This window comes from Ictidomys tridecemlineatus, chromosome 6 (assembly GCF_052094955.1).
Source record: "Ictidomys tridecemlineatus isolate mIctTri1 chromosome 6, mIctTri1.hap1, whole genome shotgun sequence".
NCBI classification, from domain to species: Eukaryota; Metazoa; Chordata; class Mammalia; order Rodentia; family Sciuridae; genus Ictidomys; species Ictidomys tridecemlineatus.
This window is the reverse complement of record NC_135482.1, coordinates 19,348,533-19,606,633: the sequence shown is the minus strand read 5'-3', so window position 1 is coordinate 19,606,633 and position 258,101 is coordinate 19,348,533. Positions and strand designations below refer to the sequence as shown.

Sequence of the window (258,101 nt, the reverse complement as noted above, 5' to 3'; positions counted from 1 at the left end):
GAAAAGAGGCTCTCATTGAAAATTCCTCCACATCCACAGTGGGAAAAATATAAATGGACATGGATGAGAGAGCCACTTTAATTAGCATGTATCATCAGCAATTCACTGTGCGTGGTTGGCTAGATTTCATTAGTTGCTCTCCCTGCCAGTGGTGGAGAACGCGTTTATTTTCTTTTGAAACTTCTTGTGACACCTTTGCTGCCCATTGTCCTTGGAATAGACTTCATAAATGTGAACTTGTTGATAATCAGTTGATAGGAAGGGAGCATAATAGGCACTTTGCTTCCACCAACCCGGTGATCTGCATATAATTACTGTATATTCATTTTAGAAATAAAGAAGTAGTGGCTCAATGAGTTAATTGAAATTCTTAAGAAGCCACACATAGTAATTGGCTAATTCAGAACTGAACCCTAGAACTGACTCACTCCAGAATCATTCACCCCCCACTCTTCCCAATACACCTTCCTGCCCCAATGGAAAAGTAAAATAGGCAGATAATAATTACTGCAAACATTTGAAAAGCAGCTACTACATACAAGACACTGTTCTATGTGCTTTCCATATTTTTATCTCAACCTTCATAAAAATCCCAAGAGATGGGTACCATTTTATCCCTTAAATGAAACAGATGAACCCAAGATCATGCAGTTGGAAAGTAACACAGCCAAGACTCAAATCCAGGTCTGCCTGCTATAGGCCAAGATCTTAAGAAACTAACAGGCAAACTCAAAAGATATTAAAAGATAAATAACGAAAATTATTCAAAATTTTTTTATGGAATTTAGTGTTCTGAGATTTCATTTGAATGATCAGAAATATTAGTTAAATCATGACAACTCATTGGAGGCTTTCTGAAGGATGTAAATTTTTGAGCTAGTGTGTGGTTTTACTTTGGTTTCTTGTTTTAGAATCTGTTTTGATGATAAGGTGATATATGATCCCTGGCATAATGGGACTAGCAAAACAGGTAAATAAACAAGCCATAAGGATCCATCAGATTCATTTTGAACATGGCATAGGGAAATCCTTCTTCGCCTTTCCTAATGTTGCCACCTAAGCAGAACATAACTTTCCTGGAATATACTGTTAGTATTCAATTGAGCAGAGCAAAGGGGGGAAAAAATCACCAGCATTTTTCACAAGCAACATTTAATCATGGATGAATTAGTGATTGGAGGCTCCTGAGTCATCATTATCAAAATCATGCAACCTCTGAGGAGAGAATCTTAGTAATGATTTACTCAAAGGATTCTAGGCACTCTCTGACGTATGATGCTCAAAGGCAATTTTTCAACTCTACACTTTTTTGTTGTAGTTGTTTTTAGTTACCTTTTAGCTTCTTTATGAAAAGAGCAAAGGTTTTGGCTGCATGGGAATTAACAAGCAAATTGAAAGTGAAAGCCTTCTTCCAAAAATTCGAAGAGGATCAACAAATATCCAGATTTTTTAAATGTCCATATTTCCTCAAGATGTTTTGAATCTGTGAATGGCAGAAAGAGTCAGAAAATCTTGGGAACTAATTTGACAATCTAGATATCATTCTGCACAAAAGATAAATTAGGTTTTATATCCAATCTCCACTGGTATTGCCAGTCCCAATATTCTGTGCCTATAAAGAAATATGTAATATGTGTGTAATATGTAGATTCTTCACTTTGTCTCATTGAATTCTGACAATAGGGCTTAAGGTAGATATAATTTTTGCAGAAACTTAATTCCTTATTTTAGTTGTATTTTTATCACTTATTTTAAATTCTGATATACACAAAAATAATTCTCAGTATGTTTTCACAAATTGAGAATTGTTGCTCATATATATATATATATATATATATATATATATATATATTGCAAGTAACTCAAGGTGGGATTGATTAATAAAAGAAAAGACTATTTTTTTTCTTCTCACTAGAAATGAGAAGTAAGGCAAAGACAAAGCAAGCATGGAAGTATTTGCAAAATAAATAAATAAATAAATAAGACATTTAGAAACATAAAAGTCATTTAAGGAACATGAATCCAAATCAGTTTCAGAACTATATACCAAGATCTGTTTGCAGTAAGGAAAAGGAAAAGATGATGTCTTGTAATGTGAAGTTATTAAGTAAGCTAAGATAGAATAGCCCTGCAATTTCAATGGAGTTAGAAAATACCTACTTTCCACCTCTAAGGCCCTGAAGTCACTGGGGCTCATAGGCTGTGATGGAAGTGAAAAATTCCTGGTTATTGAACATGAATATACTAGACACCTGGATAGGAGACCAGGTCGTTGCCTCCTGTGTTGATCGCATGCATTTCTGTTCTTCCCCTCATGGTCACGTGGCTCAAAATCTATCCCTTATCATCTTCTTAAGGAAACCCAAACACCAAACATATCACAATGTTTGCAGTTTTTCTGAATATTTAAGGGTCATAGTGTTGAGGACCATGAGATGCCAATCACCTCTCCTCTTCAACTTCTAACCAACTGAGAACAAATGTAAGAAACCAAATGAGTATCTCATTCATGTACTATCTTTACTATCAAGGATAAGTGTTTAATATCCCACAAAGTGCATCAATCACTACTAAAATTAGACCAAGAAGAAGATTAGGACCAACCTCCCTATAAATATATACTGTTAAGTCAGCAGGCTTCCCTTCCCCCTCCCCTTTCATGGTGGCTATGGGCGAGGACTTTCCACCTGGCTGAGGAGACTGGAAATGGCCAATCAGAAGCTGACCAGGCAAGGGACCCCAACTGCCGCAGTCTGGCTGGGCACAATTCGCTAGCCACTTGTCAAGCAGAAGCGAACTTTATTTTTAGAACACATGCTGCCTCACCACATGAGCTCTTCAGGAATTCCCTCAGAGCCCAACTGTCAAGACCGGCTTCCTGCAAGCCTCTCAATCCCCCACTCCTCCTGCTTTTGAGGCCGATTGGCTGGGTCATGTGGGCAGAGTCAAAAGAGTCCCCCAATGAGCAGTTCCGTGGTCTGAAAGGATCAGGAAACAGCCCAATGAGCATCACCGCAGAGGAGCCAATCAGCTGGAAGTTTGCTGGGGCCCCTTCAGCTGTGGCTCTCAACACCCAACTACCACTGGTTCCCACCAGCTGAAGCAGACACCCCATCAACTCACATCAGCCCTGACCAACCGGCCCCTCACCCTTTCATGGACCAGTGAACCTCGGTTGGAGCGCCCTCCAATAAACCTTCTTTGGGTAACCCATTCTTGTTCCATGGTTTCTGATCTTGCACACCCTTTCTGCCTTACAAATACCTTAGGACCTACCTTTGGAGAAAGTTATATCTGCAAATCTGACTGTACATACCTAGTCAGACTAAAGGCTGTCTTATAAATGGGGTCTGACATGACCAAAGAAACTCCACAACATATACAACCACAAGAATGGGATCTTAATTAGAATAAGTTATACTCAATGTATGTTGTAACATATCAAAATACACTCCACTGTCATGTATATCTAAAAATAACAAATAAAAAAATAAAAAATAAATGGTGTCTGAGCCATTTTGAAAAGCAGACTGAAAAGGTCTTGACCCAAGAATGTGGTAGGAAGCAGAAAAAAGCCCATTGCCTTTTTTAGGGATTCAGGAGACAGGTGAGGCAAGAGGGGAAAAAAAGCTAGAGTTGAGCCTGAATCTTGTTTTGAAAGCAAGGAATTCCCACCCACTGGTAAAGTGGTCCCAGTGGAAATGATTAGGGAAAGACACCAGAAGTGTTCACTATTCTTTTGGAACGTTTCCTCTCCTCTAGGGAAAGTTAGAGAGGGGGAATAGTTTTCCCCCAGGATCTCACACCACACAACATTCCATCACCATCCTGCTGATTTTGTCATTACCTCCCTCCTCTCTCAGGACCAACCTGCTAATGTGTGCTACTGAAAGCCTGTGTGCCCCAGGGTGACCCCACAAACAGCACACTGAAAAATGTAGTCTTACCTCCAAACTACTTTCTCACTAGGAGAAGCTCCCTAAAAATTCAATACATTTACACCATCTCTTTGAGAGGAGGAAAACACCTAGTATTCTGACAAACCTTTATACACTCAGAAGGTCTGATAAGATGACCCAAAAGTTCATTATCTAGTTTTATCATCTTAACTCAAGATGCCAAAGACGGATCAATGATTAATCCCAATCTACCCTCTTCTTAACCATTCTATACTTCTGTCCTTCTGCTAAGGAAGGGTCTGCTAACTTTCTGTAAAAGTTTAGACAGTAAATATTTTCAACTTTGTGGGCTATAGAGCCCCTACCACACTGTTCAACTTTACTTCTATAGCACAAAAGTGACCCTACACAATATTTAAACAATTGAGTGTGGCTCTGAACAAGTAAAAACTTTATGCATACTGAAGTTTGAATATTGTCATTTTCATGTGTGACAAAATAACCTTTTGACTTTTCAACCACTTAAAAATGCAAAAACCATTTGTACTTCTCTAGCCATAGGGTTGCTTGTGGGATTGACCCAAAAGCTATAATTTACCAGTGACTTATTCTAAAGCCTCTTTGGGGAATACTGCTTCTTTGATACGCTTGATTTAGACATAGGGTGTACATACAGACAGAACCAAAATGTTACCTCTAAACCATCTCTCCCACCACAGTGTGGGTCAACAGGAACTCTCCCCATCATCAAAACCTCTCTAATTCCCTGGTATCTCAAATAAACTTTCTTGGAATCTCTATCATTGTCACTATACTGTGTTATTTGTGTTTTATTGCACAAGTGTACCTTTCTTCGCCACAGTTACAGCAAACATCTTGAAGAAGGGGCTTCACTGAGCTGAAACTCAACCTATAAAAGAGGTGATGCTGTATTTTTGACCTAAGATAGGAGGCTCCATAGGACCAAGTCTCTTTTCTCTTGAGAGTGGGCACCATCTGGTTGGTGCTGATGTCTCTGAGGGAAAGCAATGTCTGGATCTGCATACAAGAAAAACTGCAAACTGGATTCTCAACTGACTCTCAGGAATAACTACCGCCAGATTGAAGTGCATCTGAAGGAAGTGTACTCTCCCTCTAGCACCCTCTACTGGTGGATCCTACCAGAGAACCAGGTGGCAAAGTGGTAATGATGACTTACAGAACATCACAAAAGTTAAATACAGACACATGACAAAATAACAATGTTTTGGTCTTCAGCCACATACACAACAGTGGTCTCAGCTGTAAGCAGAAATTATATTTCTGATATAGTTGTCATAGTTTGTGTAGTCATACTCTATATTGTTCACACAACAAAATTGCCTAACTACACACTTCACAGAATATGTCGCTATAATAATAATAATAATAATGGCAATAGCTTCTCCCTGGTAATGAAGTTCGTTTTAACTCTTCACACCTTCATCCCTAATTTCACAATGATTCACAATTTCTGAGTATTCCTGATTTCCTATCCCCATTCTTAAGACTCTTGATCTTAAGCCTCTACTCCTAAAATCCATGGAACTTTTAGATTCTGCTTCCTGCTCTGGTCTAGTAGATAAAATCCAATCATGGGGCTGGGCTAGGGCTGGGGCTCAACAGTAGCACAGTTACCTAGCATGCGTGAGGCACTGGGTTTGATCCTCAGTGCTGTGTATAAATAAACAAAGGTTTATCAACTAAAAAAAATTTAAAAATCCAATTATTTTCAAGAAATTTGAAGAGTGACACACTAAATTTCACCAAATGCCTGATTCGTCTTTTATGAATCTCTTCAGCGCTGTCTTCATCACACTCTGTTACTCCAAAGCCTCCTTAGTCCAGAACTTGACTCTCCCTACAAACAGGGACCCTTAAGATTTGTGGTCCAGTTGTAGCCCAACACGTTCCAACTCTTTTTCCATGGGGAATATCCTCCCTGAATTTTGATAGATAAAATTTTCACTATTTAATTATATCCACAACAATAAATTAATAGGCATATCCTTGAAACTTCAGAAAAAGAGTTGTTAATAGTATTATATGGATGTAGAATGGATAGTAAATGAAATTAACTACACAATGTTCATGTAAGAACTTTTGACAAAAATTAGATTAGGGTAAGGGATAATCAATCAAAGGATTCAAACTCCAGTACCACAATAAAAACAGGGGTGAAAAGGGAAGAAAAAAAAAACTTCTAGAAATAGTACAAGTGGAAACCATTCCAAAATTTCATTTGTGTTAGTTACTGATTGCTGGTAGATGAAATATGCAGAACATAGATATATTGTTAAAATTGAGTGTTGTTTATATGTATTTTACACTTTCCCACAAAATCAAAAGAATTATAATTTCATCAGATGCTTTTTTAAAGTCAGATCACAATTTTCTCTTTTTTTTTTATATGAGGATAATACCTCTGGAAATTGAAATCAGAAGGCAAATGACAAGAGAGGCCAGGACAAAAGCAATAGATTTAACATTCGTTAATTTCTAATAGTCCTTAACTAAATTTTAACTTTACTACACTATTTCTCGAAACTCTTCTTTGTATGTGTACTTGTGTGTAAAAAGGAGGAAATGGATGGATGTTGTGAGATGTTGATCTGTTTTCACTAGTTGATCTCTTAGAAATATCAAATCACAGTTACTTCCAATTGTCATTTACTGCTTACACTGAAAGAATCAGTGATATGGAAAATCATGGGAATAGAATTTAAAAATTAAGTTAATGAATTATAGAATGCTCAGAGTGTGTTAAGAAATTAAGTAATACACATTGATTCCTATTAAATACTAAATATTATTTTCATAAAATGCTAAAAATTTATTAGGTTTTTAAAATTAAACATTAAACCTTTCACCAGTTAAGTTTGAATAAATAATTCTAACTAATGAAGAAGGTTTGTATTAGGACTATGCTCTGGGATTTTTTTTTAATTTTTATAGTTGTAGATGCCTTTATTTTATTTGTTATGTGGTGCTGAAGCTTGAACCGATGCCTCCACGTGCTAAGGAAGCACTCTGCCACTGAGCCGCAACCCCAGCCCTGGGAATTTTTTAAATTAAAAAAAATTATTACATAAAATGGTTGAGTTGGTATTTCTATAATCACCTCAAATCTTTTCATTGTCTTATAAACCATTTACAAAAAATAATGCCTTCCATTTGGAGTAAAATTGGATGCAGAACAAAATATAAAGAAAAACATTGCAAATATATTCAAAGGCATTTTTGTAGTCCAGGAACAACAGTAGGAAATCTGCCATCAAATGAAGTCCAATGGCAAGGACCAAGTTGTGGCATTAAATTCCCAAAGACAAGGTAGGTGTGGTTACTAGAACAGGCAGCAGAACTGAAGTAGAAATCAGAATGGTTTGACCATTCTGATTTGATCTTGGCACTGGCTAGTTAAGCATGATATCTTTAGAAACTGAATAGAACAGGGCAGACTTCTATAGTCTTATTTGATTTGCATTAGCAGAAAAGCTCTAAATCTTGGGGAATGGCAGTTTGACAGGAATAATCACTACAGAGAGTTCATGCTCTTCCACCAATTCCCAGACACAAACCCCTAAACCCTCTGAAAAAGGTTGAGGCTGTGTCACCATGAGAAAGGACACTGACACACCTGGTTTCTCACACCAGTGAAACAATAAAGAAAAATGTTTCTGTGCTGGCTGGGGTGGTTGATTATGACTGCTAAGGGAGAAACTGCATAGTTATAACAAAATAGGGGTAAGAAGGAGTATGTCAGTACTGCCGGAGAGTCCCTGGAGCTCTCTTCAGTGCTCCCATGTCCTGTGATAAAAGCCAATGGAATATTACAAAGAGCCAAATGCAGGCAGCACTGCTAATAGCTCAGACACTTCAGAAATAAATGTTTGGATCACCTCATCAGGCCTTAGAAAAAAGGGAATATGGATTGCCTAGTGGGAAAAGTAAATTTAAAATTCCAGCTATGATCACATGACCCAGTTGTAGAAACAAGGACTATAGTGTTTTTTTCTATATTTTATTCTACATCCAATTTTACTCCAAATGGAAGGCATTATTTTTTTGTATATGGTTTATAAGTCAATGAAAAGATTTGAGGTGATTATAGAAATACCAACTCAACCATTTTATGTAGTGATCTTTTTTATTTAAAAAGTTCCCAGGGCTGGGGTGGTGGCTCAGTGGTAGAGTGCTTCCCTACCCTTCCCCGGGTTCAAGCCTCAGCACCACATAACAAATAAAATAAAGGCATTCTGTCCATCTACAACTATACAAAAAAATTTTTTTAAATCTCAGAGCATAGTTCCAATACAAACCTTCTTCATTAGTGTTAGAATTATTTATTCAAGCTTAACTGGCAACTTAACTTTTTGATATGAATATATTTGTGTGTGTATATTTATACACTCATATATTTGTAAATATGTGTGTATATTTATATATATGTATATATATTTTTTTCAACCAGAAATGGATAAAGAGATTTTTTTGTTTTTCTCTTCTTGGAGAAAGTGACATCTTTTCAGTTAATACCAAGTAATCATTGATCATCTTAAGTGGAAGCATTATTTTATGACTGTCTTACTTGAAATTAAATATGACTAGAAGAGGTATTTGGGGATGCCAATTTGACAAAGGATAGACTTTGGTGACTGTTTATAGTGTTAAGTTAGCCAAGTTAGAAGATGTTGTTTCCCAAAATTTCCTTCTTTATATGATTCTATGTAAATATCAATAAACATTTGCATAAGATTTAGAAAGCTGACAGTGAAGCTACAACCATTGTCATCAGAAAGCAGTTGGAGGATATTGTGTTGTTGCTGATCATGCACATGGTTACTGATCTGGTGGCTCACTTTATTGGTATAGGGCAGCATCCAGGCCTGCATATGCTCCTTCTCTGGTATTATCTTCTCTTTGAGTTTCTTCCAAAAACACGTGCAGTTCCATGACTTAGACAACTAGTCCTTTCTTCAGTTCACCCATACTATCAGAGTTAGAACAGGGAGAAAGACGGCAACTTCCAGCTTGTCTTTATCATTTTCAGTTTGCCTTGTTCTCTTCCACTTTTTGGCCCATTTTCTTCTTGACTGACAGCCCTGTCAACCTATAGCAACCATCAGACAAAGAAGCAGCAGCCTTGTAAAAGCTTTATTACCAGCTTCCTCAATCATGGTGTGTAGGGCACGTCACATCAGAGAAATAGAGACCTACGATGGAGAAAAGGAAACCTAACTTGCAGACTGATGCTCACTTCCTGGTCTTGGGGCTCGCACATGGCTAAGATGGTGATCAGCCAGAAGGCATTACCGTGGGTTGTGATGAAAAATCGGACCACCTCTAGGATAGGCTCAGAACCCTTCCACCCTTGTGGACAGCTCGTGTCACCCATTACGGCCTGTAGAATGGGTGTGCACATGAACTCTCCCCACCCTGCTGACCTTTATCCTGGTTGGCTCCTGTACATTATATTAGCTGTGTGTGCTTCCTCAATAAAGGAGCTCCAGCCTTGTCTGGTCTCCCTGAGGCGTCTGATTGTCCTCCGGCAAGGGAGGGTGGTCAGTTGGCCCTCTCCTTTCTTGGCTAGTCCTGGCCGGGGCGTGTTCTCCCTATCTGTCCTGCAGGTCGGGAGGGAACAAGGACTAAAAACCCCAACAATGGTGGGTATCTTTTTTCTATTCATTGATGGAATTAGGTTAGCTAAAATATCATTTTTGATATTTGCATTCTGTATTTATAAATTAGACTAACTTGTAATTTTCCTTTCCTGTATGTCTTTATTTCACTATAAAATGATTTGGGCATGTTCCTTCTTTTTCAATTCACTGGTAGAATTTGTATAAGATTGGAAGTCCATGGATCATTAGAGGGTTAAAGAATTTTTTAAGTGGTAAGAGTCTATGTTTCATTAAATTATCATGAAGTTATTTTCCTCTGAGCATAATGGTGCTTACCTGTAGTCCCAGCTACTGGAGAGACAGAGGCAGGAAGATCACTTATGCCCAGGAGTTTGAGACCAGTCTAGGCAAAATATAAGACTCCATGTCAAAAGCCAAAAAAAAAAAAAAAAAACCAAACTATTTTTTTCTGTTTCTTATTAAGTAGATTTTATTTTTTATAACAGGTTTAGATTTACGGAGAAGAGAATGTCATCTACATATAATTCCCCCTATTATAAACATTAGTATGGCACATTTGTTACAAATGATGAACAAATTCATTAATATAACACAATACAAGTATGTTAATAGATTATTTAGATGACCTTCTTTTTTTTTTTTTTTTATACTGGGGATTGAACTCAGGGGCACTCAACCACTGAGCCACATCCCCAGCGCTTTTTTTGTATTTTATTTAGGGCCAGGGTCTCACTGAGTTGCTTAGTGCCTTGCCTTCACTGAGGCTGGCTTTGAACACACGATCCTCCTGCCTCAGCTTCCTGAGCCACTGGGATTACAGGTACCTTGCCTGGCTTATGTCCTTACTTTTTACCTAATGTGCCTTTTCTGTCCCAGGATACCACATTAATAGTTGTCATGTCTCCTTGACACTTTTGAGGAGTGCTAGCCAGGTGTTTTGTAGCTTTCCCATCTTTTGGGATTTGTCTGATTTTTCCCTTCTCTTGATTAGATTGGCATTATGAGGTTTAGAGGAAAAGACCACAGAGGTGAAGTGCCATTTTAAATTGTTTTAATTTATTCTAATTAGTTATACATGACATGAAGTGCCATTTTTATCACATTGTATTGAGGATACAGAAATGAACACAATTTATCACTACTGATATTAACCCTGATGTTTGTTTTTAATCCTTCATTCTATTATCTAAAACAGTATGAAATTACTTCTGGCTGAGATAGTGTCTGTCAGAGGTCTTACTCCATTTGGGATGCTATAACAAAATACCATAAACTGAGTAGCTTATACACAACATTAATTAATTCTCACACGGCTGGAGGCTAGGTAGTCCAAGATCAATGCATCAGTAGATTCAGTATCTGATGAGAACCTGCTTTCTGAATAATAGCTGGAGACTTCTAGCTGTGTCCTCACATGGAGAAAGGGCCTAGCAAACTCTCAGGGGTTTCCTTTATTTAGGCATTAATCATAACCATGACAGCTTTGCCCTCATGACTAATTACATCCCAAAGGGCCTCCACCTAATACCACCACCTTTGGTATAGGATGTCATATGGATTTGGGGGACATAAACATTCAGAAGACAGCATCAAATATCCTCTCTGTAAACTTACCCTTCTCCCTTCTTTCCACACTATAAACAGTCATACTGTCACAGCATAAACAAAATGCATCCTACTTTTAAGAAATGAAGATTTGGGGCTGGGATAATGGCTCAGCGGTAGAGCACTTGCCTAGCACTTGCGAGGCCCTGGGTTCAATCCTCAGCACCATGTAAAAATAAATAAAATAAAGGTATTGTGTCCAACCACAACTAAAAAATATTTAAAAAAAGAAGTGAAGATTAATGCTTCCCTCCCTTGAGGATGGAGAATATACACAAATTATTTGGAATTCTGCACAGATTTATATCTTCTTCCGTTTTTATTCAATAATTTATGCAAGTATGAACTCATGGATATTTACTTTATACTTTGGGTCATAATCCAACAGTATTTTATTTATTGTATTCCTCAAATTTTGGCCATTGTGAGTTTTTCATTTGGCTCCCATGTCCCTTCTACCTACCCCCATTAATATAAGGTTTTGTTTGGAAATTTTCCTTTTAGTGCTTGCTTACTTCCTGTTCTAAAAGGTACACCAGGCTTATCTTGTATATTTTCTGCACTAGCCCTTAGAATAGCTACTTCTTCAAGGATCCTGGGTTCCTTTTATTGGAAAATGATAGTAGAAAGCAAAATCTGAGTACTAGGTATATTCATTTCTCTCAGATGTCATTTCTGTTAGACTCTCTGAGCTGACAGAGCAAGGAAATATATTTGTGTGTACTAACTACGTACATACATATAAATATCTCTAAATATTTTCATATGTAACCATTTTCACCTATAATAAGCTAAACATAAATTTATGCTATTGTCTCTAATCCATTATTAAGGAGACCATTTTTGCCACATTCCCTCACTTATTTATAAATTACGACTCCAACTATGAGAAATCTGGCTTCCATAACTAGCCATCTATTTACTTAATTGTTCAGTTCCAATATACATATATATTAGTATCAGAACCATTAACCTGAACCCCTGTGAGAAACCATGTTATCAACTAGGATACATGAATGAATAGCTCCACTCCCAACCCACTTTAGATTATTGATGCCACAAATTTCATCTTTATATATTGTGTACCTGTTAACATAGATTTATCATTTTATGCCTTTTCAAGCCATATAAAATAATAAAGAGTGAAAGTACAAAACCTAAATTACAATACTGTTTGCTGTCTTTTGTTTCATTTGTATTTGTCCATGTATTTACCTTTACTAGGTAAAGGTAACTGTATTTTCCTAAGGCTTCAAGGTACTAACTGACATCTTTTCATTTCAACTTGATGATTCCCTTTAACATTCTTTGAAAGGATGGTCTAGTGGTAATGAAGTCTTTCAGCTTTTGTTTACCTGCGAATGTATCCATTTCTCCCTCATTTTTGAAGAATGGTTTTGCCACATATAGAATTCGTGGCTGACAGTTTTTTATTATAACACTTTAAATATATCATCCCACTGCCTTTTGGCTTACAAGATTTCTGATGAGATAACCAGTGATTATCTTATTGAAAATCCCTTGTATTCGACACATCACATTTTTTTGCAACTTGTCTTTGACTATTCTCTTTGTCTCGTTGTCTTTCAACGTTTTGATTATAATCTGTCTCAGACTTATCCTACTTGGAGTTTGTTCAGCTCTTAAATTTGTGTATTCATGTCTTCCCTCAAATTTGAGAAATCTGGGGCCATTATAACTTCAAATCTTCTTTTTCCTTTCTTCTTCTGAGACTGTTGTAACATTTGCCTGTGGTGAGGGGGTGTGTCTCTGCTTAATAATGGGCCATAGGTAAGACCCTTAAGCTCTGCTCACATTTCTTCATCATTGTTTCTTTTTGCTCATCAGATTGATAATTTCACACAAACTATCTTCAAGGTCTCCGATTCCGTCTTCTTCCTGAGTCTGTTACTAAATGCTTTGAGTATTTTTCAATTCAGCTATTGGGCTTTTCAGTACCAGATTTCCTGTTTCTTTCATAATAAATTCTCTTTGTTGATACTCTTCATTTTCTTTGGATATTCTGATTTTCTTTAGTTCTTGGTGAATATTTTTCTTCAGGTTTTTTCGTAGATGGATCCAATAACTTTATTTTTTTCATTTGTTTTTTATGTGGTGCTGAGGACAAACTCAGTGCCTCACACATATTAGGCAAGCACTCCATCACTGAGCCACAACCATAGCCCTTTCTTTAGCTCTTTGAGTATATTTAAGACAGCATTTTAGGGGCTGGGGTTATAGCTCAGTGGTGGAGTGCCTGTCCCTTAGGTGTGAGGCCCTGGGTTCCATCCTCAGCACCACATAAAAATAAATGAACAAAATAAAGATATTGTGTCCAAATATAACTAAAAAAACTTTTTTAAAAAAAGACAGCATTTTAAAGTCTTTATCTAGTAAGTTTTATGCCTATGTTTCTTTGAGCCCTTGTTCTTTGTTTTTTGAGATTTGTCTCACTGAATGTATTGTTTTCCTGTTTCCTTGTAAGTCTTGTGATATTTTGTAAAAAAATTAAACATTAGAAAAAACAGCCATCTCTTCCAATCTTTGAAAACTGGTTCAGAATAGGGGAAGACCTTCACTAATCAGCCCATCAGAAAAATTTCATGTTTCCTCAGGTCTTTTGTGAGTATGCTTTGTGTGTGTGTGTGTGTGTGTGTGTGTGTGTGTGTGTGTGTGCGCGCGCGCGCGCGCACATGTGCACATATTCATGTGCTGTGTCTTTCATTCCCCAATACACATAATGATTTTAAATGTCTGAATTTCCCTAAGAGAACCTTTGCTTTTTCTTGAGGCCTTAGCTGCCCTATTATATTCCTCCATCAGTAGTAAACCCTTGCTCTAACTGCCTGTGGATCTGTAGTCCCTTGCACTTTTCATGAACCATTTTCATTGCTTCTTGTGCTAGGGTACTCCTAGACTGACATCCAAGCAGTACCACTCTTGGTCAGCTGAGTTCTAAATTAGGCAACATACAGACCAAGCAGGCAGCCCTTAGACAAGTTAGAACACCAAAAATACATTCCACTCTGTTATCTCCACTTTGCAGAAGGGAACTGAACTCCAGGGAGGTTTTCCTCAAACTGTACTGGGCCATGCCATTGCCAAGGAGGAAGTAGGACAAAGGTGAAGGAAAGTCCATGAAATTTCCTACAATTTGAATACAACTTTTTTCTTTTTTTCCTGGTACTAGGGATTGAAACCAGGGGTGTTTTACAGCTGAGCTACATCCCCAGCCCTTCTTATTTTATTTTTAAAATTTTGAGACAGGGTCTCACTAAGTTGCCCAAGCTACCCTTGAACTAGCCTCCTCATGCCTCAGCCTCCTGAGTTACTGGGTTTAAAGGAATACACTACCACATCCAGCTAATTTTTTTTTCTTGACTAGGCATTTACTTTGTTACTGTAAATCTTGACTGATTGCCACTGCACCCATAAAGTTGCATTGGCAGCTTCTAGTTGTTTAATGTTTCCATGGGGGAACATACCCCTGGAGCTTCCTGGTCCACCATCTTGTTGAGGTGACCACCATTCTCTCTTTTTTATTCTCCTGGGTTTCCAGTTACATACTAATCCACATTCAGCTTCAGCCACTTTTCAAATCTACCATTCATTACTCCTACCAGTTTATAGCCCAGTGGCCTCCTCTCCAGGTAAGATGACCTTGGTTCTTTTTCTCTGTCTTCATCTGTCTCTCTCAATTTAGGAGGGGCAGTTTACCCTACAACTTCAATGTTCTGGTAAGTCCAAAAAAAATTATTGATTATCAATTTATTCAACTTTTTCCTTGTTGTAGGATGGGAATGATGATTTCTAAACTCTTTATATGTCATAACTTCAACTTAAGTTGTATTTTTCTAGTTATATGCCCCCCTTTTTAATATATTATGCTTACATTTTTAATACCTTTATTTTATTTATTTATTTTTATGTGGTGCTGAGGATTGAACCCAGGGCCTCACATGTGCTAGGCAAGTGCTCTACCACTGAGCCCCAACCCCATTATATGCCCCTTTTATGTAGTTTTTTATTGGCATACATCTAACTCCCAGATCTTCATTTCAAAACAACATTCCTCTAAATGGGAAGCAGGATAAAAACAAATTGCCTTGTTGACTTTTTATGAAATATAAAAAGTTGTTTTATTTTAATTTTTCTGTTCACACTTAACTATAGATATAGCACATTGGGGTTCAGTTAAAATATAAGCACGTTTAATGCAATCTCACCTCTTAAGAAAGTATATGGCTTTATCTATTCTATTGAACAGGCAGTGAAATGTCCAGGTATCCAGGCTTTACAGAGGGAAAGTTGCTTTGGCACTCCTGTTCCCCTAGAGTTCTACATTTCATGCTATTATAAGATTTCATGTATTTCTTAATCTTGTGCCTGTTCTTCATTACATTTAAAAAAGACATGTAATTTATTCTTTCAACTGGAAAAGCATGGTAGATTGCCATGTGACTGCAAGGTCTTCCCATCTTTATATGCACCTACCTTTGTTTACTACTTCTCCCCTGTGTCAGTTCTGTGTTACTGTGACCAAAATACCTTGCATAAACAACGTAAAGGAGGAAATTATTTATTTTGGCTTATGGTTTCAGAGGTTTCCAGTCTCTGATTAGCTGGCTCCATCACTTTGGGCTTAACGCGAGGCCAAGCATCATGATGGAAGGGCATGGCATGGTAAAGCTGCTCATCTCATGGCATCCAGGAAGAAGAAATGCAAAAAGAAAGGGACAGGAACAAGGTATAGTCCCCAAAGGCATATCCCCATTGACCTACTTTCCCCAACCATACCTCACCTGCCTATAGTTTCTACCACCTCCCTAGTTCATTCAAATTATTAACCCATCAAATGGATTAACCCACTGATGAGGTTAGGGGCCTTATGATCCAAACACTTCCTAAAAGCCTCACCTCTAAACTCTGCTGCATTGGGACCAAATCTTAAAGCATGAGACTTCAGGGAACATTCCAGATCCAATCCCCACTTCTCTACACTTCGAATCTTAGGCATGGTCACATGATTTCCTTTAGCAAATGGGATATTAGCAAAAGGGAGAGAGATTTTAAGAAGACTGGCATATTGGAGCTTGCCTCTCTTGTTACTGATATGTGAGTTATTTAATATCTAGTATTTAGTTCCATTTAATATGGCTTACGTTTTCTCCATGACATATAGGAAAAATTGTCTGTTGAAAGCAAATAAGGTGGGCTGGGGATGTGGCTCAAGCGGTAGCGTGCTCGCCTGGCATGTGCGCGACCCTGGGTTTGATCCTCAGCACCACGTACAAATAAAGATGTTGTGTCCACCAAAAACTAAAAAATAAATATTAAAAAAATTCTCTCTCTCTCTTAAAAAGAAAAAGAAAGTGAATAAGGTGAAGCCTATATAGGGAGTTGGGGGAGAGTAATGAAGCTTTTGATATTCATGGTAGAAGCAAATCATAAGAAAGAAGGTAAATAGTCGAAGGATGTTAAGATTCCAGGAAGTTTTGAAGAATATGAACTTGTAGTATCATTTTTTTCCGAGACCCAAATATAGAAGCAGAAAGGCAGATTGTGAAATTGTTTCTGGGTTTCAAGAACAACATAATGATGGTGAACGTTTTGGCAACAGAAACTCTTTAGGTGATCATTCAATGGGAAATAACAGCCAAAATGTATTTGTAAGCTTTGTATGTGGCATATACTTAACATGAATTATTTAATTTAGTTCTCATGAGTTCTTGAGTTATGTGCATCTAAAACTGATATCTAAGATTGAAAGCGCCCTGCTATTGCCACCACACAGAGATTCTACCAGGAGTGAACTTTAGGAATATTGCATTAGGTATTTTATCCTTGGGCAACCAGTAGGCTACACATTTGACTAATTGCATCCCCTGCAGAATAACTTTCATTTAATTGCACTGTAATGCCATGTCCTTTGCTGTTATCAACAGGCAATAACATCTGTTATCATATAGAGTGTGGGAATGTTCATGGAAACTTTGTCCACTCTTCTTTATAGTGAATTCTATATGAAGCCCCACATTTTCAAAGAAATTAAACTGTACCAGGAAAGTTTTGTTATCTCTAAAGCATTCATTTTTCTTTCTTTTTTTGGAGGTGGGGTGTATACTAGGGATCGAACCCAGCAGCCTCCACACTAAGCCACATCCCCAGCCCTATTTTGTATTTTAATTAGAGGCAGGGTCTCACTGAGTTGCTTAGCACCTCGCTTTTGCTGAGGCTGGCTTTGAACTCATGATCCTCCTGCCTCAGCCTCCTCAACCACTGGGATTACAGGTGTGTGCCACCACATCGGCTTTTTTTTCTTTTTTGGCAATAATAATAATTAACTAATTATTAATTCCTATTTTCACACTAGCTCCCAGGAAACAGACAAATTTAAGGTTAGACATATTTGTGACTTTTTTCCTCATCCTAGTCTTTACTCCTTACATACTTTTGTCTGAGTTTTATTGCTGTTTAGCAATATTTTACTTGGCATATTTTTATTATCAGAGATATGTTATTATTACATTTGTTATCTGCCAAGTACTCCTCTAAATAATGGAATGAAAAATAAAAACAAATATTGTCCCTACCCTCACAGAGTTCTAATCAGAAATTATTAAAATGCCATAAGTTCAGAAAAAGTAGCCCATTCTCTATCTTTTCCCTAATTTTTCTGAAAGCAGAAATGAGGAATATCTTAGTGCTTAGTTTCTCTTTCAACAAATACGTCAAGACACAAGCTTACTTTTGTCTGCATGATATAAAGAAAGCACAATTTCTCAATTTTGTCATCATGCAATAGTTATTGAGTCCCTGCTATGTACCAGGAAGTTTGCCAGGTGCTGGAGATTCAGCAGTGAACAAGGCAAATGAGATCACAACCTTCATAGAACACACATTTTGTCAGGAAGAGACATGGAACAAGTACTAACCAATATGACGAGTGTTATACAGAAGGTGCCACCAGATCTATGGGCACAAATAGCACAGACCTACAAGCAAGGCTGAGAGCTAAGTGGAAGTCTTGTCCCCAGGTGAGAGATTTGAACTGGGACCTGAGAGATGAGTGGGTAAAAGGAGGCAGGAGAGACAGAAAGAATGCCACACACACACACACAGTCCTTTGGAAAATCTGTACCTCCCTCACACTGCAGAGAGTAGTTGGGAATTCTACTCTCATGTAACCTCCTTTTTTAAAAAGGTATTTTTAGTTGTAAATGGATACCTTTATTTATTTATTTATGTGGTGCTGGGGATTGAACCCAGTGCCTTACACGTGCTAGGCAAGCACTCTAACCACTAAGTCAAAATCCCAGCCCTACCCTCCTTTCTTTATCTATGCTCTTACCTTGTTTTATCTATGTTCTACCTTATTTTTGCTTATTCACATCTCCCAATCATGTTTGTTTTACTCATTGAATTTAAGTTTATTGTTGTTACTGAAAGTTAATTTCAAAATCATATAAAGTATTATAAAAATGCTTTTTCTAAATATAAAGTTGATTTTTCATTTGCATGTGATTCTGATTCCCTTCTAAATAAATGATAATATTTGCCTGCTTCAAAGAAGCTTCCCTCATTCTTCATTTGAAGAAAACCAAAGTAAACCATAACTTACACTTTAGAAAACATATATATAGGATCAGTGAATGTGAATGGAAATAGTTTCAACAATTTGTCTGAAAAGAAAGTAAGCTAAATATAAAAAAAGAATAGATAATTCTAACTATAATTGTCCTGCATACATATGCTTTTTAGTTCTCTTGCACTAACAAAGAAACATGTGCAACTAATTCTCTATTTATTTGCCACAATCCAAAGTCCTCCCACCTACCATATTCATGGATTGGCTTCTTCCTGTTTCCCAGCTGAGGTCCAAGCCTGCCAATATGGGGACCAAGCTGGACTCACTTTGCAGCCAAGAACGGAAGGGGAGTCATTGTGAGATTTTTGTGGACTCGGTAGCTCACATCTGACTAAATATATGTGTCTTCTACATTGGTACCTAAATTTTCTCCAAAGCACTCTTTCCATTATGCTGCAAATTACAGTTTTATAATAGAAAAAGCACTAGCATTGTGGTCAGAAGACCTGGGTTTGAATCAGAATATCTGGGTTTCAAGTCTGGTGGAGCTTCTTCTGTTTGAAAACTTGTAGAGCCTGTAGTGCCTACAGGAGAACTATAATAATACACCTTGACAGGCATAATAATTTGCTAGGTTTGCCATAACTAAGAACCACAGAGTGGTATGTGTTATGGCAAAGTACTAAGTACCACTCTGTGGATAACCAGTTTTCCCCATGGAGACAGAAATGTCTCCATGGGGAAAACTGGTTCTAATAGAAATGTATTTCCCCCACAGTTCTGGAGGCTAGATGTACAAGATCAAGGCTTGGCGGGGTTGGATTGTCTTTTCCCTATGTCCTCTGTTTTCCCTCCATGTGTGGTTTTGTGCTGATTTTCTTACAAGGATACCAGTCATATTGGATTAGAGCCCATACTAATGATTTATTTTAACTAGGTTACCTCCTGTCTCCATGGGGAAAACTGGTTATCCATATATAGAAGAATGAAAATAGACCATATCTCTCACCCTGCACAAAAATCAACTCAAAATGAATCAAAGAGCTTGGAATTGGACAAGAAATTATGTAATTTCTAGGAGAAAACATAGGGTCAACACTCCAGCAAATGGGCACAGGCAAAGTCTTTCTCAATAGGACCCTAAAACTCAGGAAGTAATGCCAAGAGTTAATAAATGTCACACCATCAAATTAAAATGTTTCTGCATAGCAAAGGAACAATTAAGAACTCATAGAATGGGAGAAAATCTTTGATAGCTACTCTTCTGACAGAGGATTAATATCTAGAATATATTTAAAAACTCAAAAAACTTAACACCAAAAGAAAAACAATTGACCCAATTAATAAATGGGCAAATGAACTAAACTTTCTCAAAAGAAGCAATACGAATGGCCAAAAAATACATGAAAAATGTTCAACATTGTTAGCAATTAGGGAAATGCAAATCAAAACTACACTGAGATTTCACCTCACACAGTCAGAATGGCAATTATCAAGAATACAAACAATAAAAAAAAGAATACAAACAATAATGCTGGAGAGGATGTGGAGGGATTGCAAATTAGTACAACCATTATGGAGATTTCTCAAAAGACTAGGCATGGAACCACCACATGACCCACTCGCTATACTCCTCCTCAGCATTTATGCTAAAGAATTAAAGTGATCTCACTATAGTGATACATGCATACCCATGTTTATCAGCACAATTCACAACCACCAAACTCTGGAAACAGCCTAGGTGTCCATCAATGGATGAATGGATAAAGAAAATGTGGTATATATACACAAGTTGAGTTTTATTCATCCATGAAGAAAAGCAAAATGATGTCACTTGCAACAAAATGAAGGGCACTCTTATGGTAAGTGAAATAAGCCAAATTCAGAAAGTGAAGTGCCATATGCTTTCTCTTATATTTGGAAGCTACAGAGGAAAAAGGAAAAGAAAGGTAGGGTAAGGATTTCATGAAAATCAAAAGGAGATTAGTAAAGGAAAGGGACCAGAGACGGGAAGAAGATAGGAAGGAACGGAGAAAAGCTAGGGAGTGATATTGGCCAAATTATATTGTTATACTACATGCATGTACAAATATGTAACAACAAATCCCATCGATAGGGACAACTATAATGCAACAATAAAAAATGTGGAAAGAAAAAATAAATAAAGATATAAATACAATGCAAAGACTATTTCCAAATAAGTCACATTCTGAGGTAATATGGGTTGGGATTTGAACATATGAATTTGGAAGTACACAATTCAGCACAGAATAAGAGTGACTGTTTTGAGGATTAGATTAAATGAAACTAAAAAGAATGGAGGCACCTAGCTTTAGTAGATGTTTATTAAATATGAGTTAAATCTAAACAAGTTGTTTTTACTTCCTGGTACAGTAGTACATTCCTGTAATCATCCCACAATATGGAAGGCTGAGACAGGAGGTTTCAAAGTTTGAGGCCAGCCTCACTAATTTAGCAAGACCCTAAAACTACAAATAAAAAAGGCTGGTGGTATAGCTTAATAGTAGAGCACCCTTGGGTTCAATCCCTAGTACTGCAAAATAAACAAACAAGTCATTTCTTATTCACTTACTTTTAGTTATTTTTGCAGTAATGTGGACTAAATCCACTGGGAGCAAGGGGATCTACCACTAACTTGCATACCCAGCCCTTTAAATTTTGAAACTGGGTCTGGCTAAGTTGCTGAGCCTGGGCTTGAACTTGTGATCCTCTTGCCTTGACCTCCCAAATCACTGGGATGTGCCACCATGCAAGGCTACAAGCAACAATTTTTAAAGTACTTATGATTGTTAATATTATTCATATCTTTATTTCAGAAAGATGAGTAATTTAGCACTAAAGGTAAACTTTAAGAAATCCATTTCCTATAGGGATACACAGCTCCAATCTTAAAATGCTTGAGCTAATTTCTTACTGCTTTTGAGATTCAGCAATAATCAAGGAGAAGTAACTTCCCTTCAATATCCACATGATTGTATTGTTCACTAGGCTTATGAAAATTTCCTCATCTGGAGAATTCTGAGTATTTTTAAAATTTCAGTAATTGGAGCTGACTTTGCTCAAAGTTTTATTCTGGATCAAACTTTTAAGTTCATTGCTTCACTCAGGAATTTAAACTGTGGAAATGTGCATCTATGTGTTTCCCATGCATAAAGTAAAATTGTAAAATCAGCAAAAATACTGTGGTTGTATTAAAAAAAATTAATAAATACATGATTAATGCAATTCAAACATAAAAATGGGTGAATTTTTCAGAATTTTTGCAGGGAGCAAATCTAGCATGAAAATAAAAAAGGAAAAGACCTCCTGAATATTCTTAATCATGGAATTACTTTTCTTAAAAACTATCAGCCCAGTGTTATGATAATATTCAGTAGCTATTAAGTATCTATTTAATGACCAGCATGACATTTACAAATGAGAAACATAGGTATCATTTGACCTTTTTAAGTTTGATCTAAGATTTTGAATGAAGGAGTTGAAGAATTAAGTTATATATATATTGCTTGCTTGTTTTGGGGTTAGATTAGGTTGTTTTAGATTAAAAAAATTACACACAGAGTAGATTGTTGCAGCCTATCTCAATAAAAAGAGACTGTAAACATCTGGAGTCTAGAAAAGGGAGGCAGGTTATGTCACAGTATTTATAATTAGGGAGGCAGCATAGAAAAAATTCCGGGGTCTTGGCAATGAGGAAAGATGAAGAAAGAAACTACTGAAACATTCAAACTGCTAAAGTAGGTAGGGACTAAATGAACTGCTTTTCTTCAAAGACTATGAAATAGACAAGAACATTAAAAACAACTTCCATAACATTCAAGACTCATTCTAAGGGGAGGTATTGGGGAATGAAAATGACCAAACTGCCAAGTGCAGTGGTGCACGCCTGTAATCCCAGTGGCTCAGGAGGCTGAGGCAGTTAGATCACAAATTCAAAGCCAGGCTCAGCAATTTGGCGAGGCCCTAAGCAACACAGTGAGACTCTGTCTCTAAATAAAATATGAAAAAGGGCTGGGATGTGGCTTAGTGGTTAAGTGCCCCTGGGATCAATACCCAGTACCAAAAAAAAAAGAAAGAAAGAAAGAAAAAGAAAATGACGAAATTAAGTTATGTGTCTATACAAATAAGTCAGAATGAATCCCACCATAATATATAATTGCAATGCACCAATTAAAAGATTTTTAAAAGACTCATTTTTTAAAATGAGGACAGAGAAAACTTTTAAAGAAATCCTTCTCTCATGTTCCCTTCACCTTTATCATCAGCACCCACCTTCCTCCAAAAGACAGGCTCACAGGAGGTACTTGGGAACTTGCCTGAAGGTCTCTGACTTTTGGCTTCCAAAATCCTGTAGACTTCTAATAGTCTATAGAGCAGTACAATAACTATGGTTGACAACAATTAATTGAATATTTCAAAATGATGAGTAGAGCTGGGTGCCATGGTGCTTGCCTATATTCCCAGTCACTCTGGAGACTGAGGCAGGAGGATCACAAGTTCAAATCCAGCCTCAGCAAGACCCTACACAATTTAACAAGATCTTATCTCAAAATAAAAAAATTAAAAGGGCTGGGGATGTGGCTCAGTGGTTAAGTGCCCCTGGGTTTAATCTCTGGTACCAAACCCCAAAACAAACAAAAAACTAGTAAACAGAAATTTTTAATGCTCCAAACACATACACACACAAATGATAAATGTCTGAGATTATGGATATGCAGTTATCTTGATCTGATCACAATACACACATACTCAACTGTCACACTATCCCATGAATATGTATGATTACTATGTGTTAATTTAACAAGTGCCATATTTTAAAAGGTACTTCTATCAAAGATATGTGTCAGAAAGGGATATCCTATGCTCTGAAACCCAAACCAAGCTAACAATAAATAGCAACAAAGTCCTCAAATAGGTTTGTGAACCCCCAGGAGAAGAGCAGACCTACGGCTTTGTCTAGGAAGAGAGCATGACCCTAGAAAAGAAATGATTGTTACCATTTGTTCAAGATAAAGTAAATTGGGTCTTAGACTCCTCACAAAAATTATCTCTGCACATATCATAGCAAAGTAGATGCCACAGAACACTCTTGCACCTGAGTATGGCAGAAGTGAGAATGGGAATTCAAATAGCAACCTCTCCTTAATCAACCAAAGACCAGAAGGGGTGATGGTATATTAGGGGTCAGAGGGCTCCCCTGTGTAAGTTTCCCAGAATTTCACCACAAACTGAGCAAGGTGCACGTCTGTTAAATGAGATAGATTGAGATAGATTTCTACAAGTGAGATAGATTGAGATAGATTTCTACCTCCCAGGCAGAATGAAATCCCAAATTAAGATGAATGCCAGAAACATATAAGAAATTTGTATTTTTCACCCCTATACTTGTCCTGAGATATACATTTGCACCTTAATGTCATAGAAATTGTATTTATCAGATAAAGTTTCTACAATGCTGCTATTCTATCAAGTAAGGCCATAAGTACCATGTTAGAATAAATGTTAGTGATTTAACAGTCACTTGCTTAACTGCATACTCTTTGGGACCAGAAATTTTGAACCATTAACTATCATAGCTTTCAAAGAAGAGAGGGTTTATAAGGAAGAAAGTTTATTGATCCAAAACAAAATCAGGGATATATATTCCAATTGTTGTTGTTTGGGTGTTTGTTTTGTTTTGTTGTAAGATGAGTTCTTGTTACATTGCCCAGTTTGGCCTTGAAGTCCTCAGCTTCCCAAGTAGCTGAGACTATAAGTTCACACTACCAAACCCAGGTTAGGGCATATATATTCCTTAGGAATAATTTTTTTAGAGAATTTTAATATTTATTTTATTTTATTAGTTTTTGGTGGACACAACATCTTTGTTTGTATGTGGTGCTGAGGATCAAACCTGGGCCGCACACATGCCAGGCGAGCACACTACCACTTGAGCCACATCCCCAGCCCAGGAATAAATTTATAGTTTGCTTTAGTACATCAAGTGCTATTCAGTATTAGCTCAGGCTACAATAACAAAATACCATAGACTGATATCTGAAATAGTAGAAATTTATTTTTTCACCATTCTAGAGGCTGGAAGTCCATCATCCAGGTGCTAACAAATGTGGTTTCTAGTGAGGTCTCTCTCTTTGTCTATCTTCCTGGCTTGCAGAAGGCTATCTTATTATGTCCTCACACAGCCTTTCCTCTGAGTGTTTGTAGGAAGAGAGTCTGGTATCTCTTGTAAGGATACTAATCCTATTGGATCAGAACTATTACCTCATTTAGCTTTTATGCTCTGTCTCTAAATGCAATTATGTGGGGGCTAGGTCTTTAACATACAAATTTTGGGGAGGACTCAATTCTATTTGTAGCACTAATATTATAGGATAAAGACCTAGAAGAGGTACCATTTTATAGAACCAAAGAGATTTATTTCATTTTCCCTAATTCTGTTAGCTTACTTTACATTTGAATCTAAGAGGCAAATGACTTCATTCAAAATAATATTCATAGAATAAACGGCATTTGGGGGGTAAGTTTTAAACTATAATCTATGTTATATTTGGTTAAAAAGAGAAGCATTTTTATATTCATCCCTGGAAATTATTTTAAATTATAAGTGACTTGCATTTCTTCTCAAATGACTGCTATTGGAATAATCTATTATTCCAGAAAACAATTTGTGAAATGCATTATTGATTGTTGGCAAAATGCTCATTTCTTTGTTAACAAAAATGACCATTTATTCTCTTGGATTGCTTCTAAAAATTTAATCCAGAATCAGAAATAAAAAATTTACTCTTCTAAAAGTAGATGGTGATGATGATAGTGGTGGCAAAAATGATGAAAAGTTATAAATATCTTGGTGTAAATTTATTTAACTATACATTATTATCCCCTGTGTAAACCTTTCATTCTGGCAAATAATATACTATATTATTCACAGTGAATTGACCAGCACTTGCATTACAGATATGCTTATAATTTTAATGTACAGACATTGTAATCTCAAGTAAGCTATCCAAATATATTTTGGATTACTTTTACATTCCTGAATTTATAACAGACATAAGAGAGTAAGGGATAATTAAATATCAAATACTGGAGTTTGCTAGAAACCTTACTATTAAATTAATAATCTCACAATCCATAGCTTATTACTCAAATCATGATAGTCTATAAATTATTTATGACTGTATTTTTAAATATTATTGCTGTATTGAGCAAAGACAATTATGCTTCCTAGAAAATAGACTGCTAGACATTTAAACAGAAGTTTATCAGGAACAACTTCTTTCTTTAAAAGATACCACCTTGAAGTATAACATATATACCTCTAAAGCCACTACTGAAAAATAATTTACTTATCAAAGTTCACCCATTTTAAATATAAAGTTGTATAATGTATAGAATTGTGCAGTCCCTACCAAAATCAAATGTTAGTACACTTTAATCAGCCTCTCCAAACCCCTATGTCCCTCCTTAGTCCAGCTATCTCTTCTCCTTCTCCCCACAGCTACAAGGCAGACACTGACCTAATATATGACATTCCTTTGCCTTTTCCAGAATTTCATATTCATATTTCATGTGTTTTTGTATCTGATTTCTCTCATTTACAAACTTACCACGATGTCTTTGAGATTCCTCTATGTTCTGAATGTCAGTATACTATTCGCTGAGTTATATTCTGTTGAATTCACATGACACATTTTGATCATAGGCACCAGTTGACAGCTATTTGTTTCCATTGTGTGGTTATTATGAACAATGTTGCTATGAACATATATTTTCATGTTCTTAGGTGAACATCTAGGAGGAGAATTGCTAGGTCATGTGGTAAGTATAGTTTCATTTTTAAGACACTATCATACTGTTTTTCAGTGGCTATATTACTTAGTATTTCTACCAGCAACACAGGGGAGTCCCAACTGTACATCTTTATATGACATTTCAGTCTTTTTAAGATACTAAAATTTGTAAACAGTAGAATCTTCTTGTCATTTTAGCTTGCATTTATCTAATATTCAATGAAATTGAGCATCTTTTTGTTAGTCATCTGTTTAAATCTTTTACTTGTGTATGGGGGTGTGTGTTTGTTTTTTAGTTACTGTACATCTAATTATTAAGTTGCAAAATTCTTAATAAGGGGTGGGGTTGTAGCTCAGTGGTAGAGCACTTACCTTGCACGTATGAGGTACTGGCTTTGATCCTCAGCACCACATAAAAATAAATAAATAAATAGATATATTGTGTCCATCTACAATTTTTAAAATATCTTTTAAAAATTCTTAAATAGATCTGGATACAAATGTTTTGTCAAATGAACATTTTGCAAATATTTTCTCTAAAGCTTTAGTATGCCTTTCATTTACTTAAAGGTTTCAACAAACAAAAAATTTTAATTTTTTGAAATGTTTAACAATATTTTCATTTACGATTTGTGCCTTTTATGTCTTATCCCTAGGTTATGAATATTGTTCTTCTATCAAAATGCATTCTATTGTAAAATAAATAAATTATTTAATTGAAAAATAAATAAAATTTTAAAAGATTATTCTTCTGTGCTATGTCCTAGAATACATGTGTTTTGTCCTTAAATGTAGATATATAATCCATTTTAAAATTTTTAGTTATAGTTGGATTCCTTTATTTTATTTGTTTATTTTTTATATGGTGCTGAGGATCAAACCCAGTGCTTCATATATGCTAGGCAAGTGTTCTACTACTCAGTCACAACCATAGCCCCATATATGATCCATTTTCAGTTAATTTTGGCGAGTGACAAGAAGAAAAAATAAAAATTCAGTTTTTTTCCATGTGCATCAAACCTAGTGCCTCATACATGTGCTGGGCAAGTGGTCTACCACTGAGCTACAACCTGAGCTCTTAAAAACTATTTTTTGAAAATACCATTCTTTTCCCATTGATTTTCTTTAGCACCTTTACTGAAAATCAATTGACCACATAATGTGAATTATTTCTGGATTCTCAATTCTATTCCATTGATTTATATATCTATCTTTATGAATTCATTTATTCTTAATTCTCCAGAGCAGGATGATATTTAGAGAAAATTAAGCATGTTCAATACCATCCATTGACGCACACAATTTATCAAAATTTAAATATTAAAATAGGCAAACAAGAAAAATTGATCTTTCTTTTAAAACATATTCTTACCACACATTTTAAAACAACAAAAATCAGCAATCTGTATACGGGGTAAAATTGGGAGTTCATAACCCACTTGAATCAAACTGTGAAATATGATATATTAAAAACTATGTAATGTTTTGAACGACCAACAATAAAAAAATAAATAAATAAAAGAAGTCTAATCAGAAAAATAAAATAAAATAAAATAAAAAAATAAAACAACAAAAATCAATAAATCATTTTGGATTTTTTACTGGAGCCAGAAAAAATAGAATGGAAAGTTCTGTTGTTTGAGGAAATAAACTGCTGTTGATAACAGCATTTGCATTGCTATATTCACCAAGAAAAATAACTTTAAAACTTAAAAGAATTAACATCAGCATTAATATAAGATAATTGAAGCTTACCAAGAATGCATCTAGTTCCTCTAAACTGGTTCACATCTTCAGCTGGCAATGAATCACATCCATGGGCATAAAACACAATACTAGGTGATGTAACCATGGAACCACTGTCAATAATTTTGAGAAATGGAGAAGAACACAGGACTTGCTAGAAGACTAAAGATGCACAGATGTTTTCATTTTCAAAACATAAAAGCATAGATTCCAGAAACTAAATGCGAATAACTATGATATTGAAAGCTGGCAAAATTATAATGCAGATGAAGCATATAGTTTATCAACATCTTTTTGAGTCATCAGTAGAAGAAGTGAAATTTTTTTCCACTACACTAAATTACTCAAATTACATATCTGAAAATAACTAACATATATCCTGAATTACTTTAAGTATCCAGTAAATATATCTTTATAAAAACAAACCAACCTCAAACCTGTCTCTCGAAAAAAATCACATAACAAAAAGAAACAAGGGGATATGAAGTCAGAAACAGAGAAAACTAGATAAAATAATATTATTTAATTTTAATATTAAAATAATATTATTAATTTAAAAGTTATTTTTCTTGGTGAATATAGGCAATGCAGTAGTTATCAACAGTAGTTTATTTTCTCAAAATAAAATTATTTAATATTATTCATAATTCTACAACTTAAGGAAATAGAAAATCTTGATAAATGGACTCATTTCAAATTATCAAAATCAATGTCCCCTCCTCTCTGTGTGGTATGGCTAATGACCCAAAGTAGAAAGAAGGAAATACCCAAATAGAAGCTAAATATATGAGTGTAGAATCCAGGGAAGAAGTCAAGATTGGAAATATAAATTTGGGAACAGTCAATGCACTCGTGGTATTTATATTCAGGAGACCAGAGGAGATCACCTAGGAAGTGAATATGGGCAAGAAAAGTCCAAGGACTGAGTTGTGAAATATTCAGAAATATATTGAAGATTCAGTAAAAGAGATTGAAGGGGGCAGCCAGTGAGAAGAGGGAGAAAGACATGGGAGAGACTGGGGCTTGAAAGCCAAATGAAGGAAGAGTTTCAAAAGGAAAGAATGAATCAGGCCTGATGGTACATACCTGTAATCCCAAGAGCTGGGGAGACTGAGGCAGCAGGATTGCAAGTTTGAGCAAGGCCAGCTTTAGCAACTTAGTGAGGCCCTAAGCAACTTAGCAAGACCCTGCCTCAAAATAAAAAAGTGCTGGGGATGTAGCTCAGTGGTTAAGCACCCCTGGATTCAATCCCTGGTTATCTGTCCATGTCCCCCTCCCACAAAAGGAGAGAATGATCAACTAGATGGAATGGTGCTGAGAAATCAGGTAAAATGAGGACCAAAAACTGAAGCAAAGTTGGAACTGGACAAGAGCAGTTTCAATTAGGGACAAAAGCCAAATGAGCTGGTTCAAGGTAGAAGTGATGTTGGGCATGGTGGTGCATGTCTGTAATCCCAGTGGCTCAGGAGGCTAAGTTCAAAACCAGCCTCAGAAACTTAGCAAGGTCCTAAGCAACTTAGTAAGATGCTGTTTCAAAACACAAAAAGGACTAGGGATGTGACTCAGTAGTTAAGCACCCCTGGGTTCAATCCCCAGAACCAAAAATAAAAATAAAAACAGATAAAAATGGGATGGGACAAAAGAGTTTTTTCTTCATTTGTTTTATGAGAGATTTTATAGAGGAGAAAACATACTATAGGAAGAGAAAAACTGATGACCTAGGAGGGAGAGGGAATACTTTCAGGAGAAAAATCCATGAATGATTTATAGACATGCAGAAGTGGAGGACTTGGCCTAATATGCAGCCCACATAGTGCACAGACATTTTTAGACGAAGACATTTAAGAGGTGTTGCAAGTTGTTTTCCAGGAAGAAGAAATTGAGACATAATGAGGAACCTAAAATGTTTACAAGAGAATGAATGACTCCTGTAAAAAGAAGAAATGTGTGTCAGGCACAGACAACAATGTAGACTTCGGTGATGCTGTCCTAACTGGCTCTGTCAGCAGAGCTCCAAAGGCAAGACTGCCTATTAGAGGAGTCCCACCATGGTGGAAATGGACAAGCTCTTGCACACTTCTCTGTCGTTGGCTGGGGGATACTCGAGAAACCTATGGCCTGGGTTTGAACTCTGAAGGCATTAATGGCTGGGAGCTGTCAGCCCTGCTTCCTTGCAAATGGACAGCTAGGCTTTTCTTAAGAGAGATACAAGTGGGGATATATTCATGTCTGACACAAGGTAGGAAGATGCCAAAATCATCTTTTGATTACTCCATCTTCACAGTGAAACTATAAGCAAAGTCATGAACTGGAATGATACATGGGAGGAGTGCTAGAGGGGTCTTTAGGAAGGGGAAAAAGCATTAAATAGTTGACTAGAAGTCACATCCCTAGTCCTTTTTGTGTTTTTGTGTTAAAAAGTGGGTATAGAGGGATTACTAGGCAGCCCTGATGACTTATTTAGTAGTCATTGTTCATGGTCATAAATTTAAAGAAAGATTAGCAGAAGAAGCAGGAGAAAAGGCAAAGATTAGTGAAATAATTAAAACTTTTAGTATTACAGAGACTTGAATCTGTTAAGGAGCAAATGCCAAGAAGAAAACATAGGCCAACAACTAAACATTACTATTTTTAAAATGTCAAATATTTTTTAAAAATATTGTTAGCAATCAGTCAATGAAAACCAGTTATATGTACAGGAGCAAACATCATGCCATGTTCATATTTCCCTGAAGAAGCAATAGAACAACATATAAAATTAGAAGTTGAGTATTAAGAGATCTTTAACCACAAGAAATAGAAAATCCAGTACATCTGGTATAAACAGTAAAGCAGATTTATTATCTCATATTAGGATTTCTAACTTATTCCCAAAAATGTCTAATTTAGTGGATCAAGGACCATTCTTTCCATTTTTTTTGCTTTACCAAGTCCAGGGAATCAGTGCTCTCGAGTTATTCATCCTCTCATTCATGAGATGGTCCTCTAGTTCCAGGCATTACACGTAGAAATAACAATAATCAAGCAGAACAAGATAAACAATTGCAAGAGCTAGAGTTGTGTTCCACACTCATTCCTAAGCTAAACACATTTAAGGAGAATGCAATTGGCTCATTAAAGAGCACGGCTAGGTAAGGAAGAGTGGATTGCACAAATAAAACCAGTCTTTTGCTAATATGAATAAGGAGAAATGGCTGTTGAGTGGGAAATCAACAATACCTCCTTTATGAGAGAAAAAAATATTATAACCTGAAAAATCTAAAAAAAAAATCAATATACACTATTTTTTTTAATTGAGGGCACACTCTCCATAAAAATACCTCTTTGCCCTTCCTGAAATTTTTGGTTGATAATATTAAAGATAACTAAGACAAATCAAAATAACCCAAAAAGGGCAAGTCAAGTGGCAGTGATCAATGAATCCAATAAAACTGTTACATCTAATTAATTATTTTTTAATAAATATATATTCAAATTACATTAAAAACAAATGATGGGGCTGGGATTGTGGCTCAGTGGTAGAGTGCTTGCCTAGCACATGGAAGGCGCTGGGTTTGATCCTCAGCACCACATAAAAATAAATAAATAAAATAAAGGTATTGCGTCCAACTACAACTAAAAAAAAATTAAAAACAAAAACAAATGACATTTAAGCTGGGACTTGAAAACCAAGAATAATTTAGAGTCGAAAGAAGAGCATTCCAGACAGAAGGAATGACATGTGGGCATTTCCTTAAGGCTGGAGTGCAGACATGCAAGCACAAAGTATTTTAGGCAGAGTCAGATCCTATGAGCCTTGGTGTTCCATGTTAGAGACGACGTTTTAAGTGTATTAAAGATTCCTAATATGTTTTAGCAGAGGGGTGACATCTATATTTTATATTTTTATAATTTTGTTTATGGGTGCTGAGGATTGAGCCCAGTACCTCATGTGTGCTAGGCAGACCTATCTCTGAGCCACAAACCAGCCCTGTATTTTATTTTAGGAAGATCATACTGGTTCCTCTTTTAAAAGTCAGATGAGGGAGAGGAGGTAGAGTTAGAAGGTTACTGAAGAAATTGTTTCTTGGACTGGGAAAAAAATGTGAAAATCGAGAGAAGTTGATAAATTGGAAATATGTAGAGAGACTCAATAGGACAAGTTTAGGACTGCATGTGTATGAGGATGAGTTAAGGGACACTGTAGAATCAGGGATCCAGACTTTTGTCTGTGCGGTGGTCATAGTGTTATTTATTAAAATAGTAAGGACCAAAAAATTAATAGGAAGTGGAGAGGGAAGATGGAGAAAAGAGAACCAAGAGCTCTATTTTCAACATTTCAAGAATTAGATGCTCTAGAAAGTCAACTCAAAATGTATCAAAGACCTAGGAATTAGACTAGGAACAATGCTATTCCTAGAAGAAAATGTAGGGTAAATACTCCAACATATAGGTTCAAGCAACAACTTCCTTAGTAGAACTCCTAAAGCTCAGAAAATAATCCCAAAGTGTTAATAAATGGGATAGCATCAAATTAAAAATCTTCTGCACAGGAAAGAAACAATTAAGAATGTAGAGAGAACTTGTAGAAAGGGAGAAAATCTTTATAGTTACTCTTCTGACAGAGAATTAGTATTCAGAATACATTAAAACTCAAAAAACTTAATACCAAACCCAAATAACCCAATTAATAAATGGACAGATGAATTAAATAGACACTTCTCAAAATAAAAAATACAAATGACTAATAAATAAATTTTTAAAAATGGTCAACATTGTTAGCAATTAGGAAAACACAAACCAAAACTACACTGAGGCTTCATCTCACTTTTCAGTCCGAATGGCAGCCATAAAGAATATAAACAATAATAAACGCTGGAGAGGATATAAAGAAAAAGGAACACTTTTACACTGTTGGTGGGATTGTAAATTAGTACAACCACTATGGAAATCAGTATGGAATCTCCTCAAAAAGTCTAGGCATGGACCCATATATACCAGTCCTCAGTATTTATCCTAAAGCATTAAAGTCATATACTACAGTGAGACATACGTACCCCAAATTAACAACAACCAAACTGGAACCAGCTCAGATGTCTGTCAATGGATGAATGGATTAAAAAATGTGGAATATATATACAATTGAGTTTTATTCAACCATAAAGAAGAATGAAATTTTCATTTGCAGGAAAATAGATATAACTTAGAGCCAAATTCAGAAAGTCAAGGAGCATGTTTTCTCTCATATTTGAAAGCTAGAGAGGAAAAAAGTTGTGAGGGGGGCAGTCTCATGGAAATCAAAGGGAGATCAGTAGAGGAAAGGGACAAGGGGAGGGAAAGGGAATAATATTGGCCAAATTATATTGTTATATTGTGTACATATATGAATATGCAATAATGAATTCCACCATTATGTACAACTATAATGCACCAATAAAAAACATGGAACGGTGGGGGGAATGAGATGTGCTAGACTTGATGTCACACACTTATAGTCCCGGCTGCTCAGCAGGCTAAGGCAGGAGGATTGCTTGAGCCTAAGGAGTTTGACCTGCCAACAACCTTGATTTTTAGACTTCTAGCCTCTAGAACTGTGAGACAAGAAATTTCTGTTGTTTTAAGCCACCCAGTTGTGGTACTTAGTTATACCGACCCTGTGAAACTAATTTACTAGTTTAAATTATACATGGCCAAATTATAAAATGATAAAAATTATTAAATTATTGCATACTCTGAATACTCTTGCCTCTTTATTGTATTTGCAATAACAATAAAATCTCATTATATTCAATTTTCAGCCCTTTCCATAACTATACCTGCCCAATGAAACCTGACTGGAGAATAACACATAACCCTGTTGATTGGTCTCACTTAAAGCACATGATTATTAACTGCCATTGGACCCTAATTGCTGCTTGGCAACCTTAGTGTATTTTCTATTCCTAGTGTATTTTCTATTCCATTTATTCTTCCTTTCTTCCATAAAAACTATTTCATATCTTCTCTGAAACCCTCTACTTCTTCCCTAACCCTCACTCTTAACTACCTATTTCAGTGAGAAAATATAATACTTCATTTAAAAATTCCACAAAGGCTGGGGCTGTAGCTAGTGGCACAGCGCTTGCCTAGCCTGTGTGAGGCACTGGGTTAGATCCTTAGCACCACATAATAAAATAAAGGTATGCTATCCATGTATAACTAAAAATATTTTTTTAAATCTCCATAAGCTCCTATGACCATATCAGCCCACCCACCTGCATTTGTCTATTGTCTTCTATGTGCTTCTGCTAAAATCAACCCTTCCTGTTGTGCATTATATATCATTCCCCTCTCCTACTCAAGGACATTGCTCAAAAAATGTCCTTTCTTTCCTCAATTACAAAAATTTTCCTCTCTACTAGGTCATTCCCACTATTTTTCCCTTATTTAAAAAAAAAAAGAAAGAATCCAACAATCTATACCAATTCTCTTCCAGTCACAGCCTCTGTTTTCCTTTACAAAACAGATTTATTCCAGTTGCATGACAGTTGCAGTTTATACTTAATTAATAACTCTTGGCTTAATTATTAATGGTGCCCTTTTCAAATGTGTTTCAGTTTAGACTGTGACCTATGTGCTTAGCTTCTCTTTCAATGTAAAACCACTTGAAGAGCTCATTCTGTCCAATTTCTCACCTTTTATTCTCTCCAGCCCCACTGCAAATAGGTCTCTACTCCATTGAAACTGTTATTTTCAGGTCATTGGCCATATCCATGTTGTTAAATCTAATTGTCAACTATCATTCCTCATCTTTTTTACCATTTAGCAGCATTTAAAAGAACTAATCACTAGCTTTTTATTCATTTTTCACTTGGCTTTCAGTGCTACCACACACACCTGATCTCCATCCCCATCACTTGGGAGGAAATATTTGTGTTCCAGTTGGTGGGAAGGAAAAAAGAAATAAGTAAGGACAGGCCCCTCCCTTTAAGGAAATTTGAGTAGTACATAAGTTTGATCAGTGACTACCTTAGCTGCCTAAGAGGCTTAGAAATATCCATCTATAATATCTATATTTATTTATTCTAGGCAACCACCTGAAAACTGGGAATTCTATTATTATGAAAGAAGAGTAGAAAATACTGGGAAATAAGTACAATGATTTTCACATTTTCTACAGGAACACTGTACTTATTATGTACTAATAATATAACAAATTTACTTTAAAACCAAAATTAAATAATGGTGAAAGGAGATGATAAAACTAAAGACTAACAAATATTTTGGTCTCAGATTATTTGACAGGTTTCCCTTTTGCTTTTTCTTCAGTGAAGTTTAGAAGTGTTAAATGTGTGTGCAGTCAAATGAATTAGGCTATATTTTTTGTAAATGTGATAGTCAGTAGCTATAGCAATGTCAGTATCTATAGCAATTATACAACTTTGAGATAAATGCTTACATCCTAAAAGTAAAAACAAAAAATGACAAAATTTTTGTCACTTAATCTTTATCCTCAACAGTAATTATGAAAAACAAAAGAACAAGATGTAGACTTACCTATAAATTTTACAAAAATGTGTTTGTTTTGTTTTTAATGATGATATTCACTACTAGGTGAGAGTACTTCTGAGACTATAAACTTTGTCAAACTTTTGGAAAACAAACTCTAAGGAAATTAATATGTTTTGATGCAGTTATTATATTTTTGAGAATCAATACTAAGAAATTAATCCAATGTATACACAATTCTCTTGGTACAAAGATATGCATTACAGAATTCTGTATAATAGTGAAACACTGGGAAAATCCCACATGATGAATAATAGAGTAATTGATAAATCTTACTATAGCTACTCCATGAGTTATTACACGATTAATGTTTATAAAGAACTCATAATCACAGAGGGAAATGTTCATGATGTATTATAAGAGGAAAAGCATTCTGTGGTTGTATAAATGTGACTTGTCTACTTAGCTAATAATGAGAAATAACAAATAAAAATACTTAATATGCTAAAAAAAATATTAGAACTAAGTATAAAATTTAAGCAGTTGTGTTACAAAAATAGAACAAAGAATAGAACCAAAAGATGTTGGGCAGAATAATGAACCCCAAATGTTTACTTTCCTTCCCAAAATGTGTATATTCTGTCACATAGCAAAAAGGATTTTGCAGAAGTAGTGGAGGCTAGAGATCTTATGATAGGGACATTATCTTGATTATCCAACTGGCCCCAATCTAATCAAGGAGTCCTTAAAAGTACAGGACTTTCTCCATGTGGAGTAGAAGACATGAGGTTACAAGGATTTTAAGTATAGGAACTAGTACTGTTGTTGCTTTGAGGAAGGAAGTGGGGAGCTAAGGAACATAGGCGGTCTCTACAGGCTTCTGCAGTCAGCAAACAGGACAAACAACCTAAAGCTTGGAAGCAGATCCACCCGCAGAGCCTCCAGAAAGAAAGTCAGTCCTACTGACACCTTGATTTCAACCTTTGACTAGTAATGGATCCAGCAGAGCCACGCTGTCTAACATACTATACCATAAAATAAATTTGTGGTAATTTATTATGGCAGCCATAGAAAACTAATAAAAAGGATGAAATGTAGGTTAGTTTAACAAATGTTTGCAGTGTACCCTAAGAGGAAAGGAATATACAGCTTTCACATATTTTTAATCAGACAAAATAACGTTGTCAAGGACATCAAACCACAATGTAATATAGTGGTATGTTAATCAAGGGGGGAAAAAGTTTGCCCATCTGAGGTCTTCTTGGGAATCTGGGTGGAATTAAGAGATGTAAAAAGGAATGGGTAGTATTGTGGTTTGGATCTAGAATGTCCCGCAAAGGCACATGTGTTGAAGGCTTCACCCCCAATTTTCATAAGTGGGGCTTCTGGGAAGTGATTAGATCATGAAGGCTCTGATTTCAAACATACATTAATTTATTAGATTAATTTCATGGCATTATTGTAAAATGGTGGAAACCACAGGTGAGTCTTAGAGGAAGGTCTTTGAGGGTGGGGAGGATACACTAAAATAGTCTTATCTTGCTGCTTCCTGCTGCTAGATGAGCAGCCATTCTGTCATGATGTTCTGCCTCACATGAGCTCAGGCCTAAAGCAGTGGAGCCAGCCAACCATGGACTGAAACCTCTGAAACTGAGCCAAAATAAATCTCTACTCCTTTTTCTCAGGCATTTTTTCACGACAAAAAGCTAACCAGATGATCACAATATAAATGTTGAACCAACCTGTGGCTTAGGTATTTGGAAATATAGCTTCATCTGGTGTCTGATTGTCAATATGATTAATAAAATCATTTAATTACAGATCTACATCATGTTGCTTCTTTGACAGGTCACTGTCTTTATATAGGATGGGCTTCGATGAGATGGAAACTCATTTTCCTGGTGCAGGGTGTAAGTTACCCTGGGACCAGAATAAAGGCAATGTAGGTTACATCAAAGGCTGGTAAGATAATGGCCTACTACCAATTTTTTATTAATAATTTTATGGAACATGGCTATGTCCATTCATTTACGTACCATCTGTAGCTAATTTTACTTGATAATGGCAGAGTTGTTAATCAAGACCATAAAATATTTAATCTGACCCTTTGCAGAAAAAAAATTTGCTGATTCCTGCCCTAATACTAAACCTAAACAAAGTGAAGTAAATGAGGCTTATAAGGTGAAAAAAAAATCAGTTATAAATATACAGGAGAGACGTGACTCAGCAGGAATGTGCTTGAATGAAAAAGTCCTGATGAAGCCAGGTGTGGTGGCACATGCCCGTAATCCCACCAATTTGGAAGGCTGAAGTGAAGCAGTATTAAGTTCAAAGTTAGCTTCAGACGTTTAGCAAGGCCCTAAGCAATTTAGTGAGACACTGTCTCAGAAAATAAGTACTGGGTATGTGGCTCAATGGTTAAGCACTCCTGGGTTCAATCCCTGGTACCAAGATAAAAGAAAAAAAAACCAGTTCTGATGGATAAATATAAATCAGTACAAATTACATACAAAAAGATAAACAGCTTAAAAAACAAGTAAACATAATCCTAACCCTGAAAATAATAATATCTAGACCAGTAATTGCAGTCCACATGGAATTGACCATGCTCCAGTATATCCTTCTCTCTTCTGCTTAGCACCTGCTAACTTGTGGTTGTCACTTACTTTAAACTTTAGATTAAATGTCATCTCCTTTAACTCCCCAAGACTAGGTTACATGTACTTAGTACAACATTTTACATAACACATTGAAATTGTCTCCTTGTCTCTCTCTCCAACTAGAGTAAATCTACGTAGGCAGGGAGGTAGCTGATATTCCATTGGGCCTACTACCTGCTACATTATTTTTTTAGAAAAACACGAGTCAGCTGATGAGTGAATGCCACATTCCCATCAAATTCCTCATCAATCAGACTTTCCTGATGTAAGTATTCAGTTTGGGTAATTAGCAGACTGTTGATTCCCTACTCAGATTCATTCCCTTCCCTGCCCTTCTGGTAGGTCAAGTCCCAGTTTTAACTAGGTTCTGTCCCATGTGGCCATGTGTTCAGGGTAGAATCAGTACTCTAGCCCTGGGGATGGTTCATCCTAACCAATGATGGTATAAGCAGGAATGTGATACATTTAAATACAGTAAGATATAACTAGGAAGCATGCTGAGGAATTTCTGGGAGTTTGAATTAAAAGAAATACACAAAGGAAAATACTTTTTATTTTCTTACCTTTGGATGTGGCTATATTTCAGGAAGTTTTGCTTGCAACCATGAGACCAAGTATGAGGATTAAATCCTCTGTGTTGAGGATGGTAGAGAAGACTGGAAGACTCTGTCCTTGATAACATCAGTAAGCCTGTGGAACCATCTGTTTCCAAATACATGGTTTGTTACAACAAACTACTTATATTTAAACCAATTTTAGGGTAATACTTTTAGTTGAGCTTTTCTTTACCTGTAGACATGCTAATTTATGTAACGACCACATATATTTTAAGTGGGTCAGTGGCAAATTGGGTAAATCTAAATGACAAAGATGAAGGCTCTGGAAACCCTGCCTTTAGAGAAATAAAATATTAAGGATGTTTAGGCCTTAGAGGGAAAAAAAGGACTTGACAGGAGATACAAAACAGAAAACTAGGGTTGAAAGGAAAGTGACCACAACACTCGGAGCAACCAAGAGATCTTTCTTTATTGTGGTGGTGTCTGATTGACAGGGAAGGGGGGGGGGGAGAGAGAGAGAGAGAGAGAGAGAGAGAGAGAGAGAGAGAGAGAGAGAGAGAGAGAAGAGAAGAGAGAAGAGAGCAAAGAGTGGGGGAGTGGGGACAAATTAAATCCCAGATAGATACTAATGTAATAATATGAAGCCTGGCAGGAGAGTTTTTATAGCCAAAATCTAATGGGGTCTCTGGGTCTTCAAGCTGCCTTGTTGGCGTACAATGATTGGATCACACAGTAGTTGCTAAGGGTGTCATCTTCTGCCTTCAGGCAGACCCGACAGGAGCCAAGTGTCCCTTGCACTAGACAGGTCAGGGCTAGGTGTTAGCCTTGAGGCAAACAAGCAAAAAGGAACCAGATGGGTGAGGTGGAGTGTTTAGCCCACCCTGCAACTAACATTTATTCAGCCTGCCTTGCAGCTAATATTTATTCAGCCAGTCCTGCAGCTAACAAGGGTTAGCATTTTTATTCATTAAGAATTTCATTTTTAAGAGGCTGGGATTGTGGCTCAGGGGTAGAGCACACCCTAGCATGGGCGGGACCCGGGTTTGATCCTCAGCACCACATAAAAATAAAGGCATTGTGTTGTGTCCATCTACACCTAAAAAATAAATATTAAAAGAAAAAAAATTCATTTTTAATTTGGGAACTCCCTGTTGGAAGCATTCTGAACTTGCTTTACTGAAAGGCTTGACCTAGAGAAGAGGTCTTAAGTTACTTTCAATTTTTAAAATACAATGATTTTATTGTTTAGGACTTTATAATATGTACTGAAGTAATAATTGTACAGCAGGAAGAAAAAGTAAAAATAAAATCACCATTGTATATTTTCATATTTTTCATGCTTCCAACTCTAAAATTTGTCACACTAAAATGGGTTTTGGATGACAGTAAATAACAAACATCTATCCATAACAACACTAAAGGTTAATGGTCTCAATTCCCCAGTTAAAAGACATAAATTTGCAAAATAGATTAAAAAAAACAATATCCAACTGTTTGCAAGATTCATTTCAGAGGCAAAGATGCTCATAGGCTTAAAGTAAAAGGATGAAAAAAATATTCCATGCAAATGGAGTCCAAAAACAAACAGGAATGGATATTCTCATATCTCACAGAGCAGACTTCAAGCAAAAATAAACCAGAAGTGATGTAGAAGAGCATTGCATTATGGCAAATGGAACAAGGCAAGAAGATAGAATGACAGTAAATATCTACACCTCAAACATCAGTGCTCCTAATTACATTAAAAAAAAAATTCTTGACATTAAATCCCAGATAGACACTAATGCAATAACATGAAGTGATTTCAATGCACCCCTATCACTAATAGAAAGAAAAACCAAAACTATAATCAATAGATATTTCTGACCAAAATACTACTTTAAATCTAAATAACCTAACAATGGAAGGAGACCCTCATTGTTATACAAAATACATATATGATGGTGTGAAGGGGGAAGAAAAAAAAAGAGAGAGAAATGTGTCACAGTAGATTGAGTAGAGAGAGGTGATGGGAGGGGAGGGAAGGGGAGCGGGGATAGGAAGGACAGCAGAATACAATAGACACTAGTATTGCTGTATGTATATACGTGGCTATATAACCAATGTGATCCTGCAATCTGTACACGTGGAAAAATCAGAATTCATACCCCATTTGAATCAAATGTATGATAAGTCAAAATCATTGTATTGTCATGAGCAACTAATAATAAATAAATAAATAAATAGTTTTTAAAAAGCCGTTAAAAATAAATAAATAAATGACCTAACAGACTCCTACAGAATATTTCACCCCAAAACAGCTAAATTCACTTTCTTCTCAGTAGTTCATACAACTTTTCCCAAAATATTTTAGGTTACAATGTAAGTCTTAGCAAATACTAAAAAACTGATACAATCCCATGCACCCTATCAGATCACAATGGAATGACACAAGAAATGAACAGCAAGAAAAATAACAGAAACCACATAAATACATGGTGATTGAATAGTACTTTTCTAAATGAGGAGTAGATCATAGAAGAAATAAGAAAACAAGAAATTCTTAGAAACAAATGTAAATAGGAATATAACCTATCAAAATATCTGGGACAGTATAAAGTCAGTTCTAAGAGAAAGTTTATGGCATTGAATGATACATTTTTTAAAAAAAGATAGGGGCTGGGGCTCTAGCTCAGTGATGGAGCTCTTGCCTTGCACATGTGGGGAGCTGGGTTCGATCACCAGCACCACATAAAAATAGAGATATTGAATCCATCTACAACTAAAAAAATGTGTGTGTTTGTATGTGTATGTATGTGTGTGTGTGTGTTTGTGTGTGTGTGTGTGTGTGTGAGAGAGAGAGAGAGACAGAGAGAGAGAGAGAGAGAGAGAGAGAGAGAGAGAGAGAGAGAGAGAGAAATATTGAGAGATCCCAAATAAATAATCTAATGAAACACTTCAAGGTCTTAGAAAAAGAACAAACTAAAGCCAAAATCAATAGAAACCAGGAAATAATTAAGATCAGAGCCAAAATTAGTGAAATTGAGAATTAATAAAACCACACAGGATCAAAGCAACAAAGAATTGGTTCTTTGAAAAGACCAACAAGATTAATAAACCCTTAGCCAAACTACCAAAACAGAAAAAAATAAAAATAATACTACATACATGAAATCCAGAAGATCATTAAAAACTATTTTGAAAATTTATACTCTAATCAACTAGAAAAACTAGAAGACACTAACAAATTTCTAGACACATATATATGACTTGTCCAAATTGAACCAGGAAGATGCAAAAAAAAAAAAAAAACACTTACACAGACCATATCAAGTAGTAAAATTGAAATAGCCATTAAATGCCTTCCAACAAAGTTCAGAACCAGATGGATTCTCAGCTAAGTTCTATCAGACCTTTAAGAAAAGAAAAACTAATACCAGTATTCAAATTATTACATGAAATTGAAAGGGAGGGAACACTCCTAAATATATTCTATGAAGCTAGTATAACCCTGATACCAAAACCAGACAAAGACACGTCACAGCAAGAAAACTAAAAACCAATATCCCTAATTGTGGGGAGCCATCCATGAACAACACATGAGGATCTTCTCTCAGCATGTAGCCAGGGAGATTTTAGATTTAACCTAGGGAACTATCCATGGTTCTCCCACGAAACAGATTGCCCAAGGTACCTGACCTTTATCTATGCTCTGCTAGGAAGATCTCTCATAATCCCTCTGGAGATAGGCATAACCCATTTCGAACTGAACAGCCCACCTATAACCTTTTTTGGAGAAGAACTTTCTATGGAAGGCCTTTGAAGTCCCCAGATATAAATAAAGCAGGCAAAGGCTCCATTTTGCATTAGTATCAATCCATATGATGGACTAGCCTGTCCCACCCCTGCTTTTTGAAAATATTTTCTGTGTCCTGTGGGGTTGTTTTTTGCCATTCTATTTTTCCTAGCTTTTATTTCTCAAGTCGGCCCAACCACTGAGGGAATCCTCACTTCCTTCGCCTAATGAACATACACATAAAAATCCTGGATAAAATATTAGCAAAACACATTCAAAAGCACATCAAGAAGACAGTATACTATGATCAAGTGGATTTTGTCCCAGGGATACAAGGTTGGTTCAGTATACATAAATCAATAAATATAACTCACCACATAAATAGAATTAAGGACAAGAATCATATGATCATTTCAATAGATGGAGAAAGGCCTTTGATAAAATCCAGCACCCATTCTTGTTAAAAATGCTGGAGAAACTAGTAATAGAAGGAACTTCTCTAAATCTTATAACAATTACATATGACAAACCCACAGCCAACTAAGGAGATAAAAGACCTTTACAGTAAAAATTATAGAACAATGAAAAAACACTGAAGACCTTAGAAGTCTTCCCATGTTCTTGGACAGGCAGAATTAGCATTGTCAAAATGACCATATTACCAAAAGTTATATACAGATTCAATGCAATCCCCATCGAAATACCAATGACATTCTTTACAAAATTAGAAAAACCAGTCCTAAAATTCCTTTGGAAGACCCAGAATAGCCAAAGTAATCTTGTGATGCTGGAGGCATCACAATACCTGATATCAAATTATAGTACAGAGCTATAGTAACAAAAACAGTATGGTACTGGCATTAAAAAACAGACATGAAGACTAGGGAATAAAATAAAAGACAGAGACAAATTCACACAGATATAGTCATCTGATATGTGACTAAAATGCCAAAAACACACATTGGAGACAAGATAACTTTTTTAACAAATGGTGCTGGGAAAACAAGACATCCATATGGAGAAGAATTTAGCTAGATTCCTACCTCTTACTCTGTACAAAAGTCAAATCAAAGTATGTCAAAGACTACAGAATTAGACCAGAAACTTTGCAAGTGTTCAGAGAAAACATAGGGCTGACATTCCAACATAGTGGTATAGGCACCGACTTCCTTAACAAGACCCCTAAGATCAAGTAATAAAACCAAGGAGGCTGGGGTTGTGACTCAGCGGTGGAGTGCTCACCTAGCACGCATGGGGTGCTGGGTTCGATCCTCAGCACCAAATAAAAATAAATAAAATAAAGGTATTGTGTCCAACTACAACTAAAAAAATTTTTTTAAAAAAATAAAATAAAACTAAGAATCAACAAATGGGACAGCAGCAAATTAAAAAGCTTCTGTACAGAAGAGGAAACAATTAAAAGCATGAAGAGAAAGCCTATAGAATGGGAGAAAAATATTTCCCAGTTACTTATCTGACAGAGGATTAATATATAGAATATATAGACTCAAAAAGCTTAACACCAAAAAAATAAATAACCCAATCAATAAATGGACAAAAGAACTAAACAGACACTTCTCAGAATAAGAAATACAAATGGCCAACAAACATATGAAAAAAAATGTTCAATTACCAATCAGAGAAATGCATACCAAAACTACATTGAGATATCATCTCATTCCAGTTAGAATGGAAATTACCAAGAATGCAAATAATAATAAATGAGGACGTGGGGGAAAAAGTACAGACATATAATGTTGGTAAGACTGCAAATCAGTACAATCACTCTGGAAAGCAGTACAGAGATTCCTCAAAAAACTATGAATAGAATGGCCATATGATCCAGCTATCCCATTTCCTCAGGATTTATCCAAAAAAGTAAAAACAGCATACTATAATGATATAGCCACATCAATGTTTATAACAGTATAATTCAGTTCTCTTTGGAATACTTTTGCCTTCATAATTCCAATGCTTTATATTGAAATCTCTTATTTAACTGCAAGAAACAGAGTGAATAAAGCAAGAAATATGCTTAAAATTCTTATTTTAATTATGTCAATAAGAATTATAAAGCATATATTTGAATTCAAACACCACATTAAATTGCCCCAATATTACAGTCATATAAAATGACTCCAATAGCAGCAAGTGATCCTGCTCACTTTTTATGTGCAAATTGGAATCATAACAGATTCCAATATATTAACACTGTGGGAAGACCATTTATTAAAAAATTACATCTGACCTTTTTCATAATAAACTTAAGAACTTCTATATGTGCTTTTATTATCCTTTAGGTTTTAATCTAAATGATATCTGCCAAATGAACTATCGCAAATTTTTCTCATGTGCTTAATTATTAAAATTTTGTTCAACATATTTCCTTATATTTGTTCACTATGGTTACTTTTTTTCTCCCTTAGTACTGGGGACTAAACCCAGGGGCACTTTGTTACTGAGCTACATCCCCAGACAGGATCTCACTAAATTGACCAGGATGGCCTTGAATTTGTGATCTTCTTGCCTCAGTCTTCTGAGTTGCTGGGATTGCAAGCCTACTCCACTGTGCCCAGCCCATGATTACTTTTAAATGTTCCTTCTCTGACTATACTATGTATCTATTATAGTTGGAGTGATTTTAAATATTGTAAAGTATGAACTTTCCATCATACTCCAATGAATTTATTTCATCCATATCTTTCAAGGATACTTCTGATCTTTCTCTTTGTGTTCATTTTTTAAAAATCTTATTTATTTATTTTTAATTTTTATGATGCTGGGAATTGAACCCAGGGCCTTGTACATGCAAGCGACATCCCTTGTACTGAGCTATATCCCTAGCCCATAAAATCTTATTTATTCTTGATGATGTGTGATTCAGCATTTAAGTTTTTTTGTCATAACAATAAAAATGCTTTGCTGAATTATGTCAGATTTAATCACCACTTTATTCTCCTAGCTTCTGTAATGCTTAAGTTTTCTAAACATAGTCAGTGAATATAAGAAATACAAGAAATCTCACTTGCCAGAGTTTAGTGTAAATTGTAAATAACAAATTGACTTTTGATTGATGACACAAAGAACATTGAAAATAAAAACTAACTTATACAGTATTGCCTCTTTGTTTATATAGTTTCAGAATTTTTAAAACACAGATTATTATTCCTGGTGATTATTCTTCCTAAAACCAAAAATTTATTGCATGTTTTATATTATATACTAAGCAGAAAAAAAGACATTAATTTGATTTCATATTTCTCAATTTCTCTAAAAAGATTTAAATTCTCAAAATCTGCTAAGGCTACACAATAGTGTCTACAACATATATGTTCAGTTTCAGTATTTCAACATTAACATGAATTTCCCTTCACTTTAAGATGATTTGTAAGAAACCATCATGCTTACATTTTCATGTTCATTTTTGTGCCTTTCAAAAAAGACCATCCCAAGAACCAAAACAAAAATGGATCAAGTATTATAATTTTATGAAATAGTCTTTTTAAAACATTACTGCTTTGGGCTGGGGCCGTAGCTCAGTGGTAGAGTGCTTGACTAGCACGTGCGAGGCACTGGGTTTGATCCTAAGCACCACATAAAAATAAAATAAAATAAAGGTATGGTGTCCAAACTACAACTAAAAAACAAAATAAAAAATAAATACATGTTAAATAAAAAACATCACTGCTTTAATGTTTCTATATTCTAAATAAGCCTAACTTTTGGTAATTAATGTATCTGAAAAGGAAAATTAGAACATAGTTCAAAATTTATTTTCCATATTACTCAATGTGCAAACTAAAATCAAATTCTTTACATTTGAAGGAATTAGGTATAATTGAAATTAAGTCTCAGTATCAATTTGTTTCCCAAAGAGAAGCTATTTCAAACACTACTCTTTTGGCTTTGTTTCCATTCCATTTAGCAAATGGGACTGGCAGATCTCAAGAGCCACAACACCATATGTTACAATAAAAGCCAGATGACATTCTGGCACGGTAGCAGTACCACAAAGTGATGAGCTTATTTTCTATTTATGACAAATCAACTAGAGGTTCAGATATTCCCTACCCTGAACACAGTATGGCAAATAGTCCCATTCTATTTCCCTTTTTTTTCTCTCTTAGACACAAAGTATTTTTTCCCTTTTAATAACTAGAGCAACTACTTTTCTGCCTATGTTCTATCTTTCTTCAAACAAAATGATAGGAAATATTCAATACCTGGAAAATATCCTTTTTATCTCATGCACTCATTTTCTTCTTCTTCTTCTTCTTTGTTGTTGTTGTGTTACAAGAGATTGAACCGAGGGAGTACTTAAATACTAAGCCACATCCTTACCCTACATCCTTTGAGACAAGGTCTCACTAAGTTGCTGAGGCTGGCTTTGAACTTATTATGATCCTCCTGTCTCAGCTTCCAAGCCTCTGAGATTACATGCTCTGAGATTACATGCGTGCACCACTGCACCCAACCATTTCATTCTTTCAGTAAGTTCACTGAACAGCTACTATGTGCCAGGAACAAAGTTTAACAATGACAAAAACAAAATTCTTGCTCTCATGGAGTTTACAAACTAGGTCTGACACTAATCAAACAAATACATACAAAATTACAAAGGCATTAAATGCTAGAGGTGCATAGTCATGTGAGAATATCTAACAGTTGGGTCTTACTCCATGTTAGAAACCAGACAAATAGAATTAACTAGGCAATGAGGAGGATATGTACTTTAAGCCAAAGGAACAGCATTAACAAAAATCCCATGATCAATTCAATTCCCAGTACTGAAAAAAAAAAGTTTGTAATGAATGAAGTGCTCACTCCAAGACAATGGAGGTAGAACAAAGTAAAACATGGTACAAAATGAGGCTAAATGATAATAACAATAGTGTTTTTAGGTGATGTGTCCACAGTTCTATCTTTTCAAACATTAACTTATTTAATACTCAGAACCACAGTACAAAGAGTGGTCTTAATATATGTGACCCAATAGCTCATATAAAATATTTTTTCATTATAAAAGCAATGAAAAGTCATTAAAATGTTTTAAGCTAGGGATTGCGGGGTGTGTGTGGGTTAATTGCTTTCATTAAAATTGTACTTTGAACAGAACAGGAATTCTGCTTGTAGTACAGAGTGAATCCTAGGAGGGTTAGTGTATCTGCATAAAAACAGACACATAGATCAATGAAATAAAATAGCCCAGAAATAAATCCATGCATTTATAATCAACCTATCTTCTCCAAAGATGCCAAGAACATACAATGGGGAAAAAATAGTCTCTTCAATAAATGGTACGGGGAAAACTGGACATCCACATGCAGAAAAATGAAATTGGGTCCTCATCTCATACTATACAAAAATCAACTCAAAATGGATGAGTCAGGCACAGTGGCACACAGTGGTTACTAACAGTGATTAATCAACTCATTCATCTTTTCTGAGCATTAGGGTATCTCCCCCCAGACATACAACAACTGAATAATACCTACCTCTCAGGGTTTATTGTGGGAATTATAATCTGTATGAACTTGTCTCATGAATTTTAAACCTCAATAGTATTTTTCATAAATTAAAAAAAAATCCAACAAAGCATATAGAAAGAAGGCTCAGAGTATTATTGTCTCTGTTGTTTATATGATTATCTTGGAAGGCTACATATACATTTAAAAGGAAGAAGAAAAACATTCAGCTTATGTAACATTAAGCAATTGTAATATACCATAGAAAAACTTAAAATTTGTAAGAATAGGTCCATCCTGAGAAACACTGTCATCAAAGAAGAAGTTAATGTCCCATTGATCCTTCTTTTCCACAACAGAGACTGCTTTTGCTGAATACGTACAGATAAATCAAAAGTTCATAAGCTATGTTTAAGCTTATAAGGGCATACACTATGCATTTTAAATCTTTAGATCTTTGCATTTAATCTAAGGCTATGATACAGTTTTAGATTAACATAGTTTAACATAATTTTTTAAGATATTTTGAGGTATTAACAATTTAATTTGTTCTTGGCTAGATATTTAGCCCCTACAAACAATGCCTATATTTTGAAGTACTGTCAATGAAAATGAATAATATAGGGAAAAAAACCCTCTAGTTTACTGTTTTTAATAAAACCTATCACTTCATTCAATACTAACGTAGATGAAATATGTATTTTCTCTCAAGCACTCAGATAGAAGTATGGCTATATATACCAAAAAAGCAAAGCACCATAAAATGTTGCAACATGGTTTTAGAATTTTCAAGTTAAAGAGTAGTCCAGTTGTTTTGTGTTCTTTTATATATTTAAGAACGTGAATTTTAAAATAGACACCATTTACTTTAATTCTATCAGAAATATATTTTAAATCTTCAAAAGCCTGCTTCTTAAATACTCATGTATTTTTATTTCATAATGCATGATTGAGATTCTCTCTTGTGTTTTCAACCTTAATCCTTAGAAAATAGAATTCAAAACTTACTAATGACTCTTATTATAGACTATATATGTATATATATATATATATATATATATATATCACATAAGCTTTAATCAAAACTAGCTTTATAAATTCAATATGTGTAAACACCCATCTGATACTACAACAATGGTATGAAATTATTTGTTCATGAAAAGCAAATTCTCTGAAAATATTCTCCTCAAAGAGGAAAGATAAAGGTAAAGAAATAATATAAATAGTATTAATTAAAAATTTTACAGTTACAAATGTTGCTAAACTTAGAATAGTTAAATTACTACTAAGGATAAATGTTTCAAGGAATGTACAAGTAATGCTTTTAAATCACATGGCCATATATTCTAATATTTGTGCTTTTTATTTTTACATTTGTACCACCTTTTTTTGAAAATTATAGCTTCTACTTACACAATTTACCCATCATTTGTCACATCTTCAAGTTACTCTGTAAGTTCAAGAGGGTGAAGATTTTTCAGAGTTCTTAAACTCATTATATAATTTATTAATTTGATTAGATATTTTACAGTAATTAAATAATTATAGACTTCAGTACATAATTTTAATAACATTTAAAATGTAAGCTCCTTTTATTTTACATTAGCCCTAAAAGCATCTGTTCTTTGTAAATAATAGTAAATTATTAACAAATAGTGAGAAATAAATTCAATCTGAGTGAACATGACAGGTTTTCATTTTCCTCTTTTAAAAAGTTTATAATGAGATATAACAATTAGGAAATGACATCTTCTTTTCATTAGGCATGTAATTATTTTACAGTATGTACTGACTTTCCTAGATCATACCAGTTTAAATGAGGTTTAAACATCAAAACATAGAACAATCAAAAGATTGTAATGCTCGTACCTAATATTTTCTAAACTGGCTTTGGAACAGTCACTACTTCACATTCCATTTCATTTTATTTTCATGAAAAGGAAAGTCTTCCACTAATTGGTAACATAACATCGACATTATTTATATAACCGTCCTACTCCAGAGCTGTCATTTAACTTTTGACAGCCACTTCTGTTATTCAGCTGTCATCTTCTTTATATGATGAAGAAGTGCATCTTTTTCCAAGTGAGCCTCTGCAAGAGCCATTTTAGCTTTAGCCAGTTCCTGTTTAAGAGATTCATTTTCTTCCATGAGCTGAAATGATAAATTTGAAAAGAGAATTCAATCATTTCCAGAAAATTTAAATACACTATTTTATAGAGTATCCAAAGGTCTGACACTTGGGATAGTAAAAATATCCAATATCTAGTGTGGGTCCACTTAAAATTCATTGGAGAAGCTAGTCAGAAACACGTATGCCATTAAAAATGTCCTTACGGGTCTTGCACTGTGGCTCAGTGGTAGAGCACTTGCCTAGCATGTGTGCAGCACTGGGTTCGATCCTTAGTACCACATAAAAATAAATAGTTATTTAAAAAACATTTTTAAAAATTTCCTTAAGTTTTGACCCCATAGTTCAAAACAATTAACTTCTCATTTCCAAATTTAATAGTGATTTTGTTTCACTGTAATATCATTGGACCTCTCTATGGCTTTGGATACTGCGAACTTTCCCCTTTCCTAAACATCTCTCCTTTTATGGTTTTTATGTCACAGCTCTTTTCATGCTTCTCTCTCAACCTATGCCAACTTCTTCCTTTTTTTTTCTTGAGAATGTTTAATTTCCATATTCTATTTATTTCATAGCTGGTCTCTTCTTTTGTCATCTGAGTCACTCTCTTGGATGGTCTCACTTCCACAGTTCAACTACCAGATACCCTTATCTAGCATAAATCGGTTTCCTGAGCTCCAAACTCACAATTCACAATCTGAATGTACCACTAGACATTTTCCTCTAGATAGCCAATAAGTCTTCTGTCCCCTTTGTTGACTTAGGTCACGTATTCTGTTGTCATAAGAGCCATTCCTAACCCTGATAGGAGGAAACAATAAAACTAGGGGCTTTTTGCATTTACACAGATATACGAAAACATACATATTCAATTTCAAAGAGTTCTCAGACCTCTTTTAGTCTTAGCTTAAAAAGTTCTGCCTTGTAGATAGATCAAATGAGGATGTGTCCCTATATTTCCCCCAATCTGTGGCACCTGATGGTATGCTGTAACCACTGTTAACAAACTTTTGCCTTTACCATCAGATTTTGAGTTCTTCAACAGACAGGAACTGCTCAATTTTACATTCCTTGCTCAGAGTTATTATCCAATAAATCCTTGATGAAAAGATGAATAAACTCATTATGTATAAATTAAAACCCTACTGAGCATTTTGTTTACTTACCATGGAAAAAAAATCAGAAGCAACTCGAATGTTAGCAAATGTTAAAAGGAAAGTTCAGAAATGATAATATATCCAATCCATATTACTCAGTCATTAAAATAAAAATGAAGCAGATGTAATGTAAAATGTCTGTTAAATAATACTCAATGTTTCACTTAAATAAGTAAACAAATAATGTGTTACCTATTAGTATATTAATAATTATTTTAATTGCTGAAATTGAATCTGAAATAGGGTTTCTATTACCTGTTCTCTAGTAAAGTCAAAGGAGCATTCAGGAAATTTAACTGGCCAAGGAGCCTCTGGGCTTGTCTGAGTAGCTTGGGTGACACTGTGTTGTTCCTTCAGATCATACTTTCCACTGGTCGGCAACACTGAATCATTTTCGACATTTTCTTTCAAATCATTTCCAGTGTTAAGCATATGAGAACCTAGTCAAACAAAATGCTCAGATAAAATTTCCAAATACTTGATCAATATTTATAATTTCTACTATGAGAAACTAATTTTAATATGAGTCTATATCCCTATCATGTGAGGACAGTATTATGAGACAGAAAATGGGGGGAAATAAAAAAACCCACAGTAAAACCAAAAGCTTTGAAAAAGATTTTTTTTTAAAAGGATAACTTTTTAGTAAGAATGACTAAAAAAAAAAAAAATGTATCAGAATCAAAAGTAAAAAAAGTTGGGGCTGGGGTTGTGGCTGCTCAGTGGTAGAGCGCTTGCCTAGCATGTGTGAGGCACAGGGTTCAATTCTCAGCACCACACATAAATAAATGAATAAAATAAAGGTCCATCAACATCTAAAAAAATATTTTTTTAAAAAAAGTAAGAAAATAAAAGGGATATTCCTACCAACCTTACAGAAATAAAAATGACAATAAAGGAATAACTATATGCCAATAAATTAGATAACTGAGATGAAATCAATTCCTAGGAAGACAGAAACTACTCAAATGGACTCTAGAAGGCAATGTGAATAGACATATAGCTGGCAAAGATATTCAACAACTAGTTAAAAACTACCCCAAAAGAAAAACTGAGACCCAAATGGCTTTACTGATGAATTAATCCTTCCTTCCTTTCTTTCTTCCTTCCTTCCTTCCTCCCTCCCTCCCTTCCTTCCTTCCTTCATTCATTTTTTGCAGGGGTTGGGTAGGATACGAGGGACTGAACTCAGGGAGTGTTTTACTGCTGAGCTACACCCCAAAATTTTTTATTTTGAGACAGGGTCTCACTAAATTGCTTAGGACCTTGCTAAGTTGCTGAGGCTGGGTTTGAACTTGCAATCCTCCTGCCTCAGCCTTCCAAATGGCTGGGATTACAGGGGTAATCCAGTAAGGTAATCCTAACCTTAACTGGTGAATTCTTTTAAACATTTAAAGACTGGTTGTGGTCACTCACACATGTAATCTCAGTAACTAGGGAGGCTGAGGCCAGAGGATCACAAATTCAAGACCAGCCTGGAAAACCCAGTGAGATACCATCTCAAAATAAAATTTAAAAAGGGATGAAGATGTAGCTCAGCTGTAGAGTGCTTACCTAGCATAAACAAGGAACTGGTTTCAATTTCTAGTACTGAAAACAAACAAAAACAAATAGCACCAAACCTTCATAATTCTTCCAAAACAGAAAGAGAACACTTCAAATTCCTTCTATGAAGCCAGTCTTACCCTGATACCAAAGCCAAAGAATTTCTTTAAAAAAAAAAACTAACATGAATGTGCTTATGAACATGTCCATTAAAATCCTTAACATTAGGGCTGGGGATGTGGCTCAAACGGTAGCACGCTCGCCTGACGTGCGTGCGTGCAGCCCAGGTTTGATCCTCAGCACCACATACATACAAAGATGTTGTGTCCGCCGAAAACTAACTAACTAAATAAATATTTTTAAAAAATTCTCTCTCTCCCTCCCTCTCTCTTTAAAAAAAAAAAAAAAAATCCTTAACATTAGCGAGCTGAATCTAGCAACATATAAAAATAATTATATACCATGGCCAAAAGGGATTGATTGATCCTAGAAGTAAAAGTTTCGCCTAACAAGAAAAAATTAGTGTAATGCTTTATATATGCAATTTATTATATAAAAAACAAAAGCCACATGAACATAATAGATATAGAAGAAGCATCTGACAAAAATCCAACACTTTTCATTGATAAAAATAAAAAAGTGGGCACAGACAACTTGTTTGATTTGAAAAAAAAAGGGCATCTACAAATACTCCACAATTAATATCATATTTAATGGTGAAAAAACTGGATACTTTCTTTGCCAAAAACACAAACAAGACAAGGATGGATGTGTGCATTCATCACTTTAACACTGTCCTAAAGGCAACTGGGCAAGAAAGGGAAATAAAAGGCATCGAGGTTGGAAAGGAAGAAGTAAAACTATCTTTATTCACAGATGATGTGATTTATGGTTTTCTATATTTAAAAAAAAGCTATGCAATCAACTAAAAAACTATTAGAACTAACAGGTTCAGCAAGATAGCAAAATACAAAAATCAATATACAAAATAAATTCTATTTCTATACACTTTATAACGAAGAACCTTAGAGTAAAACTATAAAATAATTCCATTTAAAATTTGTTCAAAAAGAATAAGCATGAGGCCTAGCACTGCCAAAAAGGGGGGGGGAGGAATACTTAGGCATAAATTTAACAAAAGTACAAAATTTATACTCTGAAAATACAAAACATGGTTGAACTATTGAAAAAGATTAAAGTGACTTAAATAGATGGAAAATTCTCCATGTGCATGGATTAAAAGACTTACTATTATTAAGATGGCAAAGCTCTCCAAAATGATCTACAGATTTAACATCACTAACAGAATCTGAGCCGGCTTTTTATAAAAATTATCAAGCTGATTCTAAAATTCATATGGAATTGCAAAGGACCCAGAAGAGTCAAAGTTTGAAAAAGTACAATAATGTTGAATGACTCACATGTTTCAAAGTTTACTCCAAAGCAAGCTGGTACTCAATGAAGACAATATGGTACTGTCAAAAGGAGATGGATTTGTATGAATGTGTGTGTGTGCGTGTGTGCACGGGCAAAAGTAACAGACTTGAGGTACATTTAAGAACCAGATCTTTAAAACTCTTAAAAGCAAAAAGGGTAACTCTTCATAATCTCAGATATGGCAATCTAGTCTAACAAAAGACAAGTCAATCAAATAAAGTAACAAAAGAAAAAACACATAAAGTGAACTTCATTAAATTGAAAACCTTTGTGCCTCAAAGAACTCCATATAAAAAGTAGAGCTGGGCCAGCTGCAGTGTCACATGCCCGTAATCCCAGCTACCTGGGAAGCTAAAATAGGATAATCACAAATCAAGGCCAGTTTGGGCAACTTAACTGGACACTTTCATAATAAAAACAAAAAGGACTAGAGATTCAATCCCTAGTGTCATTAAAAAAAAAAAAAAAAGGTATCACTAGGTAGAGAGCCTGAGTAGCATGCATAAGGCCCCGGGTTCAATCTCTAGTACCACAAAAAACAAGTGGACAGTCTTCAGAAAAGGAGGAAGTATTTGCAAATCATATATTTGTTAAGGAATTTATTATCTACAAAAATAATTCTTTTAACTCAATAAAAACATAAACAGCCCAATTATTTAAAAAGGCCAAAGGATGTGAATGGTCAGTTCTTCAAAGAAAATACATCAATAGCCAACAAACACTTGCAAGATACTTAACATTACTGGCTATTAGGGAAAGTAAATGAAAGCCATAATGTCATTTCATATCCACTAGGATGGCTATAATCAAAAAGATAACTAGTAGTAGGCAAAAACCTGAAAGAATGAACATGAATTATTTATTTTCCTCCTTGTTTATTAAGGTATTATTTACATAAAATAAAACCACCAATTTTTTTAAAAAAGAAAGATAACTAGCAAATGTTACAAAGAATTGAAAAGTTGGAAACCTCATTCTCTGCTTTTCGTGTCCACTTTCCTTTTCCTCTGTAACAGTTTAGTCATGATGGCAAAAAAAAAAAAAAAAAAGCCACCGTAGTCACTGGTGACCCTTCCTTTCTTGATTCTCTCATAAATATGCAAAATGGACTCAGAATGCTTGAGTCACAGTCAACTGATGGATCACTAATCATGAGCTGAAATCTTTTCAATGGCAAAACTGGGTCCTATTCCCACTCTTATGACAGGGTCATACAACAGTCAGGTCTTTCAAAAATCACATGGAATGACCCAGTACAGGAGAAAAAAAATTACATGGAATGAAAGAAGGGCAAAACTATGAATAGACAGCAATATAATTCTCCCATAATAAAAAACGTTTCCAGAAAAGAATACTAAGTCAAAGTATACAAACACTTTTAAAGCTTTTGTTCATACTGTCAAATAACCCTCCATGAGAGTTATATCAATTCCACTCCCATTCTGTGTATAAAAATGGAATAGTTCTATCTAAATGGATAAATGCTAATAAGCTGAGTTTTGGATGGCTTGATTCATTATAGTGGTAAAAACTCAGAAACTACCCATTATAAGATTGTCTTCTACCACTTACGATTTATGGTAATGTAATAACAAGAAACAAAAACTATTATACTGCTTCAGAATAACATAATACCATTTCGGCTCGGTAATGTATTTAAGAGCAACCCAAGTACTGTCATGGGAAAGCCAAATTCTTCTCTGCTGTTTCTACCTTAAGACTTTTTTTTTTTTTGAGAGAGAGAGAGAGAGAGAAAGAGAGAGAGAGAGAGAGAGAGAGAGAGAGAGAGAGAGAGAGAGAGAGAGAGAAAGAGCTTTTTAATATTTATTTTTTAGTTTTCGGCGGACACAACATCTTTGTTTGTATGTGGTGCTGAGGATCGAACCCAGGCCGCATGCATGCCAGGCAAGCACGATACCACTTGAGCCATATCCCCAGCCCAACCTTAAAGACTTTTAACGCTCCTAAAATACTAATTGATCAATATTTTTAAATGCACTTTTTCTAACTTTTAAGAGCAAAACTCTTCTTTTAAATGAAATCTGACATGTAATGCCAACATAAACAAAAGATTAAAGCTGGTTACACTGGCCATGGTGAAGATAATGGAGGATGAAGGGCTTATTCTCGGCTTACTGTTTCCCTAACCTAACCATGGGCTCCTATGAATAAAAAAAGCCACTGGCTACACAACTCAGAAACTCATTTACTTCCACCACTGAAAGGCAGTCAGAAAGGGGAAGCAGAATGGAGAAAGAAGAACAAAGTGGAAGGGAAAAGAAGGAATGGAGTAGACTAAGTAGATGAGGAAGATGGAGAGTGGAGGACAATGTGAGGAGGGAGAATGGAAAGACAGAAAGGGAAAGTGTGTGTAAAGGAAGATAAAAGACATAAGAAGGAAGACATAGTCAAACAATAAAAAAGGAGAAGGGAGGAAGTAAGAAGGGCATGGCATGGGAAAGAAGAGGCAGGAGGTAGAAAATAAAGATGAAAAAGAACAGAATCAGTATAAGGACAGGAGTGATTGGAGTCTATTACTAGAAAGATGAATTTCCTTTTCTTTAAAATAATCTTTCAAATTTTAGGGGCAATTATCAGTTCTAGCATTACACATTTTGATAAACAAATAAATGCCCCTCACTGAATGAAATGTGCAGAATTCTCACAGCAACAAACTTTTTCCCCTAGAATAGACTCAATCTGCCTAAACTTCAATTTCTTCATTGTCAAAAAGTGGTAAGAATATTTGCATTAACTATCTCAAAGAGTTACGGTAAGAAATCAATAAGCTGAAAAACCTTATAAACCAAAAATCAATATTCAAATATTATTTCTTCTTATAAGAATGGTAGATGCTTGGCAAATACTTCACAATAAACTTTAAAGAGTTCTCTGTTCATTCAAACAGAAGATTTCTATTTATTTTTCCTTCCTAGTCACATACTGAGTTAATAGGCTTTACTTTTCTTTAGGTGTAGTGATGAAAAGAATATATGTAATAAATATATTTCAGTATAAACATACATTGCCCCTCTCCTTCACTACCTCTCTGGTTGAGAATCAATGCCATATTGGGCCATAGTTCTGGAAGGTTGAGAATACACCAGATCCTAGGTAACATACATATAGCTTATATGTGTGTTACTGTTAAATATTTATCATAGCTGACATATTAGCAAGTCATATTTCGGATACATTAACATATAAGCTATATGTATATTACATTAGGCTGTGTGTTCTATTGTATACTTCATGGATGGAAAATGTTTAGAGCCACTGCACTACTGTTAAAGGTAATTAACGATACATGGCTCTGCGTAAACACACAAACATTTTGGTTTTTTTTCCTCTTAAGTTACACACTTACACTGGAGCAAGAAGGAAAGTGGAATGTTGCTTTGTAGTTTTGTGAAAAGTTATTTGAAGTTTCTCCTTAAAGTCTTTACTGAAAAATTGGTAAGTGTTTTTAAGACTTTCCAAGAAGTGTGAAGTACTGTGATAAGTAACAAAAAGTAGGCATAAAACCACCTATTCTTTAATAATGGACTTTATTTAATCACATTCAGAACAGCTGCAAATATAGCTTAGAATATGTTAAATGAAAGGGAAAGAAGTAAAGAAGAGAAATATTAGGTAAGCTGCTATTATTACCACCAACAAACAGCTACAAAAATAATGAGACTATTTTGAATGTGCATGTTTCCTAAAAAAATTGTTTGAGACAGGGGGAAAAACACCACAGATTGAAATTTCTTAATGAACTGTTTGAGAAGGCTATTTAAATCATTCCTAAAATGCCCTTCTAAATTCTAAAAGCAAATAAAAGTTACTGTTAAATATTTATCATAGCTGACATATTACTGAGTCATATTTCTGATACATTAACATATAAGCTATATGTATGTAACACTAGGCTGTGTGTTCTATTGTATACTTCATGCACCAAAGACTCTAACTAATTTCTGCATCATGAGAAAAATGACATAACATCACAGTCTGCTTCATGGCATTACTTTTAGGAATAGAATAATACGTGAGACCTCCCATATAAAACAAATCTTGCTTCTTTATGTTAAAAATCTGTTGTTCCTGCTGGGCACAGTGGTGCACACCTGTAATCCCAGCGCAGTTTTGGAGACTGAGGCAGGAGGATCTCAAGTTCAAAGCCAACTTTAACAACAGCGAGGTGCTAAGCAACTCAGTAGACCCTGGGCTGGGGATGTGGCTCAGTGGTGTGAGTGCTCCTGACTTCAATCCCTGGTACCCGCCTACCCACCTCAAAAGCCCTCGTAACCATTAGTAGTCTCTTTTTATTCCTTTCTAACCCCAGGCCTCTCAGACTACTAATTTGCTTTCTTTCTGTGGATTTGCCTGTTCTGCACATTTCATGTAAATGGAGTCATACAATCAATGGTCTTTTTCTGACTGGCTTCTTTCACTTGGCATAAAGTTTCAAAGTTATCTGTGTTGTAGAGAGCATAACTAAATCATTCTTATTGTTGCTGAATAATAAATAATCCATTGTGTGGATATAACATATTCTTTTTATCCACTCACTGCACTATGGCATTTCAGTCATTTCTACTCTTGGGTAATTGTTAATATTGTTGCTGTAAATATCATGGACAAGTTTTGTATGGACATGTCTTGATTTTTCTGGCACAGATATCTATGAGTAAAATTGCTAAGTCACAGGGAACTTTATAATTTTAAGAGAAGCTGCCAAACTGGTTTCAAAGAATCTGTACTATTTGTTAGTCCCAACAATATATCAGGGTTACAACTTCTCTACATCCTTGCCAAAACTTATTATTATTATTCCCCTCCCCCAACTTTTTTTTTTTTTTGTACTAGGGATTTAACCCAGAAGTGCTTTACCACTGAGCTGCAATGGTACAGCAACAGCCCTTTTTTAACAAATTTAGAGGCAGAGTCTCACTAAGTTGCTGAAGCTGGCCTCAAACTTGCAAACCTCCTCTCTCAGCCTCCTGAACCACTAGGATTACACTGAACCCAGCTTCTTTCTGATTACAGTTATCCTAGTGGTTATGAAGTGGTAGCTCACTATGGCACTGATTTAATTCCCCTAATGGCTAATAAAGTCAAGTATCTTTTCATGTGCTTACTGCCATTTATACATTTTCTTTAGAGATATGTCTTCAATTCCTTTTTCAAAACTGAGTTATTTTACCTTTTTACTGTTAAGATAAAATATGTCATTTACTGATAAGAGTTTGTTATGTACTCTGAATACTCATCTCTTATTAGATAAATAAGTTGCAAATGTTTTCTAACCTATGGGTTGTCTTTTCACTTTCTTGATGGTTATCACTTAAGGCATTAAAAGTTTTAATTTTTTTAATATTTATTTTTTAGTTGTAGGTGGCCACACAATACCTTTATTTCATTTTTTTTTTAATGCAGTGCTAAAGATTGAACCCAGTGCCTCTCGAGTGCTAGGCGAGCACTCTACCACTGAGCCACAACCCCAGCCCTAAAGTTTTAAATTTTGATGGAGTCCAACTTATCCTCTTTTTTCTTGTCATTTGTGCTTTTGGTACAGTATCAGAGAAAGCTTTGCCTAACCCCAAGATCAAGAAGACATCTTCAGCTGGAGCTGTGGCTCAGTTGTAGAGTGCTTGCCTAATACATGTGAGGCACCCAGTTCAATCCTCAACACCACACAAAAAATAAATAAGTTAAATAAAAATTTAAAAAAAGAAGATATACTTTTATGCTTTCTTTTAAGAATTTTATATTTTTGCTCTTCCATTTAAGTTTCTGATCCACTTAGAGTAAATTTTTGTGTATGATAAAAGGAAGAGGTTCATTCTCCTCTAGCAGTTTCACTATCATTTGAGGAAAAGGCCTCATTTACCCCATTGAATTATCTTGGCAGCCTTGTCAAAAAAAATCAGTCATAAGTGGGAGACTTTATTTCTGAATTCCCAATTCTATTCCATTCCAATAATTTTTTTTAATTTTATTATTTTTATTTGATGAACCTTTATTTATATGTGGTCCTGAGAATCTAACCCAGTGCCTTACACATGCTAGACAAGCACTCTACCACTGAGCCACAACCTCAGCCCCCATTCCAATAATTTTTTAAAAATATTTTAGTTGTCAATGGACCTTTATTATTTATTTATTTATTTATTTATTTATTTATATGTGGTGCTAAGACTTGAACCTAGTGCCTCACACATGCTAGGCAACAGCTCTACCACTGACCCATAATCCCAGCCTCCATTCCAAAAATTTTTAATAATCTCCTTTTCTATCCTTATTTACAGTTATGAATGCTGATTGTACTCTTTTCTTCAAATGTTTGAGAATTATTGGATGTATGTCTATCCCATTTTCTTGACTATAGATGCTGATTCTATTTGCTGTAGATGAACTCCAGTGGTTGTGGGTAAGAGAGGAGGGATTGTGCCACTGAATTAAATAGCCAAGTTAATCAACTCGAGTCATTTCTTTCCTGGAGCCTAACAGCTGCAGAATTTACCCTTAGTCAATATGCACACCCTATTGGAGTCTGCTACTAAGTAGAAATACAGGTAAAGATTTCAAAAAGCAATGTCTAGATGCTACTGTTCAGTATCCCATTCTAATGTCAGTATGCTGGTGGGAAGATTTCTCCTGTTTCTGAAGAGGAACTTCCCTAGCAGAGTTCTCTTGGACTCTCACCTCTTCCCAGGGAAGAAGGCATGACTTACCTGATTGAGGAGTTTAGAAAAAAAGAACTACATATGTGCGGTTCAGTCTCTTCTTACTTTGGCATATGACTTGCCTATAAAAAAATGCATTTTGTTCTGCATTCTCTATGAAACAGTTTTGGAAGCTAAAACATTTGGAAAATAGCTGTGCATCAAGCCTTTCTTCTCAAAGACCTAAGTTACCTTCCCCATCTGAGATTTTATCAGTAATGAAGCTGCCATCTTGTTCTTTGCTGGCCTGACTCCAATATGAGAGTCTCCAGTTAAGCCCAAATTCCAGAGGGGAGAGTCAAGTTAAATGTACCTTTCAAAATGTTCTGACCTCAGTAATAGTCCTATCTTTCATGAGTTTATGGCCACATACTAATCAAGTTTTGCCTCTGTGGTTTGCTCTCTGTTGAATTTTTTAACAAATATATGACCCACTGGTGATACTTATTCTTCTTTTGCAATATTGAAAATGACTTTATTATTCTTTTCCCATTTTCTTTTCATGAGGTTTTTGATAGGAGATGAAATAGATACATATATCAGTCACTCATGTTACATCTTCAACAAGCAACTAAAATAGTGATAACTAGAACTAAAACATCTGTAACTACTGACTCACACTCTTTCTAGTACTCCACACTACCTTATAAGATCTTCACATTAGATATATTAAAATCTTGTTAGAGCGGTGATACAAGCATTAACAGAGAAATAAATATCCAGCGATGTACTATAAAGTAACTAATGCACAGAAATTACTATAAGCATTATAAGATTTCTCGTCAGATTATAAAGAAAGCATCATTGAAAATGAAAGCTTGAAATAACATTGGAATGATGGATTAATTTACATAGGGGATGAGTAATTCTAATGAAGAAGAACATGGAGATGTAAAATTGTAAGGCAAGTCCCATTACAAGCACAGCACCAGGTTAGGGGAGTATACAGAAAAGAACAGGGGAAAACAGAGATAAGAAAGAGTTTAAAAACAAAACAGAACAAGGAATATCAAGAGTCATATAAGATCATGAAAGCCTCTCACACTTTCATTCAAAACACATTTGTAGAAAAGGTATTAAACCAACTATGAAGGAGTTATATACACTATTTTATTATAATGTACTGAAAGTGTCCCTCAATCATCTACTACTACATATATACATATATTCAAAATAAATAATGAGCGAAAAGAAACAATCAGCATATAAATAATTTAACTCCAAAATCTGAGGTGATCATTTGAATTATTTTTCTTTTTGAGTGTGTTTGTGTGTGTGGTACTGGCAAATAAACCCAGGGCATTCTAGCACTAAGCTACATCCCCAGCCCCTTTTTATTTTTTATATTGAGACAAGGTGGTGCTATGTTGCTGAGGCTGGCTTCAAACTTGCAATCCTGCTTCGGCCTCCCAACTTGCTGGGATTATAGGCATGTGCCATTATACACAGCTAAAATTATTTTAAATTATTTTTTCATATATACCTCTTATATGAAAAGAGCCATCATCATTTCTCTCCACCACAAGATGATCAATATGCACAGTTACTGGAGTTGGTTCAAGAGAGACTGTGCAGCTCCGAGGACTATCATCCTACAGGAAAGAGACATAATACTGGCATGTTCTAGTTAAAGTAAATAATGAAATTAAAATAATAATTTAATATAAACATTACTTTAGTCTACTAAATTTTAATGAGTTAGAAATATATCTATACATGCTTTGATAAAAATAAGAAAACTACCAGCTCTACTATGCCATTCTCTAATTTCTAAGAATCTCAATATCATTCACCATAAAGACCAAAAGATTCATTTTCTTAAATAGAGTATGTATTATATATATAAGGCAAAATCTTAGACATGAGTCAAAGTCCAGGTAGGCAATGTGAACATGTGTAACTTGAAAATATAAAATTATCTTTTAACATACTTTTAAATTTATTTTTGTGTTAGAAACTTCTATCTTCATTGGCATGACAGTTGCAACAGTTTCGTCTTCCAAAAAATGTTGAATATTCATAAGAGAAGATGTAAAAAACTCAGTACTAAAGTTTTCTATATGGCATTGCAGAAATCCATTTTTTTCTGCAAGCTGAGAATGTATTACAGCACCAGGCCCACTTTCAAACCTCAGAGAAATCTCAGGAGAGGATTTGGAATGAACTGTAGCTTTCTGAACAGAACCTAAGGAAAATGAACATAAAAAAAATCATCACTTTGTGGTGCTATTCAAAAATACCACTATTATTTGTCATTAAGAGGTTATAATCCCTTTGTATATTAAAGCAATCCTAGATGAAATAGTTTAACATTGTACTCCTAATTTAAGTAATACACCATGCATACCATAATTCCAATTTTTCTAGGCAACCTTTCTACTACAAAAATATTGACTTTTCTGGGACTGGGGTTGTGGCTCAGCAGTAGAGCGCTCACCTAGCATGTGCAAGGCCCTGGGTTTGATTCTCAGCACCACATAAAAATAAATTAAATAAAAGTACTGTGTACAACTGAAAAATAAATTTTTAAAATGTTGACTTTTCTGAATTTCTGTTTTTTTGGAAATAAGAAAAAACATATCATAATATAACTGATATGACATATACCTCAGATACTTAGAGTGTATTTGTATATCTACCTATGCACTTGTAACAACATAATGACAACTGTGATGAAGAAATAATCATGACATTTAAAGTGACTCAAACCATCTCTCAAGAAGTAGCAAAAGCCTGAGGTTTTATACCTTTTCATTAAACTGGGTCCTTCAATAATAGAAAAGTAAATAGAGAAAACCTCATAAAACTAAAACTGAAATTAAAGAATACACACACATACATACAGAGAAATATAAATACATAATTTCACATACTTTACAGAGATATAAATACTCAAGTTCAAAAGTATTTTAAATTTTAATAAAGCTCTTACAGAATATCTAATTTAAAAAAAAAAAACTATTAATGGAATCCCTGAAGTAATTTACTTGCAAACTGAAAATCATAGTAACATTTTTCTTATTTTATTCTATGCTACTCAGTTCTAAAATAAATAGAAGGCAATATAAATATGGCATATCAGATAAAGGAGACAAGAAAGTGGTAGAAAAGGTGAAGATAGGTGATAAGGTTAACAACTCAAAATATATTATTTATATTTGTGTGCTAAATGTGTGTGAAAAATGAACTTATTAGAAACAAAGAGAAAAATATGACCAATTTCATAATTTAAAAAACTCATGAGCTAAAAACAAACCAGCTGTTCTGGAAAGGCAAAGTCATTTTTGTTTTTGAGGTATGAAATTTAATTATCCCACGGGTCATCTTAAGAAGACTCAACTAATTAAATCTATGATGGAAAGACTTTATTTTCCCTCAGCATGAATATGAACAGTCTTATAGAGGACAAATGTATACATTTTTGTAAGGGAGTGGTGGCATGAACTTAAAGATATGTATATTTATGTACTAGAAAAAAGAAAAGGAAAAAACAAAGGGTTTTATGGCAGTGATTTATGGATAATTGGCACATGTTGCAGCATTCTCTGGATGTGAGGTGGATAGCACACTTGTCTGATATTATACAAAACTGTATTTTTTCAATGTATTATATCAGATGCAGAATTCTGCACATATGGCAAATATAACAGTAAATTTTTTCATAAGTGCAATTTTCCTTCTTTTCAACTATATGAAATGAAGAACTGTTGATGAGCCATATATAATATATAAAAAAAGTTTAAATCATTAGATATTTGGTATGAAAAATAACTTTAAAAAAAAAATCTTACCAACTGGACGATTACAAAGGTAATGCCGAAGACTGACATTGCCTAACTGATCTGTTGTCACTTGATTCACTTGAAGACAAATTTCTGTATCTTCTCCTCGGATGTCAATTTCTCCATTAATTCCAGTAATTTTAAACACCACAACTGACATCTATCAATGATTGCATAAATAACATTAGCATATAAACTAATTCAAAATAAAACTTAAGAAATAAAGAAAATAAGCATTAACCTCTAAAGATACAATTATGACTTATCAAACCAAAAATATATTTATGACCTACCACAGTTGTTACATTATACTAGTTTAGCATCCCTAATTAAAAAGATCAGAAATCCAAAACATTTTGGATGACATAAGTAGAAAATTCCACACGATGAAACTTTTGTTTCATGCACAATATTATAAAAAATACTGTAAAAAATTAACTTCAGCCTATGTGTATAAGACATATATGAAACAAACGAATTTCGTGTTTATACTCAGGTCTCATCACCAAGATATCTCATTTTATATATATATATGCAAATATTCCAAAATCCTCTTAAATAAGAATACTTAACAGGTACTGAGAAACTTCAGCTTCTTTTCAGTCAAAAGAAAACACTTCAATGGAAAAGATTAATTATGCTACATTTCTATGTAAAATAATTTTCACTAAAAAAAGCAGGGTGGAATATATGTTTTAAGTCTTTCATAAAATCTTTCAATGGGTCAGAAGGGTTTAAAACAAACAAGTAACATTTCATTTTTGGAAAGCCCCTTATTTTAAAGACTACTTTCCTTTCATCAAACTTTCTGAAGTATATTTTAAAAGAGGAAATATACAGGTCAAAAAATAAAAGACAGAAATACTTTGCCTTCCTCAATAAGAAACAAATTTAGAAAAGTAAAACACAGGAAAAAAAGTTAATTAAGCCAGAAAGAAACATTTTTAAAGGTAGAAGGAACAAAGTAAATCTACCACCAAAGAATTCTTTTATATATTAATGTCTTAAAGTGTGCACATCTCAAATATAAAATAAAATTGGGAGCATTTCTTTTCATAGAATCCCTCTGAAATTATTACCAGGTCATCATGATTTTCTTGAGCAACATCTGAATTTGTACTAATGGCATCTGGAGAAATTTCACCATAATTCTGCACAGTTGCACTGGTATTCAGACTCTCTGCTGGGCTCTGGTAATTTGTAGTTGAGTTCCTTTTAATTTCTGAAAAGTTAAAAATAATAATAAGTTAAAATCAATTTTACATATGAATCAACAATGTTGCTTTTATCTAACCAACTCCTTCTCAAGCATAGCCTTGTTTGAAAAATAAGCAAAGAAAATTAGATTATAATTACCTAGCAAATAATAATAATTTCCATAATAAAATGTTAAAGATATTAAAGTCTTAAATTTAGTATGAAAAAAAAAAAAGAGTCTTTCACTACTGAACACAAGCGTGTGTTTTTCCCACTTTAGGTACAGTGCCGGTTCCTGGTCAGCTTCATCTGTGTCCCTCTATTTATCCACAGTAAATAGTTCCAGAAATATCATAATTATTGATGTGATGATTTTCCACCCTTATCTAGCTGCCTAAATTTCCCAGTGAGCTTTTTTGGGTTTTGCTATCTGCATTTTAAAAACCTTTTTTTAATACTGATCAAAGAACCTGGAGTGCTCTATCAATGAGCTCTATCCCTAGTTCTTTTTATTTTGAGACAGGATCTTGCTAAATTGCCCAGATTGGCCTTGATCTTGTGATCCTGCTTCTGCCTGAGTTGCTTGGATTACAAGCATAAGTCACCATACCAGCTTTATCTATAGTAAAATTCTAAAAAAATTATATGTACATCACAGAGTAATAGTTGAAAAGACCATAAAATAAATTATTACAAAAAATAGATTAGAAAACCCAGAGACAAATAAAACAAAAGCCTCAATTTATTATTATATTCACCATTACTATATAACTGGCTTTTAACCTAGGTTATCTATTAGATGAATGAACCACATAAAATGAATGTAAATACAATTGAGATATGAGGAGCCAACATAAACATTTCAAAGGGCCTTCCTCACAGTCAGAGGTTTAAGAAGCTTCTTTATATATATGTATATATCTTTATTTTATTTTACTTTATTTTTTAATGTGGTACTGAGAATCAAAGCCTCACATGCTAGGTAAGTGCTCTACCACTGAGCCACAACCCCGGCCTGGTAAGAAGCATCTTTGATTATGTAGTTTTGCTGAAGTATATAGGAAAAAAAAGAGTTTTCCAAGCATAGGTACAAGATCCCAAGGTGGGGGTCTTATAAGAAACTCAGTCAAAGGCTGCAGTATTCTGCAGTATTCTACAATATAGCTGAAGTGTAGTAAGCACATGTAAAAACACAAGAACCAGGGATCAAATCACACGGAACATTTAAGATTGAGGATTTTAAGGTTAACAGCCTTAGAGAAATGTAAAATGATCAAGATTAAACTGGAAAATAACACAATGTGCATTCTGCCCATGGAATGAAGAATGTGCTACAAATGGTCATGAGCAGATGTAAGAAGACAAATTAGGAGTTAAGACTGTGGTAGGCTGGAGTCCAGCTATGTGTTTATAAGTATTTATATACATACTCATAAACATGTATACACATAAATATATAGGCATGTTTGTTAACCTGTGTGTATATGTGTATGACACCCACATATGTATATAAAAACTCAAAGGTAAAGGTCTGGAACTATATATATCAAAAGTTAATAGTAGTTACATCTGGAGTGAAGGAATGATATCAAGGATGTATTCAGGGTGATGTTAAACTGGAATCTTCAATTTTTACTGTAGATATTTCCATATTATCTGATTTTTTCCTCATCTATAAAAGATTATTCATACATTTCCTATAAAATTTTTTTAAAAACCCACAGGAGTCTCCTCTTAGTGAATATCAATTCCTCTTAACATAAACAGAATAATTAAGACTTCAAGAGAACTAAGAATGTATATTATTTAAATGTTACACACAAAAATCAATATTTTTCAAGATCCCAAAAATATTATACTGCTGGAATCTGAGATAGGAACTAAAAAAGTAAGAAAAATGTATGAATAATGACATTAATGATAGCATCTTCTTTTTAGAGAGAGAGAAATTTTTTTTTAATATTTATTTTTCAGTTTTTGGTGGACACAACATCTTTATTTATTTTATTTTTTTTTATTTTTATGTAGTGCTGAAGATCAAACCCAGTACCCCCCTGCGCATGCCAGGCGAGCGTGTTACCGCTTGAGCCACATCCCCAGTCCATGATAGCATCTTCTTAACTGTGAAAAATTATAAACAATCTAAATATCCAACATTAGGGAAATGCCTAAAAGTTAATAGTACGTTTCTATTACAATTTTATATATGTTAAAAAAATATTTTCAAAGTAGTTTACGTAATATTAGGAAATACAAGTAATAAAAATAGGTTATATAATCATATGTAATAAGTTGACAAAAACATATATATATATACACACACATATATTTATATAGGTACACGCGTTAATTCACAGAATAGACTATTTCCAGAATATGAGTCTTTTGGGTAATTTTACAAATACAGTTGTATTTTCCAAGTTTAACACTGAATGGTAGTCATTTTTTTAATTATTAGAAAAAAAACACTATGCACTATGTTTTTGAGAATAAGTGGGGATATTTGCCATAGGAACATTTGTTTCTTAAGAATATTTGTATTAAATTACTGAAATCCTGTTAAGGAAGGATTTTACACTATCAAGGGAAGAGGGCAACTACAGATGTCTGTAAATCTATGACAGTTTTGTATGACCCACATGAGTATCTCATCAACCTTTGTGCAGAACAGGAGGTTGCTATGAATTACCTATAGTAGGGTTAGATTAGGGATTTTTGTTTACACATGGTGATCATTTCCCAAGTCTGGATATGATTAAAAGTTTGGGCTCTTGAGTCAGATTAGATGATGAATCTGCCTCTATTACTTCCTGGCTATCTAATTTTGAACTAGATACCTAATTACTGTAAACTTCAATACATTAATCCCTTATATGGTTGTTTTGAGGATTAAATAGAACACTGTATTTTAAAGTAGTTGACAGAGTAATTAGGATGTTTAATAAGTGTTTGATATTGCTACTAAATGATATCTATCATATAAGGCAGGCTAACTATGATCTCTCATGAAGTGATAGTGAACAGGGATCTAGCTGACAGCTTTTTAATTCTGAGTTTTATGTAAAGGATACATATGGTTAAGAAGACTTATTCTAGGGCTGGGGTTGTGGCTCAGTGGTAAAGCGCTTGCCTAGAATGTGTGAGGCACTGGGTTCAATTCTCAGCATCACATATATATAAATAAAGGTCCATCGATAACTAATAAAAATATTTTTTAAAAAATACTTATTCTGGTCAGATAGAACTCAAGCTTAAAAAGAGTCTGTGTTCAAATACTAACTCTACCCCTTATTATGTGACCTTGGATAAGATGTTTAGCCTCCTAAGAATTTGTTTTCTTCACCTTTAAAATGGACATAATAATAGGCCCTGTCTCAAATTTATTTGAAGATTAAATACAGTATGTACAATGCTTAAAATGGCAAATGGTATAGTAAGCACCTACTCAATATTAGCTTAGAACAAGCAAAAAGTGACAATCCCAGCTCTACCTATGTGACTATAGGCAAATGACTTTACATCTGGGATCCTCAGTTTCCATAACTGTAAAATGAGGGTGAAAATAAATGGTTATACCTCACACAGGCTGGAGAAAATTTAGTATAAAGGCTCCAGTATCAGAATACTTGGATTTAAACAACTTACTTGGCTGTGTTACCTTGGGTTTGTCTCTTAACCTGTCTGAAGATAACAGCACATTATTGATCTGAGAGATAAATGTATTACCATAAATAGAAAGCATACAGAATAGTGTCAAAACAGACAAAATGTGTTAAATAAATGTTAGCTACTATTATTATAAGGATACAGTTCAAATTAAATGAAATAAACTATTTAAATGCCTGCTGTGATCTGAATATGTCTTTTCCAAAACTCATGTATTGTCAAGGGCCTAGGGATCCTGAGGGCCCCTCCCTCGGGGGATGGGATTAAGGGCTTTTTAAAAGAGGTTCACTTAGGGTCTTGTGCCTTTTGCCTTCTATCACATGAGATCTTGACATTCCTCCTCCTAAGGATATAACCCTCACCAGATAACCAAATCCTCCAGGGCCTTGGTCTTAAACTTTCCAGTCTGCAGAACTACAAAAAAATAAATCTCTGTTCTTTTACAAATTACCCAGCCTGTGGTAGTTTGTGATAGCAGCACAAAACTGAGATAGTATCTAGTAATACTTATTATGCTATTACCTATATATTACTGTATTATTAATTATCTAAGCTGTTTTCAGCTGCACCAAGGGGCTTATTTCCCTTCAAATAGAAAATAATTTCAATTGGCCTCTGTTTTCCCATGTTTCTGTGTCTGTGGCAACAATTCTCTGACTATGGTCCACAATTTTACTTTTATTCACAAAGACACCAATGCCTGACGGGACTACATTTCTTACTTCCTAAGTCACTTATAGTGGCCTTTACTGGGTGCTGCATACCTCTGAATGAAATGGGGAATCATATATTTCTGTCAAGCATATTAGGCCCACTTAACCAAATTTCAAGATATAGGAGTCTGTGAAATAAAGGTTGGTAGCCTTCATATTGGCTACTTTATGATCTAAATGATTGCATGCAAATGATTGCTAGGTGTCAGCTATAGAGAGAAAGAAATATCTGGTTAAAAGAAAAATGGAAAGGCTGGGGTTGTAGCTCAATGGTATAGTGCTTGTTTTAGAATGTTTGAGGTACTGGGTTCAATCCTTAGCACCACATAACAATAAATTAATAAAACAAAGGTATTGCGTCCATTTAGAACTAAAAAAAAAAAAAGAAGAAGAAATGGAATAACCAATAGAAATACATAACCAATAGAAAAACATAACATAGATATAACCAATAGAAATATGTCTGTATAAATAAAATGACTCTTTTGGGGAGGATATAATTAATAGTTATTGCATGTAAATGAAAATATTTGACTATAATTTTGATTCTAAGATTTGTTTATACATAAGAACTGTTAAAATGTGTTGTTTTACCTTTTTCCAAAAATAAATGACTGTCACTTCCATCACTTTCTAACAACTGTTCTTCCAAAATCATGCTATCAAGTGAAATGGTGTCCAGTGAGATTTGTGAGGAACTTCTTTTCATGTTCTTATAAGAAACACAGAGTGGAGCCAGGTTGGATGGCAAACGTTCCTTAGGCTTTCCACTGTTATTAATAGAAAATTAGTATACATGATAGTTACATTACTTTATAAATATATGAAAACCACTTGTAAGTCACAAATAAAACCAATGCACTTCATGTATATAATAGAGAAAAATAAAAGTATCACACTTAGAGTGAAGAATTCTACCTTAAAAATACTTCTAACAAAATTAAAATATATGCATAGTATCCACAAGTTTTTAAATTATATTTAAATGTGTAATAAGCTCAAAGGGTTCTCATCTTTAGAAAAATCTATTTTCTGATAACTAACAATATTACATTTTGTCAAGAGATTTTCTGCCCCAAAACAAAATATACACACATACACATACACTCAGCAAAACAAAAATCTCCCAAAATTCCAACATTGTTACCTTAAAGATGACTGTGATTTAAGGGTCTTAACTGTGGGTGCCTCTTCTTTTTCCAGGTTCTCAGAGAATGAAACTGCTTCTGAAAGCAAGTCTTCAGCTTTAAAGACTGACTCTATGGTATCATATCCTTTAGTAGTTAAGCTATTTGAAAGAACAGTTTGATTACCATCGTTATCAAATGACAGCATATTTGAGTCTTCTCTGGAGTTTAAGACACTACTTGAACTTACACAAGATAAATCTTTTCTTTCAATTATTTCTGATTCAATTTCTCCTGAACTCTTATGAACAAGTCCACTGCTTTCATCTTCACTTATTTTGCCTAAATGTTTATCTGATAAATAGTCCAGAAAAGAAGTACCTTTTTGTAGATTTGTATCACTAGCTGATTTAAAAAGCAAAGGATCCTTTAAAGGAACATGGCTAAGGTCGACACTCATAGATCTGTTATCTGACATATGATTAACAGTTACTCTTCTATTTTGATTTATACCACTACTAACTTGTTTTCTTTTTGAAGACAAAAATTCTCCATTTTCTGCAGGCAAATAATCTGGAACAATTGGGCTCACACTTTCAGAAATAGGAGACTTCATAGTATTTGCATGATCCACTGGATGTAGTAAAAGAGCCAATTCTGCACTTCTAAGTAAAATTCCAATGCAAATGGATGTCTGACTAGCAGGACTGCCAGTCACAGCTTCTACATCTTTCCTTAAATTATCTGAAAGCAGAATAAGTGAATCATGTAGGAAAAGCAGGAGTAGATACTGGTAGTGATTGATCTGCATGCTGACATGTTTGTGAATGTGAACCAGGACATGAATATCTGCATCCAATGATGAAGAAGAACATCTTAAAAATGTATCTGATGAAGGAGGTTTCTGACTACCATTTGTCAAGGGCTCAGACTCTGTACTATAATACTCCTTCAAGAGCTTTTTCCGCTTCAGTCGGCCAGCCAGATCACTAGATTCACTTTGTGATGTATTTAGAGATACTTGATTACAAGCTTGCAGCTCTTTTTGTGACTCTGCATATTTTGTTGGTTGACAAATCCAGATGGATAAAGGGAAAGAGTCTACAAAACTTATTGGTCGTCCTTTTCCACTTTTCATTCCTTCATAATCTACCCAAAATTGAGAAAAGTAAACAGCCCAAACATCCATGGCAGCGGAAGTTTTAAGAGTGTATTTATTCAATTTGGGGATAATATTTCCTTTATAGACTTCATGCATCTTAGTATCCTGTTCATGAGCGTGTCTCTGAAAAATTGGATGTAGAAGACTAAAACTGTCACAAGATTTGGGGAAGCTAGTATATGTTTTACTAAAAAAATCACAATCTTTGAAGTCTTGAAACAAAGCTTCTAGATCAGAATGTCGACAGTTTGGACAGTGCCTTGTATTTGTGGCGATCATTTCAGAACTCTGAATAGAAACTGCATGTGGTTGATCTTGATGACATTCAGATTTCATTTCAGAAGGAATGACAAACTAGAAGGGAAAAAAAGTAATCTAGTTCAATTTACAAACCCATATATTTTGAAAATAAAATAATCAAGAACACAACTTAGACTACAAATTCTTTTTCTGGACATTTTCCCACCCCAAAAAAAGGTCTTTCCTATCTAGATGTTAAACACTAATTCGCTACCTTTCAGGTATCTTTATAAAAGGTATTTATGTGATTGGCCACTGAGAAGAGACCAACATTCTTTAAAAAGAAAAAAACTGTTGTGGGGTTGTGGCTCAGAGGTAGAGCACTTGGCTAGCGCGTTGTGAGGCACTGGCTTTGATCCTCAGTACCACATACAAATAATTAATAAATAAATAGAGAGATAGATAAATAAATAGAACAAAGATGTTGTGTCGAACTATAACCAAAACATAAATTAAAAAAATAAAAGAAAACGTGAGTTAATAATGTATATAGAACATATATTTCACACAAAATAAACCACAAAAATGAAAAAAATACAATGGAATTAAATCATTATTACAAAATGTTTACATATCCTGAGTATACAGAAAAAGTACCAAATGTGAAAAGGGTATATTTTTCTACTAAGATACTTCAAATACAGATGTTTTGGAAGAGGGCTGAAGAATGAATGAAATGACTATATAGATATCTTTAGAATCAATTTTTTGAAAGAAAACTATTAAGAAAATAAACTTAAGAGGACAGGTTAAACTATTTATTAAAATAATTCTCAAGGGTTAACTAAATCCAGTCTTCAAAATATACCTATCAGAGAGGTAAAAGTGACTTGTTTCAGTACTACTCATACTCATAAAATGTAAAGACATTATATAATTCCGACTAAAAAGTAAAAAATAAAAACCGGGCACAGTGGCACATTCCTGTAATCCTAGCGGTTGAGGAGGCTGAGGCAGGAGGATCACGAGTTCAAAGTCAGCCTCAGCAAAAGTTGCAAAGCAACTCAGTGAGACCCTGTCTCTAAATAAAATACAAAATAGGGCTGGGGATGTGACTCAGTGGCTGAGTGCCCAAGTTCAATCCCCAGTACCCCCCCCAAAAATTAATAATAATTTAAAGGTCATAAAACATACCCTTATTGGTTAAATTACATAAGATCTTTGAGACAATCTTTTCCACAGTGCAATTTTTAAGTATTATATAATTTTAAAGAGCAGAGATTAAAGGTATATAAATTTAGTTTATTAGCAACAGACCTAGAAACTGATAATTTCATCATGTATAAGTCCATTTATTAAACTATACTAGCTGGGATATTTTTTTCTCTCTTTCCTTTAAAACATAAATATTTATACAATTCAGATTTCCAGCTACTTGGCTATTTAAAAATGTTATTTCTTGGCTATCTTGGGAAATTAATAACAAAATAAGTGTGAAAAATAAAAACTCATAATTTAAAAGCTTCATTATATAATTTATATTTCTTAGAAAAAAATTTTATCAGCTCTGAGGTGATAAAAAGTGACTAATTTAAATCTTACTTCTATAACTCACTTTCAAATGGATGGAAATTAGAGAAAGATTTTTAAAATTCCTGAAAAATACACTAACTTGGGGGAAAAAAAAGCAGTCCCTTAAAACTTCTATGACTAAGAATCAAAATTAAATCTGAAATTTCATAATGTTTACATCTGTACATACATCTTATACCCTGGCAATTATAAAGCTGCCAAATTTTCTTTCATAAAAATGGTTTTGTTCTTACAGTCACTTATTTATATAATACCTTTAGCATTAAGCCATCAACTCGAATATCAACATGTTCATCAGATTTTGAATTGTCATTCAACTTGTAAACTGCCATGAATTGATTAAGACTCTGTTTTAAATCCAACAAAAACTGATTTAACCATAGAATGCTTCTTTCATCCACAGTAAACTGTAATGCATTCAGCTGGCTATAAAGGTTGGGAGATGGAACTGCAAAAAAGAAATAAATAATAATATCTTAGATCATATTAATAAGCAGACAGGTTTAAACGTTCCTTAATAAAAGAAAAGAAATTTTAACACACTTTATTTGCTCTTAAAATAAGGCAAGGCATAAAGGAGCATGCCTGTAATACTAGCAGCTGGGGAGGCTAAGGCAGGAAGATCACAAGTCCAAAGCCAGCCTCAGCAACATAGTGAGGCCCTAAGAAACATAGGAAGATTCTGTCTCAAAATAAAAAATAAAAATGATGGGAATGTAGCTCAATGGTTACGCAACCCTGGGTTCAATCCCTGATACCAAAAAAGAAAAAGAAATTGAGATGTTATATATAAAATTAGGGGAATATGTAAAGGAAATCAAACACAGACAAAAACATGTCTATATGCTTTACTAACTGAAAAAAATACATAACTTAATCTAAAACATTTAAATACCAATACTAACTGACTGAACCACTAGAGCATCCTAAAATTAAAAGTACAAATAGGAAATGCTATTTAGATTTCTTTCTCTAAAGTTATATTTACAAAGAAGCAAACTTCTAAAAATATTACCATTTTGATGTAGAATCACATTAAAGCTGTGGTCTTCAATGACATTTCTAGGAGGACTTTACTGTCTGACTCTTAATCCGAACCCTTTCAATCTAATGAAAAATTTCCCATGAAAGTGGCAAACTAGGCAGAACTCCTTGAGAATTGGAAACATGCATGGTTTTATTGCCCATTTTAATCAAGTTTTAGAATAAATTCTTGAGGTTAAGTAAAACTCAGGTTATCTTTTGAGTATTTAAATAAATACAGTCTTTTTCATAGATCTCCCAAAATAAACTAACATGTACAATTAAAAGATATATCACTTTCTAAAATCTACATCTATTTCTATCATCAAAGCTATTCATTTAGTGTTTCAAAACAGCATGGTGAAGATTGATTGATTGATTGATTAGATATTGATGGACCTTTTTTATTTTATTCACTTATTTATATGTGGTACTGAGAATCAAACCAGTGCTTCACACATGCTAGGCAAGCGCTCCACCACTGAGCCACAACCCCAGCTAGTGAAGATCTTTTATTCTAAAAATTCTAATATATTTGCTTCTACCAAAGCTGAAAGTATGCATATCTAAAACTTTCAGATCAAATTTATTTAAGGAAAATAAATCCACAGTGTGGGAAACCTGAAGACAAAGAATATTGTAACAATGTCTTACATATGACTATTTTGCTTACATTATTCATTCTCTTTCCTTTAGCAAAGATTCAATGAATGTCAACTACTTTCTGTGCATTACCCTAAATAGGATACAAAAATAATATAGCATGATTTGTTTCCTTCAAAAAACCACTCATGGGCTGGAGTTGTAGCTCAGTGGTATAGTGCTTGCCTCGCACCCATGAGGCCCTGGGTTTAATCCTTAGTACCACATAAAAATAAATAAATAAATAAAAATAAAGATATTGTGTCATCTACAACTAATAAAAAATAATTTTAAAAAAGCACTCATACATACATGAGACAGATATGAGACCCAAAAAAGATATAATTCAAGTCTTTCAAAGATGTACAATGTGATATGGAAATGCTTGTCTTTGGGAGCAGAGAAAGGAAGTAGGGTACTGAAGAGATTGTATCACGTTCTGGAAGGGAAGAAAGGATAGGAAATATCAATGTTCAGATTGTGTGATTGATGATAGTAGCCAAAGAGAATACTAGAGAACTCATACCCAAGGCTATAACAAAGAAACAATGCACAAGGCTGAGGAAGGAACCCACTACACTGAACAGCAGGAAGGGGGGGGGGGTCTTTATAAAACAGATCCCTTTGTAGATGAAAAGAAATCTTTTTGGATTGGGGGAATCTTCTGCAGTGCTAGAGATCAAATGCAGGGTCTTACACATGCTAGGCAAGGGTTTTACCACTGAGTACATCCCTAGCCGTAGAGATGCGTAAAATGAGTTTGTAGAAACCTTGAATATGCCCATGTTATTAAGGGAAAAGGGCAGGGTATAAATTAAATATGTAAAAGAAACACATACATTAAAAAGAGAATGAACACTGTACTTAATAGGTTGAATTATAGTTCCCCCTCCCAAATTCCTATGTTGAAGTTCCTGACCCCCAGTACCTGAGAATTAGGGCAAAATGAGTTCATATGGGTAGACCCTAGTCCAACATGACTGATGTCCTTGTAAGAGAAGATATCAGGACAGACACACATTGTGGGAAGTCCATGTGAAGACAGATATCTACAAGCCAAGAAGAGAAGCCTCAGAAAAAAATTACCCTTGATCTCTCTGACTTCTATCATCTAGAACTGTGAGAAATTGTTGTTTAAGCCACATACTCTATGGTATTTATTACACAAAGATATGAATATATTTAGGTTTTAGCAGAAGTCTCTAATTATAGGCTTATTGACATCTTTTTATTTTTGACATTTTCCTTTTTAAATGTAATGAGTCTATTCTACTTTCACAATGGTAAAAAATAATATTCTTTTTAAAAAGTTAGATTGCTTAATACTGTTTAAAATAGAGATCAAGTAACTTGAGAATTGCAAACTGACTCCCACATACAGGTGTTCAATATTTATTTTCGTCTATGTTTGAAAATTTCCACATTAAATTTAAAAAGTTAAACATAACCTAGAAATTTTACTACCAAGTATGTAGGGGCTAGGATTTAAAATGCTAGAAAAGAATTTTGTAATTGTTTAGTTTTAGAAAACAATGTACAAATTAGAGAATGGAATTATAATTCCTTTGGTACAACCTAACAAAGTAAGTATTTTACTTTTTTTTTTTTCCCTTGGGTAGTGTTACAGGGATTGAAGCCAGGGGTACTTTATCATTGAGGTATATCCCTAGTTCTTTTCAAATTTTTTTTGAGACAGGGCCTTGAACTTGTGATTCTCTTGCCGATGCCTCCTAAGCTGCTAGGATTATAGGCATGTGCCACTGTACCTGGCTTGGAGTTACACCTTGAAAGAAAAGTCAAAAACTGTTTTTCTCTGATAACACAACTTATTTAATCTTTTTTCAACATATTTTCTCTATTACTTTCTTAGTTGAAAATAATGGAAAAAGTACAACATAAACAAAGGTAAACTTTCAGTTTGAAGGACTCAAGAGGATGAGACAACAGCATAGAATTTTAATATTCAAAGAACACAAAAGTGTAATCATTTTAACTTTAGGAAGTCAAGCTAACTTACAACCAAAATTCAATAATTCAAGGTTTCTAATAAAATGTAAGTACCAAAAGTTACCCCAAAGTATGCATCTGGACATTTTAAAACAGCCAAAAAACTGTCTACAGGACAACTTCAATTTTTGATTTTTCAATAAAATGGAGTTTTATATAGCTGACATACAAATAAGAGTTTTCCAAAAGAAAAAAAATGACCTTATTCTACAAAATAACCTAACATTCATTCACTCTTCAATTAACCAATAGCCCTTAAGCTGAGTCAAACTTCAGGGATAAAAATTAGTTATGAATACCACAAGATTTTTGCAATCAAGGATGCCACAAAAGTAATGAGGGTAAAGTATACACAAACAAATAATAATAACATGAATGTTATGTTATATATTCCAAACAAAGATTAAAAGAGTAAAAAGCAGTTAACTGTTTTCACATTTATAGAAAAAAAAAATTAGCCAAAAAAACTTACCATATAATGTTCAAATAATTACAAAATAAGAAATACTTACTTGGAAAATCCTTTCCATCTGGATAGTAATATTCTGTGAATTCTATATACACAGCTGACATTTCTTGTGGAAGATACAGAGATTTTTTATTGCAGGAAATCATACTTTTGGGGGAAGAACGACATTGTTCTGCTGTAGAGACCTGGAAAAAATAATTGTTGTTAAAATCACATTAAATAAAGTCATTTCCAAAGAATTTGAACTTGAACATCACTTTCATAGACTTTAAAAGCTAACACCAGTAATTTTTCAATAGGTAAATGCCAATGCAAAATGTATTATTTATTTAACTTCACATCAAATTATTTTTAAGTAATGCCAATTATTAAGAAAACTCTATAATCAATTACAAAATTGATAAGGATGCCCCTGAGTTCAATCCCCAGAACAAGGGGTGGGAGGGAATTCCTTGTAAAATTATTACTTTGAGCCTTAAGATAGGAGCTAGGAAAATAATAATGATGATATACAATTAGATAATATACGTAAATGGCAGAGTCAGGATGGAGATCCAAGACCTCAAGGTCAGAATGCTTCTGCACTATGTTCGTTCGTTCTTTCTTTTGGTACTGGTGATTGAACTCAGGGGCACTCAACCACTGAGCCACATCCCCAGTCCTGTTTTGTATTTTATTTAGAGACAGGGTCTCATTGAGTTGCTTAGCTGAGGCTGGCTTTGAATCCTCCTGCCTCAGCCTCCTAAGCCATGGGATTACAGATGTATCCTACCATGCCCAGACCAGTATGTTCTTTATAATAGTTTTTCACTATAAATTCTCCATTATTATGAAAAATAATAGAGCCATATAAAGAGTTTCAGTTTATGGTCATGAAAATATTCTGGAGTTGTACAACAATGTGAATTTATTTAATGATGATTCATTTTAAATTTAAAAATAGATATAATGGTAAATTTTGTTACTTTTTAAACAAAAGAATTAATTTAAAATAATACAACTATAAACAGTTCTGTCAAATAGTTTGATCTCTTAAATTATGTTCTTAAAGGACTATTATAGTTTGGGCTTCCAAGGCTTATGCATTAAAGACTTGGTCATCAGCTGGTGGTTTTCTCTATCTCTATCTGTATCTCTCAATGTGCTGGTTACATTTTTTTCATTCTCCCCAAAGAGCTAATTTTCAATTACATCAAAAAAATGCAGATGGGTGTGGTGGCATATGTCTTTAATATTAGCCTCAGGAAACTAAGGTAGGAAGGTTGCAAATTCAAGGCCTGCCATAAAATTAAAAAGTAAAATTATGGGCTGGGTGTAGCTCAGTGTTAGAGTAACCCCTGGGTTCAATCCTCAGAACCAGCAGGGGAAAATGTATATGTTAATTTCCCCAAAGTTCAATCAATAGAGTTTTACTGATATATTTATTTATTTATGTGGGCTTAGTTGGCACAGAAAGTGGTGCACCTTGTCATTCAACAAATGTGTATATTCCTTATATGAAGTGGAATACTTTTTCCATGGATAATGTTTCCGCTTGCAATAATCTTTTGTTTACATACTTCATGAATAATTCTATAATTCAAGACTTTCTCTACATAAATAGAAACAAATCCTTCTCGATTATGTGTCAACTTTTTTTTGGGGGGTTGGGTCAGGTGGTACCAGGGATTGAACACAGGGGTGATCTAACACTGAACTCATCCCCAGCCCTTTTTATTTTATTTTCAGACAGCATCTGGCTAAATTGCTCAGGCTGGCCTTGAACTGACAATCCTCTTATCTCAGCCTCTCAGGTCACTGAGATTATAGGTATGTGCTTGCTACTAGACCCAGCTCAACTTACTTTAATAAAGAATAGCTTATTCTTCTTTCCTCTAATGTTTAAAAGTTATTTACTTTCTACTACTAACTTGATTTGTTTTGGCTATGTTTGTGTTGGGGTTTCCTTCTCTTTTAATCATTTGAGATTATGGGTAGTTCCTCTCCCTCACTTTCCAATGGATTCACTTAAATCTTAAAATTTAAGTCTACTTTTAATAAACAGAATTATATAATAAGAATATTTTTAAAAAGCATAAATTGCAAAATGAGAAAATAACTGTTAATGAGGATTTCTCAAATGGCATTACTGACATACTGGAGCCAGATCAATTTTAGCACCACTGGTCTTCGACCACTAGATGTCAGCAGCATTCCTTTACAATTGTGACAATCAAAAGCACCTTCAAAAACTGCCGAAGTGACCTAGGGGACAAAAACTGGCTCAGATTGAGAACCAATGAGTTTACAAATGAAAACTTTTCAGACAAAGCAATAGGCTCATCAATATAAACCAGAATACAAATGATTGCACAAATATAAAATCTGTCAGGCTGTTTCTAAAAAATAGGAAACATATTCTACTTTGTTGTTTTCAAGGATTGTGATATTAGACCATATTGTGATTATAACCTGAATAAAACTTGTCAATATAAATGTGACAGGGTTATTAGCTATAAAATTCTTTTTAGGGTTGGGGTTGTAGCTCAGTGGTTGAGCACTTGTCTCGCATGCATGAGGCACCACATAAAAAAATAAATAAATATTTTTTTAAAAAAACTAAATAAAATAAAGGTATTTGTCCATCTACAACTAAAAATATTTTTTAGGGGCCAGGATTATGGCTCAGTAGTAAACTGCTAGCCTAGCACATGTGAGGCTCTGGGTTTGATTCTCAGCACCACATAAAAATGAAATAAAGGTTATTGTGTACACCTATAACTAAAACAAATATTTTCATACTATGGCCAATACTTAATAGTCCAATAAAGTGAAAAGGGCATTTTAATTTCTATCACAAAGACCACTGTGTATTAAGAAATTTGACCTCTAACTGGGGATGGTGGTACACACCTGTAATCCCAGCAATTTAGGAGGCTGAGGCAGGAGGACTGCAAATTCAAAGACAGCCTCAGCAACTTAGTGAGGCTCTAAGCAACTTAGTGAGACCCTGTCCCATAATAAAACATAAAAGGAACTCAGAAGTTGAACACCCCTGGGTTCAATCCCTAGTACCAAAAACAAAAAAGCAAAAAATAAAACAAGGAAATTAGACCTCCAAAGAGAGTCTGGCCTTTGTCCTTGCTCCTAAAATATAACAAGAAATATAATTTCCTATTCCCGGTGGGCAACTAACAGTTCATGCAAAGAAGATGACCACACTTGATAGCAATTACTTGTGTTTAGAGGAGAGGCGGCTATGGGTGATCTGCTATTAGTCCATTTTATGAGTGGGTTTGACTACATGGGCAATACTTCATGTATTTTATTACACAACTGTACTGGGAAGCTAATACATTCTTAGAACAAGCACGTTTCAAATTTAGAAGTCTTCCAGGCTGCCCTAAGCATCTTTTCCTATGGTTAGTTTTAATTTATATTCTTTCTATATGATAAGCATAATAGATCACAGTGAGGTTTTTTGAGTCTTTTTAATCAATTGTTGAACCTGAGAGTAGTTTCAGGAAATGCCCAAACTTGGTATCAAAGTCTTGAGCAGCACTGGCAGTTTCAAGTACTTAACTTCACAGTTTGGCTAATTATAGATAACTATTTAAATTAAAATTAATAAATTGATATTTTCTATACCATCTAATTTGGCCATTTCACAAAACTGGTCAAGATTTTTTTAAATATTTTTTTTTTTTAGTTGTTGATAGACCTTTATTTTATTTATATGTGGTGCTGAGAATCGAACCCAGTGCCTTACACTTGCCAGGCAAGTACACTCCCACTGAGCCATAGCCCCAGCCCCCAAGATGTTTTTAAATAAAATATTGGCATTAGTTATTAGAGTTCATTATGTGAATATTGTAAGTGTCTATGAAAAAACCTAAGTTAAAAAGTAAAACATACCTGGTATATATTGAAATCTGCAAGTCTTACCACAACAGAACTTGACATAAGTTTAGCTTTTGAGTGTTGAGATAATACCGATGATGTTCTAGAAGTCCCTTTCAGTGTGGACTCCTTCTCTATGAGAATCAAAAACTCCTTTTAAATTATTTAATAAATTATTTTTAATAGTATTCTTCTATTAGTAAGACTAGAAGCGTAAGTGAACAGTAATTTCTCAAACAAGAAAATATTTGTGGAAATACTTTACAAATCATGAAGTAACAAAGATATGTAAGTTTCTATGTTAACTATTCATTTTCAAACAGGAATCATATTTATATTACATTTAAGTCACTCTTCTACAATATTAAAAATGAAAGATCTACCAGTCATTTAAGTGTTTAAAAAATTCTATCTGGGTATTACTTTTATTTTTATATTATCCGTTTCTTATTCTTACAAGTGCTTTGGTTCACAAGCCTATGTTGGTTTCAATGAAGGATGAACAATTTTTAAATATTAATTAGAAATAATACTTATTTACAGAAAATATTATGTACACACTAATTTCCCCAAACACACACATACACACACAAACACACACACACAATTAGGGAGATGCTATAATGTTGTTATAGGTAAAATACCTGTTTGTGTGTGCTGGGGAGAGGCATGTGTTGGGGATTTAGGAGGTGAACCTACATTATGATCTTTCACAGCCTGTATAAGCATTTCAACGTTGCACTCAAATTCATGTAACAACTCATTGGCCCATCCATTTTTTGTTTTGGTTGCATCACTAAAATACATCCAATGATTACAACTATCTCCTGTAAAATGAAAAACAAATATTTCACAATGCATAATTTTCATTTATTCTACAACAGCCTCTTCCCAATGAAATTTAGTCATTTTCTCAAGGGAATCTTTATTCTCCATCCAAATTTACAGACTTTACCTGCTACTTCTCTAAAAAGAAAGATATTTAGAATAGAGGGAAAGAGTGTTAAAAGTAAATGATCTGGAGGGATTTCTATCTAGAACCCATTCTTAGTAGAAGAGCACTCAAAAAAGTTTCAATTCAAAGTCACGGGATTGGTCAATTTTCAGTAGATGCTCAATATTCTGGCAAATCTCCACTGAGCAGAATCCCAGAAAAATGCTATGAAAAATAATTTCAGCCAGGCACAGTGGCACATGCCTATAACCCCAGCAGCTCAGGAGGCTGAGGCAGGAGTATAACAATTCAAAGCCAGCCTCAGCAACTTAGAGAGGTCCTAAACAACTTAGTAAGACCCTGCCTCAAAATTTAAAAAAAGAAAAAATTTAAAAAGGGCTGATGATGTGGCTCAGTGGTTAAGTGCCCCTAGGTTCAATCCCTGGTACTAAAAAATAAATTAAATATAATTTTAAATATTTATTAAGTGACTAACAATAATCAGTAAAATCAATAAGCTAATGATTGTTTAGAAATTAACAGAATTTCATGTTAAAAAATGAATAGAATTTCTCACCATGGACATCAGTCATAACGATATATGTTTTTTGGAAGGAAATTACAAACCCAGGACTATTGGGTTGTGATACAGAAAGTAAGAAAATAATATGCACTTATAAAGAGTAAGAAAATCTACTCTGGCTAAAAGTTTTATCTTCCAAAATGTGAACAATTTCTACAGTTAAAAGACTTTAGGTGATGATAATAAGTAACTTACTTACTAGAATAGAATATAAGACAAAGCCCTTCAAAAGAATATCAAAACAAATAACAGAACCTTTAAATTCTGTCAGGAACTGATACAGAAATAATAAACATTGGTAGGTAGAAACATAAATATTAAATTTTACTGTATTTTTTAAATTCTGGAAAATTCATTATAAATTTTTTATTTATGTAAATTATAAAACCAAAAAAGCTACATTCTACCAAAAGACAGAAATAGGTGCTAAGTTATATTACTTAATCTGGCTATAAATTATAAATAACCATATTGGTTTTAGTTTTATATTATTTGAGAGAAAAGAACCTATCAACATTTGATTAAGAAGCCTATTAAATCTCATTTATTGATGAAATTTAGAAAATATAGAAAAGTAAAATCAAGTACCTAGAGTCCTACATATAACATAAATATAGTTTTTAAAAATTCAAGGGGTAGGCATGTAGCTCAGTTGTAAAGTGCTTGCCTTAGCATGCATGAGGTCTTGGACTATATCCCTAGCAAGGGGGAAAAAATTCAAAATATTGATTAGTTACTTGCTTTTGTTACAACTAATAAAGTAACACAAATACATATCTGCTGTATTCTGACAAACTGTCAATTTCTAACAATTATACTTTACAATAATCTATAGGAACTTCAATAGAAAATATATGAATATATTCTATGACAACTATTTTTTTTGGTAAAATACTGCTAGGAGAAAAATAGTAAAGGTCTCTTGATCTCTTTTCTCCTTAAGAAATTAAGACCCCCCCCCAAAAAAAAATTTTTTAATTAATTAGCCATGTATATTTAAAGCAAGATTTACATATTTTAAAGAAATTATTATACACACCTGCTTTATGATATGGATAATAATCTATGGTTAGCTGGGTAAAAGAGAGTTGCATAGCACCTCCAGTAATACGTCTGTTAGACTCTGTGAGAATAAAAAGACAAAATTGAGAGAAAGAAATATTAATCAAATAAAGGAAAAAATTAACCATATAAAATCTATACCATAATTAGATTTCATGAAGTAAAATCCATTTCTCTTTTACCATGGCTAACACATTACAAATTTTAGAAAATGCAATCCAATCTACTAAGTGTTCACTGAATCCCTACTATTTGCTAAGCGCTGGCCTAAAAAGGATAAAAGAATAGTAACTAAACCTCCTAAGTGCTTATAGGTACTAGGAGCAGAACTCCCTAACCATATGCAAAGCACTGTTTTCAATAAGTATACCTAAAGAGGTATACTTATTCATTTCATTTTCATAACAACCCCATGAGAGAGATACCATTATTATGCCCATTTTCTAGATAAAGAAACTAAAGAACAAGGGGGATTATGAAGCCAGAATTAAAGACAGGCAGATAGGCAAGGGTGGGTCAAATCCAGAAAATGGAGGCCACTGTGAGTCCAGTTTGGGCCCAGTAAATTGGAAACCATCCCTTGTGGGATTTAAATGTTAATTCCTTCAGAGCCCTTCCTCCACCCTTATCAAGATAACCTGACCCTGTTCCAACCTATTGCTAAGGTAACTTGTCTCAGGAATTGTCCCTCCCAACAGGGAGTTAGAGTTATAAAAGTTATTAATTAATATGTCCTTCATTGCCTTCCCCCATCCATCTGTACCTTTTGGCCATCCCACAAGAGCATCTCCTGGGTCTATTCACATACACAGAAAGGAGGGAGATAATGGGGAAGAGGGCAGGAAAACAAAACAAATCTAGGATGTATAAAAGAGGCAGAATACTCTCAGTTCTTGGGACACCAGGATACCAGCTATGAGCCTCTTCTCCCTCCCAGGAGAAGTCTATATTACCTTTTTAAAATAAACCCTGCCAGGGGCGGTGGCACATGCCTATAATCCCAGCAACTCGCCTGTATTCCCAGTAGCTCAGGAGGCTGAGGCAGGAGGATGAAGAGTTCAGAGCTAGCCTCAGTAAACGCGCTGAGAAACTCAGTGAGACCCTGTCTGTGGCTCAGTGGTCAAGTGCCCCTGAATTCAATACCCAATACTCAAAAATAAAATAAAATAAACCCTGCTTTATATGCTTGCCTCAGTGTGCTTCTCTAATGTTATACTTCAACATGTGAGGAAGCAGGACTTTTAATCGGCTACATCAATAATAGGCCAAGATTACAAAACTAGTTAAGCAAAGAGCTGGGATTTGAACTCAGGAAATATTTTTTTTTTAATTTTTTTTTTTTAAAGAGAGAGTGATAGAGGGAGAGAGAGAGAGAGAGAGAGAATTTTTAATATTTATTTTTTAGTTATCGGCGGACACAACATCTTTGTTGGTATGTGGTGCTGAGGATCGAACTCGGGCCGCACGCATGCCAGGCGAGCGCACTACCACTTGAGCCACATCCCCAGCCCAAACTCAGGAAATATTAATCATTTCATCACACCATTTTACCTATTACCAAAGAGGAAACTGAGTCAATCAGATTAGGTAAATTATCTAAAGTAACATAGCTAGAGTATGATCAAAAGTAGATCATAAATTGGTATAATTCCAAAATAAAAATTAAATTTGGATCCAGACATGGTGGTGCACATCTGTAATCCTAGCTACTTGAGGGCTGAGGCAGAAGGATCTCAAATTCCAGACCAGCCTGGGCAATTTGGGGAGATACTATCTCAAAATAAAAATAAGAAAAGGAGATACTATCTCAAAATAAAAATAAGAAAGCTGGAGCTACAGCTTGATGGTAGAAATCTTGCCTCAAACATTTGAGGCCCTGGGTTCAATACCCAGCACCAAAGGAAAAAAAGTCAAATTTTAAAACAGCATGGGTAAATCAACTAGTAGTAAAGAAAATACAAGCTAAAATATAGCTATTGTATATACTCTTTATGATCTGTTAACTCCAATCTATCTCAATTAGTAGAATTTTTAATGTAGATTCACAATCCCTCACCTAAAATCTATGGAACTAGAAGTTTCAGAATTCAGAAATTTTTAGATTTTATGAAATTAATATAGAATAAACAATGTGTATCATATAATACTCCCAGTAGTTTCTGAGGCAGTACTAAGCAATAACAAATAGTAATTCTACAGCATAACTTAATATTTCCACTACATGGGTAAAATTAAGATAAAAAAATAACATGTTGGTTAGGTCAGGTTTTGTCACATTTCAGAACCTTTTGAATAGCTAATAGCAGAAGTGACTACAGACTTGTACAGTTCAAGAGATATGTGGCAGTGGGGTTTTCCCCCTAAATAAAATCATTCAGCTATGAGGGAATAATAAAGAGTAAGGAATGTAAAAGTGTTTAGAAAATATTTTCTGAAAAAGAAAGAAAACCTTTTAAAAAAATTCTAGTTATGCATAAACACAATATCTTTATTTTGTTTACTTATTTTTACATGGTGCTGAGGATTGGACCCAGTGCAAGCATTCGGCCACTGAGCCACAGCTCCAGCCCAAGAAAGAAAATATTTTCTAAGAAAAAAATGCTTAGTACTTTACTTTGACTACCTCATTTTGTTACTTTGGTTTGCTTTAATTCTTCTAGATTTTCCTTTCAAATCACTAAAGCAGAAGATGACTACCTATAAGCCAAATGCTACAAAAGTAGAAAAGGAAAAGACAAGTCCCTCTGAAAATCTTACTTTAGCTTTGTCCCTCCATCCTTTTATCTGATAGCCAATTCCTGGCTGCCTTGTCCGATGAACAAAGAGTACTACTGTTAAGTATCCAAGGTTTTCACTTTCTTAGCTTTAAAACATCCAAAGCAATAGTTTTCTTGGATATAGATTCTGATTCAGATCTGAGGCACATGAGTCAAATATCTGTATTTTTAAAAGATCTTCAGCTTGATTCTAATGTCCACCAAAGTCTGAGAAACACTGTGCTTGAAGTAAGCCCACCTGCTGAACTCCCTGAACACTAGTGGACATCTGATAGTGAAACAGGAAGGTCCAGCATTTCACCATGAGTATAATTTGTTAAACAATCAGTTTTGTAGACAATTTTATAAAAGTCAAAACCATCTGAAATAAGTAGATTTTATTACCTTTTTCTTTCGAATGAATATCATCACATATGTGTAGATCTAGGTGAGAAATCACTAAATGATGGGAAGTTTCTTTAACATCAAAATCATTGAACAGTTTAACAATTGCATCATTTAGATCAGGCGCATTTGATGTCTGTGGTGTCTTTACTTGCTGGGTAGATGGGGTTATTGTAGAGCTCTTAAAAAAAAGATTCAAAACTACATCATCACCAAATAACATATGTGAACTTGCACAAATAATCAAACCTAAGTATTTTCAGTAATGAAGACATGAAAAATAACAATATATTTTCTTTTGAATCCTTAATTCAGTTTCCCTAAAATATTTTCTGAATTATATAAAACTAAAAATTTAAACACTGGAGAACTATACGCAATTTGAGTATGAACCCAATATTTAAGTAAATATTTGAATTATTATAGCTAGATATTTATGGCCCTCATTTTAGAAAATAGTAACTATTAAAAGAAGTGAATTTGGGCAGGGGATGTGGCTCAAGTGGTAGCGCGCTCGCCTGGCATGCGTGCGGCCCGGGTTTGATCCTCAGTACCACATACAAACAAAGATGTTGTGTCCGCCGAAAACTAAAAAATAAATACTAAAATTCATTCTCTCTCTCTCTCTCTCTCTCAAAAAAAAAAAAAAAAATTCCTTTGGCTCCTAGATGCCTCTAGGAAAATATTCAAATTCCTCAACATACATATTTAATAGAAAAATTTTCTATGCTACAGGCCAATGGTCCATTCATCAAATTTTTAAAATCAGGTTCACCTGGAGAATTCCTAAGTGAACCACTAGATATATATTATATATTTGGTATGGTGATATAAAGTTCAGCATCAATTCTATATCTACGTATATGTTCTTATATCTATAAACTCACATAAGTAGGTAAACTAGAATGAAAGGAATTTGGGGTGCTGGGTCTATAGCTCATTGGTAGAGTGCCCGTCTCGCATGTGTGAGGCACTGGGCTCGATACTCAGCACCACATAAAAATAAATAAAGATACTATGTCCAAGTACAACTAAAATATATTTGAAAAGAAAAAAGAAAAAAAAAGAAATAAATTTTGTTTTAGCATTGTGACTAGAGTATTTAAACAATTTTGAGGGGCTGGGGATGTGGCTCAAGCGGTAGCGCGCTCGCCTGGCATGCATGCGGCCTGGGTTCGATCCTCAGCACCACATACAAACAAAGATGTTGTGTCCATCGAAAACTAAAAAAAATAAATATTAAAATTCTCTCTCTCTCTCTCTCTCTCTTAAAAAATAAATAAATAAACAATTTTGAGTTAGGTACCAAATGTGAGCTATCCCATAAAGTTATTTCTATAGTCTAATAGCTGAAAATTATTAGATCCTCCTACCAATTGCTCAAAACAAACAAAAAACACAAATCACTTTATTTGTTACACTGTCATTAGAATCATAAGCAGCATTTCAAAATGCCTATCTTTCTTGTTCCCAGAGGATTTTTTTTTCACCCTTCCTTCCTAGAATAATCCATCTTAGATGGAGGCTGAGTAGAAAGAATGCCTTTCCTTTATAAAGTAGGATGACAGCAATTATGGAAAGGGAGAATCAGTTTGACACGTAAAAATACGTATATTCGCAGCCAGGTCAAATATTTTTAAAAGTACATACTTACGTGGAAAGTATGAAACTCAATTTCCTTAAAACATAAAACTTGGAAAGTTGTTAATATATCCTCAGAGGCATGTATACCTCACTCCAAAAATACTGCTCTGGCAATAACAAACTCCTCATCTGATCAGAAAATCCCATGTTCTTTAATAATACCATACTTTTATAGATTCTACAGTCTCTTCTGAAATACCTTTCTTTACTGTTGCAATCTCATTAATCTCTTTGTAAAACTTTTCCAAAAATCAAACAGTTAATTAAAACTTTCTATATTCTTCTATGCCTTCCCTCCTTATTTCTGCACCTGGACATTTATGTTAAATTACAATATTTGTTTATATGTCATTCCCTCATTATATTTTGAGGTCTTTGAGAGCAGAGGCAGACACTATTTACTTTCACATTGCAATGTTTACCTCTCTGTACCTTATGACATACCAGGCAGGCAGCAAACAACACCAATTTGATAGTCAACGAAAGCCTAAATTATATGCTATTCTCTTATACCAAGCCAGATCAACAAAAGGTCACATAACTAAGATCTATCACTCTGTTTCCCAAAAGTAGTGTCATAGATGTATGATTTTATAATATTCTACATATTTTTACTAAGAGTAGATATAAAAATTCATTTGGGCTTTTAATAAAATTATCAAAGACACTACCCAATGGAGTTTTCCATGTCCCTTCCTTCTACAAAGATCTTCATGTATTAGCACAAATTTAATACGAGGAAAGTCTAGAAAACATTTTTCTCTTTACACAAACCAATAATACTTATAATTTTTAAGAAAATGATATTTAAATAAATCGTTGGGGATTTTGTTTTGGCATGGCAGTACTGGGAACTGGACTCAGGGACACTCTAACACTGAATTACATCTCCAGTCCTTTTTATTTTTTTATTTTGAAACAAGTGCTCTCTAAGTTATTGAGGCAGGCCTCAAACTTGCAATCCTCCTGCCTCAGCCTCCTAAGTAGCTGGGATTATAGGAGTGTGCTTATTTCCTAGTTTTTTGCTCCCAGCTGTTAGAAACCTCTAACAGAAGTTTGTTTTCAACTTCAGCAATTCCCCATAGTTAGTTCTCTGTGGAATCAATTCTCCCATACCCTCTCTTGTTTATAATTATCTAAGTTTTATTCCATCATCTTCTGTTACTTTAGAAGTTTTAAAACTGTATTTTAATTTCCTGAAAAGTGATATACACCAAATACTTTTATGTCATCAATAACTCCAGTGCTCAATACAGAGCTCCAAACAAATAAGCATAATATACAGAATAGTAATATTTACTGTTATCATATAGATATGTATATAAAATTATTGTAAGATATCTGAATAAAGAAGATTCTTGGTCTCAATCTTACAATCCATTTCCTATAAAGAAAATAGCAACTAATCATTCTGATATTTTAAACTATTTATATGTAAAGTAAGTCTTTTCTTGTTAATTTATAGCATACCTGGGTAGGTTCAGGAGCCATACTCTTCCTTTGTTCTGTTGATTTTTCTATTGCTTCACTTAGAGATTTTGCATATTGTACCATAGCCTTCAACTGGGAATCCGTCAAAACCCATAATAAATCATCCAGTATTAGAACTAACTTTGTTGCTATGACATTACAGTCCTTTAACTGTCAGAAAAAAAGATTTATAAAATTAAGCCAAGAATAAAACGTACAATACACTTACAGTTTTTTTAAAAAGCTAAGTTTTTTAATTGAATTAAATATAGATATGAATACTTCTTTCATTTAACAAATATTTACTGAGTTCCTATAATATAGAAGGAATATCTCCTAGGGCCAGAGCTAACAGTGGTAACAAAAGACTGACAAATTCCTGTACCTTAACAATACAAGTTCTATAGAACTTACATAAACACATTTATAATTAATAAATCACCCAATTACCTGTATTAAATCAACTAATTCTGGTAGAGAAAGGAGCATTAAGATAAATTTAAAACTAAAGTACTAGTTTATCCACATTTCACATTTCTGAATATATATGTTAAACACTATACATTGAGAAATGTTGTCAATTTAATATAATTATTTGTATCTCCTCACCCAAAACCTATATTGTTGAATCTGTAATTACTGAGCCATGATTAAAAAACGTCATCACTTCCCCATTAAATTTCACCAAAAACCATAGAGGATTCACAACTTTAATATCCTTAAGTAACTATCTTCCCCCATTTAAGTAAATTATCAGTTAAAATTAAAAAGTTTTGGCTACTAATAAGGGTTTTGTTGTGCATCTATTGCTGAGCAGGATTCAATAAAAACAAAAGTAAAATTACTTTCTTTTCTTTTTTTTATTGTGTGGTTGTTTTCTTTTATGTTTTCATTTTTGCAGAGCTAGGGATTGAACCCAGGTACTTGTATATATGCTTGGCAAGTACTTTACCCACCAAGGTAAACCTCCAGCCCAAGAAATGAAATTAAAAGGCAGCAAATGTTCAATAAACATGCAGCAACTAAGAAATTTATTCAATTTATCAAAAATAAAATCTTTAAAATTTAAATATTAAGTCTAAAATATGGAGAAATGTTATGATTACACTGACTTTCCACAAATACTGCTTGAGACATTATATCACCTTTTATTTTGCATTGACTTAATATGCTGTTTATAGTATGCCAATAATCTACCTAAGAAGTTATTTAAAATTTCCTGTCAATATTAATAGTTAACAAATGAACAAGGCCCCGGATTTGATCCTCAGCAACACACACACACACACACACACACACACACACAGGTAATCTGGTTGACTTACTCTTCTTTTAAGAGTGACTCTGATTTTTGATTGGTTGGTTATTAATCGAACAGGTGCACACATAATTTCAAGATGTGAACTTTGAGTAGCATCTGCCTCTATTCGAATCATCTGCCAATTTATTTCTTTAAATGTCAAAACCTAAGGAGAACAAAGAGATTAGCTTCGCATATTCATGTAAAGAAAATGAGAAAAATGTAGATTTATAAAAATAAAATGTTATCTTCTCAACTAATTTTCATGACATTCTAGAAATATTTATCATGCTGTTTTTATTTTTTAATTGTACATGTCCATAAAATTCAGTAACACACCTTAACACTGTCAATACTTTTAATCTAAGAAACTTAACAGAATACAAAAAACTCTTGAATCATGTGACCAAAAAGCATTCCAATAATACATTTTAATTTTATAAATTTAAAATTCAATTAAGCAGCTGAAAAGTTAATATAGGACTTGTTAGTTCTTTTTTCTTCTATTATCTACTCTTTTAGGTATACATGACAGTAGAGTATATTTTAACATTAAAAGGTCTCATTAATCCTGTGAGGTGATTTATCATAGTCAAATATTAAAATATCCATAGTTTATAATTAAAGGATTAAGAATAACAGAAAAAGTAGAAATACTTAAAAAGGCAAAAAGAGAAAACCCTGATACCAGGCAAATACAGCAAACGAGCAAACATGAGATATATTTAAAATTTATCACTAAAACATTTTTATGAAAGAGAAAGAAAAAAATTCACCTCTCCTCTCTGTGGATCTTGAATACGAGTAAATCTCAAATCTCCATGCTCCCAGTTTGCATTTACACTATAGATCCTTAGCTGAGAAAGTTCAAATGATGCATTGAAGGCCTTTGCTCCAATTCGGATGACAATAGAATTTACAGAAACAGTAATTCCCTCAACAACTTTTTCAGCAAAACCATACTCACTAGAAAAACAAAGCAAAAAAAAAAAAAAATACAATGCACTAAAGCCATACACAAAGTATTCTCATACAAGTACATATTTAAAATAACTTTTTTATGACAGATGATATGTTTATCAATGAAAAAGTATGATTCTTTTCAATGACACCCAAAATTTAAGACATGATGAATTACCTGGTTTTCATAAATCATATTAACCCCAAATCAAATACTCAAAAACCAAGCTACACAAAAAGTACTGTTTTACAATTTTGCTGAAGTCATTCAGTACTTGATGGACTCAAATCGGAAAATTCTCCATTACAGTTGTCTCTCTTTTTTTTCACTTTAGCACCCACAGTCTTTCATAATGTCCAATGTTCCAAAAAGAAAAGGCATTTTTTTTGAGATGAGAAATATAAACACACTTGTCATTGATAGTGGTCATAAATCTGGAGTAAGACGTTCAATTCCTCAATAGTTATCATGTTTCTTTAAGTATATATTAATTGATAATAATATTTATGATTCATAGGCATCCAGTCTCCATGACTGGTGGTTGTCAAAGATTAATCCTTTCAATTCCTTGTCATAGAAGCTGAGTTGCTTCATAAAAGCTTATATATTGAGCACGAGAAAGTTCAATAGCATTATGATAGTAACTTACCCCCAAAAGTGTCATATCCTCAATATTACCTACTCTGCTTTGTCATTGCAAGTTTTTCAAGGGAAAAGATTTACACATGGTCATGACAGTTCCCTCTTGGGAAAAGGAATCACTGGGAAGTATCTTAGAGGCTACAGAGCACAAGACATGTTTAAATGTATTCTCTTGTTTCTTAAATTGTCCTTACAGTATTGGTTTTATTTTGCTCTTTGTTTTGTTTTGCAAATGAATATTTTATGAATGTCTCATGCCTTTTGGCGCATAGTCAATAATGTGTACATGGTAAGACTCACAGAGCAGTTATTTTTTTATTTTGTTAGACTGTGTCACTAGGGTGACGCAAATTCACAATTTTCTTTCTTCCTTTCTTTCTGTCCCTTTAGTCATTTCCTCCTGGTTTCCTTCCTCCCACAAGCCAATCTTCCTAGAAAGGAATATTCTAGACTTCTGAGGGCTGGGGATTACAACTCAGTGGTAGGATGCTTGTCTAGCATGCTTGAAGCCCTGGGTTCAATCCCACACATCACCAAAAATAAATGAATAAATGAATATAAAAAAGAAAGTTTAAGGGGCTGAGGATGTGGCTCTAGTGGTAGTGTGCTCGCCTGGCATGTAAGAGGCAGTGGGTTCAATCCTCAGCACCACAAACTTTATGTCCACCTAAAACTACAAAATAAATATTAAAAAATAAAAAAGAAAGTTTAAAAAAATGACTTACACTATTCTATCATTCATTTTTTGTTTAAAAAAACAAATTTGACTTGTTAAAATAATAATCTAGACTAGCTACAGTTAAGCTATAAAAATGTTCTCAAAATGTCAAAGATTTTAAAAATTGAAAGGTACTCGAAATTACTTTATTAATAATCAATATTCATACCTATTTAATCTCAAAAAGTTTTGGTCAATTAGCATCTATAAGTAAGAGCTAAATTCTTAACATGAAGGCTACTAAGTTTAACAGGAATATGATCAGAAAAAAAATTGTATTTTCTAGTTCAATTCAACAAATATTTATTTGTCCCATGTAAATGATCCTGAGACATAAAGAAAACCAAAATTCAGCTGTAGTATTACAGGGATCACAAGTTAATAGAGAGGAGAAAACATATATACTAGTTTCTGATAGTCTGCAATCAAGAGTTTTTAAAAAGTAATCATCAGAATACTTGTTGGGAGAGAGATTACTTACACAACTAGGGAGAAGAACCATTTTTCCATAGGAAGAAATGCAATAGAAGGGAAATCTTAGAATAGAGAAAAGCATGAGCAAAGACACAGAGAAGTAAGACAGTAAAGGTCAGATTTCAAGAACGTAATTAGTACAGCATAACTGCGACCCAGACTATGAATGCATTTTGGCAGAAGGGGTGATAGAAATTTGCCCAATTGGCAGCTTATTTCATCAATATGCCCATCATTTATAATTTTATATCTCTATCCAGATCTCTTACTATGACTTCAGTAAAATTCAAATTGTCCATCAAATCTCTCCACCTGGCTGTCTCACACACATTACAAATACAACATATCTAAAAGAGAGCCCATCATCCAAAACCCTCCCCATATCTGCTACTGCTCTACTTCTTGACTTGCTAACTTAATGAATAAGTAAATTACTTTTCAAGCCTCAGAGGACTTTTTTTTCCTTTTCCTTTTTATTTTTGAAACAGGTGTTTGCTATATTGCCCAACCTAGTCTCAAACATTCGGACACAGGTGATTCTCCTGTCTCAGTCTCCCAAGTAGCTAGGACTACAGGCATACACCACCATACCCAGTTAGATAACACATCTTAACACTTTTGGGGCTGGGGGTGTAGCTCAGCAGCAGAGCACTTGCCTAGCGTGCGTGAGGCACTGGGTTTAATCCTCAGCACCACATAAAAATAAATAAATAAAAATAAAGATGTGTGTCTATCTACAACTAAAACAAAAATTTAAATATAACTATCACAGAATTACTGATAATAGTAGTAGATTATCATTAACAAATATTGAGGCTCTGAGCCTCAATTTCTTCATCTGTAAAATAAAAACAATACCTGCTCAAAAAATTGCTATTACCTTAGGTGAAATGATACAAATATGGTAATTTACACACTCATTGGCTTGTCTGAGGTAATTCTGTTATAAAACAAAGTGGTCATCTACTGAGTTTAGAAAATTGAGAAATAAACAATGAGAACTCATCAGCATCTAAGAACTGCTTTTATCCTAAGGACAAATATTGGTTACTTAAGATAGAAATATTCTTAAGAGTTAGAAAAAAATATTTTTGTAATAATTATGTGGGAATACCCTTTTGGAATAATCCAACCTTACCTGTTCTATATATATTTTAATGCTGGTATTGAACCCAGGGTATTAAGGCATGTGTTCTGCAACCCAGCTATAATCCCAGTCTGAACTTTTTTTTTTTTATAGGTGTAGATGGACAAAACAATATGCCTTTATTTTTATGTGGTGCTGAGGATCGAACTCGGGTCCCGCCCATGCTAGAAGAGTGCTCTACAAAATGAGCCACAATCCCAGCTCTGAACTATAACATTTTTAAATGTACACAGAATTAGAACACATGGGGATAGTGGTATAACTCAGTGGAAGAGTACATGCCTAGCAAGCATGAACGCCTGGATTTAATCCCTAGCACCAAAAATAAGTAAATAAATAAGTTACAATCCATATTGTAGAATCCACTGTCAAAAGGACGAAGACTGAATAAATGACTAAAGTTTATTTTTTTAGTAGACACAGGGGATTGAACCCAGGGGCATTTATAGGAGCCAAATCCCCAGCCCTTTTTTTGAGATAAGGTCTCATTAAATTGTTTAGGTCCTCACTAAGTTGCTGAAGCTAGTCTTGAACTTTCTATCCTCCTGCCTGAACCTCCCAATTAACATAGTGTGCCACAGTGCTCAACTAAAGTCTATACTTTTTAGGTTATGCTAAAATTCAATAAAATTTGAAAGATAGAATTCTAGCTTACAAACAGGTCTCTTCACAGTTTGAATATTTCTCAACTTAAAAAGTTTACTAGACTTTGGGGGGGCCTGGGATGTGGCTCAGCAGTAGAGTGCTTGTCTATCACATGTGAGGCCCTGGGTTCGATCCTCAGCACCACATAAGAATAAATAAAAAAAATAAAGGTATTGTGTCCAACTACTTCTAAAAAATAAATATTTAAAAAATTATTTTAAAAAACTTACTAGACTTTGTATTAAACTTTGTAGAAATTACTCTGTGTAACATTTTCAGTCTACATAGGGAAGGGCCAGTCTGTTTCTCTTTTTTTAATCTCTTAGCTAGAAAAAAAAGGATCAATGTTGCCCTACATTACATGCCTACAGGGACTGTTGAAAATACATATTCAATATTTATATTTTTTGGTGATATGGGAGATGGAACACAAGGGTATTCTACCACTGAGTTATATCTCTGATCCTTTTTTTTTTTATTTTGACACAAGGTGTCACTAAGTTGCCCAGAATAGCCTTGAACTTGCAATCCTTCTGCCTCAACATCTTGAATGGCTGAGACTACTGGCAGTGACACTGCACTGGGTTTTAAAAAACAAACAAACAAACATATTTTTGATACTCATTCCAGACCTAATGGATCAAAATTTCAAGAGAAGGAGCTTTAAAGACTCTGAAGACTTAATATGCACCCAACCAGTTGTTACAATCAGGCAAGTCTGGAAGACACCAAAATAGATTAACCATACTGCCAGACTTTGTATTAATGTCAAAATATAAGGATAGGGTTGGGGTTGTGGCTCAGTGGTAGTGCGCTTGCCTAGCATGAGTGAGGCACTGGGTTCGATTCTCAGCACCACATACAAATAAATAAAACAAAGGTCCATCAACAACTAATTAAAAAATATATATGTAAGGATAATTAACATATGATTAAAAAGCCAAAATAATAATTTATTGATATTATAAATCCATAAATTAGGAAGAACTACACTAAGTGCACAAGAACAAAATAATTCACTTCTGCCATGTTTAATTAAAATAAGTCTTTAATATAAATTTTCAATTTTCTTCTTTCAGTGACTAAATCATTTCTACTTTTTCTCCAATTCTGACAAGCCAATCTGAAGACCAATTACTCTATTAAATTTGAAATCATAATATAATCTTTAAAATCTCAAGTTGCTGGATGAAGCACAAATTAAAAACAAGTTAATGTGAAAGTTCTTTTCTCTGTCACCTGTAGTCCAAACATAAAACCATACATTTGATAAATACCGTATGGCCTTCGGTCAACTCTTAGCAGCAGAAGAATCATCATTAGATTCCCATATGAAAAAATATTGATCAGACTGTAGATATTCTCAAAGAATGCACTAATATAAAGGTGGTTCAACCTTTGTGAAATAGAAATGAGTGAGGGTGTCTACATGCACCACATTCATTTAAAGAATTTTATCAATAGCTTTACACAGTACTGAGAATACTAGATGTTCAGGGTTGCCATGTCACACAACTTCAGGAAGCAGATTACATTAAAATACATGTGGGCATTTCATGTGAATCCAAAAATAATGCAGAAATCCTGCCTGGAAATGATGTAAAGCACAAGTTCCAAATTTATTTTAATTTTTTATTTTCCAGTGTTGAGGATCAAATCCAGAGTCTTGTATATGCCAGAAAGCACTATACTACTGAGTTACATCCCCAGCCTGATCCAAGTGTTCAGTGGAAAAAAACAAACAAGTAATTTTTTGAAGAACAATTTTAATTTTTCAAAAAAGTTTTTTATAAATCAGTCCTCATACTCCCACCTCATTAGCACCTAACTTTCATCTTTCGAAATCCAACCTGTGGAAAGTGTGAACATTTTATATTTAATGAATTAAATATAAAAGGTCTGTAATTTATTAAGATACCACTAATCTTTTAAAGTTTCATTGATAAGAAATGATAATGCAGAGAAATTATAGTACCCCATTATCTGAAAGAAATATATTCCAGGACGCCCCCACAATGAATGCCTGAAATCATGAATTGTACTGAACCTATACACTATGTCTTTCCAATACATCCATACCTAAGATAAAGTTTCATTTCTAACTTAAGCAACAATATCTAATAACAAAATATCTAATAACAAAAAACAAAATATCTAATAACAAAATAACAAAATATCTCATAATAATAAAATATTTAATAACAGAAAAAATGTCTCTCAAAATGCCTTACTGTATTGTACTTACCTTTTTGTGATAATGTGAGATGATATAATGCATGAGATAAGATAAGGTGAATGACTTGGGCATTGTGACTTAACCTCTTAACCCGCATCTTTTTCTTTTCTTTTCTTTTTTTTTGATACTGGGGATTGAATACAGGGTTGCTTAACAACTCAGCTACATTTAAAAAAAATTTTCAGACAAGGACTCACTCAGTTGCTTAGGACCTCACTAAATTGTTAAGGCTACCCTCAAACTTACAATCCTCCTGCTTCATTTGAACACAGCACTGTGATACCTTGACCATGGATCTAATAACTCAAGACAGCTACCAAGTAACAAATGGGTGGACAGCAGGGATACATTGGACAAAAGGATAACTCACATTTCCATTGGAGGCATAAAGATTTCATGCTACTCATAATGGTGTAGAATTTAAAACTTATGAATTATTTGTTTCTGTAAATTTCCATTTAATATTTTCAGGCTATAGTTAACCATGGTATCTAAAGCCACAGAGAATTCCTGTATTCAGAAAATAAGAAATTATGTCATTTATAGAATGCCTAAGCTCTTCTGCTTCCATTTTCTGCTGATGTTCTGCCTTGGATAATCACTAGTACTTAATAGTAAGGAAATCAAGATGAGTCCAAAAAGCTAAAAATCAGCTGCTACTTTTGCAATGTATACAACTAAATCTGTAAGATATTTGATGGGAGAAGTGACTACAGTAGGGCTTTTGAGATTAAGAGATTTTATTTTATGTTCTGATACTACAGATAACAGAACCAACTAATGAAAAGAACTCACTTAGATAGTCACAGATATTAATGGAAATAGCTCACCTTTGTCCTGAAGCAGTTGCTATTGGTGATGGGCCATTAGGGGCTCTTGGTTCTTCACATGTACTCATTTCCATTATCACTTTATCTAGAGACTTAATAAGAATGTTAAAAATGTAAACAAAATATTAGATATTTTCTTTGTTTTATGAAAGTATTATTTATTTTCTCTTTCTTTGAGAGCAAATTAAACAGTAAATGAAGAAAGTCTTAAGTATCTCTAAAATTCTAAAAAACAAATATCAGAAAGGAAAAACAAAGTATTCAGTCCTATCTCAATTCATTTATCTGGTGGAAAAGTTGTGAATATTCTATGAGTACAGGAGAAAAACAATCAGAAGTAGCTGATGAAGACATCAGAATTTATGAACACATAAGCTCTAAACCCAGATGTATGTGCTAGAGTTGTGGCTCAGTGGTAGAGCACTTGCCTAGCAGGCATGAGGCAATGGGTTCGATCCCCAGCACCACATAAAAAAACTAAATAAACAAAATAAAGATATTGTGTTCATCTACAACTAAAAATATTTAAAACACAGGTATATTATTAGTTGATAAATTAATTACATAGTAATGATTAGAACTGAACCACCCATAAAGGGCTTATACCAATCTGAGACATAACTAATCAAAGTATGAAGTCAGTCAAAAATATGAAAAAATAAATAATCCCATATGAAAAAAGTTCTTTCCCAGAGTTTTTTTCTTCTACCCCCTTGAATAAAGAGCAAACATCGTTAGTAGTCATCATTAACCACTTTGGTCATTCTTCATTCTCTATTTTATATGCAACATTTATCATTATCTGAACTTAAATCTTATTTTATTGTGTACTGATTCAGTTGGTCTCCTCTATTAAAATATAAGTTCCCTCAGGGCACAAAACAGATGCTTAATAAATATTTATGATAACCAAAGCAATCCTTAGCAAAAAAAAGTGAAACAGGAGGCATCACAATACCAAACCCTAAATTATACTACAGAGCTATAAGAACAAAAATGCATGGTTTTGGCACCAAAACAGACATGTAGACCAATGGTACAGAATAGAAAACACAGAGACAAATCAATATAAATACAATTACCTCATGCTAAATAAAGGCATCATAAAAATACAATAGAGAAAAGATAGCCTCTTCAACAAATAGTTCTGGGAAAACTGGAAATCCATATGTAGCAAAATGAAATTAAACCCCTGTGTCTCTCACCCTGCACACTCACAGTGGATCAAAGACCTAGGCATTAGACTAGAAACCCTGAATCTAATTAAAGAAAACGCAGGCCCAAATCTACATCATGTCAACTTAGGAAGTGACTTTAAAAAAACTTTACTCTGAAAGCACAAGAAGTAAAATCAAGAATCAACAAATGGGATGGAATCAAACTAAATATCTTCTTCACAGCAAAGGAAGCAATCAAGAATGTGAAAAGAGGGCTGGGGATGTGGCTCAAGAGGTAGCACGCTCGCCTGGCATGCGTGCGACCCTGGTTCGATCCTCAGCACCACATACAAACAAAGATGTTGTGTCCGCCGAAAACTAAAAAAAAATATAAATAAATATTTTTTAAAAATTCTCTCTCTCTTTAAAAAAAAATAAAATAAAATATAAAAGTAACAATAAATATTAGTGAGGATGTTGAAAAAGGTACACTTATACATTGCAAAGTGGTGCAACCACTCTGGAAAACAGTATGAAGATTCCTCAGAAAACCTGAAATGGAACCACCATTTGACCTCCTTATCCCACTCCACAGTTGTATACCCAAAGGACTTAAAATGAGCATATTACAATGACACAGCCACATCAATGTTCACAGCAGTTCAATTCATAATAGCTAAGTTATGGAACCAACCTATGTGCCTTTCAACAGTTGAATAGATAAAGAAAATGTGGTGTCTAATCACAATGGAATGTTACTCAGCCATAAAGAAAAGAATGAAATGATGGCATTTGCCAGTAAATGAATGAAACTGGAGAGTATCATGCTAAGTGAAATAAGCCAATCCCAAAAAACCAAAAGCTGAATGTTCTCTCTGATATGCGGATGCTTACTAACAATGCAGGGGTGGTGGTGGTGGTGGTGGTGGGGTGACCATATTGAACAGGGGGGAAATGGGGTGAAGAGAAGATGGATGAGAATAGGAAAGACAGTAGAATGAATTGGATATCACTGTCCTATGTGCATATATGATTATACAACCAATGTAATTCTACATGATGTATAACCAGAAAAATGACAAGTTATACTACATATATGTATAATATGCCAAAATACATTCAACAGTCATGTATAACTAATAAGAACAAACAAAAATATTTATGGAACTGTGGGTATAACTAACTGGTAGTACAAGCTTAGCAGGCTCAAGATTCTGGATTCAATCTCTACCATTGGAAAAAAATTACAGAATGAATTAATATATGATAAAAAAATAAATTTTCTCCAAAAAACAAAGATATTAAAGAATGAATTACTTAATTTACTAGATCAGTAAAACTAAACACACATATAAAGATCTGGATTACATGTTATTAAAAGAATTTCACAGTATGTCAATAAAGAGTTAAATGATGCTATAAAATATACCAACTCATATGGAACCAGCCCAAATGTCCATTGATAGATGAACAGATAAAGAAAATGTGACATATATTCAAAATGGAGTTTGATTTAGCCATAAAGAAGAATGAAATTATGGGACTGGCTAGTAAATGAATGGAACTTGAGAATATTGTGCCAAGTGAAATAAACCAGACCCAGAAAGTCAAGAATCAAATAGTTTCTCTCATATATACTAGACCAAAATAAGTTTAAAAAAATTTAAAAAGTAGGAGTATGGGGAAATCACATGAAAATAGGACATCAGTGGAGTAGAGGAAAGGGATTAAGAAAGAAAGGAAAGATGGGAAAAGGGAGGAAGAGTCCAATGAAACTATCCAAACTATCCTATGTAAATCAAAGATGCTCTCTGTTCACAGTAGACTCTACATTCATATGTGAATACACCACAATGGATTTCACCTTTATATATATCTATAATGTATTTTTTAACTATAAATAAATAGAGATAAATTCCCAATAAAGTAGGGAAAAGAAAACAGGGGAGGGAGAAAAGAAGGGAAAGGATAGGTACTAGGAACTGAATTGGAGCAAATAATATTTCATGCTTATATAATTTAGTAAAAATGAACCCCAATATTATGTATAACCATAAAGCACTTAAAATTTTTTTAAATAAACCAATAATATTTTAGATCTGAAAAAATTTATGCTCTCCTTTTAAAATTCAAACTTCTCATATAAAGATTCAAAAAAGTCAAATCAAATAAAAGGAAAGCTAGTGGGTGGAAAATCCCACAAACCAAAATACTAACAGAGTAGATAACTGACATATATAAATGTTTATTTATAAAAATTATCAAAACTCACCAAAGAGATTGGATGTGTTTTCAGTTTTGTCCAGGGGATCTACAGAAAAAAAAATTTTCTTTAAAATGAAGTACAAAAAAAATAATGTAAAACAGTAACCAACACAGTTACTATTTTTATATACTGACAGACACCAAATTCTATTAGATGATTTTTTTCTTAAATTGAAAAATAATGAACTACCCAGCTTATTCATACTTTAAAAATCAGATGTACCTATAATACAACTAATTGTATTTTCTTAGTTGACTAAATAAAAATTTCAGTTCTTTTATGTTTTTCCCAGTCCTTAGAAACATATTTTAATTTCATGATTTAAATTAAGAGTTCCCAACAAAGCATAAACACTGCTGTTTATTTAACAGAATCCTGATCAATATTTTTATAGATATTCAAACAAATAAAAAAAGTTAAGGCCATTAATGTAAAATGCAGACAATACAAAAAAATTAAGGCTCAACTAAACGCTGCACTAAAAATGTCAAGTCTGTATAGGTATTTGGGTTTATGGAGGATGGAACCAAAATTAAAGATTACCAATAAAAGGATATAGGAAATTTCTTCAATCTTTTCTTAGAAACCCAAATTTTAATTTTGTGAAAAAAATTAGCATGCAGTGTATTTCAAGTAAGCAGACTCTCAAACTAAGACTGATCATTAAGAGCAAGAAATGATACAAATCAACAAAGATAATAACAACTTAAGAGTAAGTAGGGAATATGGTAAAAACAGTAAATAGAAACCTTTAAAATTTTCAAATTGAAGAAGAAACAAATGACAAACAGGCAAAATTCCAAATAAAAGCATAATATGTACAACAAGAAATAATAGTTCTCATGTTTTCAGTTTCAGTTAATATTGCTTGCTACAAATTTAAATAGTCTCATTTAGGGCTGGGGATATAGCGCAATGGTAGAAAGCTTGCTTAGCATGCATGAGGTCCCAAGTTTGATCCCTAGCACCACAAAATGAAAGAATAGAAAAAAAAAATTTCATTTGGTAATATTATGAAAAAAAAAACTGTCTTTGAATATGGGTCAAACTGAAGCAATCATTTTATTACTAACAAATTAAATGATTTTACTTAAAATATTTATAAAATCATATTTAAACAAAATTAAAATCTATGAATATTAATATTAATATGACTTTAATTATATTTTAAGTACATATCATAAATATTTCTTGCAAAGAGTTTTTCTTTTAATAAAGGACTTCTTTATATAATGATTTAAAACAAAATACTTATTTTAAAAGACAGAGATAATTTAAAAATGATAATATAATATGTCCTTCACAGATATTAAAGTCTTACCCTAATGGATGCTTTGTTACAAAAAACTTTGTTGATAGCAAGCCATGTGGGCAAATCCAACATATTCTGGAGCACTTCTTCATCCAACTCCAAATTCTTCAGTTCACCTTCTCCTTTAAGAGTACTTAGATTTATCTTGTCAGGAGATAAATTTTTGGTAAATCTGAAAGAGAATATATGTTACATTTATTTCAATGTCAATTACTGTATGCCAGCATCATTCTTGCAAATATACGGAGCATTAAAGAACCACAAAACCATAGAAACAGGCTCTGCTTAATCCGTGTTCAATGTGTTTTGTTGTTGTTTTGTTTTCTCATATTTGTAGCTCTTTTAAACAAAGCCTACAGTTTGGGTGGCACCTATTTGAATGTCATATTCTCATAAACAATCAAGCTCTAATTCTTACTTTCCTTCAAATTTGTTCAGTATTTAGTGAGTAACTATCACTATTTTCCATGCACTATGCAAACAGTGAGGATGACATTTCACTACAGACTACATCACAAAAAGAGAGAGTCCTAGTCGGCTAACTAAGCTACAAAGAAGGTAAGGGAATGAGGGAAACTTTTAGCAGAAAAAGCAGTTGCAGCAGCCAGCAGCAACAGATATCATTCATTATCACAAGAATAATGGTCAAAGGACAACAGTACTCCTTTTAGAATTATCTGGTGATTCCTAGTATTAGAAACTGATCTTAATCATTTCAGAATAAATTCTGGAACATACAAATTGTTTTTAAAAGTCTCTGAAGAAGAAGATTATGCAACTCTATTTAGAAACCAATTTTGGTGTTTTCTGTGTGATACTTTAAAATATCAATTATTTAAATAATATAAATTATTTTAAATCTTGAATTAGCTGTACAAACATCAATTATCCTTTTTATAGGAGTTAAGATAACTAAACGATAAAATGCCTAAGGAAAAGTGGCAAATATCAAAGGAGGCCTTGATTTTTTTTTTTTTTTCCCCAATGCCAGTGCCAGAGATCAAACCCAGGGCCTCATGCAAAGTAGGCAAGCATCTCATCACTGAGCTATGTTCTAGCCCAGTAAAAATATTTTAGCTTAAAAAAAAAAGGGGGGGAAACAATAACAGTTAACATAACAATGAACATGTTCTAAGGGTTTGCTGTGTGCCATGAGTTTATTCTCTGCATGCATGACTACTGCACTTAATTCCTATGCTAACTCCTTAGGGTCAATATTCTAATTTTTTTAAAAGAATGTTTTTTTAGTTGTAGATGGACACAATATCTTCATTTATTTATTTATTTTTATGTGGTGCTGAGGATTGAACCCAGGGCCTCATGCGTGCAAGGCAAGTGCTCTACCACTGAGCCACAACCTCAGCCCCAGTCAATATTAATTTTATCTCCACTTTTGAATGAACAAGCAAAATAAGAAACTTGAATCTACTTGCCTACTGTCACAACTATTTATAATAAACATCAAAGGTATTTTGAGATACTTTGATATACATTACTTAATCCCCAAAACAACCCTAAAAAAGTGAAAAATTGCTAACTTTACCCAGCAATTACTTTTGTGAAAGTAAAACCAATGACAAAATTAATTATTTTTTGAAGTTAAATATTAAAGCAACTACATGTCCTGAGTCATTTACAAGCTTTACATGTCAACAAGAATACCAATCAATACACACATGCTTTTCCACTGACAACAAACCAGAATTTCTTGAGGCAGAATCTATCTGGATTTGTATTTTCTCACAGAATGTGAACTGAGAAGTACAAAATTCATTTTTTAACCAATATTTGACCAATGATACAAGGTTGTATTATAATCCTAAATTGTATTTTACCTCCCATTAATCATTAATCATGTCTGACTCAATACTATTAAACTTTTTTCCATATTTTTACTGGTGAATTATGGTTGTACATATTGATGGGATTTGTTATTACATATTTGTACATACACATGATATAACAATATAATTTGGCCAATACCACTCTCCAGCATTCCCTCCCCCCTCATTCCCTTCCATTCCTTGGGGGTCCCTTTTCTTGATCTCCCCCTTGATTTTTTTTCTTATTTTTTAGTTGTCTATGGCTTTATTTATTTATATGTGGCATTGAGAATTGAACCCAGTGCTTCATACCACCGGGCCACAACCCCAGCACTCCCTTGATTTTTAGGAGATCCAAGCCCAACTTTGTTTTCCTTTTCCTCTCTAGCATCTGCATATGAGAGAAAATATAGAACCCTTAATCTCTGAGTTTGACTTATTTTGCTTAACATGATGGTCTCTAGTTTCATCCATTTTCCAGCAAATGACATAATTTCATTCTTCTTTAATGGCTGAATAAAACACAATCATGGTATATATACATACCATATTTTCTTTATCCATTCATCCATTGATGGACACCCAGGTTCCATAGTTTATTGTGAATTGTGTTGCTATAAACATGGGTACACGAGGCTAGGATGGTGGCTCACTGGTAGAGTGCTTGCCTAGCATGTGTGAGGCACTGGGTTCAATTCTCAGCACCGCACATAAGTAAATAAAATAAAAATTAAAAATGGGTATGCATATATAATAAGATACTTAATTCTTCAGGGTAAATATAAAGAAGTGGTATTTGGGTCATATGGTGGTTCCATGCCTACTCTTTTGAGGAGCCTCCATACTGATTTCCATAGCACTTGTACTAATGTATAATCCCACCAACAGAGTAAAAGTGTTCCTTTTTTCTCTACACGCTCTCCAGAATTTCTTGATGAATGCTAATCTAACTAATCTAATTTCAGTGTACTTTTCATTTACATTTCCCTAATTGTCAATGTTGAACATTTTTTTCATGCATTTGTTGCTGTTTGTATTTTTTTTTTTTTGAGATGTGTCTGTATAGTTCATTTGCTCATTACGTAACACAATAAAGACCTAGAGCATGCTTAGAACTCATAAGTGCTCCATAAAGAATGAGGGCTGTCTATGTAGAACACAATGTCCCCCATCTCCAAGTCCAAGAGTCCAAAGGCTGGGCATAAAGTCCTTATACATTAGTTTTCCTGGTTGTGTTTAGAAAGCTAAATCCAAGAAATGTCAGTTCTTTAAGTGCAGCTGCTAATAGGAAATCTCTTGAGTTGTCTCCATTTTAGAAATAGGAAGAGAAAAGAGAAAGGGAGAAACATTTCCACTTGAAGCAGTTTTGTCACTTTGGGTAACAAAATGTTTCACCTTATACCTTGAATACAAGTGCAAGTATTTCCAAGAAATAAACATTTTACTACTTTCTATCATTTGTACTACAATATCTTGCATGGTTCTAGAACACAGTAAATTCTCAATCTGTAACTTAGAAACTTAATTGTTTAATTTCAGATATACTTAGGTCTCCAAGTTCATAATCACCAACCCCCACAGTATACCCAGAAGTAAAAGAATTTTCCTATATGGGGACTTCTATGGATTTGCATACATATTTAGATATATTTCAACTCTAACCACTTCTTTTGTCAATCAGGCTAACGTGCTCTTTGATTCAAGAAGTCCCTTTAATTTTTCAAATATGCCTCTATTAGAAGCTATTCACCTTACTACATCCTTCTATCCTTCACTGGTAAGATCCAGTTTAGAATTTATATCCAAAAATCAGTCTTTATAATTAACTCCTTGAAGATGACCAAGAAGGGCACATGGACCAAAAATTTTCAAAGAACTAAAATAAAATTTAAAGAATTTAAATTTTAGTTAAAAACTATCCATAATTCACTTATTACTCAGAAAACTACAACTTTTTCTAATCTATCACTAGGAACATCCATATGATCTGTAAATATAGCCACAGAGAATTAAATTTAAAAAATATTTAATGCCTACATGGCAATATTAAAAAAGTTCTTGTTTGTTTTATATTTATATTGGCTCAGAATGTAACTCAGTGGTAGAGCACATGCCTAGAAAGCTTGAGGCCCTGGGTTTCATTCCCGGCACTAGAAACAAAAAATTTATTTCAGTGTTACAGTTAATTACCAACCTGTTTATCGGTACATTTCTTTTTTTTTTTTTTTAAGGGAAAGGGGGAGAGAGGGAGAGAGAGAGAGAGAGAGAGAGAGAGAGAGAGAGAGAGAGAGAGAGAGAGAGAGAGAGAGAATTTTAATATTTTATTTTTTAGTTATCGGCAGACACAACATCTTTGTTTGTATGGGGTGCTGAGGATCAAACCCGGACCGCATGCATGCCAGGCCAGCACGCTACCGCTTGAGCCACATCTCCAGCCCCTTGGTACATTTCTTTAAAAAAAAAGGGGGGGGGGAAGGAAAAAGGAGAAGGAACAAAGAATAGAAAAAATGAATCTCTAAAAATTAAATGTATCAATGACATTTGGGCTTTCTGACACTTAAATGTGCTTTATTTTGTCAGCTGCATTTGGCTTACTAAACTGTGAGCAGTGGTGCACACTTGTAGTCCCAGCTAATCAGGGAGCTGAAAAACAGGAGGAATATTTGAGCCTAGGAGTTACAGGCTCGCCTGGGCAACAAAGCAAGACCATATATCCCCCCCAACCCACCTCCACCAAAAAAAAAAAAAAAAACTGACTAGGCTGCTTTATTGCTAGTATAAAAATACCTTTTCAGAAAGTTTTACATTAATTTGTAATTTTTTTGCACCAAATAAAAGTAGATAAATAGCCGGGCCTACTGGCATACAGCTGTAATACTGAGCCAGGAGGCTAGAAAGTTCCAGGTTAGCCTCACAAACTTAGTATCTACTTATCATTATAAAAGAAAATGAAAAATAAACCAGTAGACAATGAAGTTGGCTACCTAACAAAGGGTGGGAAAGAGATTTGTGAATCTAATAACAAATCTGAAGCTAATAGACAAATTAATAATGTAATATGACTGAGAAAGAAGGTAATGAAGAAATTAAAAAAAAGTATCAAAAAGATTCTTCTGTATCATTTTCCATTCTTTCACAACTACACCCAATCAAACTACACCCAATTAAACCCTTACGGTGAACTAGTATAATTGAAAACTGGCTAGTATCTCAAGATTCTGTGCCCCTAACAAGTATTAATTCTCATTACTTTTTAAGAGATATTATAAGAACCAATATCTTTAGGCTGGGATTGTGGCTCAGTGGTAGAACGTTCGCCTAACACATGCAAGGTCCTGGATTCGATCCTCAGCACCACATAAAAATAAATAAGTACATATAGAAGTTTTTTTAAAAAAAGAACCAATATCTTTATGTAAGCAAAATTACTTTAATATCTTCTGCTTGACTATGTTCAAAAAATATTTGTAGGAGGAGAAAAAAACCTTAAAACATTTAAAAATTGTACAAGAGAGAATGTTTCTGGAAAGACTTCTCAGACTCTGATAGACTGCCAAATTCTCTGGCTAGAAACATTAAGTTATTAAGCTGAAACTAATCACATCTTTTCACAATCCAGACTTTATCATGCAGCCATAAAGATCCTGTCAATCAGAACTTAAAACCAGATAAGGCTTTTCTACACGAACCACCATTTCCTCATTTTCTCCTTTACCCCAAACCATCTTTTCATCCCAGTTATACATATTTTAATCTGACACTCCCCTCTCAGGGTTAGTGCCCCATTATCTACAGACTCGAAAATGAATTAGTTAAAAGATTTTAAGATTAAAGACTGACATAACCTAGGGCAAGAGTCATGAGATTTAATAAATATACACATAAGCAAAACAAAAATTTCACTAAATAATAGTGGAATACAGTCTGATATGTTCTATTTCAATTGATAAAAGTCAAATAGAAAAATAACTCTAAATAAACTAGAAACAGAAGAAAACTTACCCTAAACTATAAGGAACATCTATTTTAAAAAAATACCTACAGCTAAAATCATACTTAGATAATAAGAGACTAAATTACTTTTCTGCAAGATAGGGTCAAAGCAAGATCGCTTGTTCTCATCACTTTTATTGGATGTTCTGGTCAACAAAATAAGTTTGGAAAAGAAGTAAAACCTCTCTTTTTTCCCTAGCAACATGATCATTTATATAGAAAATCCTAAAGAATTTTTAGAAACATTATGAGAACCAATAAATGACTTTAGCAAGGTTGCAGGATCTAGGGACAATATGTTGAAAATTAAGTGGAAGGTATAAAGGAGTCTAATAAAAGAGCTCCCAGGTCTGGGGTTGTGGCTCAGTGGTAGAGCGCTGCCAGCATGCCCGAGGCACTGGGTTCTATCCTCAGCACCATATAAATGTAAAATAAAGATATTGTGTCCACCTAAAACTTAAAAAATATTAAAAAAAAAGAAAGAGCTCCCAAACATGGAATAATTTGAGCAACAAAATAAATACAACAGTACTAATAATAACCCAAACTATAAAATAAGTATGCATCGGTTAATGATGATAGAAATACACAACTGAATAAATAAATAAATAACTGGGAGGGAATAGACAAATCTTCTATTGCTGAAAAGTTCCAAATCTTACTCCTGTATTGTGGGCTACATATTGAACTTCCTTTTAAAGTACACTCTATGAAAGTGGGGAAAAAGAGTAAGTTCATAATACAGACCTAACAAATATGACATCAGCCAAGTGATCAAGGTCAACATCAACAATGAAAAAAAAAAAGACATGTTGCAATAGGTACCCTTCATATGATGACAATATATGAAAAAGTGTTCAACATGTCTAACAGTTAGAGAAATACAAATTAAAACTACACTGAAATTTCATCTCACTCCAGTCAGAATAGCAATTATTAAGAATACAAGTAATAATAAATGTTGTCAAGGTTGTGGGGGAAAAGGTACACTCATACATTGCTGATGGGACTGCAAAGTGGTGCAACCACTCTGGTAAACAGCATGAAGATTTCTCAGAAAATCTGAAATGGAACCACCATTTGACCCCATTATCCCACTCCACAGTTGTATACCCAAAGGACTTAAAATGAGCATACTATAATAATGCAGCCACATCAATATTCATACGAGCTCAAATCACAATAGCTAAGCTATGGAACCAACCTAGGTGCCCTTCAACAGTTGAATGGATAAAGAAAAATGTGGTACCTATACACAATGGAATGTTATTCAGCCATAAAGAAGAATGAAATGCTGGCATTTGTCAGTAAATGAATGGAACTGGAGATTTATCATGCTAAGTGAAATAAGTCAATCCCCCAAAACCAAAGATCAAATGTTCTCTCTGATATGTGGATATTAACACATAATAAAGGGGAGAGAAGACTAGAAGTTCACTGGATTGGACAAAGGGGAATGAAGGGAAGGTTAGGGGGATGTAATTAGGAAAGACAGTAGAACGAATTGGGCAAAACTTTCTTATATTCATACATGAATACACCACCAGTGAAACTCTACATCATGTACAACAAGAAGACTAGGATCCTAATTAGAGGATCCATGTATGTACAATATGTTAATGTCATGCATATCTAAAAAAATTTATTTTTATATTATGCTGAGGATCAAACCCAGTGCCTCATACATGTGAGCCAAGGGTTCTACTACCTGAGCTACAACCTGAGTCCCCAGAGCTATTTATGGAAGTTTTATACAGTTATATCATGTACATTTCATTCAATAAAGTTATTGTAATAAAAATATCAGCTGAGTTTCTATATGCTAGCAACACAAGCAGATGCTAAAAATTTTAAAGCATTGTTCATGCAAAAAAAAACTTTTAAGGATAAATCTAAAAAAAAGGTATATAACATGTATAAAAAAAGAAAATGACAAGATGTTACTAAAATTAAAGACCTAAATAAATGAAGAAATAAAACGTATTAGTAGATTTAAAGACTTAATATTTTTGAGAAGCCAATTCTGCCCAAATAGAGTTACAGATTCAGGGCAATCCCAAGCAAAATTCCAGCAGGCTTTCTAGTAGAAATGATATGCAATTTTAAAACTTATATGGAAATGCAAAAGACCAAAAATAAGTTGGAAAAAGATGAACAAAAGTATGGCATTTTACTACCGATTTCAATATTTATCAAAGCTACAATGATCAAGATAGTTTTATTTTTAAGTACAGAAATGATCAATGGAGCAAAATAATGAGTCTAGAAATAGAGCCATACAGAGAAAGGTGATATCCAACAAAACAACAAAAACAATTAAATGTGAAAAAGATAATATTTTCTTTTTAAAATATTTTTAGTTGTAAATGGACACAATATCTTTATTTTTATATGAGCCTGAGGATCAAACCCAGGGCCTCACATGTACTAGGCAAGCCCTCTACCACTGAACTATGATCCCAGCCCAAAAAACTTTCAACAAATGGTATTGGAACAATTGTATAGCCATATTTAAAACATATTTAAAGCTCTGGCCTTCAAAATACACTGTTACTAAAAGATAAGCCAAAGACTTGTGTATATAATATGTAAAGAACTCTTACAACTAAAAAAACATACCTATTAATAAAAACAGGCAAAAAGTTTAAACAGACTCTCAAATTTTAAAAGATACACAGATGGCAGATAAGTATTTGAAAAGATGAACAATGTAATCAATCTTAGGGAACTGCAAATTAAAATACACAAGTTACTATTTCTTACTAAAAGAGCCAAAATGTTAAAGTCTAACCATATTGAGTACTGGCAAAGATAAGGAGCAAGTGGAACTTTTATACACTAGCTACTTAAAAGAAGTGAAAGCCTATGTCTTCACAAACACTTATTTATGAATGTTCACAGCAGTTTTATTCATAATAGGCAACAACTAGAAACAATCTATACACTCATTAACAGATAAATGGGTAAACAGTCTAAGTACTAATTAAAAGGTAAATGGATAAACACATAGAATATACATAATTGAATACTACTCAGCAATAAGAAGATACGCATATAACAAAACAAGTTCATTGCAAAATAATTAAGCTGAGAGAAAAAATATACACTACATGAATCTTTTACCTAAAATGCAAATTAACACTACAAAATTCAAACTGATATAAGTGAATAGTAGACTAGGAGTTGCCAGGGATAAGGCAAAAGCAAAGGAAAAGAACTACAAAGGGGCACGAAGAAATTTTTCAGGTGATGAGTGAATATGTTCATTTTCTTAACGTGGTGATGGTGTCACAAATCCATACATGTTGAATTTTCATCAAATTGTATACTTTAGGCATCTGCAATTTATTACATATAAGTTAAATTTCAATAAAGTGACTTAGATATATATTACATATACATGTGTGTGTGTGTGTATATATATACACATTCTTAATATAAATGAAAGGACTTTAATAAGATACCAGGGAATAAGTAAGGTATCTGAACTATGGCTTTTTGAAAATACTGCACTGATTTTGCCACCTAATAAATACATTAAAAACAATTATAAATTAAGTAAAAAAAAATGAATAGGACCATAGGCAACCTTCATACTAGCAAAGAATATCATATGATTTTAGAATTTTAGAACTTGAAATGTTCTTTTGATCCAACTGTCTCATTTTATTGTAGAGAATGTGAAGGCTAGAGATATTAAGTGAACTGCTCAAGGTCACCCAAAGGCACATCCAAGACTATAACCAAAACTATAATTTCAATTTAAAAGGTATCTTAGAATCAATTACCACTCTATTATTACATTGATAAATTTTCATTTCAACATTTAGTGAAAGCATTTGTAGAAATGTTCTATAAATATAGAAAGGCATTGTAGAAATATATGGTAATTCTTACCCTCAAGGAGTTCTCAATGTCAATGTGAATCTTATTACATACAAGATGACTTTATATTAAAAATAAATAAAACCTACAATGTTCACGGAATAAAGGATCAAGCGTGCTCACAATAACTTAAAATTTACCTATTTTTATTGGGTTTTTTTAGTGTTCTCAATTTACACGGAGTTCGGCTTATTGTTTTTGTGAAAGCGTGTAAGGAAAATCAATCAACTATATAACTAGTTTTTCAACATAAACATTTAAAGAACAGAAAAGTTCTTTAAACTGGCAGACTATGAGCTATGTTCTGCCTGCAGATATATTTTTGTCTGACCTGTATGTTTTTGTTTTTTTGTTTTTTAAAAAAAGTAGCAGCCTCAGATATGGATACAGGTCAAGTCTAAGTCTAACCCATCCTCTTTTTTTTAATATTTGTTTTTTTAGTTTTTTTTTTTTAAGGTGGACACAATATCTTTATTTTACATTTATGTGGTGCTGAGAATCGAACTCAGTGCCTGACGCATGCTAGGCAAGCGTGCTACCACTTGAGCCACATCCCCAGCCCCTGGCCTGTATGTTTTAAAAAACATCTTAATTTGTTACTAACACTAAAAATAAATGAGTAAAACCTACATTAAAATCTGGATACATAGATTTTGTTGAAATGTTAGAAGACCTGACAAAACTAAACATATATCCTTCATGACAAAAAAAAAGCATTAAGCTCTTTAGAAACTTAGAACATTAAGACAGAGTTTCTGCTTTTCAAAGATCACACAGTTTATTTTTAAAGACAAGTATATAAACAAATCATTGCAGTATATTACAATCTTACTCTGTGCCAGGAACCATACGATTGATGTTATAATAAAAATGAGAACAGGACAAAATGGAGGCACAAGGAATGGGTGATCAATTCTGTTAATAGTAAAGAAGACTGCTTTTCGAGGGCTTTATAGAGGAGGCAGCATTTGAGCTGTTTTTAAGAGTAAGGCAGAGAAAAGAGCATTTCAGACAGAAGCAATAGCATGTTCAAGGTTATACAGTAACATTCAGTGGGCCCAGATATAATATAAGGAACTGGATAGTTTGGAAAGAAACTACATGCCTTGAGAAATGAACAAGAAAGACTCTTATTTTTCATAACAAAGAATACGGGTTTAATCTTATGTATCAATGTTGCTCTCACAATGCTCCTAAGGAGATTCATGGTTCATCTCAGGTAGGAAAAGAAATAAAAAAGGAAAGGATAAGCCAGATAACCTCCCCTGACACTGGTTCAACTAGAAGTCTATTTTTTTTAATATTTACTTTTTAGTTGTAGTTGGACACAACACGTTTATTTTATTTATTTATTTTTATGTGGTGCTGACGATCAAACCCAGGGTCTCCCACGTGCTAGGTGAGCACTCTACCACCAAGCCACAACCTCAGCCCCTAAAACTCTATTTTTGTAAATTTTATGTACTCAAGTTCAATCTTTAGAATTCTCTGGAACAACAACAACAAAAAATTTCTTTTACAAATAAAATTAAAGATAAGCTAAAACAGGAGTCATTAAAAGATTTTTAGCAAGAAATTAAATAAAATTCACATTTTTGAACATTTATCTGATAAGAGTGACAAATATGAACAGGGAAGTATGAGACCAGAAGGAAATGAGAAGATTTAATTGCAACAACTGAAAAAGAAATAATAAATTAAATCTGGGTAGTGACAAGTGAGATTCAAATCTGTGCCAAGTAGTCTGATACAGTAGATCCAAGATAAGAGCATAAATTAAGGAGTTATTTAAATAAAAAAGAATCATGACTAATTAAAACCATAACTAAAGAAAAAGAAGTTAAATTTAGTAGGCAACTTGAAAAAACACCTAGATAGCTGTGGTTCTAGGGTAGGACAGAAGAAATAAAACATAGGTAGGAAGGAGACATAAAAGAAAGACAAGAAAATATAATTTTAATCTGAGTTTCTGCATACTTTTCTAGGTCTGTCATTCCCAAGCCAGTCTTTCTCCCAGGCCTGCACTCTCAAATTTCTGGAAAATCTGTAAATCTTAAAGTTACCATAAATACTCCCATTTTTAAAAATTACTTTGTATACTATTCGCCCCCCAATAAGTAGATTAAGAAAGATACAAGATTTGAAAAATCTATAATTCAGGGGATTTTCCAATGTGATCTACTGAATAAAATAATGGAGACCACGTCAGCCTGAGAATCCTAAAAAAGATCAGACAGGGGCTGGGGACGTGGCTCAAGAGTTAGCGCGCTCGCCTAGCATGCGTGCGGCCCGGGTTCGATCCTCAGCACCACATACAAACTAAGATGTTGTCTCCGCCAAATACTAAAAAATAAATATTAGGGAAAAAAAAAAAGAAAGATCAGACTGATGTCATCCTCACGTATTTTCCCATACCACTCATCAAGTTTCCTTTTAAAAAGCCTGAGAACCCTCAAATCATCATTCCCATTCTCCTTTCATTTATTTATTTTTGGTATCAGGGATTGAATCCAGGGGCACTTAACTACTGAGCCACATTCCCCAGTCCTTTTCATTTTTTATTCTGAGACAGGGTCTCACCAAATTGCTTAGGACTTTGCTAAATTGCTGAGGCTGGATTTGAACTTGCAATCTTCCTTTCTCAGCCTCCCAAGCCACTGGGATTACAGGCATGTGCCACTGAGTCCAGTCCACATTCTACTTTTAATGTATATCTCTTTACTTACATAAACTTGTGTCTATGACTCATGCATACTGAAATTCTTTTCTGTCACATATGTTAAGGACCCCACATGTCCTGAGTTGAGTTCCCCCTTCTCCAAGAACTTCTTGGGACCCTCTTGCAGTGACAGCTTAAATTTGGAATACAATCATAACTCATTTTCAATAAATGCAGTACTAATATGGCCAAAAAAGATATGTTAAGGAGGTGTTATCTAGAAAAAGCCAAGAATTACAGTTGTTACTATACTTCATGAACAACTGTCCCAGAGGATTTGCTGAGGATATATACAAAACAAGAACTATCTCTCAGTGTCATTATAAGCAACAAGACTTTAATTATCAATAAAAAATGAATCTGCCTGGCATCTTTCCTTTGGCAATTTTGGTTGAGATCCTGATTCCCAAATGATAGCATGGAATTTAGGCACACAAGAATGGAAAACAATGTTTAAGTCATTGTACTACTTCTAGTTAGCATATGGCAACAAGTTTATCAACCATTCCATTACCCCTAGGATAAGTATGTAATGAGTTGCATTATTTCACTCATGATTACTTTTATTTTACAGTGCTGGGGGTCAAACTTAGGGCCTCATATATGCTATACAAGTGCTCTGCCTCTGAGCTACACCACAGCCAACATTAGTTTTTAATTAATAATTTATTTACAAGACTTTCAGAAAAGGTTCAAAGTATTTATGTAGATTAATTTCCTAAGGATTATAAGTGTTCAATGATATGAGTTTCGAGTTTTTCTTTGAATCCCATGTTAAAAGAAATTCAGCACTATTTTCCTGAGTTTGGTTTTATACTATAAAAATTGCTTTCCCTGGAAATGAATTTTTAAAGGGGTCAGGGAAGGGCAGAAGAAAAAAAGGATGGGAAACCCTTACATTCCACAAAAATTAATCCCATTTGCACTACTGTTGTCTTATTTCAACCTCTATGATAAAGATTATAATTAATATTAAACACACAAAATAAACTCTTGAGTCCTTCAATGATTAATGAGAGAATTGCTTAAAACATCCTCATTACCAAAAAAGCCTTCAGATCTCACTAATTATATTAGACCATGAAACCTTACCTATTATAGTAGATCAAATACTAATTACTATTTCCAAATAACTGGCTGTAAATTATAAAATTCTCCCTTGCAACATCAGAAAGAACTGGTTACAGCTTTAAGTGCTCACCAAACCTAGAGAAGTCATTTTTCTAAAAGATTACATGAGCTTAGAGCTACCTAGTAAATAAAGTGAAATCAGAATAATTCTCAAACTATCATTATGGGGGGCTGGGGATATGGCTCAAGCGGTGCGGTCCAGGTTCGATCCTCAGCACCACATACAAAAAAAGATGTTGGTCCTCCGAAAACTAAAAAATAAATATTAAAAAAAAGTATCATTATGATGGGGGCGCGCATTGTAAGTGCTTGCATTTACAGAAAGAAAAAAGAAGAATGGGGAATAGAAGTATTACCTGAGGGCAGGAAATTCAGACAAAAGGTCCCTATTCCTGATGAAAGCAAGTAGTCAGTTGCCAGGGTTTCTTAGATTCTTCTGGTACTCATTTAGGTGATTATGCAATTCACAGCACATCAATCTCCACCATAGCCAGCAGGGAACACTGCAGGGAATGGGTGGGTACACAGGGGGCACAGAAGGGAGCAAGTTTAAGGGAAGGGAGAGGAAAGGAATGATATGATAAAAATATTTAGCTGTGATGCACTTTAAAAAAATACAGTTGTATTTCATACTGGATTAACCAAAGGCAAACACTGCATACATAGCTAAGATGAATTAACCATTTAGGATTTTCTGTCTACCACTGGTATTACTATTACTGAATTACATTCATATTTTTAAAAGAATTTTTTATTAAAATTTTAATCAATGAAAATGAAATAGCTATTTTGTATACAAATTGTGTAAAGGATGAAGTATCTAATTTAACACTAAATGAAATCAATTAAGATTGGCACTCTTCAAAACAAGCAACCTACAAATAAAAATTAGCACATCAATTTAACTGCCAAGAGCCTCAATTAAAACTATAATCCTCATTTCTGAGAAAACTGAGGTACAAAATTACCTATGAAAAATAATCCATAAGCCAAAGAAAGATACAATAAAATATTATATATACTTAAAAATGTATTAAAAAAACTATAGTATTTTCTAGGAAAAAAAACATTTAAATTAAATTTTTTGGATATAAGTCAACTTTTTAAACGTGCCAAAAATGTATGTAGGGCAACCAATATATGTCCTATGAATTCCATGGAAGTCAAAGTAGTAGAACAAATTTATTTCTCCAGCCGGTTCAAATGTTTTTGAACAACTTCTACATAACATGGATGCTAAAGAAACTGTGGTGAACAAAGAAGCACAGACACTGCCCTTGTAATTTAAAGCTTATGAAGGTGATTCTGCCCTTAAAAGAGATGACAATCAACAGAACTAATAAAAATGAAGCATCTGTTTTGATTTTTTTAAAAAAAGATATATTTTAAAACCTAAATGAGTTTTTAAATGAAAGATATTAGCAAAGACTAACTTAATTAAAATTGCCCATGAAAAATGAACTTCTAAAATGAAGTCTGAGACACAATGGCCTTTCGTGAAGGAATGCAATAATCTGGCTACAGAAAGTAAGACAATAAAATACAGGTGGGGGGAAAAGGGAAAAAAGTACAGTATTGGAAAATAAAATCTCTAGCAAACTGAATAAACTTAAAAAAAATTCCCTTAACTTCTCTATTTATTTGCCTTACATAATTATTTTGTATGCATGCCCTAGTCAAACAAATTTAATGACTATTTCTATCCTCAAGTCATTTATGTGATTTTATTTCATTATTTCTTTACAAGCTAATCTAACAGACCACCTTTGTCTCATGATCTCTCCTGTTAAAAGTTGGATATAGTAGGCTGGGGTTGACTCAGCGGTAGAATGCTTGCCTAGCACGCTTGTGGCACTAGGTTTGATCCTCAGCACCACAAAAAATAAGTAAATAAAGGTATAAAACAATTAACCCTCTCATAAGACTTATATTCTATCTTTAATTCTATTTATTGACCCATCTACCAAAATGTTCCCATAAAGCATTCATATACCTTAATTTTCTTGTAATCCTAAGTACTGGTAGGAAAAAAAATAAATGAACAACCTATCAACGGAGATAATAAGATAAGATAAAGCTCATATTTTTTGGTTGTCCCTTTTTATAGTATATCTCAGTTATATATAAAGTTGTTTCACAGCAGAAGTAAATGTTTGAGAAAGAAACTCAATATCTAAACGTATTGTTTTATCAAATTTTAAAATCACCAAATTTTCTGGTATCACTAAGTTACTCCTAAATATTAATTCTTAATAACAAAAAAATGGGTTTACAAATAGACAAGAGTGGAAGAAAACAACACCCAACGCTATGCTAAAAAAAAAAAAAGCCAGAGATCCTTTCTTTCTTTTTTGAAAAATAAGTCAACCTCTATCAAAATCTTCAGTGTTAATACATAACTATTCTTGTTACAATAACAATGAAATTAAATTGCATTATGTTAAGCCAAAATCAGCAGGTCAAGGATTATGTTTTGGGAAGCTGGAGAAGAAAAAGGGAAAGAAAGGTTAGGAGAATCTCATGAAAATCAAAAGGACATCAGTAGAGTACAAGAAAGGGACCATAGGGAGGAAAGAGAGGAGGGAAAGGAAAAATACTTGGAATTGATACTGACCAAAATATACTTTTATATTGTGTGCATATAAGAATATGTAACAAATTCCACCATTATGAACAAGTAAAATGCACCAATAAAAAATGAAAAACAAAAGCTTGGTGTCAGTATAACTCCTTATTTTTCACTCACAGAAACAAAGTCTTCTACTTGTATTTACAGCAAACTGAACTTCATTTACCAGTACCCACTGCTAAATACCAATGCATATTAAATCTATGTAATATGCATAACTGTAAGCATATATAATTGATAAAAGATTAACTTATTAAATAAGAGCTTAGACTGGAAACTGCAGTACTGAGGCAAAGTATAATACTGCAAAAAAATAAAATTATCTAAGTAAAAAGAAATGAAGAAATTATGTTTCTGAACTTCAAAGAATTGCTGAGTCAAAATATTATAGTCCTCTAACTTCAAAGGGTTACAGAGCTTAAGGACTATAATCATCTTGTAAAGGATATGCAGCGGAGGATGGTAAAACACCATACAGGAGTAATAGGACAGTGCTGAAAATTCAGTACAAGAAAAGCAAACTGAGCCGGGTGCAGTGGCGCACGCCAGTAATCCCAGATGCTTAGGAGGATCATGAGTTCAAAGCCTGCCTCAGCGATGGTGAGGCACTAAGCAACTCAGTGAGACCGTGTCTCTAAACAAAATACAAAATAGGGCTGGGGATATGGCTCAGTGATTCAGTGCCCCTGAGTTCAATCCCAGTACCAAAAAGAAAAAAGTAAACTGTTAGGTGGATACAATAACCTAAACAGGCAGCAGAGAAAAATCAATTAAAATGATAGTGGACTAGTAGCTTTACCACCCAGCATTATCTGTCAGACCTCAGGTAAAAGACAAATCTTAACATTTTAATCATCTCCTTCACTGATAGAGAAATAGATCCCTTCTGATTCTAAGAGGTAATATTACAACATGTACTAGAGCAAGTATTCAATTCTCATTTCTCTTGAAGTTTTCAAATTAATATGAAAATAACTTTTATAAGAATCAAAATCTGGTTCTAGTTGGAAATTAATGTGAAAGAAACAGAGTCCTGTTCTATTTCAGATATTTGTATATACTATTCTTCAGAGCATCCCTCAACTCACAATTCACTGTAGTAATTACTTACTGTACAATGCCAGGGATGGCCACACAAAAACACTGCCATTGTTGTTGCCAAACTAAAACCTTTATTCTAAATCACATCACAAATAAAACGGGAGAACGTCTCCATTTAGATAACCTAATATTCACCCAAATTAATGTATCCAAAATTGAACTCGAGTTTTCCCATAAGCCTGGTCCTTCTGCAGTCTTCTCTAGTTTAGTAAATTGCAATTTCATCTTGTCAGTTGCTTAATGAGAAAATCTTTGAAGTCATTCACTATTGTTCTCTCAATTCACCTCTGTAGGTCAATCCTGGCTCTATCTTCAAAGTGTATCTAAAAACTATTTCAACATGTTACTGGTATCATCTACCTTGGTACCAGTAACTTGATTAGTTAATAATCTCATCTTTGGCCTACTGTTTTTGCCTTTGTCCTATTTCCCACACTGCTGCCACAGTGATCTTAGGCTGACAGGCTTCCAGTAGCTTCCAATTTCACTCAGAGTCAAAGTCAAAGTCATTATGAATTCCCACATTATCTGGCCTTCGTATTCTCTTTGATCTCTTCTTTATCCCTCTTCACTTCACCTATAGTAGAGGCTTGGTATACTTAAAAAATGACAGGCTCTCCCACCTCAAGACCCTTTGCATTTGCTCCCACCACCTCTTTCAGTTCTCTTCCCAAATAATACCTTCTCAATTCAGCATTCCCAATCACCAAATTTAAAACCGCAAACTCCATATAAGAACAAATCCCACCATTATGTACAACTATAATGCACCAATAAAAAATGTAAAAAACACCACAAACTCCATTTCTACCTTCCTGAAATTCCTATCCCCTTTCCCTTTGTTATTTTTTCCAAAAGTACTTAACACAAATTGATATGTTATGTATTTCATTTATTGACTTACTGTCTTCCTCCTCTAATTAAAATGTAAACACTTAACTAGAGTAGAGATTTTTGACTATTTTGTTAACTGCTATATCCATAGCACTCTGGAGCAGTATTGCATAAAGCAGGCACTGAGTAAATTATGTGTTAAACAACTAATATATCTAGTGTAAAATCCAAGATATTAGAAATTCTGGAAAAATGAATACTGTCGATTTAAAGAAACCAAAATTTACTCTAAAACAAACCCCAAACTGCCCAACATGGTAGGACTCACCTGTAATCATAGCAGCTAGTGAGGCTGAGGCTGGAGGATCCCAAATTCAAAGCTAGCCTCAGCAACTTAGCAACCTAAAGAGACCCTGTCTCAATAAAAAACAATTTAAAAAAGGGCTGGGGATGTGGCTAAGTGGTTAAGAACTTCTGGGTTAAATTCTTGGAACCAAAAAACAAAACAACCATGACCAATTTACTTATAATCCAAAAAGCAATACTTAACTCATTTTTTCCCCAATTGCCTACTCTAAGTAAACCCATCTCACAAATTTCACATGGCAGGACAGTTTAGAAATAGCTATAGTTAGTGATCCTACTCATGCCTCTCAAATAGAATCAAAATAGAATCACTGAAATTTCCCAAGAGCTGAGACCAGGTCTTACCCATCCTTGTATCCCTAATTCCCAATATTTGGCACATGCAAGTGCTTAAAAACCTGAAATAGATACATTCTCAAAAATTATTTATTTATTAAGTTTTACCATATAAGTGAAGCATGTGAATAATCAGCCTTTAAATAATGACATGAAATTATTTGACAGTATAAGCAACAGACGACTCTATGTCACAATGATATTTATAGACCTCGCAATATTCATTTCCGATTACATGCACCCAAACTTCTCTTTAGCAACTTACTTCCATGGCCATGTCTGAGCAAACTAGGCTTATTTTGGCCTCTAAAATCTTAAAGCTTCAAGATGACACTTGTAGACAAAAACTCCAATCCCTGCAAACTCTCATTTCTTTTCGCTACTGCTCTTCTACCTGGATAGCATTTGCAATTCTTTGAGGTTCTTTCCTTTTTTCTCCAGATGGTATCTTCTCTCCTCTTTCCTTTAGAGGCCCATCCTACCAACACCTTGTGAGGTACTCTATATTTGTGAAGTACTCTATCACACTGCCATTTAGTCACAAAATACTGCAACCCTTCCTTATCTCCACAAGAATATTCTGAACATTCAGTGGTCTTCTCAGCCACCTGCTTCTTCTATTTGTTCCTTCCTCCTAGTTTACAGAACAAGTTATATCGAGACCATCTTTGGAACAGGTCTGGATCCAATCCTTTCCAACTCTCATTCTCCGACTTTCCTATGAATTCTGAAAGACATCAATATCCTACCAATACATTAGTTTTCTACTTGAGTTACTTGAAAGCTCTATATTTTCACCTGATGTTGCTCCTGAACCCTATATTCCAAAAACCAGACTTCTATACTGATCATATCACTCTTTTATCTAGAATTCTTTTAATTAGCAGTCACTCTCCAACTCAGGGAGTAAGTTCAATTCCTTATAATAACAAATGAGGATCCTGGAAATCTAATTTACTTCACTATTACAGATACAAGCAAAGCAGCAACCTTGACTCAAAATAATTCTGACCATAACCATACCTTTGTTGTACATCCCTTTGCCATTGTTAATTGATCTAGGAATAGACAGAACTGGGTCACATAGAATTCCTGTCCCAGGAATCTGATATTTGAAAGGAGAGATCAGAGACTAGGAATTTTGAGAGATGGGTCATCATCTCTCAATTGTGGTTCTCAATCAGGAGCAATTTTGTCCTCCAGTGGATGTTTGGCAATGTCTAGAAGCATTAAACATCCTATAAGAGACAGAACAGCCCTCCACAACAAAGAATTATCTAGACCAAATGTCAATAATACTGAGATTCAGAAACCCTGCTCCAAGAGGAAGGTTCAGGAATTCTTTCAATGAGTTTTTAAGAGTTGAATGGTTCCTGCCCTTCTCTTGATTTGCCATTGAGATCTTCCTTTGATTCTGTGACCTACCACAATAACTTTTTAAATATTTCAGGTTTCTGTTGTTTGCAGACAATATAAGCTTAACTAGAAAAATGTCCTAGCTCAATCATTTGATACACATCTGTATACCTTTAAACCAGTTTTTCAACCAGCTAAATTATACTGACATTTGAGCCAAAAATTTGTTATTGTAGGGAACTGTGCTATGCATTATAGGATATTTAGCAGCATCCCTGGCCTCTACTAATAGTAGATGCCAATAGTACCACCCCTCTAAGTCATGACAATAAAAAAAAGTCTCCAAGCTGGGCCTGGTGGCACCTGTCTATAATCACAATGGCTCAGGAAGCTGAGGCAGGAGGAACACAAGTTCAAAGCCAGCCTCAGCAAAAGCAATATGCTAAAGCAACTCAGTGAGACCCTGTCTCTAAATGAAATATAAAATAGGGCTGGGGATGTGGCTCAGTGATCCATTACCTCCCCCCAAACCATTGACAAATGTCCCCTGAGGGGCAAAACTGCCTATGGTTGACAATCACTGCTTTAAACTATACAGATTCCATCCATGCACTTGAATTTATGTCCTAGCAGCCAATTCCCAGTCCCTAGAAAACCTTATGTATAGATAGCACAGAATGCCCTGAGGCCAAGGGAATGAGAAGAAGATTTGTATCATGACCTGAAAACATACCTATACACACATGTATAAACACACACCAAGTAACAGATATGAAGATCTTGACCTGAAATGTCGCTCCCACTCCTATTTCCTTTCTTACATTTGCTATAACTTTTCTTTTTGAGAGAGAGAGAGAGAGAGAGAGAGAGAGAGAGAGAGAGAGAGAGAATTTTTTTTAATACTTATTTTTCGGTTTTTGGCAGACACAACATCTTTGTTGGTATGTGGTGCTGAGGATCGAACCCGGGCCGAACGCATGCCAGGCGAGCGCGCTACCACTTGAGCCACATCCCCAGCCCCAACTTTTTTATTTTTTTAAACTTTCTACTCCTTTGTGGAAAAAAATAAATTCTCTTAGAAAAGCCTCCAACAGGGCTGGGGTTGTAGTTCAGTAGTAGAGCCCCTGTCTAGCATGTTGAGGCATTGGGTTTGATTCTTAGAACTGCACAATAAATAAATAAAGAAAGAAAGAAAGAAAGAAAGGTCCACTGACAACTAAAAAAAAATTTTTTTTAAATATAGAAAACCTCAAACACATAACCTCTGCTGATCTAGTATAAAGGATCTGGGTAATTTCTCCTTCAAAGTATTTTCCTGTTCCACTTCTCTTAAAAGTTTAATTTCTCAGGCTGGGGTTGTAACTCAGTGGTAAAGCACTTGCCTAGCACAGGTGAGGCACTGGGTTCAACTTTCAACCCCACATAAAAATAAATCAATAAAGGTACTGTGTCCATCTATAACTAAAAATATTTTTAAAATGTAACTTATCTAACCTTCTTCTCCCTCAAACACACTCCCTATCCTCCAATGAGATTATTCAAGCACATAAACTTTTGATTCATGTAAGAGATGCTAGGAATACATATTAAAGAACAATTAGGCAAGGAACAGCATTATATAAATGTATACTTCTCAACTAGTTCAGCATTTACTCAGCGCATTTGTCAATCTCTCAAGTACAACTATCTTTCATATTTTTCCAATAAATCAGCTTCTCAAATCCCTACATCTGATCAACAATGTTAGTTTTAATCTCATAATTTTACTATACCTCAATATCAAGGCTCAGAGTGAGCATTATCTTCTCTCCTGTTGTTTTCTAAATAATGTTCTTCCTTACTGGATGAATAATCCCTACATAAGATCCTACAGGAACCAGGTCATTTTTTAATTTCTTTTCCAGGACTCAAAACTCATTAATGATTTAATTGCCCATTCCTTCTTAAAAAAAAAAAACAAGAAAACTGGTCATCTTCAAATCTGTGATAATATGGGTAGCATATAGTCTTGCCTCAATGTGAGGGAAAGTCAGCTCAACCACACTATTCATTCAACATAAATGGTTACTGAGTGTCTAGTTTATGCTAACCTCAAGAGAAAAATCTCTTCCTTCATGCAGTTTACATTCATTTAAGTGGTGCCAAATAGCAAATAAATATGTATTAGGATGGATAAGGATGAGTGCTACAGGAAAAAATAAAAGTAAGCAAAACAGATGAAGCATGGGGCCCACAATTTTCAACTGTGTGGTCAATTTTCAACTTTGACAGAGTGCCATGGGTTGTGCCCACAGGCCACACTAAATGTCTATTATTAGAAAGTTATTTTGTTTTGAGTATTTCCTGTTAAACTGTATTCCAGATCACGGATCAATATAGTGCCATCTTCATGACAATGGATAATCTATACAATTAAACTTGATGCAGACAATTTCAAAAGTTCATTCCTATTAGAATAAATATAATTTATCACAACACTTGCCTTTTTTGTCTATTATAAATAGCCTTTAGATTAATCAATAACTATTTTTTTCTTAGAAAGTTTACAACAATACCACTAAATACAATGTTAACCAAAAGTATGAATGCAACATTCTTCAGTCATCTAAGGCTGTTCTGAAGTATAAAATAAAATAACTGAAAATACAAGTATTCAAAAAACTCATTTCTGGAAAAAAAATCATCTTTACTATCTACCACAAAGCTATACAAGTTATAAAGCAAGGACTTTCATGTGTAACTAATTAAAACAAATTAAATAATAATAATAGTAAAGTAAGGACTTAATTCTAAATACATAGGTATTTTATGAAGTAAGCCATTACTCTTCGGTTCAAGAGTCCTTCTCAAATGGACTACAGGAGAATTAAACGCTAATGCTCTAAGACACTTATTGATTGTTATAAATTTTTGTCTAGGCATCTAGAGTGGTACTAGCTATATACCATCACCCGTGGAAAAACGAGACGGCATTCAAATCATTTTCTCAGGTCTGAATTTTCTTATGGAACTAGGTAGGAGAAGCGGGGTGGGGCATCTGATAAAAGTATCTAAATACTGAAAGAAAAGAAAACCTTCCAAAATAAGAGAGATCAACACTTTACTATATATGTGCAATTTTAAAAGAAACTTTCCAGTTAGTGAAAATATTAAGAAATACATATTCAAAAACGTTGTTAATTTGCTACATTAAAACAACTATATCATATTTAATGTTACAAGACAGGAAAATACTTGCTGAATCACAGAAGTACTGTTTTTGTTTCCCAACATATCACCTGTGGTATAAAATAATCTGGAAAATCAAGAATTATGTTTACTGTAAAAAGCTATGAATACACCGGAGTCTCTTCCTAAAATCAGTTTCAAGTAATCATTAGCTAACAAATTACAGAGGGATCCTAACCAAGTGCTGTGACTTCCTTGTTACCAACTTGGAACAAGATCCTACATTTAGCTTGTCTTGAGACAAATATGGAGAAGCCCAGAGCAGTAACAAACTGCCAGTTTACTGAGTCATGTTTCTGACTAAAACTGTGTTATGAAATGGAAAGAATGACATGTCTAGGGTTTAATCACAGTTGTTAACGCCCTAAATTTAAGGGTCTCAAATGCAAAAGAAAGCAAAAACGCTCTTTAGGTAAGAATGAAGTGGGACTAAAATGACTTTGGAAAGAACTTGCCAAATCTGGGAACTCTGCGTTTAGACCTAACACAAATCCTAACTGTGCAAACAGGCACACCCTGTAATGCACCAGAACGGGTCCGCCAGGTAAAGGGAATGGAGAACAATCAATCACAAGGTTAACGTTTCACTGGAAAGACAGCCTCAGCCCCAAGAGTCCACACAGCACCAGACGCCCTCGGTTAACGGAACCGCTCTGCTCAAGACAGGCAAGCACCGAACCCTAGTTGGAACCTACCACATCAACTCGGTACCTGGCGACGCTCAGGTCAAATCCACCCAGGGCGCAGGCGTCCCCCAACCCCCGCAGCATGCCGCTCCCCGCCGCCCTCGGCGCTTCTCTACGAGCTCGCCGGGGACAGAACCCACCCATGGTGGACTCCGAAGCCAGTCCCGGACTCCGCAGGCGACTGGAGATCCGGCGCGGCGACCTCTGCCCGGACTGGAGCGGGACAGCCCCAGGGTCGCCTCCCGCAAGCTGCGAGCCCTCACGGCCCCCAAAGCCGCAGGTTGCCTCGTGTGCAGGATGGGGCGCAGGCAGACTGGCCCACGCCCGCGGCGCTCACTGACCTGGAGAGGTGCTTCAAGATCTGTTTCTTGATGATCCCAGCCATGGTGCCCAGGCAGGAGGCGCCGCGCTTTTGCTGGTCCTCACAGCCCCCTCACGCCGTGGCCGTCTCCTCTCTGCCCAGGCTAACCCGGCCGGAGGAGAGGCGCTTGAGCGCTCACCCCAGGAGATTCGAGGCCCCGGCTGACGCCAACAGCCGCCGCCACTGCCGCCGCCGAGAACCCCGAGCATGACGCTCAGGCCGCCGCGGCCGCCGCCGGCGCCATCTTGGCTGCAGCATCACCTAAGAGACCGGGGGAGGGTGGGGGTGGTGCGGCAGGCGCGGGCTAGGCGGGCGCGGGGCGGGGCCAATGCGACGTATGGTGGGAGGGGAAAGCCTCAGGCCACGCCCCACCGCCTGGACCTGCCTGCGGACTCTGGGCTGCCCTTATCTTACAGGGTCTTCAGACTCCAACCCCATAACCTACTTAGACTTTACTCCTTCCTCTGCTCTCTCTGATCTCTGTTCCCTCTGCTCTCTCTGGTCTCTGTTCCTGCCTCCATCAATGAGTTGCCCTTCCACATACTACTTCTGTTTTCATTTCCTCAGAAATTGACCCACGAATTGCTCTACTTGCTTTTTTCTTTTGAGCTACTCGGCTTTGTTCAGATGTCTCCTGTGGTTTTTGTTTTATTTTGTTTTGTTTTGTTTTGTTTTCTTCTCTTTTGCTAAGATCTTTCCTTAGCTAAATACTGCAATTTATTATTTGCCCTGGATATGCCAGTCCTAAGAGAAGTAAAAGTTTTCAATGTAGACTCAGAGGTGAGAAACCCCAAATTCAAGTCCCGACTTTGGAATTTTCTAGTAGTGTTAACCTGGAGAAAATTAGTTTTGTCCTCACTTTAATCATGTCAGAGATATGATAAATTGTGGTATAAAGATGCATTAAGAATTGTAATGCAGTAATAATAATAATAATAATAGAGCTCAAAAAATAAATAAAGAGATTAAAAAAAATAGGTTAGTGTCTTCACTGAAAGATGGCGGAGCTGGGGGGATTGTGTTGTTCATGCATCTAGGTAACTTTTGCTGGTCACCTATTGTGCAGGCAGTTTTCAGAAAATTTGCAACCTAGCAAAACAGTTACAATGTAGCCTCTTACATGTATGATGGGGAACCCCCCTTCCCCACTAATGAGAACAGAGTTGCATGAAGTATACAACCTTCCCATAAATCTTACCAGTGGTTTACCAAAGAGTTTCCCACTTTCAATTATATACTGTTTTTGAATGAAAGCGATCCCAGAGATTTGGGTTTTGAAAAAAAAAAGTAATCTTTAAAAACTGCAAAAATAAAATTGAACTACTTGGAAGCTCTGATCCACAAAAACAACTCATTGCTGAAAATCCCTATTATGGGGAACAACTCCTTTGAGCTTGTATAGCGGCCATGTCACAGGTGTTGGAGTCTTCCTAGAGAAGACTCATTAAAGCTGGCCATGCCCTGGGGAATATCAGGCCAGGCCACATGGAACTCAGTTCCTATGCTCAAGTTCGATGCTGTTTTTTAGCCCCAGACCTCACCTGTTGCTTCAGTCAACTTCCTGTTTCCTACCTTGAAAATAATTTTAATGGAGATCACTTGTATCTGTGGAGGAATAAACAAAATATCTTTGAGTTTATGGGGTACAGTAAGCATTTTCAGACTAGCTGAACCTTTCACTTTGTCCTACAAAATGGTGAAACAAAATAGAACACAATAAAGTAAAAATGACCTGCGGGTCCAGGTGATAACTGGATAGATTGGTCTACTTACAGTTTTATGAACAATCAACACAGGACAGGAGCTTTCTGCTTGCCTGTAAACCACTCTCTGCCCCCAGGCTCTTAGTTGTCACAATAACCTGGTCCATAGCAGCTCTCTGTATACATTAGTGTTTTAGTTTACACACACACAGTGAACACTTGTATATTTTAAAAGATAAAGAAGAGAGATTGGTGGAACTAATCTTCTCTTTTTAAAATTTATTTATTTATTTTAAAAGTTATTTATTTATCTTTTAGTAGATGTAGATGGACAGTATGCCTTTATATCATTTGTTTATTTTTATGTGGTGCTAAGGATCAAACTCAGTGCCTCACATGTGCCAGAAAAGTGCTTTACTCTTTGTCTACATCAGTTATTTCATCTAGTGGAGATAATATTAATAGTATCCAATCATTTAACAAAGTGCCTCATATATAGTAAACTTATTAAATGCTAGATTATTATTCATTATCATTACTAAAATCAGAAGCAAGGGCATGACCATTTAGAGACAGATGTACAATGGAGGTAGTATTTCAAAGATAAAAATGAGTCACTTTAATTTGTTAAAAAATAATTTACCCTGAAATCAAAGAGCTGAATTTTTAAAAATATTTTTAAATTTATTTTTTAGTTTTAGGTGGACACCATGTCTATTTTATTTTTATTTGGTGCTGAGGATAGAACCCAGTGCCCCATGTGTGCTAGACAAGCACACTACCACTGAGTCACAACTCCAGCCCCCAAAAGATCTGAATTTGAAACTCCATCTGCCTATTTTTTTTAGTTATGTGATTACAGGAAGTGTGTGGAACCTCTTTGAGCCCTGTAATGTAATATGCTTCCATGAGATTGTGAGGATTAGCCAAGATAATAAAGCAAAACTACTTAGAAGAGTGCATAACACAATAGAATGATAGCTATTGTTATCCATTCACTAGGAAGAAGAGAGTATTTTGGCAAATGGAATACAATTATGAAAAAGGATAACAGTGTGAAAGTTCAAGGCTATACATGGTAGGTCATTAGAACAACATACAGATTCCTTTTCAAAATAATTTCAAAGAATCTCACAAGTTAATAATCATAATACCTTTTCATTGTGAAAAATAGTAATAATTTCACTTTTATTCTCTCTGGATTGATAGAATAAACAATACCACAAAACCAGCATGAAATCAGCAATGTTTCTAAATTAATTTACACATTTATTAATTGCTACTCAATTATCAAAGTATAATTTTGAAAAAATAAAAGAATAACTATCATACAAATATGCCGTGATTATACATTAATATTTATTAACCAGGCTGGGTACAGTGGTGCATGCCCGTAATCCCAGCAGCTAGGGAGGCTGAGGCAGGAGGATCACAAGTTCAGAGCCAGCCTCAGTAATTTAGCTAGGCCCTAAGCAATTCAGTGAGACCCTGTCTCTAAATAAAATATAAAAAGGGGCTGAGGATATGGCTCAGTGTATAAGCGCCACTGGGTTCAATCCCTGGTACAAAAAAAAAAAAAATACACATACACACACACACACACACACACACACACACACATATATATATAATAATCCATTAATGCAGGAGCCAACAAGATAAGGTATAAGTCTGATCCAAGCATTAAGATGACTTAATGCATATAAATCAGTTTACACATATTCATTATTATGTATATGAAATTACATTTTTAATGCTCTTAAAATTACACACTGTCAAAATATACATATATTTGAAGAGTGGAATCTACATGCTTGAGATTCTTTGTGCCAAAATCTGCAAGGGGAGAGTGCATGGTGTGAAGGTGAAGAGAGTTAGAACTTTTACTGAATGGTTTGTGCCAGAGCTAGTTCAACTGGCTCATAAAAACCAATCATGTGCATCACTTATGTACTCTGAGTTCAGTGTTTGGTGACTTCTCAGTAGTTTGAAATCAAACATGATGATAGTATTCATGGCATAGAAACAAATGAACACTATAATCCAGGGCTTATTTTCTCCTAGAGATCTAGTTGTTAAACTTTACTAGTACGCTGATATAATATGGGTTGGAGGGAGATGAAATTTCATAAATGTGATAGCTGAACATTATTTCATAGGCAGTAGCAAGCCATGAAGACTTCTGAGAGGGTGAGTTGGGGAAAACAATTGTATTTCTTATTTAGCAAAATATTTACTGATAATTATTCTTTCAGTACAGAGGATTAAGTAAAGATTGGAAACAGAAAGTTCATTGAGTAGGTGGTGGCATTATTTCATGTGAGAGATAAGACAGTATAAGTAGAGATGGAGGAAGGTCAATGACAGATTCCAGAGATCCAGTTAAGGATAAGCAATCAAGGCAATTGAGGTTTCTAGATTGGAGCAATGGGTGGATCTTGGGGAACACCAATAATTGAGATAAGTGGTATATGTGGAACAAGCAGTTTTGGAGAAAACGTGGTGCAAATTTGTTGTCTCTAAGGATTCCTCAGGATTTGTGGGTGGAAACTTTATAAGGTTATATTTAAGAGTAGAAATTCTGTTTAAGTTTCATATAGTATTTGATAATAGCTAAACCCAAAAACAGGAATAATCTTGATTAAAAAGCAGGTAAGTGGTGAGAAAAACCAAAAAAAAAAAAAAGTGCTGATGAAAAGGAGACAGAATTGAGAGAGTATATTTTAAGAGATGAAAAAAAAAAACAAATGAAATGACTGCTCTATAAGATTTATAAAGTACATTTGTTTGAAGAGATCTTATTACATTAATATTTAGTTGGAGAAAACAGAATAACTAAATTTGAATGTAATTGAGCATTCAATGAACTCTTTTTTAACAAAATGTTTTTATTTTATTTGTTTATTTTATTTTATGTGGTGCTAAAGATCGAACCCAGTGTCTCACACGTGCTAGGCAAGGACTCTGCAACTGAGTTACAGCCCCAGCCTTCAATGAACTTTTTTATATAAAGCGATATAGATACCAATAGAATAGAGTGCCCAACTTCACGGAATTTACCACTTGGGCAAGTTAATAGAGGATGATCAATGGTCAAAGGCAGTGATAGTAATAATTGTTTCTAGGTACTTGACTTTTATAATGTTCTCTTCCTAAAACAATTCTTCAAGGGAATGTTAATATTATTTCATTTTATATGAGGTAACTGAGACATAGTGCGGTTAGTAACTTGTCTAGGTCATCTAGTGGCAGATCCAGGATTTGATTCAGCAGCTTAAATTTAGAGGCTGTGTTCTCAACCACTTCTGCTCTTTTGTTTCAATATAGTAATAATAATAATAATACCTAAACATAAAATTGTAAAGATTACTTAACATATGTAAAGATTTGGGAAAAACTGCCCAGTGGGACAGGTCTGTAATCCCAGCAGTTCAGGAGGCTGAGGCAGGAGGATTGAAAGTTCAAAGCCAGCCTCATCAATTTATTCAGGCCCTAAGCAACTTTAAAGTAAAAAATAAAAGGGCTGGGGTAAAAGATGTTGAAACAGCATACACTCGGTAAGTGTTGTGTAAGTTTTAATCTTTATTATCTTCATCACCCAAGGCTACAGAGTCAGTTTGTGGCAGAATCTGGATTCTAATCCAAAATAAATTCTCTTAACGATTATGAAATATAGGCCTGGGGTATTACAGGAACATATAGGAGGGAAACCTAATTCCAGGAATGAGAACTGAGTGTGACAGGAATACTTTTTGTTTGTTTGGTACCGCGGATTGAACCCAGAGGCGCTTAACCAGTGAGCCACATCCCCAGCCCATTTTTGTATTTTATTTAGAGACAGGGTTTCACTGAGTATCTTAGGGCCTCGGTAAATTGCTAAGGCTGGCTTTGAACTCGGTATCCTGCCTCAGCCTCTGGAGTCGCTGGAATTAGCGGGGTGCGCCACCGCACCCCGCAGGAAGCGTTTTTTAGACAAGACACAATAAGCTAAGTCCTAGGGAACAAGTAGGCAGAAGAAAGGGCTGTGTATGTGAGTTAAAAGAAAGACGGTTGACAGGCGCCATCGTGCCTCTCCCTACGACTCAGGAGATTTAGGCAGGAGGATCGCAAATTCGAGGTCAATATCAGCAATTTAGCGAGGTCTTCAGCAAATGAGTGAGACCCTGTCTCATAATAAAAACTTTAAAAAAGGGCTGGGGATGTAGTTCAGTGATGGAGCGCCCTGGATTCAATCCCCGGTACAAAAAAAAAAAAATGTAGATTGACTGAACAAAGCATATGTAATTCGTGGTTGGATCCTACAATCGGGTGGGAATGAGGCTGAAGAGACCTCGTATCCAATTCTATGCTACATATGATTTTGCACTTTGTTCTCCAAGAAATATCATTGTTTGAACAATTCTGTTCAAAGACGGGCCACTAAAAAAATCCCGGTTCGCTACAGGGGTTAGAAGACACTTGCAGGCGCAACTCAATGGACTTTGCATTTTTCTACTCTTGTAGAATCTAGCCACCACCTAAACAGGTTAGGCTTGGAAACGATGGATGCCTGCTAACAAGCGGTCTCACTCACTTCCGGCATCCTCCGTTGCTAAGGTAGCCGGAAGTGAGGTATATCGCTCCGCCCACCAAACCATAGAGAGCCGGAAAAAGCCTGAGCAGAAGGGTCAGAAAGGAAAGAAGAGGGTTGCGTAGGTGTGGTTAGTGCTAAAATGACGACTTTAGTGTTGGATAATGGAGCCTACAATGCCAAAATCGGTTACAGCCATGAAAATGTCTCGTAAGTATTGGCTTTCTCCGGGGGACAAGACTATGCTCAGTAGTTTCGCATGCTAAGCTTCAATGCCTAACGTCAGTGAAACGCCCTCGCGCGGCTCTAACCTGAGACTGGGGATGCGCAGGTTGGAGCTGGGTTGGAGGTTGTCATGCTTTGAACTGGAATTGATTTTGGTTTTAGTTTTGGGATGCGCAGCTCCGGAAGTGGGATGTATGTTTCGTTTCCTAACAGGCTTCAAGACATGAGTTACTGACTGAGGGGTAGGTCTACAAAATTCAGGAACCTTCAAAAATTGTGGGCAACATTTTTGGTATAGCTGCATTTTCTGAAAACGTGATTATAGGTTTCATCAGATCCCCAAAGGGTTCTATGACCCCCCAAAAGTTAAAAAATCACCGTCTAGGATCTAGAGACATTGAAGACTTTGAAGTCCACTGGCTAACCTGGTCGGTCACTTATACGGTAATACTACAATGACATTCAGAAGACGTGTATTCATAAAATGTGTTTGTGTTGAAGCCGACATGTAAAGACCTGATCAAATTCACGAAGGATTCTTTTTCTTATCATTTTTCCCTCTCTTTTTGTACTGGTGCTGGGGATTGAATCTATTGAATCTGCTGATTTGCTGTTCTTGATTTTTTTTTTTTTTTTTTTTTTGGTACCAGGGATGGAACCCAGGGGTGCTTAACCGCTGAGCCATATTTTTATTTTTTTCTTTTGAGACAGGGTCATACTAAGTCCCTTAGGGCCTTGCTAAGTTGTAGTGGAACCCCCTCCTCCACAAAAAAAAATCTTAACTAGGCTTCTCCAGAAATCCAGAAATCAGCAAATGCACCTTTGAGGCAAGCGCTCTACCACTGAATTCTATCCCCAGTGTTGTACTTAACTTTTATGTGTGTGTGGCGGGAGAGAAAGAAGGTACTGGGGATTGAACTTAGGGGTACTCAACCACTGAGCCACGTCCTCAGTCCTATTTTGTATTTTATTTAGAGACAAGGTCTGAGTTGCTTAGCACCTTGCTTTTGCTGAGGCTGGGTTTGAAATCATGATCCTCCTGCCTCAGCCTCCAGAGCCGCTAGGATTGCAGGTGTGCCCTGTGCCTGGCACTTTAACTTCTTTTAATTGTCTTTTTTCCCCTGCCTTTTTGTTATGTTTTTGTTTTTGTAGAGAGAATTGAACCCAGGGGCACTTTGTTACCGAGCTGCCTTTTTATTTTTAAAAAGTTTTTCCCCAGCCCCTTTTATTTATTTTTTATTTTGAGGCAGGCCTTGCTAATTTGCTGAGGCTGTCCTCAAACTTGCAATCCTCCTTTCTCAGCCTCCTAGTTTGCTGAGATCACAGGTGTGCACAGCCATGTCTGGCTTGTTTTTCTTTTGAGACAGGTTCTCACTTTGTTCCTCAGCCTGGCCTGAAGCTCTTGTACTTGAGTGATCCTCCTGCATTAGCCTCTCAAGTAGCTGGGACTACAGATGCCTGCCACCATGCCTGACTTATTTCTTTATGAAGAGGGAAATCAGACTGAGTAGAAATGTACATTACATTCTTTCTGGAAAATATTTTGGCAGTGTGCTTACTGTTCATATCCTTGATCTCAATTCTGTTATCACTTAGAGAATTAACTAGAGGTTCTCCATAATTACAGAAAAATTTTAAAGTTATTTATAGACACTATGCACAGTTAGAAAACTAAAGAAAAAAGCAAAGCATGCTAAATAATCAAGAACAGTCCTTGCACAGTGGTGCATGCCTGTAATCCTGAAAGGCTGAGGCAGCAGGATCCTAAAGTTCAAAGTCAGCCTCAGTGACTTAGTGACTTTGTTGTAGGGACAGACGGGACAAGGCACCGAAGATAGAGGGAAACAGTTTTATTTGGTTGCAGCCAGGTTCAGAGGGCACAGCTTTTGCTGTAAACAATTAATCCCCTGAACCCCGAGTTCAGGTAGTTTCAGAATTTTATACCCAGCGTGTAAGGGGAGGGGCTCAGAAGTTCAGTCTGCAGGAGTTTACAGAAAAGCAGCTTTTTCTTTCGCTGTTGTGGACAAGTTAACCCTTCAAGGACAACACCTGAAAAGGGGAGAGCTGCTTCTCCCCTTTCTTCCTCCCCCTGCCAGCTGTTACCATGGAGCCGAATTAGTAACTTATCTTAAAAATGTAGACATCTCTGTGAAGCCCAGCTCAAGGCCAGTGGCCTTGTTTACATGTCTACAAACTACTATACTGGATAAGTGTGTGTGAAAAACTAGTAAGGGGGTGTCCAGCAGCTGGAATTCCGATTTCTTCCAGGCTAGTGGCCAAGAAAATAAGGAAGCATGAAAATAGGTAGTTTATCTACATTGAACTCTTTTGCAGAGACTCTTTTGCTGATATTCCTAAAATCAGCCATGGTGAAGATTTCTGGAGAAGCCCAGTTAAGACTTTTTTGTGGAGGAGGGGGTGCCACTACAACTTAGCAAGGCCCTAAGGGACTTAATATCTTAATATGACCCTGTCTCAAAAGAAAAAAAATTAAAATGTGGCTCAGTGGTTAAGCACCCTGGGTTCCATCCCTGGTACAAAAAAAAAAAAAAAATCAAGAACAGCAAATCTGCTAAAATTATGTCCTCCAAGCATATTTAAACATGTAGAGAAAGTGCTAACAGTACAGAAATTGAAATAAGCTGGTACTGCAGCATTATCCTAACATCATTGTGCCTGTGGTGTATGCATACAAATGTGTTTGACAATGGCTCTTGTTTGCTTTCCTACCCACATTGTAAACTTATGGTGAGCAGCAACCAATTTAAATGTAGTTCCTACTTATACCCTATAGCATCTTATTGATTAAAATTAGGATCTTTGGTTTCGTTGACTGCACTTACAGTGTGATGCTACATCCTGTACAACCAGAGAAACGAAAAGTTGTGCTGCAGTTGGGTACAATGAATCAAATTGTTGTCATATATACCTAATTAAAATAAATAAATAAATTTTAAAAAATCTTTGGTTTCAGGAAAACACAATTTTATGGCCAGAATTTTGAACTTCTGTATCTTTTACCAGAATTGTATTAAAGAGTTTCCACATTAAAGACAGAAAGACTAGGACCTTTACTAAAGCCCTGATTGTTATCGTGCAGTGGCAGAACTAATATCCACCCATAATGGTTTCTAGAAGATAATTTGAGAAAGATAAAGGGTCCAGTATAGAATGTGGTACATACTACAATCATTTTTTAAAAAGCATTTTCAAATTATTTAAAGACAGAATGAATAATACTTGCTTTGGGTATTTTGACCTTCAGGATGATGGTTAAATAAAGGCATTTTAAAAATTACATATGTAGGAATAAGAACTAAATATTTAGGGGATAATTATATCATTTGTTTCTTTGTTTCTAGGGTTATTCCTAATTGTCAATTCAGGTCAAAAACAGCACGCCTTAAAACTTTTACTGCTAACCAGATAGATGAAATAAAAGACCCTTCTGGACTCTTCTATATCCTTCCTTTTCAAAAGGTAATCCAGGGCTGGGGTTGTGGCTTATTGGTAGAGCACTCACCTAGCTTGTGCCAGGCCCTGGGTTCAATCCTCAGCACACATAAAAATAAATAAATAAAATAAAGGTATTGTGTTCAACTACTACTAAAAAATAAATATTAAAAAAAAAGTAATCTAGGGGCTGGGGTTGTGGCTCAGAGGTAGAGCGCTACCATGTGTGAGGTACCAGGTTCGATCCTCAGCACCACATAAAAATAAAATGAAAAGTATTATGTCCACCTATAACTAGAAAATAAAATATTTTTTAAAAGTAGTCTAATTATTGTTTCTAGTGTTATTGACACAAGGTGTATATATTATGTTGTGCATATGTATAAAAAATTTTGTTGTTTTACTTTATTTTTTGTGGTGCTATGCTAGGGACAAAATTAAAAATATTTTTACATCTCTGAGAAAAGTTAACCTAAATTTTAACTGATATTTAATTAAAACCCAAAATTGAAATTGTCTTAGTTAAAATAAGTGACCATGATTTAGTTATTGGTTGTGAATACTGAATTTTACTTAAATCTCAATTCATGTGCACACATGAATTTAAGAAAAAAGTATAGAAAAGCATCCTATATATTGGTGTGTCCTCTGAACCCTTGACATTATGGTTTCATTAATTTACAAATTTTTAAACTTTGCGTGTGTGTACGTGGTACTGGGGATTGAACCTAAGACCAATCTACCACTGAGTGACATCCCCAACCCTTTGTTTTAATATTTTATTTCAAGTTGGAGTCTCATTAAATTTCCAAGGCTGGCCTCAAACTGGCAATCCTTCTGCCTCAGCTTTTTAAGTTGGTGAGATTACAAGCATGTGCCACCATGCCTGCAGTTGTTTTGTTTTGTTTTAAAAAAAGAGAAAAACGGGCTGGGATAATTGTGGCTCAGTGGCAGAGCACTTGCCTCGCACATGTAAGGCACTGGGTTTGATCCTCAGCACCACATAAAAATAAATAAAGATATTTTTAAAAAATTAAAAAAAACACAACATATCAATATAATTGGTTTGATACTCATACAGCATTAGACTGAAAAGGTAACCATAAAGAGATAGAACTCAATGATTTAGAATATATTAATCTGATTTTTAAAAATTGCTCAAATATTTTTGCTAATTAAATTTATTAAAAATTTTTTAGGGCTACTTGGTGAATTGGGATGTTCAAAGACAAGTTTGGGATTACCTTTTTGGAAAAGAAATGTATCAGGTAACAAATTAAGAGTATGTATTCAAATTCTATTTCCATGTCTTATTCTAATGAAAAATTCAATCTTACACTTTAAGATTTACAGATTTATGAATGTTTCGGTTACATATTTCAATCTTTTAAAGATAGCTTTGTCTAGCTTTGATTTTCTAAGTATTTAATAAATGCAAATAAGTAGAATGTAGTCTGAGTAGAGATATATTGAAACAATGTATAAAATGTTATTACTTCTGAAGAATGGGTGGGAGAGCACTTTCCTTCAGCCACCCAAGATGCCAAAGGAAAGAAGACCAAGGGGAAAGCAAGTGGCCCTGGCCCTGCTGTCAAGAAGAAGCAAGAGATCAAGATGGTAGATCCCCTGTATGAGAAAGGGCCTAATAATTTTGGTATTGGATAAAACATACTGCCTTTCTTCCACTTGTTAAATGGCCCCACTATATCTGTCTACAGCTGCAAAGGGCCTTCCAGCTATAGATGGCTGAAAGTGCATCCTGTGATTGACCAATTTATACAGGCTGTGGACTGCCACACACATATTAGACTGTTTAAGCTGATGCACAAATGCACACGAGAAGCAAAGCAAGAGACAAAAGGACTACTGGCCTGAGCTGAGAAGAAAGCTGTCAGCATAGGGGATGTTCCCACTAAGAGAATACCTATCTTTTGAGCAGAGGTTAATATTGTTACCACCTTGGTAGAAAACAAGAATGCTCAGCTGGTGGTGATTGCACAAGATATGATCAAGCTGAATGTCTTCCTGCCCATCTGTGTCTTTAGATGGGGATTCCCTGTTGCATTACATTAGAAAGGGGAAGGGAGATCAGACTAGGACATCTTGCTCACAGGAAGACCTGCACCATCCTCACCTTCACACAGGTTAACTCAGAAGACAAAGGGGGTCTAGATAAGCTAGTTGAAGCTGTCAAGACCAGTCAAAGACAGATATAATGAGATCCACCATCACTGGAGAGGCAGTGTTCTGGGTCCAAAATCTGTGGCTTGAATTGTCCAGTTGGAAAAGAAAAAAGTTAAAGAAATGGCCACTATAAATTGGGTTAAACATACACTGCGTTTTTAGATGGGGATTCCCTGATTTTTCTGTACATAAAAATTCTGCAAAAAACAACAACAACAAACTTGTAGGGAGATTTATGTAATCTTTAAATTCATACCTTGAAACTTCTAATTTTTTTTAGTTGTAGGTCAACACAGTACCTTTATTTTTATGTAGTACTGAGGATGGAACTCAGTGCCTCACACATCCTAGGCAAGCATCCTACCACCAAGCCACAACCCCTGCCCCATCTTGAAGCTTCTTGCTTTTTTCCTTTTAAAAACAACATAGCAGTGGCCCTGCTACTTGTAGTTTTATCATTCATTGTTATTTCATAATTATTTTTAACAGTTTGATAACATTTTATTAATGCTACCATTAAGAAAAGTAGGATTGTACAATAGTTAAGTGCATAGATTCTCTAATCAGACTCCCTGAGGTTAAATCCTAGCTTTGTCTCTAAGTAGCTATATGAAGCTTGGTAACTTATTCAACTTTACTGTTTCAATTTTCTCATCTATTAAGTGGGAAAAATAATGAGTTGGGTTTATTGTGGTGATTAAATCATTTTGTTTTCATATTTAAAACAAATGTTGATGATAGTCACTACAAATTATAAAACTTTTGGGGATTTTTTTTTCCTCCCATAGGTTGATTTTTTAGATACTAATATTATTATCACAGAACCATATTTTAACTTCACTTCAATTCAAGAATCAATGAATGAAATTCTATTTGAAGAATATCAGTTCCAAGCAGTATTAAGAGTAAATGGTAAGTTAAAAAGAGTTTTCATTAAAATTGAACTACGTGAGTCTGGTGCAATAGTGCACACCTGTAACCCTACTTACTCTGGAGGGTGAGGCAGGAGGATCACAAGTTTGAAGCTAGCCTTGGCAATTTAGCAAGACCCTGTCTCAAAACAAAAATTAAAAAAGGGACTGTACATGTGGCTCCATGGGAGAGCTCCTCTGAGTTCAATCCCCTATGCCACCAAAAAAAAAAAAAAAAATAGGGTAAAGAAACTCTAAAAATACTGGGTGGCATTCTTTAGGACCTTTAGTTTATATAATTGCACCTCTCAGTACATTTGTGCTAATATGATATTTCTCCAATGAAATTATTAGTCACATAGTCTAGTCTCCAAAAGATTATTGGGTTCATTTTCTGTCATTGCTATTTGCTATTTATATTATTGAAATTATATAGCTTACACTGTTACTTAATATGAAGAAAAATGACCTAAAAGCAAGTTTATTAAAGGATATGGTAATATCATCTAATTGTATACATGAAAGCATTTAAACTTTTAAGTCTGTGTAAGCAACAGTATGCTCTAATGGTTAAGAGCATAATCTCTAGAAATAGTCTCAACTAATGGGTTTTTTGTCTCCCAGGGAATATTTGGCAGTATTCAGAGACACTTTTAGTTGTTGCAACTAGGAGGATGCTCATGGCATCTAGTGGGTATATGTCACAAATGCTGCTGTGCATCCTGTGATGCACAAGAAAGTCCCCAATGAAGGACTTATCTGACTCAGAATGTCAGTGGTTCTGAGGTTGAGAGATCCTGCTCTAAAGCACATTACCTAGGTTTGAGTGCTGGTTCTGCTACTTTCTAATTGTATACCCTAGGAAAAATTATTTAAATCCCTGTATTTCAGGTTCCTCATCTGTAAGTTGGGATTCTTCTGTATATTAAAACCCACACTCATTATATAGAGTTTAGAATAAAGTCTGGCATATAAATCCTCAGTAAAAATTAGCTGCTGCACTAATTTTTATAAACTGTGAACTTTACTTTTGAAAACTGATCACAAATTTCTTTTTATATTTACCTTGTATGATTTTTTAAAAAATTAAACATTACAAACGTCTTGTGAAAGTTTTGAATATTATTATAAATTAACATTTTTCTTATAGTTAAAGGGAAATTTTCATCTTTGTGCTTGCTTTAGTCTGCTATCTTTCTTTATTGCTTTAAACTAATGGTATACTTTTATTTAACACATTCATTTTTTCTTATAGCTGGGGCTCTCAGTGCACATAGGTATTTCCGAGATAATCCTTCTGAATTATGCTGTATCATTGTTGATAGTGGATATTCCTTTACACATATAGTTCCTTATTGTAGAAGTAAAAAGAAAAAAGAAGCAATTATTCGGTGAGTTGCATTTAGTTTTCATGTTATTTCATCTTATTTGCATATTATTTCTTAGGATGGAATATGTGATAACTGAACCAAAGTTGAATTCTTCTCTTTTAGGATAAATGTGGGAGGAAAACTTTTAACCAACCATCTAAAGGAAATCATATCTTACAGGTAATACTTAGATTTGATTCTTTCAGAGGATATGAGGTACTGGGAATGAACTTTCTAGAATAATTTAAAATTATTTCTTTCTTTTAGTTGTAGTTTCAGGCAGCAATTCAAATCATGCTTAAAAATATATACTAATGATGTTTGAATTGGAAAGCTTTTGAGAATATATAATGATAGTGCCTACCAAAAATACATTTCTGAATTCTAGGGAATTTAACATATTGATTATGTATTAAAAATTATAATGTATTTGAACATGGTAAAACAAATTTCAAATGCATACAAAGGAAAGGGAACTAAAAAGGAAACCAGATCTCCCCTCTTTGCCTCTCAGGTCAGACCCACTTTCACACAAAAGTATAACATTTGAATTGTGTCTTTATGTTTTTAATCTCTGTAGGCATTACTATTGATATTTCTGTTTCTTTCTTTCTTTCTTTTTTTTAACTTTTAATTTTGAGACAGAGTCTCGCTAAATTGCTGAGGCTGGCCTTGAACTAGTGACCCTCCTGCCTTATGCCTCCTGAGTCAGTAGAATTATAGGAATGTATCACTGCACCCACCTAACCTTAGTCCATTAAAACTTTTTCCTTTTTATTTTGAAATAATCACAGACTTGGAAAGTTGTAAAAATGATAGACTGGTGTTACTTTAATAAACTATAATACAGTATCAACCCAATGAAATCGACATTGATACAATGTTATTAACTAGACCACAGACCATATTCAGGTTTTACCAGTTTTTACATGCATTAATTTGTATAAATGCATGCATAGTTATTCCATGTGTAAAGCTATATAATCACCACAAAGGAACTTTTTGTATTGCCTCCTTTTTTAAAAAAATATTTGTTTGGTTGCAGTCAAACACAATACCTTTATTTTATTTATTTATTTTCATGCGATGCTGAGCATCAAACCTGGTGCCTCACACATGCTAGGCCAGCAGTCTGTCATTGAGCCACAACCCCAGCCCCTGTATTACCGCTTTATATTTTTTCCACTAGTGTTTTAGTTAACTTTTGCATTGCTGGGACCAAAAGATCTAACAAGAACAACATAGAGCAGGGAAAGTTTAGTTGGGGCTTATAGTTTCCATGATCTCATTCCATAGACACCAACTCCATATCTCTGGGCCTAAGGTGAGGCAGAACATCATGGTAGAAAGATATGGAAAAGGAAAACAGCTCCACTCGCCAGGGACAAAATATAAACCCCAAAGACATGCCCTCAGTGACCTACCTCCTCTAGCCATACCCTACCTATTAGCAGTCACTACTCAGTTTCCATTCAAGTGGATCAATGTACTGATTAGGTTAAGCCCCTCAAACCAGTTATTTCACCTTGAAACTTTACTGTATTGTCTCACACATGAGCTTTGGCGGGAGAGGGGCGTGTCACCTCATATAAAAACCATAACACTCATTCTATTCCTATCTCTTTTCCATCTCTATGTTTTTATTATTTTAAGAATGTTACAGAATCATATAATAACCTTTAGAGATTGATTCTTTTCATTAAGCATAATGCTATACCATTTCCTGTTCTCCCCACCTCCATACTGGGGATAGAACTCAGTGCCTCACATGCTCTAACACTGAGCTATATTCCCAGCCCTTTATATTTTATTTTGAAATGGAGTCTCACAAAGTTGCCCAGGCTGGCCTCAAAGTTCTTATTCTGCCTCAGTCTACTGAGTTCTGGGCCTTCTTAATTATTGAGTTTATAACAGTTATATGCTACTTTAAAAAAAATATTTGTTTATTTTAGTTGGACACAATATCTTTATTTTATTTATTTATTTTTATGTGGTGCTGAGGATCCAACCCAGGGCCTCACACATGCTAGATGAGCACTCTGCCTCTGAGCCACAACGCCAGCCCTTATATGCTACTTTTTATAGTTCATTCTGTCTTGCCTTATTTAAATATTCTAAAAAATAGAAAACTCATGAATAACATTTACATTTTGTTTATGTCAGTGTTATTCAGTATGAAACCAAAAAATAATTGGGCTCAGTTTCAGTAAGTTTGGATATTTAATTCCCCACCCCAGTCACATTAGAGGCAACAAGCTGGAAAGGGAGACAATGTTGAGGCAGATCAGGATTTTTAGACATATACAAACACACACACACACAAAGAGGGCAGGAGAAGTAGCTCAGTGGTGGAGTTCTTGCCTAATATGTGCAAAGTTCTGAGTTCAATCCCTAGCACTGCAAAGATAAACAAAAAGCACAGCAAGAAAATGTTAACTGAGTGGTAAGCATAAAAACAGTGGAAGAAATAGTACCTGATATATTTTCTTCCATGCAACTTTATTGAAAATTTATTGAAATAAGTCATGTGTACAGAAGAGGATGCACACCATGAGTCTACAACTGAATTTTCAAAAAGTGAACATACTGGAGCTGGGGATGTGGCTCAAGCGGTAGCGCGCTCGCTTGGCATGCCTGCGGCCCGGGTTCGACCCTCAGCACCAAGTACAAACAAAGATGTTGTGTCCGCCGAGAACTAAGAAAAAATAAAAATAAATAAGTATTAAAAAAAAAAAAAAAAAGTGAACATACCCATAAAACCACAGCACAATTCAAGCAGAAGATGACTGCATCCAAACTCCCCTGTGTCCTCCTCAGGTCTGGAAAACCACCAGCTCCTAACAGGATAAGATTTATGTGTGTACAAATGTACATACATACTCACACACAAACACACACATATTTATATTAGTTTTAATTCACACATAGTACTTGTACATACTTATAGTTTATATGGTGTGATTTCAGTACTCATATATACCAGTGTGTAATATCAGATCAGTATAGTAGGCATACGTATCACTTCAGACATTTATTATTTGTTTATATTGGGAATGTTCAAAATCCCCTCTGCTAGCTATTTTGAAATATTTAAATAGCTGTTGTCAACCATCACTGTCTTACTTTACTATAGAACATAGAAATTTTCCTCCTTTTCAGCTGTACCCCTGTACCTGTGAACCATTCTATCTTCTCCTCTACCTCTCACTTATCCTTCCCAGGCTCTGGGAACCATACTATCAGGATAGGTTTTGACAGCTTTTGTGTTTTAACTTATATCACAATTTTAAACCTTATAAATGGTCAAAAAGCCTTTGTAATCAAAACTAAGGTAAACATAAGTCTAAGAAGTAAATTGACATGAATCAATCTCCAGTACCATTTTAAAAAAAAAAGTTACATTTCCTATAATAATATCACAGATGCAATTCAGCAAATATTATTACTTAGGATCTTGGGATACTTAGATAAAACAAATAATAGAATTCCTCTTCTCTTGGTATTTACTTCTCAGTAGAGAAAAATAACAAAATGCTGTTTTTACAACATAATTTTTTTTCAAATGATGTTGCAGACTTTTTATATGGACATTTATTGATTACTGATAAGAATACAACTTGAAATAACCTTTCTGGTAAACAATTTTGAAATATGCTAAGAGACTAAAATTATTTGATATTCTGTGTCCTAGTATATGACTAAGTAATGAGGTAATTAGATATATAGATAAAAATGCCTATATTTCATGGATTCTGAGTTGTGTTTTCCCCCCACATTTTAATCTTCAAAATGTTGAATTTTCCAATAGTCGATACCTCAGAATTGACACAGTTCAATTGGCAGTTTTTCTTCTCATTGGTACATGAGAGAAGGTGAAATGTGGAATAGAAAGATGTTTAATATACAAAATCAAAAAGAAAATTTTTTATTAAGTACACAGACTATGTTAAACACTTCATATGTATTATCATAATCATTTACTTCTTATAATTCTGTTTAGTAGTTGTTAGCATTTATGGGATTTAGTCCCAAAAAAGTAAAGTAACTTGGCTGCTACAGCTGTATTTCAAACCTAGGTCTCCAAAATCCATGTTAATGAACATAAATATCTTCTTCTCTGATCTAAACTTCCAACATTAGGGATAAGTACATATTACAGATTCATCTGATTTTGATAACAAAATAAACTATATAATAAAATCTGTGTGCACAGAAAAATATTCAAAGGTTATCATACCACTTTTTATTATTTTTTATTTACTACACTAAATTTATATCTCCTTAGGTTCACATATCAAATATTAAGCATCTTTTATATGCTAGATTCTGTGTGCTAGTGGGTAAAACTTCTACAATTAGAAAAAAAAGCAAAATGTTAAGGCATAATGGCAATATTGTATTCAGAATTGTTGGGAGAAAAGTTTAGTTGCTCTTTAGTTGGGAAGTCCTTAATACTAAACACCGCTGTTTGTCTACAAACTGGATTAAAACCTGTCCATAGAGGAATAATATAGAGATTAAATAGGATATGGAAATGAGAGTATTCCATAAAATTTAAAATATTTTACACATTAAAGAGTTTAATATTTTAAAAAATCGGTGATCCCAAATTTAATTTCAGGAAAAAGTTTTAAATGATAATTGTAAGTTATATTCAAATTTTCTCCATTTCAAATTTTACAATATATTTCTGTTAGGCAGCTACACGTTATGGATGAAACACACGTGATTAATCAAGTGAAAGAAGATGTATGCTATGTGTCTCAGGACTTTTACAGAGACATGGATATTGCAAAGTATGTATACATCCAAAGTATGTATACTAGTAATCTAAGAATTGAAAAATTGGTTTTTGGATGTTGTTACATATAATTAAAATATTTCACAAATTGTTTCTTTTTACAGGTTGAAAGGAGAAGAAAATACAGTAATGATAGACTATGTTTTGCCTGACTTCAGTACAATTAAGAAGGGCTTTTGTAAGGTAATTTAAAAAATTGTGCCAGGCATGTGGCACACACGTGTAAACTCAGCAACTCATGAAGCTGAGGCAGGAGGATTGCAAGTTCTAGGCTAGCCTCAGCAACTTAGCGAGGCCCTGTCTTAAAAAGGGTTGGGGATGTAGCTCAGTGGTAAAGCACCCTGAGTTCAATCCCCAGAAACTGCCCCCCACCCCCAAAAAATTATCAGTGTTGTTTCTTCAAGTGACCCACTTCAGTCAGGTTTGAAGAGCCTTTCACATCTAGCTGGGATTGACAGAGCTTAACACAGTTGTTGATGACAGCTTTTCTGGTTGCCATTTCTCCAGGCATGAGTATAAAGATTGGATTAGTAAATTTCTCACTAAATAAGAAAAAGAATTGGGGTTGGGGTTGTGGCTTAGCGGTAGCATGCTCGCCTAGCATGCGAGAGGCCCTGGGTTCAATCTTCAGCACCACATAAAAATAAATAAATAAAATAATGGTATTGTGTACAACTACAACTAAAATCTAAATATTAAAAAAAAGAAAAGAACTATCAGCCAAATGATAGCATATGGGACAAATCTGTAGATCATTATCTATATTATGGTTAATCTTTCTCTGTTTAAGAAGAGTTAATTTATGGTACATGCCTATATTCCCAGCTACTCAGGGACTGAAGAAGGATTCCAAGTTTCAGGCCAGCCTGGACAACTTAGCAAGACCCTATTTTGAAATAAAAACAATTTTTAAAAAGTGGGCTCTGGGAATATGTCTTAGTGGAGGAGTGCTTGCCTAGCATGTGTAAGGCCATAGGATTCAATCCCCAATAAAGACCAACACCCTCCAAAAATAATTAAATTACTTAGAAACTGGTAATTTTCATGTTGTGAAGTTAATTAATTAATTAATTAATTTGGTAATGCTGGGGATTGAATATTAGGCCTTGTGCATGCTAGACAAGCCCTCTACCACTGAGCCACATCTTCAACCCCATTGTAAAAATTATTGACAGTTTACCTAGTGCTGAATTTTATTAATGTTTATCCAATAGGATCAGATTGAAAAGGGCAAAATACAGTGCACTTTCAAAGTTTTGAGAAGCAGTTTGCCTTAGCTATTAAAATGAAGTAATTTTTCCTTACCTTTGATCAGCTTAGGTAATGTCAGATCTGTATTCAATTAAATGTGAAGTTTACCCTTCTAGTTGCTTGCTTGATAAGGACTGTTGGAAAGTTAAAAATCCTTAGGAAAGAAATGGGAACTGATAACAGCCAGTTATCTGAGTATTTTTTTAGCTTAGTGGTTGAGTGCTCACTTAGCATACATGAGACCCTGATTTTAATTCCCAGTACTGGGAAAAAAAAACGAAAGAAAGAAAAGGAGACATTTATAATGATATGCATGTAACATATTTTTGTGAAAAATTGGGATCAGCCTAAATATCTATTAACAGGAGAATAAATTTTTTATATATTTTATAAAATAATAAGCATTAGTGAAAATGAAGTAGAGCTACATGATCAGCATGGACAAATCTCAGAAACATGATGTTTAATAGAAAACAAGTTTTAGAAAGCAGTATGTACTTAGCCAATACAGAATAATAATTTATGTTGTTTAGGTACACATAAATAAGAAGTAAAAGATTATGTATGTGAAAGATAAAATTCAAAAAAGGAAAGTATTAACTTATTATCATTGGATTGGTTGATAGATACTTGAATTTTATGTAATTATTAGTACTTAGCATACCTGAAACTTTTGTGTATGTGTGTGTGTGTGTGTGTGTGTGTGTGTGTGTGTATTTTTTGGCCAGATTATTGAGGTGAAACACAAGTCAGAAATCAGCAAGGAAAACTGGCCTCATATAATGTTGGCATTATAATTTCAAGGATAAAAACCATGTATTTACTTAAATCAGTTGGAAACTGATTTTTTTAAAAAAAAATTATTTAGTTGTAGGTAGATACAATGCCTTTATTTTTATTTATTTATTTTTATGTGGTACTGAGGATCGAACCCAGTGCCTCACCTGCGCCAGGAAAGTACCCTACCACTGAGCCACAACCCCAGCCCTGGAAACTGATTTTTGATAGAGTGAATAAATAGTAAAAAAATGTAAAGATTTAGGGTGTTTTTTTTTTTTTGTGTGTGTGTGTGTGTAAGGAAAAGAAGAAATCCTAATAGAATGGAACTACATGTCTAATAAATGTCAAATCTAAAGTAGGGTAATGAAAGTAGATGGTGGGATGGGGTTGTGGCTCAGTGGTAGAATGCTTGCCTAGCATGCGTGAGGCACTGGGTTTGATCCCTGGCACCACACAAAAATAAACAAAAAATAAAGGCATTGTGTCCACCTACAACTAAAACAAAAATATATTAAAAAAAAAAAGTAGATGGTAATAGGAACACAAGACATAGTAAAGTCTTTATGTTCCTTCTCTAGAAATTTGGATCAGTGTAGGTAGATTATGAAGTTTCTTCTATGCTCTTCTTTCTTTTTTAGAATGTAGGGAATAAAACTGCTAGATTATCATTGGGGGAATAGGCATATTAGAGTCAGTAATGTTTTATTTATATAGTTTTGGCCATCTAAGGCTAGATTTTTATAGTTTTTGAGAATTCTGAAACTTCCAAGAACACAGTTAATATATTCATATACCTATTATTATTTTTAGTCATGTGAACTAGGTAATATAACTTAAACTTTTTATCTTACTTTTCTTTAAGCCAAGGGAAGAGATGGTGTTGAGTGGAAAATATAAATCTGGAGAACAAATTCTTCGTCTGGCCAATGAGAGATTTGCTGTTCCAGAAATACTCTTTAATCCTTCTGATATAGGCATCCAAGAAATGGGAATTCCAGAAGCTATTGTCTATTCAATTCAAAACTTACCTGAAGGTACATCGATAATTACAGTAAAATATTGAAGAATAATGATAGTTTTCAAAACAATAAGCTATATGATCACTGTTTTTTCTAAATAATTTTAAGTAAATGGCATCTGTTTTATTTATATAGACTTTCAGATCCCATAATGTGCTTAAATAATTCTTAACTGATTTGTTTTGGATTATAAATTTTTTTTTTTTTGTAAAGTCATGGTCTATTTAATTTAGCCCTAATTAACACAGAATAGAAATTTATATTTTCACAATTTAGTGGTTTTCAGCTATTGATGGAACTGACTTATTCTGTTATATTTGGACTAACATGTAAGATTAATTTTAATGAGATTGGATTATTGTACTTTGCTGTGATTTGTGGGTTCTCCTAAAGCATGATTTAAGTAAATAATATTCCAGAGTTTGAGTACTTTTCTATCTTATCTTTCTATTTCATAAGGAACCACCTAGGCATTAGAGAAAATTAGCACATGTAGTATGCTTTCATTGCATTAAAAAGAAAGAAAGGTCATAAAGCTATCACCTTTGCATTTATTTCATGTTTTTTTATTAATTTCACATTTTGTATAAAAATACTATCATGCCATATACAACATTTTGTTCTATACTGCTTTAATGTTATGTCATGAAATTCTGTTTGTTAATATAAGGAAACTCCTTTTTTTGGTGAATAGAAACATTGGATGAGATTTCTCAGTGATGCTTTTGTAGACTTTTAATACTGACTAACCTTATGGCCATTAATGTTTGCCATGGTACATCTAATGAGCACTCACACTTAGATCCTTTCTTTAAATGTTGTCATAGATTATGGGTTTTTTTTTTTTTTTCAAAAGTAAAGTGTTGAAGAATAAATATATCTTACTTTGGAAATTTGGGCTTCAAGTTTAAAATTTCATGAAAAGGGTTGGGGATGTGGCTCAGTGGTTGAGTGCCCCCGAATTCAATCCCTGGGATAAGCCCCCCCCAAAAAATAAATAAATAAAATTTCATGAAAGACCTTTTCATTCTACAGTAGAGGAAGGATTATAATTATCAAATGTCTGTGGTAGGATGATACTCATTTGTATAGCTTGCATGTGAATTAGTAGCCAGTAGTTACCCTCCTAACTTTAGCCTTTTCTTTTATAGATCTGAGTTTATACTGTTTGTATAAACTGAAAAATTGTATAGTTCTCAATTAATAACTCTAAACCTTAATCACATCTTACCTAAACCCTCATCCATGTCTTTCCAGAAAGTTAAGTGAACAGATTTTCTAATGCATTTTTTTCCTTCTTTCTTTTTTCCTTTAAAGAAATGCAACCACATTTTTTTAAGAACATTGTCTTGACAGGAGGAAATTCCCTCTTCCCAGGATTTAGGGATCGAGTTTATTCAGAAGTTCGATGTCTCACTCCCACAGATTATGATGTTTCTGTTGTGCTGCCTGAAAAGTAAGTGTTGGTTTATATAGAAATAAAGCATGGATGTCATCTGGTAGGTAAGGTGGTATATAGGAGACTTGAGTTTAAAATCTGGTTTTACCACCTTGGCATTTCACTTGTTGGATCTTCATTTTCTTATCTCAAAAATTAAAATGATAAACCATTTTAGTGAATTAAATGAAATGAAGGGCTGGGGTTGTGGCTCAGCAGTAAAGTGTTCGCCTCAGCACCACATATAAAATAAATAAATAAAAGTCATTGTGTCCGACTGCAACTAAAAAGTAAATATGAAAAAATGAAATGAAGTATAAAATATCAGCCATCATGTTTGTACATAACTAACATTAGACCAATTCATATGGTAAATCAGTCCTTATTCCTAAGAGATTTTTATAGGCAAAGAAATTGAATTATCATTTATTGGATTACCTGAGATGTCATTTCTTTTTTTAAAAAAATATTTATTTTTTAGTTGTAGTTGGATACAATATCATTAATCAATTAATTAATTAATTTAAAATTTATTTTTTAGTTGTAGTTATTTATTTTTATGTGGTGCTGAGGATTGAACCCAGGGCCTTGTCTGTGCCAGGTGAGCACTCTACCACTGAGCCACAACCCCAGCCCGAGATGTCATTTCTTGACAGTTTCTATCAAGAATAGAAATTGTCAGTGGCACTTGCCTGTAATCCCAGTGGCTCAGAAGGCTGAGGCAGGGGGATTATGGTTTCAAAGCCAACATCAGCAATGGCGAGGTGCTAAGCAACTCAGTGAGACTGTGTCTCTAAATAAAATACAAAAAAGGGCTGAGGATGTAGCTCAGTGGTTCAGTGCCCCTGAGTTCAATCTCCAGTATACTGCCCCCAAAAAAGAAATTATAAGAATTGAACCATTAAGTTATATGGAATTTTAAAAAATTTTAGAATTTTAAAAATTCTAAATGTTTTCAATGAACTTTTATATTTGAATTAGTCTTTTTTTAATTTAAAATTGTTTTATATTACCTCCTACTCTGTTTATGAGAAAGAGAGATACTGTCATTTCCACTTTAGCAATAAAAAAATTAAGGTAGAATTTTAGAGCCATAGCGTGGGTTTACAGGCTATCTTGTTCACTGTTCTTATATTATAAATAAACAAAGGCTTTTTATTCAACAATAGCAGTAACTAGGAGTTACTTACCAAAGGTATGTCTAAATAATCCACCGTTAGTGTTAGTAGCAGAGTTGCAAACAAAACCCCACATACCTAACTCTAGTTGATTTTAGAATTTTGTTTTAAATCTAAAGAAAAACTTTTCAAAGTTAATGGCAATTAACAGAAGACCGTCATTAGATCATTTTCTTTTATAGATAATAAATAAAGGAATAAAAAGTTGTTAAATACTGGAATGATTTTTTTCAATAATAATGTTTGTATACTCTTTAGAATGTGAACCATATTGCATTTGTGTGTGTGGGTGGGGGGTACTGGGGATTAAACCCAGGGGTACTTACCACTGAGCTACATCCCCAGTCATTTTTGTATTTTGAGACAGAGTCGTACTAAGTTACTAAGGTTGGTTCTGCTCAGCCTCCCAAATTGCTGATATTATAAGCATGTGCCACCATGCCCCATAGAATATTATTTTTTCATCCTACATAAACACATCACAGGCCAGGGGATCCACAGAAATAGCTTTTATTCTTTTTTTTAAATATTTTTTTAGTTGTATTTGGACACAATGCCTTTATTTTATTTATTTTTATGTTATGCTGAGGCTCGAACCTAGCGCCTCACACATACTAGGTGAGCGCTCTACCACAGAGCCACAACCCCAGCCCCAGTTTTTATTCTTTCATTCAATAAATCTTGATTGTGCATCTATTATATATGTATACACATATATATCTTTCATAAAAATATAAATAAAAGAGATATATGTAAATCTGTTTTTATAAAAGGTTAGGAAATACAGAGAATATTTTTTGCTTAGCTTTTTTCTTTACCATTTTCAGATTTGAAACTCCTTAAATTGGGAGAGAAGAAAAGTAGAAATAGTATTGAGTCATAACACAGAGTGTAACTTTTGTTGCAGATAGCAAAGTCAAACTTAAATATCTTATCTGCTCTAATTTTGACCTATTGTGTATGTCCTAGCATGTAATTGTTTATCAAGCAGTGTTTTAAAATGTGTTTATTATTGCTGCAATAAAATATGGCAGCAAAAGAACAGACTGAAAATTCTGAGTTAAATCCTAAATCCAGGCTAAATCCTAATTCCAGATTTAACCTTTCTAAATAAAGTGGAGTTATAATAGCTTTCATGAGTTGCTATGAGAATTAATTAGGTGACATATCTTTGTCACAAGCAGAACTTAGACTCAATTATGACATTATTTTTCCTTTTAGTTATCTTTTAGCTTATATTTTTATCAAAATAGAGAGTTGATAAATCAGGGGAATTGGAGAACTCCCCCTCCCATTTTTTTAGAAATATTTTTAAAATTGTCAGTGGAACTTTATTTTATTTATTAATTTATTCATATGCGGTGCTGAGAATCAAACCCAGTGCCTACACAGGCTAGGCAAGTGCTCTACCACTGACCCACAACCTCAGCCCATCTCCCCTGGGTGTGTGGTGTTACTGGGGATTGAACCATGGGGCGCTTTACTACTGAGCCACATTCCCAGCCCTTTTAAATTTTTATTTTATTTTTAGTTTTGTTTTTTGAACTTGAGATCTTCTTGCCTCTGCTGCCTGGGTTTCTGAGATTACAGGCATGTACCACAGCACTGAGGGGCAGAAACCTCACTATTTTACAGTGGTTTGTAACCAAGATTCCTTGCCTTTTGAATTAACTGATGTGAAACTTTTGCTTATTTCTACGCCTTGAGTGATTTTCCTTTTAAGTTCATTTGGCTAGAACTTGAAATATTTTAGTTGGTAATTAGTGTCTGAAGCTTTCAGTTGTTCATGTCCGTAAATCATCAGTTAATTTCTGTAAAATCATCTGGGTTCATTTTTTTTTAATCTTCATTTTCAGCCCTATTACTTATGCCTGGGAAGGTGGAAAACTGATATCAGAAAATGACGATTTTGAAGATATGGTGGTTACAAGAGAAGATTATGAAGAAAACGGACACAGTGTCTGTGAAGAGAAATTTGATATTTAAGAAACATTTCTGAATGAAAGCTTTGATTGGTTGAAACTGAAAAATTTGTTATTTTTAAAGGCGCTTAAGGACCTGTGTTAATGTTTCATTGTTGAACAAAGTCTTGAACTTATGTAAATATTTCAATCTGTGGCTAATTTTCAAAGAGTCTTAGGTGGGTCATTGTAGTAAGCTGTAACTCAGCCCAAGTTTTCACTTCGGAGCTGTTTATGCTGTTTCTGAAAATATCCTTAGAAGATGAAAGAGTGAATGCAGTTGAGTTCTTCATAGGTGAAAACACAGTCATAACTGTCTCCCCACTCGGTTTTCAATAGAAGGTAGTTTTGTGTGACTTTGACTTGGCATTAGCCAAAATGTTTACATATTTTAGTTCTCTATTTCTTAGAACTAAGCATTTTATTTAAAAGTTGTAATCTTATTTATACAGAATAAAGAGGACTAATATATGTATGTATAATCATTTTTTATTTAAAGTATGTTTGAAAAGTGGAGACTAAAGCCAGTTACTGAAGGTTTTTTGGTCACTATTATTCTGGAAGAAATGTGTTTTGTTTTAAAAATTTCTTTAGTATCATCCACAGTAAACATTAACATTAAACATAAACATTAGCTTTTCTAGGACTGGGAGTGTAGCTCAGTAGTAGACCACTTGCCCAGCCTAAGGCCCTGCATTTGAGCTCACCACCACCAGAGTAAAAGTACAGCTTTCCAGTTTAAGGAAACGGCTGACTCAGTAGTGAATGGATCACACAGGCTTTTTGGACTACAAGCAGAAGAAACTTCCTTGGGTTAACTTCAGCAAGACAAAAGTTATCAGGACAGAAGATAGTTTGTAAAATCTAAGCAAAAGCTGGGCCAACAGCCTTAGGAAGGATAAAAATAGGGTAACTTTAGGAATCTAGGTTATAGAAGCTGAGAGTCAGACCTTCTAGAGTCCTACCATCAAAATATCTCAGCTCTTTTATTTTTTTAATATTGTGCCATTGTGCTCATGAGTCAAATGCCTAGCAGTCTGTTTACCCTTACCTGGGATTATATGTCAGTCCTATGGTTTGAGGGGCTTTGATGGAGAGCCCTACTCAGATGTTTAAAAACAGTTCTTTCCCGAAATATCATTGAGGTGAAAACATGGATGTTGAGTAGGGTGAAAGAGCTGTCTACTCCAGTCATATTTTGGATTCTATTGGGTTAGGGTCTGGTCCCAGTAATTCCTAGACCGAGTCTGGTTATCATTACAGAGTTGCAAAGTGATTATGTTTGTGTGATGCTGGTTATTAGCATATAATTTATAGATAATGTAACAAGAAGATGCTGGCAGCATAATACTTTCTTCAACCAAATAATACAACTGCTAGAATTTCTAGGTGATATGATTGGAGATAAAAAAGGTAAGCCCCCATTGAAAGTAGTTCTCTTGATTTCCCACAATCTCATCCTGAACAGGCAGAAACTATCATTACCAATTTAGATGTTTTTCCTGTGAGGAACTGGGTTATTCTTCAAGTCACATTCTTCAAATATACCCCAGCCCAACATCTCCTGTTATACTCTGCTGAGAATATGGAATAACCTTATCAAAATAGCTTTTTTTAAAAAAAAGCAACAGGGATCAAATTCAGGACCTTGGACATGTTAGTCAAGTGCTGTACCACTGAGCTACACGTCAGCCCCCAAATACCTTTTAAAATTATCAATTCTAGGGCTGGGGATGTGGCTCAAGCGGTAGCGCGCTCACCTGGCATGCGTGTGGCCCTGGGTTCGATCCTCAGCACCACGTACAAATAAAGATGTTGTGTATGCCAAAAAAACTAACTAAATAAATAAATATTTTTTTAAAAAAATTATCAATTCTAGCCCAGTGACTTAGGAGGCTGAGACAGGATTGCAAGTTCAGAGCCAGCCTTAGAAACTTAGCAAAGCCCTCAGAAACTTAGTGAGACTGTCTCAAAATAAAAAGTAAAAAGGAATATAGTTCAGTGGTAAAGTGCCTCTGGTTCAATCACCAGTACTAAAAAAATTTAAAAATGGCATTTGCCCCTATATGCAGTTTTTCTTGCCCTTCTGCCTGCTGCCATTGGTTGATGCCACATGAAGGCCCTGACCATATTTGGGCCCCTCAACCTTGAATCTCTTAGCCTCCAGAACTCTTAATAAATAAATCTATTCTTTATAAATTACCCAGTCTCAGGCATTCTGTTATAGCAAAAAATAGACTAAGACAGGGTCAATGGATGGAAAGTTACTGTGAAGAAACTTCAGAAGTAAAAGAGTCTGCTAACAGACTAACAGGATTTTTGCTGAAGACAAGCCAGGGTGATGAGACATTACCGAGGGGGTGATGGAGGATGAGAAACCTGATCAAATACAGAGGGTGAGAAGTTTTCCTGTTAAACTGACTTAGCGTTCTTTGTTAAAACTATTTTACAAGAAAGTACATAGGTGAGCTGAAGAAGTTTAGGAGCCTGACTTAAGTTTGGTCAAGCAAAGAATCTGTCATACCTGAACTTTTAAAGCATCAAAGATGTTTAAGTCTCAAGCATTATGAATCAGACTTGTCATGGAAATGTACTGAATGTTCTATAAAAGGTAAACTGTTCAAGTAATTGGACTGGAAAGGGAATAAAAATGCTTTGTGTATAAGTTCCCCCCAAAATGTTTAACCTAAAATTGAATGGCCAGTATCCTTAGGAATTGAATTCTTTTTACATCTAATAACTGTAATTTATGGAGCTATCACTAGGTGGCAAGTAGTTGTTGGGTTAGGAATTTCTCCTTAGAAATTAATGCCTGAGAATCTTTAAAAACATTTAATAGAAGTTAATTATCCTTTCTATAGCGGAGTCATGTCAGCCAATGATGGCTGCGTGGGATGAGTGGAGTAAAGGTTGTACCTTAAGCCTTGGTGGGTTAGAGGAAGAACTAGAGAGGCACTGGCTGTTGGGAAGAGAGCAACAGGGTCAAGATGGAAAATCACAAACCGCCTTATACTATCAAGGAAAACTCAGGGTTTTTTTTATCATAGCCAGAAAAAATTGAACAACAACCAGAAGCAGAAAGGAATCTACTTGAACATGGATCCACACATTATTCTTTGTGGCCTAATACCAAAACAGTCTTTTGGGGCGTCTTGCATGTGACACAGGCCCAAATAGCTGTTGGCTTATCAATGGCAGTGTTCCCATTTTTGACAGTGAATGCATCTTCCAAAGATTTTTACCTTTGAGTACAGATGATTTGAATTGTGAAACCCATAGCATGACATGGAGTGGATTCCATTTTGTTTTAGAAGTCTGTACCCTGTTTTTATGGCTATGCCTATAAGTGGTGACCTAGCAGCCATGTATCAATCAGCCCAGCTACCACCGAAAGGAAAACACCTAAACTTACTGGATTAGAATTTCTAAGCCTTTCTTCAGAAAGATGTTGTTTCCCATTTCAGGCTATGTTTGCAACATACCTTGGATCTAGACAATATACTTCCTCTAGTTAACAGAACCTGGCCTAGAAATTCACTGATTTTAAGCAAATACGTAGTCAAAAATAAAAGACAATTATCCTTTGTAAACAAGTTTAATAGTATATTTTTATATGTATCTATAGATATAGACACATCTATTTCAAAATAAGCTCCATTAGAAAGTGTTGCAGGAATTGTCATTCAACTTAATAATAAAATATTTACACATGCTGAAAAACTTGTAGTAATTATACTGTTTTTAGATTTTATTTTACCATAATTTATAGCACTCACCTGATAATGATTTCCCTTTAAACCCAAATAATTAGTAGATCCAGGTCTATAACAGTTACTCTCATCACAACATCATATACTTTCCTCAGTTAGCCTACCATTCACAGATAGACTAATATGCAACAGGGTATTGGAAGACCTCTTTGATATTGTCTGGTCTAATCTTATAAATACAAATCTATGCATGTATATTTTTATTTTAGAAACTAAAAAAACAGACTCAAAGGATAGATATTTGCCTAAGATTTTAATCTTGAGCAGCAGATCCAAGGACATGTTAATATCCTTAAAGCTTTTGTCAATGTGGCCATTGTTCATAGTGATTCCCTAGCAATTCCCCATTTGATTCATGCTGCACATTAAGATGATGGCAACTATCCTAATAAGGAGACTTCTCACTGTTCTATTGAAGATAGTCTACTGCATGTTTCCAGTGTTTTCCTTGTCTCTTGAGTCACTCAGTTCTTCCACTGGAAATATATGAATATCCTCCCCAACTCCAGAAATAACCTTACACAGATGAGGGCAACTCTTTTCTAGTGTCATAGAATTGTTCTGCTTTTTTAAATTTCTTTTTTAAATGGGAAGAAACAGAAGTAATCTAGCTTAATGCTCTTATTTTAAAATGTAAATATTTAAGCTGGGCAGGATGGCATACACCTGTAATCCCGGTAGCACAGGAGGCTGAGGCAGGAGGACTGCAAGTTCAAAGCCAGCCTCAGCAAATTAGTAAGACCCTGTCTCAAAATACAAAATAAAAAGTTGGGGGTGTAGCTCAGTGTAAAAAAAATCTGAATATTATGTCTTAATTGTTTATCCATAAGGTTTGGAAAATTGCTGGGCATGGTGGTTTATATCTTTAATCCCAGAGATTCCAGAAGCTGAGGCAGGAGGATCTCAAATATTTGAGGCCAGCCTCAGTAATTTAGCAAGGCCCTAAGCAACTTAGCAAAACACTGTCTCAAAATTAACAATGAAAAGACTGGGTACTAAGCAAGTGCTCTACTACTGAATTTACACACCCACCTATTTTAAGTATTTTGGGGTTTTAAATGTGTAGTCTCTTTAATCTTCTTTATACATCTTTTCCCTATTTCTATTGGATTTCAAGTGACTTGAGTTATATAGCAGCCTAACACAGTAGCTTAAAAATAATATCTTAATGAAAGTTAAGAGTGCAGGTTTTCTTTAGAAGGCTCATGTATGAAATGTTCTCCTGTGAGAAAAAAATTCTAAGGAAATTAACTATACTAAATCCCTAATAATAGTACTTAAAAAAACTGGGATTAAATCCAGAACCACTCTACCACTGAGCTACATCACATCACCAGTCCTTTAAAAAAAAAAAAATTTTAGTTATAGATGGACACAATACCTTTATTTTATTTGCTTATTTTTTTTTATATGGTGCTAAGGATCAAACCCAGTGCTTCATGTATGCTAGGAAAGTGTTCTACCACTGAGCCACAACCCTAGCCCTCACCTTCCCTTTTGATCTTTTATTTAGAGACAGGGTCTCCCTAAGTTTCCAAGACTGGCCTTGAACTTGCAGTCCTCCTGCCTTAGCCTCCTGAATCACTGAGATTACAGGTGTGTGCCACAGCACACTGCTAATAGTACCTTTAGCAAGCAATTTTAGCAGCATAATAATTAAGTGAAAGAGCATACATGAAGACTAACTTGTATTCCTTTTAAAAGTTAAAAATTAACGTTAATAACATGTTTTATAATGTTAAAATTATTGACATTTTAAACATGTAATCATGTTTAAATACTTACAGCTATTCTTTGTCTGCAATGTAAGTATGGCAATTTGAAAAAACCAACAGAGAACTGTTGATATTTACAAATTACTTGTATTTTGTTGAACCAGAAATGTTAATTTAAAGCTTCTAGATGGTGTTTTTTTGCAGGGAGTGGGTACTGGGGATTGAATCCAGAGGTGCTTTAGAGCCACATCCCCAGCCTATTATATATATATATACACACACACACATATATATACATTATAGATGGACACAATAATTTTATCTTATTTATTTATTTTCATGTGGTGCTGAGAGTCAAACCCAGTGCCTCACACATGCTAGGCAAGTGCTCTACCACTGAGCTATTACATCAGCCCCATCCTCAGCCCTTTTTATTTTTTTTATTTTTGAGTCAGGGTCTTGGTAAGGTGCTTAGGGCCTAAGTTGCAAGGCTGGCTTTGAACTTGTGATCCTCTTGTCTCAGCCTCCTGAGCTGCTAAGATTACAGGTGTGAGCCACCATGCTGGCTATTTGTATTTTTTTAAAATATCTTTATTTTATTTATTTTATGTGGTGCTGAGGATTGAACCCAGTACCTCATGCTTGTGAGGCAAGCAGTCTATCACTGAGCTACAACCCCAGCCCTGGATGGTGTTTTAATTAATTTGTTTGTTTGTTTCAAAGAGATGCTGGAGTTACTATTAACTTCAAGAGCCATCTGGTGAAGCTATTGAATTGATCTTTAGTTTTCCAAACTCTTTGTTTGTCATGGGCTGACGAAATGTGAAACCTTAAGAAAAAAGTTAAAGTTGGAGAAGCGGGTTTAAAAAATGACAACTAAAATGTACTTATCCAAATTAGCCTTAGACTGCACTTAATTTTTTTTCAAAGTGTAGTAATAATACCTATGCTCATACTTTCTTTGCTCCAGAATGATAGTACTGTTTCTTTACAAAATGGTCTATACTTAAGCAAAACATACTCTTTCTTACTTTATATACTTTTAAAAAATTTCATCTTGAAAATAACTCCCAAGTAGGGGAGAAGAATCTACAGTTCTAGTTGAAAGAGGTACGCATAAAGAATTAAAGTGACATGGTTAATAAACTAGAGGCATGTTCAAACCACAAAGAATCCGAATTTTTTTTAAATATTCTTAAGGTTTAGGTGGACACAATATCTTCATTTTACATTTATATGGTGCTAAGGATGGAACCCAGTGTCTCGTGCATGCTAGGCGAGCACTCTACCTCTGAGCCACAACACCAGCCCAAATCCGAATTCTTTTGTACTGCTTTCTGAGCTGTGTTGACCCATGGTCAACACTCACTCTCCCTATGCTGATAAAGAAAACTCAGCCTCCTCACACACCAAAGCAATTCTCAACTAGGCATCCTAAAGCCTGTTAATACCAGTTTTTTGTTTTGTTTACCATATTTATTTTCACCATAACAGCCTTTACCTAAACACACCTATTGTAATACCTTGGAATGACGATACTCTGAAAAGTTAAACCCCTGTAATCAACTCTATTCAAAATCTACCACCTTAAAATAATAATAGCTGACAGTGAATGCTTATCATGTGCCAAGATTTCATTAATTTTTTCATTAAATATTCATTTCTCTAAGATGTAAATATGTAGGCATTATCATCCATACCTTACAGTAAAGAAAAGTTTAGACCACATGACTAGCAAGTTGTTGAACTGGGATCTGAAACCAGGTTTGTCACCTTGCAGGACTTGCGGTCTTTAATATGATGCTTTACTGTCTTTAGTTCTGTCAATGCCTTATAATCTCAGAACATAAAACCTTGATGTGCCACTTTTCTTTGTATCTCTTCTTTCTTATTCATTTCAGACATATCTCAACGTCTGAAACACTGTCTCATTAACGTGTCTTCAATTCTCTTGTATTCTTATCCTTCTGTAACAACACCTGCAAAACGGAATCTCCTGATCAATATGCTAAGCCACCTACCTATTCTGGTTCCATTTTCAAGTAAATAATTGCTGCTAAGAAAAATCTTCTGTCTGATTGGCACCAATAAATTTGTAATCTCCTACTTAATCCAGATACTCAGAATTACTCATCAATCCATGTATTAGTCTTTTCTCAATTCTTTCCTATCTATTCCAATCCTTCCTCTAACCATCCCCTTCTCATGTCATCATTCAATGCTTTCCCCCAATCCTCTCAGGAGAATATACTGCAACTCTGTTGTATAGAATATGGCAACATAGTCTCCTCCTACTTCTTCAAGGAAGATGGAGTCAGCACTTAATGATCTCTCTCAACTTCCTATCCCTGGACATACTTATTCATTTACATCTACATATACTACCACCTTTATTCCAATATCGCTCCTCCTGTTCTAGGAAAACACTTCATCTCATGCCCTTGAACTCACTTCCTTCTGCCTCTTCCAGGACCTGGCTCCATCAGCCATCTCTTTTTTTCCTTCAATGTCCCCTTTCTTCTGATTCCTTCTTCCAGCAGAACAATATTTTAAAATCTCTACCTTGCCCTAGCATTGCCTTAGTTATTGCCCAGTTCCTCTCTTCTCTTTCTCGTATACCTACTCTTCATGGTCCATTCATTCCTATTTATCTCACTGCAACCTGACTTTTGCCTCTCCAGCTCCTAAACAGCTTTTACTAATTGGCTCCAGATAGTCAGTGGCAGTTCTGATCACCAGCTACATAGGACCCTCCATTCTAAAATGTTTCATTTCCTTGACTTTATGGGCATAACTTCTCATTCTCTTGGCATTTCTTCTCTGTCATTCGTAGGTTTCTCTTTGCTCGCACTTTGACTATTGGTGTCCCTTAAAATTTTATCCTTGGACCTCTTATTTTACTTAATGTACAATAGATGACCTCAATTTCCACCCACAGGTCCATAACTTCCAGTTATTTATTTTTAGCATATGTCTCTCCCTTGAACTTCAAAATTGTACATCTAGTTGCCCTTCTGAAAATCTTAACCAGAATGTCCCACACATATAAATCAAAAGCTCCAAACACATTTAATCATCTCCCTAAACATGTTCTCTTTCTCTATTTTTCTCCCTGAATTGTCACCTGACTTAAAAACCTAAGTGTTTGTTTGTTTATTGAAACAAAGTCCTTGCTTTGTTTCCCTGGCTAGTCTCAAGTATCCTCCCACCTCAGCCTCTCAAGTACTAAAACTATGGACCTTGCCCTTTGAGAGTCAAAAATTTGTGAGTCAGCTTTCCTCCTAACCCCCAGATGGAATCAAGTACTCCCCATTTTACCTCCTGAATAGTTCTCAAACCTGTCCCCTCCTCTTCATCTCTTGCCTCTGCCACAGTAACAGGCCCACATCACTTCTCACTGGCAGTAGGAGATCTCCTAAGACTTCCTCCACTCCCACTGTCAACCCATTCTCCACATGGCTGCTAGCATGCTCTATCTAAATATAATCTGGTCATATCGCTTTCTTAAAAATAACTTTCAATACCTCCTTGACTGCCTAATGGGTTCCTTGGTTGCCAAATGAGACCCATTCATGAGCTCTCTTTCTAGTTTCACTTCCTGACAGCCCTTAGCTGTAGTTCCTTCTGCTTACCTAGTTTTGTTCACATTATTCCTTCTGTCAGGCACATGCTCTTCTTCACTTCTTTGGCTTAGCTAATTCTTCCTAATTCTTTAAGGCATTATCTCTTCCACAAGCAGAGTCTAAATCCCTCAAACTAGATCAGATAATTCTCTTCCAGGCTTCCATAACCTCCTGTGACTTGAATATATCCCTAAATCATATACATTATACATATTTTTTCAGTGCTGGGATCAAACCCAGGGTATTAAGCATGCTAGGCAAGTACTTTACCATTGAGCTATATCCCCAACCCTATTCCTATTGTATTATGATTGTTTTATATGGCTGTCTCTCATTTATTTTTTTCACTGAATTTATTGGACAAACATTAATTGAACATCTATGTGGCAATCACTCTGAACATTAGAATGTGAGTAAATTGGAAGCAGGACCTACCTTTTTAAAATATATTTGGTGTTTGGCAAATATTATTACCCATTCATTCATTCATTCACTAAGATATTAAAAATGCTTAGTGAATGAATGAATGAATGAATGGGTAAATCCTAGATATCAGAAACATTGTGAATCAACACAAGCATTTTAAGTAATAAGTTTCAGTATGGGGGAAAAGATCATACAACATACAGCACAGAGATCATTTAAAATTTTAAAGAGTCAACCACATTTTATAATGATGTAATGTGATTTACTGAATAAAAGATAAACATCAAAAAGCAATAAAACAGTCAGCATGGTGACACATGCCTGTAATCTCAGCAACTCGGGAGACTGAGGTGGAAGGACAGCAAGATGGAGGCCAGCCTCAGCAACTCAGTGAGACCCTATCTCAAAATCAAAAATAAAAAAATAAAAAGGGGCTGGATGTGGCTCAGTGTTATTGCTCCTGGGTTCAATCCCTGGGGCGGGGGGCGGGGAGGGGAGAGAGAGAGAGAGAAACAGTTAAGCTATTTAGGGAAATATATAATCAGTCGACTCTCCACTTCCTCAGTGCTTGTTATGCAAAGCACTTACATTCATTATCGTCTTTTAAAAAGTATACCATTGAATGGAAATAAATATTAAAATGCTTATAATTCTTCCATTTTCCTCAAAAGAAAAAAAATGAATGTAAAAATCAGATGTAGGAATGGCAATTTAAATTTATTAGGAAATTAGTCAAATAAAAAAATCAAATTAACCCCAGAAGATTCCAGATGTTAGTTTCATAATACTTCCTGAACATCACTGTTTAATTGCATCAAATAGGATATATGTGACAACATTCCTGTTGCCATATGCCTTGTGTTCAAAGGAGGAAATGATATAAAATGGCATTGACTGAGAAATTCTAAGTAATAAAAGCAAATGAATTTGTGACTTCCTCTGTGAATTTTTTTTCTAAAAATTAATAATGCCTTTGAATTTTATATTTTTAGGAAAAATGTTACTTGGTTTTTATGTTAATGATATAAATATTAAATATTTAACAACTATACTATGAAATAGTACATATACATATGTATTTTTATATATGCAGTATATATAAAGTAGTATAGTATTGTTTCCATTTTTTAAATAAGAAAACAGACACAAAGGGGTTATTAAAATAGCTTGTTTGGACCCTTTGGCTTTAGTGTCCACAATATATCTAGTATGCTATTAGACTCCCACATGAAAATCTTGGGAAATTTGTATTGAAAAATATTTTGAAGTTATATTGGTATTAAAAAAAAATCTGGGGGGCTGGAGCTGTGGCTCAGTGATAGAGTGCTTGCCTGGCATGTGTGAGGCACTGGGTTCAATCCTCAAATCCACATAAAAATAAAACAAATATATATATGGAGAGAGAGAGAGAGAGAGAGAGAGAGAGAGAGAGAGAGAGAGAGAGAGAGAAAAAAATTTTAAAAATTCTAAGTTAAGGATCCAGATCAGTAGAATAACCTTACTTTGTAATTACGTGGTCCATATGTATACAGTGGCTATAAACATTAGAACATTTTCTTAAAATAGTTAATACTTCTTTTCCAATTTTGGTTTCTCCATAAGACTTTGTGTTTTGAAAAGAATCATGGAGTCTACTTAACTGGGTCGGGGGTGGTTAGACTCCTTCACTATAAAATTTGATCCTTTCCCTACAAAGGAAGGGGGCAGGGCTGAGAGAATAAAAAAAGAAAAACAAAAAGAATCACAGGGGCTGGGGATGTGGCTCAAGCGGTAGCGCGCTCGCCTGGCATGCGTGCGGCCCGGGTTCGATCCTCAGCACCACATACCAACAAAGATGTTGTGTCCGCCGAGAACTAAAAAATAAATATTAAAAATTCTCTCTCTCTCTTCTCTCTTACTCTCTCTTTAAAAAAAAAAAAAGAATCACAGAGTTGGAAAAAGAGTTCAGGAAAAAAACAGTTCAGGAGAAAGAAGCAGGCATGGGAGGATAACTGAAGGGGAGATAAGAATCAGGAGCAGCAATGATAAAAGTTTTCACCTTCTTACAAGAAAGGTAATCAAAGGGCTTCCAAAAACAACTATGTAGAGAAAAACTTGCCCTGGGGATATTAAAAAATAACCTTAATATCACCACTTTTATAACATTATTTATTTATTGCATATTCATTTTTGGCATCTTTTTCAACATATTTACCAACAACAGATACTTAATAATAAAGAAGGAAAAAGTCTGAATCAATACCTGGATATGGCATCTGAATCTTCTCCATGCGGAAGCTTCTGAAGTTTCTTATCAACCAGATCCAATGAAATAACTGGTGTCTACATAAAAACGGGGATTCCCAAATACTTAATGTGATTTTTTCCCTAGCTAAGAATTCAACATAGAAAAAAATCTTTATTTTCAACCAATGGTAGAGTAAGAGGAAACTACAGATGGGAAGAGGGGGTGGTGATAGAAGGCCTCTGAATTATAAAGGGTTTGAATACTTGAACATTTTTTTTAGCATTCTTAAAATATAATTTACTGTGTTCATGTATTTGCTATATTTGAAACTAGCTTAGTGAAATGTTATCATCATTAGTGAAATGTTCACCTATAATAAAAATGATTTGTACTTCCATAATAACACTTGTCTAAATAACCTTACATTGTAATTACATGGTCCATATATATACAGTGGCTCTGAACATTAAAACATTTTCTTAAAATAGTTAATTCTTCTTTTCCAATTTTGGTTTCCTCAAAGGTAATCCCAGACTACAACACATATCTAGCAAAATAATCCCTCAGCTAATATTGTTACAGAGGGCATACCCCAGCTCTTCCAGGGTTGAAGCTCATATACAGACAGCCCTTCATCATAGCTCCCAGGTGGCTACTTGTCTGGCCACTTTCTAGTCATGAAGCTGTCCCCATTATTTCATCATGTCACTCAAAAAAAAAAAAAAAAACTGAGTGATTGCTATGAGCTAGGTGCTATTTCAGGTGACAAGTAAGTAGATCAAATTCTTAAAGTTATAGTCTCAATGGACAGAATGACAATTTAAAAAATATATTGGGCCAGATGTGGCTAAGCAAAGGAGGCAGACCACTCTTTTAGATAATTAGGGCTTCCATTTTTTTAATACTTTTTTTTAGTTGTAGATGGACACAATATCTTTATTTACTTTTATGTGGTGCTGAGGATCAAACCCAATGCCTCAAGCATGAGGGGCAAATGCTCTACCACTGAGCCACAACCCAAGCCCATAGGGCTTCCATCTTTCTGAGGGGTAATATTTTGAGCAGAGATCTGAACAGCTGTGAAGAAATAAGCCCAGGAAGATTTGGAAGACCAATGTTCCAGACACTAGACAGCCCAGATAAAGCCCTATAACAGACACAAGCTTAGCATGCTTGAGAACCTCTACGTAAATACTCTTAATTCAGCCTCCCTGAAATACCTCAGCCTCTTATCTCTGGAAACCAGTCATCAGAGCCCTTTTCCCTGCTTCCTGGATCCTACACCCCCTCCTCCTCCAGCCCAAGTTAAGTTCCTTTTCTCCCTTTGTGGTCTGCTACAAAATTTTAACTAATATGTTTTTTATGACATTACTACTTGTAACATGAGTGGGAGGTGGGAATGAAAAAAATGCTTTCTAACTTCTGTGACATATGAAGGAAAAAAGGAAATTCATTTAGAGGAGAAGGATAAGAGTGGTAAAGAAGAAGAAGGAGAGGAAATGTTCTTTCTAAATTCATAATTGGAATCTGGGACCCACTCTGTAGGTAAATTATATATGAAAATTTTGGTTAATGGGAGACTCTATTACATACTTAGGATTACCTTTTTCACTTAAGTAATGAAAGCTTCATTTATTGTTTGACAGAACTGCTACATAATTTGAATGAGTATATTTCTTTATAATTTTTAAGCAAAAAAAAAATGGAAGGAGCAATTCTATATAGAAACAGGATTCATTGCAGTATATTTGAACCTGGACATGGCATAATTTGGTAGATTTAATTCCTAAGTACTTCCCCATGCCATTCCTTTCTCCCTCCCTCTAAATCCCGAAATTCTTTATAGATGTTAAGGAGAAATAACACCACTGAAAGTACTGTCTGGTACTGAAAATAGTAGTGAGGCTAAAAGCAATTTTTTTTTCTAGAATGTTTTAAAGTATATTAAGAATCTAACCGGGGCTGGGGTTGTGGCTCAGCAGTACAGCGCTCGCCTCACACATGCAAGACCCTGGGTTCGATCCTCAGCACCTCATTAAAAAAAAAAAATAAAATAAAAACCAAGTGAAATAAAGGTGTTCTGTCCAACTACAACTAAAAAATAAATATTTTTTAAAAAGAATCTAACCATATTTTACTGGCTCTACTGCTGCCCTCTTTTTTAAATCATCATATCTCTTGCTCATATTATTTCAGTCTCCTAAAAGGTGTTCTTACTTTTGCCCTTGCTCCTCTAAAATCTATTCTCAACACAAAAGCCAGAGTTATCTTTATAAATGTTAGTCAAATCTTACCACTGCTTTGCTCAAACTCTTCAATAATCTTCTGTCTTATTCCAAAGAGAACCAGCCTCCATTAGCCTGTGAGGGCCTTACTGTGATTTGTGTACCCATCACCACATCTCTCATCTCATATCTCTCCCCTCTATTCACCATTTTGTTGCTGTTCTGAACACCAAGGTGTGCATGACACCATGGCCCCTCCTCTGGAAGCCATTCTCCCAGCCCAAACACACTCCTTCTCTCCCCAACTGATATACTTAGCCTAGTTAACTCATTAGATCAGAAGCCAGCTTGTCACAAGTCATAAAGGATTCATTTCTGTTTTCTGTAAAAATATCAGGATGTCTGTATGGCCTGGCCATTAGTTGATGTTGTAAAGCTGATTGGAATGCCTACCCATGCCCTGAACTCACCCATGTCCGGTTTTCCCTGACCATATAACAACCCTTTCCTAAACCTTAGTGACGCCTCATAAATTCTGGCCTTCCCTGGCCAGATAACGACCCTCTCTGAGTCTCTAAGATCTCCATAAATTCTATGCCGGGGCCAGCAAAAATATAAACTTGTGTTATGCTCCTCAGAGTGTTGTTATCTGTAACCCCCCCTTTGTGTAACTTTTTGGGTTATAAAACTGGGCCAAAAAGAAGCCTCGGGGCTGTCCTTGGCTCCCACGATTTTGATGGACAAGGCAGCCCAGCTGGTTGAAATAATAAACTTGCTTTAATTTGATTTTAATTGGAGTCAGTGGTCTTTTCTTGCATCGTGGTCTAATATTTTGGAGGCCCCAGCGAGATTAAACTGCAGGACCAGATTGCAATATCAGGCTGCTGGAAATTCTGAAGTCGGACCTTCGCTCCCGGGCTCTGGGATGGAGAGCCACTCTAGGGGGTGCGCACCTTGAGATGTTCCAAGGCCCCAGGGTGAGCCTTTGGTCCTCGGAGAGCTGGAGTGAACTGCTGCACTAAAACAATTAGCAAGCATCTGGTGGAGGAGGCCTCCATAGGTAAGTGGCGCCTTTATAACATCTGATATCTGGTTAAGGGAGATCTCTTCTGATGACAGAGAGGTGGCCTGGCGAGGTTCACATATACTCCTGTCCGGACAGTAACGAGAAATCATTCTGGTCCTCTGTTCTGTTCTGTAGGGAATTCCTCTGGAAGGGTAGAGAGGTGCCGACGGACACGCACGCACTCCTACCCCAGAGCTTTAGCAAGACGTTGCATTGCTCCTCTGTTTTTCTGTTTCGGTGCCGGGTTTGTGTTTCCTTGTGTTTTGTTCTGTGTTCTATATGTTTTTTTTTTTTTTTTTGTCTTTTGTTGTGTGACTTCTGTGGTGAAATTTAAGGAAAGTGGACATCAAAATGGGTAATAAAGCAAGTAAGCCTGATAGCCCTTTGAACTGTGTTTTAAGGAATTTTGATAAACTTTACCCCTCTTTTGTTAAGCAGAGCTATGATTATCCCATCACCAAGAATCGCCTCCGAACTTTCTGTGAGGCAGAATGGCCCACTTTTGGAGTCGCTGGCCCCTGAGGGCACCTTTGATCCGCAGGTGGCATGGGCTGTAACTAATGCCACTCTTGGCAACCCTGGCCACCCAGATCAAATAGGATATATCCTACCCTGGGCATAAGCAACAACTAATCCACCCCCTTGGATGAAGGTTTGTATGGTCCCGAATGGACAGGGAGGGCAGGCCCTGATTGTGACCGAAAAAACTTCCCAGGAGCCCTCAATTAAGAACCCTGTTTTACAGGACGCTCAGGAGGAAATCCTCCTTCCCCCCCCCCCCACATTGGGGCTCCTCTTTGTCTCCCTGCCACTGGTGCGGGGACAATGGAGACAGCTGCAAAAACTGCACCACAGCCTCCCTCCCCCTCCCCTGAGCTGCTGCAACTACCTCATTCCACCACTCCTTCTGCTATCACTTGCCCAAATAAGCCAGCCCCTGTTCTATCCCCTCCCCATACCCGACAGGGTCACCCCTATGGAAGGCCTGATTCTATCCCCTCCCCAGGCAGACCCGCAGGCACTGTTTGTATTTCTATCCCAGAGGAAGAGGTGACTCCCGCCCCTGTCCTTCCTCTCTGCCAGGTTCCAGAAGGTCGTTATATATATGTACTGTTTTCCACAACGGATCTCTACAACTGGAAAAACCAAAATCTCCCGTTTAGAGTGGATCCTAGTTCCCTGATTTCCCTGGTTGATTCTGTCTTTTTTAATCATCTCCCCACCTGGGATGACTGCCAACAGATTCTGCATACCCTTTTCACTACGGAGGAAAGGGAGCGAATCCTGGCAGAAGCAGCTAAAGCACTGCCTGGAATAAACTCTCTTACGCATGACGAGAAAACGGAAGTAATCAACTTGGCTTTACCTAAAAGAAGACCAGACTGGGATTATGGAAAGGCTGAAGGTAGGAGAGCACTCAGCGATTACCACCAGGCTCTATTAGAGGGTCTTAGTAGGGCAGGTCGCAAGCCCACCAATCTTTCTAAAGTAGCAGAGGTGAAACAAAACCCAGACGAATCGCCTTCAGCGTTTCTCAAACGGCTCCTAGAGGCATATATACTCCTATATATACTCCTATAGATCCTGAGGACCCGACAAATCTGAAGGCGATTAACCTGGCTTTTGTAGCTCAATCAGCCCCAGACATCCGTAAAAAGATTCAAAAGATAGATGGCTTTGCAGGGAAGAATAGGTCAGAATTATTGGAGATAGCCCAAAAGGTGTTTGAAAACAGAGAGAGCTGGGATGATCTACTGATAAGGAAAGTAAATCGGACCACAGTAGCTGCACTAAGGTCTCCCGAAATTTTCAATTCCAGACAGATGCAGGCGGCACATGGCAGGGGCAAAAGACGGACTCCCCTCCAAATAGATCAGTGTGCTTATTGCCGGGAATATGGACACTGGAAAAATCAGTGCCCCCAACGAAATCGAAAAGACTTTCCCCCACTGCAGACGGGAGCCCCTCAGCCAAAACCGGCTCTAACTTTAGAAGACTAGGGGAACCATGGCTCTTTCAAACTAGGCTCCCGAGAGCCAATGGTAACCTTCACAATTGGGAGCCAACCTGTAAATTTCTTGGTGAATACAGGGACTTCATATTCGGTGTTACAGAAGCCCCTAGGACCCCTCACTAATGAAACTATGGAAGTACAAGGGGCAACAGGAGAAATTAAAAATGGAACACAGATCGGACTGTTGATGTAGGACAAGGAACAGTGACTCACGCTTTCATTATTATCCCTGAATGCCCTTTCCCATTGCTGGGGCAGGACCTTCTAAGCAAACTTCAGGCAACTATATCATTTTCAGGGGAGATGCCTACACTACAACTGGGGAGTCCTACAAGAGCCTTAACTATAACATGCCCATTAAGTGAGGAATACCTGCTTTCTCAAAATCCTATCCAAGCTTCAGAGGGAAAATGGAAAAAACTATTAATCCAAGAAATTCCTGCAGTTTGGGCTGAAGATAACCTCTGGGGTTAGCTAAACATGTGCCACCAGTCATAGTCCAACTAACCTCTGGGGCTATGCCCATTTGGATTAGACAATACCCCATTAGCTCTGAAGCCAGAGAAGGCGTCAAAATTCATATCAGATGTCTCCTAAAAGAGGGAATACTAATTAGATGCCAGTCAACCTGGAACACCCCTTTGCTGCCCGTCCAAAAGCCTGGGACTCATGATTACAGACCGGTACAGGACTTAAGAGAAGTAAACAAACGGGTGGAAACTGTACACCCAACCGTCCCAAACCCTTATACCTTGCGCTCAGTATGTTGCCACCAGAACATACAGTCTACACCGTATTAGATCTGAAAGATGCATTTTTTTCTCCATTCCTTTGTCAAAACTGAGTCAGCCCATCTTTGCATTTGAATGGACTGACCTGGAACAGGGGATATCAGGACAACTAACCTGGACTCGACTACCTCGACTACCTCGAGGATTTAAGAACTCCCCCACCATCTTTGATGAAGCACTCAACAAAGATTTGAGCCTCTTCTGCAGTGAGTACCCCGAGATAACCTTGCTCCAATATGTGGATGATCTTTTACTAGCAGCAAGGGATGAAAGGGACTGTTTAAGGGCCACCCAGGCTTTATTGAGAACCTTGGCTCAATTGGGGTACCGAGTCTCCAAAAAGAAAGCACAAATCTGTTCTCCTCGAGTTACTTATCTAGGATATGAACTGAGGGAAGGGAAAAGGCTGCTATCCCAAGCCTTCATAGAGGCCATAATGAAGATCCCAATCCCAACTACTAAAAGGCAAGTTAGGGAGTTCCTGGAGACAGTTGGGTACTGCTGTCTTTGGATACCTGGATTTGCTGAGATTGCCAAGCCTTTATATACTGCAACTGCAGGGGGCATCTCACCCTTAGTTTGGACTGAAGAAAATAAATTAGCCTTTAAAAATCTAAAAAAGGCCCTGGCACAGGCTCCAGCCCTACCCCTCCCTGATATCTCTAAGCCCTTCCATCTGTATGTTCATGAGAAAAAGGGCATTGCAAAAGGGGTTCTTACCCAAAATCTAGGGCCATGGAAAAGGCCTATTGCCTACATTTCAAACAGGCTGGATCCAGTAGCGTCAGGATGGCCCCCTTGTTTACGAGCCATAGCGGCTACTGCACTTCTGGTGAAGGAAACAGACAAGCTTACCACTAGGGCAGACTCTAACTGTAACTGCCCCTCCCGCAGTGGAAGCTCTGTTGAGGGATACCACAAATCATTGGATGTCAAATGCCCGCCTCACTCAATATCAAGCTCTACTCCTAGATAAAGACAGATTAACCTTCAGTAAATCCCTGGCCATCAATCCAGCAACTCTGCTGCCGGACAGCAATCCAGAGGAGCCAATTCATGACTGTTCAGAGATGTTGGATGTCATCCAAGGTACTCGAGTAGACCTGACTGACATTCCTCTCACCGTCAGAGACGCAGACCTTTACACCGATGGCAGCAGCTATGTCCGGGATGGAATAAGGTATGCAGGGGCAGCTGTAGTCACAGGTCAAAAAAAAGTTATTTGGGCCCAGGCTCTGCCCAGGGGTTCATCAGCCCAGAAAGCAGAAATCATTGCTGTGACACAGGCATTGAAATGGGCAAAAGGAAAACGGGTGAATATCTACACAGACAGCCATTATGCCTTTGCTACAGCACATGTGCCTGGACAAATATATAAACAAAGGGGACTTCTAACCTCAGATGGCAAGACCATCAAAAATAAACAAGAAATTCTTGAACTACTGGAGGCAATTTGGTTACCAGACAAATTGGCTATTATCCACTGGCCTGGACACCACAAAGACGATAGTCCTCAGAGCAGGGTAACAACCTGGCAGATCAAACAGCCAGGGAAATAGCCCTTGGAGAGCCAAAATACCAAGCTGTCCTAGAACTCTCCAATTATCCATTTTCTATTTCAGATTATATATTTTTAAATGTTTTGTTATGCAAAATTATAGTTAAAGCATCCTCTCTTACCTAAAAGTTGAAAAATTCCTAAACGTATATCAACATATTCATCAAATTAATAGGCAATCTCTCTCTCTTGATTATAATATTTAACTATGCCAGTAAAGAGTATCTCTTTCGGAATAGTCAATCTTGGCTCATCATTTCTGCTTTGAATTAACTGCTGCCTAACTGTAAATATGAACTGGTCAGGGAAATATTCCAAACATACAACTGTTGCATTAAGTCAGTTAACAATTGTAAAGGGAAAATGCAAAACACAATAAATTGATGGTTAACATTTGCATTTAACTAAAGCACTGTTTGATAAAACACAATAAAATCTAGTTTATTTTTTAACCCAAAGAAGTAATTTTTTTTGAGAGAATTCTTTCAATAAATTTTGCTGTAGAAACGAAGGACTGAATGTGTGTTTGTGTGTGGGAATGGATCTTTTCCTCACCAAATACCATCACACTTTGTGTACCTTTATATTCTAGAAGTTAAAAAAAATATTTTGGCCACCTTTTTATTATTTCCAATTTTGTTAAGAGTTTATCTGTTTCATTCCATAGTGGTTCCCTTTCCGTTTCCTGTCCAATAATGAGATGCATATTGTTTTATTATTATTTGAAACTAATACATAGGTTGTATATCCTTTATTGAAAGTGTTTGGAATCAGAATACTTCAGATTGGGGGAGTTTTTCAGATTTGGGGATATTTGCATAGATTATTAGCATGTTGTCAAGCTCAAGACTCCAAAGTTTCAGAGTTTGGAACACTGCAGATTTTCAATTAGGTATTCTCAACATGTAACAAATATTTCCCCAAACCGGATGCACTGTTTATTCTATAACACATTGTTTTCCCTTTATTACCTTCCTACCCCAATAAGATAAGAAATTTAGGATCCTATTATTCCTCCCAACACACATCCCTCAGACACTCCTTTGGAAGGTCTTTAATCCCCCCTTCACATCTGCTGCTCTCCCAAATCTGCCCTCCTATTGCGGAGACAGGTTGCTATTTACTATAATTTCCCTTAATGGTATATCACCCTTTTTATTTTATTTTATGTTTGATACTGGAGATTAAACTCAGAGGCACTTAACCACTGAGCCACATCCCCAACCCTTTTTAAAATATTTTATTTAGAGATAGGGCCTTGTTAAGTTGCGGAGGCTGGCTTTGAACTTGTGGTCCTCCTGCTTAGCTTCCCTAGCTGCTATGATTAGAGGCGAGTGCCACCATACCTGGCCCCTTATTTTTTACTTCTTAACTTTTACTCATTCCCACACATTATTACCACATGCACTTGAGATTTGTGTGTGTGTGTGTGTGTGCGCGCAGGTGTGCATACAAAATGGGAGATAAGGGAAAACATAGGCGAGAGCAAAGATCAAGGTGTGTTGCCTACTAATGTTTATTTTCCTATATTGGGGTTCTTGTTATTTCTTTGTAGTCTAATTAAAGTATTTTCTCAAACATTTTCTTAGGATAAAGTTCTTGGGTGATAAACTATTTTTTTTCTTGTGGGTGCTAGGGTTCCTTGTGCATTCTAAGTAAGCACTCTTATCTCGACATACATCTCCAGACCTATGAATTCCTGATAATTCTTAAATATCCTTCCTTCCCCCCTTCCTCCCTTCTCTTCTTTGTATTAAAGAATGGTGTCTCTTGCCTAATATGTGTGATTCATTATCTTTTAGATCCAAGCATTGCAGGTGAAGAAACTATTGACAGTGATTACTTTTCTCCTATAGATAACCTGCCCTTTATGCCTAGAAGGCAGATGGACTGCTGAAAATTTCCTGCAAAAGCACCTAAATAAATCCTGTTTCTTCTTCAAAAAACTTGGAATGGAACCACCATTTGACCCCCTTATCCCATTCTTTGGCATATACCCAAAGGACTTAAAATCAGCATACTGTAATGACATGGCCACATCGATGTTTATAGAGGCTCAATTCGAAATAGCTAAACTATGGCGCCAACCTAGGTGCCTTTCACCAGATGAATGGATAAAGAAATTGTGGTATATATACACAATGGAATATTTTCTCAGCCATAAAGAAGAATGAAATGATGGCATTTGTCGGTAAATGGATGGAACTGGAAACTATCATACTAAGCGAAATAAACCAATCCCCTAAAACCAAAGGTCGAGCTGGGCACAGTGGCTCATGCCTGTAATCCCAGTGGCTCAGAGGCTGAGGCAGGAGGATTGAGAGTTCAAAGTCAGCCTCAGCAAAAGCTGATTGAATGGTGACACATGCCTATAATTCCAGCAATTTAGAGACTGAGGCAGAAGGATCACAAGTTTGAAACCAGCCCTAGAAATTTAGCAAGATCCTCAGCAAAACAAGACCCTTTCTCAAAATTATATATATATATATATATATATATATATATATGTTTTTTTTTTTAAAGAGAGAGTGAAAGAGGAGAGAGAGAGAGAGAGAGAGAGAGAGAATTTTTAATATTTATTTTTTAGTTCTCGGCGGACACAACATCTTTGTTGGTATGTGGTGCTGAGGATCGAACCTGGGCCGCACGCATGCCAGGCAAGCGCGCTACCACTTGAGCCACATCCCCAGCCCTTTTTTTTTTTTTTAAAGGTCTGGGGATGTAGTTCAGTGGTACAGTGCCACTGGATTCTATCCTCAGTTAAAACAACAACAACCACAAAATGCAGTATTAGGTTAATCTTAACTTGGGTTTCTGGTCATTCCTATTGTTAATTAAATTTTTCATCACCCTAGCTACTAGATCATAATTAATATTTTACCTTTCAATTAAACAAAGTTATAAAAGCAATAACTATAGAAAATCTCTCGAAGAGCTCCCATGTCAGTGCCCTATGGACTATTTGGCCCATAGTCATGATTTTTTTGGATATTAAAGTACTTTGAAAAAAATTAACTTGTATTGAAATGGGAGATTTCATGTAAGATTCTAGTTTTAAGTGTCTTTTTTCTAAATCATAAAATCTCATAGTATTGAGCCTGAATTAATGGCAACCAAAAGCATGTGGTACAGATTAAGGCCACCCCATTTTGACTGGCATTTATTTCCACTTCACTACAAGCCCCACCACTCTCTATTGTATCCTAAGCACTGAAACTGTATTAGCTGCTAGTTTCATAGTATTTTCCAGTTATAGGTAATAACCTATTTCCAAGTGCTTATCTGTCCTAAATAGGAAAAGGAAAAATAGCTTGAAAGGACCATTTTTTTTTTCAAGAAAAAATACAGTATTTTTCTACATATCTGATAATCAATTATTGGTTCTCTGATCTGCCTAGATCCTAAGGGCATCTGGCTTGCTACTTCTCAATTACTGGTCAACTATAAGGTAAATTAATATTTTTTAGTACATACTTGAGATCATGAGTAGCCTCTAATCAGCTGGGCAGTAACTACCTTTGGGCAGGGCACTGAACCAGGTGCAAAGAAAAGATACATAGCAAATAGTGGGCATTACATAGCTACACCCTAAGTAAGGAGGCAAGGTTACCACATATGAAAAGAGTGAAGCAACATCTTACTAAGTCATCAATTAGTATAAATAGATATGAAATTGCCTGAAAGTAGAAAATGAATTCAATTATAAGAACACTGAACATTCATTCAACAAATATTTATTGAGACCTATTTTGGGTTAGGCATTGTTCTAGATGGCAGGGATATAGAGATAACCAAAACAGGCAACTATAAAATGAGAACAGAATGCCATGATAAAGGAAATACTGAGAATTTAAGTGTGCTTTTAGATATCAATGGGAAGGTTGGCGGATAAATTGAAAGCTATTTTCTAATAAATAAAACCAAACAAAAATATAAAAGATGGTGGACAATCATTACAAGAACTGGAGAACTAGTTAAGAAGATCCAATATCTAAATAGGAGATTAGAATTAAAATAGAGAAGGCATAATTGGAGGAAATGGAGAAAATCATCAAACATAATCCAAGGAAATTTCTAGATTGAAACAGTCCAGTGGATGAAAACATATTTACCTTAGAACACATTACTTTTGAATTTCAGAAAGCTTGGGATGGGGAAGAGACCCTTTGAGCTTCAGGAGTGGAGGTGGGGAAAAGATCACATTTAAAAATCACTAATCAGGGGCTGCAGTTGTGGCTCAGTGGTAGGGTGCTTGCCTATCATGTCTGAGGGACTGGGTTTGATCCTCAGCACCACATAAAAATAAATAAGTAATATAAAAGTATTGTGTCCATATACAACCAAAAAATTTTTTTAAAAATCCCTAATCAGAATGGCTTTAGACTTATTAACACCAACCCAAGAAGCAAGAAGATAATGGGAAAATGTCCTAAAAATTCTGTGGAAATCATTTCCACCTAGAATTCCAACTGTCAATCAAATAAGAGGCTGGAATAAAGAAATTTTCAGAAATACAGATAAAAAATTATCTTCTGTATATCCTTTTTTTGTGTGTGTGAAACTGCTAGAGAATGTATGCCACCAAAATGAGGAGTAAACAATAGAAAGACACAGAAGACAGGAAGTAAGAGATCCAAGAGAGAGAGGGGCAAAAGTTGTGTTTGCTCTGAAGAGAGAAACTGTGCATCAAACATAGCAGGTGACCAGTACAAAATGAAACACATCAGAAATCCAGTGGAAAGAGAATTTACCCCAAGAAGATGAAATTGACAAAATATGTCACATACCCGAATATTCCGATTGGTGTTTTAAATGTGGGAATTTGGAGCTGAAAATATATGTGAATATAAAACAACTAAGCAAAACAGAAAACAAAAAATTATTTGTTCTAAGAAAAACAAAATGTTGAGGTTGGGGCTGTGGAACCTACATAAAAATAAATAAAGTTATATACATAAAATGTTGTAAAAGAAAAGGAAGGAATCACAGCTTTCTTGCTCTATGGCTAAAATAATGTGAACAGAGTTTATTTTTCCAAAGTGATTTTCTAATTATATCAGGAAGATGGGAGGAGCGGTGAAGAGTGTTTCTGAGAGGAAAGGAAGAAAAAAGACCCAAATTCCTATTTTCCTTTGTAGAAAATTAACATATATGCCGAAAACTGAAAATTCATGAAGTAGCAATATAAGTGTATTATTTAGAGATGAGTTTTAATTGGCTGCCTCTGAGGAGGAGGGAATGGGTAAGAGATCAAGGGTGAAGAACTGCTATTATTTATTTATTTATTTTTGGAATGAAACTTGCCAGGCTGTTTGAACGCTTTACATTATGTGGAAGTATAACAAAAATGTTTAATAAAGCACAGTAAGGTGCCAGTTTTCATTCCCTTCTGTGTTCTTTCTTTTTTGTTAAATGTGATCTTTCTGATTCTTGGTTTCCTCACCTAAAATTGGGGTTTCACCCGTCACTTTACACGTCTACTGCAAGATTATAGATAAATATAAAATGCGTAACACACTGCTTAGCTCAGAAAAACGGTCAATAAGTAGAAATATTAATCCTTTCCTAATAAATTATATCCAAGTTTACTTAGCAATTTCTAAAGGTATCTCATGCCATCAAGGGAAATTGATGGGGAAAGATATTTATTTTATTTTTTAGTGGTGCTTGGTAGTGAACCCAGGATCTTGCATATGCTAGGCAAGCCTTCCACCACTGAGCTATATGTTCAGCCACAAAACTGTACTTTTGTTGCCTCCCCTTCTGCTTGTCTTCTAAATATTAGTTTTCCTAGAGTTTTCTTCTAGGAACTCTTCTCACTCTATATCCTTTCTTTGTGCACTCTGTATTTTTTCCTTATCATACCTATCTTAAATCTTGTTGATAAACAAAGCCTCTCCAGGGCACATATAAAGCTTGTCTTGCTTCTGTCATTATTTGACTAAATGGAATGAAGTGGGTAACCATTAAGGTGTCTGTATCCCTTCTGACTATCCTAACTATGGAGCTCCTCTTTCCATTACTGGTGGCATTATAAAAAGGAAAACACAAGTAAATGAAGTAAATAGTAAAGAAGAGTGGAACAACAGGTAGCCTAAGTTGGTTTGAGAAAGAGAAAGAACAGAGATGTCTTAGAGGTATTTATACAATGGACAAACGATATACTCATAAGATGGTCTTGGATTACAAATAATAAGGACTGGTAGAACGACTCTGTTTTCTCTGGTAGCATATATGACGGCACTTCCAGGTAATCTTGTTATGATCACTGCGAAAAATAAACTATGTGTCGTCGAATCTATGTTGCTTCATCTGTCTTTTCTGATGCAATTGCTATGTAGGAGAAAACTTTTACAGGCAAGAGAAGCAGAGTCAACACATAAACACAGTAATGTTATTATATCTAAAAGGTCAGTTTTTGGAAACAGTAAAATATTAGTGGTTGCCAGGGATTAGAGGGAAGAGAGGAATGAGTAGGAGAAGAGGAGTTTTAGGGCCATGAAACTATTTTGTGTGACATTATAATAATGGATACGTGTCATCATACATTGGTTTTAAAATATGGAATTTACAACATCAAGAGTAAACCCTAATGTGAACCATGGACTTTAGGTGATAATAATGTGTCAGTGTAGATTCACTGATTTTAACAAGTGTACCACGGTAGTGCAGCATGCTGATAGTGGGAGATTGTGTGTGAGTAGGTACAAGGGTGGATGGGACCTCTGTGTACTTTTCACTCGAATTTTGTGGTGAAACTAAACTGGTTTTAAAGTTTATTTATTTATTTTTTAAAAGAAGTCAGTTCTTTCTTTACAAAATTCTGAAAAAAAATAGTACAAACTGAAGTTACCTTCTTTTGAAAGCTAGGGAACAGATTTGTTAACTGAGATATCTGAAGATAGAGCTGAATTCACACTCATTGCATGAATTTTTCCAATGATTTCCAATTTTATGTGCTAGAAGACGTAAAATAGTTTTTATCTTTCATCTGTTAAAACAATGTGCACATTTTCAATACAAACAAGATCAAAATTTCAAATATACATTTTAGTTAATTATTAAATTTATTTATAGGTTTCCTATTTCCAAAAAGCAGCTTACAACAAAAGATACAAATAATAATTTAGTAAAATACCACCAAAAGAGGACAAATTAGGATTCTAAATACAAAGAAAGCATATATGCTAATTCTAAGGTTAACACCCTTGCTATAATAAGAATAGAAGACTTCAGCTCTGAGTTTCCAGGGAAACTTGACCTTTATTATAAAGACTTTCATATATCTTTCTTTCTTGTTGTAGATGGACACAATACCTTTGTTTTATTTATTTATTTATTTATTTTTATGTGGTGCTGAATTTTGAATCCAGTGCCTTAAATGTGATAGGCAAGCGCTCTACTACTGAGCCTCAACCCCAGCACTATTTTTCAAAATTAGAACGTGTATCCATTCTTCAGAGGACATGAAGTTTTTTTTTTCCCTAGTATAAAATCTGAAAAATTTATGTGATGATGTCCTCCTAAACAGCTTTACAGCATATGCAGAAGTAGTTGAGTTTTTATCTGGCTATTTCTTTCATTACTTATATGTAAAAAAAAAAAAAAAGAAAAAAAGAAACCAATAAAGTATAACATTCAGTTTTAGCTTAGTGATGACAGCTCTGCCAAGGTCTAACCACAATATTTTACAGTGTCTTAGTTAGCACTAACCACAAATGCTAAAGGATGTTTTGCTTTTATTTAATCTATTGACCCATTCTCATCATCCTATTTTCTTTTGCAAGAAACAAAATAATTTACTTTCTAGAAACCTATAAAGACTACTGTTGGAATCTTCAGATTCTAATTCCTTTTCAATTTTGAATAATTTCATTCCTATTGACTCGCTCTATGGTTCATTAGTATCTGGCAAAGATGAGAGATATCATTGCTACTTTAGGCACACATTTTGTGTAAGATGATTTAATACTACATCAAAAGCATCAAAACAAGTAAAGCAATCTTTGAATGTTTATAAGTACTGCCTCCTTGTTTGATTTCTATGTGGATATGAAGGGAGTGACTAATACTCGTGTAGCTGAGTAGCTTAAAAAAACCCCAGAGAATCCTGGAAAAAATATGTTTCTGACAAATTAATTAAATTAATTTGGTATTGGGCATTGAACTCAGGGATGCTCTACCCCTAGCCTAAGCCCCTTTATATTTTTTATTCTGAGACAGGGTCTCACTAGATTTTCTAAGTTGGCCTCAAACTTGTGATCCTCCTGCTTCGGTCTCCCAGGTGTGCAGCACCACACATGACCCTAACAAATTTAAATTACTCAAAAAGAAGTTTTTCAGTTTTAACAACTTAGTTTTTTTTTTTGTGGGGGCGGGGTCCTGGGGATTGAACTCAGGGGCACTCAACTACTGAGCCATATCCCCAGCCCTATTTTGTATTTATTTAGAGACAAGGTCTCACTGAGTTTCTTAGCACCTTGCTTTTGCTGAAGCTGGCTTTGAACTTGCAATCCTCCTGCCTCAGCCTCCCAAGCTGCTAGGATCACAGGCGTGTACCACCATGCCCAGCTAACAACTTAGTTTTAATCTAAACTAAATTTTTTATGGCATATCTGCTGCTAATGGCTTTAAGTTTCATCTCCCATCTTATGCAAACTACAATGTATTAACTAAATTTCACCACATTCTTCTGTCAATAATGAGTAATTCTAGGAACTTAATTTAATGACATGAAATATATTATTGTGTAAGCTAATGTAAATTAATACAGTATTTTTGTCTTTATTTGTTTATTTATTTTTAAATATTTATTTTTTTAGGTATAGGTGGATACAATATCTTTATTTTATTTTTATGTGGTGCTGAGGAGCGAACCCAGTATCTCACACGTGTGAGGCAGGCACTCTACCATTGAGCTACAGCCCTAGCCTGCTAATATACTTTTAACATTAAATGATTAGCTACTAACTATACCTTGAAGAACATTACTTTAGAATATATTTAAAAGGAATGCAGATACATTCAAGTCTTGAATATTATAGAGCTGTGGTCTCACCAGGGGCTTTGCTTTTTCTTCTTTTTGCCTTTTTGACCAATGACAAGCTGTTTCTCAAAGAAAATCTGGGGCAAGGAACTGAATAAAATCAATTTGTCAACTTTATTTGTTTATTTATTTTGGTACCTGAGATTGAACCCAGGGGTACTTAATTAACCACTGAGCCACATCCCTAGCCCTTTTAAATATTTTATTTAGAGACAGGTATGGCTGAGTTGCTTAAGGCCTGCTTAAGTTGTTAAAATGGACCTTGAACACATGATCCTCCTGTCTCAACCTCCTGAGCCTTTGGGGTTATAGGTTTGCACCACCATGCCCAGCTCTGTCTCTTTTTTCCTACATACATGACAGTCAAGTGTACTCTGATATATTATACATATATGGAATATAACTTGTTCTAATTAGGATCCTGGTCTTGTGGTTATACATGAATACTGGTGGTGTATTCATATATGAACATAGGAAAGCTATGTCTGATTCATTCTTCTATCTTCTGTCAATTATTCTTGTTTTAAAAAATTGCTAAGAAATGTCGAGAGCTGTGGTGCATGCCTGTAAGCCCTGGCTCCAGAGGCTAAGACAGGAGGACAGCAAGTGCAAAGCCTGCCTCAGCAATGGCAAGGTGCTAATAAGCAACTCAGTGAAACCCTTTCTCTAAATAAAATACAAAAAAGGGCTGAGGATGTGACTCAGTGGTTGAGTGCTCCTGAGTTAAACCTCGGTACCCCCCCCAAAAAGAAATTGCTGAGAAATAATGAAAACCTGTAAATTAAAATGTCCATCACCAGAAAAATAATTAAATAAATTATGGCATAGCCTTACTATTGAATAGTAGGATGAAACAAAACTAAGTTTATGTCAGGAAAAGACCTCATTAAATATGAAAAAAACCCAAACAAAATAAAACAAAAATCATGAACTAAGCAGAATAATTTCTAAACTATGATCCTATAACCTACACACAAATAGAAAGATCTGGAAGGATAATCTTCAAACTAGTAACTTTAGGGTAATGGTACTGTAATGTAGTTGATGAAAGTGGTTGTTCACTTTTCTGAAATTTTATAATGTGCATATGTAATTTTTATTTTTTAATTAATTGAAGACTGTAAAAACTGTTTATTGGGATATAATTCATATAGCACAAAAATTCTGTTTTTTTTTTTTGCAATGGTGGGTATAAAATCTGGGCCATGAATGTGAAGCACTCTACCACTGAGATAACCCCCAGCCCAAATCACCCTTTTGCTGTGTATGATCCAGTGTTTTGTAGTAGATTCACAACATTATACAATCATTATTATTATCTAATTCCAGATTATTTCATTACTATGAGAGATACAGTTAGCAGTCATTCCCCATTCTTCCCTACCCCAGTAAAATTTTAATTGAAAAATCTTAAGAAAGAAAAAGAATAAATTGAAATATCTGGAACATTGTTCCTAGATATTTTTGGGGGTTCAATCTAATAATTTAAGCTCTCCTCTCCCTTGACTAACTGGAAACAGTATGCTTGGTCTTACAAAGTAATGTTTATGACAATATGAGAGAAATAAAATTTCATTACCTTCAAATTATTTTTGTCAAGGAAGTCGTCCCTCTGTTCATCCTAGGAAGCTTGGTCAGGAGAGGCAGAGGTCAGAGGGATAGTGGTACCCAATGACTTGCAGGAGAAAGGGAGGTTATTTCTCTGAGGTTTGTTCCTCAAAGAAATCTGGGAAAGAACTGAATGAAACTAATCATTTTGTCTGTAAGATGTTCTTGTTTAAAATGTCTGTTGAGACATAACAAAAAACTGTAAGTAATCTACCTCTCTTTTATTAAATAAGTAGGCAAGATACTTAAGCGTAGCCTAGGGAACAGCAGCATTGCTGTCATTTGGAAATCAGAAACACAGAACATCCGACCCTTCTACTGAATCAGAATCTGCATTCAAAAAGGTTTCCAGGTAATTCATATGCATGTTTGAGAAGCGCTGCTTTTCTGGACCCTCCAAGGGCATTTTACGAAAATAACCTCGAAAAGGATAAGTCTGGGGTCTGGGTCCTAGGCTTGGGAAGGCAGGTAGCCCAGGAAGGGGTGGAACCTGGTCTCTGCTCCCCTCACCTGCTTGCTATCCGCTACTATCACTGTACATTTGGCTAGGATGTATGGGACTACATGTCCTGCCAGTCTTCCTTTTCCGGCATTAGCCACCTTTAAGGCTCACGAAACTCAGCCGGCTCCGCCAGGGCCCAGAGGACTACCGAACCGCGGAGTTAAAATTACCGCCGTAATCTTGTGCACCTGCTCCTCCTCCGGTTCTATAGCACCGCCCCCACCTGACTCTTGGGGCGGAGGGAAGCCCAGGTCCCGCCCCTTCCGATACAACCGGAAGTGACGTCATGCCCGGCCCGGCAGGTCTTTCGGTCTTCTTTCCCCTCCCATACTCTTCTTCCCCGGTCCCTTCCCTCCCTTCCCCCTTTCCTCCTCCCGCTGCAGCCTTTACGGACACTGGGTTGGCGGAGACTATGGAGTAAGCGGACGGCCGCGGCCAGTCGCGGAGGCCGAGCAGGAATAGCCAGAGCGCCTCTAGGGGGGGCGGGGGGAACGCGCCCCAGCACCGCCCCTCCCGGGCGGAGAGCCGAGAGCTGAGAGGTAAGTGCCCGGCTGCGGGCACCGGGCGAGCTCCCTCTACGGTCGCGCTCTCACCTGGGCCTCCAGTGGGAGAAAAGGGAATGGGGAAGGACCCGTGCGCGAGTTAGGCCACCAGGGGCCACCGTGCTGGAGACTGTTGCCTAGTGACGGGCTGCAGGCCGCGTCGGCCGGGCGGTGGGCGCCTGAGAGAAGACTGGCTGGGGTAGCGGCAACCTGGAGGGAGCGGATCCGAGAGGCCCGAGTCCGCCGAAGAGGCCTTAAGGCTACGGGTAACTCGGGATCGGAGTGGTCTCTCGGGAGGGAGAGTCGTCCGCGCCAGCGCGGGAGCTCGGGTTTCTGTGGTGGAGATCTTGGTACCCTTTTGGGAAACAGGACACTACTCCGGAACTGGGTGAGACAGCTCCCCTCGGTTCTGAGGTCCGGCTCCTGTAACCTGGGTCACCTACCAGGGCCTTACTCTCCCGGTGTCCTTCTCTGACAGTATCCTGTAGTTCTTGAATGGATGGTTATTGTGTGTGAGGTGGGTGGGGCAGATGTTTTGTTAAGACTAAAACCCACCCGGTCGGTGGTTTCTGAACTTTTGTTTTTCTAAGTGAGAGAAAAAGATGAAGATTTAGACCTATAAAGCTTGCAAAACTTCTTGGGATTCTTCCGCATATCTGTGATGAGTAATTAAACACCCACTGTTATCAAATCTACTTCTCTATAGGCTTGATGAGCCGCCAGACTCACTGGACTTTAAAGTGCCATGTCAGTAGTGACTTAAAAGTTGCCAGCTAATATTTTTTGACTATCAAATTCAGGAACTGTTTGTATGATGACACTTAAAAAATGTTAGTTTCAGGAACTATTTGTATGATGACACTTAAAAAGTGTTAGTTTTCTAAATTGTGTGTCTCTGTTCTGAAAAATTGATAGTTTAACCAAAATACTTCAAACTAGCCTGACATAAAACCTACTCATGTTCTGGTGGCTTGAAAGTCACGTTTTTGAATATTTCTTTTGGACTTTGCAAGCCTTTTTCTTCTTTTCTTTTTAAAATATTTTTTTAGCTGCAGATGGACACAATACCTTTATTTTATTTGTTTATTTTTGTGTGGCGTAGGGGATCAAACCCGAGCCACAACCCCTTCCTGAGATGTGTGTAAAGGAATGGAACTGAAAGTAAGATATGGGTCTTCATTCTGTTCAGATCTACTTTACACTTGCAGAAACCTATATTTTTGTCTCTAAGATTGATAAACACCCCCCAAAATAAATACGGGCACCTTGTTCTTCCATATAATGAAATATTTCTATACAAATCAACTTTATATTTGAGAATAAAAAACTCAGATTCACATTTGAAATTCATTATCTGTCCCTTCAAGAAAAAACAATAAGTCCATTTGTTGTGTTTCCAACCCATTATATAGGAGTTGATTTTTGATATTTCTTTTCTCATGTCTCATAGTCTCTCATGAAATCCTGTTTATTTTGTCATTTTAGTACCTCTTGATTCAAGAGAGATCTTCAACTCTCATTTTCTAGTTTCAGCCACCATTATCATCTCTCCTCTGAGCTGCTTTATTAGCTTCCTGCATCTACTTTGGCCACCTTTGTTTTTTTAACTTGCTAGACTGAGTATTTAAAAAAATAGACCTAATCATATTGTATCTGTGTTTAAAATCCTTCAGTGGCTTCTCATTGTTTTTTTTCCATAAACTGAAATGCCCTGTAAACCCCTTTAGTTGGCCTTCTGATTGCCTTTCTAACTTCATCTCCATGGTGCTTTCTGGCATTCCCTTTCTCCCTTGATTACCTTGTCCATCTTTCTTTCTTTGGGTACATGGCATTTGGTTATACTTTGTGGAAACATCTCAGAGTCTGGAAATGTTTTTCCTTTCCTTTTCATCCAGTAACATCTATTCATCATTGAGCTCACTTTAGGGAACACTTTGCTGATGAGGATAGATTGTCCTGATTGTATGTTCTCATGACACCATTTCAGAGTTGCCATATTAATTAATACTTAAATTAACTAGCTGTTCCTCATCTCCTGGTACTTTGTAAATGCTTTGTAAATGTTTTTTAAATGAATGAAATCATTGAATGCTTACCAAATGTAAGCATTAAGAATTATTCTAAGTATTCTACATGCATTGGCATCTTCAGTCCTCAAAACAATCATTTGAGGTTTTGTGGTGCTCTACTATGAAGCTAACTCCCCAGCCCTATTGATTTTATCTTGAGGTAGTGTCTAGCTAAGTTGCTGAGACTGACCCCAAACTTATCCTCCTGCCTCAGCTTCCAACATAGCTGGGATTATAGCAATTTGCCACTATGCCCAGTTCTCCCCACCCCATTTTATAGAAATAGTGTAGCTAGGTGTGGGCATGCCTGTAATCCCAGTGACTTGGGAGGCTGAGGCGGGAGGATCACAAGTTCGAGGCTAGCCTCAGCAATTTAGGTCCTAAGCAACTTAGTGAGACCCTGTCTCAAAATAGAAAAATAAAAAGGGCTGGGATGTGGCTTAGTAGTAAAGTGCCTTTGAGTTAAAGGCCCAGTACCCCCTCACCCACATAAAATGTTAGGGCGGCTAGTTGATGGTCACAGCTCTGGTAAGTGTTAGAATTGGTATTTGAACTCAAGATTTTTTTGCTACTGAAGATTATGTCCTTAACCATACAACAATTCTCATGCTAGGTGGTTTATAATAATCACCTGGGGGGCTTGGCCAAGCTACAAAAAGCTCTAACTGTATTTTTATAGATTGTGAGTCCAGACATTTGGGATAGTACTTAGCCATATGTGGTTAAGCAAGTTATCCACATTATTTAGATATTCATCAGAATTTGAAAACTTTGTTTTAGATAGTACTTCACTGCTTTATGAATTTGTTTTTACACATTGTGCCACACTCTTTCAGATTTGGTGGTGCTAGGGATTGAACCTAGGCCCTTGTGCTTGTGAGGCAAGCACTGTATTGACTGAGCTATATCGCCAGCCTAGATTTGAGGTTTTTTTTAAAGACTATATATATACTGAAATGACCTTATTTAGTTTAATTTCCTACCCAGTTATTTCTTTTTCCTCTCCTGTAGCTGAAGGGACTGAATAGTGGGAAGCTGCCACTGCTGCTGTTTTTTTTTTTTTTTTTAATAATCCAAAGACTCTTGTAAAAACTATACCTCATTAATCACATGGACTGGAAGTACCAAAAAACTGGGATGTAATCTCAGCTTTATTTTTTTGATGTTTTAAGTTTTTAGTTGTCAACAAATCTTTATTTATTTATATGTAGTGCTGAGCATCAAACCAGTGCCTTGCACATGCTTGGCAAGTGCTCTGCCACTGAGCTACAACCTTACTTGTTGTTCATCATAACTTGTTACTAATTTTATTTTGACTTTTCAAATTTTTATTTTTATTTTTTATGCTGAGAATGGAACCCTGGTACATACTAGGCAAGCACTCTCCATTGAACTATACGTATACTTCAACACTCAAGTTACTAAATTGTTGTTTTAGCATACATTACTTTATAATTTCTCTGTTGCTATTTAAATCTCATTGTACAATAGTCATAAGATTATAACCAATAATGGAAACTACTTACTGTTTAAGTAGTTTTTAATTCATTTATTGTGGTTCTTTTCACCTTTAGTATGTACTCACTAATTTGTTGTATAGTTGTGTAATTCACTTTACATAGCTAAGTCACTTCAGTTTTTTATGGTTTTTAAAAATCAACATTGTCTTCTGTAAGTAATCTGTTCTGGTTCAACTGATAATAAATTAGGTACTTTTTGTATTTGTAAAGAGAATGATTATATTCAGCTTGTATAATCTTGGTTCTGAATAAGATTAAACATGACTTCTATTTAGGTCAAAGAAAACATTTTTTGAAAACTTTCTTTTAAAAAATCTTCTGGTAATCTTTGAATGCTTCTATGTGGAAACATGTATTTTAAGAGTATATTTCAAAGTATTCATACTTTAGCTGTAACAAGTAAGCATTTCCTTTAGGAATATGGTTACTGTTTTTTTCCCCCAAATTTGAAAAGTATTTTACCAAAAGTATTTCATTTCATACAAATGTAATTGTAATTTAGAAGTGTTACATTTTATTTTATGAATACTTAACCAAATCAATGATTTTTTAAGTGATATTCTTTTATTTTTCAAACATTTACATATAAATCTCAGACCCTTGTGCCTCTTTACAGGTTGAAGCATACTATTTTGAGCTAATTTTATTGTCAGATGTATTAAAGAAACCTTAATTTACCTTTTTTTTTTTTTGTGTGTGTGTGTGTATATGTGGTACTGGGGATTGAATCCGGGGGCACTGTATCATTGAGTATATAGCTTTTTTAATTTATTTTTTTAGGTACTGGAGATTAAACCCAGGGGCATTTTACTACTGTGACATTTTATGTTGTGACTTTTTACTACTTGTGACTTTTTATGTTGAGACAGGATCTCTCTCACTAAGTTTTGAGACTGGCCTTGAAATTGGGATCCTCTTGCTTTGGCTGTCCAAGTAGCTGGGATTACAGGCATGTGCTTCTGTGTTCAGTTTAAAGTAACCTTAGTATTTGTATTGCAGTATTTTCTTCAAAAATGGGAGCTAATCCTGCTTTTTAATATTTTATTCTTTTTTTTCATTTTTTTAATTGATTGTTCAAAACATTACAGAGCTCATGATATATCATCTTTCATACATTTGACTCAATTGGGTTTTGAACTCCCCAAATACATATTGCAGACTCACTTCTGTTACATACTCACATTTTTACATAATGGCATATTAGTGACTGTCGTATTCTGCTACCTTTCCTATCCCCTACTATCCCCCCTCCCCTCCCCTTCCCTCCCATCTTCCCTCTCTACCTCCTCTGCTGTTGTTCAATTCTCTCCCTTTTTCCCCCCTCCCCCTTGCCCCTCATAACCTCTTATAATTTTGTGTATCACTGAAGGTCTCCTACCATTTCCATATGCTTTCCCTTCTCTCTCCCTTTCTCTCCCCCCATTCGTCTTAGTTTACTGTTAGTCTTTTCCTCATGCTCTTCCTTCCTGTTCTATTCTTAGTGGCTCTCTTTATATCAAAGAAGACATTTGACATTTGTTTTTTAGGGCTTGGCTAGCTTCACTTAGCATAATCTGCTCTAATGCCATCCATTTCCCTGTAAATTCTATGATTTTGTCATTTCTTAGTGCTGCATAATACTCCATTGTGTATAGCTGCCACAATTTTTTTATCCATTCATCTATTGAAGGGCATCTAGGTTGGTTCCACAGTCTAGCTATTGTGAATTGTGCTGCTATAATCATTGATGTGGCCGTATCCCTATAGTGCGCTCTTTTAAGGTCCTCAGGGAATAGTCCGAGAAGGGCAATAGCTGGGTCAAATGGTGGATCCATTCCCAGCTTTCCCAGGAATCTCCATACTGCTTTCCAAATTGGCCTCACCATTTTGCAGTCCCACCAGCAATGTACAAGTGTGCCCTTTTCCCCACATCCTCGCCAACACTTATTGTTGTTTGACTTCATAATGGCTGCCAATCTTACTGGAGTGAATAGGTATCTTAGGGTGGTTTTGATTTGCATTTCTCTGATTGCTAGAGATTCTTGGGAAGTAGGGATTCTTTGAGTTGTTATTTGAAAATCCATTTTTTAAGCATAAAATATAATTTTACCTATTTCTGCTATATCTAGAATTTCTGAGCAGGCAGAACTGAAAAAATTTCCAATTCCTCTTCACTGCCTGCCATAAGATGCTGTAATACTCAGCGTACTTTGTGAGGTACAGGTAAAACCTAATGTTACAGCAGATTCTCCTATTGGGTCTACTGAAAGCTAGATAATGATTGAGCCAGGTGGTAGAATGATACAATCATGGGATAATATGGAAACTACCCCATATCTTGTTTTGGCTGAAATTGAAGAGGTAGTTGAATTTCTTTCTTTCTTTTTTTTTCTTTTTTTGATACCAGGGATTGAACTCAGAGGCTCTCAACCACTGAGCCACATCCCCAACCCTATTTTGTATTTTATTTAGAGACAGGGTCTCACTAATTGCTTAGCACCTCGCTCCTTGCTAAGGTGGCTGTCTCAGCCTCCTGAGCTGATAGGATCACAGGCATGTGCCACTGCACCTGGGGAGGTAGTTGAATTTCAAGTGAATTCTATTAAGTATACAAGGAGAAATGGCTTAATGAGTAAACATTTCTGTCATTTATAACTTTTGAAAAGTGATCTTTATTAATCAAATAAAAATTTTTGAGAAACATTTGTATTTCCTACTGTCTTTTATTTTCTTGCTTTACTTTCTAAACTACATCATCTCTGAGTTATATATTGAAATTCTTTTCAGTCTTGAGGTATTCCCTGCCTCCACCCCTAGTATATCTTTTTTACTCCACTAGATGGGGTGATTAATCATCTTACTCATGCCTGAAACCCTGCTCCCCATGGTGATCTGGCTTTTCTAGTCTCCTTTGCCATACTTTCTTCTTTTTTCTCCAGGTATTATCTGAACTACTTTGGTTTTGCCTTGTAGTTTTACTCCTACATTTCTTCCATTCTCTATCTACTCACTTTCATTCTCTATTCTTTATCTGTCTTTAAAAGCATTTCTTACATTATTGTTTTGTGGAAACATTCTACTTTTTCCTCCTCTTTTTGCTCCTTTAACACTATATATTCTGTAGAATTTTATCTTTTCTGTAGGCTCATGCTACAGTTGTTTTACTTGTATGTTTTTTTCCCTCCTTAATGATAGCTCCTTTGTAGTTTATTTTTTCTTTACCTTCTCCAGTTTCTTACATATTATGTTAGGTACATAGAAGGTATTCAATAAAAATTATATCACCAGATGAGTTTCCATATCTATTCTCCACCTTGTGTACGTCAGTGTTGTTCTATTTAGGTGATGGATAGACATTTCAAATTTGAATATCAACCATGAAAATATCCTTTGTTTTTCACAATGATGTAATCTTCTCTTCCATATCTTGGTACATGGTAACCCTCTTTCTGTAATATTATCCTCCTACTCTTTTTTTCCTACCTGAAAACACTTACTTTTGAGTTTATCTTAATGTTCCTGTAGCATGATATATATTCATGTCTCCAGTGACTGTTATAGTATCTGCCAGTCTAAGTCTGCCACTGGACTAAATGCCTGAAGAGCAGAAATGCTTCCATTTACGAGTTCCCAGTGTATAACAGTGTGCATGGCAATAGTATGTCAGACAGAGTTAGAGGAATGGATAGGTAGGTTTTAAGTAGGATTTTGTATTCCTTCATCTTCCCATCAAAATCAGTAGAGATGTTCATAAAGAATAATTTGGATAGCAAATAAATATTTTCATAATGCCAATAGTAATATTTTTCTAATCACTTAAAAATGTAGCAATAAATTAAAAAGGGAAAGAGAATATTTCCACTTATAGTTCAAGTCTTTAATAGAAAGAAGGAAGTTATACTTACATAAATATAATTACTGGAGAAAACAGGGTATAGACTAGTGCTGCCTTAGTCCAGTGGCTTTCAAAATTTTTGCTTGAAAAACATTGTATCTCTTCAACTGATTTTAGGCTAATGGCATTTGATATATTTTGTCAAGAACATAAATAGTTATAAAGGGTCTAATTTCTAGGTTGTATGTTGTGATTGTTCATTATTATTAAAATTTTAGAATTGAGATATTGTCACTGAGATATATGGGACTTAAACATTTAATACTGTTGAGATCTATAGCCTTACTGATTTTTTTTTTTTGTTACTGAGAGAACTCTTGAAGTCTTCAATTAAAATTGCGTATTTCTATATTCTTTCAGTTCTCTATCAGTTTCTGTTGCACTTATTTTGAAGGTCTCTCATTGCATGTGTATACATTTAAAATTATTATGTTATCTTGTTGAAAACATTTATCATTACAAAATATGTTTTATCTTTGAAGTCTATCCTGTTATTAATATATCCATTCTAGCTAGGTATATTACTTTTACATTTTTTTGGGGTGGATATTGGGGAATGAACTTGGGCACTCAACCACTGAGCCACATCCCCAGCCCTATTTTGTATTTTATTTAGAAACAGGGTCTTACCATGTCGCGTAGCATCTCACTGTTGCTGAGGCTGGCTTTGAACCAGCGATCTTCCTGCCTCAGTCTCCCATACCGCTGGGATTTCAGACGTGCACCACTATATCCGGCAACTTTTACATTTCTTTACCTGCGTTTTTGTATTTTTTGTTTTTATACCTTTATTTATTTGTTTATATATGGTGCTGAGGAATGAACCCAGGGCTTTACTCATGCAAGGCGAGAGCTTACCACCAAGCCATAACCCCAGCCCTGCATTTTTGTATTTTTAAAGTGAATTTTTTATAAGCAGCATATAGTTAGATATGCTTGCTTTTTAAATCCAATTTGACAATCTGGGCCTTTTAATTAGAATTTTGACTAATTTATTTAAATGTAGTTATTGATGTGGTTGGGTTTAAATTAGCCATCTTGCTGTGTATTCTCTGTTTGCCACACTTGCTTTTTTTGTTCCTTCCTCTATCCCTATTTCATTTTTTAAAAATATTTTTTTTAGTTATACATGGACACAATATCTTTATTTTGTTTATTTTTATGTGGTGCTGAGGATCGAACCCAGGGTCTCTCACGTGTGAGGCGAGTGCTCTACCACTGAGCCACAACCCCAGTCCCTCCCTATTTCATTTTGTTATCTATTTTGTTTGCTTTAGGATTCTATTTTATCACCACTATTCACCTTTTACTTATGTTTGTTTATTACTTTAGTTGTTATTTTAAGGTTTATAATGTATATTTTTAGCTTGCCACAGTGTGCCTTCAAATGTTATGTGGCTTCTCATGAAATGCAAGACTCTTTCAAAAATATACTTTCATTTCTCATCCTTTATTTTAGTATATTTTTTTCTACACAAACACAATGTTATACTTTTACATTACATGATCTGCCATCATTTAAAGATAATTCTAACACAAGTTTTTTCATATGCCCTTATAATTTTTATTTTCAGTATCCTCCATTTCTTTTTTAGATCCAAATTTCTTTTAATTTTTTTTTTAAAGAGAGAGGAGGGGGGAGAGAGAGACAGGGAGAGAGAGAGAGAGAGAATTTTAAAATATTTATTTATTTATTTTTGGCAGACAACATCTTTTTGTTGTTTTTTTTTTTTTTTTTTTTGTATGTGGTGCTGAGGATCGAACCTGGGTCACACGCATGCCAGGTGAGTGCGCTACCGCTTGAGCCACATCCCCAGCCCAGATCCAAATTTCTATCTGTATCTTTTTCTTTCTTTTTGAAGAAATTCCTTTAGTATTTCTGGTAGAAATTATGTTTGGCAACAAATTTTCTAGGTTTTGTTTTTCTAAAAAGCCTTTATTTCCCATTGTTCTCCCCCGCCCCCTTCTGTTTTGGGACTGACTATTAAAATCAGGGGTACTATACTGCTGAGGTACATCCCTGGTCCTTTTTGTTTTGAGATAGGATCTCATTATGTTTCCCAGGCTGACCTCAGACTTGGTGATCCACCTGCCTCAGCCTCCTGAGTTGTTTTTTCTTTGAATTTTGAAGGTTATTTTCCTCATCATACAGGATTCTATGTTAATAATTTCTTTAGCACTTTAAAGACCTCATTCAGTTCTCTGGTATACATAGTTTCTGAAGTGAAGTTTGGGGAAATTCTTATTTTGTTCCTCTCTGTATGATTTACCTGTTTTCTATAGCCACTTCAAAGATTTTTAATAAATTATTTTCAGCTATTTGGTATGATAGATATAGGTATGGTTTCCTTTGTGTTTTTCCTTTTTGTTTTTTGAATTTCTTGAAGCTTTGTATAATTTTTTTAGGAAATTTGGAAAAATTTTTGCCATTATTTTTTCCAATAATTTTCCTCCCCTCTCTTCCTTATTTTGAGGATCTGTTTTCATGTATAAGATCTAAGATATTATCCCATGGATTACTGAGACTTTGTTCATCTTTTTTTTTTTTTTTCAAATTTTTATTCCATCTTCAAGTTTTGCTGCTTTTCCCCTTACACTGTCTAATATGTTCATCTCATTCCTGATATTAGTGAGATTTATTTAAATTTATTTTCCATGTCTTGAATTTTCATTTGGGCCTTTAAAAAATTCCATTTTCTTTCATTTTGTTCATGTTTTCCTTTAACTGCTTTGGACCTGTGATAACTTTTAATGTCTTTGCTAATTCTATATATCTATCATCTTGAAGTCAGATTTTATTGACTGATTTTTCATTTGATTATAAGTTATATTTTTTTCTTTTTGATGATTTTTGATTGTGTGCTGAACAATGTGAATGTTACTTTGTTGAGTATCTGATTTTGTGTCTTGTGTCTTCCTTTCATGAACAGTAGGATTTTCTTCTGGAAGGCAGCTTAGTTAGATTAGTTTGGTTGCTTGAGAATGACTTTTGATGTTAGAGCAGTTTTATCTTTTTTTTTTTAATTAAGAGATGGGGTCTTGATATGTTGTCCAGGATGACCTGCAGCTCCTGGGCTTAAGCATTTCTTCTTTCTCTGCCTCCTCAGTAACTGGGAGTACAGCACCATCACTCCCAGCTAGAATAGGTTTGTCCTATTAAGGCATAGTCCTGCTAAAATGCCCTAGTGATCAGTGAAGACTCTCCAGCCTGGCTGAGGAGCTCTGGAATGATTTTGAAGCCCTGTGTGAATTGAAACTATTCAGCTCACAAGCACCTTAATTAATAGAACTAGTAGAGTCTCAAACTACATGTGTGCACTTTAGCATTAACAAAACATGAAGAGGACCTTGTGCTCTTTTTCAACATAGCACCTTTCACTTTGAAATTCTGTCCCTGAACTTCCAGACGTTTCCGCATCTCTGAATTGTAGTTCATCCCCTTAGCTGACTGGAATTCTGCTTATCACTCGGATTTGATATGTGCCTGGCAGAAAGCAGGGGCAAATCCTTGGGTTCACCTTTCAGTGTGAAGATTCTGATCTTCTATACCACTTAAATCTTAAAGGGTACATGTTATATAATTGAACAGCATTTATTTTTTTTCTTTATGTCAGTGTCCAGTGTGAGCAGGTCTTTTTCTGGTTTGTGAGAACCGTGGTTGAGAGGAACTGATCATTTGGTTCTAGCTGTAAATGTATAGTCAAGTGTATTGGGTTCTCTGAAGGCAAAACCAACATGTAACTTATCTGTTTGGTATTGTTTGTTTAAACTTTTCAAACTAAATTATGAATAAGTGCTTGGACAAAAAATGATGAGCTCTCCCATATCCTTGTGTGTTTCTAGGTGACTGTAACTACCTAATACACAACCATGGAGTCCATGCTTAATAAGTTGAAGAGTACTGTTACAAAGGTAACAGCTGATGTCACTAGTGCAGTAATGGGAAATCCTGTCACTAGAGAATTTGATGTTGGTCGGCACATTGCCAGTGGTGGTAATGGGCTAGCTTGGAAGATTTTTAATGGCACAAAAAAATCTACAAAACAGGTAAGTTATTCTGTCTAGTTGGAAAAAGAATACATGCTAAGTACTGTAAAGTATGTGTATGTATTTATGGACACAATATCTTTATTTATTTTTATGTGGTGCTGAGGATAGAACCTTGTGCCTCACAAGTGCAAGGCAAGTGCTCTACTGCTGAGCTATAACCCCAGCCCCTCATGTATGATTTTTATGTTAAGAAGTACCAAAAGTTCTTAAAAAAAAATCAAAAGTTCTTTAATGGATTCTTCATTCTGCTCTTTGTTTTTCATTTCATCTTATAAAGTCACCAAAAACAAAAATTTTAAAATATTCTCTGTGCCTCCTGCTTTACAGATATGCTGTTTGACATACCATGCTAACCTACTTTTGTTTACTTAATAACAAAGTGTTACAAATACCACTTTACTTAATAAAGTGTTATTTAAGCATATTAAAAGATAATAATTGCAAAATATATTTTAGGATAAAAATTGCCATAGCACTTAAGTTTTCTTTTACATTTGTCAATAAATTATCAGGAAAATATCTATTTAAATACTGCTTTATAGAAAATAGACTTCTAAATTTTTTTATGTGTGTTTACCTGATAGCTTTTGCCATTAGAAGGGGATAATAGTTGTGGGATATATTTAGTAGTGTGTTTTGAGTTATATTATTTTGTAGTCATTTGTTTTTTTGGGACTAACTCTTCTTTTAGGGAAGAGTAGTTTGAGTTTTTTTTCTCCTTTAATTTGGCTTAAGAGATCAGCAGATGGTTCTTAGTATCATTAGTGTTAAATTTTATTAGCAGCTTTTTGTTGGAATTTTTAAGATATAAAAAAAATCCAGGTTTAAAATCTCTGTAGAAATAAGATCTTTTTTTAAAAAACTTTTTTTTAGTTGTTGATAGACATTTATTTTATTTATTTTTATGTGGTGCTGAAGATTGAACCCAGAGCCTCACATAGGCTTGGCACAACCCCAACCCAGAAATAAGATCTTAAAAAAAAAAAGTCTAAATACTGCTAACGTTAAGTGTCTCCTGTTTAGCGCATATTTTTTTCCCCCCAATGCTGGGGAATTGAACCTAGGGTTTTGCCCATGCAAGCTAGGCAACCATCTACCTCTGAGCTATATCCCTGGTCCATTTAGTACACTCTTATTCTCCAAAACCCAACAATATTTCTGAGTTAAAAGAATCCCTTTAAAAGTATATTTAAGGCTTGCATTCCCTTTGAAAGGTTAGGGGTATTTTTTCTTAGGGTTATTTCAAATTTATATAAGTATCTGGTGAATTATAATTTTCAGATCATGTACAGTTTTTGACTTTTTAATCTAGATGGTAAATTACTACTCTGTGAAGAATAGTAATTACAGCACCTATAGAGTAAATAAAACAAAGTAAATATTTATGAAACCTGGGATGTCACAATATAAAAAATTAGTAAACAACAATTTACTTGTGAACTTGGTAATTTCGTTGTACCCGATTGGACACATTTTTGTTAGTATTCTGGTTTTACGTTCCCAGCAAAAATCAGTAGAAATTATTCTGCTGATATTTACTGTTTTTGAAGGGCATTCATTCCAGAATTCCTCATGGTGAATAATTTATGAAAGTAAAATATAGACTTGCTGAGAATCATCAGTGTGTAATTGTTTTCATTTTTAAGTTAAAAAAATTTAATTTAATTTTGGAGTGCTGTTATTAGAAACTTATTCATTTGATGAGAATATGACTATTGAGACTGACAGTTTGTTTAAATAATTTGTAATGAAAGTAGCACATAATTATAATTTCCATCTCACCCATATACCTAATTTTTTCTTCCTTTCATGTAGAAAAATAATTCTACATTTTGAAATTTCTTTCATCTAGTGTGTGTGTGTGTGTGTGTGTGTGTGTGTGTGTGTGTGTGTGTGATGCTAGGGATTGAACCCATGGCCTTGTGCCTGAGAGGCAAGCACTCTACCAACTGACTATATATATCCCTAGCCATCTTTCAACTATTTTATACCAAGTTTTTTTTTTAAATTCCTTTTTTTTTTTTAATAGGGCAACTGTGGTGTAATTTTGTCTTCAGAGTTGTATACATTGGCCTGGTACATATTTTTTCCTCCTGACTGCTTCATGAGCTCCATAATACCTTTAGTTAAATAACTTATTAGTTTCTGTGAGAATAATGAAGACTGGTTGGTTTTTAAAGTTTTAAACATAATAAATGTTTCATTGTTCATAGTTTATCTAGTCTACTAAATGTAGAATTGAACTTAGTTCATTAAGTATTAAAAAACATCCATTTGTTATTTAGATGCCATTATTTGTGGGTGGAACTCACAAATATATTGTGCATGAAAGCATAACTAAATTATAATAAGTAAACAAATTATACTTTGTTTTAAAATAAAGGAGACCATTATGCAAAGCTTGATATATTAGTCAAGTTGCTTTGATTAAAAAAAATAAAAATTATTTGTAGTAATTTTAAGGGGTATATGTTGCTACGTTTCAGTCTTCTCAAAAATCAAGTTATGTTTAACTTATTATAAATTAAAATTTACTTTTTATTTCATTGTTTTGAAGGAGTATTATCTCAAAATCAGATGGAAGATGAAGAGTCTGATGTTTGGCAGTTATTACTGCCCAGTCACAAAGGGTCCAGAAAATAGAGATCATAGGAAACATCTGTGTTTCAGAAAATGTCTTTGGTGGCTCTTAAGAGAGAGGTTAATGGAGGTCATGATTGCGGTTAGAGAATCCTAAATGCATTACTTTATATCACATAACTTATATTTTATTTCTTGAATGATCTGGTTTTCAACAAAGTTCACCTTTATAGTAAGCAAGGATCTTTTAAAAAAAAAACATATAAATCAGGTCTATTTCAAATGAAACATCCTCAGTTGTGACAAATATTAGTTTTTAGAAGAACTTTATAGTCTTTGTTTTCTTTTTTAAATTGGGCTGTTGGAAAAACATACTTTTTAGTGGGTGTCTTTTCTTTCAGTGTATTTTAAAGAATATGCAGTGAATAAACGATAGGAACAATTGCAAGCAAATATTGCACATATTTTGTTCTAATCAATTATTGTGTAAAAAGACTCAATTTTTTTATCATTACTTTATTTTTGTTTTTAATTTTTTTTAATCAACAAATCATTTATAAAGGAGCAATCTATAGACTGTGAAAAAACATTTGCAGTACACACACTTGTTTACAAAATATGCAAAGACTGGAAAACTCAACAATCAGCTAATAATGCAATTAAAAATTAATAAATCACATAAACAGGTGTTTCATTAAAGAGAATAATCAAATGGCAAATAGGCATATGTAAAAATACTCAGCCTTTTTTTGTTAGAGAATTTCACATTAAAACCATAATGGGGCTGGGGTTGTGGCTCAGGGGTAGAGCACTTGCCTCTCACTTGTGAGACCCTACGTTCGATCCTCAGCACCACATAAAAATAAATAAGTGAAATAGAGGCATTGTATCCAACTACAACTAAAAAATAAAATATTAATAAAACCCCAAACAAACAATAATAGGTGGCCAGGCATGGTGGTTCACGCCTGTAATCCCAGCATCTTGGAAGGATGAGGCAGGGATTGAGAGTTCAAAGCCAGCCTCAACAAAAGAAAGACTCTAAGCAACTCAGTGAGACCCTGTCTCTAAATAAAATGCAAAATGGGGCTGGGGGTGTGGCTCAGAGGCCAGTGCCCCTGAGTTCAATCCCTGGTTGCTCCCCTACCCTCCCACCAATAAAACACAACAACAACAAAAACAAACCATAATGGTTTTCAACAAAGTTCACCTTTGGTACAATACACATGCATGTGCCTGTGCGAGATATCTCTCTCTCTCTCTTTCTCTCTCTCTCTCTCTCTCTTTCTCTCTCTTTCTCTCTCTCTCTCTCTCTCTCACACACACACACACACACACACACACACACACACGTATAATTTTTTATTTGCAAAATAAAAAATGTTAACAAACAATAAAATAAATCTGTTGCTGTGTACCATATGATAAATGAGAGAAGGAACAATTGCAACAAAAGCATTCCACAGTCTTCTCTGAGCCTGGCAACAGGACTGTTCAATATGTTTTCCAAAATATTAAGTCATCAAACCTATCATTTACCCAGTTTTTCACTGATCTTTATGTAGCAAATATTACACATTACTGCATACAGGAAGCAGATGTTTCCTGTGATCTCTATTAATTCATTTAAATATAAATGGTCTAGATATTATAATTAAAAGGTATAAGTGTTCAACATGTGTAAAAAGCAAATAGTAGTTATATGCTCTATGCATATGTTACTCTTTAAATATCAATACACCAATGTGTAAAAGCAAAAGGAGGGGAAAAACACCATGAGAAATCTGAAATAGAGCTATTAGTATAAAATTAATTTCAAGAAAAAGTATTCTCAGTGATAAAGGTAAACATTTCATAACATAATATTGTAACTTCTTCAAGAAAGTATAATAATCCTAAGTGTAAATGTACCTAATAACAATTTCAAAGTGCTTGAAGTAAAAATTAATAAAACTAGAAAACAAATCCACAATCATTTGGAGATTTTAAACCCCCTCACTTTGCTGGAAGGAGTAATGATTTAGAAGGCTTAACAACATTAATCAGCCACCTTTACTTATTTGTTATTTCCAGAAAACTATATATAAAAATGATATGTAGGGGCTGGAGATGTGGCTTAAGTGGTGGTGCGCTTGCTTGGCATGCGTGCAGCTCGAGTTTGATCCTCAGCACCATATACAAACAAAGATATTGTGTCCACCGAAAACTAAAAAATAGATATTAAAATTCTCTCTTTTTCTCTCTCTTAAAAAATGATATGTAGAAAATTAATAAGGATAGACAGTATTCTGTCATAAAATAAGCTTTTTTTTGGGAGAAAATTTTAAAATTAAAAGACTCAAATTTAAACTACAGTTAATCATTGTCTAAAGATGTACTGGATAGTTGCACTTTGTCATCTTTTATGTATATTTTAAAATCATAATGAGAAGATGAAAAGGATTTTAATTTGAAATAATAAAATGCTTCTAATGAATTAATTGCTTATCTTTATTGACTTTAAGTCGGCAATAAACACTGGAGATGCTTCTACCAAGATCTAGCTTTGTTTTTTGTTTGCTTTTGGTCTGCTAGTGATCCACTCCAGAGCCTCACTCTTCAAGCACTCCACCATTCAGGCACACCCTATCCCCACCACTAAGACATTGTTGCTTGCTTCAGAAAGTTTGTAATGTATAGATAGAGACAGGCAGGACTTTTATGGAAGTGGCATATATGTGTTAGCAGATTGGGTAGGACAGGTTGATTGTCCCTTATGAAATGCTTGGGATCAGAAATGCTTACATTGAGTATCCATAGCCAAAACTCTGAAACTTGAAACTCTTTGAGGATCTCAGCTTCAGTTTTGGAGCATTATGAATTTCATATTTTCAGATTGGAAATGCTCAATCTGATAGCAAAATAATAAAAGAGAAATACAAGTTGGAAATTGATTATGATATATTCTGATGAAAGGTTTTAAAATATAGGCTAAGAGTTTTAGGAAATCAGTATGGGGTCTGAAGAGTTATTAACATAATTTTGTTGAAATTGATTAATTTTAACTGATTTGAATAAAGAGAAAAGTATTTTTAAGATAGTTAGTTGATAACCTGTTCTGTCCTGTGTAGAAATCTGTCATCTTTTACCTTAAACAATAAATGAGTCTTTGAAAGAATTTTATGTTGTTTATTTTTCTTTGTTCTTTTAAGAGTGGTAAAACTAAGAGCTCAAGAACCATTTCATGTGATCTTTTTTTAAGGCTTAAAACATCTTGAAAAAATAAACACATTTAAATTAGATGCATTTATAAAATGTGTTATAGCAGAACACTTACTAAAATAAGATTTTGCGCATGATTGGTGCCATAGGAACTTGAACTTCTAGGTCATTTTTTTTTAGTTCAAATTAATATTATATAACACTCTTACTTTCTTCTCTTATGTCTCTTAATGATCAAAAGAGCTAGGTTGATCTGTTTATACAGGTTGAGCATCCCTAATCCAAAAAATCTGATATCTGAAATGCTTCAATATCCAAAATCTTTTGAGTGCCAATATGATGCCACATGTGGAAAATACCACACCTGACCTCATGTAGCAGTCAAAATGTAGATGCACTAAAAATCTTGTATAAAGTTACTTAAGTCTATCTGAGTAAAGGCATGTATGATGTAAATGGAATTCCAGATTATGCAAGATTTTAGAATCTGAGAATAAAAGCCAAATCTGAAACACCTCTGGTACCAAACATTTCCGATAAGGGACACTCAGTCTGTATATGAATGTTATTTAAAGCTGTCACTCAACTTCAGTGCTTTCTTTCCTGAAAGCATGTACCATGTTTACTGTTCCATATTTGTCTCTTTGCTATTTCTGAGGAGACAGAGTGGCATATTGGCCCTAGAATTAGTCTACCTGGGTAACTGAGTCTTGGCAGTTCAGTTTTTGCTGTAAGATCTTAGATAAAACATTTCCTATGTTCTCTTTAGATGAAAACTCTGGGTCTCATACCTTTAAAATTATTTAGATTTATTAGTCATAAAGGAAGCAACATTTTAATCAGAAAGGTATTATAATGGTGCTAAAATTTTCATGGCATTAGTTTTTATTTCTAATTGTAAACTGCTGACACTCAAATATAACTATTATTTTTATATAGTTCTTGATTAAAATTAGTGACACAATTCTTTTATTAGGAAGTGGCTGTTTTTGTCTTTGATAAAAAGCTGATTGACAAATATCAGAAATTTGAAAAGGATCAGATCATCGATGCTTTAAAACGAGGAGTCCAGCAGTTAACACGGTTACGACACCCTCGACTTCTTACTGTCCAACATCCTTTAGAAGAATCAAGGTAAATTTTTTATAGAAATTTATATAGGAGACTTTGTGAAAAAAGTTATAAATAACTATATTTGGTCTATTTCAAATATCAGTGAAAAATTGTTACAAACTGTCATTCTTATATATTAGTTTCCTAAAATTTATTTGCATTTTGCATGTATTCTCTTTTTTTGAATATTGATAAAGACTTACTTCACATTTGCCTTGAGTCTGTATTTAAGTGTCTTTTCTATGCTCAGCATTACAGTAGTCAAAGTGGAAGGTGTAAGAGAAGTATGGAGTATACTCACTGCCTGAAAATGTCTGCCTTGCTAATTTGCTAAAATTTCTTGTCTCCTTTTTATTGAGGCAATATTTGAAGACCAATTTTGTGTGTGTGGCAAGTGCATTTCCAGACATTTAATCTTCTGTTTTTTTTTTTTTTTTTTAAAGAGAGAGAGAGAGAGAGTGGGGCACAGAGAGAGAGAGAATTTTAACATTCATTCATTTTTTCTCAGTTCTCGGCAGACACAACATCTTTGTTGGTATGTGGTGCTGCTGAGGATCGAATCCGGGCCGCACGCATGCTAGGCGAGCGCGCTACCGCTTGAGCCACATCCCCAGCCCTAATCTTCTGTTTTTCCCAGATGTCAATCCATAGCTTTCATTTACTTTACTATGTATTTTTTCTTGAGGATGATCTTGGGAAATATTGCTGACCAGAAAATGAAATTTATGTAATCTTGACTAGACCGTCAAGCCTGTGATGCTTTTAATAATCCTTTAGAAACCCTAGCTTTATAAAACCTTTTCCATATTATTCATAGCCCAAATTGTTTTATTTGCTCCTTCTTAGCAGACTATATTCCCCTTTTAGTTTAGGATCCTTACTCAAGTGATTTGCCATTTGTGTTCTGTGGTCCCTAGTATTTTAAGGATAGGATAGGAACAGGCAAGTAGGGTACACAACTGTCAGAGTTCCAAACTTCTCATCTCCCTTCAGGTACTGTAATTTTGCTTTTATCAGTTTGGCATATTAGATTTCTTCAGAAAATTCTTACACTAGAATCTTTACTAATCAGCCCCTCTAAAAAAGCAGGAGACCGCCACCACCACCTAAAAGAAGACAGAATTTACCATGTGAAAACTATCCTAAATGTTTTTACATTGTTTTACTTGTTTAAGTTTCACAATAATGTAGGATGAGGATCGGAGATATTACTTAAAGCTGGCAGAGATGTGATTTCTGAGCCCACTTTTTTTTAAACTGTACCATGCTATGCCTGCCCAGAAATTTGCTCATATGTCTCTTATCATAAAAATATTCTTATTACTTGTATCTACAGCGTATATCTCATAATTATATTTTTAAATTTCTCGAGGCAACCAGTATGTTACGCTTTCTCTGTCTCAGCAGCTTCTTTTATAGTGAATTAAACATTATAGAAATAGAATTTTATTGGTAAGCAGAAAGAGAGAATTCACAGATTACTTTAAGATATCTTAATTGTGAGGTTGTAAAAATTGTAGAAACATTAATAGAAATAGGAACACTTTAGAAAAGGAAAAAATAGGTTCTAGTCATTAATGAATTAGTAATATTGAATGGCACAGAAGTTATCCAAAGGAAATCTCCTACAGAAAGGATAATTCAGATGAAAGTTCAGAGTTGGTGATGTGTATGGGAATAACAAAGGCAGTAATTGAAATTTTTTTTTTTTTTTTAGAGTGAGAGAGGGGGGAGAGAGAGAGAGAGAGAGAGAGAGAGAGAGAGAGAGAGAGAGAGAGAGAATTTTTAATATTTATTTTTTAGTTCTCGGTGGACACAACATCTTTGTTGGTATGTGGTGCTGAGGATCGAACCCGGGCCGCACGCACGCCAGGCGAGCGCACTACCGCTTGAGCCACATCCCCAGCCCAGTAATTGAAATTTAACCAGATTAAAATGGATTTTTTTTCAAGAACATGAGTAAAATGAGCAGTAGACTGAGGAATGTACTTTGAAATGTAGGGAGGTTGAAAGAGCCAGGGAAGGAAAAAGGAGAAATTATTGTCATATGGCAGGAGAAAACCTGGCAGCATTTTATAGAAGCCAAGGGAGAGGGACAAAAGGACCCTATTGCACTGGAGACTGAGGAATGGAAAGAAAATAAGAACTGAGAAGAATCATTATGCTTAACTAGTTAGAGGTTATTAGTGACATTCAACAGTTTCAATAAGATGGCAGTTTGTAACCAGAAAATGTAACAGAATCCAAAAGACATGTGGGTCAAGTCCTGTTGGAGGAACTCAAAGGAAGATGGTTGAGGAATCAGTAATACACTCAGGTAAAGTTTAAGGCTAATGAGTTTATTCGTTCATGTTTAATGAACTGTAATTTTTTGTGAAGTAGAAAGTGGCTACTAGGTAAATAGTAGATAAAGAGAACCATGGAATAAAGAATGAAATAAGAAGACTGTGAATAAATGTTATCGAATGTTAAAAAACAAAGAGAACAAGGTTCAAGTATACTTTGTGTAAAAGAAACCTGTGATGGTCATTACAGGATTAAAATTTGCCTAGTAAAAGATAAATAAGGTGATAGTTTATTGTTGGTCATTGGGAAAAAGAAAGGAATCACATATAACAAGGACTGAATTTGTTGTACAAAGATACTGGGAAGCTAAGTTTTGGTGGAGGTGGTGAAAATAAATGACTGGTAAGAAGCTGTGTTTGGGAAGTGGTCCTTAAGAACATATACCCTTTTCAATGTGATTAATAATAATAGAAATGAATTTTCATGAAAGATTGTAAGGCCTTAGAACTTGAATGATAATCATAGATTTTTGATGTGACTAAGGATGATGTTTTGGGTTGAGAGAGAGAGTATTTGAGCAACTTTCAGAACCGTTCTGTAAAAGAATGCCTTAGTGTCCTCTGGGTTAATGAGCTGAATCCTAGGCATAAAAACAAGATAGCATCCTTCATAATGACTGAACAGGTAGGAAATATAATCCTTTTCTCTTTCAATCTTAAGTAGATCTGTCTCTGTCTGATATATATTGAATATATGTGGTTTTGTTTGAAAAATAGGTTCAAGGCAGATAAAAGGTTATTTAGATATTATAGACATGTGAAACAACAAAGTTCATATTAGTGGCACAGAAACTTGGTTTAGCCTTGTTGCTATACTACCTTGTAAACCTTCATTGCCAGAGCCCAAAGCCTAAAGCCTAAAATGTTAGGGCTTGAGCCTCAGATGGTTGGTAATTGTAACAGCAATAAGAAGAGTTTATTGAACATGCACTAGGTGCTTTGCTATATATTTTATGATTATCTCATTTGATCTTCACAGTAACACTTCAAGGTGCATCTGTTACCGTCATTTTACATATGGTCATAGTGAAGCTCAGAGTTAGGGTGTGCAGTGTCAGTAAGGTGGGAATAGGTATGCTGGAACTTGAAATCAGATATTTATCTTTCTTTAAAGCTTGAGTTCTTGATCATTACTCTATAAAGCTATTGAATGTCAGTATCTAATGTTTTCTGGATTTTAATTCTTTACACCAAAAAGCAATGATTAAAAAAATTTAAAACTGCAACACCTTTCAAAAATAGATAAAAGCAAAGTTGCTTTGATTGTAAGTAAGAATGGGGGACTGGAGGTATGCCTGTTCCTTTTCCTGATCCTCTTGCTCTTGAGGTATCAGTGGGAATTCTGTAGGTTCCCTGAGTAGCATATTGTGAAAATTACAGCTTTAGAAATAAGGATATCATATGTACAATATAACAATTTTTAAGTAAGTTTATTGGTTTCCCATAAGGAATATCAGTCATTGAAGAAGTTAACAGTTGAGATAATATCTTATTTCCTGATGTTTTAAGTTAAAAAAAATGTATTAGTTGTTATAACACTTAGTTTAGAAGATTGATTTATCCAGGATAATTCATATATAAAGCCTCCTGATATTGTTTGAAATGTTCTATAACTATGCTGAAATTTACAAATCTAAAATAGTCTACCTTATCAATAGTTTAATAGGATTTCTAATAGTTTCTAATAGGATTTCTAATGTATATTTGATTTTTATAATGAATAAAAAATGATAGTAATAACTCTTTCTTTTTGAAAACAGGGACTGCTTGGCATTTTGTACAGAACCTGTTTTTGCCAGTTTAGCCAATGTTCTTGGTAACTGGGAAAATCTGCCTCCCTCTATATCTCCAGACATTAAGGATTACAAACTTTATGATGTAGAAACTAAATATGGTTTACTTCAGGTATGTATTTTTATTTAACATGTAAAAGTTTTTCATTTAAGGTTATTTTTGGCTTTTTCAAATTTATTAGACATTGTAAATTATTTTATATAAACCTTTCATTCTTGTTAGTAATTTGAAAACAGTTTCTGTGTTGTATAATTTTTTTTTTTGCAGTTTATTGTTAGGCTTGGATAATATTTTAAATATATAAAACTGATAACTTTGGTAAACTTTGAGGAGGGGAACTTATTGATTGGTTAATGGGATGGGTTCCTTTTGATTTTTTTGAATTTTTATTCATGTAAGTAATTTCATAAAGAAAATTATAAGTTGAAATATAGTATTGAATAATAATATTACTTCTCTAAAAAAATTTAGTAGATATCAAGAGATATTATTGGCTTTTCCACATACTTTTAAGATTTTTCTTTCTTTTCTTACCAGAATAATATCTTCAGCTCCATATAGTAGATTTATGTAACAGATTCTGAGATCCTGGTGGACAGAGATCATTTTATTGATTGACTGATTATGGTACTGAGGAGTGAACCTAGGGAGCATTTTACCACTAAGCTATACCCCTGTCCTTTTGTTTGTTTTTGAGAGGCTGTCACTAAGTTGCCCATATTGGCCTTGAACTTGTGGTCCTTCTGCCTCAGCCTCCAAAGTAGCTGGGATTATAGGTATGTGCCACCTTGCCTGGCCATTTTATTTATTGTTTAACAGCTAGCTGTAAAACATAATTGACATACTTAATAAGCTGCACATATGTGAAATTTGACACATGTACTCCTACGAAACCATCACCAAAGTCAAGATAATACACATATCCATCACTCTCCAAAGCTTTCTCATACTCCTTGTATCCTTTCCTCTCTGTATCTTGTCCCAGGAAGTCACTGACTTGCTTTCTACCCCTATGGGATCAGTTTGTATTTTCTAGAATTTTATAAATGGAATCCTATAGGTGTGTGTTTTTTTAATCTGGCTTCTTTCAGTTAGTGTAATTATTTTGAGGTTTACCCATATCATTGTATGTATCAATAGTCGATGCATTTTTATAATGGAGTAATAGTCCATTGGATGCATATATCAGTTTGTTTATCCATTTATCTGTTGATGGTCACTAGCATTGTTTCTAGTTTTTGGCTAATAGCTAATGAAGCTGCTGGAATATTTGTGTACAAGATTTTGTATGGACACAGATACTTTAATTTCTTCTGATTAAATAAATAGCTGTGAGTGGAATGGCTAGATCAAATGTTATTTGTGTGTTTCACTTTTTAAAGAAACTGATAGACTTTTCCCAAAGTGGTTATACTGTCTTTCATTCCCATTAACAGTATAATGTGAATTAGTATAATTAATATATCTTTGTTAAAAACTCTGTTATTTTCATATATTTTTTTTCATGTCTTTGTTAAAAACTCTGTTATTTTCTTCCTTTTATTTTTAACAGGTGTACATTAGTATCTCTAAGTGGTTTTAATTTGTATTTCCCTAATGAATAATGATACTTATTATATTTTCATATGTTTCCTTGCCATATGGATATTCTCTTTGGTGAATGTCTGTTCAGACATTTGCCTAGTTTTTGAATGTTTTCTTATTAATGAGTTTTTAAGATTTCTTTACATGTTGTAGACACAAATCCTTTGTCAGATATATAATTAATAAATATTTTCTCCTAGTCTGTGGCTTATCTTGTCATTTTCCTAACTATATTTTTTAAAGAATGGTGGTAAAATTCCATCTTTTGTTATTTTTAAATGTACGTTTAATCCATTAAATATGTTGACTTGTTGTACAGCCAAGACTACCATCCACATTTACATAACTGTTTTCATCTTGCAAAACTGAAACTGTACCTGGTAAACAATAACTCTTATCCCCCACATTCCCCCAATTCTTGGCATCTACAGTTCTACTTTCTGTCTCTGTGAATTTGACTACTCTGTATACTTTATATAAATAGAGCCCTTTGTAATTAGCTTATTTCACTATGTCCTCAAGGTTTATCCATGTTATAGCATGTGTCAGAATTTCCTTCCTTTATAAGGTTGAGTAACATTCCATTGAATGCGTGTACCACATTATAAGCAATTCATTTGTACTTTAATCTATCAACTGACTCCTGATTTGCTTCTATGCTTTGGCTTTCGTGAATAATCTGCTGTGAACACACACACACACACACACACACACTCTCTCTCTCTCTCTCTTTGAACAACTTTTTTTTTTTTGTGTGTGTGTGTGTGTATGTATGTGTGTGTGTGTATGGTGGAGGTACTAGGGATTGAACCCAGGAAGATTTTATACCCCCAGTCCCTTTTATTTTTTGTTTTTAAACAGGTTCTTGTAAATTGCTGAGGCTGGCCTTGAACTTTGATCCTCCTGCCTCAGTCTCCTGAGTTGCTAGGATTATAGCTGTGTGTCATTGTGCTTGGTTAAATCTCTATTTAAGATCTTGCTTTCAATTCTTTGGAATATATACTCTGGAGTAGAATTGATGGGCCATATGGGGTTTCTAGTTTTAATTTTCTGAGGAGCCACGATAAAGGAGTTACCTGTTTTCTATAAAGCCTACATCATTTTACATTTTCACTAATAGTGCATGCATATGGATTTTAACTTCTCCATATCCTTGCCAATATTTACTGTTTTCTCTTTTTACTTTAGAGTATCTAGCCATCCTGTTGGATATGAGATGGTATCTCATTGTGATGTTATAGTTAAAGCTTTGTCCCAGGGTTTCATAAACTGACTTCCAGACCACTCACGTATAATCGAATCAAGCCTTTATTGAAGCACACCGGTGGCGGCTGACCAGAACATAAAGCTGTTCCCCTGATCAGCCCCGAACAATTGCAAGGGCACTCCTTATAAGCCTGAAAACCGCAAAAGGGATGTTGGGGGGGGGGGGGTCTAGCCAATGCAAGCAAGCCAGGTTACAGAAGCAGGACAATGTAGTCAAGCGGAGGGAAGCCTAACCAATCACAGTTAGCCCAGTCACCCCAGTTACAGAAACAATACCCCATTAGGTAGTTCCGTGTTCTTAAAGGTTTCTATAGCAAAAGGAAAAGAACATCTTGCTCCAGTCATGACTCTTCTACTTGGCATGGTTGTTTTACAAGATGAAGTCATAAAACAAAATGGAGTCACATTTGCTCCTACTACCACAGTGATTTGATTTGTATTTCCTAACGATTACTGACTTTGAACATCATTTCATGTGCTTATTGGTCATTAATATATCTTTGTAGAAATGTCTAGTCAATAAGTCCTTTGCCCATTTTTGAATCTTTTTTTTTTTTTTTTTTGTGTGTGTGTGTGTGTGTGTGTGTGTGTGTATGTTATCTAATTGTAAGAGTTCTTCATATATTCTTATTTTTTTTTTGGTACCAGGAATTGAACCTGGGGTGATTAACCAGAGCCATACCTCTAGCCCTTTTTATATTTATTTGGAGGTAGGGTCTTGCTGAGTTGCTTAGGACTTCGCTAAGTTGCTAAGGCTGGCTTTAAACTTGCTATCCTCCTGCCTCAGCCTCTGAGCTGCTGGGGATTATAGGTGTGAGCCACAGTGCCCGGCTCTTCATATATTATTGACATTAATCTCATATCAGATATGTAATTTGTAAGAGTTTTTTTCCATTTTTTGGGTTGCCTTTCACTCTGTTGATTTTGTTCTCTGATGCACAGAAAAATTTAAATTTTGATAGTCTCTTTTATAAACCTTTCCTTCAGTTGCCTCTGTTTTTAGTGTCATAGTCAGTAAATTATTGCCAAATCCAATGTCATGAAGCTTCCCTGTATTTTTTTTTTTTTAAGAGTGTTATAGTGTTAGGATTTAGGTTAGGTGTATGATCCTTTTGAGTTTTTGTTTTTTGTTTTTAGTGTTGGGGATTGAATGCAGGGTCTTGTACATGCTAAGTATTGCACACTACCCTAAATTACACATCACCCGGCCATGACTTAATTTTTATTTATGGTGTAAAGTAAAGGTCCACCTTCATTTTTTTGTAGGTGGTTCTGTTTTCCTAGTACCATTTGTTGAATTCTATTTCTTTCCCATTCAGTGCTTTTAGTATCCTTGTCAAAAGTCATTTGACCACATATACAAAGGTTTATTTCTGGGCAACTGATTCTGTTTCATTGATTTGTATATTATAGTAACCATCTGATCTTTTTTTTCTCAATCCTAAAATTGTTCTAAAGATTCCTGAGATTATTAAATAAAAACATGTGCCAAATCTGTGCCTGAAATGTACAATAAGCAAAAAATTTATTTTTTCTTACAAAAATAGGGAATCTTTTCTAAATTTGATAAACTTTGTATATCTTGAAATTTATACTTGGTGAATATATATTTTTGAAAATGTGAATTTTTTTTTTAATGCTAGAGATTGAACTAAGGGGTACTGTAGTACTTAACTACATTCCCACATCGCCATCCCCTACCTTTTATTTTTTTAGTTTGAGACAGGGTTTTGCTAAGTTGCTCAGGATCTTGCTAAGTTGGTGAGGCTAGCCTCGAACTTGCAATCATCCTGCCTCAGCCTTCTGAGTTAACAGGTGAGCTCCACCTCACCTGCCTGAAAATGTAAATTTTAAATGAACTTCATGAGTTCAAATGTGTTGTAAATGAAGAACATCCTTTTTTTTGGAAAATACTATTAAACCTCTTAATCTTTGTTTATTGTACTATTCACTTAGTAGTATTTAGGCAATTAGAAGTAGCAGGTTGTATTTAAGAGTGGTGAAAAGTGAAATTGGAAAGATAGAAACATGTCTTACTGGTGATGGGAAATAATGAAAAATTGTAAGCAAGGCAAATGACATGGTCTGAAATGTATTTTAGAGCTATCAGTCTACAAGACCAGAATTTTGGGATAGGGAAAGCATATGGGAAATAATCCCTACAACATAGAGTTTGATGTCAGGATCAAATGTGTGAATTTCTAAATGTTTATATAGTATTTACATATAGGAAATAATAAGTAATAGTTTGGGTTCAATCTAGCTCTGGCAAAACAAAACTAAAAAAAAAAGGGCCTCATATATGTTAGGCAAGCACACTATCATGGAGCTGCTTCCCTAAGCCAATTAATGACAGTTTTTAAATAAAAGTCCTGCTCAGAAATCAGAGGAAGGAGGGGCTGGGGATATAGCTCAGTTGGTATAGTGCTTGCCTTGTGTGCACAAAGCCCTGGGTTCAATCCCTAGTGCCACAAAAACAAACAAACAAAAAGATTAAAAAAAAAAAAAAAGATTTCAGCAGAAATCAGAGGAAGGACTAGAGGCACAGAGTGCAGTCAGGCAGAGGTAGACTAGGTCCTGAAGGCTGACTAGACATATAGGGATTAGAAGTAGTGTGGAATCTTATTAAAAAAATTTATATTTCACAATTTGAAGTAGTCCACAGAGATCTATATAAATTGAGTAACCTGCTCAAAGTTTCATAGGTGGTAAGTAAGGAAGTAGGGACACAAACCCAGATATCTTCTAAAATTGTGCTATTTGCACCCCCCTTTTTTTTTAACATGGACACAATATATTTTGTTTATTTATTTTTTATGTGGGGTTTAGGATTGAACCCATTGCCTCACATGTGTGAGGCAAGTGCTCTGCCACTGAGCCACAACCCCAGCCCTCTTTACACTCTTTAAGTGTTGACTTGTCTTCATGTTGATAACTGTAAGTGGGGATTTTTAAAGAGAATTAATTCTCAAGTTGGACAGCTATATTGTTAGAATAGTTCTGGGTGCTAAAAGCATAGGGGTGAACAAATCAAAAAATCTTTCTCATTTGGAAACATATTATCATGTGGGAATACAGTAAATTGGATTTGATGAAATGATGTTAAGAAAAAAGGAGGGAAGGGAAAAGAGGAATATTTGGATGAGAGAGAAAAGGGATGTACTTTTGAATGGGATAGTTAGAATAACATCCCACTGAAAAGGGGGCATTTGAGAAAAAAACTAAAAAAGTCAAAGAAGCCATATAGGTAACTAGGGGGAAAGAATGATTTAGGTAGAAAGAACTTCAAGTATAAAGTCTCTGAGACAGGATCATGCATGAACTAAGGAATAGTGAAAATGTCCAAGGAATAGTGAAATACCTATAGCACTAGAGAGGAGTAAACAAGACCAGTTGTAGGAGATAAGATCAGAAAGCTATGGCTTGGGTTGGGTGCGGTGGGGTGGGTAGGTCTTTTACGCTAGATGAATACTTTACTCTGAAAGGGGAAGCCTTTAAATGATTTGAGCAGGAAAAGTGACATGATCTGGGTTATATTTAATAGATTACTCTAGTTACTGTATTGAGGATTAAAGTGTGTAGAAGGGCAAGAGCAGAAGCAAAGAGATAAGGTTGGTGGCTGTTAGAACAATTCCAGTCAGAGATAATGATGGTCCAGAGCAGGGAAGGTAGATGGTATATTATGACAGTGGAGGTAGCAGATTTGCTATATAAGAAAAATAGTGTAGTACAGGATAACTTAGGTTTTTTTTGTCCCAAACAACCAGAAAAGTGAAGTGATTATTAATAGATACCAGAAATACTACAGGAGGAAAGAATTTGAAATCATGAGAGAAACTTGATTTGGATTCCTCTGAGATTGAGATACTTATAAAATTCAAGGGGAAAAAAGTCATGAAAGTAGTCAGATAATCAATCTGAATTTTAGGACAAAGGCTCAGTCTGGAGACATTGAGAATAGTCAGCATATAGGTGATAATTTTTTTTTCACAATACCATTATTTATTTATTTTTATGTGGTGTTGAGGATCGAACCCAGGGCCTAGCACGTGCTAGGCGAGCGCCCTACCACTGAGCCACAGCCTCAGCCCATAGGTGATAATTAAAGCGTTGGGAACATCAAGAAAGTGAGAGTAGATGGCAAATTGCAGAGGTCCAAACATTGTGTCCAGGACATTTGGAAAGTAAGGAGGAACCAGCAGAATAGACTGAAAAGCAGTGCTCAGTGGAGTTTGAGGAAAACCAGGGACAGTGTTATCCTTGAAGTCAAAATCTACTTCTTGCCCAAATCTACTTCTTCTGGAGACAAAAAACTAGTCTTTCATTTTGTTTCACATATTTTGTGATAATATCAGGTATAGATATAAAAAAATTAACCAAATATTAATCCCATGTGAGAATAAATGAATATCATCTGAATAGTTGAGAATAGCACAATACTGTTCAGAAAAACTGAACTAGTATGTAAAGTCTTAATACTCACCATCTGTAACTCAATAGAAAATTCCCTCACTTTTTGAACTCTGGAACTGAATGAATTTGGATAGGAAAAGGTGTTTTTTCTTCTGTTTATGTGCATGTATAAAGGAAATTAATAGATAGTTGTACTTTGGTTTTATAGTTAGATTCCTCCCCCCCCACTAATGCTTAGATTGTCCTGCCAGCTGAAAATATCTAAACTTTTGCATTTATGATGTGATTTGATTGCTAGGTGTCATTAAAAGCTGTTTTTATTGGAAGAACCAGCAGTAATTATGATTTTTTTGGGGGGGAGTGTTATACTGTGAATTGAACCCAGGTCCTTGAACATCTGGGCTGTATTCCCACCCCTTTTAAATTTTGAGAGAGCATCTCACTAGGTTGCCCACCCTTGCCTTAAGCTCCCTCAGTCTCCCAAGTAGATGGAATTACAGGTATGTACACAATGCCTAGCTAATAATTATGATTTTTATGACACATTGTATTGTTATAAATAGAGCTTTATGTAATAGAAATTTTTTTTTCATTTATAGGTTTCTGAAGGTTTATCATTTTTGCATAGCAGTGTAAAAATGGTTCATGGAAATGTTACTCCTGAAAATATAATTTTGAATAAAAGTGGAGCCTGGAAAATAATGGGTTTTGATTTTTGTGTGTCTTCGACCAATCCTTCTGAACAAGAGGTAATGAAAGTTTTATTAGTCTTTGAGTTTTTTAAAGCCATGGAAATTTGTGATTATATCTAGAATGGACTAGAGAATCTAGTGTAACCTTTGTTAAAGGGTACATGTAGTCTATGTGGTACCATAGTTTTTTTTTTCTTTTTGTTTTAGTTGTAGGTGAACACTTTATTTTCATTTTTTTTTTTGTGGTGCTGAGGATCAAACCCAGTGCCTCACACATGCAAGGCAAGCGCTTTACCACTGAGCTACAGCCCCAGCCCTAGAATAGTTGTTTTTTAAAATTTACATTTAAAAAAAAATATATATTTTTTTAGTTGTAGTTAGACACAATACCTTTGTTTTATTTATTTTTTTTTATGTGGTACTGAGGATTGAACCCAGGGCCCCACATGCACTAGGCAAGCGCTCTACCGCTAAGCCACAACTCTAGCCACTAATTCACATTTTTATAGAAAATTTCTAGTGTTCATTGCATCTAAAAATATGCTTCAGCTCATTAACTCCTTACACGTTAATGTTACTTGAGAAAAGGATGCCACAGTTAAATAAATTTAGAATTATTTGGTTAAATAGTTTTTTTCCCCACTCAGAATGCCAAATACATTAACATATATTATCTCATTGGATCATGGAATTTTCTTTGTGTAGCATAATGACAGCAATAATGATGATAACAATAACCTTTATTGAAGCATTTTCTAAACACTTTTCATGTGTTTACTTATTTAATCCTCACAGATCCTCAGAGAGATATAGAAACAATATAAATGAGTAAGTTAGGTTCACAGAATAAAATAACATGCCTAAGTTTAGATGGATTTCAAGTGGTAGAGTCCAAATTTGAACTTAGTCTTTGTGCTTCCAAAAAATGAACCTTTGCATGTTTATACTGCACTTTGTATTGATAATTTGTTTTCTGGAAGGGAATTCACAATAATTACAAGAGTTTTTGAGAATTCTGATCTCTCATTTTGTTTCATATACTTTCCATATTTGGGGATTTGGGAATTTTACAATTAAAGATGATAATAGCATTTTTTATTTTATTGTATTGTATTTTATTTATTTTTATGTGGTGCTGAGGATTGAACCCAGTGCCTCACACATGGTAGGCAAATGCTCTACCATGGAGCCACAACCCCGGCCCTGATAATGGCATTTTTACTTACATGACTTAGTACAAATTTAAAGATACATTGCTTGATAATGCTTTACTTTCATTAGAAATATTTAATTGATGTCATCTCTTTTCTGTCTTAATACAGCCTAAGTTTCCTTGTAAAGAATGGGACCCAAATTTACCATCATTGTGTCTTCCAAATCCTGAATATTTGGCTCCTGAGTACATACTTTCTGTGAGCTGTGAAACAGCCAGCGATATGTATTCTTTAGGAACTGTTATGTATGCCGTATTTAACAAAGGGAAACCTATATTTGAAGTCAACAAGCAAGATATTTATAAAAGTTTTAGTAGGCAGTTGGATCAGGTATTTGCCTATTGATATTTGCTTTCATTAATAATTAATTGTTTATTTCTTTTTCCTAATGTGTAGCCAAAATTCTTAAGAGTTAGTGCTTCATTTTATATTATCATAAAATCAGTATAATAAAAGTGGTTTCTATAAATAATGAAGACTAGTTAAAGTTTGTTATTACAGCTTTAATCTTGCATTTACCAGCATAAATATTGAAATATGGTCTAAAACACTAGGCTTTTATTTTAGGAACGGAAACAATTTCAGATATTAAAGATAAGTGTTTTAACATTGAAATTAGTGTTTTGTTTAATCTAAAAACATTGAGTGAAATTTAAAAATCTTTCTAAAAAGACTATCAATATAAATGCATATTTTTTGAATATTTTGCACTCAATTTTTACTGTTATCACTCTTGAATAGTTGAGTCGTTTAGGATCTAGCTCACTTACAAATATACCTGAAGAAGTTCGTGAACACGTGAAACTATTGTTAAATGTCACTCCAACTGTAAGACCAGATGCAGATCAAATGACAAAGGTGAGTACACACAGATTTCTGCATTAGTGGATGGACAAAAAATGAAAAGTTAAAATAGACTACTTTTTCCTAAATCAAGATTCGGTCCCTAGATGATGTCTGTCTTTTTGATTATGTTGAATATTCAACCTCTTTTAAAACAGATAAATAATTTATGTACATAAATTTTGTGATAGAAAAGTAAGATTTCAAATAAACAGAGTCTTAACAATCACAATTAGGTATGCAGGCATTCTGCTCCCAGAAAAAAGTCTAGCCCTCTGTTTGGCTCATGTAAGAATGGATTTTAATAAATAACTAGTGCTATTTATGCCTTCAAGATATTTTACTTAATCTTTCAATATTTTAGAGGTTTATGTGTATAAAAAGGCTGTTGCCTAGCCAATTCAAAGGTACTAATTCTGAAGATTTGAACTTGAAAAATAATTTATTTTCTTATTCTGATTTTTACAATTAGAATTAGTGCTCTTTAGCATCTTGTGTTTCTGAATATATTTTTACCATATGTGGTAATTTCAGATATGAAAAGTACTTTCAACTTAATATTTATCAAAATAACTTGTTTCCATGTATTTAGATTCCCTTCTTTGATGATGTTGGTGCAGTAACACTTCAATATTTTGATACCTTATTCCAAAGAGATAATCTTCAGAAATCACAATTTTTCAAAGGACTGCCAAAGGTTCTACCAAAGTTGCCCAAGGTTTGTTGTTGATTCATTTATAATAGCCAGGATTTTTTAATTCAAAGTTTACTTCACTTACTATAATAACTCTTTGAAAGAAAAAAATAAAACATTTGCTTTAGGTACATAAATAATTATAAAAGTTAACAGATTGAAGCCAGAAAGAAGTTATGGTCCAAAAATTATTGGGATTTAAAAAATTGGACATTAAATGTCAGAAGCCTGTAAACTTCATTGTGGAAATCACTGCTTTACCAGTAGTTAAGTAGATGCTTTTATATTGATGCTAACTTTTCGATTCCTTCAAAACTCTTTCTCTGACATATTTAATTATAGGTGTAAAGTAGTAAAGTAATGGTGAATGATAAAGCCACAGATTGTAAAACTAGTAATTCCTAATTGCAGAAATATTTACAGTGTTTGATCTATGGAATAGCTATTGGTTACCTGTTATTTGTCTAACCATTTACTTAAAGAGAAAGAGGTAGCATAAAATATTGTTCCTGCTCTCAAGGTATTAATAGTAAATGTAGGGTTAACATGCATGAAGCAGCAATCAATGCAGGATAGTGTTTAAGTTGTATCGTATGAATCATAGTAATGAAGGAATTAAGATGGGAAATGTTAGTGAAAACTAAGGAAGATTTCCTTAATATATCCCTTTTTACCCATGACATCCTATCTTGTATAATTAGCAATAGAATCCCATTTTTCTCTAAAAAGTGTACCAGTTTCAACTGTAAATTACATGGTCACCTTGCCTAGAGGGAATGGAGGCTTTACATTTCAGTGTTAATATGAAAGACCTGAAATAAATTTTGGTTTTATAAAAACATCTTTGCCTTTCAGCGTGTCATTGTGCAGAGAATTTTGCCTTGTTTGACTTCAGAATTTGTAAATCCTGATATGGTACCTTTTGTTTTGCCCAATGTTTTGCTGATTGCTGAGGAATGCACCAAAGAAGAATATGTCAAATTAATTCTACCTGAACTTGGTCCTGTATTTAAACAACAGGAGCCAATCCAGGTATGTTTTGGGTATTTTTTTCATATTTATCTGTTATTCATGATAATGACTACCACTGAAAACAAAAGAAGTGACTATGTGACTTTTTAAAAATTGAGGTAAGTATCCGATCTTGCTTTTTCATTAGTCAGAAGCTACTTTGCATATGTGAACTATTCCTAAAATTATAATTAAACTTTGCAGGTATTTGTCTATAGCGCTCCACAAGTTACTATCTCAGTGCAGTGAAATTTTTCATGTGTTATTTTGTTCCCAGTTAACTTTATTGAAAGATATAGGTTTGGGAAAAGAAATATTAATTTTGTTTATTTTGTTATTCTGGTCTTTAGTTGGTGCCAATTGTTTTCTTTCTTTATTTTTTGCTAATACTTTCATTAGAAAAATGAAATGCTTAGAGCACCATGGAAGTAATGTATGTGTGTGTGTGTGTGTGTGTGTGTGTGTGTGTGTATTATTAAGTGAAAAAAAGTTAATTTCTCATGTGGATTCTGTAAAATATGTATTTATCAGATTAAAGGTCATCTGGATTTAAGAGCAGTGGGGTCACATACCTGGATTTGAATTAGGACTTTTAAAATCTTTTTACTGGAAGTATGACTAGGTTTAACATTACCATCTTAAAGCTTCTATTTCCTCATTTCTAAAATGAAAGGAGTTGTTGAGGTGAAATGAGCTTTTTTGAAAAAAATATTTTTCTTATAGGTGGACACAATACCTTTATTTTATTTGTTTATTTTATTGTATTTTTTTTTAAAAGAGAGAGAGAATTTCAATATTTATTTTTCAGTTTTCGGCAGATACAACATCTTTGTATGTGGTCTGAGGATCGAACCTAGGCTGCATGCATGCCCGGCGAGCACGCTACCGCTTGAGCCACATCCCCAGCCCCTATTTGTTTATTTTTTATGTGGTACTGAGAATCGAATCCAGTGCCTCTCATGTGCTAGGCAAGCACTCTACCACTGAGCCACAAACCCAGCCCTGAAAGCTTTTGTGGCATATATTATTGTGTGTTTCTGTCACTATATGGCAATAGTTTATTAGTCAATTATCAACTATTTGATGTAATGGTTTTGTAACTCTAATCCTTCCCTTGAAAAGAGGCAGTCTATGGCCAGGTTCTTAGGGACTAAGGAGGGAGAAAGAATAGGGAGGGTCCTAGTCTGTAACCTTTGCAGAAAGGCTCCCCACCAGCTCAAAGTGTTAGGAAGAAAATTGGTGTAGTCACATGTTCCCTAAGCTATGTATCAGTCAAAATAGTATCCTAAGAAACAATGTGAATTTTTATTAATTTTTTAATAGCCTTATTTTATTAATTTATTTTTATGTGGTACTGAAGGCCTCACACATGCTAGGCAAGTACTGTACCACTGAGCCACAACCCTAGTTCCAACAATCTGAATTTTTATTTGTGCCTATTGTTTGGCATTTTTTCCCCTTTACCTGCTCAGTTAAAAATTCCTCCTGAGGGCTGGGGATGTGGCTCAAGCGGTAGCGTGCTTGCCTGGCGGTCCTCAGCACCACATACAAAAATGTTGTGTCCGCTGAAAACTAAAAAAAAAAAAATATTAAAAAATTTCCTCTCTCTCTCTTTCTTTTTAAAAAAAAAAAAAATTCCTCCTGAGACTTTTTAACTAAGTGTTGGCAAGTTAAGTATTCTGCATGAATAGAAGGGTTAATTTGTTTCTTATTATTTCGATATGTGGAGGCAGCCAGGTGGTGGGGAAAACAGTATCAGGGACACTTAATTTCTTTCTAGAAGTTTTCCTTACAGACCTTTTTATGTCTGTACCTTCTCTTTTTCCCTTGAACTTCATGGAAGCCAGAGATGGAATGTATTGTGGGACATCTGACTTTGTTGCCCTCAGGCTTTTATTTTTTTTTACCCAGTAGCTTTTCAGATGTTGGTTAATTATACATTACTGTACGTGTGAGAGAGTTATGAAATTAGTGTTTATTTAAATAATTAAACCAAGAAAAGATGCTTAAATATTATGCTCTTAGCAATATAAGAGACTTTATTTCTGTTTTTGTCTTTCATGCCTTCAGGCTAGCAACATGGTGAGTGTCAAAGTATAAACTTATTCTTTCGAAAAATGTTAAATTTTGGCATAAAGATTCTAGATATTAATACGTTTTCCCCTTTTTCTAAACAGATTTTGTTAATTTTCCTACAAAAAATGGATTTGCTACTAACCAAAACTCCTCCTGACGAAATAAAGAACAGTGTTTTACCCATGGTTTATAGAGCACTAGAAGCTCCTTCTATTCAGATCCAGGTACAAAGCTTGTTTTTCTTTAGTGATGATTTTGATTCTTAAAGCAGAAAAAAGAAGTCAAGTACATTTTAGGATTAAGTCATAACATTTCCTATGAAGCTCAGTAGTAAATATATTTATTGAATTATATTATTGATGTACTATTATTAAAATGTATGTGTTTATAACTAAAGAATCAGTTGATAAATGTCTGTTTCATGAACTAGACCATATTTATCAGAAATGTAATATTGTGGAACAAAGTTGGATTTACTATGGTTTGAATTATTGTATACTTCTTTCTGAATGGATAATTATCAATGAAGATTTTAAAAAGGTTTATGTGACTTTCTTATGAAAGCATTAAGTATTTTCTATGCTCATAATTTTCTTTCATGCTTGATAACTCAAATTTTTGTTTAGTAATGCTGTTTCTCTTTCAGTGAAGTTAATTTGTATTGCAAGGAGATAGATAAGCACAGTAATTTAGTGTGACCACTCTTTTTTAAAAATATTTTTTAGTTGTAGATGGACACAATAGCTTTAATTTTTATTTATTTATTTTTATGTGGTGCTGAGGATCGAACCCAGGGCCTCCATGAGTTCGAGGCAGGAGTGATACCACTGAGCCACAACCCCAACCCCAGTGTGACCATTCTTAATGCATGTGTATAGTCAGTAACACTTTTGTCACTAACTCTGTGGCTTCCTGTGTTCTCTATCAGAAGATGTCTTTAATATAAAGACACAACTAGGACAGAAACAAGACTCTTTACTATGCTTGAGCACAAGGAAGGCAGCATGTAGGAACAGAAATCCCAGACTAACTCAAAGGACAAAAGTGTATAGCTTTTATGGCATCTACAGAATAGGAAGGGTCCTAGTCTCTTGATGTCATCACATATAGATGTGGAGTTTTAGTTGCACCTGTTCTCTTCATCATGCTTCTTTATGCATTGCATGTTTCATTATAAGCTGAATTTCCACCTTGTGTGCTTTTTACTATGCTAATAAAGTAAAGATAACTTCAGATTACTTTAGTGACTATTCTTTCTATATATGCTTTCGCCTCTTACCATGTGGAATTTGCTCCTTTTTCTCTGAGAAAGTCCCTCATGTTTATAGAACAGGGAAAACTATTGTCCTGTCTCAGTGGGTTTGATTTTAATGACATTGTCTTGTCTTGCTCTGGTTTCTTGATGTTTCTGATGACCACATAGTTTTAGAAGGCTGAGCTGATTTCCCAACCTCCTGTCTTTGGGTGTATTATCTTAATTTTATACCCTTGAAGATTGGTCCATTGTTTAACTCCCAGTTTTCTGGTATGTCTGTTAACCCCATAAGACTGAGAGCTGACTTGGTTGTCTCATTCTTTTGTGAGATATTTTCTTTCCTTTATTGTTAAGAGGTCCTTCTTTTCCATGGAGGTCCCTGCTTGTCTCATTTTGTCTTACAAAGGCGATCTTAAAACAAATACTTTGTTAAGCTGTTAATTCTGTAGTTTTTGCTATTAAAAAATTTTTTTTTTTTTTGGCTCTCTATCTGGAAAAACATTCTGGATTTCTGTTAAAAGTATAATTTAGCCAGGTGCAGTGGCACACATCTGTAATCCCATTGACTTGAGAGGCTAAAACAGGAGGATTGCAAGTCCGAGGCCAGCCTCTTCAATTTAGTGAGGCCCTAAACAATTTAGTGAGACCTGGTCTCAAAATAAATAAGGGCTGGAAATGTAGCTCAGTGGTTAGTGCCCCTGGACTCAGTCCCCAGTAAATTCCCCTCTCAAAAGTATAATTTAATTTTTTCATTTTGGAAAATGTCTACTTATGTTAAGAACATCTCACTGCAGAAATGGATTCATGTTTGAAAGGTTATGGTCTTTTTTTAAAAGTCTTTTTTCCAGAAAAGAAATTCTGACAAAAAACTCTGGAATTTAAATTTATGAAAGTTATTAATTTTTTTTCCTTCTTATGCACGTAGTACCATATACTTCAGGTCACTTTTTAAACTTATTTCAACCTTTGTGATTTTATTCAAGGGTGTGAGGAGGTTGTTGTCAGATTTTTTTTCTCCTCTTATAATTAGATCTTAGGTTGAGTGGGGAAGATGTGCTTACCTGTGTTTTTCAGCTTTTTAAAGGGGCCATAATTATAGCCTCCTGAAATGTTATTGAAGGCCCAGTTCAGTCAAGCTGGTTTTATATTTAGAGAAATTAAGGAAGAGGGAAGAAGGTTGAGTATAAAAGGCCATTCTTCTTCATAATCAAACCAACAAATATCAGCCAGTATTTAATTAAAATAGTTAATACATAGTTAAGTCCAGTAGTGCGACTTTGCTTAATTTTAGAAACCAGCATTTCTGATAATCACTCAATATAAATTTTAGTCACCAGTCTAATTAACTAGTTTCAATATGCCTGAATTTGACAAATTGTATCTAAATAATTGAGAGAGTTCTAGAGAAAACAAGAAACATGAATCTTTTTCTCATGTTTCAGGCAAGGAGAAGTCTGGAATATAACTTCTGAAATTCATTTCTAAGTAGAAGTTTTAAAAATAAAGTTTGATTATAAATATTTAAGAGGTTAGAGGTGGTTCTGAAGCACACTTGGAAATGTAGTAGACGGTTTACAAAGGATAGGGACCTTAAATAGAAGCATAAAAATACATCTGACAAAGTTTAAAAATTATTTACCTTTTAAATCAAATACAGAAGATGTGTTCATCACCTCACCACCAATTATAGAGAAGATATAAAATAAGAAGTCTCAAAGTTCCTGAGAATTTGCTGCTTAGATTTCCTTAAGGTTTTGTTTCTTTCATTCTCCTGTTATTTATCCTGAAAGAGCTCCCTTCTCCCTTAGCCTAGTGAATTAGACATAATTTAACTTTGCCTGTTTGTAACCTTTTTCCCTGAGTTCAATTATATAGCATTGAGTACTTTCACACTTTCAAATTGCTTTGTAATAATACAAGTATTACGAGTCCTTGGTGAAAGTCTGTCTTGTCTCTCTTTGTCTGTTCCCATCTTAAAGGCTGACCTTCCCTAAGGAGGCCCTGGTATCAGGAGCAAGTTTTTCACTGCTTGCTAATCCTTGTCCTTTCTCTTCTCTTGTTTGTGGAACGTTGTCCCTTAAATGTAGCTTGTATTTTTAAGAAATTTTACCTTTTATATATTTTTTGTTTTTAATTGACACAGTAATTGTACAGTGTGATATTTCCGTCCATTTATACAATGTGTAAAGATAGATCAGAGTAATATCTGCCACCTTAGATGTTTATCATTTCTTCATGTTAAAAATATTCCAGATCCTCTTTACTAGTGTTTTTGAAATATTTATTGTTGTCAACCAAGTTATTCCACTGTGCTACAGAACATTGCAAGCTGTTCCTTCTATCTAGCTGTGTGTGCCCCTGTACCCATTAACCATCCTGTCTTCCTCCCTCATATGCTTCCCAGGCTCTGATAACCACTATTCTGTTATTTACTTCTGAGATAAACTTTTTATCTTCCACATGTAATTGAGAATATGTGGTATTTGTTTTAGTCCCTGACTTATTTCCTTAACATGATGCCCTTAAGTTTCATTCATGTTGCAGCAAATAACAGAATTTTGTTCTTTTTTATGGTTGAATAATAATAATCCATTATAATTTAGTTCTATTTCTAGTGTCTTGAGGAACCTCTATGCTGTTTGCCATAATGCCTCTACTAATTTGCATTCCCACTTACTCTGCATTCTTACCTGTAGCAAAATTTCTTATCCACAAATTATTATAATTAATCAATTATTATAGTTCTGAGTAAATACAAACATATAAACCTCTACATCTGCCTTTAGAAATTTGGGAATAAATTAGAACAAATAAAATTCAGGCCAGTATTTTGGTAACTTCTTCTTAGTAGTTAATTTCTGTGGGCTAACTATAAGTGAATATCTTTAATTTGCCTGATATTGTCAGTAGCTTCTTTCTTGATACATATGTGCTCCTCTATTATCCTTAGTAATGTCCTTTTTTGTGCTTTCTACAAGGATCATTTTGTCCTTACAAGTTATCTGAAATCTCTGTTCTTTAGCCAGTTAGTTCTCAAGTCATTTCTTCTTCTTTTCCTTATCTCATTGAATCCTCGAATCTCCCTGTCTCCCTCATTTTCTTGTTATCACCATTCCTAGTTAAATTATTTATTTATTTTTGATGTTGGGGCTTGACCCCAGGGCCTCACAAATGCCAAGCTATACTTCTAGCCTAAAACATTTATATTATGGTATGATATTAGTTAGCAAGAATGTCTTTAACTTCTTTCTTTTTTTTTTTTTAATGAGTTATTCTTTCAGAATTTTAAAGTATAATTGTATTTTGGTATCTGCAGGGGATTGGTTCCAGTGACCCTCAGATACTAAAACCTGCAAATGCTCAAGCTCATATATAAAATAGCATAGTACTTGAATATGACCTTCACCTATTCTCCTATAGATTACTTATAATACCTAAAGCAGTGTGGATGCTGTGTAAATAATTGCATTGTTTAGGGAATAATGCCTTTTTTTTTTTTTTTTTTTAAACCCAGGGATTGAACCCAAGGGTGCTTAACCACTGAGCCACATCCTCAGCCCTTTTTATTTTTTGAGACAGGGTCTTGCTAAGTTGCTGAGGCTGGCTTTGAACTTTTGATCCTCCTGTCTCAGCCTCCTGAGCCACAGGATTTCATTTATGTGCCAGCATGCCCAGTGCCTTTTTGAAGTCTGTACATATTCAGTAAAATTATTTTTTTTGAATAATTTTAATTTTGATTGGTTGTTCATGGATGTGGAACTCATGAATACAGAGAGTCAACTATACTTAAAAATATAAAGAAGTAAATTCGTCTCTCAGAAATGACTACACTTAACATTGATTTCAGATACATCATTCTAGTCTTTTTATCCTAAGCTTATATAGGCAGACATATGTACACAAAAATTTAAAAATTGAAATTTTGGGCTGGGGATGTGGCTCAAGCGGTAGCGCGCTCGCCTGGCATGCGTGTGGCCCGGGTTCGATCCTCAGCACCACATACCAACAAAGATGTTGTGTCCGCCGAGAACTAAAAAATAAATATTAAAAAAAATTCTCTCTCTCTCTCTCTATCCTCTCTCACTCTCTCTTTAAAAAAAAAAAAAAGATAAAAAAAATTGAAATTTTATAATGTCATCTTAATATATTTTCTCCTTGATAGTATTAAGAGCTCTAAAATTTTTTTAAAAATGCATTGTAGGGCTGGGGTTGTGGCTCAGTGGGAGAGCGCTTGCCTCGAACATGTGAGGCACTAATTTCGATCCTCAGCAAAGATTTAAAAAAAGCATTGTATTACATACTATCATAGGGATATATATATATATATATATATATATATATAAATGCGCCAAGAGATCCTTTAATTAAAAAATATTTTTTACATAAAACCTATGTGTTCTTACTTTTAAGGGGTCTGGGGTTCTAGATCAGTGATGGGGACCCATGCTTGGAATGCAAACAAATAAACGAAGATTTGTGTTAAGGAAAGAGATTAGGAATCACACTAGGGAGTTTTGTATACTGTATGTTAGCTATTATGACTTTTGTTTATTTTGAGTTTTTGTGTTTTGTTTTTGAAATGGGATCTTGATATGTTGCCCAGGATAGTCTTATAACCCCTAGGCTGATCATATAATCCTCCCACATCAGCCTCCATAGTGCTAGGACTAAAGGAGAACACTACTGTGTCTGGCTTAACAATCTAGTATAATCCTGAGGAAGGTCTTCTGAGTCCTTCTCCTTATCTGTAAAACTGAAAAGTGTTTTTAATTGTTCTTTTTAGGAAGAATATTGAAAGAACCACATAATACATGTGGAAATTTATTTCAAACTATGACAAATTAACCATACAAATGAAAAATGCTTTTGAATATGTGAGATAAAGGATGAGAGAATCTTTTTATAAGATTGATCAGATTTATTTTCTTAATAGGAGCTGTGTCTAAACATCATTCCAACCTTTGCAAATCTTATAGACTACCCATCCATGAAAAATGCTTTGATACCAAGAATTAAAAATGCCTGTCTACAAACATCTTCCCTTGCTGTAAGTAGTTACTTGCATGTTAATTTTTTTTTCAGTAATTTAAATCATTTTCTTATTGTTTAATAAGCCTATTATGGTTTGTTCATAAAATTGGTCTTGGTTGTAAGTCACCTGTATATAAAAATGAGCTATAGTTTTTTTGATATGCATTTTATAATATTATATCCCTAACCTTACCCACCTTCCCTGTCTTTGAGTGCTTCAATAGAAAAGCTGAGTGATTATTTTTCTCCTAATCCTTTTCATTTTAAACTCACAAGTTATTTTGTTCTTAGTTTTAAAATAATCATAAGAGTTAAACTTGGTGTATAAGCCTAAAAACTTTTTGAATGGCTTCCTTTTATAAATTGCCTTTATTTTTAGTCATCTGTCTCTAAGTTTCTTATTCTCCACTTACTTGCCCACTTTCAGGAAAAAGTAGAGGGCAGTAAAACAATAAATTAATATGAGTACAGTGGGGAAAATAGTTTTACTAAAAAATATGGACCAAAGATAGGTACCTGGGTCCTTTGATTATAGAATTTTAACACTAGGTTACTTGTTGGTCAAGGAAGTAGAACAAATAACATAATTTTCATTATCTCATACCAAAAATAGTAAAGTTCCTAACCTTCTCTCTAAGAATTTATCACAATGATATTTCATTGTAGAAGTAATATTGAGGGAGAAATGTCTTGCCTTTGTCTGATTAGTTCTTTATATTGATATTTGATAAAAAGCATGTTATTAAATTTAAAGATCCCATCCATCTTTATCTGATGGAATATAAATTTAAATAAAATAAACATTTTTAGCTTAATATGATTATAGGCAAAAAGCAGTATAATTGACATGATTTTACTCTGTAGCTGTCTAATCTATTTCAGTTTATGTTTTTTGGTAGAAGGACTCAGTGTTGAAAAATAACATCATTACCCAGTTGAACAAGTATGAAATGAACTGAAGTCAAGAATCTTGTTCTTATTCTCATTTTTATACTAACTACCTTTGTGGCCTTGAGCAGTTCCTTTTACCTCTCTGAGTCTTTCTTCATCATCATTAAGAGGATTTCAAAGGTAGTCTTTTTCTTTGAAGTTCTCAAAGTTTATGATTGAATTTTCAAAATAGATGATGGCTTTATATACGTAGCTTAAAATTCAGTTTTCAAAATGCCATTTCAAAAAATCTTACTACTATATCTTATGGCAGTACACATTTTAGCATACATTTTCTGCAAGTATACATTCTTGTTCAGTTCTGAGTACTTTTTTTTACCTTGGAATTGTCAGATTTTATGCCAATAATTTTTCCAAAAAGTGGGGTCTGACCATTATGTGAAACTGTTTTCACCCCCAAAATTGTGCTGGTATTACTTAAAAATTATTTATTATGTACCTGTCTTTTATGCAAGATTAGGTTGCATAGAGTATTCATGAATGCATATTAATGCTTGTGACAGTTATGCAGTGAAATATGTTATATATGCAGAGGAACCACAGGAAATTGAATGAAATGATCTACATTAATGCCCACTGATGTGTTGTTTACAAGAATTTATAATGAATATATTTATAACAGTAACTGGAATGGATTTGCATTTTATATATCACTTTTTAAGTGCTTTTTTTTTTTTTTTTTTTGTATTGGGGATTGAACCCTGGGATTGAGCTAAATCCGAGCCCTTTTTTATTTCTTATTTTGAGACAGGGTCTCGCTAGGTTGCTTAGGCCCTCACTAAATTGCTGAGGATGGTCTTGAATTTGCAGTCTTCCTGCTTCAGCTCCCAAGTCTTCAGGGTTATAGGTGTTTGCCGCCATGGCTGCGTTAAGTGCATTTTAGGTAGCACTTTTCAGTGCTCCTGCTTACCTTCAGAGTGGCAAATGTGCATTTCTGAGTTGCATTCATGGGCACGTTGTCTAAGATTTAAAAATTCTAATCTGGAAATTTTGTAAAACATATGTTGTGAGTTAGACTTATACCTTAATATTGAAAATAAAGAAAAAAAATTCTACACAGGTAAAATACTTGTGTGATTAATGTTGTATATTTACATAAAATAAAATAAAACCAGAATTTATAGTTTCTCTTAAGAAAAAATATATGCACATATATATTCCAGTAGATGTAGCATTTCCTATTATAAAACTTAATCTGACAAAGTTAAGCCTTCAGATATCATCATGAATTTATAATATTTCTCATTTAAATTTCAGAAAACTCATTTTTTTTCAGAAATGGAAAATTATTTTCACTTTTTCTGTACAAATATGGTGTGATTTTAACCAAATTATTTTCTACTTTGCTTAGTTTACTTTTTAAAAAAATATTTATTTTTTAGTTGTCTTGATACAATATCTTTATTTTATTTATTTTTATGTGGTTCTGAGGATTGAATCCAGGGCCTCAAACAAGCTAGGTTAGCACTCTATTGCTGAGCCACAATCCCAGCCCTTAGTTTATTTTTATTTATTTATTTTTAAACTGGAGTTTTATTGATATTAGGGGTTTTGATTCTATTTTAACAGATTCTAGCTAAGAACTAGGATATGACCTATTTATCAAAAGTTGAGTCAGGTCTTAGTAACTGTGTCAAAGACAGTTAGAAATAGAAAACTGCATTTTAGATAAATGTGGATAATTTTAAATGTGAAAATATTTAGTTTTGATCCAGATATGGTGACACATGCCTGTTATTCCAGCAACTTGGGAGGCTGAGGTAGAGGATTACAAGTTCAAAACCAGCTTAAGCAAATTAGTGAGGCCCTAAACAACTTGCACCTCCTCTTAAAATAAAAAGGGTTGGGGGTATTGCTCAGTGGTTAAGCACCTCCAAGTTCAAACCCCAGAACTCCCCCCATCCTCCACACATAAAAGAATTGAACCAGAATTAAAATAAAATATTGAAATCCTTGTGAAATTTATCAGTTAGTAGGGAGAATGAATTTCTTTTTAAAACTGAAATGTTCCCCAAGGAATGTTCTCAGTCAATTCCTATGTAGATAAAGTTGCTCAAATTCTCATCACTGTATTTAAAATAAGACAACATTGAAGTCATTCCTTTATCTTCAGCTAACCAGTGTCCTGGTAAAGTAATCACAAATTCTTTCTGAAGTCAGGAGAATTAAAATAAGTGAATTTTCTGTGTTAATATAACATATCTTCAAAACCTACTTTTATTCTTGAAATTTTAGCATATATCTATATGAAGATGAAATTTACACTAAATATTTTGTTCTGTGTTACATAGACTTCACATGGCTAATGCAATTCATTTTAATAGGTTCGTGTGAATTCCTTAGTGTGCTTAGGAAAGATTTTGGAATACTTGGATAAGTGGTTTGTACTTGATGATATACTACCCTTCTTACAACAAATTCCATCCAAGGAACCTGCAGTCCTCATGGGAATTTTAGGTACCTGAAACTTAAAGTCATTTTATTCTACTTTATTATTTTATAGTTATGCAAGTAAATTTTCCATTTTATAAAACCATTGTACTCGCTTTTCATTATTATAGCAATCAGTAATTGAAATATGATGGGATAAATATTGTAATATAACTTTGCTCTTTGTGTTGATTTTAGTAAAAGCATTAGAGTCTTTTTTAAAAATATTTTTTATTCTCATTAGTTATACATAACAGTAGAATACATTTTGACACATCATGTATCGTGGAGTATAACTTCTCATTCTGGTTGTACATAGTATAGAGTTACACAGGTCATGTAATCATATATGCACATAGGTTAATAATGTCTAATTCATTCTACCCAATTCCTTTCCCATGTCCCCTCCCCTCCCTTTACTCCCCTCTGTCTAGTGCAAAATACCTCTATTCTCTCCCACCCCCTATTGTGAATTATCGTCCGAATATCAGAGAAAATATTTGGCCTTTGGTTCTTTGGGATTGGCTCATTTTGCTTAGCATAATATTCTCCAGTTCCACCCATTTACTGGCAGATGCCATCATTTCATTGTTCTTTAAGGCTGAGTAATATTCCATTGTGTATATGTATCACAGTTTCTTTATTCATTTATCTGTTGAAGGTCACCTAGGTTAGTCTATAGTTTAGCTACTGTGAATTGAGTGCTATAAACATTGATGTGGCAGTGTCACTACAGGTAAGGCATTAGAATCTTCACATTTATAAAGGATAAGATGTTTGGGAGTCCTAACTTTGCAAATATCATGATAGCATATAGTTTTCCCCATAAAATGGTACACAGTAAGAGAGGCAAAGTTGAAATTCTGATAACAGTCTTCTAAGAGGCAAAGTATTTTTTCTGCCTTATTTTATCCTCCCCCAAATACAATGAGATAGCTATTATTATTATTTTTTATAACAATGAAACTAAGGCTCAGATAGGTTGAGTTATTCAAGATCATACAGCTGGGGAGTAGTAAAGCTGATTTTTAAAATTTATATACATTTGAATCTTAACTATTATGTTTTATTGCTAAGTTATTTATTGATTAAGCATATTAGTCTTAAAGCACATTTTATTCTATTGGCAAATTACTCTGTCCAAAAACTCTGAAATTGTATATAGTTAAAGCTGTGAAAATATAATATGGAAATGTCAGAGCAAATGTCTAAGAACATCCTCTTACAATAGAAACAGACATAACTATAGAAGCAAAAAAAAATCTTTTATTAAATTTGAGATTTTTTATTTTTAAGAGACACTATACTACTTATTTAGGTACCTTAACACTTACTATAATGTGCAACGTAGTGAATATTTTTAGAAATGATTAGCAAATATTTATTAAAGATCTCTGTGGATATAGAACTCTTGGGTTATGGTATGAATCTTTTTTTTTTTTGCTCAAAGAAGTTCATTTTGAGCAAGAGTTTTGCATAGTAGAAAGGGGCTCTGATTCTAATCTGAGTTCTCTCGGTTCCTGGTTCCTGGGGTGATCTTGAAAAGTTTCTTCAATTATTAAATAAGGATAAAAATAACATCATTGTAGGATTTTTATGAGAATTCAGTGAAACAAAGAGATATAATGAGCATATAATGAGCATAGTGTCTAGTAAATAGTTAATAGATGCTTTTGTGTATATTAACAATAATAGCAGATAGGGCCAATAAAGCTTTGGATTATATATAGAACACTTAATAACACAAAGGTATTCAGAGAATTAGGAGCAAATGTACAATTTACAACCAGAAAACTGTGGAGTGGGTATAACAAGTGTGGTCTTGAAGGTCAAATAAATAGGTGAGACAGTAGGGAATGATAGTGGGGTTAAATTTTTAAGTTTCAAACATGTTGAATTTTATTTGATAAAAAGTGAATACATGTAATGTACATATACTTAAATACTTTGAAATAGATGCCTTAAGTGTAGATGTTAAGTCTGAAATAGATGTTTTATGAACAGAGGAGTTTTCTGTAACCTTACTGCTTTACTGTGAGAACTGAACCTGGATCTGATTAAGCTTTTTTTTTTTTTTTTTTTTTTTTAATATTTGTTGTTGTAGGTGGACGCATAACTTTATTTTATTTATTTATATGTGGTGTTGAAGATTGAACCCAGGGCCTCACACATGCCAGGAGAGCGCTCTACCGCTGAGCCACAACCCTAGCCCTGATGAAGCTTTTAATATGATATTGTTATATGCACAAAAGAGCATAGGATAAATATGTCATACTATTTAAATCTGTATTGATGATAAGGCTGAAATTATTCTATCCATATGTAAGAGCATCCTCATTCTGAGGTTCTGACTGGGAAAATACCAAAAAATTTCATACAGACATGCTGTTTGAATGATTACTATTAACTTATAGTGTTAACTTATAAAATTTAGTTACATTCTTTTCTATCAGGTATTTACAAATGTACTTTTACTCATAAGAAGCTGGGAATCACCAAAGAGCAGCTGGCTGGAAAAGTATTGCCACATCTCATTCCTCTGAGTATTGAAAACAATCTCAATCTTAATCAGGTAGGAATATTTTTGTGTTTATTCAGTTTACTGTTTTCTTGGAATTATATATGTTGTATAACTATATAAGTATATTACATGTAAAAATTGATGAAACAGGAAAAATATGGCAGAGTTAGATGAAGAAAGTTTATGGGTAGGAAGGGAAGATAGATATAAAAATATAAATATTTGGGAACTGATAAATGTTGAAAGATGAGTAGTGTTTGTAACTACTTTAGATCCAGGCTGAGAAGCTAACATGAATAAAGAACAAACTCAAGCAATGTGTTGGAGATTATATTTGTTATTCATTGCTATATAATGTCATTGCAAATTTATTGTTTTCTTTTTCCATATTTTTGGTTGTGGGTTTGTTTGTTTTGTGTTGTACCTTGGCCTTGTATGTGCTAGGCAAGCACTCTACCACTGAGTTACTGTCAGAAAATTGCCTGTGCTGTCCTTGGACTTGCCATCCTCCTGCATCAGACTCCCAAATAGCTAGGATTACAGGCATTGACCACCTGTGCCTGGCTAAATTTAGTGTTTTAAAGAAAATCACATTATCTCACAGTTTCTATGGATCAACCAAGCAAGGGCTTGGCTTAGTTGGAGTCTCTACTCAGAATTTCTCATAGTGCTGAGTCAAGGACTTAGGGCTCACTTGAAGGCCCATCTGGTGGATAATCTACTTCTAAGTGCATTTACATGGTTTCTGGCAGGATTCAGTTCCTTTCGGCACTTGGACTGAGGGTCTTTCCTAGCTGGGTGATAATTGTATGCCACTGTTGGTTCTAGGCCACGTTGGCTTCTCTACCATGGCAGGTTGTGTCATGAAAGCCAACAAGAGAGTTTGGCCTAGAAGGAAGTCACCCGTCTTGCTTAAACTCTAAAGATATGAGATTACACAAGGCCATAAAAAGCAGTAGAAGGAGATAATTGGGAACCATATTAAGAGCCTATCTGCTACAGAGAAGAAATAATTCAATTTGACATGTGGGGGAAAATAGGATTAGATAAAGTAAGACTAAAATGGGTAGCCTTTAAATGCCAGTCTGATTTAGGTATTTGAACTTTCAAGATGTATGTATTTGGGCAAAGGTATAATGTATGTTCAAAAATTATTATAGAATTCTCTCTGTATACCTCTTGATATACAGTTACCATAGCTATGGTTACTCTGACTCTTCCTGAAGAGTTAGACTCTTCTTCAAAGTCTGGTTATTATGGTTTATTATTCATTGTAACCCCAACTCTTAGTGCAGTGCCAAAAACAAAAACCAGATTGAGAGAAAACTTGAGATGTAGAGTCACAACAAGATATTTTTTGTTTACAGTGGAAATGGTGTTTAATGAAGTATAATGGAGAAGTATGAGAAGAGTTACTGTTTAACTTGAGAATATCAGAGATGGATAGGCAGGGCAGATTTAGAAAGAAGGACTCAAAAGTGATTTATTGCAATGTAGGAAGCAGAAAGTTTCAAAATAAAACAAGATTTTTTGGCAGTGTGGAGAGTACTGAGTGAGCAGTTTTGAGGTAGAGAAACTTGTGAAGGATTTAACATTCTGTTTGAAGGAGTAGGATAAGCCTTTGAAAGTTTGTTCCTAGATTTGATACTTTATCTTGGGTGGCAAGATTGGATTTAGGGTTGGCAAAATAGGAGACATTGAATACTAAAGAGGAATAGGATAATATGCCCTTTCATCTGTTTTGTAATTTCTGTTTGTAGTTCTCATAATTCTGATTTAGGATGTTTTAATATATTTCCAAGTGCTTATTTTAGGATGTATGATTCCATTTGAAATCTTATGTTTTCTTCAGCTTTATGATTTCTTTTTTAGGGCCTATTTTCATCTTCAGAAATACTTTGGATCATATCTTTCTGGTGTTTTACAGTAGGTTAGCAGAGATATGATCTGCTTTCCTATTCATGGTCAGGGTTCCTAATTCATGTTCTGATGGTTGTGATTTAAAATAATTTAAGTATACTATACTTTAAGTGAAAAAAGATAAAGGAACTTAGTAAAAAGACATTTTTAACATTTGATTAAAAAACTGCAGAGGGCTGGGTTGTGGCTCAGTGGTAGAGCATTTGCCTACCATGTGCGAGGCCCTGGGTTCTATCCTCAGCACCACATAAAAATAAACAAAGTTATTAAAAAAAAAAACTTCAGACACACTGAACAATCTATGATGTGTTTATGGAAAGCTTCTAAGACTCCCCAACCCCCTAGACAGATTGGATGGCTCATTGGGACCCATGTATAGGTATACTTATAGTTCCTGTTTATTGTGGTGAAAGGATATAAAGCAAAATTGGGAAAGGGGAAAGATTCATAGGGCCCAGTCTGGAAGAAAGTTGGTACAAACTTCTAGAGGTCTTTCCTAGTGAAATCACATAGGATGCTCTCAGTTTGCCTAATAATGAGTTGTGACAAAATGTGAAATTTTACCACCTAGGGAATCTCACTGGAGACTCAGTACCCAAAGTTTTTATTGAGAGCTGATCATGTAGTGTCCTCTGCTTGGCATGTTCTCAAATCCAGACTCCCAAAAGGAAAGCAGGTGTTCAGCATGTGATAAATTCTTTGTAGAAGCAGTTTAAGTGTAGGCAACCACTCTTATCAGTTAATAATGGAACCCATCCTGAGATCTAAGTTCCAGTTACCAGCCAGAGGCTGACTTGGTAAGCAGACCTAAAAATAGCTGTTCAGGCCTATGATGTTAACTCTTCTTTGCACAAACTACATGCAACAATATGGATGAATCTCACAAACATAAAGTAAATGAAACAGATGATTCTATTTATATAAAGTACAAAAACAGTTTACATAGCTGGAAGTCAAAATAGTGCTTATCTGTAGGAGTTGGGAGTGGGAAATGACTAGAAGAGGTTAGAAGAAAGCTTCTGGGGTGCTGACAATGTTTTGTTTCTATATCAGGCTACTGGTTTTGATGGGCATGTTCAGTTTGTGAATTTTTTGAGCTGTGTATACACACACAGACTTTTCGATTAATATACTTCAGTGAACGTTTTTAAAAAATGAATCAGAAAATCATGATAAATGGTTGAAGCAATATACTTTTTGTAATTCTCATGATAAGATGAAAAGAAAGAGTCTTCCTGTAACTTATGGTGTCATTAGAATAACTTGTTTAAGATGATCCAGAGGTACTATAAGAATCATGGACCATTAACCAAAGTTTAACAACAACAACAACAACAACAACAAAAAGATGTAGTATTAGGCATATTTATGAATTTTAATTATTTGAAAGATGAATTATGTTGATTTAATATTTCTGCTAACTTTTCAAAAAACAGTGTTCATTCTAGCCAAATATGTCATTTTTCTAACAATTTGTTTAAACAGAAGTTTTTTATATATTATTAAATGAATTGTTTCCTGATAGGACAAGTTATCAATGTATAACTGCTGGGGTAAACTTATGTAAGACCTTTTAAAACTTAGCAGTAGAGTATTACTTAGCATGTGTAAAGCCCTGGGTTCAGTTCTCAGTGCCAGAAAAAAAAAATCCTGAAATAATAGCTGTCTGACAACTTAGTATATATATATAACTCATTGAAACATGTTTTCTGGAACTTAAAAGCCTCATCAGCTATCATGTCACCACCATATAAAGGTTGTAAAAACTTGCTGTAATGTGCTGAGTTTAAATGTACTATGCTTGTTGTGAGCCACTGGAAAAATACACAATTGTGATTAGCTTATTTACCTTAATTGATTACTGCAAACTTGAAATTTTATAACCATATCAATTTCTTATTATACCAGTTCAATTCTTTCATTTCCGTCATAAAAGAGATGCTTAGTAGATTGGAGTCTGAACATAAGACTAAACTGGAGCAACTTCATATAATGCAAGAACAGCAGAAGTAAGTAGGTTGTAAATGAATTGCACATTGTCCAGTAGTGAGATAAAAATTACCTCATGATTGATATTTTAGAATATGGAACAGAAAAATTGCTGGATTTTAATTTAACCATATTTAAAAATTTTCTGACACATTAAGTTGAATTGAGATAAAATAGGATGTTGAAAAATCTAATATGACTTCTGAGTACAAAAATGTAATATACTATAATCTTCATTTTCTCTACATAAGGGATTTTCTCAGAAATAGAATTTTGTCAGTTTTAGCCATTGGACTTGTAATCGCAGGTTATTAAACACCTTATCTCAAATGTTGAGTTTTTAAAAAGGACTTTTATACAAATGTTATTTTTTTATTAAATTGTTTTTATTTATATATGACAGTGGAATGCATTATAATTCATATTACACATATAGAGCTCAAATTTTTCATATCTCTGATTGTATACAAAGTATATTCACACCAATTTGTGTCTTCATACATGTTCTTTGGATAATGATGACAAAAGTTATTTTTTTGAACAAGCAGATATTATTAGTAGAAAACAGTGGACAATATTATACTCTCTCTAAAGAATGATGTTGCAATTTATTTGGATTCTAATAAATTCTGAAGGCAAACAGTTTTTAGGATGTGTATTTTAAAATATGCATTTGTTTTTATTGCTTTGTTATAATTCAACTCTTCTATAGATCTTTGGACATAGGAAATTCAATGAATGCTTCTGAGGAGATAAAAGTTACAAATGTTGGGAATCAGGTAAGATATTTAATTTTTGCAGGAAGTACTTAATGGTGTGCTTTATTTAGGGGCCTTTTAAGCAATAAAGTCACTTTTTTTTTTAACAGAGTAAAAGGATTTAATTTGTGTAATACCCATAAACCAAGGAACGTATTTTTTTTGTAATTTTAAAATTTACTTACACACACACATACACACGGTAGTATTGTTTATTTTGAGATTATAGTAATCTTTATAACAAAAGTCTGTGTTTTGAACTTAACTCTAAAAGAAATGAACTTGAATGGTTATCTTAACATGGAATAAAATGAAAGACTGAGTCTTATGTGAGGTGGCTTCTTGACAAATCTTAGGTAAGGTGTTTTAGTTTTGAAACTAATCTTTGTCTCCATCTTGAATATTATTTTATAAGGTTTGTATGTATCAATTAAAATTTAAAACAACTTGTTCTACTTAGTTATAAGTGACAATAGTATGCATTTTGATACATTAAACACAAATGGAACATAACTTCTCATTCCTCTGGCTATACACGGTGCCAGTTTTTTGACTTTATATATCCTGGAGATTAGTGCTGTATCTGAGGTGCATGTGGTAAAGATTTTTTCCTATTCTGTAGGCTCTCTCTTTATGTTATTGATTGTTTCCTTTGCTGAGAAGAAGCTTTTTAGTTTGAATCCATTCTATGTATTGATTCTTGATTTTACTTCTTGGGCCAGCAGTTTTATTCAGGAAGTCAGTACCTAAGCTGGCATGATGAAGATTTGGGCCTCCTTTTCCTTCTAATTAAGTGCAGTGTCTCTGTTCTAGTGCCTCAATCTTTGATACACTTTGAGTTGGTTTTGTGCAGGGTGAGAGGTTTAATTTCATTTTGTTACATATGGATTTCCACTTTTCCCAGCACTATCTGTTGAAGAGGCTATCTTTTCCCAATGTATATTTTGGCACCTTTGTCTAGTATGAGATAATTGTATTTATGTGAGTTTGTCTCTATGTCTTCTATTTTATACCATTGGACTACATGTCTGTTTTGGTACCAGTGCCATGCTGTTTTTGTTCCTGTTGCTATGTATTATAATTTAAGGTCTGGTATTGTGATGCCTCCTGCTTTGTTCTTCTTGCTAAGGATTGCTTTGGTATTTTGTTTCTCTTATTTTTCCAAATGAATTTCATGACTGCTTTCTCTTTTTCTATGAAGAACATCTTCAGAAATTTAATGGAAATTGCATTAATTTTGTATAGTGCTTTTGGTAGGATGGCCATGTTGACAATATTAATTCTGTCTATCCAAGGACATGGGAGATCTTTCCATCTTCTAAGGTCTTCTTCAATTTTTTTCTTTAGTGTTCTGTAGTTTTCATTGTAGAGGTCTTTCACCTCTTTTTTTCTTTTTTAGTTGTCAGTGTTTATTTATTTATATGTGGTGCTGAGAATCGAACCCAGTGCCTCACACACATTAGGCAAGCGCTCTACCTTTGAGCCACAACCCTAACCCTTCACCTCTATTGTTAGATTGAGTCCCAAGTTTTTTATTTAATTTTTGAGGCTATTGTGAATAGGGTAGTTTCCTAATTTTTTTCACATTGAATTCATCACTTATGTATAGAAATGCATTTGATTTATGGGTATTGATTTCTTTTATTTATTTATTTATTTTAAAGAGAGAGAGAGTGAGAGAGAGAGAGAGAATTTTTAACATTTATTTTTTAGTTCTTGGCAGACACAACATCTTTGTTGGTATGTGGTGCTGAGGATCGAACCCGGGCCGCACGCATGCCAGGCGAGCGCGCTACCGCTTGAGCCACATCCCCAGCCCCTGGGTATTGATTTTATATCCTGCTACTTTGCTAATGTATTTATTAGTTCAAGAAGTTTTTCTGGTGGAATTTTTTGGGCTCTTTTAGATATAGAATCATGTCCTCAGCAAATAGTGATAGTTTGAGCTCTTTTCCTGTTTGTATCCCTTTAATTTCTGATTGCTCTGAATTGAGTTCCAAGTACTTTGTTGAGTAGAAGTGGTGAAATAGGGCATCCTTGTCTTGTTTTAGCTTTTAGAAGGAAGGCTCTCAATTTTTCTCCATTTAGAATGACGTTTGTCTTGTGTTTAGCATACATAGCTTTTAAATTTCTTTTTTGTTTAATAAACTCTTTTTTTAAAAGTTACAAATGGAAATAATATCTTCTTTCTTTCTTTCTTTCTTTCTTTCTTTCTTGCTTTCTTTCTTTCTTGCTTTCTTTCTTTCTTTATTTCTTTCTTTATTTCTTTATTTATTTAATGGGACGCTGAGTATTAAACCCAGCGCCTCACATGTGCTAGGCAAGTGCTCTCCCATGAGCCACAACCCTAGCATGCATGCATAACTTTTAGAGTATTGAGGTATGGTCCTACTATCCCTAGTTTTTGTGGTGTTTTGAACATGAAGAGGTGCTGTATTTTGTCAAATGCTTTTTCTGCATCTATTGAGATAATCATATGACTCTTATCTTTAAGTCTATTGATGTGGTTTATTATGTTTATTGATTTCTGTATGTTGAAGCAGCTTTGCGTCCCTGGAGTGAAACCCACTTGATCATGGTGCACTATCTTTTTAATAAGTTTTTGTATGCGATTTGCCAGAATTTTATTAAGAATTTTTGTGTCTTCATCAGGGATATTAGTCTGAAGTTTTCTTTCATTGAGTAGTGTCTTTGTCAGGTTTTGGTATCAGGATGATACTAGCCTCACAGAATGAGTTTGGAAGGCCTCCCTCTTTTTCTATTTCATGGAATAATTTGAAGAGTATTGGCATTAATTCTTTGAAGATCTTATAGAACTCTGCTGAGAATCCATCTGGTTCTGGGCTTTGCTTGGTTGGTAGGCTTTTGATGGCGTCTTCTATTTCATTGCTTGAAATTGATCTGCTTAAATTGTGTATGTCCTTCTGATTTAGATTGGGTAGGTCATATTTCTCTAGAAGTTTGTTGATATCTTTGAGATTTTCTATTTTATTGGAGTATAAATTTTTAAAATAGTTTCCAATTATCTTCTATATTTTATTAGTGTCCATCGTGATATTTCCTTTTTCATCACAAATTTTAGTAATTTAGTTTTCTTTCTCTTTGTCAGTGTAGCTAAGGTTTATCAATTTCATTTATTTTTTCAAAGAACCAACTTTTCATTTTATCAATTTTTCGAATTATTTCTTTTGTTTCAATTTCATTGATTTCAGCTGTGATTTTAATTATTTCCTGTCTTCTTCTTTTGGTGTTGATTTGTTCTTCTTTTTCTAGGGCTTTGAGATGTAATGTTAGCTCATTTATTTGTTGACTTTTTATTCTTTTAATTCACTGCGATGAACTTTCCTCTAAGCACTGCCTTCATAGTGTCCCAGAGATTTTGATACATTGTATCAGTGTTCTCATTTACTCTAAGTATTTTTTTATTTCCTCCCTGATAAAATCACATTTTTATTGAAGTCTCTTTGAATGATGGAATTTTTCTGTTTCACTAGATTGACAAGGTTTTTAACAACATTGGAACAGACCTTCTGACTTGTGAATCAGAAAGTAAAGAAGATGAGTTACAAAATAGACATAAAAGAGTGAGTTTCTTTACTCTTTTTTAGCACTCTTATTTATATTGAAGGATTTCCTGTAAACCATGGGTTTTTATTAGGGAACACTATTTAGCATCTTAATAAGAAACATTTTGTAATTATCTTTTTATATTATCTTCATGAAATATCTTCATCATTGGAACATGACCTACCCCATGTAGCTTAAGATTTTTGGCTTCTTTATTACTCGACCTCCCACATGGTAGCATTTCTAGATTGCCTGTCTTTTCTCACTCTGTGTTTCCTATATTGATGGCAGTCACTTCAGATTGATGCTGTGTATCTACCTTTGGCTTTCCCTAATTGTGGTTCTTCAGTTATTTAATTTCTCTCTTCACTATAGCCCAACAACTTTTCATTCTGTGGTAACAACTTTAACTTTTATAGTTCATTATAGGCTTTTACTTTGGTCTTTTTTAAAAAGATTATTTTTTATATATTTTTTAGTTGTTAATGGACTTTTATTTTATTCATTTATTTATTTATATGCAATGCTAAGAATTGAACCCAGTGCCTCACACATGCTAGGCAAATGCTCTACCACTGAACCACAACCCCAGCCCCTACCTTAACATTTTTTGAAGAGTACCAATCAGTTATTTGGTAGTATGGTCTTCAATTTGTGTATGCCATTATTTTCTCATAATTAGTCAACATTTATTCATTTTTGGCAAGAATACCACAGAAATGTTGGAGTATATACCCCTCTTGGTTTATTCTGTCAGGAATATATGATCTCAATATGACTTATTAGTGGTGAGCCAATGCTATTTGAAAGACAATTTCCAAAATAGATTTGATTCCATCTCATAGTGAATTAAAAATCTGAGTAAATTTTTTTTCTTCTGTTTCCTATTAAAGTTTGTTCTTCCTCTAATTTTAAATAGTAAACTCTACAATGATACTTTTCTATTGAAATTTTAGTTACACCAATATAAAAAAATACTTACGTCACTTTTTGACCTCTGCTGTTGTTCTTCTCTTCATTCACCAAATATGAGTACCTGTACATATAAATGGACTGCTGGGAATAATAGTTTGTAAAATTATAAGAGAATATATTGGATGACCTTAAGGGATAGCAAAGTTGTTAATAAAAGAAAAAGATTTCAGATCTGATGCAGCTGTTAGTAGTGTAAGAATGTATTTGTTTAGTTTTTCCTAGGCTTTTTGGTAAGTTTCTAAAATATTTTTTTGAGAGAACTAGTTAGAGTTGAATAAGATCTCTCAATTGCAGAATGAAATAACTTAATCATATTCTCATTGACTAGAACAAGATATTTCTAATAAACGATTTTAAAATGATAGCTGTTTTCATACTAGAAATATTTTAACACAGACTCTGTGAATTTCTGCCTAAAGCTAAAGAAGAAGTATTTTGTTTTATAAATGGATTTATGTAGTTGCCAGTTGATTTTTTGCTCTCTTTTATTTGAAGGCATCACTTACACTTGAAGAAAAGCAAAAATTAGCAAAAGAACAGGAGCAGGCACAGAAGTTGAAAAGCCAGCAGCCTCTTAAACCCCAAGTACACAAATCAGTTGCTCCAGTCAAACAGGTCAGAGTTAATTTCTTTTGCATAAATTAAAGTATACTACTAGTGAGTAGAAACTAGCCTACTATTATTTGTAAAAGATGTATTTCAAAGAATAATTTAATTGGTTGTTTCTAAAAAAAAAGTATGAGCATAAAGGCTTTTCTAGCAGTTCCTTCATAACTTGCCTAATGTACAGTGTTTCATGATAGTGTTTACTATCAGTAAAGAGGAAGCTGAATGAATAGGTGAGGTTTTTAAAAAAGTTAGGTCTCATAGTTCTTCTTCAACTCTCTTCACTTTGAAATGATCAAGAGTATTATTAATATATTCATGCTCTTATGTATTATATATATGTATACATATACATACATATATATTTATTTATTTTAGACATTGGTGGACCTTTATTTTATTCATTTATTTATATGTGGTGCTGAGAATTGAACCCAGGGCCTCACACATGGTACGCAAATGCTCTACCACTGAGCCACAACTCCAGCCCTGTGCTTATGTATTTTTGAATTAAAAATAGTTTTATATTTTTGGTTTTCAGTTATAGTTTATTAGTTTTTTTTTTAACTTAATTTCGGAAAATGTATCTGTGTCACCTGACCAGTATTTACTTCCTACTATGTTCCAGATATTGTTCTGGATGCTGGTGCTATGTCAGTGAATAAAACTCTGTTTGTAGAGAGAGAGTTTACATATCTTACTATTTTAAGAAGTAATTGTATTTAAAAGCTTTCTTAATTTTTTTTTCTGTTGCCTCTTAATTATAAGTTCTTCCTCTGAGAAAAAATTCTTTATAGGTAGAGAGGCAAAATTAAGAATATCTTATAAGGTAATTATTAAGAACGGAGGGAACAAATTCCCATGAAATTTTGATGAAATTAAAAATATAAAAATAGTATTCTTTTTTGTAATATCAGTTTATTGAGGAGAATGCATTTTTACTTTGCAGAGATAATATATCACTTAATTGGAGTTTAAAGTTTAGGTGGCAGGCTTTATTTGTCTTATAGGCTGTAGTTTGCTGACTTGGTGTAGACCCTTAAGATTAATTTTAATTTTGTCCTTTATAATTTAATTTGTCACATATTTGCCAATTATAAATTAATTTGGATTTCTTGGAGATAAAAGTGATTCCCTCATATTTTTCAGACTAAGGACTTGACAGACACATTGATGGATAATATGTCATCTTTGACAAGCCTTTCTGTTAGTACCCCTAAACTTTCTACTTCGAGCACCTTCACTTCTGTTCCTTCTGCGGGCCTTGGTATGATGTTTTCTACACCAATTGATAATACAAAGAGAAATTTGACAAATGGCCTAAATGCAAACATGGGGTTTCAGACTTCAGGATTCAACATGCCAGTTAATACAAACCAGAACTTCTTCAGTAGTACAAGCACACCTGGAGTGACCAAAATGACTCTGGGAGCACCTTCTACTTTGCCAAACTTCAGTGCTTTGAGTGTTCCTCCTGCTGGTGTGAAGCAGACTCAACAAAGACCCACAGATATGTCCGCCCTTAATAATCTCTTTGGCCCCCAGAAACCAAAAGTTAGCATGAACCAACTGTCACAACAGAAACCAAATCAGTGGCTTAATCAGTTCGTACCTCCTCAAGGTTCTCCAGTTATGGGCAGTTCAGTAATGGGAACACAAGTGAACATGATGGGACAATCTGCCTTTGGTATGCAGGGTAATCCATTCTTTAGCCCACAGAATTTTGCACAGCCACCAACTACTATGACCAGTAGCAGTTCAGCTAGCAATGATTTAAAAGATCTTTTTGGGTGAGGTTTCTTACTCCTGTTTTTCAAGGATTATTTCTGTTTTAATCATGGGTAAGCTGATTTACATCTCTGTATAGATGGCTTGAAGAAACTGCTTCTATGGGAAAGTGAATGGTTCTGTGAAAGAAAACACGTTTTCATGCCAGCCAGCATAGTAATTGTATGGACTCCTAACCTGTTGAGTTTTTTAAAGCATTGAGGATTTTTTTTCCCTCTTACAAACAACTCTTCAGGTTTTTAGAGACCCAATCCTTACCAATCTCAAAGAGAAAAAGGACAACTGAGTTATCTTGAATAGCAGAATTTTTAAATCAAATGTTTATTTTGGCTTGTAAATCTTGATGTTATTAAAAAAGTGAGTTGATGGTAACTGCAGGCTGTTACCTGTTACATACTGTGTGGTACAGTCTATCTTCAGAAGTCATTAGTCTTCATTTTAGTATGTGAAAAATCTTGAATCTATATTGATTTGTTTGCATTTAATTTGAGAAAATGATAAGCATAAAAAGAAGGATCAGGTCATTTGCTTTTTTCAATCATTTAAGCTTTTTTGATGAACTAATGTTGAGTACAAAAGTCTGAGAAATACTGCAAAATTTAATTTGATTTCATTGGGTTAAAAGCATCATTAACAACCATCTCAAATGCAAACTAATCATTGTGAATTATATTTTAGCATGATCTGCCTCAAATAGCAATGTATTTTTCTGCATTTACTTGGATATATTTAGAATCCATTTTTTTCCCCTACTGTGTCACAGAAAAGGTATGTACTGATTTGTACTGATATTTGACGAAGCACTCTGATGTGATTTCCCTGACTACTGCCTTTATATTTTGTTTCCAATTCTGAGGTTTCAACTTCTGAGGTTGTAGCGTATATGAATCACATTTTCAAAAAGAAATTTGTAAGAATTAAACTATATTTAATGAGTAAACTTTTGAGATTTCTTCTGTATTGTTTTAAATGTAATAAACTTCTTTAAAAACGAGCAGTTATGTGTTCTGGCTACCCACAGATTAATTTTCAATTGCCATGATAATCTGAACTCATAAGTTGTTACTATTAATTCTTTCTTTTCTAGGGACTCCAGGAACTTTTTGTTTGTACATTGTAATGTTCATAATCAGCCATTTTTAGAAAGCAAAGAATAAATTCTCCTAACAGAAAACATTTTATTTTTCAAAATCTTTCTCAGATGTTTTTCTTTAATTTGCTGATTTTTCAACCACAGAGCCTTATGCTATAAATGTCATTTGTATTTTTAAAAATTATATTTCACCGTTATGTGATAACTTTAAAACTTTTAAAGAACTGTGTATGTATTATAGTTGCTGCCATATAGTTTGTGGTTTTTAATTTTCTGGAGCCAGCAATCATTTAAAATAAATCATATGAAGTTTAGTGTGCTGGTACTATGTTTATTCATTGGAATTAAATATTTGTTGAAAAATACACACATACACATACACACAATATATTTAATATGCGGTACTTGACTACAAAATGTGATGACATTAATATTGCTTAATATTAATAATAGCGTTCAGTTCAGAGGGCACTTAAAAAAATAAGTCAGCTCTCATGTCTGGTTTTTGAAGCTAAATACTTTGTAGCATGAATTTGGAAGGACTGATAAGATTGCTAAAGAAACTTAGCCAAGAAATGAAAAACACTTGGAAGATCAAAAATGTTTTTGTCAAATACATCTACAACTTGACCAAATTAGCTGTCTTGTTTTTAGTATAATATTAATATTTCTTTTGGGAAAAGTTTACATGTAGAATAAGATGGATTATAGGAGAACTTTTCTTTGTAACAATTTAGTAGTGACTTATTAGGAAATTTTTATTGTTTTAAGGTTTTTTTGTTTTTTTGTTTTTTTTTAAGTTGTAGATGGACAGAATACCTCTATTTTATTTGTTATGTGGTGCTAAGGATTAACCCAGTGCCTCACATGTGCTAGACAAATGTTCTGCCACAGAGCCACACTCCATCCAGCCCCTGGGAAATTATTTTTTAACCTTATAAAATAACTTGATGCCAGTGTTGAATTCTTAATTAGAAGGAAATCTTAATATAACAGTTTATTTGACTTGAACTTCTAAAAATGAAAAGTTGTTATATGAAAAAAAAAATCATTCTTAAGTAATTCTCACTGGCTAAAATTTGCTCTTTCACTGAGGGAATGGTGCTACACTTTTATGAAATTGTTTTGACACTAGATCCCTTTATAATCATTGCAGATATTTTAAGTCCTTTGTGCTTAGAGTAGAAAATTGGTAAGTTAAAGGGCACCCGTAGACAAAAATTACAGCAAAGATTGCCTTTCATTCTCTTTTCACGTAATGCTAAAAGTGTGTAATATATGTAGAAGATGTATAAAAGGAAATGGAAATAGACTAAGCCTAAGTCTGGTGTATTTTTTTTTGAATGCTTATAACTCCTTTTATTGAACAAGGAAGTGAGTGGTGTTTTTATTTTTTTGAACCTGTAAATACTCACATGGTTGCTTTTACATATTAAATATATATATGTGAAAATACATGATAGCAAGCAGAGTATGCACTAAATAAATTTTAGCTTTGATAAACCTTTCCATATTAAGTTGTGGTTTTTATACTTGTGATTTACTGGTCTTGGAATAATTTTAGAACAAATGAATCTGTAAGAATCCAAACTATAGAGGATTTTAAGAGATTACCTGCATCAGAGCTTCAATCTCTTAACATGCAGTGAGACATGCATTTTATATTGCAGCTGCTACAAAAATATATATACATGGAACATAAGTTTGATAAAATGTCTTTAATAAATGTAGTGTACTCTATTTTTTTTAGTATTTTCTTACAAAGTTAAAGTTTTTTTTTTTTCTAAAAGGATTTTATGACCTATAATTTGAATTAAATTGTGGTAATTCAGCCCTGCCTCTCAGACCAGATGTAGAAACAGGGGGCCTGAGACTTATGTGGCTTACCCAAGGAGGTCAGAGGCAGGAGTAAAAGCTAGCTTTTTCCTCCTGATCTGAAGTCAGTGCTCTTTACCACATTGCATTCTTTATTTTATGCATTTTTCTGGGAGAAGTTTTGTTGAAACTGATGTATGTAGCAAGTATAAATTCAGTATTTATATGGTGCTATAAATATATTTATATTGGAAAAAAAATGGTGTTGAAGAGGGAAGAGAAGGAGATGACAGAAAAGGAGTTTACATAGTTAAAACAAAGCTCAGGTGCTTTGAATTGTGAGGAGGACCGGAGAACCTGGGTTAGTAGTGGTTGCAGTACCACTATATAACAGAATTAAAGCTTATAAACTTGAATGAGGGTGCTGTTGGAAAAGCCCTTCCACTAAAATGGAGCCTGTTGAATGTTAGAAGCTTTTTCTATCCAGAGTAGCTGAGTTGTTCCAGCCCCTCAGGGAGGATTATCTACCTAAGGTAAACCACATACATAATTTAAAAATTCCCAGTATTCTAATTAAAAATAGGTGAATTTAATTTAATTTTTAAAATTTTTTTATTTACACATGACAGTGGAATGCATTACAATTCTTATAACACATATAGAGCACAATTTTTCATATCTCTGGTTGTATACAAAGTATATTCACACCAATTCATGTCTTCATACATGTACTTTGGATAATAATGATCATCACATTCCGCCATCAATTATAACCCCATGCTCCCTCCCCTCCCCTCCAACCCCTCTGTTCTATCTAGAGTTCATCTATTCCTCTTATGTTCCCTCTCCCTGACCCACTATGAATTACCCCCCTTATATCAAAGAAAACACTGGGCATTTGTTTTTTGGGGGATTAGCTAACTTCACTTAGCATTATCTTCTCTAACTCCATCCATTTACTTGCAAATGCCATGATTTTATTCTCTTTTTTGCTGAGTAATAGTCCATTGTGTATATATGCCACAGTTTTTTTTTTTATCCATCTATTGAAAGGCATCTAGGTTGGTTCCACAGTTTAGATATTGTGAATTGTGCTGCTGTAAACATTGATGTGGCTGTGTCCCTGTAGTGTGTTGTTTTTTAAGTCCTTTGGGTATAGATTGAGGAGAGGGATAGCTGGGTCAAATGGTGGTTCCATTCTCAATTTTCTAAGAACATCTCCATACTGCTTTCCATATTGGCTGCACCAATTTGCAGTCCCACCAGCAGTGGATGAGTGTACCTTTTCCCCCACATCCTTGCCAATACTTATTATTGTTTGTCTTTATAATAGTTGCCATTCTGACTGGAGTGACTTAGAGTGGTTTTGATTTACATTTCTCCAATTGCTAGTGATGATGGATATTTTTCCATATATTTGTTGATTGATTGCATATCATCTTCTGAGAAGTGTCTGTTTAGGTCTTGGCCCATTTATTGATTGGGTTATTTGTATTTTTGGTGCTTAGCTTTTTGAGTCTTTATATACCCTAGAGATTAGTGCTCTATCTGATGTGTGAGGGATACAGATCTGCTCCCAAGATGGAGGCTCTCTATTCACCTCACAGATTGTTTCTTTTGCTGAGAAGAAACTTTTTAGTTTGAGTACATCCCATTGATTCTTGATCTTAATTCTTAAGGAAGTTGGGGCCTAATCCCACATAATGGAGATTAGGGCCTACTTTTTCTTCTATTAGATGCAGGGTCTTTGGTTTTATTCCTAAGTCTTTGATCCATTTTTAGTTGAGTTTTGTACATGGTGAGAGAAGTTTAATTTCATTTTGTTGCATATGGATTTCCATTTTTCCCAGCACCATTTGTTGAAGAGGCTATCTTTTCTCCAATGCATGTTTTTTACACCTTTGTCTAATATAATTGTAATTTTGTGGGTTAGTCTCTGTGTTCTCTATTTTGTACCACTCAGTTTTGGTGCCAATACTATGCTGTTTTTGTTACTATTGCTCTGTATTATAGTTTAAGGTCTGGTATAGTGATGCCACCTGCTTCACTCTTCCTGCTAAGGATTGTTTAGCTATTCTGGGTCTCTTATTTTTCCAGATGAATTTCATGATTGCTTTTTCTATTTCTATGAGGAATGTCATTGGGATTTTGATAGAAATTGTAGTAAGTCTGTATATTGCTCTTGGAAGTATGGTCATTTTGATAATATTAATTCTGTCTATCCAAGAACAAGACAGATCTTCTTTCCATCTTCTAAGGTCTTTTTTGACTTCTTTCTTTAGGGTTCTGTAATTTTCATTATATAGCTCTTTCACCTCTTTTGTTAAGTTGATTCCTAAGTATTTTTTTTTTGAGGTTATTATAAATGGAGTAGTTTTCCTCTTTCCATTTCTGAGGATTTATCACTGATAAATAGAAATCCTTTGATTTATGGGAGTTGATTTTATATCCTGCTACTTTGCTGAAATCATTTACTAGTTCTAGAAGAACTTTTAGGGTCTTCTAGGTGTAGAATCATATCATCAGCAAGTAGTGCCCATTTGAGTTCTTCTTTTCCTATGTGTATCCCTTTAATTTGTTTCATCTGTCTGATTACTCTGTCTAGTGTTTCAAGAACTATGTTAAATAGAAGTAGTGAAAGAGGGCATCCCTGTCTTGTTCCAGATTTCAGAGGGAAAGCCTCCAAATTTTCTCCATTTAGAATGATGTTGGCCTGGAACTTAGCATAGGTAGCCTTTATGATGTTGAGATATCTTCCTGTTATCCCTAATTTTTCTAGTGTTTTGAACATGAAGGGGTGCTGTATCTTGTCAAATGCTTTTTGTGTGTCTATTGAAATGATCATAAGATTCTTTAAGTCTATTGATGTGTGATGAATTACATTTATTGATTTCCTTATGTTGAACAAACCTTGCATCCCTGGGATGAATCCCACTTGATCGTGGTGTACAATCTTTTTGATAGGTTTTTGTATTTGATTTGCCAGAATTTTATTGAGAATTTTTGCATCTATGTTCATTAGAGATATTGGTCTGAAGTTTTCTTTTTTGATCTGTCTTTTCTTAGTTTGGGAATCAGGGTGATATTGGCTTCATAGAATGAGTTTGGAAGTGCTGCCTCTTTTTCTATTTCCTGAAATAAATTGAAGAGTATTGGTATTAGTTTTTCTTTAAAAGTCTTGTAGAATTCGGCTGTGTATCAATCTGCTCCTGGGCTTTTCTTGGTTGGTAGACTTTTGATGGTGTCTGCTATTTCGTCACTTGAAATTGATCTGTTTAAATTGTGTATATCATCCTGATTCAATTTGGGAAAATTATATGACTCTAGAAAATTTTCCATGCCTTTGATATTTTCTATTTTATTGGAGTATAAGTTTTCAAAATAATTTCTAATTATCTTCTGAATTTCTGTAATGTCTGTTGTGATATTTCCTGTTTCATCATGTATGTTGGTGATTTGAGTTTTCTCTCCCCTTCTCTTCATTAGCATGGCTAAGGGTCTGTCAATTTTATTTATTTTTTCAAAGAACCAACTTTTTGTTCTGTCAATTTTTTCAGTTTTTTTTTGTTTTGTTTCAGTTTCATTGATTTCAGCTCTGATTTTAATTATTTCCTGTCTTCTACTGCTTTTGGTGTTGATTTGTTCTTCTTTTTCTAGGGCATTGAGATGTAATATTAAGTCATTTATTTGTTGACTTTTTCTTCTTTTAAGGAATGAAGTCCATGCAATGAACTTTCCTTTTAGAACCCTTCATAGTGTCACAGAGATTTCGATATGTTGTGTCTGTGTTCTCATTAATCTCTAATTTTTTTTTAATCTTCTCCTTGATGTCTTCTGCAACCATTGTTCAGTAGCATATTATTTGGTCTCCAGGTATTGGAGTGGATTTTATTTCTTATTTTATCATTGATTTCTAATTTCATTCCGTTATGATCTGATAGAATGCAGGGTTGTATCTCTACTTTTTTATATTTGCTAAGAGTTGCTTTGTGGCAGAGTATATGGTCTGTTTTAGAGAAGGATCCATGTGCTGCTGAGAAGAAAGTATATTTTCTCATTGAAGGATGAAATAGTCTATATACGTCAGTTAAGTCTAAATTACTGATTGTATTATTGAGTTCTATAGTTTCTTTGTTCAGCTTTTGTTTCGAAGAATCTAATGATGAAAGAGATGTGTTAAAATCAACCGAAATTATTGTGTTGTGGTCTGTTTGATCTTGAACTTGAGAAGAGTTGGTTTGATGAACATAGAAGCTCCATTATTTGGGGCATACATATTTATTACTGTTAAGTCTTGTTGGTGTATGGTTCCCTTGAGCAGTATGTAATGTCCTTCTTTATCCTTTTTGATTGACTTTGGTTTGAAGTCTACTTTATTTGGTAGGAGGATGGAAACCCCTGCTTGCTTCTGCAGTCCTTGTGAGTAGTATGATTTTTCCTAACCCTTCACCTTCAGTCTGTGGATGTCTTTTTCTATGAGATGGAGGCAGCATATTGTTGGGTCTTTTTTTTTTTTTTTTAATCTAATCTGGTGAGTTTATGCCATTAACATTTAGGGTTATTATTGAGACATGATTTGTATTCCCAGCCATTTTTGTTTATTTTTGGTATTTAATGTGACTTGGTTTCTCCTCTGATTAAATTTTCCTTTAGTGTAATCCCTCCCTCTGCTGATTTTCATCATTGTTTTTCATTTTCTCTTCTTGGAATATTTTGCTGAGGATGTTCTGTAGTGCAGGCTTTCTAGTTGTAAATTTTTTAAACTTTTGTTGATCATGGAAGGTTTTTATTTCATCGTCAAATCTAATGCTGAGTTTTGCTGGGTATAAGATTCTTGGTTGGTGTCCATTTTCTTTCAGAGCTTGGTATATGTTATTCCACGAGCTCCTGGCTTTGAGGGTCTGGGTTGAAAAATCTGCTGAGATACCAATTGGTCTCCCCCTATATGTGATCTGATTCCTCTTTCTTGTGGCTTTTAAGATTCTATCCTTATTCTGTATGCTAGGCATTTCAATTATAATGTGCCTTGGTATAGATCTGTTGTAATTTTGTACATTTGATGTCCTGTAAGCCTCTTGTATTTGGTTTTCCAATTCATTCTTCATGTTTGGGAAATTTTCTGATATTATCTCATTGAAGAGATTGTGCATTCCTTTGGTTTGAAACTCTGTGCCTTCCTTTATCCCAATAACTCTTAGATTTGGTCTTTTGATACTGTCCCATAATTCTTATATGTTATGTTTATGGTTTATAACTATCTTCACTGTGTTATCAACTTTATTTTCCAGATTGTATACTTTGTCTTCATTGTCTGACATTCTTTTTTTTTAGAGAGAGTGAGAGAGGAGAGAGAGAGAGAGAGAGAGAGTATTTTTTTTTAATATTTATTTTTTAGTTCTCGGCGGACACAACATCTTTGTTGGTATGTGGTGCTGAGGATCGAACCCGGGCTGCACGCATGCCAGGCGAGTGCGCCACCGCTCAAGCCACATCCCCAGCCCTGTCTGACGTTCTTTCTTCCAAATAATATAGTCTGTTTGTTATGCTTTCTATTGAGTTTTTTATTTGATTTATTGTATCCTTCATTTCAAGGATTTCTGACTTTTTTTTTTTCAGAGTCTGTCTCTCTCTCTCGAAGTAATCTTTTGCTACCTGTATTTGCTCTCTTATCTCATTGTTGGAGTGATCAATTTTTGCCTGTATTGCTCACTTAGTTCATTCTTTAATTCACAGATCATTTTAATTATGAACCTTCTGAACTCCTCCTCTGACATTTCATCAACTTCGCTGTCCATGGGTTCTGTTATTATAGTGTTCTGGTTTGTTTGGGGCACTTTCCTCCCTTGTTTTTTCATGTTATCTATGTATGTATCTTCCTTTCTTACAGTGTGGATTTGAGTTATTACAGTTTTTCCCCTATATTCTTGAAGTATCTGTACAGATTGTCTGTACCTCAGCTCGAGGTTGGGTTTCCAGACCCTGCTGGTGTCCCTCAATGTATGCTACTCCATCCTGGACCTGGACCCTGTGCAAGTCGGCATGAATGGATCTGGGTCGCTGGGCTTGACCTCTCTTGGTAGTCTGTTGGTCGGAAGGGGTGGTCCTGCACTCGAGGCTAGGCTCTGATGGGTGTCTGCCCTGCTGGGGGAGGGGTGGACTGGGCCTTCTGTGAGCCTTGGACCTGCACAGGCAGGTGTGGGTGGATCTGGGCCGCAGGGCTTGACCTCCCTTGGTAGTCTCAAAATTAATTTTAATATACCCAAAATATAATTTCTGCATGGGATTGATATTAAAAAATAATGACTTTGTTTACTTTTTTATAAAGTAATTACATTCCTTTTTGGTACTTTGAAATCCAGCCTATATTTTATACTCGGCATATTTTAATTCAGACTATTCATATTTCAAATCTCAGTAACTATGTATGGTTAGTAGGTATTGCATTGGATAATATGGGTATATATAGAAGTTGAGTGGCTATTGGAGTGATCAGTGATAATAATCAACTCTCTCCTAGCTCCTCTTATTTTTGCCCTGCTTTATGCTACTGGAGCAGGACTCTATGAACTCCTCCTTCACTAGCTGGCAGAAGGTTGGGCTTCATCAAGAGGCCACTGGAGAGCCACTGCAGAGCAATCGCAGCAAACTGAGCCTTTATTTCTGGGTTCTGTGTCTCCACTATTATTCACTGTAGGAGCCCCCTAGCCCAAGCAGAGGAGCTCCAGCTACATCTCAAGTTATATCCTCCCTTCCTGCCACAGAGGCACACAGCTCCAGTGGGTTATTTTGCTGGCAACTCTGCCACTCTGGAAGACTGCATGTTCCTGTGGAAACCACACCTTCATAAGAATCTGACTTTCACTATGGGAGTGGAGTAGGGAAGGAAGAGAGCCTCTGTTGAGTTTCTATTTCATTTCTTTTTCTTTTTTTTTTTCTTTTTACCTTTCCTTAGCCTAGAAGTAGTAGCTGCCTTTTTTTTTTAAGCACCTGCTACTTCTGTACTCACTTCAAGTCCTCTTTTATCCCTTAAAATAGTTAACCAGCTTCTATTGGTTAGCAAGTACTATATTTTCTGTTCAAATAGCTTTTATGGTTTGTCTCCTCATTGCACCCTCACTAATAAGACTCTGAATTTAATACTAAGCCATTTTTAGATGGAGTGGCTTTATACACACGCGCTCGCACACACACATGTGTGTATATATATGTACACACACACATGCTGCTAGGAGAAGTATTTTGGAGTATAGATTTTCAAAGTAGCTTCTGATTTTTATCTATTTCAGTCGTGTCCATGATGATATTTCCTTTTTCATCACAAATTTCAATAATTGTGTTTTCTCTCTCTTTTTCTTCATTAGCTTGGCAAAGGGTTCATCAATTTTGTTTATTTTTTC

The 258,101-nt window shown here is 34.7% G+C and overlaps 4 protein-coding genes, 1 non-coding gene and 1 pseudogene across 13 annotated transcripts; 3 read left to right on the top strand and 3 right to left on the bottom strand.

The window, feature by feature from the left end:
* Positions 1 to 48,371: 48,371 nt before the first annotated feature.
* Bltp3b (bridge-like lipid transfer protein family member 3B) lies at positions 48,372 to 129,994 on the bottom strand. 4 transcript variants are annotated; one of them, XM_013357304.4, is made up of 22 exons: positions 129,690 to 129,993; positions 119,169 to 119,315; positions 105,271 to 105,433; positions 103,956 to 103,994; positions 100,527 to 100,618; positions 93,650 to 93,839; positions 92,899 to 93,039; positions 91,574 to 91,744; positions 88,460 to 88,640; positions 85,276 to 85,359; positions 83,364 to 83,546; positions 82,735 to 82,853; positions 78,884 to 79,025; positions 74,954 to 75,147; positions 71,725 to 73,220; positions 71,172 to 71,347; positions 66,081 to 66,223; positions 65,011 to 65,161; positions 63,151 to 63,404; positions 62,703 to 62,811; positions 51,780 to 51,964; positions 48,372 to 50,390 (listed from the first exon to the last, which is right to left on the bottom strand). In XM_013357304.4, the coding sequence occupies exons 3-22, from the start codon at positions 105,331 to 105,333 to the stop codon at positions 50,271 to 50,273; spliced, it is 4,233 nt and encodes a 1,410-aa protein (XP_013212758.1). In that variant the 5' UTR covers positions 105,334 to 105,433; positions 119,169 to 119,315; positions 129,690 to 129,993; the 3' UTR covers positions 48,372 to 50,270. The 4 variants fall into 4 exon arrangements, with proteins under 4 accessions (XP_013212758.1, XP_005322437.1, XP_040135466.1 ...); XM_005322380.4 differs by lacking the exon at positions 119,169 to 119,315 and having other exon boundaries at positions 129,690 to 129,994; XM_040279532.2 differs by lacking the exons at positions 62,703 to 62,811; positions 63,151 to 63,404; positions 119,169 to 119,315 and having other exon boundaries at positions 129,690 to 129,994.
* A 6,041-nt stretch (positions 129,995 to 136,035) lies between these two features.
* Positions 136,036 to 160,105, top strand: Actr6 (actin related protein 6). 4 transcript variants are annotated; one of them, XM_005322379.5, is made up of 11 exons: positions 136,036 to 136,192; positions 139,570 to 139,687; positions 140,860 to 140,928; positions 142,633 to 142,756; positions 144,011 to 144,146; positions 144,249 to 144,305; positions 148,823 to 148,921; positions 149,031 to 149,109; positions 151,820 to 151,991; positions 153,294 to 153,432; positions 156,449 to 160,105. In XM_005322379.5, the coding sequence occupies exons 1-11, from the start codon at positions 136,125 to 136,127 to the stop codon at positions 156,576 to 156,578; spliced, it is 1,191 nt and encodes a 396-aa protein (XP_005322436.1). In that variant the 5' UTR covers positions 136,036 to 136,124; the 3' UTR covers positions 156,579 to 160,105. The 4 variants fall into 4 exon arrangements, with proteins under 4 accessions (XP_005322436.1, XP_040135447.1, XP_040135453.1 ...); XM_040279513.2 differs by lacking the exon at positions 139,570 to 139,687 and having other exon boundaries at positions 136,048 to 136,192; positions 140,860 to 140,942; XM_040279519.2 differs by lacking the exon at positions 139,570 to 139,687 and having other exon boundaries at positions 136,155 to 136,192.
* Positions 141,146 to 142,619, top strand: LOC120888542 (large ribosomal subunit protein eL8 pseudogene; annotated as a pseudogene).
* Positions 160,106 to 162,127: 2,022 nt separating the features above from the next.
* On the bottom strand, positions 162,128 to 187,028 carry Depdc4 (DEP domain containing 4). The gene is given in 13 exon segments (XM_040281813.2): positions 162,128 to 162,820; positions 162,822 to 162,869; positions 168,333 to 168,409; positions 172,859 to 172,971; positions 174,128 to 174,212; positions 174,525 to 174,719; positions 176,146 to 176,305; positions 183,725 to 183,766; positions 183,768 to 183,858; positions 183,861 to 183,906; positions 183,908 to 184,002; positions 184,005 to 184,078; positions 186,934 to 187,028. Coding segments are annotated over 13 exon segments (1,242 nt in total). The 3' UTR covers positions 162,128 to 162,699.
* A 364-nt stretch (positions 187,029 to 187,392) lies between these two features.
* Positions 187,393 to 248,790, top strand: Scyl2 (SCY1 like pseudokinase 2). Of its 3 annotated transcripts, none has more exons than XM_005322377.5 (18): positions 187,393 to 187,663; positions 198,973 to 199,176; positions 205,937 to 206,094; positions 210,179 to 210,323; positions 218,075 to 218,224; positions 219,490 to 219,711; positions 220,123 to 220,239; positions 220,817 to 220,942; positions 221,774 to 221,950; positions 224,107 to 224,229; positions 230,194 to 230,307; positions 233,567 to 233,699; positions 236,126 to 236,244; positions 240,022 to 240,122; positions 240,815 to 240,881; positions 244,355 to 244,444; positions 245,898 to 246,017; positions 247,158 to 248,790. In XM_005322377.5, the coding sequence occupies exons 2-18, from the start codon at positions 199,000 to 199,002 to the stop codon at positions 247,800 to 247,802; spliced, it is 2,784 nt and encodes a 927-aa protein (XP_005322434.1). In that variant the 5' UTR covers positions 187,393 to 187,663; positions 198,973 to 198,999; the 3' UTR covers positions 247,803 to 248,790. The 3 variants fall into 3 exon arrangements, with proteins under 3 accessions (XP_005322434.1, XP_077909065.1, XP_077909064.1); XM_078052938.1 differs by lacking the exon at positions 187,393 to 187,663 and adding an exon at positions 187,670 to 187,932; XM_078052939.1 differs by lacking the exon at positions 244,355 to 244,444.
* Trnav-cac (transfer RNA valine (anticodon CAC)) lies at positions 196,291 to 196,363 on the bottom strand. The gene has a single exon. It is a non-coding gene; the product is annotated as a tRNA-Val (tRNA).
* Positions 248,791 to 258,101: the final 9,311 nt, after the last annotated feature.

Coding starts and splice junctions, on each gene's coding strand:
- Scyl2 (XM_005322377.5), top strand. CDS start 199,000: ATGGAGTCCATGCTTAATAAGTTGAAGAGTACTGTTACAAAGGTAACA. Junction 230,308..233,566: donor TACAAACATCTTCCCTTGCT/GTAAGTAGTTAC, acceptor TCATTTTAATAG/GTTCGTGTGAATTCCTTAGT. Junction 236,245..240,021: donor ACAATCTCAATCTTAATCAG/GTAGGAATATTT, acceptor TTATTATACCAG/TTCAATTCTTTCATTTCCGT.
- Actr6 (XM_005322379.5), top strand. CDS start 136,125: ATGACGACTTTAGTGTTGGATAATGGAGCCTACAATGCCAAAATCGGT. Junction 140,929..142,632: donor TTGGAAAAGAAATGTATCAG/GTAACAAATTAA, acceptor TTCCTCCCATAG/GTTGATTTTTTAGATACTAA. Junction 142,757..144,010: donor AGCAGTATTAAGAGTAAATG/GTAAGTTAAAAA, acceptor TTTTTCTTATAG/CTGGGGCTCTCAGTGCACAT.
- Bltp3b (XM_005322380.4), bottom strand. CDS start 129,733: ATGGCTGGGATCATCAAGAAACAGATCTTGAAGCACCTCTCCAG. Junction 93,040..93,649: donor AAGATCCACAGAGAGGAGAG/GTGAATTTTTTT, acceptor TGTTCTCCTTAG/GTTTTGACATTTAAAGAAAT. Junction 79,026..82,734: donor CAGATTTCAATATATACCAG/GTATGTTTTACT, acceptor TATTTTTTCCAG/GTCTCTACAGCAGAACAATG.